At 34.5% G+C, this 262,180-nt stretch overlaps 33 protein-coding genes across 54 annotated transcripts in view; 10 read left to right on the plus strand and 23 right to left on the minus strand.

Moving 5' to 3' along the window:
* The window catches only part of LOC110806715 (Polynucleotide adenylyltransferase family protein), an 11,011-nt gene extending 5,269 nt beyond the window's left edge, over positions 1 to 5,742 (plus strand). For all 3 annotated transcript variants that reach the window (XM_088217038.1, XM_088217040.1, XM_088217039.1), the window contains exons 14-15: positions 4,069 to 4,381; positions 4,621 to 5,742. In XM_088217038.1, coding sequence (XP_088073164.1) covers positions 4,069 to 4,381; positions 4,621 to 5,433 — 1,126 coding nt within the window. In that variant the 3' untranslated portion in view covers positions 5,434 to 5,742. The remainder of the gene's footprint in view (positions 1 to 4,068; positions 4,382 to 4,620) is intronic.
* A 9,964-nt stretch (positions 5,743 to 15,706) lies between these two features.
* On the plus strand, positions 15,707 to 18,875 carry LOC110814412 (G2/mitotic-specific cyclin-2-like). Of its 3 annotated transcripts, none has more exons than XM_022041877.2 (11): positions 15,707 to 15,927; positions 16,053 to 16,188; positions 16,298 to 16,354; positions 16,591 to 16,648; positions 16,764 to 16,883; positions 16,966 to 17,094; positions 17,533 to 17,622; positions 17,746 to 17,967; positions 18,050 to 18,148; positions 18,228 to 18,406; positions 18,509 to 18,875. In XM_022041877.2, the coding sequence occupies exons 1-11, from the start codon at positions 15,873 to 15,875 to the stop codon at positions 18,651 to 18,653; spliced, it is 1,290 nt and encodes a 429-aa protein (XP_021897569.2). In that variant the 5' UTR covers positions 15,707 to 15,872; the 3' UTR covers positions 18,654 to 18,875. The 3 variants fall into 3 exon arrangements, with proteins under 3 accessions (XP_021897569.2, XP_021897570.2, XP_088073171.1); XM_022041878.2 differs by having other exon boundaries at positions 16,056 to 16,188; XM_088217045.1 differs by lacking the exon at positions 18,509 to 18,875 and having other exon boundaries at positions 18,228 to 18,410.
* A 350-nt stretch (positions 18,876 to 19,225) lies between these two features.
* Positions 19,226 to 29,360, minus strand: ATGRIP (Golgi-localized GRIP domain-containing protein). 3 transcript variants are annotated; one of them, XM_088217043.1, is made up of 22 exons: positions 29,116 to 29,360; positions 27,949 to 28,428; positions 27,531 to 27,646; positions 27,005 to 27,174; positions 26,671 to 26,764; positions 25,938 to 26,024; positions 25,713 to 25,793; positions 25,256 to 25,381; positions 24,666 to 24,774; positions 24,507 to 24,586; positions 23,063 to 23,191; positions 22,859 to 22,959; positions 22,499 to 22,632; positions 22,268 to 22,365; positions 21,895 to 22,014; positions 21,776 to 21,803; positions 21,581 to 21,639; positions 21,153 to 21,224; positions 21,032 to 21,079; positions 20,591 to 20,696; positions 20,397 to 20,455; positions 19,226 to 19,690 (listed from the first exon to the last, which is right to left on the minus strand). In XM_088217043.1, the coding sequence occupies exons 2-22, from the start codon at positions 28,409 to 28,411 to the stop codon at positions 19,583 to 19,585; spliced, it is 2,388 nt and encodes a 795-aa protein (XP_088073169.1). In that variant the 5' UTR covers positions 28,412 to 28,428; positions 29,116 to 29,360; the 3' UTR covers positions 19,226 to 19,582. The 3 variants fall into 3 exon arrangements, with proteins under 3 accessions (XP_088073169.1, XP_088073168.1, XP_088073167.1); XM_088217042.1 differs by having other exon boundaries at positions 27,949 to 28,461; XM_088217041.1 differs by having other exon boundaries at positions 27,949 to 28,473.
* Positions 29,361 to 37,303: 7,943 nt separating this feature from the next.
* Positions 37,304 to 40,683, minus strand: LOC110814467 (serine acetyltransferase 2-like). 2 transcript variants are annotated; one of them, XM_022041947.2, is made up of 10 exons: positions 40,148 to 40,683; positions 39,416 to 39,613; positions 39,228 to 39,287; positions 39,000 to 39,095; positions 38,885 to 38,909; positions 38,461 to 38,555; positions 38,167 to 38,333; positions 38,012 to 38,085; positions 37,820 to 37,876; positions 37,304 to 37,616 (listed from the first exon to the last, which is right to left on the minus strand). In XM_022041947.2, exons 1-10 carry the CDS (start codon positions 40,379 to 40,381, stop codon positions 37,579 to 37,581), a joined length of 1,044 nt encoding a protein of 347 aa, XP_021897639.1. In that variant the 5' UTR covers positions 40,382 to 40,683; the 3' UTR covers positions 37,304 to 37,578. The 2 variants fall into 2 exon arrangements, with proteins under 2 accessions (XP_021897639.1, XP_021897640.1); XM_022041948.2 differs by lacking the exon at positions 39,228 to 39,287.
* A 5,213-nt stretch (positions 40,684 to 45,896) lies between these two features.
* Positions 45,897 to 50,055, minus strand: LOC110814427 (ternary complex factor MIP1 leucine-zipper protein (Protein of unknown function, DUF547)). Of its 4 annotated transcripts, XM_022041901.2 has the most exons (12): positions 49,787 to 50,055; positions 49,569 to 49,676; positions 48,996 to 49,103; positions 48,784 to 48,900; positions 47,936 to 48,463; positions 47,475 to 47,839; positions 47,290 to 47,389; positions 47,114 to 47,173; positions 46,942 to 47,025; positions 46,708 to 46,824; positions 46,280 to 46,374; positions 45,897 to 46,194 (listed from the first exon to the last, which is right to left on the minus strand). In XM_022041901.2, the coding sequence occupies exons 2-12, from the start codon at positions 49,629 to 49,631 to the stop codon at positions 46,179 to 46,181; spliced, it is 1,653 nt and encodes a 550-aa protein (XP_021897593.1). In that variant the 5' UTR covers positions 49,632 to 49,676; positions 49,787 to 50,055; the 3' UTR covers positions 45,897 to 46,178. The 4 variants fall into 4 exon arrangements, with proteins under 4 accessions (XP_021897593.1, XP_021897591.1, XP_021897590.1 ...); XM_022041899.2 differs by having other exon boundaries at positions 45,897 to 46,374; positions 49,569 to 49,656; XM_022041898.2 differs by having other exon boundaries at positions 45,897 to 46,374.
* Positions 50,056 to 61,298: 11,243 nt separating this feature from the next.
* On the plus strand, positions 61,299 to 63,265 carry LOC110814398 (uncharacterized). The gene has a single exon (XM_022041845.2). The coding sequence runs from the start codon at positions 61,547 to 61,549 to the stop codon at positions 62,987 to 62,989; it is 1,443 nt and encodes a 480-aa protein (XP_021897537.2). The 5' UTR covers positions 61,299 to 61,546; the 3' UTR covers positions 62,990 to 63,265.
* Positions 63,266 to 69,102: 5,837 nt separating this feature from the next.
* LOC110814438 (uncharacterized) lies at positions 69,103 to 85,086 on the minus strand. Of its 2 annotated transcripts, XM_088217047.1 has the most exons (4): positions 84,756 to 85,086; positions 81,800 to 83,630; positions 73,310 to 75,360; positions 69,103 to 69,531 (listed from the first exon to the last, which is right to left on the minus strand). In XM_088217047.1, the coding sequence occupies exons 1-4, from the start codon at positions 84,821 to 84,823 to the stop codon at positions 69,513 to 69,515; spliced, it is 3,969 nt and encodes a 1,322-aa protein (XP_088073173.1). In that variant the 5' UTR covers positions 84,824 to 85,086; the 3' UTR covers positions 69,103 to 69,512. The 2 variants fall into 2 exon arrangements, with proteins under 2 accessions (XP_088073173.1, XP_021897608.2); XM_022041916.2 differs by lacking the exon at positions 69,103 to 69,531 and having other exon boundaries at positions 73,250 to 75,360.
* A 4,459-nt stretch (positions 85,087 to 89,545) lies between these two features.
* LOC148266172 (precursor of CEP8-like) lies at positions 89,546 to 90,763 on the minus strand. Its single transcript, XM_088219059.1, has one exon. The coding sequence runs from the start codon at positions 90,261 to 90,263 to the stop codon at positions 89,922 to 89,924; it is 342 nt and encodes a 113-aa protein (XP_088075185.1). The 5' UTR covers positions 90,264 to 90,763; the 3' UTR covers positions 89,546 to 89,921.
* Positions 90,764 to 100,375: 9,612 nt separating this feature from the next.
* Positions 100,376 to 100,780, minus strand: LOC110814351 (precursor of CEP9-like). The gene has a single exon (XM_022041775.1). It carries the CDS (start codon positions 100,778 to 100,780, stop codon positions 100,376 to 100,378), a length of 405 nt encoding a protein of 134 aa, XP_021897467.1.
* A 3,602-nt stretch (positions 100,781 to 104,382) lies between these two features.
* LOC110814424 (P-loop containing nucleoside triphosphate hydrolases superfamily protein) lies at positions 104,383 to 108,010 on the minus strand. 2 transcript variants are annotated; one of them, XM_022041895.2, is made up of 6 exons: positions 107,377 to 108,010; positions 106,558 to 106,721; positions 106,212 to 106,470; positions 105,337 to 105,516; positions 105,091 to 105,246; positions 104,383 to 104,936 (listed from the first exon to the last, which is right to left on the minus strand). In XM_022041895.2, exons 1-6 carry the CDS (start codon positions 107,404 to 107,406, stop codon positions 104,769 to 104,771), a joined length of 957 nt encoding a protein of 318 aa, XP_021897587.1. In that variant the 5' UTR covers positions 107,407 to 108,010; the 3' UTR covers positions 104,383 to 104,768. The 2 variants fall into 2 exon arrangements, with proteins under 2 accessions (XP_021897587.1, XP_021897586.1); XM_022041894.2 differs by having other exon boundaries at positions 106,558 to 106,835; positions 107,377 to 108,007.
* Positions 108,011 to 111,540: 3,530 nt separating this feature from the next.
* Positions 111,541 to 114,841, plus strand: LOC110814441 (patatin-like protein 1). The gene is made up of 8 exons (XM_022041920.2): positions 111,541 to 111,656; positions 111,773 to 111,960; positions 112,050 to 112,231; positions 112,339 to 112,543; positions 113,436 to 113,582; positions 113,819 to 114,121; positions 114,239 to 114,411; positions 114,491 to 114,841. Exons 2-8 carry the CDS (start codon positions 111,808 to 111,810, stop codon positions 114,561 to 114,563), a joined length of 1,236 nt encoding a protein of 411 aa, XP_021897612.2. The 5' UTR covers positions 111,541 to 111,656; positions 111,773 to 111,807; the 3' UTR covers positions 114,564 to 114,841.
* Positions 114,842 to 115,130: 289 nt separating this feature from the next.
* Positions 115,131 to 129,625, minus strand: LOC110814356 (Ran-binding protein in the microtubule-organising centre protein). 2 transcript variants are annotated; one of them, XM_088217049.1, is made up of 13 exons: positions 129,486 to 129,625; positions 128,626 to 129,023; positions 128,264 to 128,365; positions 123,621 to 123,701; positions 121,699 to 121,808; positions 121,468 to 121,603; positions 121,197 to 121,295; positions 120,622 to 120,709; positions 120,059 to 120,498; positions 119,784 to 119,960; positions 118,847 to 119,044; positions 116,164 to 116,487; positions 115,131 to 115,344 (listed from the first exon to the last, which is right to left on the minus strand). In XM_088217049.1, exons 2-13 carry the CDS (start codon positions 128,920 to 128,922, stop codon positions 115,252 to 115,254), a joined length of 2,145 nt encoding a protein of 714 aa, XP_088073175.1. In that variant the 5' UTR covers positions 128,923 to 129,023; positions 129,486 to 129,625; the 3' UTR covers positions 115,131 to 115,251. The 2 variants fall into 2 exon arrangements, with proteins under 2 accessions (XP_088073175.1, XP_088073174.1); XM_088217048.1 differs by having other exon boundaries at positions 119,784 to 119,969.
* LOC110814355 (pentatricopeptide repeat-containing protein DOT4, chloroplastic-like) lies at positions 129,406 to 131,636 on the minus strand. The gene has a single exon (XM_022041780.2). It carries the CDS (start codon positions 131,403 to 131,405, stop codon positions 129,522 to 129,524), a length of 1,884 nt encoding a protein of 627 aa, XP_021897472.1. The 5' UTR covers positions 131,406 to 131,636; the 3' UTR covers positions 129,406 to 129,521.
* A 110-nt stretch (positions 131,637 to 131,746) lies between these two features.
* Positions 131,747 to 138,272, minus strand: MAP1D (methionine aminopeptidase 1D). Of its 4 annotated transcripts, XM_088217053.1 has the most exons (12): positions 138,113 to 138,247; positions 137,725 to 138,014; positions 137,545 to 137,628; positions 137,386 to 137,455; positions 136,318 to 136,546; positions 135,792 to 135,953; positions 135,662 to 135,703; positions 134,805 to 134,876; positions 133,819 to 133,898; positions 133,321 to 133,418; positions 132,840 to 132,887; positions 131,747 to 132,236 (listed from the first exon to the last, which is right to left on the minus strand). In XM_088217053.1, exons 4-12 carry the CDS (start codon positions 137,436 to 137,438, stop codon positions 132,091 to 132,093), a joined length of 930 nt encoding a protein of 309 aa, XP_088073179.1. In that variant the 5' UTR covers positions 137,439 to 137,455; positions 137,545 to 137,628; positions 137,725 to 138,014; positions 138,113 to 138,247; the 3' UTR covers positions 131,747 to 132,090. The 4 variants fall into 4 exon arrangements, with proteins under 4 accessions (XP_088073179.1, XP_088073177.1, XP_088073176.1 ...); XM_088217051.1 differs by having other exon boundaries at positions 137,545 to 138,014; XM_088217050.1 differs by lacking the exons at positions 137,545 to 137,628; positions 137,725 to 138,014 and having other exon boundaries at positions 138,113 to 138,272.
* A 5,066-nt stretch (positions 138,273 to 143,338) lies between these two features.
* LOC110814473 (cyclin-dependent kinase inhibitor 6-like) lies at positions 143,339 to 145,462 on the plus strand. Its single transcript, XM_022041955.2, has 4 exons — positions 143,339 to 144,059; positions 144,254 to 144,303; positions 144,548 to 144,727; positions 145,035 to 145,462. Exons 1-4 carry the CDS (start codon positions 143,631 to 143,633, stop codon positions 145,102 to 145,104), a joined length of 729 nt encoding a protein of 242 aa, XP_021897647.1. The 5' UTR covers positions 143,339 to 143,630; the 3' UTR covers positions 145,105 to 145,462.
* A 3,659-nt stretch (positions 145,463 to 149,121) lies between these two features.
* Positions 149,122 to 153,168, minus strand: LOC110814462 (putative membrane protein At3g27390). Of its 2 annotated transcripts, none has more exons than XM_022041943.2 (9): positions 152,543 to 153,168; positions 152,259 to 152,367; positions 151,921 to 152,116; positions 151,644 to 151,777; positions 151,122 to 151,338; positions 150,866 to 150,972; positions 150,596 to 150,761; positions 149,597 to 150,045; positions 149,122 to 149,482 (listed from the first exon to the last, which is right to left on the minus strand). In XM_022041943.2, the coding sequence occupies exons 1-9, from the start codon at positions 152,631 to 152,633 to the stop codon at positions 149,329 to 149,331; spliced, it is 1,623 nt and encodes a 540-aa protein (XP_021897635.1). In that variant the 5' UTR covers positions 152,634 to 153,168; the 3' UTR covers positions 149,122 to 149,328. The 2 variants fall into 2 exon arrangements, with proteins under 2 accessions (XP_021897635.1, XP_021897634.1); XM_022041942.2 differs by having other exon boundaries at positions 151,050 to 151,338; positions 152,543 to 153,167.
* Positions 153,169 to 158,277: 5,109 nt separating this feature from the next.
* Positions 158,278 to 162,057, plus strand: LOC110814443 (B3 domain-containing protein Os01g0234100-like). The gene is made up of 7 exons (XM_022041922.2): positions 158,278 to 158,533; positions 158,805 to 158,888; positions 159,246 to 159,277; positions 159,372 to 159,534; positions 159,624 to 159,830; positions 160,932 to 161,019; positions 161,154 to 162,057. The coding sequence occupies exons 1-7, from the start codon at positions 158,387 to 158,389 to the stop codon at positions 161,903 to 161,905; spliced, it is 1,473 nt and encodes a 490-aa protein (XP_021897614.2). The 5' UTR covers positions 158,278 to 158,386; the 3' UTR covers positions 161,906 to 162,057.
* Positions 162,058 to 163,036: 979 nt separating this feature from the next.
* LOC110814434 (membrane-associated kinase regulator-like protein) lies at positions 163,037 to 164,266 on the minus strand. The gene is made up of 3 exons (XM_022041911.2): positions 163,670 to 164,266; positions 163,472 to 163,525; positions 163,037 to 163,228 (listed from the first exon to the last, which is right to left on the minus strand). Exons 1-2 carry the CDS (start codon positions 164,153 to 164,155, stop codon positions 163,472 to 163,474), a joined length of 540 nt encoding a protein of 179 aa, XP_021897603.2. The 5' UTR covers positions 164,156 to 164,266; the 3' UTR covers positions 163,037 to 163,228.
* Positions 164,267 to 168,140: 3,874 nt separating this feature from the next.
* LOC110814350 (protein DETOXIFICATION 49-like) lies at positions 168,141 to 172,484 on the minus strand. Its single transcript, XM_088217056.1, has 3 exons — positions 171,834 to 172,484; positions 170,199 to 171,693; positions 168,141 to 169,438 (listed from the first exon to the last, which is right to left on the minus strand). Exons 1-2 carry the CDS (start codon positions 171,948 to 171,950, stop codon positions 170,290 to 170,292), a joined length of 1,521 nt encoding a protein of 506 aa, XP_088073182.1. The 5' UTR covers positions 171,951 to 172,484; the 3' UTR covers positions 168,141 to 169,438; positions 170,199 to 170,289.
* Positions 172,485 to 177,739: 5,255 nt separating this feature from the next.
* LOC110814349 (initiation factor 4A-like protein) lies at positions 177,740 to 181,251 on the minus strand. 3 transcript variants are annotated; one of them, XM_088217057.1, is made up of 7 exons: positions 180,990 to 181,248; positions 180,791 to 180,839; positions 180,570 to 180,707; positions 179,595 to 179,834; positions 178,932 to 178,971; positions 178,750 to 178,847; positions 177,740 to 178,067 (listed from the first exon to the last, which is right to left on the minus strand). In XM_088217057.1, exons 1-7 carry the CDS (start codon positions 181,052 to 181,054, stop codon positions 178,050 to 178,052), a joined length of 648 nt encoding a protein of 215 aa, XP_088073183.1. In that variant the 5' UTR covers positions 181,055 to 181,248; the 3' UTR covers positions 177,740 to 178,049. The 3 variants fall into 3 exon arrangements, with proteins under 3 accessions (XP_088073183.1, XP_088073185.1, XP_088073184.1); XM_088217059.1 differs by having other exon boundaries at positions 180,791 to 180,903; XM_088217058.1 differs by lacking the exon at positions 177,740 to 178,067 and having other exon boundaries at positions 178,932 to 178,973; positions 179,596 to 179,834; positions 180,990 to 181,251.
* A 791-nt stretch (positions 181,252 to 182,042) lies between these two features.
* Positions 182,043 to 192,957, plus strand: LOC110814348 (uncharacterized). Of its 2 annotated transcripts, none has more exons than XM_088217061.1 (8): positions 182,043 to 182,201; positions 182,391 to 187,654; positions 187,737 to 187,993; positions 188,078 to 188,222; positions 188,788 to 188,986; positions 189,116 to 189,439; positions 189,555 to 190,249; positions 191,803 to 192,957. In XM_088217061.1, exons 2-8 carry the CDS (start codon positions 182,555 to 182,557, stop codon positions 192,460 to 192,462), a joined length of 7,380 nt encoding a protein of 2,459 aa, XP_088073187.1. In that variant the 5' UTR covers positions 182,043 to 182,201; positions 182,391 to 182,554; the 3' UTR covers positions 192,463 to 192,957. The 2 variants fall into 2 exon arrangements, with proteins under 2 accessions (XP_088073187.1, XP_088073188.1); XM_088217062.1 differs by having other exon boundaries at positions 182,391 to 187,648.
* A 533-nt stretch (positions 192,958 to 193,490) lies between these two features.
* Positions 193,491 to 194,406, minus strand: LOC110814347 (ethylene-responsive transcription factor ERF114-like). The gene has a single exon (XM_022041771.2). The coding sequence runs from the start codon at positions 194,404 to 194,406 to the stop codon at positions 193,753 to 193,755; it is 654 nt and encodes a 217-aa protein (XP_021897463.1). The 3' UTR covers positions 193,491 to 193,752.
* An 899-nt stretch (positions 194,407 to 195,305) lies between these two features.
* CEN2 (centrin 2) lies at positions 195,306 to 199,709 on the minus strand. The gene is made up of 7 exons (XM_022041932.2): positions 199,551 to 199,709; positions 198,798 to 198,918; positions 198,679 to 198,715; positions 198,573 to 198,600; positions 198,228 to 198,380; positions 198,055 to 198,157; positions 195,306 to 195,643 (listed from the first exon to the last, which is right to left on the minus strand). The coding sequence occupies exons 1-7, from the start codon at positions 199,551 to 199,553 to the stop codon at positions 195,579 to 195,581; spliced, it is 510 nt and encodes a 169-aa protein (XP_021897624.1). The 5' UTR covers positions 199,554 to 199,709; the 3' UTR covers positions 195,306 to 195,578.
* A 1,932-nt stretch (positions 199,710 to 201,641) lies between these two features.
* On the minus strand, positions 201,642 to 203,825 carry LOC110814346 (abscisic acid 8'-hydroxylase 4-like). The gene is made up of 7 exons (XM_088218011.1): positions 203,632 to 203,825; positions 203,204 to 203,531; positions 202,537 to 202,647; positions 202,179 to 202,418; positions 202,018 to 202,107; positions 201,790 to 201,868; positions 201,642 to 201,670 (listed from the first exon to the last, which is right to left on the minus strand). Exons 1-7 carry the CDS (start codon positions 203,823 to 203,825, stop codon positions 201,642 to 201,644), a joined length of 1,071 nt encoding a protein of 356 aa, XP_088074137.1.
* Positions 203,826 to 205,296: 1,471 nt separating this feature from the next.
* On the minus strand, positions 205,297 to 208,661 carry ACD2 (accelerated cell death 2 (ACD2)). Its single transcript, XM_022041720.2, has 2 exons — positions 208,239 to 208,661; positions 205,297 to 205,984 (listed from the first exon to the last, which is right to left on the minus strand). The coding sequence occupies exons 1-2, from the start codon at positions 208,584 to 208,586 to the stop codon at positions 205,376 to 205,378; spliced, it is 957 nt and encodes a 318-aa protein (XP_021897412.1). The 5' UTR covers positions 208,587 to 208,661; the 3' UTR covers positions 205,297 to 205,375.
* A 1,113-nt stretch (positions 208,662 to 209,774) lies between these two features.
* On the minus strand, positions 209,775 to 212,113 carry HSF4 (heat shock factor 4). The gene is made up of 2 exons (XM_022041883.2): positions 211,494 to 212,113; positions 209,775 to 210,682 (listed from the first exon to the last, which is right to left on the minus strand). The coding sequence occupies exons 1-2, from the start codon at positions 211,695 to 211,697 to the stop codon at positions 210,050 to 210,052; spliced, it is 837 nt and encodes a 278-aa protein (XP_021897575.1). The 5' UTR covers positions 211,698 to 212,113; the 3' UTR covers positions 209,775 to 210,049.
* A 5,028-nt stretch (positions 212,114 to 217,141) lies between these two features.
* Positions 217,142 to 218,461, minus strand: LOC110814464 (uncharacterized). The gene is made up of 2 exons (XM_022041945.2): positions 217,945 to 218,461; positions 217,142 to 217,779 (listed from the first exon to the last, which is right to left on the minus strand). The coding sequence occupies exons 1-2, from the start codon at positions 218,357 to 218,359 to the stop codon at positions 217,694 to 217,696; spliced, it is 501 nt and encodes a 166-aa protein (XP_021897637.2). The 5' UTR covers positions 218,360 to 218,461; the 3' UTR covers positions 217,142 to 217,693.
* A 3,217-nt stretch (positions 218,462 to 221,678) lies between these two features.
* On the plus strand, positions 221,679 to 226,351 carry LOC110814470 (CLK4-associating serine/arginine-rich protein). The gene is made up of 13 exons (XM_088217063.1): positions 221,679 to 222,000; positions 222,418 to 222,456; positions 222,546 to 222,694; positions 222,856 to 222,931; positions 223,620 to 223,914; positions 224,010 to 224,119; positions 224,241 to 224,288; positions 224,385 to 224,594; positions 224,861 to 224,962; positions 225,137 to 225,270; positions 225,371 to 225,509; positions 225,838 to 225,990; positions 226,072 to 226,351. Exons 1-13 carry the CDS (start codon positions 221,804 to 221,806, stop codon positions 226,094 to 226,096), a joined length of 1,677 nt encoding a protein of 558 aa, XP_088073189.1. The 5' UTR covers positions 221,679 to 221,803; the 3' UTR covers positions 226,097 to 226,351.
* A 4,252-nt stretch (positions 226,352 to 230,603) lies between these two features.
* Positions 230,604 to 232,261, plus strand: LOC110814469 (uncharacterized). Its single transcript, XM_022041951.2, has one exon. It carries the CDS (start codon positions 230,843 to 230,845, stop codon positions 232,037 to 232,039), a length of 1,197 nt encoding a protein of 398 aa, XP_021897643.2. The 5' UTR covers positions 230,604 to 230,842; the 3' UTR covers positions 232,040 to 232,261.
* A 2,122-nt stretch (positions 232,262 to 234,383) lies between these two features.
* On the minus strand, positions 234,384 to 241,355 carry ABA1 (zeaxanthin epoxidase (ZEP) (ABA1)). Its single transcript, XM_022041950.2, has 16 exons — positions 240,547 to 241,355; positions 239,433 to 239,595; positions 239,171 to 239,245; positions 238,935 to 239,035; positions 238,676 to 238,791; positions 237,952 to 238,163; positions 237,022 to 237,113; positions 236,513 to 236,627; positions 236,302 to 236,405; positions 235,949 to 235,994; positions 235,770 to 235,834; positions 235,574 to 235,660; positions 235,412 to 235,466; positions 235,208 to 235,296; positions 235,044 to 235,131; positions 234,384 to 234,781 (listed from the first exon to the last, which is right to left on the minus strand). Exons 1-16 carry the CDS (start codon positions 241,059 to 241,061, stop codon positions 234,695 to 234,697), a joined length of 2,010 nt encoding a protein of 669 aa, XP_021897642.2. The 5' UTR covers positions 241,062 to 241,355; the 3' UTR covers positions 234,384 to 234,694.
* A 2,710-nt stretch (positions 241,356 to 244,065) lies between these two features.
* On the plus strand, positions 244,066 to 247,375 carry LOC110814474 (Remorin family protein). Its single transcript, XM_022041956.2, has 4 exons — positions 244,066 to 244,798; positions 245,727 to 246,096; positions 246,517 to 246,598; positions 246,755 to 247,375. The coding sequence occupies exons 1-4, from the start codon at positions 244,207 to 244,209 to the stop codon at positions 246,962 to 246,964; spliced, it is 1,254 nt and encodes a 417-aa protein (XP_021897648.1). The 5' UTR covers positions 244,066 to 244,206; the 3' UTR covers positions 246,965 to 247,375.
* Positions 247,376 to 247,515: 140 nt separating this feature from the next.
* Positions 247,516 to 253,582, minus strand: LOC110814382 (RNA-binding (RRM/RBD/RNP motifs) family protein). Of its 2 annotated transcripts, XM_022041822.2 has the most exons (14): positions 253,444 to 253,582; positions 253,086 to 253,238; positions 252,872 to 252,961; positions 251,986 to 252,051; positions 251,776 to 251,841; positions 251,609 to 251,694; positions 251,471 to 251,516; positions 251,284 to 251,338; positions 250,769 to 250,845; positions 248,681 to 248,816; positions 248,470 to 248,594; positions 248,281 to 248,385; positions 247,952 to 248,095; positions 247,516 to 247,810 (listed from the first exon to the last, which is right to left on the minus strand). In XM_022041822.2, exons 2-14 carry the CDS (start codon positions 253,101 to 253,103, stop codon positions 247,748 to 247,750), a joined length of 1,077 nt encoding a protein of 358 aa, XP_021897514.1. In that variant the 5' UTR covers positions 253,104 to 253,238; positions 253,444 to 253,582; the 3' UTR covers positions 247,516 to 247,747. The 2 variants fall into 2 exon arrangements, with proteins under 2 accessions (XP_021897514.1, XP_021897515.1); XM_022041823.2 differs by lacking the exon at positions 253,444 to 253,582 and having other exon boundaries at positions 253,086 to 253,249.
* A 1,044-nt stretch (positions 253,583 to 254,626) lies between these two features.
* Positions 254,627 to 257,354, minus strand: LOC110814417 (alpha/beta-Hydrolases superfamily protein). Its single transcript, XM_088217065.1, has 5 exons — positions 256,944 to 257,354; positions 256,564 to 256,757; positions 256,415 to 256,448; positions 255,355 to 255,971; positions 254,627 to 255,089 (listed from the first exon to the last, which is right to left on the minus strand). The coding sequence occupies exons 1-5, from the start codon at positions 257,245 to 257,247 to the stop codon at positions 254,802 to 254,804; spliced, it is 1,437 nt and encodes a 478-aa protein (XP_088073191.1). The 5' UTR covers positions 257,248 to 257,354; the 3' UTR covers positions 254,627 to 254,801.
* Positions 257,355 to 262,180: the final 4,826 nt, after the last annotated feature.

The following is a 262,180-nucleotide window of genomic DNA, read 5'->3' on the forward strand; positions in this document are numbered from 1 at the left end:
GCAGGCACTGGGAAAACCACCAACTTCAGCTTCTGCTTCTGGATATCTTGGCTTCTTCTAATAAGCATTTAGGCTAGTCAATGTGCTAATGGAATTCATTTTAGAATTCCTCCTAGCATAAAGTTTTCCTTATCTTAAATTAGGATGTTGGTTTTGGATTATTTCCTAAATTATATTTACTTGATTATTTCCTAAATCACAGGAACAATGTGTCTTATAAATACCTATTCTACTAACGTATAAAGCATCTAACAATTGTTGCTAGTTCTAGAGAATTTTGTAAGAGATTATAGACTTCTCTATCACGAACCTAGTTATATGCCACCAAGGCCACTCATCCAACAAGTAAACCTTCATGTTTTGCTGGAGGATTTTTCCTTGAATAGACCTGTGACCTGATCCCCAGTTAGAGAACCTAAGATACTTCTCCACATAGATATTTTAAATGACCAATCAATTGTAGTTTCCCCCTTAAACAGGACTGGAATTTTTTTTTTTTATCTGAAATAAAAAAGAGAAATGCATTAAAAAGAGATGCACCAAGGGGGTACGATGCATGTACAAAAAATGACTTTACATTTCAATGAGCATATCTACAATTACTCCAATGTTTTTAAGAGTGTGTAAGTTATGTTCCAAAAAAGATGAGTCAAAAGAATGCAGCTATCTATCTTTAATATTTAAAAAATGTGTCTTCCCTTTCCTCAAACGCCCTGTTATTTCTTTCCAAAGAGCCCAAAAGATTGTTAATGAGATAAGACGTGCAGCTTGGTTGTTCTGCGCCAAGGCCCTCCCAATAGAACCAGCAATTACCCAATTAATACCCATCAAGCTGTAGACAAATGATCATAATTTGACTGAGAAGAGGCACCAAAGTAAAATGTGATTGCAGCTCTTGGCATCACTTTTACAGAGAAAACATCTATTGACCATGATTCTTCCTCTCATCACATTATCAATAGTTAATATGCACTTCAAGCAAAATAAGCGATCCAAGGTGGGGCATTAGCCTTCCATATGATTATGAAGGGGAAAGTGGTGCTGTTCAGGCCATTTCCAAAGGTGAGATACACGTAAAGAGAACTGACAGTAAATCTGCCATTTCCATCTGATTGTATCTTCCTTATCCATCAAGTGGACATTCACATCCTTTGCGAGAAATTCTCGTATTCAGCCAACCACTCATTAAGATGTTTGCTAACAACCACTGAACAATGGCCAGATTACAAAAGGCTTCACATACAGGAATTTTTTTTTTCCGAGCAATAGCAAATAAATTTATTGAATCTGGTTTTCAGGGTTGTTTCACTGCGCCAAGTATCTTGCCAGAAATTAATTCTATCCCTGCCTCTGACTTCCCAATAAGTATTAACACTCAAGGCATTGAAAATATTCATGATGCTCTTCCAAACACTGATACCATGAGGTCTGCTGGGCAGTTTGAGGCAACCCTCATTGTCTCTTCTCATCCATTTAAGATTAATGATTCTCTTCCACAAACTGTCATCCTCACTGAAGAATCTCCAGATCCATTTCTCTTGAAGAGGTTTGTTCATTTTGATGATTGATCTAATCCCAAGTCCACCCATTTGCATCGAAAGCTTTACCTCATCCCAGTTCACAAGATGAAACTTTCTTTTATTCTCGATATCACCCACAAAAATCTGTTCTAAACAGATTCTATTTACCTTGCCACCTGAGCAGGAATGGTGAGTACGGATAAGTAGTAAATTGGGAGGTTGGAGAGTGTACTCTTAACCAGTGTCAATCTGCCCCCTTAGAAAGGAAATCCCTCTTCCAGCTGGCAAGCCTTCTGTCAAAAAGATTAATAATTGGCTCCCACGCTTTGCTGTCTTTAAATTTTTGGCCCAACGAAAACCAAGATATTTGATAGGAAGACTTTTAGCATGGCAGCCCAGAACCTTAACAAGACAATTCACCGTTTCTCCCGTTTCAAATGCCAACCATTTCTGATTTTAGGAGATTAATTTTGAGACCTGATGCAGTCTGGAAACAGAGGAGAACGCATCTCAGATTGAGAAGGTACTTGGTTTTTGGCTTTTAGAAAATTAGGGAATCGTCGGCAAAAAAGAGATGTATGATTTCAATTTTCTCATTCCCACATCCAAGAGATGTACCTTCAATAAGTTTCAAATCAGTAGCTCTTGACAAAAGCTTACTAAGGACTTGCATAACAATAATAAAGAGAAGTTTGATTAGTCGCCAAAGAGGAAATCCAAGTTTTATAAAAGAATGAGACTTGAGAAATAACATAATTACCACCTGAGAAATACCCAGGCAAACTATAAATAGATGTTCATAACACTAATAGTAGTATCAACAGGTTCAAAGCTTGATTAGTCGTTAAAAACTTCACTCAATTTTGTGGGATTGATTATTGGGAGATATTTATGCCAGTAGCGAAGTTAAACATAGTCCGGATACTAATATGCCTATATACCAATTTGGATTGATCACTATTTCTTAATGGAGGACTGGAGGAAGGCATCTAACAAAAAGGTTTGTAGATTCAAAAAGTTCCTATATGGTCTCAAACAATCTCCAAGAGTATGGTTTGTCAAATTCACTAAGGTAATCAATAGGTTTAGAAATAATCAATACCAAACAAATCATACTATGTTTGTCACGTATGATCCTTCAGAAGAAAAAAAAAAGTAATCCTCATCGTACATGTAGATGATAAATATTTTTTATTTATAAGAGATACTCAGACTAGAAAATGTTTTAACTAAAGAATTTGATATTAAAGAATTAGAAAATATCAAATATTTCTCGAAAATAAAAATTGTTAGGCTAAAGAAGAATTGTCGTTTCTTAGTAGAAATATATGTTAGATATTTTAAAAGAGACTGGAATGCTTGGATGCAAGCCGGTAAACACACTCATGGATCCTAATATTAAACTGGAAAATAAAATTGATAGTGCTCCATTTAACAAGGAAAGATATAAACTCTAGTGGATAAATTGATTTACCTCTCACACGTTATTAATTTTGCCATCAGTGTAGTAAATCAATAAAAACCCAATTGAAGAAATTATGAAGACAATGTTTTAGATTCTCAAATATCTAAAAATGACAGCTAGAAGATGACTATTTTTCAAGAAAAGTATTATAATTGATAGAAGATCTATTTCTGGATACTACACATATGTTTAGAGAAATCTAATTACTTGTAGAATGAAAAGTTGATCAGTGATAAGTAGTAGTGCTGAGGCTGAGTTTAGAGCTTTAGCATATAGTATTTGTAAAGAAATATTCTTACGAAGGGTATTATGTGAATTGAGAATTCTTTTTTTAGAGCCTATGAAATTGTTACGTGACAATCGATCCATAATAAGCATAGCAAAAAACCTCGTTCATCATGATCGAACTAAGATTGTGGGGATTGATATACACTTTGTTAAAGAGGAAATAAGGTCAGGAACATTATTTTTATGGCACATTCAACCTTGCCATCAAACCGCAAATATTTCACCAAAGCATTATCTAGAAAGACTTTCGAAGAATTGAATTTCAAGTTTGGTTTGCTCAACATTTTCAAACCAGCTTGAGAGGGAGCATAGAAATCCGACTTCTTGTAGAAGTTCGTTCCCTATACATATTGGTATTTTCAATAAAATATCCCTTTAAAATAAAATCATAATCACCTTCTATAATTAGAAAATTTTTTCTTTTTATAAGACTGATTCGTATTTAGTTTCTTATGAAAATTCTCTCTAAATTTTTTTTATATATATTCAGATGTTGTGAATTAAGTATCATGAATAAAGATTTAACAAACAGAAAATTTAATTATAAATTTGCACTTATTATAACCTATTAATTTTTCTTGGTTATGTTTTGAGATAAACTGTCACAATCACCAGTGGAAGAATACAACTAGAACCTAAATGTTGCTGACTTGTTTAATTGTTGTGTCAGATAAAGATGCAATTGGATTTATTATGTTGTGTATGTGGATATTTTATTGCACAATTAGTTCTTATATATTTACCTGTAAGATCTGTTTGAGGTCCTGTCTTCATCATAATTTGTGCGTGAAACAGGATTGGGCTATTGGCTTTTCACCTGGCATTAGTGAATAATCCTCAAAATGCTCGTGTAGTCTGGGCATTTGCTTTTGTGCTGTATCTTGGGAAGTGGGTGGAAGCTGTTAAGTCTGCTAGAAAACACACAAAGTTGAAAGTTAAATTTGCTCCTGAAATATTAGGATCTCAAGAAATTATTTCAGAAGATAAGCTTGCAGAAGAAGTTACACATTTGGCTTCTTTGGTGCAACATTCTGTACGTCCTTTGGTTGAGACAGATAGCCTTCTTGAGATGATGTCCAGATACCCAGCTTTTCCATGCTCTGGTCTGGTGAGTAAAGATAAATTTGTATATACATCAAACAATTTCATCAAAGTTTGCCATGCAAATTAACCATAAAAAGCTAGATATGTTTTATATCATCACTTGGTTATTTAAACCCGTGATGTTATAATGATATAGTTGCACTTCTGAATTGTCAATGAGTAAGTCATATTATTGTTCACCAGCATATATGTGGTTAACTGCCATAGCATGCACTTTTGATTATCAAATCTCGTGGTTTTCAGGTGGTTGTACCAAAGAAAGCAGGGAAAGATGTGGCCCAAATTTTTGATATGCTGGTGAGTGATATTAAATCCTATGAACATGAAAGGGAAGATCTGATCGTGAACCCTTACTTGCTTGGGAGGGGAGATCCTTCTGAGATCAGATTTACACTTGGCTACATTATTTTGAAGACAATGGAAGGGGAATCCACTGTTGGAGGAGCTGAGGAAGTTGATTCGTTGATAAGGGTCTTTGAGGAAAACTGCCACCTAACACTTTCTGATATGGTGAAGAATCAGGTTGTGATCAAGGAAGAAAGAAAAAATTGCCTACAATTATCTGTTCGTGAATCAAAGCAACAGATGGAGAAAAGGCAGGAAGTAGTCCAAGGTAAGTTGGGTCATTTTGATGAAGTGATTACTCTAAGGAACCAAGAGATGCTTGTGAAAGGGGAGAGTGGAGAAATGGCTAGGAAGCAGCAAATGATAGCTGAAACATGCCAACCACCTAAGGGAGAAGTAAAGACATTGGTTGAGGAAATAAAGAAGGAAACATGCTATGTATTAAAACAGGAGAAGACTCTGAAAAATGTAGAGGCTGTTGAGTATGACAGTGCTAAGGAAGAGAATGTGAACCACCGTATCTTGCAGGGTAAAGTAACAAAGAAGGAGATTATGGTAGGTGGAAGGTGTAATTTAAGACCGGAGAGGTTAGAGAAAACAAATTGTTATTTGTCATCAGAGGTGGGGGTCAAGAAAAATACAGAGAAGCAAAAACAAGTATCAGCCAAGGAGAAGGGTGGTCTGCGCTCACTATCTAGTTTCTTCAAGTGATGGCACTATTTGTCGTCAACAACTGACAATGATTTATCTCTAGTACAAACCAGGTACTGCATAGGCGGATAGTAAAGTAATCCAGACTTATCTGGGTTTTGATGACTGTGACTGTATTTTCACCGTTTGAAGTTAGAGATGAATATGCGGCTTAAAGGTTAGAATAGCGATAATGAAGAGTGTACAGTATTGGAAATGAAGGTCATGTAGCTTGATTGAGTTGTTTTGCTTTACCATTTAGTTGTGCTGTGAGATTTTGATATATTAGTCACATTTTTTTTTTCTAAAATGCGTTATTAGGTAAGATTTTGATGGTTTGTCGTTAGATTGTTTTTTTAATAAAAGGATTGTCTTTGTTGAGAAGAATAATAAGAGTAAGATTAATTGTAAGAGTGTGTTAACACATTTTTCTTATGATCAGGCTAAGGTACATACAGGATGTAATTCTAACTTTAAACGTCACTCAACCCAAAAATAATCAAAATAATCTTATAAAGAACCAATTTGTGTAGCACCCGGGGAAATTGAAGAAAAAAAAACAAAACAAAACAAAATGCGCGTGCCACGTCAGCAGCCACGTCAGCAGACCCAGTCAGCAGGCCTTGCCAACCAGGACCTGTCACGTGGCAAAATCACGTCGACCGGGGACGGGCCACGTTGGTGATCCGCGTGCACATGATCGGACGGCCCAGATCAATCGCGCTCACGGACGGCCCTGATTTAATTGCACGGACGACCCAGATTTAATCAAAAACGGACGGCGCAGATTAAATCAAAATGGATGGCTGAGATCAAAAGGCAAAAGGGTATAAATAAGACCCCCACACCAGACCCCAAACCCTAGCCGCCTGCCCTCGCCGGAGAAGACGAACTAGAAGCCGGCCGCCGCCACCCGCCGCCGCACCGGAGGGATTTCCGACCGCCGATCGAGGTAAATTTCATACTCGCGACTCGTTTTTCCACGCTGATTTCTCCAGTGGCCAAATCGGAGCCAAAATCCCGACCAAACGGCCAGAAAACACGGCCGAAAGCCAGCGGCGCCGCCGGGCCCCTTCTCGGTTTTTGCCTCCGATGAGGCCCTTCCCGGCCTCCGTTTAATGCAATTTTTATATCACCGTGATCACCATTCTTTTCTCTACAGGTTGATCGGAGCCGAATCACCAAAACACGAACTTCACCGGAGAGCCGCCGCACCCGAGAGCACCGCCGCCGGTAAGCTTCGGTTTTCCGTAAATTTTCGGCCCCCCGAGGGCCGTAGGGTTGTTTTATCGCAGGAACCAATGCGAGTGTGTCCGAATTCGGCCGGAAACGGCCGAAAACGGCCAACCCGAGGCAAACCGCCGTCGTCGGAGCACGGCGGAGCCGCCGTGCCGGAGTTGCGATATTGGCCGAAAGGGGCCCTGGGCCTAATTTGGAATTTTTTGGAACACGTGCAGGTACCAGTAGTGCATTTCAGTTCCCCGAGAAAAATTCAGGGAAAATTAGGGCAGCCTGTAGGCGCACTGTGAAGCCGTGTTCGGACCCCGAAACGTGTAAGGACCCCTCACCCTATTTCCTATCACGATTTTAAAGTTCAATAAATGATAAAATGGTATTTCATGAATCAACGAATGTGTGAAATTGCTTAAGGTTGCTAATGGAGCCCGAGTCTAGTGTTTTTGTCGGTTAACTGTTATTTGGCCCGTTTTACAGTTTTAAATGCAACATGAGGTTCGATGTTTTCATTTTATAGTTTCGTGTGCATATTTTACTGTTTTATTGATTTTGGATTGAATGACCGGGATATTGATGCTGTATGTTGTCTGTTTGGCATAAATTATCGTTTTGCTTGTTTGTATGTGATTGATAATGCTGACTGAGGGAAAAGGAGAATGAAAGATTATGTAAATAGAAATTGTATAATGTGTTCAGCCTGACTAGATATTCTGGGAGATGGTGGACGAACCGGATCCGTAGGGAACCCTACCGGGATTGTGGTCTCCCATACCGGACGGGGTATGGAGATCTTATGTGTTTTGGCGCTCATACCGGACGGGGTATGGGGACGGCCCGTTTCACCCCCATACCGGACGGGGTATGGAGATCTTATGTGTTTTGGCGCCCATACCGGACGGGGTATGGGGACGACCCGTTTCACCCTCATACCGGACGGGGTAATGAGGTCTATGTTTTGGCGCCCATACCGGACGGGGTATGGGGACGGCCCGTTTCACTCTCATATCGGACGGGGTAATGAGGTCTATGGTTTGGCACCCATACCGGACGGGGTATGGGGACGGCCCTGGAATAGATTTCAAGTGTTAAGGATTAACGGGTAGCGGGACCTCTATGGATCCCCATGGATATTAGTGGACTGGTGAATTAGGAAAATATGTTGTGTAACGATTGAATTACGAAAAGTTTGATAGGTATTATGTTATACAGTTCATATATATGTTTTCATGATGATGATGATGTTATTGCTTTCGTATATTGTTTTATGAATTTCACCGAGGTAAGTGAATGGTAAACGTTTTATTATTAATAAAAGGATTTGTTGTAAATTATGCTCCATTGATCTTTTTGTGTTTTCTACCCACCTTTACCTCCGTGACGGTGAGATATCGTGATGTCCTTACTGGGCTAGTGTAGCTCATTCCTTATTTAATCATTTCAGATCAAGAGGACATCGTTCCCGAGCCGGTTCCGCAGGAGGACGACGAAGGGAACGCCTAAAGACTCCATAGTCACATTCGTAGTTTTTACTTTCAAGTTTCTTCTTTAGGTAGTTTAATCTTTTATATTTTGTGAGTACGTTTTTGGTTTTAGTATAAGGGATGTTATTCAAATTTTGACTTCGCTTCCGCATTTGATATTTTTAATATAAATTCCATTTTAAATTTCCGGGGCTACTACAATTTGCTTTAAATTTATTAGCTTAGTAATTCGATCATAGCAGGAAGTCTTTTTAAATCTAGAATTCAAAATTGTTAAATTAATATATATATTTTTAATTATATCAGAATATTTTAAAAGATTATAGAAAAATTCAAAAAAAAAAATTATTATTGATTTACAAATTAGTGTAAGATTATGATAAAATTTTATTATTGATTTTTGTGTTCTTATATTTATTAATAAAATTACTGATTAATTGTTATATTTTATCTAGTAACTAAATTCTTACAAGTACTGGTTATCATGGTATGAACTGTTAAGATATTAAAGATGCATAACATGCGTTAGTTTTAGTGAATATGTATAGTTTGTGTCGTATGTATGAGAACAATTAAATAAAAAATTTAAAAAATTTATCAGTGACTTAACATAAAGAAAAAAAATATTAAAAAATTAAAAAAATTCATTTAACTGGAATTACCAAGGGGTGGGTGTGCGTGTAGTCTTCTAAAGTGTTACTGTGGTGAATTATATCTATAGATACAGCTTTAACCAGACGTAGCGAGATCCTTACTACTTTCATTGATACTGGCAGAAATGATATCACGTAATGAAACTATTTTAATATGATATAAACCGATATGAATGAATAAGAAATTATGTGTAACGTTTATGACACTGAAATAATAAATTAATATTTATTGAACTATTTATTACTTAAATTATGCTACTGAATACTAAATCCTAATATTTATTGAACTGTTTATGTTTGAGTTATGATATTAAAATAATGAATTATGAATGTTTACTAAATAAACTGATTTAAAAAGTCTGGTAAATAAGTTAATATGTAAATAGTATGTGTTTTTAGAATTAAAAAGAAAAATATTTTTAAACCCTATCCATCGGTAATTTTATATTTTCTACCAATTTGAATATATTACTTTATTATTTATTGGTACTTACACACTTATTTAGTATATTGAGCTCATGCTATTTATTATTTATCTTTTTTCATACCATGATAATCAGAATTCAACTTATGAACAGAGATAGATTCGCTAAGAAATCGTTTTATTTTATTTTCATTTGAATAATATTTAACGTTAATTATTTTTTTGTAGTAAATGTTTATTTCAAGATTTAAACATATTTAATAAATATTAGATATTTTGAATTAAGTATGCAACATATACATTTTTATTATTTTAAAATTTGCTGTCGAAGTATTTTTATAAATTATTTTATTATCTTATGTTATGCGTATGATCAAGTTTTTGCATGAAAATTCGGGTTATTACAAAAATTTCAAAAGATAATAAAAATTTTTAAAAGATTGTGGAATTATATAAAAGAAAAGAAAAAATATAGATAAATATAGAAAAAGGAAGAATTTCTAGATTCTTTCTAAAATATTATTATATGTAACGACCCCGGAAATGTGAAAATGAAATGAGTATTTAAACACATAAAATGCGGAAGCGAGATCAAAATTTCAGTTAACATCCCTTACACGAAAACCAAAAACGTACTTAAAATATAAAAGATTAACTAACTAAAAGAGAAACTCGAAAATAAAACTATGAGTATGACTACAGAATCTCTAAGCATCCCCTTCGTCGTCCTCCTGCGGAACGGGCTCGGGAACCATGTATTCCTGATCTGAAATGGTTAAATAAGGAGTGAGCTACACTAGCCCAGTAAGAACATCACGATATCTCACCGTCACGGAGGTAAAGGTGGGTAGAAAAACACAAAAGACCAATGGAGCATGATTTACAATAAACTCATTTATCAGTAATAAAACCCTTTACCATCCACTTACTTCGGTGGAATTCATGAAACAATATAAGAAAACAATAACATTATCACAATCATGGAATAATATAAGCTGTAAAACATAGCACTTATCACGCCTTTTGTAATTCAATCATTATACAACATATCCTTTTCTCATTTACCAGCCTACTAGTATCCATGGGGGTCCATAAGGGTCCCGCTACCCGTTAACCTTTAACATTCATAATCAGTTTCCAGGGCCGTCCCCATACCCCGTCCGGTATGGGCGCCAAAACCATAGACCTCAATACCCCGTCCGGTATGAGGGTGAAACGGACTGTCCCCATACCCCGTCCGGTATGGGCGCCAAAACGATAAACCTCAATACCCCGTCCGGTATGAGGGTGAAACGGGCCGTCCCCATACCCCGTCCGGTATGGGCACCAAAACCATAAACCTCAATACCCCGTCCGGTATGAGGGTGAAACGGGCCGTCCCCATACCCCGTCTGGTATGGGCGCCAAAACCATAAGATCTCCATACCCCGTCCGGCATGTGAGACCACAATCCCGGTAGGGTTCCCTACGGACCCGGTCCGTCCACCATCTCCCAGGATATCTAGTCAGGCTGACCCCATAATACAATTATCAGTCTACACAATCTTTTATTTTCCTTTTCCTCAGTCAGCATCATCAATTTACATTTAAACAAGCAAATCGTAATTCATGCCAAACAGACAACATACAGTATCAATTTTTTAGTCATTCAACCCATAATTAATAAAAACGTAGTATATGCACACAAATCTGTAAAATGAACACATCAAACCTCATTTTGCATTTAAAGCTGTAAACAAGCCAAATAATAGTAAATCACCAATCACACTAGACTCGGGCTCCATTAGCCACCTTAAGCAATTTCACACATTCGTTAATTCAAGAAATACCGTTTTATCATTTTGAACTTTAATACCGTGATAGGAAATAGGGTGAGGGGTCCTTACTCGTTTCGGGGTCCGAACACGGCTTTGCAGTGCGCTTGCAGGCTGTCCCTAATTTTCCCTGAATTTTTCTCGGGGAACTGAAACGCACTACTGGTACCTGCACGTGTTCCAAAAAATCCCAAATTAGGCCCAGGGCCCCTTTCGGCCCAAATCGCAACTCCGGCACGGCGGCGGCGAGTCGCCTCGGGTTGGCTGTTTTCGGCCGTTTCCGGCCGAATTCGGCCACACTCGCATCGGTCTCTGTGAGAAAACAACCCTAGGGCCCTCGGGGGGCCAAAAAATCACGGAAAAACGGAGCTTATCGGCGGTGGCGCTCTCGGGTGCGGCGGCTCTCCGGCGAGGTTCGTGTTTTGGTGATTCGGCTTGGGTCAACCTGTAGAGAAAAGAATGGTGATCACGGTGATATAAAAATTGCATCAAATGGAGGCCGGGAAGGGCCTCATCGGAGGCAAAAACCGAGAGGGGGCGCGGCGGCGCCGCTGGTCTTTAGCCGCGTATTCCGGCCGTTTGGCCGGGATTTTGGCTCCGATTTGGACACAAGAGGAATCAGCGTGGAAAAACGAGTCGGGAGTATGAAATTTACCTCGATCGGCGATCGGAAATTTCCCCGGCGCGGCGGCGGGTGGCGGCGGCCGGCTTCTGGTTTGTCTTCTCCGGCGAGCGGCAGGCGGCTAGGGTTTGTGGTCTGGTGTGGGGGTTCTATTTATAACCCCTTGCCTTTTGATCTCAGCCGTTCACTTTATTTTAATCTGGGCCGTTCGTTTTTGATTGAATCTGGGCCGTCCGTGCGATTGCATCTGGGCCGTCCGATCGCGCGATTGATCTGGGCCGTCCGATCGCACCCACGCGGATCGCCAACGTGGCTCCTTTTCGGAGCGACGTGGTCTTGCCACGTGGCAGGCCCCGGTTGGCCGGGACTACTGACCGGGCCTGCTGACGTGGCTGCCGACGTGGCCCTTTTTTTTTTTTTTTTTTCCTCCTTCTCGGTCCGGGCGCTACATTATATCTACAAGTATGACATAATTTATAGTGTTAAAAAATGAAAAAAAAAAATCTATTATTATCCCTAAACTCCAACGTTAAAGACCTATTAACACAACATACAATAACCAAACTACAAAATCATCATATACTACTCAAACCTCAGACAATATATTTAAACTACTTTCCAATTATAACTTTTATACCTCTAAACTTATCATTAGTATCATGCAAATTCTAATAAAAAATATCTAAATATTTTTTTCATCTAGACCACTCCTTAATCAACCTGCTTTTCAAAACGCATCTTCCACCACTCCAACGCCTCGTTTTTTTGATATATTGAAAAAACTTATATTTTTTATTTTCTACACTTTTCTTCAAATATCAAAATACTTTTAAAGATTTTTTCATTCAATTTTTTTTTGGAATTCTACATTAGATTATGCAGCCAAGGATATCCAAATTGGTGTTTAAATTTGTGTTTATGCTTGACCCACACTCTTCTTGCTAATTGTGTTTTTTAAAGACTTATCCACATTTTTCATTCTCATAATGGTTATTGCCCTTATAATCTTTACTTAAACTCAAGAATATTTAGTATATTTCACTCGTCATGTTTTTAATTTTTCTCCTAGTTGTTTAAAAAAATTATCTGTTTATTCTTGCAATCTTGTATTTTTTAAAGACTATTACTATTGCGCATAAAATATGTTATGGTACCATTATATGAGAAATTGTATAAGAAAATAAATAGAGAGAGAGAAATATAGAGGTAATAGTATTCTACATTCTAGGTATTTTTATTCTTAAAGTTTATCTACTAATTAAATTAAACATAATAATTGTTTAACCACTTTTACTTATAAAACAGGTCTTATGTTATTACTTAATTACTAGTTTCCATTATCAATGTCTTAAATTTTTAATGTACAAAAAAATCTTGTTTGATCCTTAAATTTTTAAAATTCATTTCGAAATCTCCCTTATGTAATTTGATTCATGAAATGATTACATGCAAATTATTAAAAAAAATTCTCTATTGTTGAGCAAACCCAATAAGGAGCTTTCTCATTTCTCATGACTATTCTATGGGCATTTTAGATTCAAAATGCTTAGTGTTATCCTCCAACAAAGGTCCCTTAAATTCTAGTGTACTTGTTCAACAAAAACATCTGCAACCATCTAAGTTCACCTCCTCCAAGTATATTTGAATTCATTCCATTTAAATAAAGAAATAATTCTCCAACATTTGTTATGCCTTGAAAATATCTTATTATCATAACTTATTTTTTAATAAAAGATTTTTTCTACTATCTCTCCAATTTTCGTCATACTTTTATAATCAAAGGAGTTTCTTACTGTAAACAAAACTTTTCTTATACTTGTTCCCTTAATTTACTGAAACTTACAAATTTTTTTTTCATGTAAGAATACTCCATCCTAATTGAGGATCTTGTTAATAAACTTTTGATTCGAATACTCAAACCCTTATCTTCTTCCTCTTTTACATATTATTTCCCAATCGATGAGATTTTATTTCTTCTTACCTTTCCAATATCCCAATTAACTTTTATATTATGATCAAGCATGGAAAAAATACAATAACCATTCTATGTGCATTTTAGATTCAAATGCTTAGTGTTATCCTCTAACAAATGTCCCTCAAATTCTAATGTACTTGTTCAACAAAGACATCTGTAACTATCTAAGTTTACCTCCTCCACGTATATTTGAATTCATTCTATTTGAATAAAGAATTCATTCCACTCTTATAATCAAAGTAGTTTTTTACTGTAAACAAAACTTTTCTCATATTTGTTCCCTTAATTTACCAAAATTTATAGATTTTTTTTTCCATGTAAGAATGCTCCATCCTAATTGAGGATTTTGTTAATAAACTTCTTATTCGAACACTCAGACTCTTATCTTCTTTCTCTTTTACATATTATTTCCCAATCGACAAGATTTTATTTCTTCTTACCTTTCCAATATCCCAATTAACTTTTATATTACGATCAAGCATGAAAAAAATATAATAACAGTCTTAATATTATATACCTAATAATAATAATTCAATATCTTTTATATTGATATAATAATAATATTATACGTTTATACTTTTTTTTATCATTAAGTATCAACTAAAACTGGTCATGCAAGCTTAAATCAATCAGATTAGTCAGGATAATCTTGGTTATTAATAATTAAATTATTAAATTAGCCTGCCAATTATTTAAGGTGAATTTAATCCAAATTTTTATTTCGTATAATTTTGAAGTTATATATATATATATTCACGTATATACTAATGCAAACACATAATATCTTAATTTTTAAAAGATAAAATACATATTATATATCTTATTGTTTATTATAGTATTTGTTATACTAATCTAATATTGGTACAAATATGCTTATAATTTTTTTTATCATTAAATATCAATCAAAATTGTTCATACATGCTTAAATCGATAGAAATTGTTAGGATATACTATCTTTAGTACGAATGATAAAACTGTTAAAATATATTACCGTTTATTTGTGTACTTTTTTATTTATTTTTACATATATGATCATATATATTGAAATAAACACGTAATATTAAAAAAAATCTTTTTAGATATTCCTAAAAATATTACATATCTTATTATAGTAGTTATTATACCTATCCAGTAGCGGTATTAATATGCTTCTATTTCTTTTTATCATTAAGTATTAACTATGGTCACACAAACTTAAATTGATTAGAGTGATCAAGATAACCATTTTGGCTACTAATAATTAAATTATTAAATTAGATTATCGATTACTCAAAATAATTTTTTATCCAAATTTTTAATTCATATATTATTTTAATTTTTTTAATATATGATGCACATACTAATATAGACATATAATACACTTATGATTTTTCAATCATAGAAGTATATTGTATATCTTATTGATCATTATAGTATTTATTAAACTAATCTAATAACGGCATTAATATACTTATGACTTTTTGTTCATTAAGTATTTGTTAAAATTGGTTATAAAAACTTAAAATCGACTTAATTAGAAGATATATTATTTTGATACCAATAAATAAAATGTTAAATTAAATTATAGTTCTTAGGTCAAATTTTTACTTTATTATTTCTTAAATTTTTTATGCATATGCCCACATGCATTCGTAACATTTAACTCATTACTTCACTATTATGGATTGCTCTTTTTTCTTTCTCTAACTTTAAACAGGATAATTATAAAAAAAAAAAAGTTAAAACATAAAAAATAAAAAGATATTGAAGAATTAAAAATGAAAAGAAAAAAACTTCTAACCAGGTGAAATAATTATTTTGCAAGATAACCTGATACGTTGCCTTAGAGGGGTGATATAGCCAGAATCCCAATTGATTTATTGACTAATAGGTCTGAAGGGAAAGGTGGGCGAGAGCGGAATTCAGCCAATCATAGCTCTCCAAATAGAAAAATTAATAAATAATTAATTTTGAAATCAGATACGGAACGCCACATGCCAACTAAAGTGACCGTTGTTAGGACAAACAGGGAAACAAAGTCATCTCCTCCTTCATGATCTAACGGTCACATTTCACTAGCCGTTGGTTTCCAAATATTACATGCCCCCTCGCAACACTTTCTCGCATGACAAATACCCCTCGCCGCTTCTCTCTCTTCCTGTAATCTTCAGCGTTAGATTCTGATAAATTAACGTTTTCTGAATGCTCTTCCCTTAGAATTTTCCTCTGTTCAGGAGTAGTGGGTCATTTTCAGTTCTTTGATTTAATCAACAGCCATGGTGATTTCTGATGAGAACAATCCTAATATCATGAAACCCACTACTAATCAAGGTAAAATCAAATTGATTAAACTTAGTTTTGCTTGAGCTATGTGCGGTTTCAGGATTGAACACTTCGGATCTGACGTGGGTTTTTCTTTTCTTTCTTGGTTTCTTGTTTTGTGTTTTGAACAAAAGAAGGTTTAGAAGAGACGGGTGTCAGGAAATTCGGACAGGAGATTAGGCAACCCAGGAGAGCATTGCGGGTTATTAATCAGAACTTAGTTGGTCCACAAGCATATCCTTGTGTTGTTAACAAGAGAGGCTTGTCAGAGTAAATATTTCCATTCATGGCTGTTATTAGATCTCCCGTAGAGGCTCACTTTTTGTTGATCTTCTTGCTATTCTTGAAACTAATTTTTTTAAAAAATTTTCTTTCACAGAAGAGATGACTTCTGTGAAAAAAACTTGGCTAATCCAGCGCATCGGCCAATTACCAGGTTAGTTAGAGTTGATCATTTGCTTTACTTTATTTGGAATTTTAGGAAATGAGAGTGGCTGAAACTATATTGTTAAAAAGAAGAGGTTTTTCAGATTTGAATGTTGGATCTCACGTTTCTTAAAATAGACCCTTCACTTAATCCGGCAGGGGGAGATTAAGATCCTGGATATTCATGATATAATTTATTCATTCCATTTTGTTCATTAATTATGTTGTGTTTTTTGTTGATGTTAGGAGGTTGGCCTCCCAAATATCTAGCTCTCGCGAACAAAAACCACCATGCCCAGAGGAGGTAGGCTACCAGTTCTTTCTCTTCTCTTTGTATTTTCTTTTCCCATTAAGGTAATAATGATAGTAATATGGAAAATATTTTTCTTGATTTATATAATTACGCGTAATTTTAACAGGAGAGAAGGAAGTTGAAACAAATCATTCCAAGCAAAAATGTGGAAGAGCAAGAGATGATACCAGGGTTTGATCATCCAATACCAATGGCTTTAGAAGAAACAGATGAATACGATCCTATGGTACTTAAAATCCTTTATGAATTCTCCTGAATTGCTTCTATATAGGCAAAACCCATGTGTAATTATCTCCAAATTTGGACAGGAGGAGGTTGAAATGGAAGATGTAATTGCAGAAGATCACATTATGGATATTGATAGCTGTGATGCAAAGAATCCATTGGCGGTTGTTGAGTATGTGGATGAAATATACGACTATTATAGAAAAATGGAGGTATGTTAGATTTGGTTATTTGGTACCTTTAACGCTTATATCTTTTGATCATTAAGTATAAGCCAGAATTAGCCATACAAGCTTAAAACGATTAGATTAGTCGAGATATACCATCTTAGGCACTAATAATTAAACTGATGAATTAGACAGTGTTCAAAGTAATTGTTTAGCTTAAGTTTTTATTTTTAAATTTTTTTACATAAATAATAATATGCATACCAATACAAACAGGTAATGTTTAATAAAAATTTAACTTCAAAAAAAAATTAAGTATGGACAAAATACTATTAGTGGTCTTGATCGAATAAATATAATATTTATCTTGTTCGTCGTTGTAATATTTTATCATACTAGTCTAATATTCAAGAATTGCTATTTGCTTGCAAATGTCTATCCTCAACCTTTAACCTCATTTTGAGCAACATAACTGTTGTGCAGAGTTATAGCTGTGTTTCACCCAACTATATGGCACAGCAGATGGATATCAACGAGAGAATGAGGGCTATACTAATTGACTGGCTCATTGAGGTATGCAAAAAAGTTGAATTGCAATAATTGGTTGCGGTTCAGAAGATCCTTAAGATCAATCATGATAAGAACTTCTCGTTACAGATCTCTTAACCATAAAGTGGGTTCTGTGGAAATGAACAGGTGCATGACAAGTTTGACCTGATGAAGGAGACACTGTTTCTTACAGTAAATCTCATAGACAGATTCTTATCCGAGAAAGCAGTTGTAAGAAAGAAGCTTCAGTTGGTTGGTTTGGTTGCAATGCTCTTAGCCTGCAAGTATGAAGAGGTTTCAGTTCCCATTGTTGAGGATTTGGTTCTTATATCAGACAAAGCCTACACCAGAAATGAAGTTCTTGCTATGGTAAAATTCACCTTTTTTATGTCTCATCTGTGTGAATTCTTCTCTTTTTATGCCAAATGGTCAAAGTTCTTGATATTTGCAGGAGAAATTGATGCTTAACACATTGCAATTCAACATGTCATATCCGACACCATATGTTTTCATAAAGAGATTTCTCAAGGCTGCTCAATCCAATAAAAAGGTAAGTCTAGCCAGATTCCCAAAACGTATAAATAATGAATTGAGTTGTTTTCATCCGCTCATGTAGTAAATTTTAACAGGTAGAGATGTTGTCCTTCTTCTTGATGGAGGTGGCACTTATAGAGTATGAGATGCTCAAGTTCCCACCATCATTGTTAGCAGCAGCAGCTATCTACACAGCTCAGTGCAGTATTAATGGGTTCGGGCAGTGGAATAGGACATGCGAATGTCACAGTCTCTACTCAGAAGATCAGCTCCTGTGAGTTTCATCAAAATTAATCGATACATGGGAATAAAAGGGTAGAGACTGATTGAGTGATTACTAAACTAAATCATTGATTGATTTTGATTTTGGTTGCAGAGAATGCTCAAGGTTGATGGTGAGTTTCCATCTAAAATCAGGGACAGGAAAACTCACTGGAGTATACAGAAAATATTGCACATCCAAGTTTGGGTATACAGCAAAATGTGAACCTGCACAGTTTCTTTTAGAGACCAAACCATAAGAAGCAAAGCCAAACCATAAGAAACTGCACAATTTCTTTGATTTTACCAGATAATCATAATAAATAAATATAGCAACTACTGTTGCCAATTTCTGTATTTTTCACATAGCCGTGGTTGGCCCTTTGTATATGTTCTGATTGAACATAATTTAGACTTCAAACTCAATTATGTTGAAACAAATATTCTTTTATTTTGGTAAAAAATACTGCAAGTTAAAAACATTTTCCTGCTATTTTATTCCTTAGTGTCTTTATAATTTTTTTAATGTTTTTTATAAAATTAAACTTATGAAATTAAAAATGATATTTTTAGCTAAAGTCAATTTGTACTGCAGGTGCTTTATTTCTTTTTTTCAGTAAGAGATAAAATTTGAACAAAATTTGAATAAAATTCTTCATTAGACTTCTCCGCAGGGCAGAAAGTTTACTTCCTTCTCAAATTGTACTGTGGGTATTACATTGTTCTTTACAATGTGTAAACAAATTTATAAAACAATACTTCTAGTGATACAAAAAGAATACAAGCTTGTAATTTGCAAACTCTTCAATCACACTGCAGAAAGTTTACTTCCTTCTCAAATTGGCTGTATTTATTGTACTGTGGGTATTACATTGTTCTTTACAGTGTGTAAACAAATTTATAAAACAATACTTCTAGTGATACAAAACGAATACAAGCTTGTAATTTGCAAACTCTTCAATCACACTGCAGAAAGTTTACTTCCTTCTCAAATTGGCTGTATTTATTGTACTGTGGGTATTACATTGTTCTTTACAATGTGTAAACAAATTTATAAAACAATACTTCTAGTGATACAAAACGAATACAAGCTTGTAATTTGCAAACTCTTCAATCACACTGCAGCAGGACAGCAATGGCTGTGTACTCTCATCCAAGAAAATAAGTGATCGAGGTTTCCTTCACAACTCTAAGAAAAAGAAAATCTTGAGAAAAGAGACCGAGCTGATCCTGAAGCATCACTTGCTGAGCTTGGAACCTCTGCAGAGGAGCGGTACGCTTGTTGACACTTTTGAATCTGAATTTGTATATAAAAATGCAGCACAAATTAGCACAGTTGAGCATCCAGAGATGGCAGCTGACATTGTATTTGTATTTTAGACGTGATTTTGTAACATTGAAACCATATATGCAATATCTAAGATGTTTACCTTTATCTCTTCATTAAAAAAAAGCTTTTATTTAATGGAAATTGTAGCAAATCCAATCAAAGCATAACAAGTCCAAATCATGATACAACCCCAACTCACTGTATTCATATCTAGTTTCATAAAAAATTGAAACTGGGTTCCAGTAATCACTTGGTTGCGCCAGCTGCCTTCAAGATGTTCTTTCAAGTACAAGAATCATTTTCAGTACAAAATCCAAGAACAAATTGACATATAGGGCATCTTCAAGTTTCTTCCTCTTCCTATCCTAAAGAAGCTAATTTATCTAAAGTGATTTAAGTAATTGCCATCAATTTATGGACTCCTCTTGTTTTGCCTAAAAAACTGAAATGCAACTATGCCTCCAATGCATGGTGATTCCGAAGAGAATAATTAGGATTAATTAAAAATAGATCATTATTTATATTTTGAATGGCTAAGGTTATTTTATAGTCTAATGTTAAGGCCGAAAATTTGGAGGCACCATTCCTCCAAAGGTCATGGTAGTAGTACCCTTGCTGCTTCTTATTATTATTTTTTAAAACAGAAGATGATGGATCAAACACAAAATTTCACCTCTTGTGGGCTAAACTGAAGCAGCATTCCTATTACAGGTAGTAAAGCTTCTACTTCACCTGGCAAGAGAAGAGGTTTCAGAATTATAAACAAACAGAGTATCAAACACCAAACATATATGAATACTATATGCTAAAAGAGGAGGAAAGGGGGCTTCAACTATTATAAATTTCCAAAATGATTGACCCAGGTACCTGTTTCCAGTAGCTTTAAGATGACATTTTTTAGATAAGTCATATCAACCCCTTCCCTCTTCTGTTTCCTCTCCATCTCACGTAGCTCATTCTTCAGCATGGCTTCCTATGTATAGGATGCATTTATACAACCAAAAGAAATGAATATGGGAAGGAAATTGACACCATAAAACTTTTAAAGAAAGCTCTTGCTTTATCCCCTCACTAACTTGCTTATGAGGAAATAGACAACAAATATATGTTCTTTCAGCCATACTCGAGGAAGTCTAAATCTAAACCACTTCCAGTTTTTAAACAAGCTCTTAATTTTATAATATAGTTTTAGAATACTCTCTTTTGTGTAGAAATTGGAATGAATTTAATGGAAGTAAACATCATCCCTTCAACAAAAGAATTCCAAACTGATAATCAGGATCTTCAAAGGTCGATTCTTCTCCGTACCTGTTGACTGTGGAGACGGTTTTCACGTTCAAGCTCCTCGATTTCCTCCTGAATTAACTTGACTTTGAGAAAGTTAAATGTGTAAAAATTATTATCAGAATCTAGGCTGGGCAAGACATACTTGAAGTGCTAAGATATGGCGCTGAGATTGTGCTAACTCTTCCTCTCTCTGAGCTTGTTGCCTCGCCAAAAGCTAGAATTGGAAGTCAAACTTTAAGCCAAAAAACCTTTTTGAAAATTCTTCCAAACAATAGTATCAATTGAATGCAACTGGTGAAAAAATAATACATCCCAAAACAAACAAATTTGACAGTAGTTGTATATAAAATGGTTGAGCCTATGTAGTTCATTTCATTTTATATGGGGAAAAGAAAAGAACACAAAACTCTCATGGATAAGTAACCAAGCATAGGGTAAGAGCCTAAGACGGAGCTTCCAGAAGTAGGCCATACAATATGCTAAAAAGTGGAAATTTCAGAATCCTAGTGATTTACTTAATGAGCTGAATGGTGAGTGATAAAAGACTATTATAAGCAGTTGTAGTTATACCAGAATCTGTTGTTCTGCTGCAGAGGTACTCAAGTTTGAAGCATCCTGCTTTGTTGAGACTGACAATACCAGTTTGATAGAAGGAACCATTAGAATCCAAATAAGCATGCATTCATTTGTTTGAATATCACAGAATTTTAGCTAATACATCTAACTAAATATATACAGCAAGTGAGCAGAAAAACTTTTAAATACCTGAAGTATGAATTTCATTGTTGTCAGCCTGAGATTGTGACAGAAAACAGAAGATCATTTCAAATGCACGTTAATTATGAAGACAAAGGCTATCATATTTAAATTGGAGAAGCACATACTGGGGTTCTTGAATCCAAAGAATGCTGAAGATTCTTGTTATCATCTAAAAGTTTAGACACTTCTCTATCCTTTTCCTCAACCATTCGGTCAGCAAGATCACGGAAAGAATCATGCTCTTCCTACAAGTAAGAAACATATTAACAAAAGAGTAAAGTCAAATTTATGCATCTATCAGGATCTATTGTTAAAGGACTGGGTTGTGGCTTTCTGTTGATTTTTATGTGGCTTTTCTTTTTCCTTCCTTCTGTTGGCTCAGGAGAATTTCTTGCTACACGTGTGTACATATTTCTTCTCTATCTAATAATATTTGCTTTAGCATTAATATATATATATATATATATATAGAACCTCAAAGAAAAAATTGCAAGATACCTTAAGACGCTTGTACCGCAGTTTGAGCTCTTGTAGTTCTTTTTGCAGATCTTCCCCAGATGATGCTTCATTTTGAGCACTCAAGTTCTCACATCTGCCTGTAGATTAGAAGCCCCGAGTATAAACTTTTGCTCAAAGCAACATAAAAATGCATTGTGCATTTCCAGAAGACAAAGGAGAAAAAGTGAAACTAGCAAACAATCATTATTTGCCCAAGCATAGATATCATACGGCGCCAAGTCTCTTCCAAATTTTGGAGGTCTATTTCCCATGCTTGCTTCTCCAATTGGTGGCGAGCATTAGCAGAGTCCAGCCTCATCTCAAAACTCTTAATCTGCTGTTTTGCATCACTGAGGGCTGTATCTCTGAAATGAATGAGGAATGAAAGAAGTGTCTCAATTTGTTATAAGCTTTATAAAATCTTATACCAGAAAGGCCAGAGTAACACAATTTTGACGGACACTCCTGTATTTTCAATAGCAACCGCATAATACATTATGCAAATGACTAAAGAATCTTTTTCCACCTCCAACGGGACAAAAGTTAATTTATATTGCTACCTTCACAGAAAAAAATAAATTAACATGCTACCTTTCTGCTAGTTCTTTACTCTGATTAGCCAAAGCATCCTGGAGATCTTGGCGGGCACTTTCCCTTTCTGCAGATGCCAACATTACTTCTCTTTCAGCCTCCTATAAGACCAGAGGAAGATCATTGGCAACGTTAAAGCGTTTGTCTAAAATGTCTCAAAATATTGATTTGTCTATGAGATATTGAGCCAAATAAAGCATGTACTTTCAGAGCTTCCTCAAGCGCTTTGATCTGTTCAGAATCTTTAGCTGCAGCCAGCTCTGCATCCTTCTTCTGGAGAAGTGTATGAGCACGAACCTTATAGGAAGAGAATTCCGTTTCAAGGCGACTGATCTGCAGATTACAAATTAGGAGGAGAAAATGTGAGGGCATGTCACATAGTACATTTGGACATTAAGGTTCTGGGCATAGAAGAGCCACTAATGTTCAAACATTTTCGGAGCGAAAAGGTTTTCCATGAGACAGAGAAATAAAAACTATTAGCCACATAAAAAGTTTTGTGAATAAGTGATTGTCTGACAATAAGGAATATTCATTTTTCAACTGAACATGATGTATTGAACAAATAATTCATTAGATAAAATTTATGAATGTCAACTAAGTACCATAACAAAATTGTTTCCAGTTGTTCAGTCATTTGATAATCAGAGTCATTATTTGATAAATAATCATTATGAATTAGACTCAACAAAATTCAATCAATCGTTTTTTTCTGCCATTAAGATGGAGAACTGAATCAAGAATTTTTTTCTTTACCATCAATCTAATCTTTTTTTTTTTTGAGAAAATGAGACATTTAAGTCATACAAGTAAAGAAATCTATTCATTTATTAGAAAAAAAAAAACATGAGTGGTGATTGGGTTGATGACAAAATAGAATCCCGGAACGTTTTATGTAAATGTCCAAGCTGCCAAGTGTGTGTAAGTGCCTTGTTATTACGAGTTTCACTAACTATTAAAACTGATCAAACTATTGAACAAAAAAATACCAAGAACAAAAAGGAAATACAGGAATTTCCTAGAAGAAACTGAAAAATAGAATGTGAAAAAAAAAGTTAGTTATTTTTTTTAAAGGAGATGAGACAAGTCAGTCGTATCGTGTTGTAAGCGAACTCCTGCAAATGTACTAACCACTGATCTCAGCATAGACCATTCAGATAAGCAACAAAGACAGTATTTACTCTGGCTTGTAAAATTCCCTACCTATCAATGCTCAAAACAAATAACTGACTTGCAGAAACAAAGTCGACCTAGTCCCAGTCTCCCAGATTGTTGCGATGAAGGAATTTCTAATAGGTCTGTCCATTGAGAGTTCTTCCTCACAGATAATAGGTAGGACATGACCACCGATGTACAAAACTCATGCCAGTTTCCAAGCAAAGAAACAAATATAATTTAAAAATATAAGAAAGCTCAAATTCCTTTAAGCAGGACATGCACTGCTCACAACATTCATTTTAAATATCATTTTCCCATATCTTACATGTTTTTATCTTCCAGATATGAATTTTAACCTCAATGCATCGAAGAGAGGATCGGGAAAAAAAAAATTAAACAACTTCCACAGCCTAAAAGATAAGATTAGAAGTTCTGTCTCTCTCACATAGACCCAGAAATTATGTAACGGAAAAAAGGAAAAAAGGTTTACCTCCTCTCTGGCAGCTCTTAACTCAGCATCTTTTGCACTTAATATCTGGTTTTGTATAGATACATCTGATTCCAGCTGACCTGTATGTAAGGAAACATGAATATACATTTCCTGCAAACAAACGTTATTTAACCAAGAATCTATAAGAGCTTCATGTACTTCGCATTTTAGCTACTTCAATTTCAGCATGAATGCAGTTACTCTCAGAAATGTCCAGTTTTGCTTTCATTGCCTGTAAGGAAGCTTCCCAGCTCTTCTTTTCCTTCTCCTGAATTCATCACAAGATAGTCAGATATACAAACCAAACATATATATATATATATACAAGATATCATGTTTTTCAATGCTTCAGGAGACATGATTATTAAGGTACTTATTTTTTCTTGAAAAGAAAAAATAATGCATTTAAAGAAAATTAAGACTATTTCTAACAACATAGGGCTACCAATATATCAAAGTTCTTGCTTATTTCAATAGAGCCACAGGTTTCTTTTAATGGTCTCAGTAAAAATCATACGCTGAGATTTGAGTAAATTTAAATTGACAATAATGCAGTTTTTCAAGAAGTTAAGAAGCATCATAAACATATGAGCTAACATAAAAGCCGCATGTCACCTAAACACAGCAGTTGATCTTGTGTTCCACCCAGCAAAAATCTAGGAAACAGAATGATACCCATGACGACCCTTAATGACATTTAAGAAAAGACAAAACAAAGATTCTACTCATTCTAAATTTATTGGTCTTACATGCTCCTCTTTTCGTTGAACAAGCTCTCCTTTAACAGTTTCCACAGCAGCTCTTAGTCGTGCGGCTTCACCACTTGAAGCTGCATCCATCTCTGAAATCTTGGACTCTTTCTCTACAACTATCGTCTGGTAAATATATTTCACAAGTTACTCTAACCCATTTGGGCAAGAATGATTGAAATCAAGCTAGAAAATATATACATCACTAAAACATGCCAGTAGGAGCAATTTTCTAAAGGAATTTTTTCCTGAAATAAAAGCATTGATAATCAATTTTTAGATCTGTAATTGCTCCTGATTCTTTACCTATTGATTCCCATTGCCAACTTAAAAGTCAGATACCGTGGAAAGTAAGTTTGGTGTTAAAATTTTAATGAAGCAGATAGAACAACACATGTAATGTGTAAAATGCTGCTTCACTTTTGTTCATATAACTAATAATACTAGTATATCTCACCTGCAACATAGATATGGTTTCAGTTGCTTTATTTCTATCAGATAAAGCATCAGCAAGTTGTGCTTCCAAACTCTCTAGTTTCTAGTAAAGGAAACAGAAATCAAAGAAATAGGTAAATCATCAATCTTGCAAGATGAGATAGAAAATAAAGAAAAAAGGAGGTATGGGGTGGGAGGAAGATCAATTCTTTAAGAACCAAATCACTGCATGTTAGTGCTGGATTACCTTTTGATGTTTAGCAGATAGCTCAGCAACTGCAGCTTGCTTCCTTTCATCTGCTGCTTGCAATAAACCTCGCATGTCTTCCAAAACCTGAAATGTGAACACCACAACATGATGGCAACAAATTAGATATTCTTCACAGGCACATGATGTACATAGTAAATCTATATGATATGTTATGAAGTGAACCAAAAATTACAACATGATTCTGGTCCAACTAGTAACAATAACAATTGGAAGAATAAATTTAGACAAACATAAAATGAATCCAGTAGGTAAATATCAAGAAAAGATGCCACAGCAATTCAACTTTCATCGTTTACGGGAATATGTTTCTACTGTATGTCAGAGTTGTTTGTGATTGTAAGATGGATTTGAAAAACAATTTGAAAAAGTAGGTGCATAAATTTGGAGAAACATAAAGTGAATCCAGTAGGAAACTATCAAGAAAAGATGCCACAGCAATACAACTTTCATCATTTACAGGAATATAAACATTTTCAACTGTATGTTAGAGTTGTTTGTGGTTGTAAGATGGATTTGAGTTTTTTAAAAAAGTAAAAATGTAGGAAAAAATACGTGCATGAATAAACACATACAAGCAAGATGACATACAGGGTTAACGTAATCCAACAGCTTAACTTTGAATGAATAGCCTTATTCAAGTCCTGTAATTATAAAAAAACTAATAATGCTACAGCAAATTAGCATCTGAATGAGCATAACTATCTAATACCTGTTCCTTCTCCAAAAGTGACTGCTGTAATGCCTCGAGAGCATGTTCTTTAGGTTGCAGTGAGCGACGCAGATCTTCAATGTTGTCCCGGAGTCTGTATGAAAATGGTATGACTAAAATGCCAAAGCAAATATTTTTTTTCAAAAAAAAAATGTATATAATAGAAAAGATCACATTCTAGAAGAGAATATTGAAACAGCTTTATCAGAGCATGATTAGGACATGGAAATCATAGCAGTGAAAGCCTCAACCCAAGTTCTAGAGCAGGATTGAGACAAAATCAGTAAGATGTCCACTTAAAGAACCATTATCAATCACACGTTTGAGGTTTTACTTATTGTTTGTGCTTCTTAGTTGCTGCCTCTCTGCATCCATTGCTTTCAATGCTTCATTTGCTTGCTGCCTTGTGCGCTCCAGCTCTTGCTGCAGAGTGGACTGTTGAGATGATGCTCGTTCAGCTGCTTCGTTCACTTCATGAAATCGGGCCTCAAGATCATCTTTTTCCTAGAATGAAAGTCTCCAAAAAATAATTAAACTATATTCATATACGATTTTAAACATAATATAGATAACATGCTTTTATATGTTCATTTTTAATGTTCAGCAACAGAAACATGGTGGTTTATTACTTTCATTCAACTAATTAAGGCTCTTCCAAAAATGTCCATAGGGACCCAATCACAAATGAGAATATTCCAATCTAGCCATTAAGTTAAAAACCAGAAAACCAACATAAACGTCAACATTCTCCAGACAAGTTCATTATGGTAATTTACCTCAAAATGGAACAAGATATTCCATGGGTAATTTAAAATAGCTATGAAGTGCAAATAAGGGGAAAAACTAGAGGTAGAATTCACCTTTTGAATGTCTTGAATGCGCTGTCTTGCTCGTTTGTGAAGCCTGCTAAATTTTGAGTCAAGATCAGCATACTTATCTTCACGCTCTTTTATCTCTTGATCCAATTTCTGTTGAGCTACATGAAGAACATCATCATATTCAGATGAGAGAGAGTAAATACTTCCTGATGAACTGCATATGTTCGGAGGAAATAAACTGTGGTCAAGACAAAGTTATATTCTCAAAAAAGGTAAACTAAGTGATGGTCCTTCTTTTAGGGAAGTGACAACACTAAAAGTCCTCAAACCTCCAATGCCAGCCATGATTGCCAAATTAAGTTTTATTTGAGGAGGAAGCATCATTATTAGCATAAAGTAAATCCTCCATTGCATATCAAAAGAAAGTAACATTTCACTATTAAATAGTTGGGCATCAAACCTTCAGCAAGTTTGGTAGATAGTTCCTGGACTTTAGCATCTGCCTCCGAGTGTGCCTCTCGAAGATGCTTCAGAGCCTCCTCTGCTGCAGTTCGTGTTTGTTTTTCTTCCTGAAGCTCCCTACTCAAAGATTCTACCTTTTCAAGGAGATCTTTCACCTCCACAGAGTCACCTCTTTCCTCCCCACCTACCTCACTTTTTGGGAGAGCCCTAGTATGTTCTGCTTGAAGATTTTTCAATCCATTAAACTGAGATTTCAACACCTCATTCTGAAGTTTCAGTTCAACCACCATTTGTAATAGCTGATCATGACTCCCTTCTGAATATGGAATGCTGTCATTTAGTCCATTTTCTTTGGCCCAAGTTCCATTCTTTATGCGGTCAATGTCATATGACTGCTTCTCAAGCTTAAAAAGATCTTCGGCCTGATTCCCTGGCATTCCATTAATTTCACTTTCCTCCATGGATATTCTTTTGCTCGCTGAAATAAAGTGTAGACAAGAGGCAGTAATACCTGACAATCACACTGGCAGAAAGCTCATTTTGATGGATTTTATAATCAAAACTAAAAAACTAGGGAAGATATTTTTACCAATAAATCAAAGCAAACAATTATGTACCAGCATAAAAGCTACATTAGTACCACAGCATATATACGCCCAGATAGTCCGAGCTGGTTATAGGATTTAAATAACCAAATGACCAACCAGCATTTCTAACAACAGAGAACAAAATTGCTTATTATAAGGGGAAAAATATGTTTAAAAAAAGAAAAAGAAATTCAATTTTCCAGAACTTTTGAATTTTACATTTACAAGAATCATTGTATATTCATATATACCTAAGTTTTGCACATTATTTTACTAAATAGCTAACTAACAAAAGTAAACAACAGCTCACTAATAACCGTATTTTTATACAACAAAATTAGAGTTCACATCCCATCGAAGTTATGCGAAATCTAGCAACAACTCCATTTTCACTGGTATTAGGAAAATGTTGACTGCAAACACATGCCAACACCCTAAGATCCAAACTAAACAAAAATCTCATGTTTATAAGCAAAGAAAAAATGTTAAATATACAGGAATTCCCGATTCAATTCAGCTATGAAATCAAATAAATTTCAGCACATTTACTTGACCAGAAATTGAGATAATGGTTGTACCTTTTCTTATTGTCAACGAGAGAGAAGACGGGATGTGGCAACAGGAGATCTACTAGGAATTAAATCTACCATTACTGAAAATAATTTGTTGCGTTTTTGAATTGTAAGAAATCCGTCTAGGAGATGGAGGCCGAGAGGTGAGATCGTTCAAATGAAAATTGGATCTCACTCGACGCGGAACAGAAAAACGTTGCCGTTTCTATCAGGCCCTGTTGGAGGACATAGCTCGGTGACCTCCGTCTGAAGTCGAAACCCGGGAATAGTTCAATTTAGAAGGGTGTTCTCGTAATTAGATGTTACTCCTGGCGTTTCCCTCGAATTAACTGCCAAATTTTCACAAAATTCTTAACTCCCAAATTTTAACTATAATATATTAATTTTGATAACATATTTAATTATAAATTAGCCATTAATTGAATAAAAATGAATCAAATTTAGCATAAATATCCTAGTAATATATGTTTGTTGGAAAAAATTAATTCTTAAAATATGCACAATCACACTCAAGTAAAAGCATAAATAAAAGAATATAAGTATTTTACATGATTTGACAGTATGCTTACATTCACGGACAAGATCAGCAAGAAAGAATTCAATTATATAATATGAGAGTACATCATCAATAGATTAGCAAACCTATTTATAAAGAAACTAGCAGAGTTTTCTATAAATAAGAACTTTATAGGATATACATAAAATATTTCTCAAGATAAATATAAAGAAAATTCAAATAAATTATCTCTAAAATATAGATAAATATCAACAAAATTCAAGACATCAATAAATCTTCTCATTGACTTAAATTTTCTCTATCATCAAAGCGGTTAACTATTTTGTCGCACCATCCTGCCAACATGCCCCCACTGCGGCGCTATTGAGTATCACATACACCAGCAAAGTTTAGGTCGCACCTAAACTTACTATCTGATCCCTGAACATAATGACATTTGTCATCAAGTTCTTCATACACAACACAAATCGTCTTATTAGCATTTGAACTACTTAGTTCTTGTAAATCAATTGGAACCTTTTTTCTTTCCTCCCTCTGAGATAGCGGAGCCCTTGCGCAGATTTTCTTGCCACTGTTGGTGCTTCCCATAATTGACAAGTTATATACAACCGGATTCTTATACCTCTTTGGTCGTTTGATCTGTCTTTTCTCCTTTATCTGTTGTAATACTATATGGTTATTGTTGATCAGGTGCACTATCAACTTTTTGATTAAGATCATGCACTTTATTCTTTGGACCATCGGATTGAACTCCTAATTTTGCTTGTTCTCTAACACCATGATCTAATTCTACTATTGTCTTCTCTTTTTGACTATCTAATGAAGCAGACTCATTAAATGTCACACATCTGCTGATAATCAACCCTGAAGACTTGAGATCACTACCCCACAACCATATAACCTTTCACTCCAAATGCAGACATAAAAAATATGCACTTTTTTGCCCTCGACTCAAGCTTACCATCTCTAACATGAGCATAAGCAGGACAACTAAATACTCTCAACTGAGAGTAATCAACATGTGACCCAGATTATATCTCAAAATGAGTCTTACTTTCAATAGTTGTGGATGAAGATCTATTAACCACAAAACTATCAGTATTCACAGCTTCAGCCTAAAATTCATGTCTCATACCTGAATGAGACAACATGCTTCGTGCCATATCATAAAGTGTTCTATTCATGTGTTCTGTAATACCATTCTGTTATGATGTCCCAACACAAGTGCGGTGTCTCACTATACCTTCCGTACTGCAGAAGTTATCAACTCATTATTGCAAAATTCTAACTCATTGTCAGTCTTATGACACTTGATCTTCCTCTCTGTTTGCTTATCAATCATGATCTTCCATATAAAAAATGTTAAAAATGTCTCTTTCTTTGATTTTAGAAAATACACTCATACCTTTCTAGAGTAATCATTAATCAATGTCATAAAGTATCTGGCACCACTCTGTATGGACCTCATACATCAGAATAAACAAAATCCAACTTATTTATAGTCTTGTGCACTACCTTTTTATTGAATTTCATTTTGATCTGTTTGATAAAAACACAGTGTTCACAAAAACCCTAAACTCCTTTATACCCATTCAACAAACTGTCTGCTTAAAACATATAATCTTTTATCACTCATATGACCCAAACATAGATGTCACAACTGATTCTAATTACTGTTCTTTAATGCTACAGCAGCTTCCTCTGAAACTATATTTCCCTTTAGAACATACAGTTTAGATTCTAAACTGTTTTTCATGAGTACCTCAGAGCCTTTACACACTTTAAGAGTACAATTCCCTACATGATATTTGTAACCCTGAGTCACCAATGTAGAAAGAGATATCAAATTATTCTTCATCTAAGGAAGATGTCAACATTTAATAGTCCTAATGATACCATCAAATATTTTTAATTTGATATTACCAATCTCAGCTACAGAAAATAAATTATCATCTCACATATACACGGTACCACTCATCTACTTGTAAGTAGCAAACTAATGCTTATAACACATGTGGAATGCAACATTAGAATCAAGAATTCATGAGTTCTTTCTATGATATGAATTCACAAATAGAACTATCCCAACACTATCCCAACACTATTGTTATCACTATCATCATAATTATTCATGTCGACTATTTTAGTAGAGTTCTTCTGCTCTTTTCCTCTCTTCAACATAAGATAATATCTCCTAAAGTGATCATTCTCCCCACACTCAAAACAGTTTTCCTTTTTACCTTTAGATTTTAATTTACCCCTTCTTTGTGTCCTTCCTCTACTTACCAAACTTTCTCATTCTATTCTATACTCAGTAAAATTCTTTTGTAACTCTTTCGATTTTAGTGTGATGCTAACATCATCTAGTGAAATACTAGTTTTTCATACAGTAGAGTATAAAAAAAGTATCATAAGAAGATGATAATGAACACAAAACAATCAATGTCTAATCTTCTTTTTCAATCTTAATATCTATATTATTTAGGTCAATAATTAAAGAATTAAACTCATCAATGTGCTGTTTGATGGACAAACTTTTACTCATTCTGAAATTGTACAATTTTTTCTTCAGATAAGGACAGTTTGTCAACGATTTTACATAGTACAAGTCTTCCAGTTTCTTCCACGCAATTGAAGCTGAAATTTTTTCAGCAATCTCTCGCAGAACATTGTCATTGACACTCATAAAAATCACACATAAGGCTCTATCTGCATACTTGTTTTTTTTTTTTTTACTCTTTCATACCCTCATGATATCTTTCTCCAATTGCCCACCACAAACTTTGTAGTACTAGGGATGATCTCATTCTAATCTTTCACATACTGAAACTTGTACCACCATCAAACTTTTTTATCTTATATACATTGTAGATGTTATCTCGAATCCCTATACTATGCACTAAAAAACTAAATAGAGAGAAAAAATATTGTTAGAAAGAAAAAAATACTCACAGGGAGTCATCACTGCATAGAAAACTACCAACACAACCATCAAAACACAACGCGTGCTTTCACGCACCTCTATGCACCTCCACGCATTGCCATGCACTCCTCCACGCGTTGTCACGTGCGTGATCGCCGGAGATGTCATGTACGGCTACCGGCCGCCTCTTGTCGTCGTTGAAAAAAACCAAACAAGCACATAAATATGCGGCTCGACGAATCCGGCACGGATCTGTTGAAAATGTGTCAAAAAAATTGCGGAAAATGCTACAAAATGGGCCTCAAACGAACCGGGTGCCACCGCGCTGGTTCGTCTTCTTCGGCGTGCATTCTCCTTCTCCGGACATGGTTTCGCACACAGATAGCTTCTTCTAGCTTCTCTGTGTCCGTCTGTTACGCACAGTCGCAGCTTCGGTTAGATTCGACCTCTTTGTTTGTTTCTAGCCGAAACCGGAACCGTTTATGGCTCTTCTCCCTCCTTGTAGATCCGGCGAGCTTTTGGACACCCCTGTCAACCACTGCCGTCTGCGGACCTTTTAGTTCCAAATTGCACACGAGACCGGTTCTTATTCTTCGAAAAACTACCATTCCTCACATAGATTTGAGCTGATCCGCCGCCCATGGTGGCTACCGGCTCTGTTTCCTCTATCTAATCTTATCTGTAGATCTGTACGCTCTCTTTCTCTCTAACCTAGTTCATACTAAAGGTCTGATACCACTTGTTGGAAAAAATTAATTCCTAAAGTATGTACAATCATACTAAAGTAAAAGCATAAAAAAAAAAGAATACAAGTATTTTACGTAGTTCGGTAGTGTGCCAATATTCACGGACAAGACCGGTAAGAAAAAATTCAACTATGTAATATGATAGTACATCATCAATAGGTTAGCAAACCTATTTATAGAGAAACTAGTAGAGTTATTCACAAATGAAAACTCTATAGGATATACATCAAATATTTCTCAATACAAAGAAAATTCAAATAAATTATCTCTAAAATATATATAAATATCGTCAAAATTTAAGACACATCAATAACGTTATTATCGAAATAGCACTATTGATATTCAAAAATTTTAATGCAAGATTTTAAAATTTTCCTTAATTTTATGATATGTTAAATATAATTATGCATATACCCATATAATAAATAACAATGTTATTTCAAAAATATTTACCGATATACTTATTTGATAATTAATATTTTGGTATTATTTGTAAAATAAAGTATAGTTACGTTTTTAACTTGTAATTATATTGAATAAAATCAAATTAATAATTTAAAATGTAATAAAACTATATACTGAAATAAATGTAAATGGATCAAAATCATAAATCAAGTTATTATACATAATGTACATTTAAAAATTTAACTTGAAGTAAAAATTTAAATTTAAATTTAAATTTACATAACTATTTTATTTGACGTCAATCCTTATTAGTATTTTATGAAATAAAATCTAGATTGACTTATTATAAAATTAAAGTTTATAAATCTTTCTAATCATATACGTAAAATTTATAATTTTATAAATGTATTATGAGTTGACAATAATTTATCTATAATTCTTAAGTTAGTAAATTTATATTTAACTGATTAATATGATAATAAAGTTGCAATAATAAAATTAATATTTGTGTCAATAAAAGATGGCAAAAGAATATTTCTTAAGAGTTAAACTGAATTTATTAGTGTAATAATGTAACGGCCCCCGAATTTTAAAATGAAATATATGTATTAAAAAGGTCAAATGCGGAAGCGTAATAAAAATTTTGATTAACATCCCTTACACTAAAACAAAAAATGTGCTCAAAGTATAAAAGAACAAACTAACTAAAAGAGAAATTCGAAAATAAAAGCTATAAATATAACTACAGAGTCTTCAGGCGTCCCCTTCGCCATCTTCCTGCGGAACGGGCTGGGGAACAATGTCTTCCTGATTTGAAATGATTAAATAAGGAATGAGCTACACCAGCCCAGTAAAGACATCACACTATCTCACCGTCACGGAGGTAAAGGTGGGTAGAAAACACAAAAAGACAAATGGAGCATAATTTACAACAAATTCTTTTATCAATAATAAAATCCTTTACTATCCACTTAACTCGATGAAATTCATAAAACAATATACGAAAGCAATAACATTATCATCATCATGAAATCATATGAGCTGTATAACATAATACTTATCACACCTTTTGCAATTCAATCATTACACAACATATTTTTCCTCATTTACCAGCCTACTAGTATCCATGGGGATCCATAGGGGTCCCGCTACCCGTGAACCCTTAACATTTGTAATCAGATTCCAGGGCCGTCCCCATACCCCGTCTGGTATGGGCGCCAAAACTATAAACCTCAATACCCCGTCCGGTATGAGGGTGAAACGGGCCATCCCCATACTCCGTTCGGTATGGGCGCCAAAACACATAAGGTCTCCATACCCCGTCCGGTATGAGAGACCACAATCCCGGTAGGGTTCCCTACGGACCCGGTCCGTCCACCATCTCCCAAGATATCTAGTCAGACTGACCACATTATGCAATTATCAATTTACATAACCTTTCATTCCCCTTTTTCCCAGTCAGCATCATCAATTCACACTCAAACAAGCAAACCAGTAATTTATGCCAGACAAGACAACACGCAACATCGGGTTCTCAGTCATTCAACCCATAATCAATAAAAACAGTAAAATATGCACACAAAACTATGAAATAAAAATATCAGACCTCATACTGCATTTAAAACCGTAAAATAGGCCAAATAACAGCTAACCGACAAACACACCAGACTCGGGCTCCATTAGCGATCTTAAACAATTTCACACATCTGTTGATTCATAAAATACCGTTTTATCATTTATTGAACTTTAATACCGTGATAAGAAATAGGGTGAGGGGTCCTTACTTGTTTCGGGGTCCGAATACGGTTCTACAGTCCGCCTACAGGCTGTCCCTAATTTTCCCTGAATTTTTTTCGGGGAACTGAAACGCACTACTAGTACCTGCACGTGTCCCAAAAAAATCCCAAATTAGACACAGGGCCCCTTTCGGCCAATATCGCAATTCCGGCACGGCAACTCCGCCGTGCTCCGGCGACGGCGCCGCCGCTTGCGGCAACGATTCGTCTCGGGTTGGCCGTTTTCGGTCGTTTCCGGTCGAATTCGGCCACACTTGCATCGGTCCCTGCGATAAAACAACCCTATGGCCCTCGGGGGGCCAAAAAATTACGAAAAACAGAAGCTTACCGGCGGTGGTGCTCTCGGATGCGGCGGCTCTCCGGCGAGGTTCGTGTTTTGGTGATTTGGCTCCGATCAACCTGTAGAGAAAAGAATGGTGATCACGATGATATAAAAATTGTATCAAACGGAGGCCGGGAAGGGCCTCATCGAAGGCAAAAATCGAGGAGGGGCGCGGCGCCGCCGCTGGGTTTCGGCCGTGTTTTCCGGCCGTTTGGCCGGGATTTTGGCTCCGATTTGGCCACAGGGGAACTCAGCATTGAAAAACGAGATGTGAGTATGAAATTTACCTCGATCGGCGGTCGAAAAACTCCCCGGTGCGGCGGCGGGTGGCGGCGGCTGGCTCCTCCAGCGTCTGGTTCGTCTTCTCCGGCGAGGGCAGGCGGCTAGGGTTTTTATGGTCAGGTGTGGGGGTTTTATTCCCTTTTGGCTTTTAATCACAGCCGTCCATTTTGATTAAATCTGGGTCGTTCGTACTTGATTGAATCTGGGCCGTCCGTGCGCGTGCATCTGGGCCGTCCGTGCGCGTGCATCTGGGCCGTCCGTGCACACGTTTGATCTGGGCCGTCCGTGCGCGCGGGGACGCATCTGGGCCGTCCGATCGCGCGCACGCGGATCGCCCACGTGGCCCGTTCCCGGGTGAACGTGGTCTTGCCACGCGGCAGGTCTTGGTTGGCCAGGGCTGCTGACTGGGCCGCTGACGTGGCTGCTGACGTGGCGTTGACGGGGCACAATTTTTTTAAATTGCGTTTTGACCCCCGGTTTCTGATTTTCTTTTCAAAAATACCCCCAGAATCCTAATTTTCACCTTTTTTTTCTAAAATCAATTTCAATTAAATCCAAATAATATTTTTACCCAATTTTTTCATTATTATTATTTTTATTTTTATTAAATTATATTAAATAAATCAATTAAAATTCAAAAATTATAAAATAAACTAAATAAAATTAATAATAATAATAATAAAGATTATAAAATTAGTGGGCGTTACAAATAATGAAATTATAATAATCAAATTAAAAATTATCACAACAACAAATAACAAAAAAAAAATTATAATAATTAAATTTTTTAATTAAAATAATCATAATTAATTAACATTCAACGAGACTTTTTATTTACTAAAAAAATTACATGCGTCAAAATTTAATTATTTCAATTCAAACAAGTATTCTTCATGCATTTAGATAGGCATAAATACCAATCCCACCAATTTTTAAATTATAACACAGTTTGAATTATTCTCATCAATTTAGACTTACCATTAAAAAATAAATAAAAACTTATGGAACTAAATCAACAAAGTCATTAGTTTATGGTTGGATCAATCAATCTAGTTTTAATAACGTGGGCTAAGGTGAGAAAAAAAACCAAATAGATAAAGAGGATCCATTCTAGATTACCATTTTGAATTTTGCATATATGGTGAGAAAACTTCACATCAATTTTCTTTTTCGGTTACTGTATAATAAAGATTGCACAATCCATAACTCGAATCTATACCCTTAAAAAAAGGGGTGAACATCCAACTAAGACAATGTTTGAGAGAACCTCTGAACACTTGCTCTATAATACAAAGGGATCACAAGTGACCAATGCCCCATAAGAACTACTCCCACTTTTTGTTTTCCTATCTGGAAAATTGTTCTATCTCAAATGAAAATGCATATCTTTTTTCACCAAGTGAACAGAAAATTTTTATCCAAAAAAAGAGAACAGCCAAACTAAATCTGCAGAAGATATCTATTCTTGTATGCAACTCTCAACTTCTCCGCTCTGTATTTTTCGGATCCAAAATTCCTGCCAAAGGTCAAAATTATTCAATTTATGATCTCTTGAATGAAGTATCAAATACTATTACTTACAAGCAAAATATGTAGTAGAGACTCAGAGAAACGAACTAAAGAACCACAATGAGGATTAAGGATTGAACCCGAGTTTTTTCCTCCATTGTCAACACTAATTAAAACCGAATCAGGCATCTAGAATGGTGGAGAAACTACCTGTGGACTTTCCTCCATAACTAACAGCTACATGTTCAAAAAATTCCTTGGTAGCATCTGCACATTGATAATGACAAGAAGAATAACAACAAAGATATATACGAGAGAGAAAAGATACTTGAATGCAGCTTTTTAACTCAAACTAAACAATATGATTTCTTCATAATTCAAAAGTTCATTCACAAAACATACCATGTTTCATCGTTAGAGATGGATCTTGCTCGTTAACATATCCAATCACTTTTGCTGGTATTCCGGCAACCATGCTTCAGAAGTACCAAAAACAAGGTTCATCATTTTGACTAATATTTCAGAATGAATAAATAAACATCAGGAATATTTCCTACCTGTGTGGAGGAACATCCTTCAACACAAGGGAACCGGCTGCTATCATTGCACCCTCACCTACTCTTATGTTCCCAAGAATAGCCACACAGGCCCCTAGAAGTGCACCTTCATCTACCTTTGGATGGCGATCACCAACTTCTTTACCAGTACCTCCCAACGTGACACCCTGTCAACAGCATCATAATAAGCGTACTGAAAGCCTAAAAGACAGGGAAAAACCAAGTGAAAATCTTCCCTTCCCCTCCCTCCAAATTCATAAAGTGGTAAAAGAGGGAATAAACAAATCGACTTACATGCATCAATGAAACACGATTTCCTACAACAGCAGTCTCCCCAATAACCACACCAGTTGCATGATCCAACAGTATCCCCTCCCCAATTCTTGCAGCTGTCCAGAATCACCAAATTTTAGATGTATTAAGATTCAAGTCAGCCTCAAAGAATGGCCAGAAAACTTTCATCTATTGCACGATCCTCAAACAAAAACCCCTTAGCACAACATGATTTGTGAGAGCTTATTTGTTCTTTGTCCCATAAAAAGAGTTTCTCTAATAACCATATCATAGATATATAGATTGTACATCCATATAATTACTTTAAAGCTACCGTATACAGCATATCTCCAACATCCTTTAATACAAGAGTTCCGCTGCTGTTCTCAAGAACTACCAATAAAATGTAATCCCAAATTGGTAATCAAAGGAAAATAGAACATACCAGGGTGTATGTCAACTCCAAAAACCTGTGAATTATGCAATAAACATGTAAGAAGTTAAGATAGAGAAACAGAAAGTGCATAACACTTGTCACCAAAAATAGAAGAGAAAACCACCTCACTAATCCGGCTTTGCAATGCCAGTGCCAATACTTTGCGTCCTTTCGTCCACAAGGCATGAGCCACTCGATATGATTGCAGAGAATGGTAACCCTGCAGTAATCAACTAACTTATGTTGTAACGATATATGTGTATCTTCATGTCATCTGTCAAATTCCAATGTACTCACTCCAAATTGAGCATGAATATCTCATAAAATTTTTATAGTGTCTATGTTATACCACCTTAAAGTACAAAAGAGCTGAGCTATAAGACAAACAAGCAGGATCCCTTTCCTTGAATGCCTGTGGATATAGAACATTTAGAATACATGTGTATATTTATCAGCTTTCTCTGAGTAAATATAATCATTAATTAGCAGCAGAAATCAATAGAAATTCACTCGTATATTTTGAAGATCAAGCAAAGCTACCTGCACATCAAGGCGAATTGATCTTTGGATAGCTTTATCACTCATCATAACATCATAAAATATATCCACTAGCTGAGTTGCCAAAAGAGTAGGATTTTGAAGACGATTAGCAAGAACAAATCCCAGTGCTTGCTCCAAACAATCATGGGACAATATACTAGCATATAAGAAGCTGCTCAGAATTGGCTCTTTTTCTGCCTGCAATGAATGGTTCCAAGAAACAGCAACAAAAGTATAAACAAACAATAGAGTTTCTCAAGAGCTCCCACGAAGAACTCAAGGAAAATAAGGTTCAGTTTGCTAAATGAAAATATATGACGTGTTTACATAAAACGCATACGTTATCGTACGTATATGTCTTTACACAATCTAAACGACCAAATTCAGGCACCTATAGCTAAAGATCACTAACTCGTGGAATAATTCATCGCAAAACTTTTGATCAAACAGATAGGTGGTGATCTACAAAGATCGGAAATATGCACGAGCCAGCCATTGACAAAGAAAATTTTGCAAACTCCAAACAAACACTTGCAATACTGGTTTTGGTCATATCTCGTTCTCAACAAAACCCAAGCCACCCTCCAAGACAACAATCAACTCAAGTGTAACGCAGGAGCATTATTTTAATGGTGAAAGACCATCAAAAGCAGACGAAGAACGAAAATAATAATAAAAAGCTGATTAAAAAAAAAAAAAAGAGACAGCGATGAAGAAATAAAGGATTAGTACCTCCAACTTGGCCTCTTCTCTGACAGTGTCCCAAATCGGGTCGGCACCCGAATTGGAGAAGGAGAGGACAAAGTCGGAATCGGGCTTCGGAATCCCTATTGCATAGACTGGAAAAACCTTCTCGAACGGAAACTCACAAGCGTTGGTTTCTTCCTCCCCGTCTTCTTTGATAGACACACTTTTGGATAGCATCTTGGGAAGAGAATCCCAACTCTCATCGCTTAAACAAGCCATGAGCCGGAGAAGGATAAGACGAAAAACAAGGATTGGATTGAGGAGAAATGGGTCGCTTCATCAATATAAAAGCCTCCGGATTTGCATTCCGAGACGAGATACAGGCGTTGCCGCTGAGTGGGCCTCGAGCAGCCAAGTGCGACTGCTTCTCTTTCAGTTACAATTCAAGCTCCAGTAACCAGGCTCTCAGTTCCCGAGAGGTGAAACTGAAGACGGAGATGACGTATTGTCCACCACCAACTTTTCTAATACATGGCTCCGACCCTTCTCTCCTTTCCTTTAGCCGCTTAAAGGGTTTCGTCTTCTAGCTTATATGGATTGACTATTAATTAAACCTATAAATTATTATTTTTAAAGAATTATAGAAATAATTAATTTTTTAAAAAACTTTAAAAAGAATTCTACTAGCAGAAAATAAAAGTTTTTTTTTTTTTTAAAAAAAAAAAACCAATACAACTTGCGGAAATAGATAAAACAGCAATTCTTATTTAGTTAGTAATTAATTGTATATTTTTTAAATGTTATAGCTAGATAAATAATTTGAAAAAATTTAATAAAATTTTGATCAAGTAAATAGTAAATATCTCTGACTTTTATATAGTTACAAAAAAGAGTACAATTATGTACAATAAAAATTTTAAAGATAAAAATATAATTTTTAAAAGTACCATATAAATAGTAGAAGAACTAACTTAACTATTTATGTAAATAAAAAATGTCAAATTATGTGCGTGAACATATTTAATTTTTGGGTGATATTTATAAGATAAACAATATATAATTAAGTCTAAATAACCTTTAAATATTTGGAAAGCCTATTTTTGAAAGATGATATAGAGAATTGTATTTAATGTATATAAAAAAAATAATAATAGAGTTTTTGGATTTGATTACTTTAAATTCAAAAAAAGTTTTTATCTTTGTTATAAAAATAAATAATTATGACAACAAATTAATAAAAAAAAATAGCTTAATATGGTATATAAGTCAGAACAAATTAACAAAATTGTCAAATTGCCAATTGCAGTAGATAATAGACAGAGACATGGCATGATTTTTACTCATTTACTAATTCTTCTCGTAATTTAAGAATTTAATTATTTTATAATTTGATGCTGGACTGTGTAACTCGAATCAGGAAAGATTACCCAAAGAAAAAATAAAGATTTTTGTTCTAAAGTTTTCCGATATATATTGAAAAAAATAAAAACCAAACAATTATCGATGAATCACATAAAAGATTAGTATAGTAAAATCTACATTTGAAAGAGAGAAAAAACAAACATTTAAGAAGGAAATATAATATTTTATATACATGTAAAGCTGCCACAGAAAACAACAATAAAAGTACAATTGAAAAGCAGAATCATGAACTGTGTAGGGACGCAGAGAGGAGGATGATCAATTTGTATATGATTCATGTTAACGGCCAGGAACATTCTCAACTTTTTTTTTTCTTTCAATTACATATAAATACAAAATAGTAATTTAATCCCCACAAAACTTTTAACTTTTTAATTCCGACACCCGGTGGACTAATTGTTCCTCCAATCACTCCCCTGAAATTGATGTTTCCATAATATTATAAGAAATAATAATATCGTGTTACTCAATAAATCATCCCCCGTAAGCACGCACGCACACACACATGTTTGTTATAAGCGTTTTATTGTTTTTTGTTATTAATCTATTCCAGATTTCAGAAATTTGGAAAATATAACTTTTAATTTTTTTCAATAATTAAATTTCTTAAACTAATCATAAGAGAATCATTTGTGGAGGAATTAAAACTGATAATTTAACATTTCATTTTCCCTTAGATTTATGTCAAAGTTGGATAGTGTTATTACTATTTTAAACTTTGGATAATATTTTTATTTTATTTTTTGATCTCTAAAAGTATTATATAAATCTATATTTCAACTCATTTGAATTTTTAATTTAAAAAAATATACAATACTGCTGAGTTTGAGATTTTTTTTTTTTTTTGTTTATAGATAATAAAGTGATGCTGAAGGATTGATTTATAACAATTTAGTGCCAAAGTATTTCGTACTCTACTTACTTTCCTCACTTCTAATTAAGTAGAATTTAATTTTTTTTATTACTGATTTTTATACAATTTTCTTAACCATTTTTGTTATTGATTTGGAAAAGAAAAAAAAAAAACATTAGCCCTTAAAATATTTCCAATGTCCTCTCCCTCCTTGTGGTGGTTGCCAAGTCTCCCTTGGCCTCTTTTTAGAGAAAAAAGAAGTACTTATAGTTCTATTCGCATTAAGATTGCTTGCTTTATAGAGATAAACGATATCGTTTTCCGTCAATTACTTTATAATTTTTGACGAGCCACAAGGTGACTAGTGTGGTCGAAAAAAAGCTCTCAACTATCCAAATCAGAGCCAAACTTCCAACCTTGTCAAATACTATTTTCTTAAAATATTTTGCTATCACTCAATCTGAGATAAAATTACTCAAGTTTTTAATCTTGCAGCCTTAAAGTGACATTACTGCATTTTGCAGTTAAGGTGTGGTGGATCATTCTTTCTAAATCTTCTGAATATCAATCAAATGTTTGTTCATAAGAAATTTTATAAAAAAGAATGTTACTGAAAAAAAAATAATATAAACTGACAGACGGAATAATTTGAATAACATCATTCATCAAACTTTGAAGTGAGGTTGATGAGTTCTGAGCCTAGGGGCATAACCATTATTGAGTGCTGAAAGAAGTCTTCTAGATGTCTTCAGTCTTGATTTGATGATGTTTTGAACATAAATCAAATTTTAGAGAGATTGGCTGCCGTAGAAGTTTATTAAGCAATTCTTTGATCATAATAATTTAGAAGCTATTTTTGATAGAGAGAACAGTGAAAGTTTTGTATATTAGTAATATGTCTTTAAATCAATTGCAAAGGGATGACATTATAATTTAATAGTTTTATTTTTTTGCTAAACATTATTATTAATAAAAGCAATGTGTATTTATCACGAGTTATTCATTTTGAATTGAATAATCCTATCTTTAACATATTCATTTTAACATTGACAAAATCCTTATAATGCTTGAATAAAAATTAAAAATAAAAATTACAAAAATGGAGAGTCTATTTCTAGTCTTCAAATGCTTTCAGTTGTACATTCACAAACATGAGACATTTAGTTTTGATAGATCACATCATTATTCAAAATGATGTGATCTATCTCATTGTTTAGTTGTATAGCTTATACAATAGTAATTGTATTGGGATTCCTATTTTAGGATCTAATTACGGTTTGGCAAGAATAAAATCAGATTGAAGGCTAGCGTTCTTAGATGCTCTTATTCCTTTATGACTCGTTAAGAACAAAATGGGTTTGTTTCAAAGAACTCAACAGTCTCTTGAGCTCTAGAGTTTTAGAAAAAGAATTCTTTAACTTTTTTCAAAATACTTTTCTAATTTATTTTTCATTCTTAAAACATCTTATAAATACATATATTGAAAAGAAGAAAGTAAAACTTACCCCTATGAGTAACTAACTACCCAACATAGAACTATTTATGAATAAATAATGACCACCTAAAACTGTAAGTACTGAGAACTAAGACAGAAAATGGATTTGACTGACTTAAAAGTCCACAACATCACTTTCCTCCCCTAAAAGGGCGCTTGTCATCCAGTGCTAGAGTTGGATAAAACTTCTACTTGCAGTTTTATGCGTTGCAATGCTATGTTCTTCCATACTTTGTTGAAGCAATATATAATTCATTTTTGTTGAAGCAATATGTACTTTATTTTTGGTATTGTTGATATTCAAAGTACTTAGTATGTATATCTAATTGCTTCCGTAGATTCACTATAATTCTATTGGTAAAGTTTTTCTAAAGATTAATACTAATTATGTTTAGATTCGTATATATGTGGCTTGGTTTTCCCATTTAACTAAAATAGTTGTTTATATCGAATATAATATTTTTAGTGAATTCACTATATTTTACTAGTAGATGAAAGGGGAATCTCTATAAAGCTTGTTTCCAAATATGACATAGTTACAATTAGATGTACATGAACTCCACCAATTAATTCATATGCCGAAAGTCCACTGCAAGCTTAAAGAATGTGAAGAATGTCGAAACTCCACCAATTAATTCCAAAAATGATATATTGTATCCCCATTTGTTTTGCTTTTTTAATTTGTAATTTTATTTCTTTGAGTTGTATGAAGTTAATCATGCATCCATCAAGCGAAACACGCTTTTTTTAGGAAATTTTAGATGTAAGTTTTTTGTACTAAATGTTTGTTCAGTTATTGCCTTTTTCTGTTTTTAAAAGTATTACATATATCTCACGTTCATTTTATTGTTCTTATCAATATGATTTGTTGATGTTATAATTTTTTGATGTGTAGATCTTTTGGTCGTTAACAATTTAGTTTTTATGTATTATATTCATTTTAAGAGTAAAGATAATTGTTTAACTTTCTTTTTATTTTATCAAATAAGACAATACTTAGTCAGAATTAAAATATGTGTTTTATCACATTAAAAAATTTCTTAATGATTATTTTTGCCCTCGCCAAGCGCTGTAAATGTTTATATCTTTAGTGGTTATTCCTGAAAAATGTATTAGACAACTTAAGGTGTATGTTATTGACAGACTATGAATAATTTGCGGAGAGAACTCAGAGATAACAGATCTGTGTAGCGTGAGTTTTTCTTCAATCTAAATCTGGTTGAAGCATCATATAATTCTCTGCTTAGTTATGTATATTCTTTTGGATGTTTGGTTGTGTCTCTATGATCCCTGTAAATCATAATTATGGGCTTTTTCATATCATTTGGACCAAACTAGGAATTTTGGATGTTTCCCTCTGCTGAATTGGATTTTTTCTTGCGAAACGTCTTGTTGCCTTTCATGCTCAAATGGAAAGATTGAGCGTGCTAGGATTGTGTTTGATGAATTACATGAATGAACAATTGTTGACTACCATTGGATGTGTAAGGCTTCTTTAAAAAAAAAGATAAAACGAGGAAAATGAATGTTAAACTGGATTGGATTTCTCTTGTGAGTGTTTTTTGGGCTTATACTGATTTTGGAGGAATCTATTCATGGTTATGATTAAGAGAGGTCTTGAATTAGAATTTGTTCATTCACTTTTTCTATTATCAGAACCTTATAACTACTTGCGTACTGGATTTTTAAGCAAGTGCTTGTATGGATTTGCCTTTTTAATTATTTATTGTACTTTTAATTTCTTTTAATCACGATGAAACAATTTTATGGTAAATATAAATGAACTAAATTATGAATTGGTTAAAATTTTAATTCTATAATAATAAATTTGAATTTCCATTTGTAAACAATGATAAAATGGAATGGAAAAACTGTAATGTGTTCCAAGAAGATAGATGAGGTGCTTATGATTGATTCACTTTAAATACTTGTTTATATAGTAATAGACATCAATGGAACATTAACAGAGAAAATTAATCACCTTCAATTTTCACGAAAAGTTCTTCCCCAAAAACCAAAACCAATAATAAACCAATTATCACCATTTCCAAAATACATCTGTGGGTATTTAGCCAGTTGTTCTTTACAAATGCCAGATTTTATGTATGTATTCTTACCAAGTAAACTATTTGAGTATACAAATCCACCAAAACCCAAACCGTATAAACTAGAGTATTCAGATCACCACCTTAAAATCTCTCAACGCTGTAATAGCAGTCTGAAGCTGAAATCATATGGCATTACTTGCACTAATTGAGAATAAGGCTCTTTATCCCTTCTTTCCAGGCACTTCACTGCTTCATTCCTTAGCTCATCAGGCAGCTGCAGGCACACCCAATCAAGTAATGATTCCAAGTCCTTTGCAAAGTCAAGTAGATACCAATCTAAAACCTTTGGGAGTATTAACTTGTTTGTCTTTGAAATCCCAACTGCTGCCTGTAAATACTCTTTCTTTGCAGCTTCTAGCTCATCTTCTACGTTACAGGCTGTATACACCCTCACCTTCATTCCATGAAATTCAATTCATCAGCTAACGCTATTCTTTTACTTTTGAGAAGGGTTCGAGCTTAGACTCAGACCCAAGTCATAAACTTGTAGGTACTGGTATGTAAAAGCTATTCTTGGTTCATAAACATGTCAAAAGTAATAGTTTGCATGTATCTAAAGGTGAAAGAAGTTTTATGATGAGATACTGTAACCATAGCTCTTTTGGAACAGGTAAGTATTGACTTCTTTCCTTTGTTTCTTTTTCTTTTTTTTAGTCATGATAAGGATATAGCAATGTGCCGATGTGAATGCTTTATTGAATCATAGATATTAATTTGACAAACTTACAGCAGGTGAGGACCAACTTCCACAAGCAAGTGAAAATGTAACCAAGGCTTCAGACCATTCCAATCCAAAAGTACTGCGAGCTTTGATTTCATCATTTTTTGCAGCCTTGGGACATGTCTTGATCGATTTGGAGGAAAGAAGAAGATGAATGAGTTCAGTGATGATCTAATTAAACTACCAAAGGCACTTATCTACAATGTAACAGTAAGTGGAATTGGGATGAATTTTACTTACAAATTTCAAGTGATAAGGAAGTCTCAAGATGAAATGCTCGATCGTAAGTGCATTTAGCAAGCGTCCCCCAACAGTAATTGTTGCCTGATATTAACAACATTCTATAGTCAAATGACAGAATTCTTGTCAATAATGTAAGTAAGAAGTAAGAAGAATGAGAAATAGATCCAACCTTTTGCATTAATGCTACTACCATTTCAGGCATCTCAGGAATGCCATGCTCCAAGAAAGCCTGCATTAACAATGGTGAAATGGTCTAAGTAACTAAAACCCACAGTTGATTCTATATTTATAGCTTTCTCATTTTGAGAAGATCAAAATTATCTGTAAGACACAAAACTTTCTTACATTTATCATGCAGGAGTTGTAAGTATTTATCCAAAATGCAAGTTTCTGCTGGTGAGAAAGACCCTCTAAATTTACAGAGGCAAGCTTCCCAAGTAAGATCCTGACATAATCACAAAAAGATATGGTGAACACAAGAGGATGGTTCAATCTCAACTTACAATAACAGAATCAAACCAAGTGCCTACTTTAGTCTATGGATAAGAAATAAAGCATTTGTTCTTCGACTGACATCGATGGAACTAGCTTCAATTGCATAGAGATGCTTATATGGACCAATATCTCTTTTGTTCACATCTTTGCAGATGCCATAAGGATCCTGAAACTCATTTTCTCGACTTCTTTCATGAGAATCTGATGCTGATCTAGAAGGAAATGGCCCTGATTCCACAGCTTTGTCCTTCAATGTTGTCATCCTGGTGAAAATCCCAATCAAGCACTTCACAATATCCTCTGATACTTTGTTTGGAGAGTTGTCTATTTTTGATACTTCAGCATCTGAAGAACCAGATTTGCTATCTTGTGCCTTTTCTTGATCTAATCCACAGTCTAGCTGGACAATTGAGCAGCCTCCACTTAGCATAACTAAATGAAACAGGAAAAAAGCTGTTGTAAAAGATCTTACAGCTGTATACATCTGTATTAGTACCTGTAATTTCAAAGGATCCGTAGACTTCTCTTCATGCTTGTTAGGAAGTTTCTTCCCAGGAGCCACAATTTTAGCAATCTTTTTATCAGGAGATTGTTTATCCTTCATAGTGTTACTGCAGGATTGATTCTCCTTCCCGCTTGTATCTCCAGCTGCAAACGAAGACGGATTTGGTTTCATGGTGGCTTGTTTCCCATTCATTGGCCTACTAGAGCAATGTCCAGGTCGATCAGCTGCTGGATCAGGGGAAAATAGCTTTCTACTTGATGCACTTCTGGCAAGAGAAGGTTGAGACTTGGGCATTGAAGTTAATGAACTGAACTCATTCTGGGATAAAGATTTTGAGCGTTGGTGTTTGTTACTTCTAGCTGGAGATTGTTCAATTGAATCATTTGCAGTCTCAACACTCCTTTTTGATGAAATGTAAACAGCTTCCTGATAGAGACCTTGCCTAAAATTCACTACTTGCTCTTCCAGCCGAACAACTTCCTCTTCCAAAACGGCTACTTCAGCAAGAAGTTCTAAAGTCTAAAAGAACCCAACAGAAAAAAAAAACAAAACAAAAAAAAAAAAACTAATTATTCTTGATTCAAACAAGACAGATTAAAAGGTCAATTTTTAATTATAGTTACAAGTTGGGTTCATCTGGTTCTTCCTATTCTTTCTTCAAACAGTATAATGTAATAAGCTATATTTCTCAATAACAAAATTTAAGCTATATTTGAAATAAATTCAGTGAGAATTTTTGCAAATAAATTACATGAAATTTCTGCCTTGCCTTGGATATAATGTATTGAGAATGGGAGACTGAAATCTAAAAACAATGGGAGACACTGAACCAAGCTTACATATGGAGGGAGATATGGAGGAAGACGAGGAAGAGCTCCTAAAGGTCTAGTAAAAGCTCTCTCTAGTGCTCTATGAACATTCTCTTCATGTCTCAGCTTCCTCTTCAATTTATCGACCTACATATTTCACAAAATTGCACATGCTTCATCTTCAAATTTGTGAATTTGTGAAAAGAAAATAAGCAAATTTAATGGGTGAGAAAAAAATGTACATCTTGTATCAAAGCCATTTTCCTTTCCCTGTTTGATCGTCGCCGATTAACGGCTGCGACTTTGCCTGCAGCAATTGCTCTCTTGCCCTGTGTCTCCATTTCCTCCTCCTTTGCAGTTTTTTTAATATTGAAAGTCAATAAATAAGGATAATGAACAAAAGAAACATAAAGCAGAAACTATTCGTTTCTTGAGACAAGTGAAAGAATTCCACTTCAGATTTGGATCAAAAAGGTTAACTCTTCCTTTAGTACTCAAAACTTCTTTTGGAACTAAAAAAAAACGGGAAGCAATTTAAATATTTCTGAATCCTGAAATCTAATACAAGGATTTAAATAGACAAACCTTTAACCTTGAAGGTATATATTGAAAACATATGTAATGAATCAAACAAAAAATTCTGGGTAAGTCTCAATCTCCAAAAAAGACTCGTTTTCCCGAGAAACAAACAAACGCATGTAAGAAAAACTCTTTTGCCCACAAGAGAAAAATCAAAAGAAAATACGAAAGAAAGAAAGCAAGAAAGAAGAGAGAGAGAGAGAGAAAGGGAGAGAGAGGAAGGAAGAAGAAGTTACTTTACTGTCATGGTTTAAAGGAGCTTTCATGGACTGAAGAGCAGTGCGGGCTCTTGTGTTCATATCTTTATCACAACTTTTCTTTTCACTGGAAAATGAGACAACAATCTGAATATAACCCAAAATTAATAAATAAATACTGGTAAAATGTAGTTATCATAATAATTTAAGCAAGCTTTGAGTTAATAAAAACATGAAAGAGAAATTTCGTGGGTTACCTTTTTTTTTAACCTGTTACAGAGCGGGAAACTTGAAAGTAAAGCGACCAAGAAACGGAAATGTCTGCATGTTTAGATAAATAAGTAAATTATTGAAAGATAGATTCATGGTATTATTTTATATACATTCATATGTCTATACATGCATAGTAAGTAAACATATCTCGAAGCAAGTGAAAAACAAAAGCCCAGAGCAGATGAAGAAGAAGAAAACGACGAGAATTGGAGGATGTGAGCACCATCCAAGGATTGCGTAACAGATGGAAAACAATAAACAGAACTGGTTTAATGTATTTAAGAATTAAAAAGAACACTTACTGTTTTTTTTTTTTCGAAAAAATAAAATAAAATAATCGATTGAATATGATTTTGGCTGATAGTTCCAGTTGAATATGATCCTGGGTGGTAGTAAAATAGTGGAAAAAGGACAAGTGATTTACAGAGAAAAATAATGAATAGGTTTTAAAGAATTGAGGAGCAGGAAGAAGAAACTTGACTCATACTCTCTGCATGTGTTATTATTACTATTATTATTAATAAATGTTGAGAGTACTTTTGAGCAAACATATTAAAAAAAAATTAAATTTCCATTTTATAAATATAAGTGAGATAAAATTTTAGATGAAAATAATATATTAAATTTAAATAAAATATTCTTTTATAATTTCTTAATTAATAACTACAAAATTCATTTTTCATGATTATAAAATTAAAAAAATGTACACATATATGAGTAAAATTATATATTAAATATATAAATTATAATTGATTTTTTACATATGAAGTAATTAAAAATTAAGAATTAAGTGGAGATGAATTCATTTAGGTGGGTTTTTGGCATTCAGCTTTTGTTATGTGTGAGAACCAGCTGGTTTCAATTTCTAGGTTGTGGCACCTCTCTCTGTCTCCTTGACTCTGTAGCTGTCCATTTTATGTTATTTTTATTTAAGCCATATTTTTTATCTTTTATACAGTGGTTATATATATTCTCAAAATTCTTGTTGTATATATTGTATCATCGTTTCATCATTGCATTCTCTCAACAAGCCTTGTCTTCATCTTAAGGGCATTTCATGTAGAAAAAGTATTCACATTTTAAATTTTTGATTTATTATGTATATATTAATTTCTTTTGATTAAACTAATCAAAATATCTCCAACTTTATCCAACGAAAGAATTTTAAAATGATAAAATATTATTTCAATCTTCCAACTATGTCATGATATAATTGAGTTTTAACTTTATGCATGTTATTATCAAGAGAGTTGGATTCAAGAGTTACAAGCTTTAATTTTTTTATTATAATTTCATATTTGAATTTATAAAATTATTTCAAAAGCGAGTTATATAATGTGAAGATTAACTTCAGCGAATTCGATAAGAAGTCAATTTGTTTTATTTATATTATTAAGATTATAATTACAGATGTAACAGCTCAAACCTTACAGAAATGAAAATATTAAATTATATCAACTATAAACGGAAATAATTTAGAATTTAAGTTTTATATTTCTTACACAATAAATCACGATATCCAATAGAGATACGAGAATGTCACTTTATTAAAGTTCATAATAACGGAATAAATAATTAAAATAAAAAGAAATAAAAATCATATGGGGTTAACGTCTGCTGAACAACTCTGATGGAGTTCGGGAGAAAACCATTATTCTCAATGTAACGCCCTGATTTTTTTTTTTAATTTTTGTGGCATCACGATTATCCTGTTAGCATACGTGGTATAATATATATTATCCCATAAATAATTTCGACCATCCATATAGAAAATATTCAACACAAATCATTCAAATTTTCATAAATATCAATGTTATCAATTATTAAGTTTTAATTTACCATAACGGAAAAAATTGTGAGAAATTCTTACCCAGAATTGGTGTTCGAAACATTGTACGTTTCACTGGGCCTCCTAGTGATTCCCGGATTTCTTGAATTTTTCCTGCAGAAATTAAAAATATTCATCACGTATCCAAAAATACCTCAAAAGAATAAAATATGTATTTTTAAATATTTTCAGCAAATTTAGGGTTCCGACATATTGGTGTCGTTGTGTTTCAGCGCTGGCTCAGCCACCCACGGCAGCAGTTCTTCTTGGTCTTGCCATTTTCTGCCGGTTTAGACTTATTTTGGTCGAGTTTGCATAGAAACCTACAAAAAACCAAGTTAGAGGGCCTCTGTTGACCGAAAAAGGTGAAAACCAAAACCCTATCGTCGGAAGGGTCTCTAGGTACGGCGACTCTGTCGTTCCTCATTCGCGACCGGGGTTCTCATTCGGCTAACTTGCACCGAAAAGAGACGGAGAACACAATGGTCAGAAAATCGAGGGAAACAGAAAATGGGAAGGGGCTCATCGGAGGAGGTTTTGAATTTCGGCCAGGATGGCTCGACCGAGTTTTGCTCGTGTTTTCTGGCTCATCCGTTGGTCTTTCGGCTCCGATATGAATATGGGTTGGTTTAGAATCGAATTTTGTACGAAAAGGGAAAGAAAAAAAACTTTTTAGCGTCGGCGATGGCTCTGTTGCAACATCGATGACAATTAGTTTCTTCCTGGCCGCCCTTCTTCTTCTTTAGTGAGGACTGGTGCCGCTAAGGTTAAGATTTTTTGGAGTGCGAAGTTTAAATACCCTCATCGAGTCGATCTGGACCGTCCGTACAAGGACATGTGACATTCTCTCATCCGTTGGATCTCTCTTATTCGAGAAATGAATATAGGTCACATGATCGAATTGAATCTGACCGTTCGATCGTGCCTGAAGAGAAAACGCATCTGGGCTGTCCGTGCACACGAGATGCGATATAGGCCGTTGGATTCGCTGACACGCGGATCTCCCACTTAGCCTCTCGTGTGGAATCAATGTTAACGTTTTCGTCACGCGGCGTGTTTTACTCGCTGTTGCTGCTGACGTGACCATCCTGCATGGTCGTATTTTTAATTTTTGAGATTTTACCCGATGTTTTAAATTTTCTTTCAAAAACACTCTTTCTTATTCACAGTTTCACCTATTTTTTAAAATTATTTTCAATTTTATTTCTAAATCTATTTTTCTTAAAATTTTCATAAAAATAAAATAAAAAGACAAGATTAAATTATTTTAATATATTATATTATTAATGAAAAATTATTTCGGATCAAATTTTTGAACTCAAGTGTTACCGTAAAAATTAGAAGGAAAAAAAAAATGCATGACACCTGTACAAATAATTTCGTTAATTTTATTGTTTCAATCTCAAGTCTTCATTACATTTAATGACTTTTATGTACATTAAGTCATTTTCTAATTTCATCCAAACCAATCTAAAAGATACTTTTTTAATTACTAGAAAAAAATTAAAAACAGTATTTTAAAAATAATTTTATTAGTTTATGAACTTAGTTGTAACATGACTCATTCTCCAAGTTAAGATAATAATTTAATAGAAAAGATAAGTATGCATAAAGGTATAGAATACTCCATAAACATGATTACCAAAATGTAGAACACATTTTAATAGTGGGTAATTTCAATTTTTTACTAAAATATTAGCAATTATAAAAATTGATAATATTGACAAGGCCCAATTTATAATATGATGATAATTTTTAAAATGTTATAAGTCTGATGTGAGATCAACTTATAGATGATATAGCTGTATAAGATTAGTTGAGGATAAATTTTGAAAATTAGTTATCCTCCAATTTGTAAAAAACCTTTTATGGTTTCTATTTTTTGAGAGGTAAGAGAAAACAATATCTTATAGAAATTAGTATTTATGTTAGCTGCAATTTTTTTTTTAAAAAAAAAATTGCATGCATTCGAGACTGTTCAATAAAATAGTGAAGATTCAACTAAACCATAGAAATCATATATGTAGGTTTTTCCATACTTTGCCAAGGGATTAAGTGAATTTGAATTCAGTAATAAAGTAAGAGAACAACTTAATGTATATTTTAAGTTAAAAGAATCTTTTTCTTAATATGTATTGGTAGATCTCGAAAGAAAATATTTTTGTGCATTATGGATAAACTTAGAGATTTTATAATATTTAGATCACATTGATTTAGTGACTGTAAATGGATGCTGTAACGGCCCCGGAATTTTAAAATGAAATATGTGTATTAAAAAGGTCAAATGCGGAAGCGTAATAAAAATTTTGATTAACATCCCTTACATTAAAACAAAAAATGTGTTCAAAGTATAAAAGAACAAACTAACTAAAAGAGAAACTCGAAAATAAAAGCTATAAATATAACTACGGAGTCTTCAGGCGTCCCCTTCGCCGTCTTCCTGCGGAACGAGCTCGGGAACCACGTCTTCCTGATCTGAAATGGTTAAGTAAGGAGTGAGCTACACTAGCCCAGTAAAGACATCACTCTACCTCGCTGCCACAGGAGTAAGGATGGGTAGAAAATAAAAACGACCAATTGAGAATAATTTGTAATAAACCCATTTGTTCATAAAAATGTTTACTTTCCATTTACCTGGTGAGATCCATAAAACAATACACAAGCAACACATTATCATCATCACGTTATCACATAAACTTTATAATACAACATTTATCACGCGTTTGCATTTCAATCTTTAAACAGCATAATTCCTCTTTACCAGCCTACTAGTATCCATGGGGATCCATAGGGGTCCCGCTACCCGTGAACCCTTAACATTTATAATCTGATTCCAGGGCCGTCCCCATACCCCGTCCGGTATGGGCGCCAAAACCATGAACCTCAATACCCCGTCCGGTATGAGGGTGAAACGGGTCATCCTCATACCTCGTCCAGTATGGGCGCCAAAAACATATAAGGTCTCCATACCCCGTCCAGTATGAGAGACCACGTTCCCGGTAGGGTTCCCTACGGACCCGGTCCGTCCACCATCTCCCAGGATACCTAGTTAGGCTGTCCACATTATTCGTTTGCCAATTCACATAACTTTTTATCCCTTTTTCTTTAGTCACCATCATCAAGTCACACACAAACATGCAAACCGGTAGTTCACGCCAACAAGACAACACACAACATCAGGTTCTCAGTCATTCAGTCCATAATCAATGAAACAGTGATACATGCACACGAAACTATGAAATAAAAATATTAGACATCATACTGCATTTAAAACTGTAAAATAGAACAAATAACAACTGATCGACAAATATACTAGACTCGGGCTCCATTAGCAACCTTAAATAATTTCACATAGCTATTGATTCATGAAATATCATTTTATCATTTATTGCACTTTAATACCGTGATAGGAAATAGGGTGAAGAATCCTTACTTGTTTTCGGGGTCTGAATACGGCTCTACAGTGCGCCTACAGGCTGTCCCTAATTTTCCCTGAATTTTTCCTGGGGAACTGAAACGCACTACTGGTACCTGCACATGTTCCAAAAAATCTCAAATTAGACCTGGGGCCCCTTTCGGCCAATATTGCAATTCCGGCACGGCGGCTCCGCCGTGCTCCAGCGGCGGTGATTCACCTCGGGTTGGCCGTTTTCGGCCGAATTCGGTCACACTTACATCGGTCCCTGCGATAAAACAACCCTAGGGCCCTCGGGGGGCCAAAAAATTACGAAAAACCGAAGCTTACCGGCGGCGGTGCTCTCAGGTGCGGCGGCTCTCCGGCGAGGTTCGTGTTTTGGTGATTTGGCTCCAATTAACCTGTAGAGAAAAGAATGGTGATCACGGTGATATAAAAATTGTATCAAACGGAGGCGGAGAAGGGCCTCATCGGAGGCAAAAACTGAGGAGGGGCGCGGCGGCGCCGCTGAGTTTCGGTCGTGTTTTCCGACCGTTTGGCCGGGAGTTTGGCTCCGATTTGGCCACAGGGGAACTCAGCATTGAAAAACGAGCCGGCAGTATGAAATTTACCTCGATCAGCGGTCGAAAAACTCCCCGGTGCGGCGACCGGCTCCTCCGGCGTCTGGTTCGTCTTCTCCGGCGAGGGCTGGCGGCTAGGGTTTTTATGGTCAAGTGTGGGGGGTTTATTTATACCCATTGCCTTTTAATCACAGCCGTCCATCTTGATTTAATCTGGGTCGTTTGATCGCGATTTAATTTGGATTAAATCTGAGCCGTCCATCGCGATTAAATCTGGGCCGTCCGTACTTGATTGAATTTGGGCCGTCCGTGCGTGTGCATCTAGGCCGTCCGTGCGCACGCTTGATTTGGCCCGTCCGTGCGCGCGGGGACTCATCTGGGCCGTCCGATCACGCGCACGCGGATCGCCCACGTGGCCCGTTCCCGGGTCGGCGTGGCCTTGCCACGCGGCAGGTCCTGGTTGGCCAGAGCTGCTGACTGGGCCGCTGACGTGGCGCTGACGGGGCACAACTTTTTTAAATTACGTTTTGACCCCCGATTTCCGATTTTCTTTTCAAAAATACCCCTAGAATCCAAATTTTCACCCCTTTTTCCCAAAATCAATTTCAATTAAATCCAAATAATATTTTTACCCAATTTTATCATTATTATCATTTTTATTTGTATTAAATTAAATTAAATTAAATTAAATAAATCAATTAAAATTCAATAATTACTAAATAAAATAAATTAAAAAAAAAAATAATAATAATAATAATAATAATAATGATAAAATTAATGGGTGTTACAGATGCTCAAGCATTTTATAAAATTGATTTATTATTAAATGATGTTAGAAATTGTATTTATCTTTTGGATGTTTTTTTCTTTTGCATTCTTGAATTCTTAGAGTTTGTAATTAATCTGGTTAATTTATATTATAATAATTGGGTCTGAAATTTAGCTCAAGATTAATTTTAAAATAAAAAAATATATAAAAATATAATGTTTAAATTTTTAAATTTTATTTAATGTAAAATTAAAAAAAAAATAGGTGTAGGATGAAATTGAAAATAATTTTGAAAAAAATGAGTGAAAATTTGGGTTTTAGAAGTATTTTTGAAAGAAAATTCGAAAACTATGGATCAAAATATAATTAAAAAAAATAATGCCACGTAGGACCGCCCAGTCAGCAGCCCCGACGAACCGGAGCGTGCCGCATGACAAGGCACACTGACTTGGTGCCACGCGGGAGGCCACGTTAGCAATCTGCGTGCCCGCAATCGGACAGCCTGAATGTGTTTTCGCGCCCGTGGACATTCTGGATCTGTTTCCTCCTCAAGCGCGATCAGACGGTTGCGATTAAACGCGATGAACGTCCAAATTCATTTTCTCTTTAAACACGATTGTACATTCCAGATCAAATCGTGATGAATGGTTCAGATTTATTTTCTCCTTAAACGCAATTAGACGGTCGAGATCAAATGCGATGAACGACACAGACTTAAGGAAGATAGGTATAAATATCTCACTTCACACCAAACCCAAACCCTAGCCGGCAGCCCCTCCCCGGAGATGAAGAACCAGTCGCCGGAGAAGGGAGCCGATTCCACCCGCCGCTATGCTAGAACCACCTCCGTCTGCAAAAAAAAGGTAAAAATTATCTTATTCTCTCGAAATTTGATTTTGAACACCCCCATAGTCAAATCAGAGCAAAAAAAATGACGGATGAGCTGAAAATCGTGGGTAAAGCCCAACGGCGCTACTGCGGAAAAACTAAAAATCGCCTCCAATGAGCCCCTTCCCATTTTTTATTTCGTGCGATTTTTCTACTATTGTGTTCACTACTCTGTTTTCTACAGGCTGACCGAAGAAAAATACTCATTCGCAAAGGTGAGCCAGCGGAGCCAACACACCGAAAAATTCCACTGCCGGTAAGTTTTTATTTCTCAACTTTTTTCGGTCAACTAAGACCCTGTAACGTGTTTTCTCGTAGGGATGGGTATAAAACCGAGATAAATCGGCCAAAACTGGTCAAAAACGCCCAGTCTGAGGCAAACTACCCCCTGCGGTAGCAGTGCTGTCACCGGAGCACAGCGATGCCGCCGTGCTAGAATTTTAAAATTGGCCGAAAAAGATTTTTAACACCGATTTTGAGTTTTTTGGGGTATTTTTAGGTACGTGAAACGTGTTTTAACTTCCGCAGAAAAATTCAGGAAACCTGGTGGAGACCACTAGTAGGCACAGCTGAAAGTTCGACATTTTGGATACCGATTCGGGTATGAATCCCTCACCTTATTCTCTATTATAGAATTGAAGTTTAATTATCAATAATATGGTATTTTGCGTAATTTAGAAAACTTCGAGAATTAATTACATATTATAATAGAGCCAAAATTAGTTATTTATTTTTGTTGTCCTGTTTAACTGATTGGTTATTTTACAACTTTAAATGCATTATAATATACTGGAATTGGTAAAATGATTTAGCTGTATTTTCTTAATGCATGTATTGTTTGTCTTGCGTTGTTTTACGGTTAAATTGTAAAACTGAAAATTAAATGTAAACAGAAAATTGATTAATTAAGTGAATGAATGAATGGTAGCCTTACTAGATATCCTGAGATATGGTGGACGGATCGGATCGATGATTAGTATTTTTGGCACTCATACCGGATGGAGTATCGAGAATTGGTATGTTGGTACTCATACCGGACGAGATAGGGTGAAACACCGGATGGGGTATTAAGGGATGGTATTTTTGGCGCTCATACTGGACAGGGTATAGGGATGGCCGGTTAGTTGATAAGGTTTGATGTTAGTTCACATGTAGGGGGACATCCATATGGACCCTCATAGATACCAATAGGTAGATAAAAAATAAAAGTTGTTATTCTTACTTACTTGAATATGAGATTATGATATTGTTGAGTTATTGTCCTTATAGGTCAGTTTTGAAAATTTCGCTACAGTAAGTATGCAAAAAAATGATTTTATTTATGTTAAATGAATTTACTTAATTTAATAGCTCTATTAGTTATTTTTATAATTTTTATCAACATTCATTTCTGTATTGGTGAGTAGTGTGATATTCTTACTTGACTAGTATAACTCACTCTTTTATTAACCATTTTAGATCAAGAGGATCAAGATTCAGATTCAGATCCCGATCAATAAAAGAGTTGTGAATAGTTTACCACCCGAACTTCTTTCAAATGTTAGTGAAGGTCGTCATAGGATACCTAATTATTTACTTTTCTTTTATTTCTTGATTTTTCGCTTATTTTTTTAGAAATATCATTCTCGTAACCCTATTGTATATTCTAAATTATTGTATAAGAAATGTAAACTCTAACTCTATTATTTTGCTTTCGCATTCAATTTATGATTTTATTTCATTTCAAGTTCCGGTCCGTTACATATATGTTTATGTTAATTTTGTTTGTTTAAAAGAGATATTTAATTTTCTTAACTTTCTTTTTTATATCCGGGATGAATGTCCTTGTCCATGAGTTTTAATGTGTCTTTATTTTTTTTTTAAAGAAAATTCTTTATTAAATAAATAGCGTGATTAAATAGATATTTAATTTAATTATCAAATATATTACTATAATTTTAGTTATTTAAATAGAAAATTATCTAACAACACTAATTCTAGTCATCTCAAAAAATAATGTTAAAAAAATATGAACCGATGATTGTTTAAATGCAGCGATGTAATTTGTTTAGTTTAGTTAGGTATGATTTATAGTGAATATATATTTCTTTTATAATTTTTCTTTGAATAAATAAAAAATATCTTATACCCATTAGCATTATAATAAAATATTTAAAACACACTTACAGGTGTCAAAGAACTGATTGTATACCGTCAAACCAGCTGGGATACATACGATATCAATTTTGACTCTCCAATATTAAAAATTTATTTATTTATTTATTTTGTGAGCCATAGATGTGCATGTACTTACCGAATCTAAGAATTAAATACTAATTACTAACCAATAAATGATTTTGCCACAACGAAAAATAAATATTCTGTACATTCACACTTTGACCCAATTTTTATATTAAAATTAAATTTTGTAATTAATTAAAACAAGCAATTTATTGTGCTGAAGTTAAGAGAAACAATTTTTAAGCACTACCCAAAATATTAAAATAAACTTCAAGTAAAAGTCAATATTTCTTGCTTAACAATAGCGTGTATATCTTTAGAATTTTATTTTTAATTATTGTCATAAGCAGTTATAATTATTAAAAGTTACAGGACTATAGATGTCTGATAAAAATTTATTAAAGATTATATAAACAAATTTAAAATACCTTAATAAAATATATTTTTTGAATAAATATGTACATTTATTAATTAATCAATGTAAATATACAATTCTTGTAGCATAATTGGCTACGGATAAAATATAATTTTTTTTCTTCCAAAGAAATGAAAGTAATTACTGCTTGTTTCAAACAAGAACACGTGCTAATTAATTAATGTGTATTAAAAAGGAAATTAATCGTAACTTACTTGAGCAACTTATGTTTATATTAATTATGTCCGCAGTCTTATGTTTTAATAAAAGAGAAGTAGATGAGTTCAATTAAAACCTTTATTCCCACTTTCATTTACTTTTCGTTTATAGCCTTTAAAGAGTTTGTGGGGGTGCATTGGCTGAAAATAAAAAAATATAACACATAAGAATAAAGGTGTCAAATCGAGGTTCTTTATTTATATTTTAAATAATAATTATTCTTATAACTTGAGTCACACATTACTAACCATTTGAATGGAAATTACAAAACTTTTGTTAAATGTGCTAAATAAAAGCAATAGAAATGGAGTGAAAACACAGCAAAAATGTGGGAGGCAACAGCTGCTTATTAATTGAAAACATTAATGATCAGATTAAAAATATGTGCACGGAAGGCAATTATAATTAACAGTAAATAGTAAATAATTTAATTTAAAATTGGGTAAAGTAACTTTAAGGGATATTCCCGATGCAGTGAATATAGTAATTGCGATTATATATTACGGTTAAGTGCATGGATTTAATGATTCTCTGCATATTCAATTACCACAACCACGTGACCCACGCTTCTTTTACGTGCATGCATGTGGTTCATATCCTCTGCTTTTTTACTTTTACCAGAGTTAATTTTGTACTAATTTTTTAACTGATTAACTTTTTTTTTTTTAATAATTATTAAAATAAACTTTTTTATATTTTCATTATGTATTTATAATTTTTTTTTTAAAAAAATTATATTTAGTTGAATTCAGATTATAAGAATATAAAAAATCCACATTTTTATCAACTACATTGATCCATATAAATAATTTTTTATCAGTCCATAAATTCTTTGAGACACAAAATAAATAAATAAAAAGATATATATTTTTCGTATACTAAAGTTGTTAAATTGTTTCAATTGTGAAAAATATACAAAATCAAAATTTGTATTTTTAGAATTGAAGACGCAGAACCAAATCGAAGTTAAGGTAAAGTTTGGGGCATATATATTTAATATTGGATTTTAATAAAGTGATTTTAAATATGCGAAAGTGTAATACTTACATAAGTGTTTTAAATTTTTAAAAAATATTACGTTTAGTACTGAAGTTATTAAAAAAAAAAAATATTTTCCTATAATCTTTAATGTATACGAAAGTCAATTAAAGCAAAATCTCCCACTATATATATAGTTATAATCATCCCTATATATACAGTGGGAGAATCCAGTCATGCTGAAAGGGTGGGTTTCTCTCTTGTTTGCTTGAGTAGCGAGGTTTACTTTTGAGAGCCACAAGTATTTTTGTTCCGCGTCTATTTATCGTCTTGTTTTATACGATTTTGTTTATTTTATAATTTCTTTGTAGTTTATGTTTATGTTTTAAAGTAAGTTTGTTTTATGTTGTGAGGACTCTAATAGTTTGAATCAGTCTATTGAGTTGTTTTTCATGGCATTGCGTGTTCCATCTGCATTACGAGGAACAGAGTTGGAGGTGCTTCACCTTTCACATGAGAATGAACAATTGGAGGATGAAGGAGTAGAACATAAGTTTTTTTTGGTGGGAAGATTACATACGGAGCGTAGTTTTAATGCAGAAGCTTTGATTGAAATGATGCGGTTGATGTGGAAACCGATTGGGAAGTTTGAAGGTATTCTATGGGCTAAACAGCTGATTCTATTTCAATTTTCAAATGAAAAGGATTTGCATCGTGTACAGAGGGGAGCTCCATGGCTATTTGAGCAGGCTGTACTGTGTTTAAAGCAAATTCAGGGAAATGAATATCCCAATTCCATTACTTGTATCCAAACAGAAATATGGGGTCGGATATATGCATTGCCTCCAAAATTCATGACAGAATCAGTAGCCAGACGTTGTGGCATCAAAATGGGACATGTGATTACAGTAGATAACACTACTATAAATAGGCTCTCACCATTTTTACGAGTCCGAGTAGCAATTGACGTTACTAAACCTATTCCTAGAGGCACTTTCATTAAAGTAATAGGGTCACAATTCTGGGTACCTTTCCGCTATGAAAGATTACCACCTTTTTGTTTCTATTGTGGATGTTTGGGCCATACACGAAGATTATGTAGCCTATGGGATGAATCAAATGAAGGAGAAATGAGTAAGACTCATTATTCTGATGATTTGCGCGTTTCAACATTTGGGGTTAATAGGGTGACCATTTCCTCCAAGGTGCAATATGGAGATTTTGAGTGTACAGAAAAGCTAATGGGGGTTACAGAAGGTAATCATCAAGGCATAGTAAATGAAATAACACATGAAGGAAAGGAGGAGGGTCAATCAAAAAATCCTGACTTTTTTGCAATTGCTTCACAAAAAATTAAAGAAGTGATGCTCAATTCTGTAGAGAGTTCAAAGGAAGGAAAAGAACAATTACAAGAGAGCCGGAGTGAGAAAGGTGATGGGCTTTCACGAAATGAGCCAAATCAAGTTAATAATCAGGTTCAGGACCCATGTATAAATGAATCTTTTGTTGAGCTACTAAAGGCCCAATCAAATATGGGCTTGTCCAAAGCTCTTCCGAATGAAGGTTTACCAAGTAATGACAACCTAGTCCATGATGCACAATGCATGAAGAATAACCTAGGAATGTGTTCGAGCTCAACTATTGGTGAAGGTTTAACTTCACATTTCTTGGTCGATAGTGGAACCCAATTAGTTGAGAAGACAATAGCGGCTGTAGTATCATCTCAAAAACGGCGTGGTTGGCGAAGGAAAGAGAGGAACAATGGCACTACAGAATCTTCATCGGGATCAGAGTTGGGAAAGCTCGTGATAGAAAAATCGGGAGGACTAGAAATTGATGGTGATGAAGAAATAAATGATGAGTCCGCAAGGAAGAAAAGGCTGAAGAATAGTTAGGATAGACATGGGATGAATAAAACTGAAGCAATAAAAGTCGTTCAATAATCTAGTCAATAGCCATGAATTTGCTATGTTATAGTCGTCAGTGCTTAGGAAGGACCATAAAAATATGAGGTCGATTAGATCTCTTTTTCCCTCTTTCATATTTCTATTTGATTTTTTTTTTTTAAATATTGAAATGGAAGTTGTAAAAGATTAGTTGCATAATTTTTTCAATGTTGGATGTAGATTATACTTCTTCTTCTACCAATAGAGCTAAATAATTATGCCTTATTTAGAACAATAAAATTACTTTAGAAGTTAATTTTTTTTTTCTCATCATGTATTGATATGGTGTTAACACTTATAGATGGTAGAGTGTGACATTTCATGGGTATGTATAGATAGTGAAAACTTATTATCAATTTGAAACATGAAAATTACTTCAAACTTTGAACTATTAAATTTTATGCCTTGGATAATAGATAGCAATATTAATGATATGCTATTCTTGAAAGATAAGAAGGACGACATACAATAGGAAATTGATAAGCTTTAGGCTAATCGGGCTATTCCATAATATCGTGGGTTGTTTGATATGAGGTTCTGTAACTACATGAATACATGAAATAATGTGATGAAGGAGGTAATAAATTTTCATATTAGACTACATCACTTTTTATCCATCTATAATCTCTTTACCACGAGTCTATAACGAGACATCTTTTCCAACATGAATCACACCATTCTACAATGATACTATATTATATGAGGAATGATTGTTGGATAGACAAATAAGTTAAGTTATTTTTGTTCTAAGCAATCTTCTGCAAGAGAGTGCTTGTCGAGAAGTTATTGAGACTTTCTAAGGGAAAATTCAAGATTGTTTAGAGGATAAAATACAAAGTGTGTGGTCAGTTAAGGAAGTTAATAAAAATAAATAAGTTCAAGACTGAGACGATTGAATTATAAGAAATTTGATAAATGCATTCCCTTATATTATCTTTTCGTCAATTATTAGATTTTGAGATGTTTGATTCTCGTGTACAAAAATTAATAAGGTTTATGTTCTTTTTATGGGATGCATAGGGGATAGGAAAACTGTAACACCTAACCTTTTTTTTCTTTTTATTAATTATTATTGTATGAATATAATTATTATTTATATAATTTTATATTGAATTTAATTTAGTTTAATTTATTTTAATAATAATAATAATAATAAGGGGTAAAAATTATTTATGGATTTAATTGAAAATAATTTTGGAAAAAATTGGTAAAAATTTGGGTTCTGGGATATTTTTGAAAGAAAAATAAAAAATCAGAGGTTAAAACACAATTTAAAAAAGTTGTGCCACGTCAGTTGCCCGGTCAGCAGCCCCGACCAACCAGGACGCTCTAAGTGGCAGAGACGCTGACGCGGGAGAGAGCCACGTGAGCGATCCGCGTGCGCGCGATCAAACAACTGATATCCGTTCCTACACGCACAGACGGCCCAGATTGCATCGCGCACGGACGGTCCAGATTGAATCGCGCACTGACGGTCCAGATTGAATCGCGATGAACGGTCCAAATTCAGTCCATATTTAATCGCGATCGGACGGTCCAGATTAAAAGCAATGGATGGCTCATATCAAAAGCGGATGGGTATAAATAACCTCATCTGCACATAAACTGTAACCCTAGCCGCCAGAGTCCCTCGCCAGAGAAGACAGCCCAGCCTCCGGGGAGCCGACCGCCGTCACCCGCCGCCATACCGGAGCAATTTCTGGCTGCCATTTGCAGGTTGAGATGCTTCTGTACCGGAGCAAATTCTTTGCTCAGAATTTGATTCTAAACCCACATGGCCAAATCGGAGCGAAAGCCTCGACCAATTGGCTGGAAAACGCCGCCGAAGCCCAGCGGTGCCGCCACGGGGTGTCTCGATTTTTGCCTCCAATGAGACCATTTCTGATTCCCATTCGATGTGATTTTTCCACCGTTGTGATCACCGTTTCCTCCTCTACAGGTTGACTGGAGCAGAACACCCAACTGCGACGTGAGCCGAAGGAGCCGTCGCACTAGAGAGCCCCACTACCGGTAAGTTTCAGTTTTCTGTACTTTTTCGGTCCACCGAGGATCCTAAGTGTGTTTTCTCACAGGAACCAATGCAAGTTTGGCTGAATTCGGTCGGAAACGACCGAAAACAGCCAACCCGAGGCAGATCGCCGCTGCTTGCGGCGACGCTGTCGCCAGAACACGACGGAGCCACCGTGCATGAATTTTAAAATTGGCCGAGTAGGCTCTAGATATGATTTTTGGGTTATTTGGGACATGTGTAGGTACCGTAAGCGCGTTTCAGTTCCCGAAAAAAAATTCAAGGAACCTAGGGACCGCCCGTAGGTGCAATGAAAATCTAGTTTTCGATGTCAAATCAAGTAAGGACTCTTCACCCTATTTCCTATCATGGAATTGAAGTCTGAATAAATGATAATACCATATTTTATACAAATCAAATAGATATGCATAATTAATTACAGTTGCTAATGGAGCCCGAACCGGACATATTTTTTGTCAATTCCTGTTTGATTTATTTTACAGTTTAAATGCATTATGATATCTGGTTTATTTATTCTATGGTTTGAATGCATGTATCACTGCTTACTTCACTACTATTTGATTTTGGGAATCTAAGATATGCTTGCCTTGTTAGATGCACGTTACTTGTTTATGTATTCATGTTTGAGTTGGTAACAGAGACTAAAGACAAATAGGAATGGGATGAGATTTGATAAATGGATAAGATGACAGCCTCACTAGATATCCTAGGATATGGTAGACAGACCGAGTTCATAGAGAATCTACCGTGAACGTTGTCCCATACCAGACGGAGTATGGAGACTTGGTCATTTGGCGCCCATACCGGACGGAGTCACCCTCATATCGGACAGGGTATTGAGGTTTATTATTTTGGCGCTCATACCGAACGTGGTATGGAGACGGCCCTGGAATTAAGTTTGTTAAGGAGAATGGTTCACGTGTAGCGGGAACCCCTGTGGATCCTCATTGATACTAGTAGGCTGATAAAAAAGGGCAATTGTTGTTTGATGATTTAAATATAAAAGTATTATATGTGTTATATTACAGATTATATATGAATTTATGAAATTTATAATGTTATTATTTCCATAAGTTGTTTTTATAAATCTCACTACGGTAAGTGGACGGTAAATGTTTTGATTATTGATAAATAAATTTGTTTAAAATTTGTGCTCCATTGGTCGTTTTTGGTTTTATACCAACCTTTACTTCTGTGACGATGATATAGTGTGATGTCCTTACTGGGTTAGTGTAGATCGTTCCTTATTTAACCATTTCAGATAAGGAGGACCTGATTCCCGAGCCCGATCCACAAGAAGACGGCGAGTAGATGCTAGATATTTTATAGTTTTCTTTATTTTTCTCATTTCTCGTATTTCCTTTAGAGAACTTATTCTGTGATATTGTTTAGTACTTTTAAGTTATTGTGTAAGGGATGTTAACTTTAATATTTTATTTCGCTTCCGCACTCACATTATTATATGTATTTTCTTTTAAATTTTCGGAGCCGTTACAAAAAAAATGGGCTCACCTACCCAAATGGTCGTTTATCTAACATTGATTTAGAAGTATCATATACTTATTTATGAGCTAAATTCTATTTAAAATGAGTTCAGTATAGATTGAAACACTTTTACCTCATTATGAGACATTAGAAATTATGAGCTACTTGCAATAAGATGTGGTTAAAAAAGATTGTGATGCTTCATTTGGAGAAGAATGGACAAGGTTAGAAATTACTGTTGAGACTAAAATGGTGGTATCTGCTTCCTAGGTGTGAAATACAATCCAATACCATGTTCAAGGAAGATAATAAAAATTTTAGCCTTTTTTTGTGAAGAGAAGTTCCATTGTCATGTAGCATAATAATTGTAATAATGGAAGGGATTAGAAGTTAATCTGACAAATGGTTAAATATTAACTTATAGAGTTTTATAAAGACCTAATACTATTGTCATATTTATAATATTTATAATCTATAATTATAATTAGATATGTTTAAAAAAATTTAAGAATATAAGCTTTTCATTGATTTTAGTAAATTAAATGTTTACTCATATTTATTATTTTTTTATATATATTTATCAAATGAGAACCAAAATACGTGGGTTTTTTTTTTCCTTAAATTTAAGGAGAAATTAACAAAATAAAAAATTATAATTAATGAAAATTCATGTAAGAAAATACTTTTTTAATAAAAATATATAGATTTCATCCTTTATATAATACATACGCACTAATTATAAAACAGTTATTGAATAGAGGCATACCAAAACATACAACATAATACAATAAAAAAAATTACTAAAGGTCCATGCAATAAACAAATAATTAGTGTGCGACTAAATATCTTAAACTGGTTTAAAATTTTAAGACGGTTCATGTGCATAGGCATGTTTGATATGTATAGTTGATGTTGAATTTGGAGGGTGTGATAATGAAGGGTAAGGCATGCGTCCTGGAAGGGAAATCATTGAACCTCCTTTACCGATACTGTAAACCCTTTTTTTTTTTTCCTAATTATTCACTCTCCTATTCATATAATACAGTAATACATATCTGGGTAAATTATATATTCAAGCCAAATTTTATTTTTAATTTAAAAAAAAAAAAAAGTATACAGTCACGCCAAAATTTTTAATTAATAATTACAAATTATTTGTCAGGTACCGGTCGAGTAGTGTGTCACTAGTATATTTTAAGTAAACAAAAAGATGGAATATTAAATTTCGATTCACGTGTTTTAAAAAATAGAGATGAAAAGAAAAGATGAATATCAAACCTGGAACCAAAATATAATGTAAGTGAAAAAGATTAATTAATTATGAATTGCTACATACTGGACAATGTGTAAGACGATTGCTGTTCTCTAACAAGACACTGGCGATTGCTATTGGTTCTAATTTTGTTGGTGTTCAATATATGTATGTATATATATATATATATAATCATTGTAAATGAGCTAGGTATATATAGCTGGAAAGAGATGAAATTTTTTAATAATTTTCGAAAATGGTCCCAATTGGCAATTGCTGACACTTTTGTATAATATACATATATATATATATATATATGTTGAGTGGTCCAAAATAAAGCTACCCAGTATGGAATTTGGAGCTCATTCCATGCAATGTGAGGAGAGGAGAGATAAGAGTGAAAGCCAAATAAAAATGAAAATTAGAAAAAGAAAAGAGGAATAAATAGTAAAAGCTTTTACTTGTGTGATGCGATTTCGAAAAATGGCAAAAGCAAGCAGATCATCCATCCACCCACATGCAATTAAAGGTTTCTTTATGTTCCACTCAATATTAATGGTGATAACCAACACATACAGTCGATTTGTAATATATATATATATATATATGTATATATATGTATATGTATGTATATACTGTTTTGATGTTTGCAAGCAACAATTAATCAACAATTGATGGGTAGTTAATGGTCCTTAAATATCTAAAGATGCATGCTTAGTTTATACTTTAGATTGATTAATTAATTAATTAGATACATCACCCAAGAAGATCTAAAAGCACATAGCTTATCGTTATAGTTCTATACACACGCACACACATTTATTTATAACTTTAAGCTGGTGACGCCAGTGCTCGCCGCTTTGTGAGTAGTTGCTTTTGGCGGCACGATCAGCAGCTCACATGACATATAATAAGTAAGTGGACCGGACCGTTGGTGGAATGTATACTATTAAAAATATTTAAAAAAAAACTGTAAAGGATGCAACCAAAATCTGAAAAACCAGCACACTTGGCTGAAAGGCATCAGAAAAAAATAAATAAGTAGAAGAATACACGGGCAAGTACATCACCAAATTATGATTCTATCAAGACAAACTGCATTAATATATTGAAAATTTTCATATTCAATTACAGTAATTATATATATTAACTTCAATAACTTTCAACAAATTCCTTTTTGTAACTTGGAAAACTTTGGAGAAATAGTAACATTACAGAATATTTTTCTTCCAAGAAATATGCATACATCAATGTAAAATGAAAAAATACATTAAGACAAATCTACTAAACATCACATGTTGCAAATCCCATTTGATTTTATATTTTAATCATGAACTTAACAATTTTAATCATGAATATAAAATTTGCAAGAAGCTGTATGTTTACAAGAATTTTTACAATAGATAAAAATAAAAAATAAAAAATATGTACATTTTTATGTACCAAAGTAAAAATTGTCTAAATGTTTTACACCTATCGTACGATTTTTTTTTTTTCACACTCTCAATTCAACGTAATATATACTGGATTTTGTACAAGTTAATAGCAGAAACTGCCTCATTAGCATCAAAACAATAATAACAAAAACAATAATTGGATTAAACGGCACCAGGCTATTAAAATTGTTGGATCATCTGCCCTCTCTCCATCACCATTAAAGGACCTCGGAATTGCTAACCGGACCAGTACTGAATACTAAGTACGTTCTACAGCTTACAGTATTTTCTGCATGGTATCGTCAAATGCCATACACATTTACAAATGTGAATCTAACATTCTTATGATACGATAATAGCAAAATTCACACACATATAGTTCATACTCATAATTTCTCAATTTTTTTTTCTTCATTCGAAATAAAATATACAGTCAAGTATGTGTCAATCTTAGTAGATTACCAAAAGTAAAAAAAACCATCTACCAGATTATTAGTATGGGAGGAATTATCCTGTCTCTTTATCATCCATGACGATTTGAAACACTGGCAAGATCGTAATGAATAGCTATCTTAAGCTTTTGTCATATAACTTTGCTAAGACATGCAGAGGTCCCAAAAGCTAAGAGCCTAACGAGAAAGGATAGGTCACATTCCTTGCCTGCTGTAGGCGTGGTCCATGCTCCATATGTGTGTGTGCATATATATTCACTCTCAAAAAAATGGACCCAAGTCACACGGGTCCGGGAAACACAAAAATCATTAACTTGCATACTTATATAGACGGCTTAACATGTTAGAAAACACAAGCAAGACATTATCAGGATTTGAGAAATACATAAAACGACCTAGATAATGATTGCGAAGACTTGATTTTCTCTGGGTTGGTGAGGTTGATCAACGTATAGTTGCTATTGAGCTTTGCCAGCTCTTTCAAGAAACATATTCAAACCTATACACTAACTAAAAAATCATCCATAAACATTTTAAATACAAGGATAAAATGGAGTGAGGGAACTTAATGCTATGTAAAAAGTAAGAACAGGCACTTAAATGCTATGTAAAAAGGAAGAAAGAGGCAATATAGTTAATAATCAATACATTAAACAGCCCAGTGAGACAGAGCAGTCTGAGGTCAACATCAGTCTCATGGAAACAAAAATGCAGTCTTATCTGTATCAGTGCTCTGAGTTCTTTGGTAACTACTACCAGCAACAGCATTGTTAGCGTGCAGAGAGCAATAATAGGTGAAAGTTACAACATTCTAACAATCTCAACTACTAAATCTCTTACAGCCAACAACCTCTAGGGCATTTTGGCATTGGAAACTGACAACTCTGTTGTGGGGCAACATGTGTGCCTGTCTGGTCTGCTAGATGAGACCTATCTTTTGCTATGCCCATGGAACAGTAATGGATCAGCAATGGCTAAGATAGTTGCAACGAGAAACTCAGCTCTCATTGATTATCTGTTTGTCTATCCTTCTACTTGTCTCTCAAATAATTCTTAGTTTTATCCAATATGGTCATTTCTTACAATCTACAATAGATTACATATTTTTATAAGAATTGACCTGGATCAACAGTTTTAAAATAATCATCTAAAAAACAAGGCTAAATTTCATGGAAGTCCTCCAGATTTTGGTATAATAATAACTAGATTCATTCTATGTATAACAAATATATGAAGCAATTTCAGTTTAGTTTCTTACTAATCATCAACTGATAGTTAAATATGTATTACATGTCGATCACATGCCTGAAGTTATGGAAACAGTAAGAAAACAAATAATTCTGCTTCAAAAAAGCATGAAAAGATAGACTATAGTTTATTCAATAAAGAAATAGCATCTGTAAGAGTATAAAAACTGAAACTGTGAATATAAACATATCATGTAAGTGCCTAGTAAAAAATATTGTTTATACTTGTGGAAAAACTTGACTGTTAGTTTAAAAATGAAGCTTAATTCTACCAAATTATTAAAGACACTTATATAATAAACATCAATAACAATAATCATAATCAAGACAATGATGATGATGACAATATCGATGATAATGTCTACTGACCAACTGTAAATCACAAGTTCATCAATATTTTTTTCCCATGAAGTTGGGATGATAGATATTCATGTGGTGACCCAACAAGGAAAATGTTGATAAAATGAGTTAATAAAAAAATTATTCAATCTGGGGCAGGATTGGGTAGGAAAATGGACCAAAATTTACAATCGTCCAGATCTAGACCCGTAAATCTCTGTTATATGCTATGTAATTTTTCAGTTGGACAGCCACGATAGACCTTGGCCCAATAAGGGGGTGATCACATATCAATTAGATTAAGACTAGTTCCTTTTCTTGTTTGGGGCGGCAACTGACTAGTTCAATTTTCATACCATTATCACTTAATTCTCAACTTCAATTTTTATATTGGTCTTACTGCATAGATCTAGAACATGTTTTATATTTGATTTTATCCTAACACCGTATTCAAGAATTAAATTCCCACTTCAATTCATAAGAATAAATTCCCATCCACAAAAATTCAAAATAGAAATAAAGATAAAATTATACAAATTATGTTTTAATTCCACATGCCAATCTTAATGAGAAAACTAGAGGCAGAAATTACGTAAAAGTAGAGCGAAATTCAAACCAAACCTTACTAGTTGAATTTTTTAAGTTTACAATGCAAAATGTTTTAAATTTCACAATTGCAAACATACAAAGCTCACATCTAATCTGCACTTTTAAGAAAGTAAAATTTATTCCTGGTAACTGTAACAATGGGAGAAGGGGATAATAGTTTAATGGTAAAAACAAAAAATTCTGGGAACCAATTAATTCAGAGTTTGGGATCTCGGACACCAAGGAGAATCATCATTGCAGAGAACAAAGAATATGTCGTTAGCATTTTTGAACAATAAGTTTTAAACGATTAAGATTACAAGAAATGGTCCAATCAATAATTTACAATCCATTACTTACCTGCACATCGCTAGGTTGAAAGTATGTGAAGACTAAATCTCTTAACTCTTATAAAATGAGAAATAATAAATTAAATTACTAATTATCGCAAAATATTAAATTAATGCAAAATGCTGAAATCTATGATATGTACTCTACAACTATTTACTACCCCTAATGGAATAGAAGTGTTAAGAAACGATTAGTCAAATAAGTCGAGCATGTCGCAGTATTAACCACTATCAAGATTCAGGCCAGGCACTAACACAATAACCACAAATAAGGAGGATTGTATTTGTTTAGCGTGTAACATTCAGCCTGCTTATTTATGAGAATCTTTGATATAATAAGCAGTCCGTACATTACTTATAATAATAAAAAAAAAGGCAGCCTGCATTAGTATGATGTGGCAGGACATGTATGCTTCACCTCCAATAAACTCGTTAACTTTTTTAGTATCCGTATCAATTTATACAAGTTTTAGTAAAAAAAAACTGTACATTTACCATCAACACCCTCTAATCTGACTCACAACCCACCCTTCACACACTCATATGTTAGAAGTAATGGAAAATGAAGCACAAGTGTGAGATTCCTATGTAATGGAAAGGGAACAACATTACCTAAGTGTCCTCAGATGTATGTGCACTGATATGTTGAGCCAAAAAATTTTTAAAAAATAAAAATAAATTAAAAAAAAGGATGAACTCATAAAAAAAGAACGATAATTTACTGAAGGAAGAAGGATGAACTCAATTCAGTAACAAGGCAGAAATCAAACAATCCAAGGAAAAGAGAACACCATTTACTGAAAGAAAGGAAAAGATTAAATTTAAGGGGGAAAAAAAACAGGATAACAAATATCTCAAAAGTTTAAAATGAACCAATCACGGTTCTAGTTTCTAAATCTATGTCGGTTTCTAAATCTATGCCAACGGATTGCTTGTAGGTTAGTACCATTTTTCAAAAATCTTCACCTTTTTACCAGAGAATTTTAAAAGAGTGAAATGAATAAATTGGGTGACCCAGATGAGCGAGGAGATTCCATAATTATTTCTTCATTTATATTTATTATCCCTCCTGATGAAAGAAGCTTACATACCTCGGCTGAGTTTTTGCCATGAAGGTTTGAGGACCCTTGAGAAAGAAACTATCAGAGTTACTTTCTGGAAACTTAGAGTTCAGGGAAGTAACATCCTTTAACCCACCCGTTAAATGGAGTCCAGATAAATGATCACCCCAGATATCATATACATATTCATTCCCCACCCTTGCCTTCTCTTCTGTTTGAACTGCTTTCTGCTTGAAGAGGTTGGAACCCGGAGCACGAGCATGAGGAGCAACTGTAGATGTTGAGGCCAAAGGAGAAGTGCATTGAATCCTTGGGACAGGCCTACTTGCACAAGGAAAAGATGGAGGAGGCAACAAAACCAGCTTAGAAGCACTTCGTCCGGGGGCTGAAGACTGCTCCTGAGTATAAAAATGATTTGTGTTACTGCAGTGCTTTCCAGGGACATTGTGTTCCACCATATGTGCCCCTGAATCCGATAGAGAGACTTGCACCTCCTTCAAAGGCCGGTCAGACACTCGAGCAAATGGATTTCTAGCTTCAACAGACTGGTTGGCATCAGGAGATGGTGGCCATGTAGAGTTTGTCGTCATATACATGACTGGGGACAAAGGAGATGAAGGAGTTGAATTTCCACTTTGACTACTAGATAAGTCAAACAGAGCTGTTAATCCAGTAACTGCACCCTTTCTCTTCCTTCTCCTTCTTCCCTTCTCTTTTCCAATCCTGACCGTGAGATTTGCAGGTTGAGACGCTTCCGTTGCACCAGAATCATTAACTGTTGCACATTTAGAGAATGATGATAAAGAATTTCCAGTTTGAGTATCTGGCAAACTATTAATTCCTCTCTGATTTTCTAAAGGTCGTACTGCAAGTGGAGAAGCTAGCTGAGGCTCTGGAGCAACATTTTCATTATCAGGATATCCATTACCAGAGGCATGCTTTGAGGATTTCCCTCCCCCAATTGATCTCAAAAGGCAGCCTATTTCAGCAGACACAGAAAATTTGCTGTTTTTCTGGTTGCAAGGTAAATGAAAACTTTTACCAGAATTGCTGATTGTGCAAATGGAGATTTTCTCCTTATCAAAGCAATCCTGGGAGCCCATTGCCGTCACTTGTGGAAATATGCAACAAACTACCAGGAAAATTAAAGAAGCAACCAAAAGAATGGCTACAGAGAATTTCTTCAATCGCATCCAGAAAACTGTCTTTTTACAGATATTGAGCACATAAAAAGGAAGACTTGCCTTCATAGGTATGATAAGTATACCACTAGCCAGGGCAAGTTCAAGATCTCTATGTACCATAGCAGCCAAAGAATCAGTCTGGTATGATATTAGAAGCTTGGTTGATTCTCCAGGTTTGAGAGAAAATCCTTTACAACTATGCACCATAAACCCATCTAGTCCACACTTTGCCCCAGAGACCTTAATACTTCTCACCTCAATTGGCAAATCTCCCACGTTCTTGGCATGTATCTCTTTAGACAGACGCTGAGAGCAAGCAAAAGCAGTCTCTTCTGTGTGAAAAAACATATCAAGTGGAGAAATATTAAGAGGGATTGACATGCTGAGGTTAAAGCCTATGCTCTGGACAGGCTCAGAACCATCAAACAAGACCAAAGAATGTGACCCTCCAAAACCCCTCAAAGGTAACCACTCCACACCAGAAAGGTTATTTCTAATCAGAACTGAACTTCTCCACCCACATGGATTTGAAGGACTAAAGAATACAGGGCCTAAAGATGCTTCACCATAAGGCTGGACATAGGCTTCGGTCACTGCACTCTCTGCTACTGAGAACCCGTAACTTTTTGGTGCAGCGGGTTCCATATAAACCAAACTGCCAGAAGGAGCCTGCATATCCCTGCACTCCTCAATAATTTCTCCCGAGTTAAGAATGAGCTGCATCACAACTGGCTGTCCGCTAGGATTTCTTACAGTGATCCACTTGGAGCTATGAGTTCCAATCTGAACCATTGGAAACAACAATTCTTGGTCATCGAGCACTGACATACCATTTGTAGTGCCTAGAGATTTCCAGTTTCTCAGAACCATTTCATCTGCTTCTTCTGTCTCAAATGCCTGCAACAATAAGGCATTAGAAACATCTAATTCTCATATGATATAATCTTTAGTCTTTAGGGAACCACCCTACATATCTACAAGGCCATGCTTATGCAGTACAGCTTAATATGTAAGTGAAAGCGGAAGATGCAGCATCTGAGCTTAGCAGTTTGCTTATACTCTCCACAAGAGAGGCCTTGGAAGGACAAAGTACTTCAGACATAAGAAGAAACAGAATAATATGATGCTTCATTAGGAGATGAATGGACAAGGTTAAGAATTACTGTCTGGGACTAAAATGGTGGTATTAGCTTCATAGGTATGAAACAGAATCCAATACCATGTTCCATGAAGATAATGGAAATTTTAGCTCTTATTTTCTGAAAAGAAGTTCCATTGTCATGTACTAGTGAAAGGGTTCGACGTTAATCCGAACTTAGCAGTTTGCTTATACTCTCTGCAAGAGAGACCTTGGAAGGACAAAGTGCTTCAGACGTGAGAAGAAACAGAATAATAAAAGAAAAGGCAATACTGGAATAAAGGGAAAATTATCATATCATAATGAGACAACATTCTCATTGCAATCATCAAGGTTATTGCTACATCCAAACTAGGCTATCTTCAAAAAGCATCAAGCATTTCTTTTATGCACTATTACCAACATAAAACCCAAAGACTTAAAAGTATGAACCAACAACAGTGCTACAAGGAAGATGAACTATCTGGTTTCTTCCTTCTTCCCATTTTGATAGGAGACAATATTGACAAATATCAGTTTAATCCAGAAGTAGTTAGTAAAACAGTATAAACCCTATATTGTAAGATTCTAGGAAGACTGACAAAAGAGTCCTCTAAACTTACAATAGTTGACACTTTTGTCCTCTTCTTTCACAGAAAAAATTAAGAAAATCCATTTCTTTTATAACTTTTGATGCAAATGAAAAACCACAGACCCAAAGTAACGGTAAGTAGCACTCTCTTTTCTCCTGAAATTATTTACAGCTTATTTAACTTCAGCATTAATCACGACCTTTACTTCTCGAAAATCCAAAAGTTATATATTAAAATGAGGGTAAAGCTTTTGGGAAGGTCTTTGATGTTCTAATTGAGATATAAATATTTTGTACATGGGTGACATATACTATACACATTCTTTTTGGTTCAAAAAAATGACAGGTAAAGCTTTAGGGTTGTCTTTTTTTTTAAAAAAAAAAAAAGAGTATAGTATGTAGATTAATATAGACACCGAGGAGGTGCAAACCCATATACAAAAAAATTTACATATTAGTTAGCATATTAATTAATTCTCCTGGATTTTCCATGGAATACAATGGTTGGTTTATTACCAAAAAAAATAAAAGGTTTGCAACCATCTTTCTCTAATTCTATCAAGACCCTCCTCCACTCCCTCAAAAATTCTCATATTCATTTCTTTCGACACAACCCAAAAAACTGCCAATGGAATAAGCCCCATATGTTTTTTGACTCGTAATATCTTTCCAAGCCCAAACCTCCTCGTTAACAGTTGTAGCCATGACCCATTTGTATCCCTGAATTCCAACAGTCATAAATCAAAACTATATGTGGTGGGACACCAAAGTAGAATATGGTCACAAGTCTCCTCCACTCTCTTACATAAACAATGCCAATTAACTTTTTTTTTTTAAATAAAACAACACCAATTAACCATCATGTTCCCTATGGTCAAATACTTGTATAAAATCCCCATAATGAATTTCCCCATTGCACTAAAGGTCTATACTAGCTGGTCATAATCCTCATTTAGCTAAACCCATGTCAAAGAGCTCCAAAGAGATTCATATTCGTCCATTTCCCAGTCGTTGAGATTCCGCACGACCTCTACATGCCACTTCTTGCGTCCCCAGCTTTAGTGAAAGCCTCTCTAATGTATCGTACAATTGCAAAAATCCATAAAAATCTAACTCCCATAGCCTCTCCATTAAGCCAAATGTCCTACCATAAACTAATAATCTCTCCATCTCCAATTCTCTACTTAATACACTCCTGAAATTTTGCCTTTCACATGCAAATCCTCTTCCACAACCCTTTCCCATGTGGCCTAACCAACACTATGGAATACCGCCATCTATCTACTATACCAAACTTCGACTCAATAATTCTTCTCCATAAAATGTCAATTTCTTTCATAAAACGCCACATCCACTTCCCCTGAAGAACCTGATTCATATCAACAACATATCTCAATCCCAACCCACCCTGGTTCAATGGTCTTTTGGTCGGATCTCAAACTACCAAGTGGTATTTCATTCTCTCCATTGAATCACCCCACAAGAATTCGTATTGAATCATTTCCAATTTCGTAGCGACATTCACTTGGATTGATAATAGGGACATATACTAGACAAGAAGATTGGGCAGTGCACATTTAATGAGTGTTAGTTGACCACCTTTGGCTAGTAAATTTCTCTTCCACCCTGCAAGTCTCCTCTCAAATCTAGCAACAATAGGATCTCAAATCCTCATATCTTTGTAGTTAGCATCCAGTGGCACGCCCAAATATTTGACCGGTAGGTCCACAACTTTGCAGCCTAAAGCTTTTGCTAATCTTCTAATGTTACTCCCATTCTCCAACCTTATCATCTCATACTTCACAAGATTTATATTGAGGCCAGAAACAACTTAGAAACAGAGCAGAACACATCTAAGGTTTAGTAGTGATCTCTCTTCCAGTTGACAAAATAACAAAATGTCATTGGCAAAAAATAAATATGTTATTTCCTCTGTCATCTCTCCTTCACCCATCTTGAGTCCACTAAACAAACCCAGCTCCCTACTTCTCGTTAACAACTTATTCACTCCTTCCATTACAATCATAAACAATAGGGGAGAAATCAGATCTCTTTACCTTATGCCTCAAGATACTTCTTGAAAAAAAAAACAATAGACTACCATTCATCATAACCGGAAAAGAAGTTTTAATGATGCAAGTATGGTCCAATTTCACCACTTATCTCCAAATCTCATTGTTACAAGCATATAGCCAACAAAACCCCAATTCACATAATCATACGCCTTCTTCATGTTAAGTTTACACTACTCTTCATCTCTCTTCTTATACAATTGATCATCCACAACTTCATTAGCCACCAAAAATGTATCCATAATTCGCCGCCTTTTTACAAATGCACATTGGCTCTCCAACCACTTTACTTTACTCAACACTTTTACCATTCTCTTGTCTGATACTTTCACAATAAATTTATATACACAACCCACTAAACTTATTGGTCGGAACTCCTTAATATTTGCTGCTCCCTCCACTTTGGCAATTAATTAGTACCAAGAATATAGAATTGAGAGATTTCATTAAAAGTTTTCGCCTTATGTAGTTCCTTCAAGAGCTCCACAACGATCGTCCTTAACCAAATACCAAAATTTTTGTAAGAATCCCATGTCAAAGCCATCAGAGCCTAGGGTTTATCCTTCCTGCACTGCTTGAGAACCCCTCTTCAGAGAATTATCTTTCAAGAGACTCTGGACTCAACTCATCCAAAGTGCTAGAGTTGACACCAACTAATCAGGTTTCCATTCAAATTCTTTGCGGAACAAGTTACTGAAATATTCCCGGCTCCTTTACTCAAATTCACATTTCCCTTCACCTCCCTGTCCTCAATCTCCATTGTCTCCACATAGTTGTACTTTTATGGTTATTAACCATACAATTGAAAATTTTCATATTTCAATCCCCCTCTTTAATCCACCTCGCTTTTTTGACTTTTGTCTCCAGTCCACCTCCTACCTCTACAATCTGCTCGCTAACTCCACCATTAGTCTTTCCTTTCTAACAATATCTTATGTGGGCACTGCATCCTCTACTTCCAGATCGTTTATAAACGCAATTTCCTGAAATAATAATTGTGTATTCATGTTATTCCTCTGTTCCTCCTCTTTACAACATTTCTTTATCGCAGATTTTATTGGACTTAGTTTATGTAATAATCTGAAACTAACCTTGCCATTTACCTTATTACACTTCCACCACTCTTCAATCTTTTCATAAAAACCATTCACACTTAACTATTTATTCTCAAATCTAAATGAGCACAGACCTCAAATGATCCCATCTGAATTAAGACAAAAAGGAAAGTGGTCAAATATCATCTTCTGGAATCACTTATGGGCAGATGCTTGCAACTTGGAGATCACAACAAGTTGATACCAGGAACCTATCAATATCACAGCACATTGAACTTGTCCTCTGATTAGACCATGTCCACTTACCTCCTTTAAGGGGTAAATTTACTAGCTCCATTCTCTCAAGGATTTCATTGAATTCTTCTGCGCATATCCTTGAAAATTGGGTCCCTGTTCTTTCATATCTGTATAGCACCATATTGAAGTCCCCACCCACTACCCATAGCAAATCCCATTTCTGCTTGCATGAGTCCAAATCATTTCACAGCAAGGTTCTTTCACTCCCTTCCCCTTTTTATAAATCCCTATAAGCACCGTATGTCCCTCGCCCCTCCAATTCTCAAATAGTCAAGAAATTGAGCACCCACCCCTTATGTACTCCACACACCTAGTTCTATCCTCCTTCCACATTACCAAGATACCACCTGCCGTTCCCATAGCAAGAAATCCTTCCAACCCACCTTTTTAACTTTCCATAAGCTTTGAATGATCCTATCTTGAATGTTCTCAATTTTTCACTCCTACAACCTAATGATATCCGATTTTCATCGACTCATGCATCCTCTGATCGCTTGCCAATTCTTATGATCGTTTATGCTCCATGAAACTATTCGCCCAAACATGGATCAGGTGTTGCCTTCGGCTTCTCCACCTTTCTTACCCTCTCTCCTTACATTGTTATAATTTTATGTTGAATTGCAATTTTCTTAGCTCCTTGGACCCCTCCATTCCCTACCTTAAGGATTTTGAAATTCAAAATCCGTCAATCCTAAACTCAAACCAAGTCATCTTCCTCACCCAACTGCCCTCCTCGGTGTTGTTTCTCACCATCTCTGCATAGCTTCCCTTCTTCTCTTCCACCATTACTTTGAGCTCCGTCCGACACCTAGGGCAACATAGACGAGCCAGACCATCCTTGACCCTCAAAATCATCCTCCTCTAATTTTGTTGCTCACTTGATTTCTTTCCATGCTTGTCCACCAGCTCACATTTTCTTCCTGCAACTTGGGCAACAGTGACCATCATTCTCCACCATCCCCACCTCTCCCTTCCAGCAAGAAAATGCAGGAAACTATCTCCCCTTTCTCCTCTATAAATACCAGAAAACGCCCTCTTTTATTATGCTCTAACATCACCCACAATGAGTAATTCCTCCCCCTCTTATTTATTCCCCAGAAACGCTCTCCCATGGACCAGTAGAATTCCCTGAATACACCCAACAATCACTCAACGTCCTCTTTGTTGTAGAAGATTGAAACCCCAAATCCACGGTTATTTTTACTCAAATGTATATGCTCACCTTTCCTTCCTTCACAAACAACGTCATAGGATTTATTCTCTACAACCAAGAATTTCACGATGCGTACTCGCTGACTCCTAGTGCAGCAGCGTCAACCGCATGCGTTGCCCAACCTTTCGACATGACCACTTCTTGGTGCGGCAGTGTCAGCCGCGCACGTTCATCTCCCTTCCTTCCATCACCTAAAGTTCCTCCTCTCTACAAGTTCACTTGTAATGCAAGTGTATGGCACATAGAAACATGCATAAAATTATTAGGTACTTCATTAAATGATTATTTGCTATTAGAATATTCTATTATGAAGATAGAGTTAAATTACATAATGAATATATACAGTATTTTATCATATTATGTGAGAACATGGATCTTTTTCTCTGTAAGAAAAAGCACAAACCAAAGTGTTATTTTTATTAAATTTAGCAGAGTTTTTTGTTAATGTCTAGGGACCTTTTCGACAAAATATGGGCTCAAGTGATATTGATTCATAATTTAGAGGACATTTTTGCAAATATCCCAAGTTTTATTGACATTTGTATGTATATGTATGTGCTTGTATGTATTCTAGATAGGTCTGGCAACTAACCAAGGCATCTTATAAATTAATATTTGTTCTATTTATTTATTTGTTCTTGAAACACACAACATTCTCTATTGTCATTCTGTGTCCAAACTCGAATCACTTAATGAAAAACATGAATTATTATCTAATTGTATCAGCTTCTCGAATTGGAAAAGCACCATCAAATTATTACAGTAAGAGCATCATCCAGCATGTCTCCAAATATAGCATATAATATTAAAATTATTACTAGAACATCAAGAAAATAGTGTCTAAGTAATAAATCACTAGAATTGTAAATACATAAAAGACTGATTCTTCTCAAAATTACAAAAATAAGAGATCAACATTTGGTGACAATAATGACATGTCAACCATCATAAACATGAGGTAATCAGAAAAAAGAGCTAGATTACCCATACCTTGAACTGTGAAGACATGCCACTGCCTAATGAACCTGTAATTGGATTACCAGATTTGATATTCTGAGACTGATGTTTATCTCCAATGGATGAATCCTTTTGATTTCTTGAACAAAGCAAGAATACATCCTGGCAAGGAATTTCAATCTGAGGACTACTGGAATCATTTGTCAGTATACGCAACATACAGTTTCTCTCAATGTCGGACGATTCAAATGGAGAATCATGTAATTCATTAGGAAGCTGAGCACAAGAGATTAAAGCAACTTGGGTCAGTGTGCCAGGAAAAAGTAGCAACCCTTCTGTGTACTTGATATGGAAACGCTTCCTCTCTGCAATTTCACTGATCTTGACAATAGTCAACATGCGAGAAGCACTATTCTTCAGAGAAATGGTAATAATTGCTCCACCAAAATAAAACGTCTCGAAAAAATCAAGATAAACTGTAACAGGACCTGAAAAGCCACCAAATTTTTCTTTCTTTTCAAGATCAATTTCAAATGGAACCATAACCAACTCAGGTTGATCCTGTGAAGACCCTAGCAACTGCATACAGAATGCACCTAAAATTTTTCCTTCAGAATCCAACGGAAAATCCATCTCCATGATGGTCTCCCTGCTGCGAGGATCAATGTCCCAGTTAATATGGGGCCGCATAGCCATCAAGGGAAGACCAACTTGACCACTCTTCACAACCAACCAATCCTTCATACTAAGTGATCTAACTTCATCAGATTCCAAAAAACTGTCTGGTATACAAATAGCTTCAGTTAGGTGGAACATATTCCCCAAAGAAACAGATACCCATGCAGTAACTTCCTCCACATAGATAGTTTCATCAAGAGAATTGGACAAAGATAAATGTTTACTCAGCCAACCACTAGGAACATTCATGCTTGTTGAAGATTGAATCTCATAAGGGGACTCTACAGCAAACCCTTTGGCCTGGACAAGGAAGCCACCAAAGCTAGTCTGCAGGACCAAATGAGCTGATGACAGGCCTAACCATCTAGGTAAAAACACAAAACAAATTGAAGCTACTTCACCAGGTCCTAGCAATAGCTCAGTAAAATTGCAGGGATAAAACTGTATGTTAGTGCTATATGGTTCATAAACATGTAAAATGCTGTCATTGCAGGTATTTGACACCATTAAACATACCACCGAAGGGGAGAACAAAAACTTCTGTCCCCAGTCAAGTACAGGAGGGCTTATAGCTACATTTACTGAAGATGAAACATCAGCATCTGCTCTAACCATCTCAGACTTCTTGTTCAACCTAAAATGTGTACTCCTCTGATTTAGTAAAGGGCCTCTACATGACGAAAGTTCATTTAGATTAGCACTGCCAGCTTCAACTGATGATAATTCAGGGCTAACCTCTACGGAGTACAAAGAACAAGAAATGGCCCTGCCGTTTGACAATTCAAACACACCATAATCTGTTGACCAGTTTTGCCCAGCATAACTTGATCCTAGAGATAACAAAGTATCAGGTTGTCTCCTAGAAATTCCTACGTCAGCTGGTTCAGTTTCATGCCTTTTTGAAGCAAAATCAAATAATGTTGAGGGGAAACAGAACGACTGAGAATGAATACAAACATTCTCATCACTTAGACGGGTTACTGAACTACCTGCAACAAGGCTTCTAGAATTACCAACAGTATCATGAAAACGCACATTGAGGTTATTGCTGTAGGAGCCACATGCATCATATTCAGGTGAATTCTGCATCCCATTCATTAAGCATGGTGTGCATGTCGGCAGGCAAAGAAAGGTAAACCATAGGAATAGAATGAAATACAGTGAACAAACTGGCCATAACAACCTCCTGCAAAGATCACAAGTGAATGAAGCTACATTGAGGAGTAGACAAATAGAACAAAGCTATAAAGTGAAGGAAATTATTGCATACAGAATTTCAAAAGAAACAGAGAAGATAGAAGAAAATTAGAAATTTTTAGCTGCTGGAAGAGACGTTAACTAAACTACAAAACATGTGAAAATAGAGAAGACCAGTGTTTCATTGCAAAAGAAAAGAAGTTTTAGAATACATAATAAACTTGAATTCCAAAAATGTAACTATCTGGATATTACAGAAACAAATAGCTCGATGAAACGTGTCAATATGTTCTAAAATAACAACCAGATTGTCTTTCAAATTAGCAGCCCAACACCGAGCTGACTCTTCGCTGACGAGTATTTCCATGCCCAAAAAAAGAAAAAAAAAACTCAAGAAAAGAACTGAGAGCATGTGCAGCCTTACTGCACTCCTGTAATGCAAATGTCAAGTAAATTTTTAGTGAAAACAATGTCAAGTAAATTTTTAGTGAAAACAATGCCAAGTAAATTTGAGTTATCTAGAATTCTATAAACGTATTTATTACACATTGATATCCTCTTTGGTCTTTAAAAGGTAAATTATCTCTTAACTTTTTTCCCTAAAAGTTGTGAAAGGGTTCTCTTCCCAAGTAACCGTCATTTTACTCAACATACCAACTCAGCACAAGCCAAAACTTAACCATTAAGTAGCACCAGAGCGCCCACCACTAAACATCAGTTTAAAAAAAAAAATCATTTCCACAACAAAAACGTTAGTTCTATTGGGAACTAACTTAAAAATAGAAAACCAAAGTTCAAATAACAAAAACCACGAGCCCAGTTTTATCCAAACAAATTAAAGAATCTCTGATAATGCTCCCAAAAAAAAGCTATTTTTTTCCAATAGCAAACAATCCAAACCAAAGAAAATATAAAAAAGGTAACAAAAGATTGATCAAATTTATTAAAAGAAAATCTATTAGCCGTAAAAGAAACAAGACGACAGATAGTAACATGAGAAACAAAAAGATAAAACAAATTCTAATTTCTGAAAACACGTCTGTCGGGAATATCGAAAACGGAGGTAGATGATAAGAAATGTGAAGAAGAAAGGAGCTGAAGGTAGTAGGCTTACCGGAGATAGTAGTAGATGAACATGAAGAGCTGCTTCGGCGATATGATCGTGAGGGCCTTGAACTCCATGTCTGCTAAAAGAAGCAAAACATCTGGCTTTTTTTTTTTAGTTTAGGGTTTCAAGCTGATTTCTGGGTCCCAAAAAATGAAAAGGAAAAAAAAAAATAAAACCAGGTCACCTGATAGCAGCAAATTAATGGCTTTCAGAAACCAAACCAGGCTGATAGACACAGAAATAAAATAAATAAAAGAGGCAGACTAAGAGGGACCTTAAAATTCACAAGGAAAATCTCGAAAGTACCAAACTATCCCACTCGCTTTCACTCTCACCAACGCCGCCGTCTAAGCTAAAATATTAATAGAAGTATCCCGGTTCGGGTCGGAGCTTTTCGGGTCTAAAGGCGACGCGTTAGGTTGCGTTATACACTGAGAATGTCGGTTATAAATAAAAAATCTGTGTAAATAAAACATTTCTAATCAACTAAATTTAAAATATATTATAATTCACGTGTTAACTAACGTCGGTTATAAATTAAAAATTTTTAATAAGATTTAATAAATTTTATTTTATTTTATATTAAATATTTAAATTAGTATATAATTATTTTTTTAATTTATTTTATATATATTATGATTGAATAAATCATTTAATTTTTATAAATATGATTGAGTAAGGTAACATCTTATAAATTTAGTAATGGTCATTAAATCTTTTCTTTAATTATTGTTACCTATAATACCATCGTTAGTTAATAAAAATTATTTATCTTTTCCACTATAATTATGTTCGGATTTATAAATAAGTCTTTTAACTTCTTGAAATTAAAATGATGTATGTTGTTATTATTGAATTAATTAATGCACCGTACAATGTGGAGTATTTATTAATGAGTATTTCAATGCCATAAATATTCTTCATAATAAATAATTTTATTTTTATTAAATAAAATGATTGATCTACAACTTTAGTTATGATGTATTATAATAATTTAAATGTAACAGATTAAAATAAATGTTTTTTTTTTTTTTTTCAAAAAACAAATATCCAATCAACCGGCGTGGATAAAATGGTAATTTGAGAACAAGAAATTTCGGTTGGAATTTTGGTATGCGAATTCGTAGACTAGCAAAGATTTAATAAAAAAAAAAACGCATTTGAAAGTTCCCGCATGACGCACGACGCTATTTCCTGGGTAGGAAAAGTCTATTATACCCTCCGTTCTCGTTTGATTAGGACTTAGGCTTCGCGGTGAAACGTTTGGTAGGGGCATATTTGGGATGAAATTAATTCAACGTACGACAGGGTCCCACAATTAGTTTTGTTATATTCTTTACAAAATTTTAAATATACGTTTTAGTTTAATAAATTACAAATCTCATATATATATATATATATATATATAAGAAAAATCTATTACTGGATTTAAAAATTGAGAGGGATTTGCCAAATATTATTTTATCTTAATTAATAATCGAGATTTTGTCAATATTTTACATTAATAAAATGTATTTTTTTTTTCACCAAAATATAATTTCAACTGTCAACATCATTAATTTAGATGCATTTTCATGTTATTTATATTATTTTTTTATTTATATTATTATTTTACGTATTTTATCTTATTTTATTTATCATTTAATTAAATTTATAGTTTGTAGTTATATCATAATATACTTAAAATAAATATTTTTTATATATAATTTTATTGTTATTGGATTAAATGTAAATTTATAATAACTCATTCTATAATAACGAGTATTATAGAATCTAACCATTTTAAAGTAACTTTAGTTTAAATTAAATGGAAATTATATGCTTTTTACTCTATTTTTGTCACTCAAATAGAGTTTTTTTATAATAAAAAAAACAGTTTTATAATTTTTATATGAAAAACACATTTTAAATAGTTTATATATTTTAAATTAAATCAAACCGTAAAAAAAAATAAGATATATATATAAATTACTGTATAACTTGGGGCAATTATTTCTTAATTTTATGTTTAATGATTTTATTATACGAATACTTATTGATAAAATATCTTCCTACTTTATTATTAATGATTTAATATTTAGTATGAATCATTTAAATGATTTTAATTTTAAAATTAGATAATGATGTGCTAAACAAATATTTAGACTGAATAAACAATAGATAAAATAATCAAATTAATTTAAATATTTTTAAACTGTTCAAATTAGTTAGAAGAAATATTCAGAATATTGTATATTGCTGTTTATAATACTAGCATGTTTTTATTATCTAATATTTATTAATAATTGGATGGCATTAATTAAAAAATATATTAAATTATTTAATAACGATTGCTCGCAACAGGCATATTAAATGGAATAATGTTGAAAATTTATGGGCTCATTATTATTCTATTGGCTTTTGTTTTATATCTTTATAAATTTATTTCCTAGATTTTTTAATCACTTCTGTTAATTATGTCAACAATTTAAAAATTATTTAATTAAATTTTAAAGTACTTAATCATGATTTAACTGAATCTTTAAAATAAATAAATAAATAAATATATATATATATATATATATATATCATGCACCCCAAATTTTAGATTACAAACTTTAGGTATATATTTGAATGAATACACTTGTTAGCAAAAACATGTTAGGTCTTTAAGGCCCAACCCATTGCGACCTCGACCTTATCTTAGCAATAAATAATGGGCCCAAATCACAAAGTCCAATCAAGTAAAAATCTTCTGTAAATTTATTTTTTTAAATTATTTCTTTAATTGATGCTTGTAAGTTGTTTTTTTTTTTTTTTTTGGTTTCATACATTTTGTCTTTTAATATACAAAACTATAGTGCAAAAGGGTATGTACTTGTAAATATATATATATATACGTATATAAGATCAACTATAGAGATTTGAAAGTTAGGTGAGATTATAACAACTAATATTCTTACAGGTATGATATACATAAGAACACAATGCAATTCCACTACATCAATGATATGATTCCAGGCCACCTAAAGGTTTTTTGGTCGCATGTTAGTGCTACATTGTGTGTGTAAATATTTATGTGTGATTAATTAATTAATTAATATTTAATTACGTACTCATATGAAAATAAGAATCGTTTCCTCTACTTTATTCTTTAAAACACTGTGATAGTAATATATTAATCTCAGTAATATATTGATGTAACCCTAGTAATACGTCAATGTCTATGTAGGAAATTGATTAATTCATAAATATGCACTCTTATATAGTATGTATATACTTATTGGATCGAGCAGAATTCATTTTTTTAAATCATATTTTAATTGAATATATATATATATATATGTAACATAAATTTAGTATAAATTTATTTTAACCACAACCTTAAATGGCTGAGAATTCGTAATCACTAAAAACAAACCCAAAAAAATTAAAATAACTTAAATGATAATAATAAATAAATTAAGCATGAGATTAGGAAACAACTGCGCGCATGCTTCAACTTGCATATTTTCTTAAGGATTAAAAAACATATAAATATTTTAAGAGCAGAAAATGGGTCAAAGACATGTTGCTCGTGATTTTGGGATTGACCTGAAAACTAACTTAACGACCAGTAAATGTCTTAGTGCACGTGGGGGCCGATCTAAATTTTAATTATTTATTTAATATGCTCCATGCAATAAGCCTTTAGGATTCCATTACGGCTCCAATTGGAGCTTTTAGATTACGCGTTTTCTTTTTTTCTTTTTTTTTTTTTTTTAAGAATATTTGATTTAGATATAAAAATATATGATGATCTATATACATACATTGAGTCTGATACCATAATCTGAGAGTAAATTTTATTTTGTTTATAATATGTGTATGTATATTTATGAGTGGGTTTGTATATATATGTATATTATATTCATGGGGAGAGTTGCAGGGGTTCAAATTATGTAAAAAAAACTGGGATCATATTCTGGTATATATTTAGATATATATAGACGATGGGTGGCAATTGACGATGGGTGGGCAATTAATGTTCTCTCGTCAACGTGTTGTGGTGGCTATTTAAAGAGCAAAATTTATTTTATCTCCTATTACTGCCGCCATTACAAATGAAAGCTTGCTCTTGCCTTTTAGTATATATCATTGTTCGTGCTTACTTGTGTAAGAAAATATATACATTTAGTTACATATATATCAATTATAATTTAATTAAAAAAAATGAAAATAGGTCAGATTTGTAAAGAAAGATAAGCACTAACTATACAGTGATTGTATTGAAATTTACAAAAATTATTGTAATAATTTAATCTAAGCAACCAAGTTCAATATTATTTTTAAGTTAAATCGTTGGATTTTTTAAGGAAAAATTATTTTTTATTTAGTTTTCTCTGAGATACCATAATGAACAACATAATTAATTTATTTCAAAGTATATAAATTTTAATTAAAAGTACCTTCATAAAAATAGTTGAAGTAGTTCATCTAAGAGTAGATGGAGTTCAGAATTAAAAGTTTGTGATATCATTAGAATCACCAAAAAAATAATAATAATTTAATTAAATGGATAATGGAGAGCTTATTATTTTAGCATCATATTTAAATCTTTTTTTTTTTACAAAAAAAAAAAAAAGAATTTCTCTACAATGATTAATTAAACTGAAAAGTTGATCTTCTTTCTTTTCAAAAAATCAAAACGTCAACATGAAATCTGAGAATACAAGTTAATGGTCGTAGTAATTAATTTGATGGAAAAAAAAAAATTTAATGCGGATTAATTATTATCATATATATCGATTCAAATTTTACTCATTAATTATAAAAATGTTGGAGATTGAGCGAGTTATATTTTTTTGAAGTAGGTATCATGGGATACGTTCTATACCCATGAAAGTCCTCTCTATGAACTCTTGCTAATACTGCCCTGTTCGTTTTGTTTTCCTTTTCTGGAAATAGTTAATAGTGGTCTGTTCATCAGGCTGCTGCGGGAACGGGAAAATATTCATAATAGAATTACATATTTTACATAGTCGTAAAAAAATATACATAGCTACATAATTTTTCAGGAGAAGAAAGTCAAACCGCCGCCAAAATATAAAAGAACCATAGAGAGAGAAGAAGAAGAAGAAGAAGAAGAAGAAGAAGAAGAAGAAGAAGAAGAAGAAGAAGAAGAAGTAGAAGAAAAGGAAGAGTTAAATTGATTCAGTTTCCAATGGAGTGACCAACGCCGGGACTGTGGCCCGGCGTCGTTGGTCGAAAATCATCAACATATTCATCCTTAGTACTCCACCTTTGTTGCTCGGAACCAGCGCCATCGTTGACATGTACAGGTCCCGCGCCGTTTGCCGGTGCAACACTCAGCCGAATCTTGTCCAGATGATGATGATGATGATGATGATGATGATGGCGATGATGATGAGTAGTAGAGCATTTCTCGCACAGTATCCTATCCCTCAAATGCCTTGCATTTACGAACACTATTTCTTGGCATACAAGTAAAACAAGAAACAAAACACAAACACCCATCAACCCAGTTCTTGCCATGCATATATATATATGTATATAATAGGTTTTACTTGTGGGTGTTCGAGGGTTTAGAAGGGGTATAGTTGCAGGAAGTAAAACCCTCTTGTGTGCTTATAAAGGTGTACGTAAAGAGGGAGTTAAGGTTAGTGTTATGGAGATGATGGATGAAGAAGAGTACAGAGACAGAGGCATGTGAGAAGAGAAGTCCTGAGCAGTTGGGGGGATTCCCAAAGAGCATGGATTTTATGCAAAAGGAGAAAAAAAAGGGAGAGGGCATTGGATGGTTTATATTAAGGTTTCAAGCGCAGCCTCTCGTGAATAGAAAAAGCTCTTCCCCATGCATCTGTTTGGCTCCACCTACTTGTCTATATTCTCCCTGCCCCCCTTCTCCCTTAAGTTAACTAAACACAAATTTATTCATATATCTACTCATTCACATATATACTCAAATGCACACACATCTATACCCGCATATCATTCTACATCTATATCTATACGAACACACATTATATAAGTGATGGATCACGTCATTTCTTGTCACCTTAATGAGTCTTCTTCATTTAGTGGGCAAAATAATGACACTTTTTGAGTTTCTAAAATAACCTTTGTGAGTTCCAAGTAAAATGAGATGTGGGAGGTTCCATAAGCTCGTTGTTTCCTCTAAACGTAAGAAGTATGGGGGTATTTATTGGTGTCAAGATGAAGCCATGTAATACAAAGTTATATTTTTCTTTTCAAGAGATTAATAACTTTATTCAATGAGATAGAAGAAATATAAGTCCATTTATAATATATAGATTATATCAAAATTAAAATGATAAAGCAACATGAGATTCACAAACATCTACACAAGCATCTGAGACACAACTAAAAGTGGTAGTTTAACACCTAAAACATGGATAGACACCCAAGGTTGCTTGCTGCACACCTTGCAGAGCTTTCAAAAGGGATTTTCGCTATCATCTCCAATCTAGTTTCAACTGCAAAAGCCAATAAAAGAAATTGCTTCCCAACACTTCTTTGGTCCCTATATATAAATCACATAGTTGATGCATGCTTCAAGTTACTTTTTTATCATTTTAAACCATATTGTAAGTCATGGTGGATTATATATTCCTTCCACTCCTAATAATAATATCATCAAGCTTAATTACATAAATAACATTTGTAATACCTTTATCAGTCCCTACCAATACTCTAGCATCCTCATAAGAAAAAAAACTTAGAGAGGCCATAAAAAAGAGATAAAAACAAACATAAAGCAAGCATGAGCTTACCAAAACACGGCCATCATGTTTCATCAAATGTTCCTATTCATTAGACTAAAAAAAAAGAATTAGATCTATCAAAATTGACACCAACTAACTATCCTCTTTTTTTGACTTGTAACTTTATCTTAAGAGTTCACAATATCTTTTTAATTATATACGACACTTGGTAAAAAAAAAAAACTTAGTAGGGCAAAAAATCTTCATCAATGAAGTGGGAACATTTATAGTAATTCATATTTGAAATAAATATCGATAATAATATGTATTCACGACCAAACGGTCTTCGTAATAGAAGAGACATTTGGCGATAAGCTTGTGCTTGTTTGGAAGGATCATCATAAATGATTAAAGTGTGTTGTTTAAGATACATAAAAAATTCAGCCAAAGCTGCTCCTGTATAAGGCGCGAGGTATTGTAATGTAGCTGGGGAATCCGCTGTTTCAGCTACCACAATAGTGTAGTCCATTCCCCCCCCCCCCCCCTCCCTTTCCTGTAAAGTAGTCACTACCTTAATCCTACCTATCAATGACCAAAGCCTGGTTAAATCACAAAATAACCATGTATAAATAAGTGTAATCGTAATATAAAAGATGTCCCACTTAAAGGTGCAACCATCTTACCATATCTTATAAACATATGCCCAGGGTTTTGTACAAAAAAGTAACATAAACACCAAAATAAGATAAAACAAAACTAATGACTTCACTGTAATTTATCACTAATATCAACCCTCAAGAACTATATATTACATTTTTGTTATGACTCCTCATCTCTATTTGTCCCTAATCTAGCTAGTTAATCGGCTAGATAATTTCTTTCTCTACTGATTTTATAAAAGATTATTAATTTCAACTTTTTAATTCAACTTATTAGCTTATGTCCAGTAGATACATGGTTTTCTTATAGTCTGTCTCAACTACATGTCTTTTGCTTCTCAAGCAATTAGTGTCTTTTTCTTTTTGTTTATCCCCTTGTAAATGTTTGGATGGTGATCTTACATCATCCATTCTTTAATAAAATTTATCTTATTTCTACGAGAAAGTTACTCGACAAGAGTAAACAAAAGTTGTAATGAGATTTTATTTGATTATATTAAAACTAATGATACAATAAATAAAGTAGTTATATCTCCTATTAACATCAATTGGTTGTAGCATAAGTTGAGTGAGCAAAAACCACATATTGGGGATTAGCCCTTAATAAACATCCAAATTCAACCTTGATGCTTTAATGTGGGGCAAGGTATAGGCCCTTAGATATAAGGGTTTATCAAAAAAAAGTATGATAATAGATTAAATATTTTTTCTAAAGAGATAAGTGTCCATTAGCTAATACCATAGAGTTTATGACAATTAAGAGGTTGTATATATTGTAGTAGTCCAAGATTTTACTAATTCTGTAGAAGTTTTGAATTTTCTGAAAGAGAAAATAATTTATTAATTATGGTAGAAAATGTACAAACACCATATGATAGTATAATGGCATATTAAAGATAACACAAGAAACTAGAAAGATTGAAACAACATCAAATAAATAAGATAAATTATGAAATATATAGAAGCACGTAGGAAAATTTCGGCATGAAGGTTGTTCCAAGAACTTACATGCACAAAAAACAAACATGAAACGAGATGCTCTGCCCCTCCCCACTAGTTAAGAGTCGTATACAAAGATTTAAAAAATTAATTATTGACAATCAAAGCAGAACCAACTTAAATAAATGGTGAGCATTAGAATAATCTCCAGTTAATGATCTCGCCTTAGTATCATGGAAGAGTAAACAATATGGTAGTAAGCACTTTCTAAATAGAATTAAAAGTCTCCTTTCACACAAAGATACATTACTTCACATATAAAGAATGAATAAGCAAACAACAATTATAGACGAAGAGACTAAAGCAGCAAAACCAATGAAAATAGTGCAACAAGTACCCACTAAAAAGCAAATCCGCAAGGAATCGAAACCCCATCATCCAAAAGTTTTTGTTAGGGATATGACATCTCCATTATTGCATAACACCCAAAAGAAAATCTAAAAAAGAAATTGAAAAAAGAAACCCCTTCCATACAGACTAAAAGGATAAATCAAGAGTACCCTACTTTGAGCATTAAAAAAGGAGGAAGGAAAAATAAATGACTATGCAATTTAACTCGACAAAAACGTACACATTACACAAAGGTCTAGGTATAAGCGATGATTGATACATACATAAAAGAAACATGCAATGGATGATTATATAATATAATTACAACCAATAAAGCATGTCAACCTCTCTTAAAACTCCTATTTTATCTAATGAATATGCAATAGAATTCATCTCTTTATTAACATATATAAAATAATTGATTTTATTCCTCTTTTATCATGTTCTTTAATATTATATCGATATAATCAACAATAAAAATTTTTAGAGACTCAACTACATGTTCAATTTAATTATAAATTAGATAAAAATATTGAAGTATGTTCGATATATCTTTAATTGAGAGGGAACCTAGATGATAGAAGTTTTGCTTGTGATAGGTACTGATAAAGAAGCTAATCTCATAGTTTGTTGCTAAGAGGTGGGTATATAAAGCTATGGCCTTTACAATTCTTCTTTGGTATCCGCTTAGCATTTTTCATCTTATATTTGTTAACGATTTATTCTCCATATTGGCATATTTTCCTGATGAAGTATTTTGCAGGAGATGGACTATTGGGAGGTTTATAAAGATTTTTTTCTTATGTTATTGGTTTTTATTCTTATTCCACTTAGTTTTATATAATAATGAAACTAGTTATTTTTCTTTTTTCATAAACTTGTAGGATTTACTATACTACTTTTTGTTCTAAGTAGTAACGACTTCGTGGTGGTTTACAACTAGCATGTTTCATTGATGATATCTAATTTTTTACAATTTTCTATTTTCTGATGGTTTCATTGAGGGGTCTTATTTGGTTTATTTAGGAGTCTTAGGGCTACTTTTCTTTATGAGGAAAGAAGAGTTATGTTATTTGCTAGGTTTTGGGTTTATAAATCTCGCGATGTTATAAAAGTTGACTTTCTTTTATGTGATTTTTGTTTTTTACTCTTTGAAGTTTGTGCAACTTTTGTAACCTAACCGTCTTTTTATTATTTAATAATACATTTTTCAAAATACTACAATAACTAGTTATTTATTATTTCACACCAATTACTCATGCACTGTATTTTGAATGTAGTCATTGATAGAATTAGTTAGTATATTAATTGTCGTGCATTATGAAAAATAATCAATCAAATTAAAAAAGTAAAATACATAATTTATATAGTTCGATTAAAATAATCTAATTATTTTTATTAAAAAAATAGATATAATAAACTTTATTAAAATGATGAATCAATCATTCTGAATTCATTATAAAAGAATTCTAAAAATTTATAATGTTTAATATCAATATACTCACGTACCACATATTAACAAAAATTTTAGTGTAAGAATGTAATATGTGCACATATATATATTTGTGTGTGTTTACATATTAAAATAAGCTTTTGGATACGTATCAATACATTTAAAATTTGTAATTTTTTGAGTTTTAACTATTAATATATATACCAATGACTAAAGATCTCCACTCACACATATCTTAACTGTACATAGACCACATATATTGTACTATATCTTAACTGTCAAGAGTATAATAATAAATGAAGATCACTTTTAAAAAAAAAAAAGAGAAAAGAAATAAAATTAATAGGTATTGGATATTAGTTAATTACAAATTAATATATTAAAGGACTCAAAGGTTGCACTAGTTAGCGAGCCTAATGAAATAAAATTAAAATTAATTATAAATTGGAAGTGTAGTTGCCACTAACTATCCCACTAACCATTACAGCCAAGACCCATCATTAAGTCTTTGGAATTTAGCTAGCCTGCAAGCTGCTATATCTGTAGCCTTTATGTATATATATATACACACACACACACACTAAAAGTACATGAAAGCCTTATTAATTTTACAACTTGAACCCATAAAATTTATAAAATTAAAGTGAGTTATATTTATTTGCAAATTAATTATTTAATTATGATGATTAATTAGCCATAAAGAGTTAGATTAAGGCGTTGATTCCCTTGCAGTTAAAGGCAATAAAAGGTTGAAGCAAAAAGCGGACTTCCCCAGGCTGGGGAAGAACCTAAATTGAATAATATTTTCTATATATATATATATATATATATATATGTTATTGACAACCAAGTCACTCCAGTCCACTAATAAGGTGATAGATTTCCACATTGTATATATTCCTGCAGATATTTTGGAGTTGGTGAATGATTCTTGGTACCTTTCCGAATCATTTGCCTTCTAATTCAGCTGGTCGGTACCCTGTTTTAATTAATTTCTAAATAAAAATTTATATTTAATTTTAATTTATTATTTTATATTATTGGCAAATTTAATTTACGGTGTACAACAAAAAAAAAAAGAAAACCTTATAACAGTTGAATTTATTTTAACAAGCAATGGGCATTTTTACTTCTTTATTATTTTAAACTCTCCGACTCCTCCGTTATACTTTTAAATATATAAAGCATACTAATTTAATTAATATATATATACATGTAAATGTGTCTCTCTCTCTCTCTTTAGTTGACCGAACTTATATTCTCGATAGACCAATTGCGGAGTGCCAACATACGGGATGTGCATATGATAGTTAATTAAACTTTAAGCAAATATAAAATACACGAATTAATGATTGTCTGAGGAAATTAAAGATTTGACTTTTAGGATTGAATGTCAACTATTGATAATTGCTTTCTGATTGGATTGTCAAAGTTGTATAAGTTAGAAATGCCAACTTAATCTTTTGCATATAAAACTGTAGGATATGGAAGTAGGCTCTTTAGGTATTTAAAAATTAACGATGTTGTCTGTGTATACATACACATATATATATATATATATGTTCAAAATGATTAATTATTTTATACATATTGATGTAACATTTCTTTTATTATTACTGAAATAAAAAAATTAAAATAATTGGTAAATTTTTATAAGGTGATTTGTGTCCTTCAATAATAATAACAAAATATAATATTATATTCACATTTGTATCTATTTCGTTAAATTAATTCCTCAGTACAAGATATATAAATAAACGAGAGAGAGAGAGAAAAAAAAAAAAAAAAAAAAGAAGATTAAGTTAAGAGGAATAGTAAATGAACTAAGAAGACTCAGAGATTAAATCAATAATTGTTTTACACGATTAAGAAAAAAAAAGATTAAATCAGAACCATTAAAAAGAAAAGATTAAATAATTGCACAAATATATCTGGAATGTAATACAATATATAAAAAAAAAATTATTAGATACCCTAAGAATATATATGAATCGGTAGATCTAAAATGTGATTAATACATTTTAAATTTTGTTCTTGTAATATATTTTTTTAAAAAAACAAATATTTAAAATAATTAAATTACATTTAATGAATCTACCAATTTATTTATATTTTAAAATACCTAATAATTACTCCGATACGTGTTGACTAGTGACCAACCCCTGGACTATGACCTGGCGTGGTGGGTCGGAAAGCCTCCACGATTGCCTCAGTAGATTTAACACTACTAGGCTTTGGGAAGTTCATATTTTTGCTACTTGATGGAGTGTTCTTCAAATTCCTCCCTTGGGTACCGTGAAGACAATGAGAGCACAAGATCATTACTACAAGAAACAAACAACTACAAGCCACATTCGCCATGGTACTCACTCAAACTCAAAGCTATATATGTATGTAATAGAAAGTTTTAGCTCTCGAGCAATACGATGCCTAATATATTATCTGGTAGATGTGCTCAACACCGTTCGCCTCTAAGGGGTATTTATAGACTGGAGAAAGCTGTAGTGTCATGTGACCAAGCTCAAGCCCTTCCAATTAAATATATATATATAACTAAAAGTACATATAGATGTTTGTAAAATTAGAGCCCCAGAGATTAAGGAATATGCGAAGGTAGCTATACGTACATTGAAGGGTTACAATACATAAATTTTTTTTAAAAAAAAAAAACAAATCACATTTTTACACACACACCGTCTGGACCTACCGCAGTAGAACCTAATTTGGCCCTTGTATATAAATTGCAAGTAGCCTTTCCAAGTAAAGTCCCCAGACAAGTTTATGGGCTTCAACAGTAGTTTTCCAGAGCAATCTATATATGCATGCACGCTGCATGAAATACAATTACATATTCCAAATATTTTCATGACACTTTTCTTTTTACTACACGTCGCTGTATTTGACCTTAATATTGGCATTTACATTCAACCTTTGTACCTCAGTAATTTCTTTTTATTGAAGCAATTAAACTATACATATTTACACACATATAAGTTAGTTGGCATTCACACACGTTGTCGCATTTTTTTATTAAAACTTTTGGTGGGGGGGAAGATTCTCACGGCATCTTCTCAGTTGCATGTTTTACTGATTTTATTTCGTTTATTTGGAGAGCTACTGCATTGGCTGCTAGCTGTTTATGTAATATTGATATAATTATATATAACTAGTCATGTGTATGTGTATATATATGATCAATATAGCTTTATGTTTATACTAATTAAAGATGATTAGACAGGGCGCTGCCATGTGCAGTAAGTTTTAAACAATTATACATGTACTTAATTTTTATTAACTAATTAATGAAAACCACCTCCTTAATTTTTGTTCCGATTCAAAAAGTTGAAGTTAATTAAAAAATATATTTATTTTGGAATTAATTAATTAACAAGTTAGAAATTTAATTAAGAGAATCAATCTTAATTTACCATATCATTTAGAATCTAGCTGTACCTCTACACTTTAGGATTCCAGTGAATATTCCCCTCTAAAATTTGCGGCTGGCTACTTTAAACGACTGTCAAGCTCCAGCTTGAAATGATATGATGTCGTCATTATGTCCCAAAGGAGTTGGCGGTTTGCACTAATAAAATAATGTGAATATATATATATACATATTTTTTGAGTGTATATATATTACCATATTCAAAATATATACGATCAATTAAATTCACAAAATTGTAATATTATAATTAAATTAAATTAAAAATGACGTATATGTAATTGTGTTAGTTGGAGTAATAAATAAATTAATGTTTCTTATATTTTTATAAATAGAGTATTTATAAAATAAGTGTCAAATAAACCAAATTGGTACACAAACTGATTAATTTGAAAATTATTTGAGAAAAAAATTAATTAGTTTTAGTATATGTAAATAATTAAATTCAAATTGTATTTAAAAAAATTAATATTTTTTTTTGTCTTTATATCTCTTTATAAATACAAGATATAACTAAGGCATATTAATTAATTTATGTGACACGTGATGTGAATATCGGATATAATTTTTACAAATTAAATAATTTGTAATTTAAGGAGAAATATTTTTATACTTAAAACCTAGATTAATATGCAGGCATGCGTGCCTAGCTATAGCATATTTTGGAATACTCAAAACAGATAGTATATTTAATGCTACTTGTTGAAGCATGCACGTGTTCTGTCTCAAAAGTTTGATTAATGCAGTTTCCTTTTTCTTATCGCCATGTCAATAATATATATGCTGTGGTGTGAAATTAACCCTTCATCCTCAAACTTACAAAACAAACACTACTCAACAGTAACATTTAAGTCACTAATTACTTAAAATAAGTTTATTAATTAAATACATCATATAAAAATATAATATTAGAATACTAATCTCCTTATTATTTAATCTACTATGCCGGTATGTTTTAATATTAGAAGAGTATTATTGTCTGATTAGTATGTTTTAATTTGATTATAGTGCTCCTACATACAAATGGTTGGTTTACTACTACTTAAGCTGGACCACACTCCTCTTATAGAATTTGTTTTTTTTTTTTTTATATATTTTCATATTTCAACATTCTCTCTCTTTCTCTTTTCTTTTTGTGAATTTAAAAAAATAATATAAAATTTAAAACTCTTTACCTGCCACTTCATATTTTTTAAAATTATCACCGCAAATTAAATATAATGATAATATAGCCGAAATTGGAGTTAGTTGTTATTGCCTTTCATGTGTCTATTCCACTCTTTTTGGTGTTGATTTTTCATATATATATATATATATATATATATATATGTATGTATACACACCTATATATAACTCTGCAAAAGTACTTCATTGGCTCTTCTTGCTTTTGGACTAGACCATATACTAATTATACTCTTGAAGAACTAAGTAGCTTTTCCACTTTAGGCTTTCCTTATAATAATGTTCCTATTTGGTATTACATTTTTATATTTAAGGTTGTCCTTTTTCCCCAACTGGAAATCTTTTTGCTTTCTCTTTTAGTTTCTATTTCATCCTCACCTCATTCTAATTTTTAATCTTAATAATGTGTATAAATATGTATAACATCTTATGGTGGAACATATATGTAATTTAATATATATATATATATATATGTATATTCCAATCTCCAGTCATGCTCAAAAGGACAAAAAATATGACTAATTTTTCCTTCACTAATTCCTAGGTTTTGAGCTTTATAAACTAAGAAACATATACACCGGATTCCCAGAAAATAAAAAGTCTTAAAACACTTTAAAGTGCCAAAACTAATTACTTTATTATACTTCCCACAACACTCGAGTTAATTTATGCGTTAATTGATCTGTTTTAGTAATTTTCATTTTCTATAATCATTAGCTTTTTTGCGTGCACTGTTATTTAATCAATCAAACTTATTTACAAATAAATCACCTAAAAAAGATGGCGGCTAATTAAGTACACATGAACAAGGTAATCAACAGTTTCTTAATTGGTAAATTAAAGACGAAAAATGATGTCTAGCGCCTGGCATTTGGTTCATCGTCATTGTCGCCATGGCCAACGCCGCCGCTGTGACCCGGAGAAGTAGCCTGGACAGTTACCTGGAAATCATCTTTGTTCGACCAACCTTGGCTGTTGACATCTGCAAAAGAATCGCCAATGCCCCCTGGACTGTTACCCGGAGCTTTTGGTGCTCTGGGTGGTGATGTTTCTTTCTGATAATCAGAAGATGGAGGTTTGAAATGAGCTGCTTTTGACCCAGACATGTCCTTGTTGCCATTTTGAAAGGAATGGCCGACGCCCGGACTGATACCGGGAGTTGTTGGTCGGAAACCCGCTGTATCGTGCGCTGCAAATGAATCATCAAAGTCACCATTGTTGCCTGTGATCAGTTCTCTTATTTTTCTCGCTTCAGTGATCATTAAACTTGCAAATAGTAGGGCTAAGAGGATCCCACATCGGACGATTGTTTGATATTCCATAATATACTAAAAATATATATATCAACTCCAAGTAAAGAAGCTGTAACTGCTTGTACTGACAACCAAGGGAATTGGAGGTAGAAGCTATTGCAGAATGGAGGTTAAAGCTCGAACCTCGACTGTATTTATAGTGTTAGACATGGATCGCCTATCAGGCTTTCTCTGTGAGAGAAGTCGCTCATCACAAGATCCTAACCGCTAATGAATTTCATTAATAAAATATATGTATGGGACCTGCATGAATATCATCAACTTGGGTGGTCAGAAATCAAGTAATCATAGACTTTTAAAAGGGTTCTCATGATGATGGAAGCTGTACTCTTTATATGTGTATATATATAACTATCTCATGCATTATGCATACATATCATACACATATACATACATAAGTATAGGCTAGCCACATATATAAAATTCTCAACGTGAACAATATCTCCACCGACTTAACCGAAATATTTCTTTGTTTGAACAAAACATTCACCTACCAAGTTTCAACTCCATCCCTGACCTTTCATAGTGCTGAAATGTTGCTTTGTTGTTTCAAAAATTTTAGAGGGCGCATGATCTACTGTCAACCACTTCACTGTTTTTAAATATATTAACTACTGCTTAAGCTATATATATGTTAATTTTTTAACTAGCATATATATAGAGTATACTTATCAAATATTTATATGAATATAATATATATATATATATAACTAATACATATATGTATGTATCTTCCCCGCAGCCCAGTGCACTGAAAAGATTGTGATTCTCCCGTCCTTTGTTCTTCCCACTTGCAAATTATATATATATATATATGTGTGTGTGTGTGTGTATAGTTTTATTGATCTTATATGTATGTCGATTGCTCTGATTTTAATTTTGGAGGCCTAGACGACAAATTCAAGCGAGCACATCTGTCCTTGTTCCGTCGTTTAAAATCCTATGTATTTACTATGGTGAATACTTTCATAAGGGTTTATACACATATATATTCATTATATGCATGCACACATAAATTAATTATTGGTTTTACTGAAAGGTAGGGAATCTGGCTGTGAAGTAGAAAGTTTTGCCTTTGAGCAAGTTTTATTATTTTGTTAAGTCTTAACGTCATAATTAGATGTAAATTAGGAAATATTCTGCACTTCAAAAATACAGTTGACAAATTATTAAATATAAAATAATTGTTGAATTAATTGTTTAAATGAAACGAAAACAATTCAATTGATATATATTTTTGAGAGGTAAAATCAATATTATTAATTAAAAAGTCCAGAGTAAAAAAAAAATAAAAAAAAATCAATAGTTAAAACATAAAATCATCACCATCAAAATGCAGTCATCAACTAATATCCGAATAAAAAATAAAATCTTTTTCTATTACTTTAAAATTTTAGCGTAATCAATTACTTAAACACAATATCAAAGTATAGAGGATCTGGAAAGACATTCTTTGCAATAATGAGATATGTTACTGTATAAATAATAAGTTATATTTGTCCAACTAACTTAGATTTTTGTGATAATTTGTTTTAAAATCATGAGCTAATTTTTTGATCTCAAGCTAAAAGCCATCATGATAAAAACTCCATTCTTTAGTGTACCACCACTCACTATGAAATGATATCTAATCAAATTACACTATATATATATATATATATATGTATGTATGTATGTATATATGGGGTCAGTATTAATATAGGAGAACTAATTGGAAGTCAAAAGTCAACTTATTCCAAGAGTTTTTCAAAGACCACTAAGAAATATTGTTAATATTGACTAATAGTCAATGATGAGATTAGACCTCAAGAAAATTGAGAGATCTCCATACCAATGATTATTTTAATTAGATTTATTTTCCGGTTGTGCTTTTTTTTTTCATTCTTTATTTTGTTTTTGGGTATTTGTAGATATTTGAACTTCTTGCTTTATAAGCATGAAGTATGTTGAAGGTAGTTTACACGAATAATGTATTAACATTCAGACACGAGAAGTCAGACAATATTTTTTATCAAGAAGGGTTATCATATGTTGTGCTCTTTTTTTCTTTTACCAAAATTTGTTTTCATTGAAGTTTTTTTTAATAAGATACAATTTTTCTGTTTTAAAAATAAAGGAATGCTACATACTCTTTAAATTTCATGAGCCATAGACAGCTCGGACCTCTTCACATTCCGCATCTTCCCATTCCACAATCTTCTAATTACTTCATAATTTGATTCTATGATGTTATGTACTCTTATGTAAATAGAGGTTGCAAGATATTTTATTATGTTACTGATATATTTTCGTCAAATTTATAATAATTTAAAATTTATTGTAAATTTAAATAATCAATATATACATAGATATTAGTATAGTGCATGTTACCACTTAGGAAAGGAAAGAGGCATATTTAATTAGCTTAAGTGCCACTAACGTAAATTATATTGTTTTCTTTTTTTTTTTCCCCAGTACGGACGATTTAGCATTGCCCGAAATTTGACCAAAATAGGAACTTTAGTGGTCACGATATCATGACTTTTGATACGATGAAGAAGTTGTTTTGGATTTATATGTCGCATGTTGGAACCGCTTTAATATCAATTATTATTATTATTATTTTTTAAAAAATATATTAATAAAAAGTAAAAATATTTACAAAAAACATGAATTCAGTGGTCCGCTTAAAAGATTTACTGCAATCATAAAAATAGTTAAGTTATTTTTTTCCTTGATGAAAATATAAGTAATGCGAAGAGTTTAGTTCATGTATGTGTGTGTGCGTGTGTATATATATATATATATATATTTATAAAAATATTATTAAATTGATATAAGAAATTGGAATAATTTGTTAAGAGGGGAAAGTTGAAAAAAGTCAAGTCAAAGCACCCAGTGAAATAATAAGAAAGTGGAATGCATCGGTGGCATTTGTGAGTCAAATAATTTGATTTATTTATATAATATATATATATATATTTTAATAATCAATCTTCCAAAAGGTGTGCGCTCTGTCTGGTTGGCTCCTCGAATCAGGGAACCTCCTTGCGGGGCCCACTCAATTAATAAAATAATTAACTGTGAATTTTGGAAGTATCTTCATCTTTTTATACACTTTTAACTGTGATTATTTTAATTCTCAAATTTTGTAACTAAAACAATTATTTTATATGAGTACTAGTTGAATGCTATTCAACTCTCCCCCAACAAATGTGATTCTTTAACTCCATTATATAATTGAATAAGAAGAAAATTGTTCAAAACAAACTAATATTTTAATTCTAAAATGTATGAATTCTGTGTTTAATTTAATTATTTTTATTTTTATTTTTTATGCGAAAATAATTTAACTAATTCTTTCTTTTCTTTTCTTTTGATGTGTTTATTCGTATATACATTTACTTACTCGGCCCAAGAGTCCAGTTCAGAACATTTTTAGCCGAGTGATTGTAACCGGGCTCGAGACACAACCAACTGGAGCCATCTGGTGTGCAAAACAGCGAAGCCCAATCTCTCAAATTTCAAATTACAAAATTATCTTCACTTTTGCTTCTTTAAAGACCAAACCATAATCAAATTCATTTTAACCATTCCTTCATCTTGGTATATAAACCCACTAATGAACTCAACAGTTAAGCACAATAAAAGATAAGCATCTGCTTTGAAGAATTGCTTCCCCAATCCTTTTGATCACCTGAAATTTACTTCTACCGTTCACACCCAACACCCAAAATTTAAAATTAGATGATAAAAAAATTACAAACATCAACAGCATGTCTGACAGCATCCATTCGTCCCCATGCCAGCCAAAACTTGATTCGGGATAGCCTGTACTCTGTCAGCCAGCCTCTGTAAGCTCAAAAATGAAGTGAAGTTGTTGCTATTCACACTTTTTCTTTTTCTTTTCTTTTCTTTTCTTTTCTTTTCTTTTCAAGAGTTAGATTGTGGAGTCATCCTAGTAGTCAGCACGAAGGAATCTTTCATACTCTGTTCCGTTGAGCATCTTATTCACATCATCCCAGTTCGCAATGTGGTCAGATATGGAACCTTTGTGTATTTTAACCTGGCGGCTTGTCAGTTCCATCTGCGGAATGTTCAAGAACTCTTGAACATCTCTTAGTTTCTGCAGCAAGGATTACACGCCATTTAACAGATTAATAATTACTCGGCAATGTGCCAGTTATGTGATGGTAAATCATGACAAAAGTAGAGATATTGCTACAGATTAATAATTCTCCATCAAAAGCTAACCATCAATCATAGTTATAACTCCTTACTGTTCGGTTGGTAACTAGATCTTCGTAGTACAGTATTATGTGGCGGGTGCTATTGAAGTATTCTAAAGCCTTGGCAACTGCCATGTCCACTTCTTTCAGATCATCTATCAACGATGTTGAATTGATCTTAGGCTTATACCTTGAAAGTGTATCAGCCTACAAAAATTTGTCATTCAAGAGTTAACATGCATAAACACAAACACACAAACATATATATTTTTATATAGAGAGAGCAAGAGAAAGAACCTCCTCTACTGAATGCACATGGGACTTGTGCGTTCCATTCAGTAGCTTAGCATAGCGATCATAGGAGTTGGCAAGCACTGAAACCATCCTTCGCAGCAGATTCCTACGGAAGAGGAATATAGCTGAGACCCCTCTACGGTTGAAGTATTCTACAATATCCCTATGGTACTCGATTAACCCCTGTCAATGTTACAATAGCATAGGAAGTTCCCTTAGTATATTCACATCAACATGGTGTATAGACAAGGAAGATTGATCAGGGTTTCTCACTACCCAAAAGCTGAAGGAACTGTAACTAATGTATCTATTTGTTCTTTTACCTCTATTTCGTTCAATATTAAGCTGTTTGAGTTGAGGTTAGCATTATGAATTGGCTTCTTAGAACGCATCTAAACCTTCAAGTAATTTACCCAGAAGCTATGAAAGAATGAAACTTTTCCTTGTTACTTAAACATAATATGGCAATGGCATCCAATGTGCATGACCGTGAAACTAGAAATTTTCAGTCTGATAAACTCGGATAGACTAGACTCTTCTTTCTCTTTTAAGTGTGTCTTATCCGGCACTACCACTAGCTTGATACATTAGAGCAAAAATAGAAGTCTGATGTTCGCAGCTGACCCATGTTGATCATAAACATGATGCAATTCCTAGCAATTTTGGCATAAAACAATAGCAAAAGTAGTTCAAAGTACATAAATAAAAGTCACAAGCTCTCAAAAGATGTTGAGGCTTAACCTAAATGTTAGATTACATCTTAATTCGATTAGTATGAAGACTTAGGTTTCCATTCCAAGCTAAAATTTTTGTTTTCAGCAAGTGAAGCAGATACTAAAAGGAGTATTTGTAAACCAAAAGTTGAAGATATTATTTGCCTGATTGAGCATCCACTTGAAGCCCACAGCCGCAGAGCACTCATTCTTGGAAGCACTAGTGAACCAGTCCAAGTTGTAAACCTTGTCTAAAGTCTTTATAATTGAAGAAATATTCTTTCTTCTATCTAGAAGAGAGAATATCTCTCCATTCGAGCTTATGTTCATATGACTATTTAACAAGGTCTCAAACCATCCACTCCCGGATCTCTGCATTGACAATATGGCAAAGAGCCGTACAGGGTTTTGTGAACATTCTGCCCTGTTATATCAACAGGTTCAAAAACATAATAAGACACAGAACGATTCAAAGGTTCAAAAGAAACCAAAAGAATAATCTTTGAGTTACCGGCTAAAAGTCTGAGGTGTTGGGTAATGCAACCGAGGAATGTGAAATTGCTCGATGTTCTCCTCAAGAGAAGGCCTCTCCAGAACCTGCTTCATGCTCTTGTCAAGAGAAGGCCTACTGGCAATCTGGATTCTCTCAAACTTGATCTTGGTTACGCTGCTTATCTGCTTTAGGCAGATTGAGCAGATATAAACACCACACACCATGGCAAAGACTAAAACTATCATCCTCAAGAACAATGGTGATTTCTTAGGATGCTTAATAACTACAGTGTTATCCTGTTGCCAAGCAGAAATATACAACCATATCAAAATACAATCTTCCACAAAGAGATATTACAAGAAAGACCGACCCAGGAAGCCAAACCATGATATTACAAGAAAGAGTCAACAAAAGCCCTAAGGTCTGCTGAAGAATAAACAGAAGCCCGGAAAAAAAAAAATTTGAAAATTACAGAAGCAACAACAAGAGAAAAACATACCCAGAAGCGTTAGCAATTAATCCAGAAAATCCCAGTAAACATCAGCCAAGAAACATAAAAACGAGGAGGTAAGCAGATCAGGAACATGCAAAGAGAAATATCAAGCATTTTTCTTCGCACCACATCTTAACACATTTCGCATACCCGTGAATCGTTCAATAAACAGCAGCAATAATAGAAAGCAAGCGAAGTTCAACAAAGAAATACAGTAACAAACAGTGATTTTTTGGGACAAAAGAATCAGACCAAAAAATGAATAAATGAAGCAGAAAGCCATTGGGGAGATTAAAGCAACAAAAAACGAAAATACAGTGAATGAATTGATTTGAGTATTGTACCTTGTTGAAGAAACAGATGTACTCCGCCATCTTCCCTACCTCCAGAAACTGAGAAGAAAAAGAAGAAAAAAAGAAAAAGAACAAAACCCAGGAAAAAAAAAAAGGAATCCTAAAAGGATAAGAAAAATTTCAGTCTACCGGACAAAAAAAAGAAAAGAAAACCAAACAAAAAAAGTCAGCTGAGCTGAGCTGCGGTTCACTAGCGGCCGCTCTTGCTTCCTCGTAAACGCAGCTAGAGAAGAAAAATAAAGCAGAAACAGAGAAGAGTCCAGAGAAAAGAGAAAATCCCTGGTTAGTTTTGGAGAGGAAGAAGACAGCAAAGCCTCGGGCAAAACAATGCCATCGAGGGAGGCTGCGTGAGATTTTGAGAATAATTAATATTATGCGGGTGGGTGAGTGAGGACCGAGTTACTGAGTTGAATTGGTTTTGTCGTCCCCTCCCAGGAAAACATTGAAACAGAGATGGCGTGCGTAATCTAGGATCTGTGATTTGTCCCGGACCAGACCAAACACATACGCGGCTTTAAGCGTGTCTCTGTAACTCGCCAACACCTCCTCCTATTTAGAACTTTGACTTCTGCCACTCCCACCTCTCGATCACCATCTTTATAAACGATGACTCCTCCATCATGATTTTCAGAATAATAAAATCTTAAAAGTAATTTAGAAACTTTACCTTTCAGATTATTAGCAAAATAATTTCCAACCCAATAATTTTTCTTTAATTTCACCGCATACTTTTGATCTTCCCAAAATAATGTTTTGATAGTAAAATTTTAAACATATTAATTCAGTTTTGGGGTATAGAAAATTAATTCGGCCAAAAACAAAATTGAATGAATCAAAAGGTTTCAGGTGCTTGAGATTTGGCTTGGTCAAACAAATCCTCCCGCGGATAACGTGATTAAATTTCAGAATCAAACTTAATTTTAATCTAATTGCTTTTTTTAAACTTACAACATCTGTAGATCATTAAAGAGATACTGTTTTCCTTTTTTTGAACTAAATAAATCATTCTAATAATTAATTTAATATTTCTTATAATTCATTCTTATAAAGTAAACATCATTAATTTATCAAATCATTAATAAATAATGTTAAATAAACCCAACCCAACAATCAAGCCTATAATTTACTGCACTCTTTCTACCCTAAAAATAAAAATGATCTGAAAATAATATTTTTCAAACAAACTTAAATGCAAAAATAAGCACCTGACAAACTGACTACCGACACCGTACGCTTCTTCTTGTCATGCCCGCAAAACATTGATTGTTTTTTTTAAAAAAAAAATTAAGCTCAATTTATTGGGAAAAATATTTGGATTAATAAAAGGTTATCAATTATAGAGTTGATAATAAAAGGGTCGTCTGTACTAATAATAATTAGCATAGCTTTATCCAAAAAAATAAAAAATAAAATTGTGATGGGTTTTATAAGTAATATATATATTTCAAAACTGGGTTAATTAGTGGAGCTGTCCATTAATTAATGGATCTGCAGGCTGCACGGCATATATAAAGATTAAGAACACACCTTTAATTATGTAACTTATATATATATATATATATAAATATGATACTGTAAATATATATAGTTACGTACAGACCTGGTAGCTATTATGCATATCATGACATGGAGATAGTTGTTATTTTTCATTTCCGCCGTTGATAAATAAATAAATAAAAAAAAAGAATAATGATGGGTTGCTTATATTCCAAGTCTCAAGATTTAATCAGTCCTTTTTTTTTTTTTTATTATTATTATTAAAAAAATATATAAAATTAGTTTGAAATAAATTATTATAAGACATTGATATCTGAGTGTCTGCAAACGTGAACCCCACGCTGAATATTTTGTGGCAGTGATTTATTTATTTATTTATTAATTATTTTAAAGGGTTTAAGGTGGTGAGTGTAGATCCAAATTAATTAAGATGTAATTTTGTGGAATTGTTAATTATGTCCCACAACTTTTGTTATGTGTTATATATATATGGCATGGGATGTGGACTGCCTACCCGTCTCTCGGTTTGACACATTGAATTTTTCTGGAGTGAATAGAGAGAAGTGGCACATGACAATTCTATTAAGTAGCCTCTTGTTAAATTAAACTCTGAATTATTTATACGCCTAAACTTTGTTATGTTATGGTATGCTGTAAAATTCTTCTTTTATTCATAGTTACCTACATGTTAATTTGCTTTATATGTATGTATGTGCATGTATCGATTGTCACCACTAGAGAAAACTTTGAATTTTCCACCTGATTTCGCATTTTCAGAATCTCTCTCTCTCTCTCTCTCTCTCTCTCCCACGCATGCATGCATCATATACATATATATATATATACAATTTCACTAATATTGGTGTGCTACAATTTTTATTATAATTTACAATATCTTTGGTACTTTTAACTTTGTGGTAAATTTGAATGAGTTCCTGAGTTTAAAAAAAAAAAAAAAAAATTCAATTAATGAGTAATATTTTGACGTGTGTTGCATTGAAAAGAGAAGAAAGACCAGGTCCCCAGATCTCCGACTAAAATCAGCCCATCAACACTCAAAATAAAACAGAAAGAAGCCTCTGAAGAGAAAACAATCTAAATAGTTTTTAATCGATAAATTTAAATAATATTAGAATTATTTAACCATCATATATAGTTTTAACTTATATAATGAACTATTAATTACAGTAAAACAGTATATAAAAAAAAAACACAATTTATATATATCAACTTATGTTATAAGGTGATTTTTTGTTTCTTCTTTTTCTTGAGTTTTCTTTTTTAATTGTTGAATAATTCAGTCATCATTTTTAAGAATTCACTGGTCTAGTTTATAAAACTCGGATCATCCAACTTCAGTTTTAATAAAAAAAAAATGTAAATGTATTTAAATATAAATATAAATAATATATGTACCAAAATTTCACAAGGAAACGTGCAGACCTAAATCTTTATATGATATTGGACAAATTTTGTATCAGTCAGCAAGAAATAAACATATATATATATATAGAGGCACTTGGAGAAAAACCTAAAGCAACAACCAAAACACAAGAAACATGCACAAACAACATTTTTCAGCTAGGATCCAATATGTACAACTATTTTAGTTACTCACTGCACGTCATTTGGTACTGATGATCACACACACAGATATATATATATATATATATATATATGTATTATGCAGCAAAAGTAGAAGTTAACAAATTAATTAAACATAAAAACTGAAAGCTTTTCATGTGATCATTATAAGACGAATCTTAACTTTGCAAGAGTACCTAATACGTCTACCAAATTAATTATTACATATATAACTTGGTTTTCTGGACGATTTCAAACAAGAAACTTGTTTATACCAACAAGATACATTCAATAGTCAACTCCAATAATGAAGAGTATAATACATATATATATATATATAGTTAAAGACGTCACTAGAAGTAATTACTTCAACTCTAATTAATCAATATAAGTTGATTCTAATCAGCCACCTTGCACACTGACTCAAGATAGATATATATACATATCATCTTCTTAACTGCTTTGACAATTTAATTTTATTATTTTTGGCAGCAAAAGAATTGATTATAATGTATGTACACACAAGTTTTGGGTGAAGTTATAGTGTAGATATGGTACTCATCGTCGTGGCATGAAACAGAAGCTCTAAAGATTTCTTGTTAAACTGGGTAAGGAAGACGACGGAGGCTGGGGGGGGGTAAATATACGTTAATGGAGTAGTGCTGTATGTATAAGAGATATAATATATACGTATACATATATTAGGATAGTCAAAGATTGAAATTAGATTACTAAAAATATCAATAGGAAACACAGATTATGTGGAGGAAGCGAATTAAAATGTGTTTGATTGGTCAGGCGCCTTCCCATGTGTCCACGGAAACACCATGCTTGTAGGATTATAATATTATATATGATATTAATTTAAGTAATTAGTGGGACGCACGCACCCCCCGCGAAGTAAAAATATATATTAATATTTTTTGAAATTATATATTCACCGTGGATGGCAATTAGAATTGTTTGTCAAATTAAATTAACAAGGTTAGAAATGCTTCCAAGAATTTGCTATTAAGTCATTGACATTAACATTATCCTGCCTTTCTTAACGCTCTTTCTCTCTATCTATATATACATGCATACATATATTCGTCTACCATATTATATATATAGATCGCCAGAGTTCGATATACCAACCATATATATATATATCATCTTTTCTTCAACAAGTACTCTAGCAAAATACATACGTAAATATATTCACCTGTTCATCATATATATACATATCACTTTAGATATAACTCCATATATATACATATATATATATATATGTAATTCTAAAGTACTCCTTTGTTATTTTTTGCAGTTTTTTCTTTTCGTGATTAATAGTTTTGAAAAACAATGGAGAAAAATAGTAGACCAACGTCTTGTGAGTTCGAAAAGCTTCAACCTCCAACGTATGGGAATCTGGTAACAATTCTGAGCATCGATGGAGGAGGAGTTCGAGGAATCATTGCCGGAGTCATCCTCCATTATCTGGAATCTCAGCTTCAGGTTTTCTACAATTAATCTAGTAATATTACTGTCATCAGTGTACAACTATATATATATATATATATTAATGTTATGCATGGGATTGTTAGGAAATAGATGGTGAAGATGCAAGACTTGGAGATTACTTTGACGTGATTGCAGGGACAAGCACCGGCGGTCTGATAACCGCCATGTTAACTGCGCCAAATGAAAACGGCCGTCCCTTGTTCTCTGCTCATCAAATTGTTCCATTCTACCTTGAAAATTGTCCTAAAATATTCCCACACACAAGGTATATGTATACATATGTACGTATAAGCATCCTACATGAATATATTTATGTAGAGACAAGATAGATACATTGAATTATATTGTGATTGATGATATGTGTACGTGTAGATATGGCACTGGATGCGGGGGAGTATTAGAATGTGCAGTAAATTTACAGAGAGGTCTAAGAGGGCCAAAATATGATGGGGAATACCTGCGGGAGATTGTAAGGAAGACACTGGGAGAGACAAGGCTGCACCAGACATTGACGAACGTGGTTATTCCTACTTTCGACATTAAAGAACTCCAGCCTACCCTCTTTTCTTCTTACCAGGTTCATTTTTGTTTCTCTTAACCACTAAACCTAAACACCAATGCATCTCCCTCAAAAAATTCATTACTTTTAAAATATTGCCAAACCCACACAGATATATATAGAGAGTTTATAGATGTACAAGGAAGGACACGCAAAACACATTATATACATAATATATATATACTCCTTATCAGCTATCCATGTATGCACTACTCCCAGCATCATGGTAGATACGTATATGATGCTTTTCTATTATTTATCCACTTTTCCTTTTCATTAATGGGTCTTCCAACTGATAAAAATTAATTAAGTTTCTATTGCTTCTCTCTAAGTCTGTCTTAAAGATCGTGCTCTCTTTTTTGTTTGAATCAGTGTAACAATGGTACCAATTATCAGATGTATTGTAGTGAGAAACGTGTTAAAATATATATAATGTTGGAAATTTTTCATCATCTGAACTTATCTTTGGAATGATACGAGAATTATTAACCAAAAGTTATCAATATACAGGAAATCCGATTGCAAGAAATTTTTTACTAATGAACTCTAACAATGGAATATACAGTAAAACTCTTTTACTACATAAATTTGTCAGTGGAATTTCTGTACTGTTATTAAATTTTAGAATTTTAAATTTAAATTACTATAATAAATATGAGCTTTTATATAAAGTATATATGGGGTGCGGCTAAACACGTTTTTTCCAAATATATAATACTAATTACTACTAACTTATGGACATTATATATTGTTCCATCTTCTTATTTTTTCTTAGTAGAATTTTAACTCCTTTGTCAACCAAAAATTGTTCCTATAAGTGAAAAATTATCATGAGGAATGGAGATTATCCGAGATTCAATTGAAAAGAAAATTAAAAAAGGCTAATGGAAGGGGAACTTGGGACGTGTAGGTGGATGAGCATCCAGCCTTAGACGCTCAATTATCAGACATATGCATAGGCACCTCTGCTGCACCAACTTATCTGCCCCCGTACTATTTTCAGAATCAAGATCATGAATTCAACCTTGTTGATGGTGGCTTGGCTGCTAATAATCCGGTACTATCGTCGTCTTTCAATTAAAGTTTTCGCTTAATTCATAAAAGGTGTATACGAAATATTTATGTTAATACTTGATTGTTTATACTAAAATTAATTAAAAATTAAATGTTTGATTTTAGTAGAATGTTGAATAATTAATTGAAAATAATTATTTAAAAAATTTAAACTAAAAAAATATCTTACTATATCATTTATATGCTAATATATATTTATTAAATTGTAAAATGAATCAGACACTGGTTGCAATAAGTGAAGTGACGAAACAGATAATAAAGCAGAATCCAGACTTCTTACAATTGAAGCCAATGGACTATGGTCGGTATCTGGTGATATCACTGGGGACAGGCTGCAACAAGATTGAGCAAAAGTACGATGCTAAAATATGTGGTAAATGGGGAGCCTTGAGTTGGATTTACAACAATGGATCATGTCCAATTCTAGATTGCTATAGAGAGGCAAGTGATGATATGGTTGATTACCTCAACTCTGTCGTTTTTCAAGCTCTTAATTCAGAGGATAATTACCTTCGCATTCAGGTATTTACTACCTCACCTCATATCACTACTCTATTCAGATTCAATACATAGATATTTAACAGAGACAAGTACAGTAACTTCAGGTTTAAAAATATTAATTATGAAATGCACAAACAGGATAAAATAGAAGGTGAATTATCTTCGGTTGACCTATCAACGAAAGAAAACTTGGAAAATCTGGTGAAGGTTGGGAAAAGCTGGCTGAAGAAAAAAGTATCCCGCATTAACTTGGTTACGGGTCTGTATGAACCACTCGCAAATGCTGGTACCAACGAGGAAGCCTTAAAAAGGTATTTTACAAAGTTGTCTCAAGAAATTAGATACAGGTGATTGTTTTATATGCAAATAATTGACAACCAATTCCCTCAGGTGCGCAAAGCTACTATCAGATGAGCGGAAGGTTAGGCTATCCAGATGCCCAATCACAGAGACTCCACAGTGAAAAGCTCCAGCTTATTGCTTCCTACGTTTCTCTCTGTCTATTATAATTTGGTCCAATTACGATTAAGACATATATAAGCAAAGGATATTGGGTAATGAAGTACAGTCATGTGAATTCAGAGTTGTAAAGAACCTTCTACAAATGAAATTTACTTGTTCTGAATTTGAAACTAGATTATTCAGGATGACCAGATTATTTCTTTTTAGGAGTCTGAGAAGATGGGATCTTATCAATTCAAACCAATTCAGGTTCATAATGAAAGATTACTATTGATATCATCTACAAACAAGTAATATCTAATAATTACTTTATTCTAATTTTAAGTTCGTCCGGTCAATCTCCAACATTCGTCCACGAGAATTTAAACTGTAAAGCCAATATATACGTACATGCATTTTATCCGCATGAATTTTATTCAAAAAAAGTGTATTTATCCGCATGAAAGTTCAAACAAAAACCAGTATTTTGTCTTCTTTTTTTGTTCTCCAGGTAACTACAGAATCAAAATATGCAAGTGTTTTCTTAAACATCGAAATGCAGGCGTGTTACAGGAGATGATGCAAGCTCTTAGACTTCAAACTTCTTATATATCAAGAAGGAAAACTCTTTATGGTACAAATTGAATAAATCAATTACTTTAAAAATTAAATGAAAAAATAAAATCAAATTTCGTAGAGTTGTGTAAAACCTATGCAAATATTTGCTGGATGACGGTCTCAGCATTTCCGTTGTACTGTGCAAGAAGTTGGATGGCATCAGCCCTTGGCAAAGCAAGAAATTCCTGCACCCCTCAGAGAAAAAGACTCACCAAATGTTACTGCATCTTGAACAAACATAACAATAAAAATTTTCTGACTTCAAGAAATCAAAAATCATCAAAATGCAAATTGCTTTTGTGCTTGAAATAATATAAAAACACGCAGAGGAGGAAAAACAAAAGGGTTGGTGTTGGAAACAATTAACACAAGCTTGAAACTGCAAGTGCCTACCCCTAGGGAGAATGGCTTATCCGATATAGATGATAACAATTGGACTCACACACTTGGATGACCCGAGTTTTAGCAATCTAGTAGTACGGCAGAATCGACCAGAGTGGTATTATCATCAACAGCAAAATTCCACAACTTATGTCTAAAATAAATTCCGGATTTTTGTGCTAAAAAAATAAATAAATAAATTTCGAGTTTTTGTGAGATCCATTTGTAAATCTACATTTAATTCAATTAGGAGATTATGTAGATTGTATTAAGATGACAATCGAATTGATTTCATATGAAATTTAATAAAATTTAGAATTTATCATTCTAATTCTACATGAAATTATATATAAGACTAATATATTTTTATTTTAGAGAGGATTTTCACATCATAGTCAAAATAAGTATGAATTTGCAAATAAATTCTTTAAAATTTAGATTTCTTCAAAATATAACCTTATGAAAATGGAAGAAACCAAGTAATCTAGGAGTTCGGGGGAGGGGAGGTGGGGAAGACCAAAACTCTTTCATCATCATGATAATTTCAATAAATACCAAGAAAAATTACTATAAGAACTTTCTTTTTTTTTTATACGTGAATATAAATGCATGGCTGAACTTACCATTACTTTAAGTATTGCATTTTCATCGCAGATAATATCGCTAGATGATATTTGAGGACTGCTACCATCATCTGACATCCTGGTTCCTGAAGAAATAGTGACTTGGGAAGATCCACGGGTACAACTATCAACATTTAACTTTGAAATGGCACCAGCACTAAGCAAATGCGTATTTGTTTCCTTCAAGGAATCTATACCCAGAAGATTCTCAAACCGATCCTTACACATCTGAAGTTTAAACCACTCGGTATGAGTGTAAAGAGTTGCTCTAATTATCCTCATAAGCTGGGGTTCTTCAATACTAAGCCTCCCACCAAAAGCGACCTACCAAAATCAAATGGAAGTTCGCATTCTGTTCAGAAATTGATATGATATTGATATTTAGGCAGATTACAAAACCATTACTAACAAAAACCCAACAGCATTTAAAAACATATAAAAACTTGATTTTTGCTATTTTAACTGTTAAAAAATCTAAATGTCTTGGTTAATTCTAAATACCCATTATACTCTTACTTATTTCTCCCGTTTAAGAGAAAAGACATATATTTCCTTTTGCTGCCTTGTGCAACAGCTTCTCCATCTCTATCAGCTACCAACTTCATCATCTCCCATTGAAGATCTTGTGCAAGAACTTAAATATGAAAAAGGAACGAGATTGAAGAACTTATCTAAATATTGCTCCCTTTAATCACTGCCAAACTTTTTAAAACAGCAAACTATCACAAGAAAAACATATTTTTCCCCACCCATTCAACAATCTCAGTAAAACTAAAAATTTATAGTTCAAATTATGTAAATACTCATAATCTACCATCTCTTTCTCAATCACATCTTATCCAAACACCCTCCTATAGAATTTCTCTTTCCGCTTCATGCTCCAAAAACAGTAAAACATCATCAACCCTTAACAATATCTACCAGTCTTCTTGCCATCAACAAGGTTAAACCATGCACCACCAGTACCAAGAAGGCTCTTACCTCTGTCTCGATCACACATTACTATATTCCAAGCACCATTCATAGCGAAAATTACCCATATGCAGCAGATCAGTTGTCTTTCTTCCTTCTCTCTCTTCATCCAAACATCAGCGGGCAACAAAAGATATGGACTCTCATTCAGTTAAGAAATTCCAAATTGGTGCCGCCAAACTCAATGAAACACAAACACTAAGCAACATGAATCTCTAGTGAGGATTTGAAACAAAAGATATTTAGAGAAGCAATAGTGAAATCTACTGACAATGCGCCACAGGTGAGCATCTGGTATCATGTGGGTCTGATGAGAAGGGAGGACTATGGAAAAGAGATGGGAAACGGAGAAGTGCAAGAGTGGGAGATGACAGGCAAGTAAGAAGAGTTGCTAAATGGAGGTGGAAGAGAGGGGCTTTACAACAGAGTTCCCTTCATGCCAACTACTTAGAAAAAATAGTTTTACAGATTACTTAAAATCTTGAATATGTCCCCTAAATCTTACTCTATCAAGAGGATGACCTTTGAAGTTAAAAAAAAAAATTATCTCAAACCAATAGTCTATAATCTTGGGAAAAGGGGGAGCACCCACCATCAAAATCCTCTCCCAAATGACCAAAAGATGAAGGGCGATGAGATAGAGAGAGAGCTCATTATGTCCATTCTTCTCCATAGAAAAGGCATAATGCACCAAAATCTCTTATCTCATCAAGTTCCTAATGACCATCTAAATTAAGAAAAACCAAGGTTGCAAAAACCAAGGTTGCATACAGCTCGGGTTTATCCCAAGTAAAAATTGATATCACAAGGCCAATGTAACTGCATTCAACAGTCTGGAGTAATATCTCACAAATGCGAGCTGTTTTTAAAAAATTGCCCTGCTGTCTTCAATATACATGTGCTCGTATTCAGCAACCCTCTCTACTAATATGGTTGAGTTTAATTTGGTAGAAATGAGTAAAAGAGACTCTCCTTGTCCCTCTATGAAACTCCAACATTTATGTTAGCATTTTTAAAATTTTTTCCTCTATGGGAAGATTCATAAACTAGTTCACAAGGAAAATAAAATAAAGAGATTAAACATATCTTCCAAATGGATGGACTATTTTTGTGGAATTTATTAGAAATTCAAATTTTAATCAATCATAATAAGATGAAATTACCTCAAGGACCATGAAAAGTCAACTCCAAGATGGAATTGTCAAAAGATATCTCTACTAAAGCAACTATATTCTTGATGTGATCCAGCAGAACAAAGGTTAAGACAATAGAAAAAAGAGGAAAAAAAATCCACTCCACAGTTAGAAGGATTGACAACAATCACAATCACAACCAAAGAATTATTAAAGTACTCAATCAATGAGAATATAAATATGAATTATTCATAAGCATTCTAAAAAATAATGATAAAGCACCCATGCATGTATAGGATTTCCATATAAAGCAATATGACTTGAATCCTTAAATAAATTTAAGAAACTAACAAAAAAGTAAGACTTCCAATTAACTAACAACTAAATTTTAACAAATTAAAAAAATTACACTAAATATAATAATCCTAGGGATGGAGCCAAAAATAAAATGCCCAAAGTGAATGCATGATATATCTGTTATCTTTAACATGCGAAACTAACACTAATAAAGTCAAAAGTAAGAACAAAAATAGAAAAAACTTTCATGGACTTGGTTACAGCAGCAAGGGCTATCATACCTGGAGTGAAGTTGCTAGAGCATTTAAAGGCAACCCACTTGCAATTGCATCTTCATTTGGTCGGAGTAAAGCCAACAAAGTCTCCTTCAAGGGCTTGAGTAAAGACGTATCACTAGCTGCTAAAGGACCTAAATAGGAGCACGCGACCTTTAACGCACCAGACTGATCACCAGAGCTAACCAACTTGAGAAATTCAACCTAAATCAGCAAAAGAAGTCAGCATACGCTTCCATATGGAATTAAGAAACCAATTGATAAGAAATGTAGCTACAGTTGAAACCATGTTTCCGTTTAAGTAAATATAGAAGGTGAATGCTCCTCTCAGAATTGTTTTTTTTGTATGGGAGACAGGACGAGAGTGTATATTGACTATTGACAAACTGATGAGAAGGAAAAAAATTATGATGAACGAATGCTATCTATGTAAGAGAGAAGTGAAATCCTGCAATCATATTCTTTTGTCGTATGCCGCTATGCAAAAGTTATGAACTATGATCTATATGTTACAGGGGATCAGATGGATTATTACTGGTTCGACTAGAGAGATGAGATTTAAGCATGGGAGGGAATTACTAAGGGGACGAAAATTGTGGCTCCCATTCATCTTACTATGTTTTGGGTGGTTTGGAAAGAGAGAAATAATAGAATTTCTGAGGGGGTAGAAAAGAAATTTTTTAGAATTAGGGACAAATGGCTACAATATTGGTGATCATTGGTTATAAGGTACCCTATTCATACCATAGAGGATTTTGAGAATTTTATGGACATGCTCACTGATCTATAAATAATTTTGTACATAGGCGGCACTCCCTTGGTGCTTGTGAATTAATGATCATATTATTCTTATTATTTAAATAAAAAACCACATAAATGCACATATAAAAATATCCTCATACAATAAAATTGCAGATAGTAAGTGGTCCACCAATCCAATTACCTGCTTAAGTTTGAAGAGCAGAACAGGATTCTGCACAAAAAAGTTTGGATCCATTGCATTAATCTCTTCAACAACCTCAGCAGCCATTCCTCTGCTAGCAAGTTCTTTCATCCTCAGCACAATCTCATGTTTATCCTCCCTATTTCTGAAATCAAATATGAAATCTTTTTCCAGACCCTGCAGTAGCTTCATATCAATTTTTTTTTTAATAGTGAAAGCCTCATCAGTTATCAATTCATTGTAAACAAAAGAGTGATAAGTTTGTCAAAAAGTACCTGTTGTTCCTTTGATATATTTGTGCAGGTAAATGGGGTAGCAGACTCTTGCTCAGTACATCCACTAAAAGAAACATCAGGAACACAACCAACTTCATCCTGTCTTCCTCTCCATCGTTTGCGTTTACCCCTTTCTCCAGTACCACGGGCTCTGTTTTTAAGCAAAGCTCTTGAATGTTCATGCTGATGTGATCCACTGGTGCTGCAATCTTCACAATTGCTGGCTGGCTCACTTGTATACCTCAATTCTACATCACTTCCTTGCATGTTAGTCACATCAATATTATTTTCTGGAGAGCCATCCATTTCAGCATTGTTAATCGAAGATTCTCCAGCTGGTTTACTGGTGCCACAATCCACCTCAAGAGAACAATTTCCTGATGAAAAACACCCTGATTCCGACTGATTAACTTTCAAGGGTTCAGAAAGTGTTTCTATGCCTAAAAGATGATAGAAAAAATCAAAATTTCAGGAAAGTTAAAAAAGAGGGGGAAAAGAGTATCCGAAAGAAAATATTAAATTAAATATTAAGGTTTTAGTTTCAGCAGATGAGGCTGCAATACCAGATTCCACGATACCCCTATAAACACAATACTCTTGAACGAGCTCATCAAGCATGGAAACATCTAGTCTCATTCGACATAACTCATTCTGCAGTAGATGGTCAGATGAATTAATGTCCATATTAGATCCAACCAATTAAATAAAAAAAATGGGGCAGGCTTCAAATGAAAAATCAGTTCTAAAGAAAAATGATTGAGATATCAATCTATGATAATAGCAGAGGTGCCACTTAGAAGATGATAAATAAAATAATGGAATTCTTTGAAGAGTTCAAAAGCCGAAAAGAATTAGATAGTAATTACAGTTAAAAATAAATAGAGAACTCCTGAAGAAGATTGAAAGCTTATGTCCATCAGGAATAAACTTTGACTCATGAGAAAAATAAAGTTACCAGTTACTAATGTGTAAGGGAATAAAATTCAACAGAATTCAGTCTAATAAGCCATGCAATTAGAGAATAAACCAATCAGCTCAAAATTCTAGAGAGCACAACTACAATGATGAAACTGAGAGAAATAAATAAAGCATTTGTGAATATCATAAAGTGAGCCAATTAATAAATGTTTGACATAACCTGAAATGCACGTAACAAATCACCCTTTGCAAATCTCAGGCCATCAATTGCCCCTTGCCTTGTCAGCTCTACAGCATGTGCAAGCGCTTGTATATCTACCTGATTTCAGAATCAGAATGCATATCAGAACACACAAGATTATCAGATGGCCTATCAAATTCATAATAAACATAAACCCGCACATAAGTATGTTAACCTACTAAATCAATATATGATTGAGATTTTAACTTCAATAGATGTCTAAATTTATTACAAAATTTAGAAATCTCACCTCATCAAAAGGAGGTGCCTCATACAGACTCTCCTGAGGTGTTGCTGGCGGATCACGTTCCTCAAGAAGCAACCTCTCTGTCAGGTCTGAAATAGGTGATGAAATTCCTTGGCGGAGGCAAAATCCTTTGTGTATGCTGGAAATATATGGTAAATTAACTAAGGTGAAATAACATACACAGAATCGTGGAGTATCTATAGAAAGTAAAATAAACTTTAGTTGCAGGATCACCTTATCAAATATCTCAATGTCATTGAAAAGAGTGGATCATATGCATGTAAATGAGCTCTTAAGATGGAAGACATCAAGCCAGCAATCTCAAATCTTCTTTTTTCAGCCCACTGTATACAAACAATATGCGAGATTATACAATCTAAAGCTGAGATCAATGGCAGAATGTGTATAATTAGAAGAACAGACTGTTATTCTTTTAAATGCATGGAATATCTTCCTAACACAAATCCCACCACTTGAGGTGGCAGCGAAGATACTTATACAAGCTAATTGCACCATGGTAATGAATTTTTATACGAAAAATTACAGTTTTATTTTCAACAGAAAAATTAATGTAACATTCACAAGGTTCCCACTGGATATGGGACAAGATTTTGACAGGTCTGCTCTTTCCAATCTATTGGGAATATGAAAGTCAGGCCATTGGCTCCTTGTAATTTTTCTTTAAATCCTTACCATACTATCTTCTCCTTCAAAATTTACAATCAGAGTTATCTTATGAATCCCAAACCCAAAAGGCTAAAAGATATTTGTAGTATACTCAGTCCGTAATAATGGAAGAGGTACTCAAAATTCCCTTCTTTTTTCTTGTTTCCTCATAAAAACTCATCACAAACATCCCATGCACTCCTACATCCAAAGTTCTCATAAAAATGAGAGACATTCAAATGAAAACAAACATGCAATGAGAAAGGAGGAGAAGATACCTTAGTGAGAACTAAAAAGGACCATCAAACTACTAAGTGAGATTTTGTTTGAAAATTTTCTTTTAGTTTAAGTAACCAAGTAAAATGAGTCAAATAAATGAATAAATAAAAAGCAGAATATTCTTATTCATTTTTTTCTTTCTTGCATTTCCCAGTGGGCTGAGGATCAAATAATATACTCACAAATAAGAAATGAAGAGATATATGGGTATAAAGATCTTCTACATGTCGACCAGTCTCTTCAAGTTCTTTCCATAAACAACTTAGACTAGTAAACTACACAAAATATAGAAGCAGAATATCCTCAAACCTTTGCTTTTTTATATGCAAAATTAACTAGCAATAGATTTTATAAATAAATTGAAATTGCAATTTTATATTAAATGCAAAATAACTACACTATTTAGGAGTCTATTATTATATTATTTTGGAGGATTATCATAGTTTTAGTAACTTAGAGTTTTTATTTTTATTTGTATTTTCCTATTTGTATTAGAATTAGTATTTCTAATCCGATACATACTTTATATTTTTTAATTTTTTAAAAAATATATTATTAGTATTAATTTCTTATTCTTATCAGGATTAGTATTCCTAATTCTACTATTTTACTATTTCTTATTTAATTTCTATTTAATAAAGGTTGCTTAGAGATTATTATAAATAGTTTGTAATTTTACTTATTCGTGAGCATGCAATTATTTATTAATATTTTAAGAGTTTCTCAATTTTCTAGTTGTGTGATGCAATCAATCCCTTAAATATAATACTTAAAACTTCTTATATACGATTCTAAGAAACTCTACGTGTGATGTTTAGGTTTTTATCTCCAAATCTCAATTGGACAAATTAACCTTATTTGTCCTACATCATTTTTTCTCCTCTTTTTTGCAATTCCCAGGGGACTGGCAACAAATACTATACTCTCAAATAAGAAAAGAGAGATATAAGATGCATGTATCTTCCACATGTGACCCCAGATTCACCACTTCTAATTTTGAAGTTCAGGACTGTAATATGCAGATGAATCCATGCCCATTATAAATGCTAATTTATATTCAGAATACATATAGAATCAATATAGATCGAGTTTTTCACCAGAAATGAACCAATGCTAAGGTATTAAAAATTTTCATTTTACGAGGGCTAAGAGATAAAAAGATAATATTTCATAAGTTAAAAATCTCCTTCAAGTAAAAATTTACAACCCACCTCATTTGCCACTGGAGAAGTTTGATCATCTTTGTCATAAAGGAATGCAAGGAGAACATGCTTGAATTCCCCGTATGCTTCCTTAAACACAGAAAATATGAATATGTCAAAACCAACACCAGTGATAAAAATATTCAAATTTTAAAATTTGAAAATTTATTATTAAAATGATAAACTCTTCCTCCAAATGATATGGGGCTCCCAAAAATTATTAACTGCACGAAGCAGATGCACAGCTGTTGTAAGGAGCAGCTGTACAAACATGGCAATCAAAAGCCAAACTCATAAGTCTTCTAAAAACCTAAAAAACAGTTCAAACTTCTTATACACAATATTATTAACAATTCACTAATTGAAAACATATGAACCTGTTATAATGTAATGGCCAAATTGAAATTCCAAAGGCCTACTAGGAAAGAAACTCCCGAAAATCACTCTAATACAGTTTTAGGAATTTATCAATTGGAGGTGGATTAACTGTGCAATCTCAGCCTTCTTTTCGGGAGAACACAGTAAGATGATGAAGCTACAAAACTGCTTTGATTCAGAGTCAGAAATGGCAAGATGTCAGATCTTGTGAGAACATTTGGTGTGAAGATAGCCTCTACATGCTCAGTTCCCAGGTAGACGGACTTGTCTGTGGGATCAATCCAAATGATTGAAGATTGAAGAGCTAGCGGTCCCTGTTACAATTGCAGGCAGCCAATAAGATTTACCCTGATGATTTTGATAAATCCGTATGGAGGCTTAACAAGGATGGGGCCATCTCTGTCGAGTACTCCTATCTCAATACTTTGGCACAGAATCAGGTGGATTCCTGTGGAAGAAAATTTGGAAAAAAGAAAAAGTTCCTTATGTAGCATCTTCGCTTGGAAAGCTATGTGGGGAAGAATCCTTGCTTTTGATAACTTGGTAAAAGAAAAAAAAATGACTGTAAAGAGTGTTTTCAGTGTACAACAGAGAACAGATCCCCTGGCCATCTTCTTTTGTCTCCAGATGCTAGAGAACTTGGGGAATAAGTGGGATTTGGCACTTACTCTTCATAAGGTCAGCTCAGTAGTTGATGGATTAGTAGCTAATGAGCTTTGGCATTGAGAGAAAGTTTGAGGTAAGCACATAAAAACAAGTTGGTCTCTATCATCATGCTGTTGTGTCTTACAGAGAGACAGAAACAGATGAGCCTCTACGACATTTGCTCTCCTTTAGGTAGAAGTATAGAGTTTTGGTTATGCACCTTGTGTGTTTTGATTTAAAGGACACTCTCAGCTTGATGAACATGATCTACGAGGCCTCATAAATATTTCATGTAACATTTTGTTTTTTTAAACATAAAAAGTGTAAAGTATTATTCATAAGGTACCAAAAACGGGAGTACCACCCATGTACAAAATCTCTACAAAAAAGTAAGAGCATTAATGAGTTAGCCCAGAGAATGAGAATGGACACTTGGAGACAAAAAGTGATGGAAAAATGGATGAGGGAGGGGGATAGGAATACATGCTTTTTCCATTGTACGGCCAGTTACAATAGACACAGGAACTATACCGAGGAGCTGGAGGTTGATGAGAACTGCTTCAAAGGTAATCCGAATATGAGGGAAGCTGACAGGATGTATTTTAGTGAGTTGTACTGAGAGGAGTTTGAGGACGGATCGAGATTAGATAATTTATTGTTTCCTGTGTTGGATAATGCTGACCGAGAGCTACTGGAAAGGGAGTTCACAGTTGAGGAAATCAAGAATTGCTTGTTTGAGTGGAATAGGGACAAAGCCCCCGGTCCCAATGGATTCAACATGAAATTTTTGCACAAATTTCGGCTGGAGTTTAAAGATGAGCTGCTGGAATTATTCAAGGAATTTTACGGAATTGGTAAGTTTGTGAAATCTCTAAACGCCACCTTTATAGTTCTTATTGCTAAAAAAGAAGGGGCTTAGAATATTAGAGACCTTAGACATATTAGCTTGATTCGATGTATTTATAAGCTACTGTCTACGGTATTGGCAAAAAGAATGGCCTCTGTTTTGGATTCGGTTATAGGAGGCAGCCAGCATGCGTTTGTTCGAGGTACACAGATTCTTGATGCTATTTTGACCGCTAAAGAAGTTGTGGATGATTTAGTGGACAATAAGAGAGAGAGGATTATATGTAAACTGGATATAGAAAAAGCTTATGACCACGTCAGTTGGGACTTTGTGAATTACATGCTAGAAAGGCTCGGATTTAGCTTGAAATGGAGAGAATGGATCTGGTCATGTATCACGACTTCCTCTTTTGCAGTTGTTATTAATGGTGGTCCATCTTCTTTTTTTAAGGCCTTTAGATGTTTAAGGCAGGGAGACCCCCTTTCACGACTCTTATTTATTGTGGTCATGGAAGTTTTTAATAAAATGATTGAACGTGCTAAGGAGAGGGACTTATTTAAGGGGGTTATGGTGGGAAGGAGTGACTAGAAGGTGAAGGTATCACACCTGTTTTTTGTTGATGGCATGTTGTTTTTCTGCAAATCGGATAAGAAGATGACCTTGAATTTGAGAGGTGTTCTGCTATGTTTTCAGGCTGTATCGGGGTTGAATATTAATCTTAATAAATCTAAATTGGTGAATTTAGGTGGATGCAGTAATATTGACTTGCTAGCTAGTTTGTTAGGGCGTAAAACAGCATCGCTCCCTATTAAGTATCTTGGAGTACCCCTTGGTTCTAAATTTAAAGATACTGCTTCTATGGAGTTGGTAGAAAAAAGACTCACTAGTTGGAAAAGAAAGTTCATTTCCCAATGGAGTAGACTCACACTCATAAAGAGAACTCTTCCCAACATTCCTATTTATTATCTTTTGGTACTCACTATTCCGGTAAAAATTGTCAAAGATTTGGGAAGATGATGAGAATAGAAGGTGGTTTCATTTGGTCAATGGGAAAGAAGTTAAGCGGCCTCAGATCAGGAGGGGGCTTGGGAATCCATTCACTAATTAAAATGAATAGAGCTCTTTTGGGCAAATGGATTTGGCGATTCTTGACTGAGGTGAAGAGGCCTTGAAAGAAAGCTATTGAAGCTCGTTGGGGCAAATGGGATGGCAGAATCTGCTGGGTACAAAGTCGTCAGTGCCATGGTCATGGATTATGGAAAAGTATTTGCAAGGAGAGCCGGTCGGTTCTGGAAGGACTGAAGTGAAGCATAGGGAGAGGGAATCGTGTCCAATTGTGGCATGATGATTGGACAGAGGGTGGTATTTTGAAGGAGCGGTCCCCGCAGATTTATTCTATTGCTGTGTTGAAAGAAATCACTGTTGAAATGGCCCATGGCACAGCAGATGGAGGTTCGGGATGGTCTGTCTATTGAGCTGAAAAGAAACCTGAATGACTGGGAAATTTCTGAATTTGCGGATCTCCTGCATGTTCTGTCTGGTATGCATCTGAGTGGTGAGAGTGATCAACTGGTGTGGAAATTCAGCAAGTTTGGGATATTTTCTGTTAGAAATCTGTATGAAAAGCTGATGGGTGAAACGGAGAGCATTGGTATTTTTGTCCCTGTTTAACAGATTTGGAAGACTTCTGCTCCTTCAAAAATTGCATTTTTTGACTGGAAAGCTTACAGAGGGAGGATGCTAACCATTGATAAGCTTGCAATCATTTGTTACTTTGGTATCCTGCCACTTATGATTTATGGTCAATGGTGTATAAACTGTTAGGAGTTAGTTGGGTGATGCCAGGGACGGTGAGAATGAGATATGGGCCCAGAATGGCCTTCGTAAAAATAACAGATTGATGAAATTAATTCCATTAACCATTTTTTGGGTTATTTGGAAGGAAAGAAATAGTAGGGCGTTTAATGAGGTGGTGTGTGATTGGGTTAAGACTCACGATAGATAGTTTCACCCTTTTTGGATCTATCTATCTTAGGCATGATATATACAGAGAAGAGGATTTGGGTATATTATTGACTGCCTAACTAACATGTAAATAATTTTGTATACGGGTTGCACCTCTCTTTTAGTGCGGTTTTAATATACTTTTTTATCTTTGATATTTCAAAAATTTCTTTTCTCCTAAAAAAATGAAGCTAGAAAACCAACAAATGATTTAAAGAACTTCTTTGTGATTTCTAAAGTCATTATCGACTTATCAACCAAAGAAAGCATTAGGATTGAAATAAAAAAAACATCTGTCTAATTGGTAATTAAACAACTAGACACCTTGCTGTATCAGAAGCCTTATAGATGGCTTTTTTCTTCAAGTGGCCTTACAGATGATTGAAGATAAGGCATTAATTGATTTTTTCTCCCTCCTCTATTGATTGGAATTTCATATCTCAACAGACAAAAACAAAATCGCTGATAGCTTCTTTGACTGAAGAATTCTCTCACATATTATCTCTCACCCTTACCTAAATGAACGCTAGCTCAGCAATACAGAGCTTCTGAAGAGCAACACTCAGCAATCCCTAATAATTTAAACCATTCCCAAATAGTGGATAGTACGTAAATCTCCTGGTTTCATATACTCTGAAATATTAGTAACTTCTCCACAGTATTTCTAAAAGCCAAGCAGCAGTAATAACATTTCACACTTCTTGGACATCAATAAAATTTCACCGATAAAGGGGGGAAAAAGAAAAGGACGAGTAAATATATTGCATAAAACACGCACAGGATAGGCATCAAGAGCAGAAGGAGCAAGACAAGTCCTCAAGCAATCAATTGCAGAGTCACGACCCTCCGCAGTTCCTCCCCTCAACAGCTCAATGAATTTCTTCACGCGAATAGACAAAAACAAAATTTCGATCAGTAATTTAATCAACCCACGAAGCAAAAACAGACTCCAATATTATGTCTCTTCTTTTCCCTCTAGTTTTTAATTTCCACAATAAACAAAACCGCACAAAATTAAAGTGAGTGGAACAAGAAACATGTAATTTGCAGCTAAAAACTTATAAATAAAATGACAAAAGTAGTAATGAATCAAACTCAAAGAGAGATTTTCGGCAGCCAAAGGGAGGACAAGACATTAACCTGTTTCTGCAAACGAAAGAGGAGCCTATGATCATCGAGGATAAATGGCGCGTGAGAACGGAGGAGATCAATCGCGGCGTCAATGTCACCAGCCTCTAACGCCCGCCTGATCTGACGAATGATCAACCTTGAATGATAAGACGAAGAAGAAAGCGAAGCAGAGGAATGAGAAGAAGACGAAGAAGGAGAAGATAATGGAGAGGGAGAGGCACAGGAGTCTTCGACTAAGCTCTCTGCTTTGACGAAATCGACAATTAAGGTGTCGAGTGACTCCCAGTTTACAGGATTGGAGTCCATGTTTGTTTCTCGGAAAAGTTTTTGCTTCTTGGAGGAGAGAGAGCGAGAGGAAATCAATTGTTTCGTCAGAAGAGCGCGTGTCTTTGGTTTCAGAGATTTTTCTGATAATGGAAAATTCTTTTTATTAAAACAAAAGAAGGCGGCGTGAAATGGTACAAGTCCAAAACTCAAATTTTAGAACTATATAATTATATTAAAAATGATATAAATACTATTTTAATAAACAAAAAAAATATTTAACCAAAAAATTATATAATTTATAATTAAGTAAAAAATTAAATAGATAATTTATAATCAATTAAAAATTAAATTTTATTTTTAGATATAATTCTATTTTATATATATACACACATTATCACTTCAAGTAAAAATTTATAAACAATTAGTATATTTTTCATCAAAATATTTTTCTTGGAAATTGAGATGTTAACATGGAAACCAATAAGTTATATGGACATAATATCTCACAAAATTGTCACGTAATTGACCCATAATATGAAATTATTAATTAATTAAAGTAATGATATAGTAAATTTATTAGGCTTTAGCTTAAAATAACCAACCCTCATTAATTAATTCATAATTTATGTGGTTGAGCTTCAACTTTCAATCCAACTTTGCCCTGCTTGCTTCCCCATTCCTCTGCCTCCAAGTTCCTTTCTGACCTCTGCAACATCCTCCCATTTTCCAGCTCTTGCATATATATTCGATAGAGTGACATAATGACCAGCCTGCTCAGGTTCCAACCGGATTAGCTGTTCAGCGGCCAGTTTCCCTATCCCAACATTTTGGTGTGCTTTACAAGCAGCCAGTACAGCGCCCCAAATAGATTTATCAGGTTCTAGAGGCATTGCCTGGATAAAACTAACAGCATCTTCTATACGACCAGCCCGTGCCAGCATATCGACAACACAAGCACAATGTTCAATGGAAGGGATTAGGCCTACCTCTTTGGTCATTCTGTGGAAAAGTTCAATCCCTTCATCCACAAGACCCCCGTGAGTACAAGCAGAAAGTGCTGAAGTTAATGTCACAGAATTGGGTGAAAAGCCTGATTGATTCATCTGTTCCAGAAGATGAAGAGCAGCTTGACCAAGTCCATGCATTGCAAACCCTCCAATCATTGCATTCCATGAGACAAGGTCTCTGATGAACATGTTGCAGAATACAGAATATGCATAGCCAACGCATCCACACTTTGAGTACATATGAATCAATGCATTCAAAACCACAACAACAGAGCAGAAACTGTTTCTGATCATGCGGGCATGAATTTGTTTCCCAGATTTTATATCACATACAGGCAAGATAGTGGATATGGTGGTCTGATCATTCTTAACTCCTGTTTTCTGCAATTGACTAAAACATTCTAATGCCATATGCCCCAGTTGCACATCAGAGAATCCAAGAATCATGGAATTCCAAGTAACAACATCAGATTTGTCCATCAGTCCAAATACAGTTTTTGCATCTTGAATCCTGTGGCACTTGGTATACATGGTTAACAGAGCGGGACCAGCTGAAGAATAAAATTTAGTTCCTCTTTCCATCTTAGTTCCATAACCATGGATTTCTCTTCCACTCATAAGAGCACCCAAATGTCTGCAAGAGACAAGGACACTGGAAAGAGAACCTAAATCTGGGAAAACCCTTCCCATATTAACCATAGTCCTAAATTTCCTCAATGCAATTTCATGCTTCCCGGTTCTTGAATAACCAGATATCAAAGTAGTCCATGAGATGATATTAGGGTCCTTGATCTGTCCAAAGATTTTCCAAGCCTCTTCACAGAGGCCCATACGGCAATAAGCATCCAATACAGTATTGAATGTGACAATATCAGGCTCACAACCATTTGCTCTCACAGAACTGAAAAGCTGCACAGCCAATCTCAGCAACCCATTATGCACATATCCCGAAATCATGGAGTTCCATGACAACAAATCTTTTTCCACCATCTCATCAAAAACCCGCCTTGCACTCTCAACATCCCCGCACTTTGCATACATATCAATCAGGGAATTACAAACCTGTAAATTCAGTTCAGAGCCATAAACAATCACATGTTTGTGAATTTGAATCCCTTCTTCCAAGCTTGACGACTGCGCGCACGCCCTCAAAACTTGAGGAAACACATAATTATCTGGCGAAACACCCTTCACCTTCATATCTCTGTAACTATGTAGGCATTCCTCATAAGACCCATGTCTAGAATAGAATGCGAGAATCGAAGACCAAGCAAATACATTTGGTTGCGGCAATTTATCGAACAGGTTCTGTGCAGAGTCCAAATCGTCGCAATCCACATACAGTTGAAGCAGCTTGGTAAGCGTGAAAGGGTCGCGACTGGACCCGCACACGGTGACTCGCTGGTGAACTTGCTTGGCTGGCTGCAGGGATCTTGAATTGCTGCATTGTTGAAGAAGATAGTTGATGTTGTCGCATTGAGAAATTATTGTTCTCGGCGATCGCCATATGCTCATGGCTATATCTCATTTCGACTTTCAAGTGCTTACAACATTTAATGCAGAGATGAACAACTAGCAGTGGCGCGAGATAGCACCAGGAGCTGGCTTTAGCCAAAATGAACTCGCAGATGTCTCTGGAGTTGGTGTTCATAATAATAAGTTTGCCAAAATGTTAAATAAGTCCCTCTATAATTTTTAATTATTCAAACAAGCATAATTTTTTAAAGTTTATTTAATTAAGTGAACTAAATTTTTAATTTAGTTCAAATACACCCATTTTGTTAATATGTGAAATGAGTTTTTTTTTTTTTTTTATAAAAAAAAAAAAAAAAAAAGGTTCAGATGGAACTTGAATATGAGTTTAAACCTAACACTATTTGAAAAGATCAAATTCAAATACAATTGCATCTATATAAACAGTCTCTGTCTACACTATGACTTCCTTCTGATACAACAACATGCATTTTCCTTGTAATTGAGTCAGCATTTAGACTTCTACAAGGTTTCTTGAATATATATAATTTTTTGTTTCGCCAACCTTCAGAACCTTAAAAGAAGCATACAATGGAATCTGGATTCTGGATGTTGCCAAAAGAATTAAATCATATCCCCATCACAAAAAGAATACACTAAGTTTTGATCTGGGCGAGTTAATGGGAAGGAGACCTGAAAGCATTTGGTTTATGGTGCAGAACTCCTTTCAACACTGCGTTAGTATCTCAGCTCCATCCTTGGTTATAAGAATTGTGTGCTCAAACTGTGCAGATAGGCTACCGTCTTCTGTGACAACTGTCCAGTTGTCATTCCACATTACAGGATTAATGCTGCCTATTGTCAACATTGGCTCTGCAATTTAATCTACCATAGTTGTAAATGGCATAAATTAAAATATCTGACATGATAAGATGGAGATCACAGAGTGCAAAGTATGACAAGGGCAAGGGTCGCGTTGAAAGAATTATAGCCCCAATGTGGAAGTAGTATCTAAACCAGATAATTATCTCCTTGATTCTTTATTCTTGTCGAATTAAAGCGGGTGTGCAGGTAGTTTCTAGGTTGCACTCATCAGAAAGCACAGCAAGAGTGGTGAGTGCTTCCCGTTTGTTCAACTCCTATCATTTCTTAACGTCAAGAGTGAACTTTTCGTGTTAGTTCCATTAATAAAAGAAAATTTTCTTATTACAAAATTATTCTCTTTCCCTGCTCTCTATGCTGTGGAAGAAGGCATCAGATTTTTTAACTGAAGGGCATTGGAATTTAAATGGTAGCACCTTTCTTATTTTTTGAAAAAGAACTTTCCTTTTTCTTTTCATGAAAGGAACAGGAGAACCACAAGTCCATATTCTACTAGTCCTTTCATTACTAGGTTTCAGGTTCATGTATGTTGGCATGGGCCAGTTAGTTATTAGTTATCAAAATAAGAGGTCAATTCAAGGACAGGAAAATTACCAATCGTGAAGGTTTGATTCAATAACATGCGTCCTCCTTCATTGTTTCCTGTAGAAAGGAGAATCCTGTTTTAGACAGTTCACCAAAAATATAAGCATGCTAATTCCCAGAATTGTGAACGAGAGATTAAAATGGTGTTTCATAAAATCCCCCAACTATTCTAATCACTTGTTTCTTTACATTCATGAACGTTGACATCCTGACTAACTTTTGGTAGCCATATATCATACCTAGAGGGGTTAAAGAAATTTCATCCAGGAATAACTGCAAATAATTATTAAGATAATAATATCCTAATACAGGCCAACAATGCATAGAATGAATAGCAATAAATGGTAATTCAATATTAAGGATAATAAAACCACCAAGAATATGCAAATCTAGTCCCAGGCCATAACAAAATAAACGACACCGGAACCATATGACATCAAAATGTGGCAGAGGAAAAAGATAGGAGAAGCTTGAGAGCAGGGATAGTTACTGTAGTGTAAAACGACAGGATCAGCATGGAAAACACGTCCAACTCCATGGCCAACAAATTGTCTGACAACACCGTAACGGTATTTATCTGCATGATCACTTAAGAAAATATTCCTTATGAGTTAGAATCAATTGAGATGAAACACTCACGGGGTTATGCAGAAACTAAAAGAACTCTGCAAGATTTTTCATATTTGAAGTTATGAGTGGGCACATGCATACACATCTTTTTCTGAAAAACGGAAGTTCCTGGCTAGAAAATTAAATGGTTGCAGCAATAAAAATGTAGTAAACTGAATTTAAGGAGAAAGGTTAAATTGTTAAAACCCAATTGTAGCTGGGCCAAAAGCATTCCAGGTGTGCATTGAAAAAGTCTTAAACGTGAATACAGTAGTTCTATTTCTCAAAGTTATTTTATATAGTTGTCAGATGACCTTGCAGCCAAATAATCTAGACAGAGATACAAAACCACGAACAAGTACCATATACAATTCCTTACTGGATAGTTTTGCCAATCTTCTTCAACTCTACTCCTGGTCCACATATTGATATTGCTTTCATTAAGCATTCTTTTGTTACCTAGAACAAATATCCAAAGATAAATATGATGGACATATTGGAGACCAGAATGTTGCAGAGATAGCACAATATGCTGAACATTCTTTTCCCCTTTTTTGCTAACCATGAGATAAACAACTATGCCATGAAGGTGTTACAATTTCTGAAAGGTAAAAGTTGTGAAGGAAACATGCATTTACGGAACTCATTGTTAGAGAGCATCACAAAAACAACTAGTACATTAATGTGAAATCCCAAACTAATTAAGTTTGCCAAACATACAGATTCCAGAGACAATGTTGAGTTCCAAAAATTAGAGGCAACATTAGGTTTGGGGTGCATTTCACGTTAGGGGATTCATCCCTTCTTTCCAAGAGAAAATCATAATCATTCCACATTAGGGGCCACTCCTACAATAAAGTATGGTACTTATGCAATTCTCTATCATAGTACATTAAGCTATTCAACAATGAAAATTTTGCATCTGTATCATGGAGGCAGTCTTAAAATTTTGAATTTTCTCCTAATCTACAATATTTACAAGAAATATAGTATATTAAACTCTTCCAAAGTGAAAATTTTGCAGCTGATCATAAACAGAAGCACATTACCAAACTACATTAAATTAAGTCCTTTCTCCATTGTTTCCCACTATAACTTTAATATATGTCTGCGTTGCATAGGTATATTAACTACATGACTTTGCAGATCTTGATGATAAGAAGATCACGATTCTCATGCTCACAGCACCTATATTGCTAAATATGTTTAGCCTCTAGCAAGTGAGATATCAAATGTAAGCTGTAATAATATCTGGAATCTAGAACTTGCAAATTTTTTGGATCTACCTGAACATAATTGAATTTGGTGAAGATAGAATCATCAATTACATAGAACCCTGAAGAAATCATGATTATAGAAAACTACCTTCACCAGGTTCCGAGCCTCATCATCAACCTCTCCACAAAAGAACATTGCTGATGTATCACCATGATAGCCCTACACATTGATTGGGATGCAGTAACACACATAAGTTGGAAAATGCAATAACTAGAGTTAGAAATTCTTACAACAATAAATCAATAGAGCGACTATGTAATATGTAAAGGGAGAAAATTTTGCCAATAGTACAGGAAAATCTTTCTATATGACCTAACAACAAACATTAAGTAGTGACAGCATGTGAGACATAATTCATAGGAAATCCAAGGGTAAGCAGGTGAATTGACTGGAATGGCGACTGTTTTATCAACTCGTGGGAAAAGTTTTGTTTGCAAGCAGTTAGACTATGCATATTAGCGAAGCATGGGAAAAAGAGACCCAGCAAGACAATCCAATGGTAAAAGTAAAACCATGTGGATTCCCTCAGGCTAACTGGCTGCCTGCCTTCTAAGAGAGCATTTCTCCAAAAATAACGCTCAAAAGAACAAGAAAACTGTTGCCATAACAAAACTATCATGTTTTAAGCATTGGTAGATGTATTGCAGGGAAAAAGAAGTAGATGTAATAAAGCAACTCAAAGCCCCCCCCCCCCCCCCCCCCCGTCCGCCAAAGAAAAAAAGAAAGAAAACCCAAAAAGAAGCTTTCCTTAAAAAGTGAATTTTGATAAACAAGCTGGAAAATTCCCAGAAGAATGACCCAGTAATACAATTCAAAACAATATCATCAAAGGTAAAAGCAGAACAGGTAAGAGCAAGGAGTACTAATTATTCAAAGCCCATAATGAGATATATGTCTTATTTTATTTCAAATCTGTGGTTCAAAAGCATAAAAAAACTGCTTACATTTAGATAAACAGTAACATCTATGTTAATTATGTCACCATCCTGCAAGAGGAAACAAGCTTTGGTGATTCAACAATGTCAAATAGCTAAGCAACTCAAGATAACGCGTTTTCAGAACTTAAGCAAGAACCTCAAGCGGACGGGAATCTGGTATTCCATGGCAAATACACTCATTCACTGATGTGCACACACTTTTCGGAAACCCTCCATAGCCAAGAGGGGAAGGATATGCGCCATTTTCAATAATCATTTGGTGAACTGCCTCATCAATTTCATCTGTCTTAATGCCTGGCTGCCAACATAAGCAGAAATAACTTTTGAGTAAGAGAAAAACCTTGAGTAGTTTAAGCAAAATTACATTATACTCTAAACTTCTTTGTAGTTAGATATCAGTTAAAAATAAATTTCATATTGGAAGTTTAAATTGCATCCTGATATAGCCTCAACTGGAAAGATTCTTGCAATTGAAAAGAGAGAAAACCTGAGAAAAATAATAACAATAATAAGTCCTGGAAAACTTTCACTATGTTATTCACCATATCAGAGTCCCACACACATGAAAGTAGAGGCCACTTCTCTGAAGTGCAAGAAAACAAAGCACCTGAAATTAAGCCCATTTTTAAGGCGAAAAAGAGTAGAAAGAGCAATCATCATACTTTCACTAATGTCCCAGCATATTCAAGAACCTTTGCTGCCAGCCTTCCAGAAGCTCTCATGCATTCTATCCCCTTCTTATCATGCACTTCAGGTCCGCTTGCAATTCCTGGCAGTTGCAAAGAATCAACATAATGAGGTCTTGGTATGTGATGTGGAACAGGTCTAGGAGGAGATACTTTTCCAGGTCTTAGACGTTTGCGCTTGCTCTTTGTCACTTCATCTGCATTTCTGATTATTTCAACAGTAAATCATTAATTTTCTAAGATTGGATGTGCTTATGGGTACTTTAGGATTACGTGTCATGCAAAGTCCTATTGAAATGTGCAGCTGGAAGTCCCAAACCTAGAGCAAAAAGGTCTATAAATTTGAAATGGACAAGTGAATATCTAGACTAATGAGGACCAATGCTATTCCTTCAATTTGCCTATTTACAATCACATCATGGCAGCAATAAAAAGGGAGATCGAAAAGAGGACATGGTATAACCAAGAAGTAGTGATGCAACCGGCAAATAAAATGTATTCTCTACCTAAATTTCACTTTTTAAAAAATAGGTCGAGTTTGTTTTAAATTTCAATTTTATGGAATTGGAAATAGAAATAAAATACAAAAGAGACAAAATTTTGATTGAAAATGGTTTTTAGTTACAAGTTAATTCCCTGTTAACTCAAGTTACATGTTTTTGTGTTTGATCCTCTGATAAGTGGTAATACAAATAAGTGAACTATAACTGAATTCTACATATCAAATTATTAAGATTTAAAATATAATCAAAATAAAATAAACTTTAACCAAATGCAGTGAAAAAGTTAAATGGCAAAAAAAAAAAAACAAAGGCACACACACAACCATTGTGCTATAGACTCATAAGAAACGACATAAATAGCTCATGAAAAGAGAGACAAGAGTTCAATATCATTTGCATCAAGGGATTTTCAAAGATGACATGAAATAGCCAGACATTATTAATCTGTTAAATAAAATGTTTATTACAACTAGAATGGAAGGGAAAAGGATCTGTTTCTTGCACATTGCTAAAACTAACGGAAAAAATTTCATCAAAATACCTTCTATTAAACAAGAGACTTGCTAAGCCAGAAAAGGTTCTGGATAACTGCATCGAAACATGCTTGCTCCCTGTGAGTGAAAATAAAAAACCGGCCACATATAAAAACAAAAGAAAATTTTTATAGATAATTAAGAAAAGAACACTCATAATCCCATACCTTTTAGACAACATTTCCAGGTAACTAATAACAGAGCCAAATACTAGACCCATTACATTCTTGCCCATATAAATTTGCACTTCACTGTTTGTCACGCACACCTCATCATATTGAGTATTTGAACTAATGAAAACTTTACAAGCTTGTGATCAAAAGTCCCCAGGTTTAAGAATAAGTTACATGGACACAATTTCGGTCTTGCGCAACCAAGAGGAAACATGAGAAGGTGACAAGTGTCACCTTAATTACAGCAGAAGCATGGCCGACATGCCGAACCCAATTCCCCTTGCAGTTAACAGGTAAAAATAACTTAAGTTGTTTTAAGTTCATGAATATTTTGACATACTACAATAATTTAAATTCATCCAAGCACACAAAACTTATTACCCAGTTCTAACTCAGTATGAACCTACAGCATATCAGATTCTCCTGAATAACGAATAGCTGCTATCGCCGAACCAGTTTAAAATCTGACAAAGCTCCACTTTTTTTAATCTAAGGACTACGACTTGCAATCTGGGTATTATTGCATCGCAACATAAATTAATAAGAAAATAAAGTCAGGTACCTGGGTTGTAATAAAAGATTCGGCACAGAGGCTGCTGTGTCGATTGAATAAAGCGGTCGCCCAAGAAAGAAGAGAAAATTCTTGGTTGCAGAGACTTGGCGCCTGCCATTTTTATCTTATGCTACCAGTTTATCTTCTAGAGTTAGAAAGCGGGTCCTCTTCCTCCTCTGATATACGGTAGGGTCCTTAGCATTTCCGATTCCATATTCATATGGGCTTTTTCTTTTCTGCTTGAGATCTGTTCATCGGCCTGGCCCATGAAATTTTTGAAGGGCTTCATCGCATATTTTAGCGCCATGTAACAAATAACTAAAACTCGGACATATGAATCTGCAGGGTATACTTCATTTAAATATCGAGTTAAATATGTACAAAGAAAAATAGTAAGTGAATAATATCCTAACGCGAAGACTCTTGAGATTTATATAATCAATAATATAGAGTTTTTTAATATACTTTCGAGACTACAAGATGGTAAAATTATATTTAGGGTTATCGCAACTGTTAAAAGTATGATTTGCTATAACATAAATTATAAAATTGACTACACTGTTGTTCTATGAAATTGAAATTTTTACCACAAAAATTAAAGATAGCAGCCTATTGAATTTGGGTCAAGTTTTGGGTGATTCATACTAAATTTACTCCACTAAATCGAATAAATAAAATTATACTTGATTTGCCATATTTGGATCTAATCTACAAAATTAATATGAACATCATAAAAATTTTAAAATATGTAGTAAAGTTGAGTTGAATTCAAATATTAAACAATTTGATACTATTTTTCAATAAATCAAGATGAAACATAAACATAATTATATTAAGTGTTTAAACTAAGTAAATTAATTAGTAGATTATGTCTCACATCTACTAAATCTCACCTATATATATATATATATATATATATATAAAGACAAGTAATATGTTGGTCTTATTGGATTTTTGTTTGGAAGGGCATGCAACCCAAATGAGCTACTTGCTGTTGTGGGTAAATGAAGCTAAGCACAAATTGCTCTGTGTGTGTGTGTGTGTGTGTGTGTGTGTATAGAATATAATATAATATATTATTTATATATCCCCCACGAAATTAGTAATTAATTTGCTGGCACAACCTTTTTGGACACTCAATTTTCTCCATACTCTTCCATATATGTTGTCACAATCTGTGCGTATACAATACACATGGCACAATTTTTTTGTGTGTGATGTATTAGATGGACCACTTGAGGAAGCCAAATAGTGTGCATGTGCTTTCCATTTTAGCAAACAAAAGAGCTCGGAGAATTGCTGACACACACACACACTTCTCTCTTTTTTCTTTTTATTATTTTTTTTTAAGACTAATGTGGATAAAGCTTAAAGCCTGAGTATGAGAAGAAAGTGAATTTTTTTTTTTTCCTTTTCCTTTTCCTTTTGCACAATCTTCAAAGCGTTGAGGATTATATATATATATTATATCCAGCTTACTCTGGAAGCAGCCTTGCAAATTCAAAGCTCACTTCTAGTAGCTGTTCCCATCGATCATTGATTCCTTTTTCTTTCTAACGATTAAACAATATGTGCAGACGTTTTCACTGTTACGAGCATTACATGCACTTGTCTTCTTATATATATATATATATATATATATATATATATATATATATATAAAAATTAGAGAAGAAAAAAGATATTTGTGGTGGAGACAGCAGCATTTACACTACAAAAGTCTGTTTTGTTCATTCTCTCTTTTGTTATATACGCGTATATATACAAAGAAAAAAAAAAAAAAACAACTTCAAAATTTTCGTATCTCGAAAAAAAAATAGATGCAACGTAAGAAAAAAATAAATTGATACTAAATTTCATTACAAATATTGATATACTTATTTGTAGTGTATCCGACAAGAAAGATAATTAATATACGTGTTTGACTTTTTTAAAAAATATAAAATATTTAATTATAATTGATCTAATTTTTTATTAAAAAATCTAAATAAATAATTGAAACCCATGTAGTTCAAATCCTATCATGCATTTTGTTGGAATATATAAAAAAAAAAAAAAAAAGCTTTGATGTTGAATGCGTATTTTTAATTAATCAGACTAAATTGATTATTAAAAAAATCATAATATTTTAAAAATGGAGATTTCTGGATATTAAAAAAAATTAAATTACAATTTCAAAAAAAAAAAAAAAGAAAAAAATTTGTAGCGGCACGATCCTCCTCGAAATTGTGTCCCTCAGCATTAATTAATGAAATAGATTGGTTGGTACGACAATCACCCCCCATATTTTGTCCGCATCGATCCCGCCAACCATTCCCGTATGGGGCAAACTCCACTAAACGCACCGTTTTTAGAAAACAAATACACATTTTAATATTTTATTTTTTCTTTTTTGCCAGTTGGGAATTCTGACTTTGAAAATAAATTTTTTTTAAAAAAAAAAAAAAAAAAAAAGAAAAGGAAAACTAGATGAAGCCCCAAAAAGTAACCCTTTCGAAAAAAAAAAATTAAGAGGTTGAAAAAGAAAAAGAAGGATAAAAAGGAATTGATCAAAAAGAAAGACTTGTCTACCAAAGGCACTGAAATTTATTACTTTTTTATTTATTTTTTAAATTTTTATAATGTTATTTATTTTCCTTACGTCTTACTCCTCCTTCATTTATGAGATTCCCCTTTTGCTTTTTGCGAGTTTTGGCTCTGTGGTTACATCCTTTTCTACTCATAAAAGAAACAACACAACTTTAAAACTACTTTTTTTTTTTTTTTTTTTTTTAATTTTAATTTTATGTTCTACGAGATAAAAATACGAATATAATACAAATAAAATAAAAAATTTAAAGAAAAACAACATCGTAATTAAAACAGATTTACATCAAATATAAAAATTATGATTAATTTTAACGAGTAATTAATATCTACAGTTAAAAATTTATTACGTTTGATGTCGATCAACATTCGACGTACGGTAGAAAATGGTGATCATAATTTGATTCTTTTTTATGGGGCATAATGAATGATTATATGAACATGGTTTTGTGAGAAATATTAGCACTAGCATTTCTTTATTGCGCTATAGCTTCTTTTTTTTGCTTGCTTCGGTTATAAAACATTTGTCCGGGTTGGAGAAAGCGGTGCAATGCCCATTAACATGTATAAAATAAGAAAGTCAACAAGGTATGGGACGCTATAATCAATACTTGGTCCATCGAGCCCTTTTATGCTGTGAAGTTATATAGCTTGGGTTTTGTATTCGGTCTGAAATCATTGATGAGAAATGAAGGTTGTCTGGTTTCGCCGAATGTGAATATGATAATTGATTAATTTTACAAGCATGAAATTAAATGACGGGAAGGAAGGAAGGAAGCAATCAAATCAATTGAATATTGAGAATAAAAGTAGAGGAATATATGTATATATGTGTGTGTGTGATGGGGTCAGGCCCTAATCATTCAGTCAATCACCTTTTGTAATTACACCTTGTAGGTTCAACTAAAGCGAGGCAAAAGCAGCTTGAGATTAAAAAGTAGCAGTGAGAGACACTCTTTACATATAGACTATACATATGAGAAGAGAATAGAAAATTATCTACTCTAGTTTTCTGTGCCGGTCACCCTTACCCAAATACCCAAATACTTGATTTCATTGAGTGTTTTTTTTTTTTTTTTTAAAAAAAAAATTAAAATTTGATATTTTAGTTATGATTTTTATATAGCTTTAAAATAATATATTTGAATACAAAAACGTAATATATTATTTTATATTTTAAAAAAAATAACAATTTCACCTGATAAATTATCTTACATGTTAACTTGCTATTATATTTTAATTGATAATTTAATAAGAATAATACTTTACCAAATTTATTAATTAATTTAATATTTTATTAAGTTAGTAGCTACAACAAGATTAGGACATGTACCCGGCTCCATGAAACAACTTAATTATTTCCCAGTGAATCTGCTTTTTCCCTGCCCTTTTTCTTTTTATGATCAACAAATTAACAACGAAATTAATTGAATATGTAAAATATATGATACGAGTAAATTGAACATGATTAAACTCGTCATTAGACAAAATTAATTCCGTCCGACAATAATAGATTTCTTGGTAACAAGGCATTTGATGGTTGAGGAAGCATGCATGGTACGATATCTCACACACACACACAAACACATATACAATTATACAATACACACAATTTGGTATCGAACAATAATCGACCTTCATTTTCACAAGCACCTTAATATAAATAATTACAAGACAACTAATGATTCTCTTTTAGTTTTTTTTCTCCCTTAATTTTGTTCTCTTTCTCGTTATTTATTTATTTATTTTTTTTTTGTGTGGCTAATGCACTTATAAGTAATATAACGTCTCTCCTCCTCCAAATGGAAACACACCCACCAATCTGATCTAAATTTTGTTGCATTTTATGTGTTAAATCATTTTGGATAATCACCATATTCTATATGCAATTCATGTAATGCTGAATATTTTATCAGCTACCCACATACATGTTGTGGTCCATATATAAACATATATGTTTAATTTGATGGTACATGTTCTCTATTGAGCATGCTAAGATGCCCATATTTCAGCATTCAATATCTATCATCACCTAACAGTAGTTTTTGCCGTTATGTCCCTAAATATATATTTACCGCATCTCTCTGTGTTACTCTTAGACACTCCCATATAATTTTCTTATTGCTACGTTCGTTGTGAAAACGGCAACGTTTTGGACTCCCATAAAATTTAACTTGGTACTTGTTTCACCTTCAACCCCAAAAAGAATATTCCTTACACTGTTCATGCCTTGTCAGCATTGATTCCATATTTTAATTACTTTGATTATAAATATAATTTGAACTTTTTAGATTGTTAATCATTCCCATTTTTTTTAGTGAAAGTATCGCCAACCATCAACCTCATTATTATTTACAAAAAAAAAAAAAAAAAACTGTGTGATTACACAACATGCTTTTTCGGAAAACGACGTCGCCCCATTGTCTGCACAATAGAAATAAAACGCCGGTAATGATGGTGCTTTCTCTGGCATTTTGGTTATTTATCCATGTTTGGAGGGACAAAAAAGTAGTTGCAGACGGTGCACAATAATTATGCCAAAGACCAGTTCACTACTAACCAAACGGAATGCTAACAAATTACGATCCGATTCTAACCGTACCATTCTTCTCTCCTGTTATATAGTGATATGATATCCGCACCAAACAGTCATTGCCTTCCGGTTCCATACAGTTAATACTCCTAACCACGCGGTACATTCTCATTCCATGGAGCTTTCGCCTTCCCCATCTGCATAACGGCGCCGTCAAATTTCCCGTTACAGATTCCCCGTCACTATTAACGGACCCTGGACCACTTCCCGTCATTCTCCTCCTCCTCCTTCTCTCACTCACTTTAAAAGGCTAGAAACCAATCCTCACCGTTAAACGGACCCTCATTATCGTCGTCATCCTCACAAACTAACAAATCATTCGGAAAAAAGAAGAGTAAACAAACAAAAATGAAACGCAGCAAAATCGAGTGGAAGTGCGAGAGAGTAGCTAGAGAGGAGAGAATTATGGTGAGGAACTGTGGAAGAATTGCAGAGATCACAGTAATGGAGGTGGCGCCAGTAGGCGCGAAACCTAGAACTAGAGCTCGAGGTCTGGCAGTCGAAGCGACAACTACAAGCACGCCTACAGTGAAGAAAAGGAAGTTCGAAGACGGAGAATTGCGGATTTCATCATCCTACATCCAGCCCAGAAGTCGAACAATTGCCGTAGAAAATTCAGTTTCCTCGCCGGACATTAAGCTTGGTAACCCGCCGGCAGCTGAGGATCAGTGTCTCAGCCCCAGCGCAGATCATGATGGAAGCGTCTCCGTATATTGCAGCTCAAGTAACGGATCAAGCGACAAAGTAGACAACACGATCAAATTCGTAGATCTGGAGGTGAGAATTTTGATGCTACTAGCAAATTCAATTCGCTTCTAATAGCTCTCTTTATGAGTTCTTGAAATTTCGGTTTGTCGAGCTTTAATTGTCTTGTATTTAATTCGAAGTTTAAATACCACTTTCTTTTTTTTTTTTTAAATTCTCTTTTTGAAATTTGAATTCATTGTTATTATTATCCTTTTTTAATGCAGGATGATAGTGTTGAAGTTGAAACATCGACGTATTATAGCTGCAGAGAAAGGTTTGCAAATATACTCTTTTATTCTTTTTCAAATTCAATTGAATTTTTACCTTTTTTTTTTTTTAATTTCCTAATCATTTCTTTTTTTCTTGTCACGTCGCTCCAATTTGAATTCAAAAGGAGTTAGTCTCTGAATTTTTTCGGTTATAGATTCTTTTGGGCTCTCACTATATAATTATAACTACCTTACTAATTAACTCCCTAAAATTTGTCCTCTGCATTGTGAACGCTACGCTTATCGCAGGAGGGAGACCACGCCGTCTAGCGAGCTACGAGAAGAATCAGACGCCATGGATTCGGCAACAAAACCATCTGATACGGAATCTCAAAGCAGATCAACGGAGACGAAGATGCCAACGGAAGAAGAACTGGAAGAATTCTTTAAGTTCGAGCAGGAAAAGCAGCTCCAGAAATTCACTCAGAAGTGAGTAACATTCTTCATCGACATTATCCTTTGCCTTCTTTAAGCTAATTAACCACAATTCAGCTTAAGAGACTGTTTGCTTGCTAGAATTAACTGTTAGAAAAAAATAAAAAATGGGGCTATCAGAGAAAAAATAAGCGGCTTAAGTATATAATACGGACACATTATCTTCAATTTTAATTTCTTAGCTCCTACATTTTCTCGGCAACCAAACGGAATGTATATAAAAACAACACACACGCACGCACACACACACACACACACACATATATATTTAACTAGCATGAAATTCAAAAATGATTATTAGGTATAACTTCGACTTTGCCAAGGATGAGCCTTTGGAGGGACGTTACGAGTGGGTTCGACTAAAGCCATGACGAAAAGGCCAACCGCCGAGAGAAAGGCAAAGCTAGCAAAGGGGAAAGCAATTGGCGTTCTCTTTAATATTTATTTATAGCTTAGGTATCACTGCAACTGTGCTACTAATTTCAAACTTAGCTATTTTCTAGGCTTTCGTTTTTCCTAATTGCTAGCTATTTGTTTCTTTATTCCAATTATTGTATAGGTCTTTTTTTTTTTAATCAGAAAGTAGGAGAAGAAGCAATGTGTTTGTTTCAAAGTACGAATTTACAGACGTTAGAAGAAGCTTCTCTTCTCTGCAAAAACAAAAGAATGAATGCAGAATTCACTTGATAAGAAAAAACCGTTTAATAACGAAGTTGTTGATATTCTCTCCGGTTTGGTTTTTTTACGCCCCCTAAATTTCGTGTCTTTATCTCTGATAAGTCTGCTGCTCATTCTTCTTCTCTCCACCTGGTCCAGCCGTAGACTGAAAGTCAGTAATTTTAACTCTCTCTCTCTTTTTTACATAAATGCTGATAACAAAAGTGGAAAAGCGTTTTCGTTTTGTTTTAATCTCGTTAATTCTTTAGAGTGCAAAATAACAGCGGTGATATTTGAAATATCGGGTGGTATTCATGATCATATCATGTACGTACAATATATATATATATATATGTGTGTGTGCGTATGAGTGGGGCGTGATGATGACGGGAGGGAGGAAATTGATGGCATTGGTGTTGGGGAGGTTGGGGTTGGGGGGCCAAATACACGCACCATGCCGTGTAAGTTACGGGCACGTGTTGACGGTTGGAAAGCTGATCTTATCCCCACGCCTGACGTTGCACAGTCCCAGGCCCAAGTCCTGATCATTTTTATTTTTTTAAAAGTTGAAACGACAGAATGTAAATATATAATTGACTATTTAAATATTATTGAATATATATTTTCCATTCCATTTTTTTTTTTTTATTTTTATATTCAAGTAATTTTATTGTTTTTGTTAAATTTACTACAGGCTTGTAAAGAGCATTTTGATCCATATACTGTTTAATTTCCTGATAAAGAGAATGTCCAAATATTATAATTAATAAAAGATTTAATGTAATTGCTTGTCATGTCCGTATCAAATATTGTAAATTTAACCGATTGGAGATCTCTAGTGGTTAGAAAAGTCTGATCCCGTATGAGTTGTGTTTGCATACGTTATTTAAAATATGACGTTTGGTATGTAAAAAATATAATTGCAATTATGTAAATATCAAAATAGTTTGGAAAGGACGATAGAGAGTGTCAAGGACTGATATCCTTTGTGATGTATTGGAAAAGAAGCCACGTGGTGTCGCCATTCAAATTTGTTAAAGACCCAGCGCCTCAGCTCATTCTTCTCTTCTTGGATCTGGTGCCCCCCCCCCCCAAAACAATTCTCACCTTCTTAAAAACAAATTATTTACTAGATTAACTGCCTTAATTATTCTTTATTAATATTTAAAATAATACATTTTTTTTTTTAAAAAAAAAAAAGAAAATTACGATATTGTTGATTAAAATACTATTATTATAATTAATTTTAATTTTTTTTTTGAAAAAAAAAAAAGAACGCGCCTTTTATTAAGATGCCAAACCCAAACACGGTAGCAACAGTGTTCCATCATATGAGGCAGGTGGACTCGCCTTCAGCAACTGGGGAAGAGCCAGGAATGTTTAACCTTGCGCTATGATTTCCTATCTAGACCGAACAGTCAATTTTATACTCTACATTAAAATTTTACCTATTTAGATGGTCAGGTAAAAAGTGACTTGAAAATTTTGTTGCTATTCTCTTAAAATTTCATGAAAAATACGCTGTAAGAAACAAAAGCAATAAAATTCTTAATTTTTTTAAATTTCTCAATCTCAATTATTATTATTATTATTTTCTATTTTTACCTTTTTATTTTATTTCTTTTTCCTTTTAAATTTTTTCTTAATTGAAAAATTTTCTTTTTAATTTCATATTTCATCAATTCAAATAACTCACAGTCCATTTGAGTTTTTTCTGGTTTCCTTTTCTCGTAGGGTTCTAATTGCTTGAATTTATTGATTATAATTTGAGTTCTGTTTCTCCATTAAAATTGGGCCAATGTTGGTTCAATTTCAAAATTCATAATTTTTATAAAATTAATGCATATTTCGAAATTTAATCCGGTTGAGATTTAGAAATATTTACACTCCTACACGTCTTTTCGGATTCGTCTGAATGTCCAAATTTTCTTGTATATATGATATAATTAATTAAAATACTTCCAAATATTAAAAACTAATTTAATCAAATTATGGGTTCCAACAACCACCCAACGAAATTATCAGAATCCATATCTGGAAAATCTTTCGGCTCTCCGTTTAGCGAATTAGATTCACGTTTTTTGAGAAATTTTTTTCAATTTTTTGGATAGCAAACCGAATTTTCGTTTCTCGAAAAAAATTTTTTACCTTCTCAAACAGTGAATTGGAACCCTAAAATAGTGGATCGGGTTTCCATGTTCGAAAAAGACCCTTTGACTTTTCGAATAGGTTGGCTTTCCCCATTCCCAAGGAAACCTCCTCGGTTATTGTGTGTGTAGGTGGCCCGGTCGAGCTCGCGCGGCTAGCCCAACACCAACCTTGCCCCATCGCCGCTCAACCACCCCCAAAACTTGAAAAAAAAAAAATCATTTTACCTTTCGACGTGTGTGATTTGGTCTCGGCTTGGCTCTCGGTCGCCTTTTCTCAATCACCCTGCAGTCCTTTAGCCCCTAAACTTGCACACATACACATATGAACACTTGTTTAGTCAAAAGCATAAATTGAAAGAAGAAAAGGAATACACCTAAATCGTTACGATGCTCGAAAACTTGAATAACCTCGGGTTTGGATTCCTCTGTCACACGATGCTCTTTGGCCATGATTCCCTTTTTTCTTCTTCCACCTCCGCAGTCTCTCGTTCTCCTCTCCCTTTGTGTGGTTGTTCTCGGCTTCCCTTTCTCCCGCTCGGCCACTCCTTTTCTCTTCCCTTTTTCTCTCCTTTCTTTTCCCTTCCCCTCTTCCCTTCCGGCCTCTCTCTTCTTTCCTCTCTCTTTTCTCTCTCTCGACTTCCTCGCGCGACCGTCTTCTTCCTCCTCTCCCCGATCGCCTCTCTCTCTCTCTTTCTCCCTTCCTCTTTTCGGCTTCTCATCTCAAAATTAAAAAAATCACTATAATATCTTCTCCTTTTATACCCGTTCCCTAAACCGTTGGATCTTCATGACTCGATTTGTGCCGTCCGTTTTCCTTTAAATCTCCTCTATCTGATCTCCTTAAGCAGTCCGACCATTTTCCTGATTTCTTTTGCCTCCTTTCACTTTTCTTTATTTATGTTTTTGGCTATTTTTTCTTACCAACTTTCATTTAGGTTCCTAACATTAATTAAAAGTTTCAAATTTTAAAAATCCATTTCATTTACATCTAGACTCTAATTTTATTATTAATTTTTTTTTTCTCTTAAGTGGATATTACATATAATAATTAGTAGTAATAACAATGTCGCTAAGAACAAAATAATTCTAGAACGAGCTAATTACTGTAATATTAATAATGATAATTACGATAATATTAACATGACTGTAATAATGATTATGATAATTGGTGATCGACAACTAAAAGAAATTATAAGTTGAAGAAATCTTTATTGAAGGAGGTTACTAAATTCACCTCTTCTCATCAAGTTGAGTAGGTAAAAATAGATTAATTTAGTGAGTGCTAAGATAGAAGCAAATACAAAAATATTAATTATAAGTTAAAATTTACAGTTGGTTAAATTAGGAGAGCATGTAAATTTGATTAAAAAATAATGAAATAATTCAAATTCATTTGAAAATTGCCTGAAAATAGAAGAAGCTTATTTACAAATTGATGTCTCCTAATTTTCACTTTGTTTCCAAAAAATATACTTCAAATAGTAAAATTTTAATATTGTTTGGGAGATTAATTATTAATAAAGTGAATAGAATTAAGATGGGTGTAAATTTTAATTTTTAATTATTCACTACACGATAGAATAATGATAAGATGAAAATTCCATCATCAACCCAGACAACCAAACATTATCCAAGGAAAGATAATTCCTACAGAAGCAAAAATCAAAGAAGACTATGGTTCCATTTTCTTGCTGTGTTCGATGGACATGGATGAACATATTCCTCAGTCATTCTTGCTATAAACGTAGAACAACTTTACACTAATCTGTGGTTTTATCAGTTTCATCCTTACACCTCTTCACTGGAGGCAACAGAACTTGGGGAACTGCGTCCATGACAACCATCATTTTCTTGAGAATACAAGATCAAATCCTTCACGACTCGGCGAAATCTCCTCCTGTAAGTAGGTAGCTTCGACACACCTCTTACCATTCCAATCATCCTGTCAGAGTCCGTCACCAATCCATAAAGAAAAACAAATCTAAGATGCTATAACAACTTCCAAATTGTAACAAGAGCTTATAAGATCATCTTAGGGAGGGAACTATATATCTACCTTCTGCTGATGCCCTGAATCTGGGCCCCTATTAGAGCATCTTCGGGCAGTAGACTTCCGTTGTCCCAAGCATTCATGCGTCTTGTATTGCTTCCAAAAAGTACTACTTTCTCCAAGTACTTTATTTCACTCTCTTCTAGCTTCAGGACCCTAATCTGCTCCTTCAGAACCATTATGGGATTAAAGAACCAGTCCAGCAATTTGTCCTTTGGCCTATTCCAGTAGTTTACTTCAACACCATCAATCAACAACAGGCCATTCGAACCTGCTTTAATGGAGTTGAGGAGGGTATGCAAGAGTGAATAACAGGGCAACCCAACACTAATAGTGGCTCCTTCACTGCTGTTCTTTGCCTTCAAATATTCATGGAGTTCAGAAGGTGTTATTGCACCAGAATTCAGTAGTTCCTTTCCCCTCATTTCGCAGGACCTAATCATATGTTCCCAGATCTGTTGCATTTTGAATTAACACCTTAAACTACTCATTTGTCTAATTATAAACTGGACAAACAATGAGGATATACTGACCTGTCAAGTAATTTCAAAAACTCAAACAAAAGATGGCTTCATATGCTTCAGTACTTAAAAGGGGTAAGACACAGAATTATTTCTGATTACCTATATTGGTTATGCATTTATGAAGATCAGGCTCTGTCAAGAGAAAGGTTATGAATTAATAATGGCAGGATGATGATTCATTCAGTCATAAATTTCAATTTCTTTTTACTGTCTCCAAAGATTTCCTTAAGCTGTCAGGATAGTTTCCTGTATAGCTTACGCCCCTCACCCTCCCTCCCCCCCCCCCCCCGCCCCCCCAAAAAAAAAACAAAAAGCAAGTACTACTAGATCTAAATTATGGTTGCATCAGTGAGGAGACAAAAATAAAAAACAAACGACAAGGTATTTCAGCTGAAGTAAACCTGTGGTACAAATGGCTTGTTATAATATAAATAAAGAAAAAGTTCTCATATTTAGACATACAGTAATCTATATACTTTACCTGCACCATTTTCACTTCATGTATTGCTTCCCTTACTGATACTGAATGAGCTAAATTTGGTATAAACATTCCAGGTGCTTCTGGAGAAGCATAACTGAATTTACCACCAGCTCCATTATTACCTCCACTGGATAAGCTTTCTTCCTTCACCTTTCGATATCTGGGCCTGGCTGTGGCAATTTGATTTCAACTTTCACAACATAAATATGAAACAACAAAAGCTCATGTCAATTACAAGGGAAAAGTCTGCATGAAGCAAAGAACAAGTACCTTGGAAATATAGTTCCCTCCCTAAGATAGAGCCAATCATTTGTATACTCATCAAATTCTGCAACCATTGCAATCACATAAGCTAAACCTCTCCGGAATGATCTTTCCTGCATCATAACAATGGCGAAACATTAGTCCAGCACTGACAATGATGGAATAACATACAAGTCCTTTATAAACTAACCTGATACACAACGACAGATCCATACAGTCCAATAAAGAAGCTGGAAAAAATTGATATTAGGATGCTACCTACAACTATGATTGGCCACATGAGGATTGTTAAACCAGCAATTGGAATGCACGCTGTTTCAAGAAATGGTCCCTCTCTGCTAACCAGATCATGTAACAGTCGAAACCAGCCCTTCAACAGCATATATGGACTCTTAACTATTGCAATTGCTGTGAAGAGAGGAATATCGACCACTAGCCCCATCACCCCAGCAATGATGCAACCAGGCACAAGAATTAACCTACAAGAAAATACATTAACAAAAAGGTTCACTCTGCTTTTTTCATTAGGCTCTGATATGAAATGCCTGGGTATTTTATCACTATTCCTTATTCACATGCTAGAGTAATCAAAAGCTTATATAATTTATGTAAATTTCCTCTTATTCCAAGAGCAAAATACCATTACAAATGTTAGATCCTAACCAAAACAATACAATGATAGTTAAAGTTGTCCAGCAACATGCATACATAAACTATTACAAAGATTATTACAATTATTAGATTCTGACCAAGACCATATATGATCACTACTCTAAACCATTACCTAAGAGTTTGAACCTCATTTGATTGTGGGGATTCACGGAACTCCTTCAAGAAGGCTGGGTAGGAATGATAACATATATCTGCAAAATCAGTAACTACGGTACAACTTCCCTTGATAGTTCCCCATGTGCCATCCTAATCGTTCAGAGAAGGAGCTAAATATTAACCACGTGCAATGAGGAAACAGAGAAAGAAGACAACAACAGAGATGAACAACAAAAGAAAAGGTGATGCCAAGGAAGATGAAAAGACAAAGCACGTGACAATTCAAGAATTACCACAACACAGTGGAAAATTTTCTTGGATTCATTATCATGTCTGAAGGCCTCAAAAGTTGAAATCCAGGGAGTGAAAAACCCATATCCAATTCCCACAAGGACATTGCCAGCTATACTTAGACCTAACCATATACCAAATAAAGCAGGCAGAGCAAACAGGATAGCAACTTTTAGCGGTATATCATATCTGTTTGTCCTGCAATTGCCAAATAAATACAAATAAAATGATAAAGGAATTCAAGTTAGCGTATTATCCATTTGAAATAACTCAGCGGCCACCAAAACAGCTTTCACCCAGAAAAGAAAATTGAAGAAAAAGGTGAAAAAGAGGAAATTACTTTACTACTGCATAGATTGTCCAGCCAATATGTGCAGGAAGCAACCCAAGAATGATCCCAACATTTCCTGCTATTAATATGAGGCAAGCAATAGGACCCACAAGAAAACCTGCAGCATTCCATGAAAATATAAGAACACCATAATCAAATTTACGGGTAGGATTCAGCTTAAACAAGCAGAAAGCTCTAAAAACAATCTTTCTGCTGAAAATACCTACTCAGAAACACTGCAGCACTGAAATAAAGCCAATAAAAAAGAAATGGAAGAAGGAGACGAAAACGACCTTTAAGAGCACCCAAGAAGAAGGCAGAGCAAAATGCAAACAATACATAGACGCTCTTCCACCAATCCTCAAGATTGATCAACGCATCCATGGAGAGATAGCAGAGAAGAAGTTAAACTAAAAACACAAGTTTTCAAAGAGATATAATACCGATAGTAGGCCTTTCGTAGGTTTGACAAGGATTAGGCGCAATAAATAAAACAGAGAGAGAGTGTTGCGTGTCCTGCAAGATGATGACAAAAAAACGAGAACGAAAGACCCGAAACCCAACCAGAAATTACTTGCCAGAATGACACGAAGCAGAAAGGAAAATATCGTCAAACAAAGAAAAATCTCAGAGAGAGAGAAATATTATAGAATAAAAGAAAAAGGAAAGAAAAGAGAGAGAGAATCTCGTTATGGTTTTGTTAGTTTCCGGGCAGAAGGTCATCATCAATGGCGTCTGACACTTGGGAACTTAATTTCTTTTGGTGGTTAAGAATCTGAATCCGACGGCTAATGTTGGAGAAATGTGGTGTTGGTGTACACGGGCACATAGCTGATTACCCCTATACTGGGAGATGATTTGATGAAGTACAAAGCGTGGTACTCAAGCTGCTGGCCATGTGGGGTTTTCCCAACTCCATGGTCAAAATCAAATTGAAGATTTATCATCTTGATTTCATCATATAAGTTAATTTAATAATGTAGGAAGTGCACTGTAAGTTTGTAGAGTCGATCAGAGTTGTCATAACTTTTAAGAACTCTGAATACTTTTGTGGCCAAACCTTTTTGCTAACAGGCATCTTATTTCTTCAGCCTTTTTCAAGATACAATTTGCCTTGGACCAACTCCAACACTCTTGGGCCAAAACTAAATGAACTCCGTTAGTGTAATTATAGTTTGTGTTATGAATTTTATTAAATAATTATTAACTAAAAATATTTTTAGTATTTGATATAAATAATTATAAAAAATAATATTTTTTTAAAAAAAATTAAAACTGTATGTCAAATAAAAATGACTATTAATATTGAAATTATCATAAATATATATATAAAAAGAGAATAAAACAAAAAAAAAAACATAAATTCTGTGTTTAGTTGAAGTAATTATAAAAACTGAAATAATTTTAAAAAATAAAAAATAATTTAATTTAAATTATCAATTCTACATATTATTATTATTATTATTATTTGCATACTATATTTTATATTCTATATAATATATAATAAAACAATTATATATGTATATATATATATATAACAATCAATAAATGATATATTTCGTACGCTACTTTACGAAAAAATAATTACAATTTTTAATTTGAATGATTATTTTTACATATAGAATATAAAAGTGTGTATTACAGACAACATATTATATATATATAAATAAATCTTCTGTATATAATATATAGTATTTTTTTTAAAAAAATTAAAAATATTGAGTCAAAATGTAAAAAGAAAAAATTTAACCATATAAGACGACCCAGTCAGCAGCCCCGACGAACTGGAGAATGCCGCATGTCAAAACACGTTGACATTAGCGCCACGCGGGTGATTCGCGTGTCCAGCGATCTGATGGCTTAAATTCGATCCCGCGCGCGTGAACAATTTAGATTCGTTTCATCTTTAGGTGCGATTGGACGAATAAGATCAATCACGATGAACGGTCCAGATTCACCCACACAATCGGCTTAAACAGGTAAAGATTGGATAGTTCTCCTCGTTCCATGTCGACGTGAATGGACAGTCCAGATCAACGTGAGATGGGTATAAATACCCACGTCGCATGGAAATCCAAACTCTAGCCGCCAGCCCCGTCGGAGAAAATGAACCCCAGCTACAAAAGGGGACTGGTGGAGCTGCTGCAACCAAAGACCCCCCTGTCGGTAGGTTTATTTTTTTGTAATTTTTCGGCTAACTGAAACCCTCTCACGTATTTTTTCACAGAGATATATGTAAAACTGGTTAAAACCGATCAGACCGGAGCAAACTATTGCTGTGGACGGCGGAGCTGATGCCAGAGCACGGCAATGGGGCCGTGCCGAAACTCCAAAATTCGCCGAAAAGCATTTTAGACATTGATTTTGGATTTTTAGGATATTTTTAGCTATATGATGAGTATTTTAAATTTCGTAAAAAAAATTTAGAAAATTCGGTATCCGTTAAAAAACGTAGTAGACAACGCAACGTCTCAAAACACCGATTCGAGTGACAATCTCTCATCTTATTCTATGTTATAGTAAATTGAGATTTAATAATGTATAATTTCGTGTTTTTATAAAAATTTAGAAAACTCTAAAAATAATTACAGATCATTAATGGAACCGAAACTTATTAGTTCACAATTGTCCTGATTTCTTATTTATTTTCATGTACTGTCATATTTGCTTGTTATCATATTGTGCATGTTCTTAATTTATAGTTTATATGATCTTATCAATTTATCTAGTTATTCAGTTATCTGGTTACTTGATCCCTCAGTATGATAAGTTACTTGATCCCTCAGGTCATTAATGGAACCGAAACTTATTAGTTCACAATTGTCCTGATTTCTTATTTATTTTCATGTACTGTCATATTTGCTTGTTATCATATTGTGCATGTTCTTAATTTATAGTTTATATGATCTTATCAATTTATCTAGTTATTCAGTTATCTGGTTACTTGATCCCTCAGAATGATAAGTTATATCGTCTGCATTAATGTCTTCTAATTGATTTGTAAATATAATATGATATATTAGTATGTATTTGTTGATTGTTTTGTTGATGAAAATTTTTATGTGAAAGACTTACTAGGTACTTAGAGAAAGGGCGGACGTATCCGGTATATAGAAAACTTTATCATGAACGTTACCTCAGTCAAACGGAGCTGAAAAGTCCCTTACCAGAAAAGTTCGGGAAATATGACTCACTCTCATACCGGACGGGGTATCGAGATGATGAAATATTTAGCGCTCATTAGCGGATGGGGTATGAAGAAGGTCGATTAATTGTTAAAATTGAATATTGTGTTTACGAGTAGGGGGACATCCCTATGAACCTTTAAGGGTACCAGTAAGCAAGTTAGAAAGGAAAATTGTCATATCTTGTTCTCTTGTGCGTAATGAAAAATGGTATGGATATGAGACTTATAGGTTGTTTTTTAGAAAACTCGTAACGGTAAGTATCAAACAAACGTTTTTAAGTTAAATGTATTCAATTAAAACAAAGGTTTCATTAGTTGTTTTTCTGATTTTTTTTAATTTTCAGTTTTTTGTATCCATGATTAATGTGATATTCTTATCAGGTTAATATAGCTCACATTTTCATTAACCAGTTCAGATTAAGAAAACTAATATCCAGATCCCGATTAGAAAGAGGGTTGTGAGTAGTTAATCACCCGAACTCCCTTCAAGTACTAGTGAAGTTTGTCCTATAATACTTATTTATTTGTTTTTTCTTTAATTATCGTTTGTTTTTTAAAATGTACATTTCTGTAATTTTATTGGACATTCTAAATTATTACGTAAGAAATATAAACCATAATTTTATTATCCGCTTACACGTTTAAATTATAAATTCATTTTTTTTTAAAATTCTGAATTTTTACATGTTGACTGCAGATATGCAGAGTTGGAGTCTTGAGTTAGTACGAAGTATCTTTGTGGATGAGGAAGCACAACATATCCTGAGAATTCCACTTAGTATTAACAAGAGGGAGGATAGATTGATTTGGACTTTCTCAAAGGATGGTCAGTACTCGGTAAAATCAATCTATGATCATATTCGAGGTATATTGATTGGTCATTGGAGAATTGCAGATTGGTGTGGCAACATGTGTGGTCGACAGATATTCCTCCTAAAGTGAAAATTTTTATCTGGAGAATGTTGAATAATACCCTTCCTACTCGGACTCGACTACAAGAAAAGGGTGTGAGTGCCGCTTCCCGATGCCCAAGATGTGAAAAACCCGAGACCCTCAAACGTGTCTTCTTTGAATGTTGGAAAGCACACTGATGGTGGGAACTGCTGGGTATGAATGTCCAGATATCAGCAGACATTAATTTATTGTCCTGGCTAGCAAATTTAATGTCTAGATGGTCAACTACAACAGGTGCTCTGTTGTTTGTGGAGATTATGGTGGGAGAGGAACGCTTTGGTGCGGTCGGGTAAGTACTTTGCAGATTCGACCACAATTTATCTTATGCGGAAGTTTTTATCGGATTGGCAGCAAGGGAAATTATTTGAAGCCAGGGAAATCTATCATCAGAGCTCCAAGCCATCTCACCCAGCTGTGTGGTTACCTCCAGAAGCGGGTGAGTGAATGTAATTTCGACAGTGCAATTTGGAGTTCGAAAATGGAGGAAACATATGGAGCAGTTTTTCGGGATGCCTAAGGGAGTGTGATCAAGGCTTTTACTGGTGGGAATTTGGGTTGTCAGGAACGTTATCTAGCTGAACTTTTGGGTTGCAGAGCAGCATTACAATTCATTGTAGCAAATGTTTCAAGGTAAAGTGAACTCCAAGTCTGAAGATGTTTCAGAGTATGGATTCATTGTTGCTGATTGTATTAGGGTGTTAATTAAGCAGACCAGATATTACAGTGAATTGGGTGGGTAGGGAATGTAACAGGTTGGCACATACTCTGGCCAAGTTTGCGTTTGATTTTCCAAGCTTTCATGTCTGGGACCATATTCCCCAGACCATACTTGTTTCATATCTCTGAGTTAATTAATTAAAGAGAATGAAACGCAAATAAACAGATGATGTCCCGACGAGGCGAAGAACAGAAGTTGTTGCTACTACTCTGAACAAATATACATTTTGATGGAGAATAATTTTGATATTTCAAATATAAATTTAAATAATGTTTAAAAATTACGTATTTGATTATTATTGTTGTATATTTAATCATACTATAAAAGTAAAATTAACTTCTTATCCAAAATCAATATTTCTTTCTCAAATCTGAAGTATTATGTGTACTCGAATACTTGTGTGTACCAAAATCTTCGTAAACATATTCTTTCAGAAAAATATATAAAAAAATGATTTCCAAAAATTTTATGAAAAATTATATTATAAAGAATTAAGTATAATATAACTGTATGTAGTATTATTATCTATTTATTAATAAGATAAACAAATAATAAGAAATAAATGGTATTACAAAATTATGTATGTTAATTACCCTAATATAAGTATTTATAATATGAGAATCTACACATTATCAGAAAAATATTAATTAATTTTATGATTCATCATTTAAGATATCATAATTAAGTAATCTACTTTAATATAAATTTAATATTATTATATGTGTATTTATATATACATTGTATATTTAAGACTAAATGCACGTATTTGTATATAATTTATGTATATTGCATGATATACTAATTGTATCAATCATACATTGTATATGTAATGTATAAATTAAGAAGTAAGACTGTTTTTTTTTTTTTCTTTAAATAAAAAAAAAAAACAAAGAGTAAATCAAGGGAAGCGTAACTAACGCAGAGGCAGTCCAAGTCAGCCCAAATTCGTTGACCATCTTCTCAAGTCCAAAAAAGCCTGTAACATTTTATGACCCGACCGGGTCGGGTCCTCTACAAATCCACTTCATTGTTACGGAGAAGGCGATGCCTACTTGCCAGCCAGACATTATTTAAACTTTTTCTAATTAAAAAAAAAAAAGGTAAAAATTTGCACAGAAAAATAAAATAATAAAAAATTATTAAAAAATAAAATTTAAAAATTAAACCGTCACACAATTGTAATTTTCCTTCTCTTCTTCCTCCTTTGGCTGGATATCAGCTTTCGGGTTTCGTCACCTTCCGACGAACGAGAGCACTGGAGAAGGTGCGACGGCAGCTATGGATCTAGTTCTCAAGAAGGAAGTCGAAGATAACAATCCCGAAGCGCTCTCGCCTGCTACGGATTACTCCGCACCTGCTGTCGAAGCAGGCTTGCAGCATCATCTCCACTTGTCTCTCACTCCCAAGCCTCTTACTTTCTCCTTGGTCGCTCTTTTCATCCTTCTCTCATTCTCTCGATCTATTCACTTTCCTTGCTGTGAATCTGTGGCAAAGAAACGACAGTATAATACATGCTAGATCTCGTGCTTTTCTGCTGATTTGATCTTTTAATATATCCCCGCTAATTATGAAAAATGGTGTTGCGATTTTAAGCTTTTGCTTTGTTTGCTTACTAATGAATTGTTACAAGGTGATAAAACCATCTGTAATGCTGTTGATTCCCTAATCGGTTGTGGATTTTGGGACATTGGTGCAGAGGAGGAAGAAGAAGCTGTCAATTGACAGAAAATGCGAGACGTTGAAGATAAAGAAGTGCCTTTCAGAAACAATAGTCAAACATGTAAGATTTCTTGTTTATTTGCTTGATCAGAGTTCAATTTGAATCCGGAGCCATTATGTGAACAGTTGGGCACCTTGTGCGGTTTACCTGGAATTTTCCTAGCTCATTTTCCTTTATTCCGGAAGCAAAAATGTGCACTCAATTATGTCCTAATTTCTTTCAAATGCTTAAACCATAAGATTACCGCAGAAGGGAATCAAGGGATCAACGGAGTCAGGCTTCAGATACCCTGTCTATCTTGTTCTGTTTGTTGACTTAAATTAAGCATTTTTAGGTTATGTTTAACAAAATGCTATGAATTTGTTGGAATTTTTCTTAATAAGTGATGAATGTGAATTTTGTTAATTTTTTCATCAGGCTGTAGCAGGCCGCGGAAAGAAGTATAAAAGGTATGTAGGGATTCAGAAATGCCTTTGATCAGTTCCCATTTCCACTCCTGTAGATTCATTTTGTGACAATACCACTTCTCTGCTATACTTGAAGCTGTAAGAAAAATGGTGCTTCAGTTAATGGAAAATGTACTTATGGGGAAGCAAAGTCACCTGCGATGATTCGAGCAGAGGAGGTTCAGTCAAACCTAGAAACTGATTACCCCAATTTTGCAAAATCTATGGTCAGATCGCATGTTGCCAGCTGTTTTTGGATGGTTAGACCCTTGAAATGATTAAGTTTGAGTTGTGTCAAAGACCTAATTGTAGACAAAGGGCTTATGTATGCAGAAATTTCTCATGGCAGGGCCTTCCAGGGCTGTTCTGTAAGTTACACTTGCCAAACAAGGATACTACCATTACTTTAGAGGATGAAAGTGGAAATGAGTATAAGACAAAATACATTGCTGACAAGACAGGATTGAGTGCTGGGTGGAGACAGTTTGTTAGCGGGCACAATTTGCTTGAGGGAGATGTCTTGGTCTTCCAATTAGTCAAACCTACCAAATTCAAGGTGATGGTTTAAACTATGTCAGTTATCTTCATAGAGCTTTCATTCTCAGTTGTTCTGACTCTAGTATTGCATGGGTCAGTTGTCTATAGAAAGTAAAAAATTTGGATGAAACATGTGGAATCGTTGGTTGATCCAGTTTTATTGTTTCTACTTTTAATATGCTCTCTCATGCATAAGGTGCCACTAAGCTAAAACTAAACAACGTGCATGCCCTGGTGCTTTTATGCTGAATTAATTTTTAACAGAAACAGGTGGAAATTTAATTTCTAATATAAATAGAACTACTCGAATAAGAGTTAGGTTTGATTGATTATTCTAAAAGCTTAAGATTATAAAAAATGGCCCAGCTGTATTATTTATATTCTAATAGAGTGGACACATTCTTACTTCACTTCAAGTCATCTGTCTTATGAAAATGATAAGCATGCGAGCTAGCGTACAGGATACAAAAGAGAACCAAGTGGCTTCAGGATAATGCTAACAGAAAGCATGATGCAATTAGCAGATTGCAGATGTCTCTATATATCTTGTGAACCAGATAGTCCTTGTGGCTGTTGACTTGCTAATGTGGAAATCCTGCATCTTTGAGGGAAAGAAAACTATGACTTGCTAAGGTAGAAAGAGGAGAAAAGAAGAACAAGGACTATTATTTCTGTAGCTGTATTAAATTCATTGATCTTCAGGAGCTGATGCATAAGGCGACCAGTGATATATTTACTTCATTTGTGCTAAAAAAGTGAAAGCAATTATTATGTTCTTACAAATTGTATTATCCTATGAGGAATTAGGAGGCTAGATGTTGAATAATAAATTTGACAGGTGAGAACATGATGTTGAGACCAAGGATTTTTTCATGTTAGTTCAATTAGGAGCTAGAAATAGCTCCTCTTTGATGATCTATTTGGCTAGAAATAGTGGCAGATAACTGGGACTGAGGGCAATCGGGACATTGGTTGTCAACTCCACATCTCAATTACCGAGCAAGAAAAACCTTTCTTTGGGAAGATGGACTTGTCTGAAATGTTATATATATTGCTCTGAGAAATATTTATTCGTTCAAAATATTCATTTCTGTGACATACATTTAGCTTTCATTTGCAGGTGTACATAATAAGAGCAAATGACTTTACCGAGGTAGATGGTGCACTTGGCCTCCTAAATCTGGATGCTCCTACAAAGAGTGAAGCAGGCAAGTATTTAGTAATGCTAATTCAATGGATGCTCTGTCAAAAGGCTTACAGCTTGTGTTAATCCCCCTTTTCTCCTAATTGCTAGTCATTGTCCTTGGGTTTTTCTGATGAACTGTGCAAAAATATAATGCAGAATTGGGCGATGTACCTTGTAAAAGTGTTAAGAGGAAATGCCTAAAGTCACTTCCATTAGCTATTGTCCAAAAGAGGAACAAAAAGTCCGGCCAGCCACAACTGGCTCCTAATATTGAGCACCCAGCTGAGCAATCTGAAAGTGACAGTGAAGAGGTGCGCTCAGAAGTTTTAGAAGGTTTCAAGCTATCAGTGCCTGGTGTTCAGTTCAATGAAGTAAAAAGTTTTGAGGACTTTAACATAGTGATTGATGGCATGGTTATTGATTCCGAGCTCTCAGAGAATATCCAGGATAAATATTACAAGCTTTGCTGTTGTCAAAATGCGTTTCTTCATGAAAATCTTATTCAAGGCATCAATTATAAGTTGGTTGTTGGAATCATCTGTGAAACTGTAAATATTGCTGATAGCTTGAGAGCCTGCAAGTTTACCACCTCTCGTGATGAGTATGCTATGTGGGACAGAACTTTACAAGCCTTTGAGCTGCTGGGCATGAACGTTGGATTTTTACGAGTTCGCTTACATCGGCTAGTCAGCCTTGCCTATGAATCAGAAGGCTCCACTGACACAAGGAGATATATAGAAGCTAAAACTGAACGAGCTTGTGCAGAAGATGAGATTAGGAGGCTGGAGGCGAAGCTTGTTGAATTGAAAGGCGACTATGAAAGCTTCGGTGCTAAAATAGAATGTTTGAAATCGTCAGCTGAGAGTCATGAGCTCAAATTCCAAGAGGAGGTTAGTTCTCCGTGGTGACATTTTTCTTATGCAAAAATATTTTTTCATGTTTTATATGGCTCTTTTCATTCATAATCTCTCCATTCTTAACCTGAAGACTGGGTCAGCCTGGTTTGTATGTAAACTTATTAATGCTAGCTTTTGCAGGGAAAAAATTTTCTTTTATGTTAGAGATTCAGTACATGCTAAGTAGTAACACCATAATCTTCTAAAAAACTGCCCAGCTGTTACAAAGTCGATTAGACTATTTTGTGAACTGTTATAGGAGAACCTGAAGTTGGAACATGATTTCCGTAGTTGATTAAAATCGTCTTTTCTGCTCCTCTATTCTTCATCTAATTTGTAACGGCAATCCTTACGACAAATATTTCTCTCTCGTCTCGCTTGAAGAGGGATATTACAATGTAAGGGCTCGAGCGGATGATAATATATAGTCTCTACTTGTTATATGTTGGTGTTGTAAGTTAGTAGTATGCTTAACCCCAACCGTATTGACGATGAGTACTAAACGTCTAGGCTCAGCCTAATGGTCCTAAAATGTAAGAAGCTAGTACATGCAGGCTGGACTATGGTGCAAAAATATAACAAGTTAGTACATACAGGTAAATATGGAGTTGAATTGTTAATAAAAGAATATTGGAATTCAGGGTTCTAAATTTCCATCTAATTGTACCTTTTATTAACTGGATACGGCCCATTAGGCCCAATCCATCAATGTGCGGTCTTAGTGTGAATGTTCTAAGAACAACTGCTTTGGAAATTCTGGAATGAACACAAACTTATAATTCAAATATTAAGACTAAATTAAAATCCATAAATTTTATCAAACATGCTGGCCAATTCCAAATATTAGTTTGCTTTTGATTAATTTGCATTTAATCTTCTGGTTAATCATTAGTTTTAGTTTTTTTAAACTTAGTAATAATTAAATTATTACAAACAGCATAAAGGTACCTCAAGTTGCATAACACTTTTATTGAACGTTGTTTTTTCTTCTTTGAAAAAAAGCACAAATTTGTTTGTGCTGCTGTACACTCTTTCCATTTTAATTTTAATTTTTTTTTTTTTTTTTTTTTTTTTACAATTTTTCTAAAAATTTCTATCGTTAATTTAACCCTCAGTTACAGAACTTTAATGGGTAGCATCAGATAATCGTAAGTCGTTATAAATATATTCAAATAATGCATGAAAATATAGATCCAAGTGAAAGAAATGTTACAGGGGCAGATCCAAAAGCACGAGCTGAAGATGTAGCAATCATTATCACATGCACAGATGAGGTTCTTCAACTGCAAACATTTTGTACCAAAAGAACAGCCAAACGCCAACTTCTAAACAGATCTTTGAAAATAAAATAAGAAGAAAGAAATTAAGACAACAAAAATCCAAAAAAAAAAGAAAGATTAATGAAGGTTAAACCACTAGCTAGTTAATTGACATAATTAACAGCACTTTTAAAATTTTTCTCCAAAATCCTTGCTAATAAGAAGAAGAAAATCAAACCCTCCTCCCCATATTTCATCTTCCGAGCTAGACAATTTTTTTAAAAAATCTACACAAATCCATCTTCCCAAAAGACCTTACCTATATCCCAATGTCTACATTTCTGCAGCTTGGCCCTCCTTCACCCAAGAGCTCCTGGAACGAACAAAGAAAACCCAGAAAGTTTATCAAAGGAAAGAACAAATCAAGCATAAATCAACTCAAAGTATATGTAAGGGGAAAAAAAAAAAAAATCAAAAGAAAAGAAAACAAGTGTTAAATTTTGTATCTTTGACTCACCTGCGGAGTCTTGTTAACGTGTGCTTCTTCATGAACAATCCCAGACCTCTTGCATTCTCCAATTCTAATCTCCATCGACACATCGCTCCTCTCAGCTCTCTTTGACCCAATCTGGTTTTTCTTCAGACCCAAAAACCCTTTCCACCTTCCCTTGGCTGGCCTAACCGACGTCGAATCGTCCTCTTCGTCATCTTCAACAAGAAGCTCCTCTCTCAAAGTAGTAGTCCTCGGCATTTGGTTGCTGCTGCAGGTTTCTTTGAAGGGCAAGAGCTTTCCCTTGAAGAAAAGCTCGTCCGCACTCATCATGGAGTAGTTTGTGACAGAGAACTCGAAATCGGAGGAGGCAGGCGGCTCTGATCTCGGACTCCTTTCTTGCTTGATAGCCTGTTGGGAGTCGACGAAATCATTGGAGAAGGAAATTCTAGGGCTCGCTGGAGTGTAGCGATGAGCTTTATGGTCAGAGTTATACATGTCTAAACATGCCATGAGATTTGAAAAGAAGATAAAAAAGGATGGAGGAAGAAGAAAGAGAGAAACAAAACCCTAATAAATTCTTCAAGGGACCCTCTTTCTACTGTTGCAACTTACCCAGTTATAACATGTTCGTATTTATATCGTATAAGACATCTGAGCTGGTTTGCTATCTACAGGATTCGTGATTTTCTTTTCTTTTTTTTTTTTCTTTTTTGTTTTTGTATTCGTGCATGTTCATGGCCCTCGATGTGATCTAATTTGTCATCACATGTTTGAAACTTGAAGGTGGAAAATTTTTTTACTCTCATTTTTCCCATGGTCAAAAGGGAATCCTTATCTTCGTACTTCACCCAGAAAATCTTGATTCGACCATATAGATTAAATAGATGTTTGATTCAAGTTTATAAATTTATTTACTAAACAATAATTTGAATGAAAAAAAGCACATTAAAAATCTTTTTTTTTCCTTTATAAAAAATATTGGTGTTTAATTATTACTGGCTAGTACGCTGGGAGACTTCTATGAAGATTCCAATAAACTGTCAAAATCACCAAGTTTATTGATGTTCGCAACTTCCACACGAGTGATTTTTTGTTTTTTGTTTTTTTTTTTTAAAAAAGAAGAAAGATATATATATATATATAAATTATAAAAAGTATTTTAAAATATAGAAAGAATACACATTTTTTTACAAGATTCCATGCAGATAAGAAGCATGGAAAATCCAACGGCTAAGAATGATCATGTGAGTTCTGTCAAAACTGGAGCGCTTTCCTTCATTACTTTGGCGCAAAGCTGGCTCACTCAGTTTCACAGAAATAGTAAGTGTGACAGTGATGAAGAATGCAGGGTTATATACAAATACGACTATATCTATATATCTCTAATTTCTTACTTAAAAAGTATCTGGGTAATCTTTTTTAGTACTTCTTTCTTCGTCGATGCACTTTTACCAATAACATATCATATTAAAAGATATGTTTGATCTTCAAGAACCTCCTGGTACCTTTCTTGAAGTTCTCTGTACCAACAGTAATTAATAATATTAGCATTGAAAAATGGAGAGCATATACATACGCATATGTGTGTATGTCAAGGTGGGGTAAGTAAAATAAATGATGAAAATTGGTGGATCTGGAAGTAGTTTCCATTTGCTGGCATAGAAAGCAACACCAAAAATTTATATGCATACACATATATTATCTACACGATGGTTTGGGTTTTTTTTAATTACTTTTTACAAAGGGTATAATAATTTTTTGGCAAGATTCAAAATTGGACATAAATAATAAAAATAAATACTTATTATTATAGTTTTTGACCCAATTTTGACTTGTAAATTGTAAGTAAAATTATCAGTGAATGAGCTGGCGATGCTGACTGATCAAAAGGGACCACGTGCTTTTATTTAAATTAATTAATTAAAAGATAAAAAAATAATAATAGTAATAATTATATATTATTGACATTTTATTCTTTTTTAATAATTAAAATTTGAAAATAATAATAATTTTTGTCGTTTAATGAAATGATTTAAGATGTCACGTGGCGCACGTGAATTCCTCTTCAGCACTTTGCCAATCTTTTAAATTGATTGAACTCGAAAATTGCTTTGGCTGTTTAACAAATTATTGATTTTGATAATTAAATCGACAGAGAAGATACTTATAAACCCAAGGACATTGGCTGGCTGTCACTCACATGCTTTTTTTTGTTTTTAGCTTTTTCTCTTCCAAGTAAAATGGGGTTTTGCCACGTGTCGTCTCCCGCCAATCCATTGCCGACGAACCAGGGCCAGTCAACGCCTCCACTTCTCATCATCATATTATTAAAAGATTTTCTGGGTCCAAGTTTGGTCTCACTCGAATTGTCACCCCCCCTCCTCGCTAACAACAACTTTATGATTTCTATTAAATACGAAATTGCATTTATAATTTAACTCTTTAGAGAGAGATTGGAATAATTCTTTGCTCGTTTCTGCCTAAATAAGAAATTTATTATCGTCCCCAAAAAACAAAAATAATAATAATTTTGCTACTTTAATTTAATATATATATATATATAGATATATGTACACGCACATGCACGCAGATTAACTATGTGGGTTATCTCTTTAATGAAGAGAAATTTAACATTAATATACAAAAATTACACATGAAGTGCTTCTTTATAGGCCCATTTATCTATTTACAAAAGCCCATTTCTATATATACTAGGCCCAATCTATTCTCTACATCATACATACATATCTCTAGTCTCGTGTATCAAAAGGTCGAAGTGCTTATATAAAATACAGTGTGTGTTCTCGGACCATAGATAAATTGAAAGGTTAAAAGATATATAATTGTTCGTTTTAAATTATTGTAAAAAAAAAAAAATTAAAATGTATTTATCATGGACTAATAAAACCAGAGCCAAGAACACAAAAAACCTCATCTTGAGAAATTTTGCAGCCTAATAATTTAATTAACCACAGTAAACTTTTCCCATTCGTACTTGAAATTTATAATAATTTGTTTGCTTTTTCTTTATTTTACGACAGAGAAAAAGTAAACAAACACAATTTATATCAGTTGTTGAAAAAAAAAGGGAATACGAAACAAGAGGTGAAAATTAGATTAGATTACATAATACAAATCAACATGCACCTGCACAGATTATTTAACTTGCTTCTCTATTTTTTTTTTTGGGAACTCATCACTGGACGCATGTGCATGTGTATGTATGTATATCTTGGAGCTCCACATGAGAATATATATATATATATATATATGTGACAGACAGATGAATTTGATGAGGGCATACTTGACCAAGATTATCTCAAATCACAAAGAACACACAGGCAGAAATTATTACGTATAAGGACATCACGCACATATGTATGTATATTTATGTTTTAATGTTGGTATAGAATTCACCAGAGGCTGTCATAAATTTTCATGTGCAAGCGTTGTTGAGCAAAGTTGACGAGCCTCTCGGTTTCCTTGGCGGAGTCTATCTGGCCATTGCGGTTTGTATCGGCTTCCTTCATCCCTTGACGGGCTTTCCACCAAGTGAACCAGACGTGGAGGCTGCGGAGCGCCTCCTTCAGCTCCTCACGGCTTATGCGCCCGTCGTGGTCGGTGTCGTATCGACGCAGCCACGTCTTGAATTCCTCCACCGTCATCTCCTGCCCTGGTTGCACCTGAATACACCGCATAATCGCCATGGATCTCTGGCTGATGATAGTTTTCCCAAAGCTATAATCTATTATAAGTCCCTGTTTGAACTGCTTAATTGATTTCTTGTCAACAAGTGATCATACTCATTCGTGGATAAGTGGAGAACAAAACGAATCTTCATATCAGCCATTCATGCATCTACATGTATAAATTAATGGCCGCCTTTACAACTTGTCAAGAGCATCTTTCAACTATATACCCACGTCTTGCTTTATATCAACTCCATATATTCCTCCAATATATACATAGATGTATGTAAATAAATATATATATATATCTACAACTTTATTCTTGTATTCGTGGTTGGCTGCTACTCGATCATTAGTGTTCTCCAATAACATGGTTGGATTATACTATAATAGCTTAAGAATACAGCTAAGTTTTTTGAAAATTAAAAGGTCATGTATTTCAATAATTAATTAGTAGTTAGACATCGATATTAATACAACACTTAGGATGTAATTTATTAACTATTACTTTATTTAATAAAAAATAAATAAATTAAATAATAAGTAATACATACATTTTATTCTTAGGTCGTTTGTGTTAATCATCAAGAATACGTTTTAAAAATTACCCCCAAAAAAAATTAATTATTCATTTTTTTTTTAACCATTATTTCAATTTATTCATATTTTTAAAACACTTAAAAACTATTATCAAACATAAAACTTCATACTTTGAAATAATATTAATAATTATAAAATTCATATATAACTTCATCTCCAGAGTAGTTGTCTTGTATTATTGGATTTTCATCAATTTTATTGGTAAGGCGTTATTAATTAAATCGTCTTGAAGGTCTCTTTTTTTTATTTATTTATTTATAATAACAAGGCTCGTCTCCTGCTTTACTAATTTTTGTTGAACTACAAGAAAACCATAAGTAATTCAGCTCCACCATATCCAGCTCTCTTGCGCATGGCTTCAGCTCCACCACAACCTTACCTGCGTCCTCTGCATGGCCAATGCAACCGTATTTCAATGCTCTACGAAGCTTTGCCTTTGTTTTGATGATTCTGCAAGTTGTTTCATCTCTCGCATCTGCTGATATTTTTCTAATGATATCTTACCCATGTATATTCTTCAAATAATATCTCTTGTGATATAAAATAATATAGTTCACGTAAGATTTACACATAACTCTTGTAAGGAATTCTGCTTTTACTTCAAATCCTAAATGAAAAATTACTCTTTTCATTTCATGTAATTACTTCTCAAAACTACACTTTGGATGAGTTTGAATTTATTTATATATTTACCTTTATTATATTCTTCACCAGATACTATCAATTTGTGTTTTGTAAAGAAGAAGACGTGTAGATCGTGATCTCAAGTTAACAATTCATACTCACGTTTAACTGACTCATCCATCAAGAATTCTTCTACGTCCTAGTTGTAGGAGAAAGAGCTTTAGCTCTCACTAATACTTTGAATTCAGACTCTATTTTAATTGCTCATTTCTTAAATTATAACTAGTTCACTCAACCAAGTTAAATAGTTACATCTCTACGATCCAGAACACTAAGCAAAGTTAATGGGGGTGTTATAAACTCATCCATGTCGATTAAACCATCTCCGTTGAAGTCTACCCCGCGAATCATTCAAGCAGCATCTCTCCCTTATCTTCTTCAGCACCTCCATCAATTCCTCTGCACATATTCTCCCATCACCAACGCGCTTTGCAGATCCTTCTTCTTCACCCCATCTCCACTAATGTTGTTCATCCATCCCCATCAATTCCTTCAAGTCAATGAAACCATCATCGTCAGTGTCAATGGCCCGAAACGATTTGGCCCTGTCTGTCATGCTTCCAACCCCGCCTTTGCCCAGAAGCTTTAGAGCTGCTTTATACTCGGCCTGTCAGCTCTTGCCATCCTTGTTAGTGTCCAATTTGTCGAACACCCATTTCATTTCTTCTGCATTAATGGACTGGTCAGGTCTTGACACGTTAGAAACTTGTCTTTGCGGCTTGGCGAAGCTGGGTTGCTGCCAGTGTTTCACCGACGACTTTCTTGAAATTTCATACTGGAAACTCAGGAAACTAATTTTGGACATATTTTCCTGCAGATTCTAAGTGGTTTTATATGGAAGAAGAGACGCTATAAGTGAGTATATTGAGTAGGAATACCCTGCAGGACTTTAGTTTATAGGCCTTAATTAATTGATTTCCATCTTTTGTAAATGAAAAAAGAAGTCAGAGAAGCAAGTCATTAGATGAGTTAGGTAATGTTCTTATTCAATAGTCACTTTCCTGGAACTATTTGACAGATATTGTAATGTCAGAAAGAAGAGACGAAAAAGCAAATATATAAAGACTATGCTTTTATCTAACAAGTTGAATAAGAAGTCTCTCTTTTTTTTTTTCTCACAGCTGATTCCCCTTCTTTCCCCTTTTTGATCTCCCTTTCGGCAAAGCGAATTAAGATGTACCCACCAAAATGATTCACCATTCTCCTCTATTTTTCTTTCTAATGGTTTTAAATTTTTATCAGTGGTGTCAGACGTGATTAAAGTCGTAAATGTTTTCAACTTAAACCAATAGTTCTTCAGACTCAAAATCTTAATAACATATGATTATGTCTTTAGGCAAATTTAATAACCATGTATTTTTTCAACTTATAATTAGAGAATCACAGCTTAACATTATTGAAACATCGCGAAGATACAGAGATACTAGAGACAAAACTCTTTCAACAATTTGAAAAGACAAAATTAGTTTTTATCTTCTTTTATATATTTATGCATTTTCACAGTTTCATCACTCAGACAAGAAAGCAAAGAAACTATATCTCTGATAAATGCAAATTGACAAATACAAAACTGTACTCACCAAGTAAAAACTCCCAAGAGAGTATACACTACTGCCATAGTTTAAGTGATGAAGCTATTGAGACCCAGTAGAAGCAAATGAAACTGAGGTATTAGACCTGATTGCTATGAAGGATTAAGGTTTGATGTTTACTCTCTTCATGAACGGCTTTAACCCCAGTAAGCTCTCTGGCTTTGATTGCGAGGTTTGGCCAGTCGGTTCTGGCCAAGATGGTGACCATCAATGCAGCGCAAACCAGCTGGGCCGCAAGCAAGCCCAACCAAAGGCCCAGCAAGCCCAAACCGACGAAAAAGCCCAGCGATAGAGCAACGGAGAAGCCGACGCCATAGAATGATCCCAAGTTAATGTTAACCCCCAAAGTTGGTCTGGCGCTGCCCCTCAACACCCCACACCCCGTCGTCTGCGGGCAGTTTCCCAGCTCGCAAAGTCCCACCACAGGCAGACACATCGCCGTCAGAGACAGAATTGCTTTATCCGTCGTGAAAATCCTTCCCCAAGTGTTTCTCATCGTCGTCATGAACAACATCGCCATAACGCCGGTGATTGTGGCGCACGATAACGCAACGAGGGAGGAAGTTTTGGCTTTGCTTGCCCTGTTGGCGCCCAACTCGTTGCCGACCCGAGTTGACACAGCTTGACTCAGAGCAGTTGGGAAGATATAAATAAGTGAAGTTGCTTGTATGAGGAGGCCCATGGTAGCCACGGCTTCTGATGCATTTGAGAGGAGGCCGGAGAGGAAGATCATGAGCTCGTACCACCACCACTCTAAGCACACAGAAAGGCAACTAGGAAGGGCGAGGACGATGACCGATCTCCATTCACTGTAGCATCCAAGACAAAATAATCCCTGCCATGACTTACCACAAACACCTGAAAAGCAAAGGTAAATCAAAATGGCAATGAGAAGATTGAAATCTGTCAGGGCGGTTGCCAAGGCAATGCCTTGAACGCCAAGGTCAAGACGATAAACTATAACGTAGTTGATTGGGGCATGAAGGGCAAGTGCAAAAGCCGCAGCGACCATGAGGGGAAGGGTTATGTTTTGAGTGGTGAGGTAGATTCTGAGGGGGTTGATGAAGGATTGAAAGAGAAGATCTGGGAGAGAGAAAGCCAGGTAAGTAGAGGCAATTGATGAGATAGCAGGATCTTGATGTAAAAGGAGAAGAAAAGGTTCGGATTTAAGCCATAAGACTGAAATGGGTATGCAGACAATGGTGAGAATGACAATAGTGCGTTGCAGAGTTTGAAGCATGAGCGGCCATTGACGGGCTCCGCAGGCTTGAGAGGAGATTGGTTCACTGCCCATGGCGAGACCAGAGATGACAGAGTAGCCTGTAATGTTGGCGAGACTGATTGCAAGAGAACCTCCTGCTAGTGCTTCCTTCCCCAATTTCCCCATGAACAGCATCGATATTGCAGATTTTCCATACACCAGTAGGCCAGTGATGATCATGGGGAGAGCTATCATGTAAAGCGCTTTCATCTCTTCAACGACCTGCAATATTAATAATATATGTATATACAGAGAAAAGAAAGAAAATAATTAACGTCCTAACATATTAACATCACACATCATACATATACAAGACTTGAAAAAAAAACACGCAAGAACAAACGATATTTGGATGGACTAACCAGTGAAAATGACTGTCGCCATGCCTGACTTCTGCAGCAGAGAGAATCTTCCTCGTTGGCGTTAATATGATCTCCTTGTGGACACAAAAGAGGAGCTTCGAGTGTCTGATCAGTCATTTTAATCAACTTAAGTTTTTCTTTGATCTCTTTTTTCTTTTCCTCTTGAACAAACAGTAGTTTTTCCTCTGGGTATGAGCAAGGGGAATATAAGATGAAACTCTTGCCCACACATAAAAATCACGATTTACGAGACCAAGAACGTTCTCTTACTTCTTCAACTGGTAGTCTGAGTACTCCAGTTATGCCTACACAGACACACACACACACACATATATATATATAACTTGAACCTTAATTTCTGCCTGTATCTACGTTAGGGTATGGTATGATGGTGATGAACAAGTGTAGAGAGATGGCATGCGGGTGCTTCGTCCTTTTCTTTGGAAGCCTAAAAGGAACGTTGATGCCTCTCTTTTTCTCTCTGTTTTCTCTTTCAAAAATTACAAAATAAAATGGTGGCAGCGGGCAGCCCCTCCATATGCCAAACATGGTAAGCTGGCAATGCATCATATGTAATACCCAAACCAGCCATGAGCAGGCCACTGTTTTCTTTCTTCCCTTTGATTATTTTTGTTGTTTATCAATTTTACCCCTCCCAGGAAAACCAGCGGTAGTAGTCATTTTTAAAATAACAAAGAAGTTAGTTATAGTGCTTTAAAGTTCTTTTTTTTTTTTTTTGCATATGAGAAAAATGAATAAGGGGATTAAATTTTCTTTGAAAACATTAAAAGGAAAACGCAAGCACATAAGTAGTGTTTGACTGTTTGAAACTATAACATTCCAATTAATGCATTAATTATATCATCTTTATTACTTTGAAGAGAGATTTTTTTTTTTCTTTTTTCTTAAAATTTAATTAAAAGTAGCTAATTATGAATCAATTTGCGGCGTCTAGTTTCAAATACTAAAATACAAACAAGACAAATTTGGAAAAGAAATGCAAAGGAGAAAGAAGAAAATGGTTGGCTAAACTCTACCTCAAGCTTAGGTTGCTCGTGCTCTACATGTAAGCTAATGTACATGGCTCCATTGGCCTTACTCGCGTGTCTTTCGCAATATTTGTATCGCTATAACTGATCAAAACATGAGGCAATTCACCATCAATTAATTTACATCATAATAAACTTAGTATTTACTTAATCTATTTCCTATAATTTTTTCAAATAATATCTCTTGCGACATAAAATCATATAATTTACATAAGATTTATACATAACTTTACGAGAAATTCTACTTTTATTTTAAGTCTTAAATGAAAAATTACTATTTTTATATCTTGTAATTATTCCTCAAAACTAGAATAGTTAGGTCATGAATTAATTTGCAGCATTCGGTTTCAAATGTTGAAATATGAACAAGACAAATTAAAGAAAAAAGAAAGGCAAAAGGAGAAAGAAGAAAAGGGTTGGCTAGACTTTAGCTCAATCTCAGGCTACTCGTGCTCTTCATGTAAGCTAATGCACACGGCTCCATTAGTCTTACTCGTGTGTCTTTTACAACACTTGCTTCGCTGTAACTAATCCAAACATGGGGCACTTCATCATCAATTAATTTACACCATAATAAACTTCATATTTACTTAATTTCTTTCCTATATTAGTCATTTATATTTTTCGAATAATATCTCTTGTGATATAAATCATATAATTCACAGAAGATTTACACACAACTCAACAAGGAATTCAATTTTTATTTTAAATTCTGAGTAAAAACTTATATTTTCTGTATCATGTAATTATTCGTCAAAACTAGAGTTGTTAAGTAATGAATCAATTTGCTGTATTTGGTTTCAAATGTAGAAATAATAAGACAAATTAGAGAAAAGAAAGGCAAAAGGAGAAAGAAGAAAAGGGTTGGCTAGACTTTACCTTAATCTCGGGCTATTCGTGCTCTACATGTAAGCTAATGCACATGGCTCCATTGGCCTTACTCGCGTGTCTTTTACAACACTTATTTCATTGTAACCGATCAAAACATGAGACAATTTACCATCATTTAATTTACACCGTAGTAAACTTCACATTTACTTAATTTCTTTCCTATATTAGCCATGCATATTTTTTGAATAATATTTTTTGTGATATAAAATCATATAATTCACATAAGGTTTACACATAACTCTACAATAAATTCTACTTTTATTTCAAATCGTGAGTGAAAAATTACTCTTTCTATATCATGTAATTATTCTTTAAAATTGGAGTTGTTAAGTCATAAATCGACTTGCGGCATCTGGTTTTAAATGTTGAAATGCAAACAAGACAAATTAGAGAAAAAAAAAAGGAAAAAGGAGAAAGAAGAAAAGGGTTGGCTAGACTCTAGCTCAATCTCGGGCTGCTCGTGCTCTGCATGTAAGCTAATGCACATGGCTCCATTGGCCTTACTCACATATCTTTACAACACTTATTTCGATGTAATTGATCAAAACATGGGGCAATTCACCATCAATTAATTTACACCATAATAAACTTCACATTTACTTAATTTCTTTCCTATATTACGTATACATATTTTTTCGAATAATGTCTCTTGTGATATAAAATCATATAATTCATAAAAGGTTTGCATGTAAATCTATAAGGAATTCTACTTTTATTTTAAATCCTAGGTAAAAGTCTACTATTTCTATATCATACAATTATTAATCAAAAGTAGAGTTATTAAATTATGAATCAATGTGCGACATCTGATTTTAAATATTGGAAAACAAATAAGACAAATTAGAGAAAAAAAAGACAAAAAGAGAAAGAAGAAAAGGGTTGGTTAAACTCTACCTCAAGCGCAGGTTGCTCATGCTTTGCATGTAAGCTAATGCACATGGTTTTTTGACCTTACTCTCGTGTCTTTTACAACTTGGTTCGTTTGAACTAATCAAAAAATGGGGCAATTCACCATCAATTAATTTACATCATAATAAATTTTGCATGTACTTAATTTATTTCTTAGATTACCTATCTATGTTTCTAAATAATATCTCTTATAATATAAAATCACATAATTCATTTTAGGTCTACGCATAACATTATGAGAAATTCTACTTTTACTTTAAATCCTAAATGAAAAATTACTCTTTTTATATAATGTAATTATCCTCAAAGTTACACTTCGAATGAGTTTAGACTCATCTATATTTATCTTTATTATCTTTTTCATTAGATACCATCAATTTTTGTATTGTAAAAAGGAAGACGTTAAATTGTGATATCGAATTAATGACTCATAGTCATGTTTAAGTGACTTAACCATCAGAATTCTTCTTTTCAGGATGCTTGTTATCAAGATATTTGTACTTTGCGTAGATTTAAAAAGTATTCCACATACATATCTATACATTAGGTATTTATACATAGCTTTTAACAAACCCAATGATAATTTATAAATTTATAGATAGCTAAAACATGACAACAAAACAATTTTGAATAGAAAAGATACTTTGATAAAATACATTGTATTTTATATATTTTACTTATACTTTAATATATGCAATATATACTCGTTTGCTAACTCGTAAAGACACAAACCATGTATATATAATATACGAACTAAGTCAATCTTCAAAGAGAAGAAAAGATCAAGTAAGTCAAATTAGTTTTATAAAACATTACTATTGTTTTGGCAATTAACACCTACTGTTTCACTTAAAAACTTTGAACCAAGGACTTAGAATTACCGAGGACTCATTCTTACCGTCAACAACAACGAGATTTAGTTAAAAGGAATCTCTTTACCTGCTCATTACTCTTTTTAAGCTACTTGATGACTTCAAACTTAGCAACTACACTTAGACTACAATGCCCCCCCTTAGAAAGTACCATAAGCGGATCTCTATATTATATATATATATATTAGACTTTACACCTTGTAAGAAGATTTACAGCAATTTGTATGTTCATTGTACAATCCTAACATTATACGATCTAATTTCAGTTTAACATATAATATGAAAGTAATTTATGTACTCCTTTATCTCATAGTTTAGTATTTGTGTTTATCCTAGTTTATGATTTTGCATTGAGATTCAACATATCGTGTATTTCATCATCCTCAAAATTCAAGTAATACTAGTCCAAAATTTTTTTGGATTAGAACTAATATTAGACATCAAATTAAAGTTTACAGTGTTCGTAGAATAATTTAATTAATACTTCATACGAAAAACAACAGTTATGTATATTAGTATCACAATTCCACTACTTCAAGTTTTAATGTTCTCATAAAAAAATATATATCATAATCGAAAGCTCACAGTGTCCAAAACTGCACAATCACGTAATATGTTTGTGTATATATGTGTCTGTGTGTGGCATATTTCTACATTTAGATGACTAAGGGACCACCAAAAAATGGAAATATGACCTTTATGTCTATTCCAGTTAGCATATATGCAAGGGGTGGTGTGTGTACCCTCGTAAGGGGTACATGGGTTCTTAATGAAGCCTCTACATATCCCTTTAACATCCCACAAAATTAAATATAAATATTGGTATGACAGTGTAAGAGAATGAGATATATATATATATATATATATGTATGGCCTCTCCTTTGGTCTCCCTTCTTCCCTTCTATTAGACATGGCATCGCTATCACGAAGTAGATAAGAAATTGATATTTGTGCTGACGCTTGTTGAAAAGCAGGCATGACTTTATTCTATGTAGAAAACAGATTCATTGCCAAAATGGGCAAAAGCATCTTCCAATAGAAATCTCTAGTTGGGATTTCAGACCCATCATTTTATATATTTCCATATCCATTACTTAAATTTTTTTTTTTTTTAATTTGCATGGCCTTTGCTCTATAAACTATCATTAATGATGGGGACCATTCAAATATGCCGGGCAGATCTTCAGAATTTTAAAATTCTAATTTAACATATTAATTAAAAATAGCTGTGGCAAGAATATTACAAGATAATGAATGGTTCCATTTTGCCAAATCCAAGAAATGAAATGAAGTCCGTCTTAATTTTATTAATTATTTTTAGCTATATATATATATATATATATATATATGCCACAACCTATGACAGAATTAAATCCGGCCAATTTGCCAATTGATCTCAATTACCATTCTTCTTTCCTCTTAAACAATGCTAATACTTTGTCCAAGGGATGGAAGCCAGTTAAAATTAATCCAGCAGTTTCAAAAACTTGATTCGACACAAAATGCTTTACAGGAATATCATGTATCTCCCACTGCCAGAACCCCGGCAGCAAGTAACAAGAAAGCTTCATCACCATGCAGAGTACATCTTCTTTTAACATTCCAAATCCTGCCAAAAGTTTGATGAATTACACATCATACTGTTGTGACTTGAGCACCATACAATCCTTTACCTTTTGGTGTACCGCAAAATGAAATAACATGTGTGTTAAAATCTGTAGAGTTCACTAATATTTTCTATTAATTGAATATATAGAAGAAATGTGTGTGATCATGCAAACATCATTAGAGCCTACATATATATTGACTTATAAGTTGAAGCAACGCTTTAGCCCAAGCCTACCTGGTCTCTGGTGCAACTAAATTCAGTTTCTCTGAGTTTTGCTGGAGAATCACTCGACATCGGGCCCACCTAAAATATAGAGCCTCGAAAAGACACCCTTTCAAAGAAAATAAATTTTCAAGTCCAATTGTAACTTATAAGCAGTCAAGTGAAGAGAGTATGAGTCATCATCAAGACTTAATCATAGTATATTTAGCAAAGGAATAACAATATCCCAACAAGACACCGTAACTCCTGACTCAATAAAATGGTTAAAAGTGGTAAAATTAATTGGTAACTCATTTTTTCCGCACAAAAACTGGGATTAATTCTGCTTATAGCAAGAAATGAGAGCTAAAAGAATATAAGAACCGAGCCAAACTTACCAACTTGAAACTACAGAAGTCCTCACAACCATATATTCTTTTTAGTCATCAGCAGGCTACAAAATACATATTCATCTACTCCTGGCCCCTTCCCAAATTTTCAATATGGTGTAATTTATATTGTAAAGCCAGAGGTATAGAAAAATGAAAATCAAGTAACTAGAAGACTTGGAAGATCAATTCAGTATAGCAGCAGGCACTTGCAGAATCATAGTTATGTGCAAGAACTGTAGAAACTCTATGGCGACTTTAGTCCATCATTTTAGCATTCAGACCACCACATTGCATCACAAGATCTCAGCTATCTGCAACATTAACACATGCAAAGATAATCTCATGAGAAAGATAGGTAGCTTTACCTCCATCAGTGTTTACCCTGACACCAACAGTAACCTCTTCAAGATTTCCGTCAATGATAATGATCATTTCACATATTCATCTCGTACTAAAACTCTTCAAGGGGTACCCTCTAGAAGCTTAAAATATATACGCGTACATGTGTGTGTGTTGTCTAGGTGGATGGATAAATAGAAAAATTTATACTGAAAATGAAGACTATAACATCCCAGCACAAAAATTCTTGAAAAAGTGGGGCAAAAAGCATACAATCAGATTAGCTGCTGTCATCTGTGCTACTCACAATCCACTTTTTTTTCCCTCCTATAACAAGAATAAAATTAGTTACCTTAAAGGTTGAATATGTCGAAGATTTCTAAGAATTGCTGTTTCACCTCTTTTCGCTCTCAAAGTGGTCATGATACCACTTTGTTTTTGGTCATTGAAACTCATGTACATTAATAGCTACCTCCTCTCTTCTCATTGATCTTGATTACTTCCAGCTCGTGATAAGTTAAATACTTAAATCCATTCTATTCTAGCGCAATACATTGAGCCTTAAGAAATGTACTTCTTAAGTGTTATGAAACCTTAGTACTTTTCAGATATATAAAAAGGGGAAGACCGAACATAAAGCAAGAAAAAGCTTACATTTATAGGCATCTCAGCTATGATGATGCTGCTAGTTTCTTCAATACTCTTGAGAGTCACCACTTCGCCCCCAACAACCATATTTATGACAATTCCATCTACAAATATCAAATGATGTCAATTCACAAGAATGAAAAACTGTACCATACTGCCCTAGTATATTAAGAAATTAAAGGAAGAACCTGACGCCAAACATGCTGCCATGCGTCTCAAGTATGTTTCCTGTAATCAAGCATTAATACAAATGTGAACAGCAAAACTGGAGATCATTAATACATTACAATAAATAATGAGCAAAAAATGTATAGGGATGCACATTAAACGAAACTCATACTATTATGCTGTATCGGGCCCAAGGCAACTTATAGCTGAGATCTAAAAACACAAGATGAGCCAGACGAAAATACCAAAAGTTCTCTAGGAGTTATAGCTTTGATGAGTGGAAATGGAAAACAAGAATATTGAACTGAAATTAAGGTTTCCCTTCCTATTGATACATTAAATCACATATTTAATCATAAATTTACGCACATAAGCACTATTGATCTCCATATCAAATGGGTAAACTGAAATAGACTGCTCTATGGTTTATCTAACACAAATTAAGCCATCTAGTCCTTAATGAGAAGTCAATCCCAATAAAAGTACTTATCAAATTAGTTAATTTAATTCAGAGACTAAATACCGCTGCAGAAGTGGTGAATTGCAATCACAAGCTTCAAATGTTGCAAGACAGTCAGGTACCAGCAATGAAAGGAAACACAGAAACAATCTCCTTTCGCAAATAAATTATGACAGGGTCACAGGGTCAGAATGATCATGCAAAGAAACGAAGGGGACTGCACCTTTTTTGTCGGTAACTCATAGTTTATGAGAATACGAGCAGAAATTGGAGATTCTCCTGAAGAAAGCAGTGGAAGACAAGCATCTGTTACAACAATCATATGAGATTTCTGCTCATCTTTGTCAATTTCCTTTTTATCCCCTGCCTGAACAGTGTCCTTCTGATTTTGGCTCCAGCTTATAGTTGCTTGTCGAAACTTTTCTAAAACTAGTGTTCTTTCTGCTTCAGCCAGATCACTATACTGTCATGGAGATTCATCGTAAATCAGCAAATATTTGCGAAGGTAGAGAAAAAAAAAACATGAAAGTCAACATTGGTAAAAGAAGCATGTTAGTTCCCAGCATCTTTCACAATTACAAGGCATCTGAAACAACAAGTACAATGTGATGAGGCAAAACAGAATGCCGAAACAGAGAATAAAATGGTGAGGAAATGGGTAATCATTATGGTTGCATAAACCAAATGGTGAAACCAGCAAACCAAATTACACATACACACAAACTCATCAAACGAAAACTTTGCAAAAGCAGGAATGAATTCAGCCTTGACAAACCAAAGATTTGGGAAAACAAGAAGTCAAAGTGCTGGCTTCTTTTCATATGTGAATAGAGCATAAAATCAAATTTCCTGACAGGAGACCTTTAGTAGTAATGTAAACCAAGAAAGTAATTTCTATGTCGGTCCTCTCTGCATTGTCAAAAAAGGACTAAAACAATGCCTCTAAAGATTCTCATTCCATGGCATATCAACGAACAATTGTAAGCTTTAGTCAGAAATCAAAAACTGAAAAGAGTCCGTCAATCACTTGCATTGTTTTCCTTAATCCTAACAACACAAAAGCTTTAATAGTGTTACCGCACAAAGACGTTGTAACGCTAAAAATAGTGTCTCCACACTCATTTGAATTTCGAGTAGTTAATATATCTAGCATAGCAATGTGCTTTGTCAGGGCAGATTAAAAAAATAAATAAAATACCAGGGCGGCTAACGAAATGTAAGTCAGGTTAGAGAGAGCAGAACAGACGGCGTCGAGCTCGTCGCGAGAACTGCAGCATACAACCATTGGCAGCCATTGGTGCCTCCCCGCCACTCCCAATAGGTCCACCAGTGTCTCCTGAACCAAAATTTGATGGTCGATTTTTCTTAATTTTTGCATCAATATCTCAAAATAACTGATACGAGAGAGAGATAGAGTACCATTTTAAACTGGAGTCTGTCGACTGCAACATAGAAGTGGAGCGGTTGACTACAATGGAGCACGGATTTGTGTTATTATCGAAGCTCAATTGTTAAACAAATCGAAAAGAGTGCTGCCATTAGAGAGGGGGAACAAGTAACGGAAACGATAATTATGACATAAAAAAAAAAAAAGAGAACTAAAAATGAAAAGAAGCACCTGAAGTGTGGAGATGATTGGGAGGGAGAGCAAGGAGGTTCAATTGAGTTTGGATCCGTCGCCATGGCCGCACGGGCCGGGGCACACTAAATGGAAAGACGCCCAGCAGGACGGCTACCACTCTCTCTCTCTCTCTCTCAGACTGCCGTGCAATTGTGGAAGATGTAGAAGATGCCCCTGATGAGACACGGTCGAGCCCTGGATCCTAGAGGGAAATCCACTCCAGATACGCCATATTAGGCCCAGTGTCAGGTTGGAATGACTGCGTTCAACATAGAGGCATAATTATTACCAAAAAAAAAAAAAAAGAAAAAAAAAAAGAGGCGTAACTTTTTAAAACTATAATCTCGAATATATAAATATTTTTAAAAATAAAATATATTTTTGTTTTAGAATATATAAATATATTAAACTTATATTAACTTTAAAAATAAAATAAAATTCTATGTCTAGTAAACTTGTAATAAAATTTTAAAATAAATAAAATAATATTATCTAAAAGTATTATTGATTTTTTTAAATTATAAACACTTTACTCACAATATCAGTTATTACTGTTATATTTTATTATTTGTATATAATTATTTAAAGTATTATTTCTCTGTATTTTTATATCATACAGAAATTAATAAATTAGATAATGACATCATTATGGATCATAATTATCATTAAAAAGATAAAATTAAAGAAAATGCTTTAGAAGGCTGAAATAATAGTTTTTCAAGTTATATTATGATAAAAGTAACTTGCAAGTAGTAAATAAAACAGTTTTATTACAAAATTAATTATTGAGATATAAAAAATTAATTACCATAATACGTGTAAGGTTATGCATAAACTAAAAAAATATATATACAATTTAGAAAAAAGAAATATATATAACTAAACTCATTCTTTAAGATAATTGTCGTTCATTCAATATGTTAATAAGATCAAATTACATTTTAAAAACGAAAATTAAGTAATAATGAAACAAAAAAATTTAAAGGGTAAAAAACGAACAACAAGAATGTATTTTTTTTTTTTTAATTTAAATAAAATAAAATAAAACACGAGGAAGACGAAAAATTCGTCCTTATTTTCCTCCCGTGCCTGTCTCTCGTTTCTCTCCGGTTGGAGTCAGGGTAGTAGGGCTTCCTTTCTAACGCTTATCTTATACTGGTTCTCCCGCGGCGCACGTTAGCTACCGCCGTCCCTGTCCTTATCCCGGAGGTAAGTTTCTTTTTTTTATTACGCACTCTCAAATCCTTTTCCAGTTTGATCTTTTTTCCTCCTGTGGCTAATTGCACCATTACGAAACCCTAATACGGCCAACAATAATAATATTTCTTTCTAATTTTAGTTTGTCAGTTACGGTAACTGGACTCTGGAATTGATTATTAAGCTTTCTGTCTTGATCAGGGAGATTCTTGGTTTCGATTCCATTTCGTCATCACTCCTGTGTGAGAGATCTGTAAGAAGAGGAAAGGTAACCGGTTAATAAACATAAGTTAGGGTTAAGGTTTTGATGCGTTGGCGGCGATCCGAATCCGCTAACGGGTTGATAGTCTGGGTCAGAGCTTGAGATGGCCAATCCCGGAGTCGGGACCAAGTTTCTCTCTGTGAATCTCAACAAATCATATGGCCAATCATCCCATCACCATCACAATCACACATCTTATTCGAGTTCATACGGCTCTACTCGGGCCCGATCCTCCAGCCATGGAGGTGGCGGTGGAGGAGGTATGGTGGTCCTTTCGCGGCCGCGAAGCTCGCAGAAGGCTGGGCCCAAGCTTTCCGTTCCGCCCCCCTTGAACCTCCCCTCCCTCCGGAAGGAGCACGAGCGGTTTGATTCATTGGGATCGGGGGGCATTCATGCAGGCGGAGGTGTTTCGGGCAATGGGTCGAGGCCCGCATCCTCTAGCTTGGGCTGGACTAAGCCTGCTGCGGTTTCTTTGCAAGAAAAAGAAGGTTTTGGTGGTGATCATGTGAATGACGGTGTTGATCAGACTTTGCAAGGTGTTGATGGGGCGAGTAAGGGGAGTAGTGGTGTGTATATGCCGCCTTCAGCTCGGTTGGGTGTGGGGGGGCCTTCTGCTACTGCTTCTGATCGACCATTTCCTACTGTGGAAAAGGTTGCTGTCTTGAGGGGTGAGGATTTTCCTTCCCTGCAGGCTTCTCTGCCTGTATCGACTGGGCCTGCACAAAAACAGAAGGAAGGTTTGAATCAGAAACAGAAGCAAGTGGCAAGTGAAGAGTCATTTAATGAGCAGAGGGATGGTCATCGTCTGAACTCACTTGTTGACATGCGACCACAATTGCAATCTGGACGATATAGTATTAGAAGTGGCTTTGGTGAGAATGCTGGTGAAAGTCATGGTTCTGATGGTTCTCGTGGATCGGCCCAAGCTAGGAAGCAGGAGGAGTATTTTCCTGGGCCATTCCCCCTGGTTCGTTTGAATCCCAGGTCTGATTGGGCTGATGATGAGCGTGACACTGGTCACGGCTTGACGGACAAGGGAAGAGACCATGGATATTCAAAGAATGAAGCTTTTTGGGATGGAGATTTTGATATGCCTAGAGCTAGTATTTTGCCACACAAACCAGCTCATAATCTTCCTGAAAAGCGGTCCCAGCGTGACAATGAAACTGGAAAAATTTCTTCCAGTGAAGTCAGTAAAGCAGACCTTCACACTAGAGATATAAGAACACCAAGTGAAGGACGGGAGGGGAACTCATGGAGAGCTTCTTCTCCCATTCCAAGAGATAGATTCAGTGCTCAAGAGGTTGGCAATGACAGAAATGGCATAGGTGCAAGGTCTCCTAGCACACACAGGGAACCAATCAGGCAAACTAGATACACTCCATCACCTTTTCGGGACAATATTCATGATGATTTCGGAAAAAGGGACATGGTTTATGGGCATGAAGGGAGACAGCCTTGGACTAACACGGCCGATTCATTTAGCAGCCGAGGAGCCGACCGAAATGCAAGAGATCGATATAGTGGCGAACAAAACAACAGGTACAGAGTTGATGCTTCCCAGAACAGCTCTATGCCCAAATCATCATTTTCATTTGGTGGTAAGGGGCTTTCAGTTAATGATCCCATACTCAGTCTTGGTAGGGAGAAACGCTCTTTATCTAAGAGTGAGAAGCCTTATTTTGTGGATCACTTTATGAAGGACTTGGGGTTTAGTGGTTTTGATGGACGAGATCCATTTTCTGGGAGTCTTGTTGGAGTGGTTAAGAAGAAGAAAGATGTGCTTAAGCAGTCTGATTTCCACGATCCTGTTAGAGAATCATTTGAGGCTGAGCTTGAAAGAGTACAGAAGATGCAGGAAGAGGAGCGACAGCGGATAATTGAAGAGCAGGAAAAAGCTCTGGAGCTAGCTCGCAGAGAAGAAGAGGAGAAACTGCGGTTGGCACGGGAACAAGAAGAGCGACAAAGGAGGCTAGAAGAAGAAGCCAGAGAAGCTGCATGGAGAGCTGAGCAAGAACGATTGGAAGCCATAAGGAAGGCAGAACAACAGAGAATAGCTAGAGAAGAAGAGAAATGCAGAATTCTTATAGAGGAAGAGAGGAGGAAGCAGGCTGCTAAGCAAAAGCTTTTAGAACTGGAAGAAAGGATTGCTAAGAGGCAGGCTGAAGCGGCAAAGGGTGGCAGTAACTCTTCTGCTTCTGTGGATGAGAAAATTTCAGGGTTGGTGAATGAAAGAGACACTTCAAAAGTGGCAGATGTGGGTGAATGGGAAGATGGTGAAAGGATGGTGGAGAGAATTACCACTTCAGCATCGTCTGATTCCTCTACCCTGAATAGATCCTTTGATATAAGTTCTAGGCACCAGTTTCCAAGAGATGGTTCTTCCGCTTTCCTGGATAGAGGAAAGTCTGTTAGTTCATGGAGACGGGATGCATTTGAGAATGCAAACAACTCAAACTTCATTGGGCAAGATCCAGAGAATGGTCACCATAATCTTCAGCGAGATGCATCTGTTGGGAGCAGAATATTTAGTAGGAAAGAGTTCTACGGAACAACTGGATTTGCATCTTCTAGGTCTTACTATAAAGCAGGGTTTCCTGAGCATATAGATGAATTTTCTCATCTTAGAGGTCAGAGATGGAACATTTCTGGTGACGGCGATCAATATATCAGGAATTTTGAGATTGAATCTGAATATCATGAGAATCTGGCTGAACAGTATGGTGATATGGGATGGGGACAGGGCCAAGGTCGTCCTCGAGTTAATCCATATTCTCCATATGCTGAAAGACTGTACCAGAACTCTGAGGGAGATGGGTATTATTCTTTTGGGAGACCAAGGTATTCAGTAAGGCAGCCTCGTGTACCTCCCCCACCGTCCCTGGCTTCCATGCAGAAAGCCTCCTACAGGGGTGAGACTGAGCGTCCTGGTCCGTCAGCCTTCCTAGACGCTGAGATGCAGTATGACCATTCAGCAGGGAGTGAATCTATCGTACAGACAGGTCATGATAGTGGTCGTCAGGATAATGTTGGTCAGCCTGGAATAGTAGATGTGCAGGAGAATAATAAGATTCAGGAGCAGAAACTTGATAGGAATCCTGCTGCAAGGTGTGACTCACAATCTTCACTATCTGTTTCAAGCCCACCTAATTCTCCAATTCATCTTTCTCATGATGATTTGGATGAGTCTGGAGATTCTCCTGTGTTATCTGCTGCTGGGGAACGAAAAGATGATACATTAGCAGGGCAGGGTAGTGAGCCTGATGTTTTACCCACAGAAGTTGGCAATGAGAATATTATAGGTGCTTCAGGTTCTATTTCTTCCGGTGATGACGAGGAATGGTCTCTCGATGACAATGAACAGTTGCAGGAGCAAGAAGAATATGATGAGGATGAAGAAGCGTATCAGGAAGAAGATGAAGTGCATGATGGTGATGATGAGAATATTGATCTAACCCAGGAGTTTGAAGAAATGCATCTCAATGAGAAAGGATCACCCCACTTGATTGATAACCTGGTCTTGGGCTTCAATGAAGGTGTTCAGGTTGGGATGCCAAAAGATGAGTTTGAGAGAAGTTCAAGAAATGAAGAAACTGGGTTTGTGGTTCCCCATCTTTCTGCTGGCAGCGGAGAAGGACAGGGATCTTTTGAGGGTATAAGCAGTGATGGTCAAAACCTTCAATCCATCGACATCCCTTCCCAAGTGAGCGCTGAGAGTTCTTCAAGGATCTTCCAGGAAACTGAGAATTCTATCGAGGATTTGGTTATTCAACCTAATAATGCTCCGCAATTGTCAACAACCTCTGAGCTGGCAAATAATGTGGATGCTTCTAATAGCTCTGCTCTATCTACTCAACATATGATTCCATCTTCTGCTGTTCAAAGTCAAACTGAGGTGCCCGTTAAGCTTCAGTTCGGGTTATTCTCTGGCCCTTCTTTGATACCATCTCCTATTCCAGCCATACAAATTGGTTCTATACAGATGCCTCTTCATCTACATCCTCAGGTTGGCCAGTCACTGACCCACATGCACAGATCACAGCCTCCCATCTTCCAGTTAGGTCAGTTGACGTATACATCTTCTATTTCCCAAGGAGTATTGCCATTGCCTCCGCAATCTATGTCTTTTGTCCCGCCAAATATTCCATCCAGTTTTTCTTTGAACCAGAACCATGGAGTATCTCTGCCTATTCAGCCTGCTCAAGAAACTTTGACTAATAATCTGGTAAGAAATGATGCTCTTCCAATTTCGGATAATCAAGCCAGCATCATACCAAGGTCTTTGGATCATTCCCATGAGAATATATCAAAAGAGATAAATCCATTGCCTGCCAGAGAAAAGGCAGAGACAGTTACAATGCAACAGAGTCAAGCTGAAATTTCTAATAGTAATGACAAAAATATACAATTTGACTCCAGTTTCCAGGGAGAGAGTCAGGTGCACCAGAATTTGGCTGGGAGGAACTTCAAATCGTTGTCTACTAGAGAATCAGAAAGCTCCCTTCAAAGTATTGCAGTGTCATCTCAGTCGGTTTCAAAAGGAAAAGATACCAACAGGCCAAAGTCTCAGGGCCAAGTATATGGTGGTAGAGGCAAGAGATATGTTTTTACGGCAAAGAGTTCTAGCTCAAGATCGTCAAATGTTCAATCTGATAATTCTCATTCTGAATCTAATGGTTACCAGAGGAGACATCGGCGACAGCGAACAGAATTTAGAGTTCGGGACACCCAAGAGAAGAGGCAACAGCTTTCGTCCAACCAACTTGTTGTGGATGATAAATTAAATTCAAGTGGAAGGGGAACAGAATCATCCATGAGAAACATGGCTAGGAAGGTTGTCTTACCAAATAAGTCATTGAAATCAATAGCTGAATCAGACGGATCAGGTTCTGGTCCAGTTAGCTTACAGGAAATGGATTCTGGAAGCAAGCTTGAAAAGGGAACTGGCAGAGAATCATTGGTAAAGAGTCAGAACATTTCTAACTCGGGTGAGGTTAACCTTAAGAGGAATCTTCATTCTGAAGAGGATGTCGATGCTCCGTTACAAAGTGGGGTAGTGCGTATTTTTGAGCAACCTGGTATAGAGGCTCCCAGTGATGAGGATGACTTCATTGAGGTAAGGTCAAAAAGGCAAATGTTAAATGATCGCCGTGAACAGAGGGAAAAAGAAATCAAGGCTAAGTCTCGGGTCACTAAGGTTCTGGTGCCTTTCAAACTTTAATCTCTTGCTGTGCTTTCTATTGCATTTTAGAATACGTCATTAACACTTTTTATATTTTTACCAGATTCCACGAAAGCCCCGCTCAAGGTCACAAAGTGCTGCTGTCTCAGCGAGTTCAAATAAAATTTCCACATCTTTGGGTGGAGAAGCAGCAAACAGCAACATACAGACTGATTTTGTTACTGCTGAAAGGCAGAATGTAGCAAACAAAGAAGCATCCACAGGATTTACTACCCCTATAGTATCACAACCATTGGCACCAATTGGCACTCCTGCTGTGAAGGCTGATGTCAAGGCAGATATGAGATCCCAGTCAGTCAAGTATGTTCTGTTGCTTGATGAAGTTTCACATTTCCAAAATATCTGCATATCAATATGTAAATGCTATCATTTTTTTTTCTACAGGTCCATTCAATTGAGCTCCCTCCCAGCTGTGTCAGGTGGTGGGAAGAATCTTGCTTCAAGTTTCATATTTGAGACTAAGAACAAAGTACTTGATAATGTTCAGACTTCTTTGGGGTCTTGGAGTAATCAACGGATTAATCAACAGGTGAGTCAAATTGTTTACCATACACCAACTTTTAATGTTGGAGTATCTGCTACTTCTATGCAACTACTTTTCCTCTCCTTGTATGGCATGAATCTGATCTGTCTTACCAAGGCATTTCTCATGTGAGTCTGGTTTCTACTCATGTTGCTGCCTTACGTGCACTTACATGTGGGGCTTCTGTCAAGCTTAGTAGGTTATTGATATGATTTAAAGGTTTTAGTGTGGATTGTTGGCCTTTGTTCTCCTTTCTATTTTTCTTAATAGTTTTGGTTTAGGCATAGTATTCCCAGCATCTATATGTTAGCAAATGCATACATATACTTTGCTGGGTAGACTGATATCGCCTCAGCTTGCATTCAATTATTTATATGAGGTCAGGTGGGCTTTGCAAATCCTTGTTGCTTAGATGTGCTTATGTTGCGCATTGATGAGTTTGTGGAGTATGCAGAGCTGCTAAATCTTGTGCCTATGGCTATTAGTTCATTTATGTTAGTTTCTTCATGTCTTCTTATGTTCTGTCAGTAAATTTGTATGAATCCGAAAGACTGTTGGTTATATTTGGTAGGTTATGGCACTTACACAAACCCAACTTGATGAGGCTATGAAACCTGTACAATTTGATTCTCGTGCTACTGTTGGAGATCACCCTACCTCAGTTAATGAAGCTAGCATGCCATCATCATCTATCTTGCCAAAGGACAAGTCATTTTCATCTGCTACAAGCCCAGTAAACTCGTTGCTTGCTGGAGAGAAAATTCAATTTGGTGGGCATATATATTCTTTCCATTTAATTTAAGAGATTCTTAGAGTCTCAGAAGGTCTAGGTATTAGAGGGATTTGCTTGTCTTTATTAATGTGCAACTAAATCTATTGCCATTTTTTGTGTATTTCAGGCGCTGTGACATCTCCAACCATTCTTCCTCATTGCAGTCGTGCTGTTTCACATGGTATAGGTCCTCCAGGTCCTTGTCGGCCAGACCTTCAAATTTCCCGTACTCACTCTGCTGCTGAAAATGACTGCTCTCTTTTCTTTGAGAAAGAGAAATGCTCCAGTGAGCCTTATGTTCCAATGGAAGATTGTGAAGCAGAAGCAGAAGCAGCTGCTTCAGCTGTAGCTGTTGCAGCTATAACAAGTGATGATATTGCTGGGAATGGAATGGGTGTTTTATCCACCTCAGTTGCAGATACCAAAAGTTTCGGAGGTGCAGATTTAGATGGTATGGCACCTGGTGAAACAAACTTTTTGTTGCCATACTAGTGAGTTTTACATCTTTTTATATTGATATTTATGTGGTGCATACCATGTTCAGATGATTTTATCCACTTTTGCAGGTGTAGCTGGTGACCAAGCTAATCAGTCAAGGGCTGAAGAGCCTCTTAGTGTAGCCCTTCCAGCAGACCTTTCTGTTGAGACACCCCCAATTTCCTTATGGCAACCTTTGCCAAGTCCCCAGAATTCTCCTAGCCAGATGATTTCTCATTTTCCTGGAGGCCCACCTTCCCATTTCCCCTTTTACGAGATGAATCCCATGTTGGGGGGCCCAATCTTTGCATTCGGGCCTCATGATGAGTCGTCGTCTACCCAATCACAACCCCAGAAGAGTAGTGCAGCAGTTTCAGGTCCACTTGGTGCCTGGCAACAGTGTCATTCTGGTGTAGATTCATTTTATGGCCCTCCAGCAGGATTCACTGGTCCTTTCATCAGTCCGCCTGGAAGTATTCCCGGGGTTCAAGGACCTCCACACATGGTTGTCTATAACCATTTTGCACCAGTTGGACAGTTTGGACAAGTTGGCTTGAGCTTCATGGGTACAGCTTATATTCCATCTGGAAAGCAGCCTGATTGGAAGCACAACCCTGTGTCTTCTGCCATGGGTGGTGGTGAAGGAGACAATCACAGTTTGAATATCACTTCGAACCAGCGAAACCCTACCAACATGCCTACTCCAGTACAACATCTTGCTCCTGGGTCTCCTCTCCTGCCAATAGCATCACCTCTGGCCGTGTTTGATATGTCCCCATTCCAGGTAAATATTTGAGTGTTGAACTCGAAATGTCAAGCTTACTTGATTACCAAATTGTGGTCATTGTGTTCTCTTTTTGTTTACCAGTGGGGGCTTATTAACTAATATCTTCATTGTGGGTTTTGGGACTTCTTTAAACACCTTACCAGGAAATTTTGCACGCCACAAGCATACCGGTATATTTGCATGAACCATGCTAGAAACTAGTATTACAAATGTGAAACTAAATGTTGTATGCCAGTGACATGTTTATAGGAGACCACCCTTTGTTTTTATCTTTTGTTGTGGGGGCAGTGGAGAAAAGTTTGAAAGAAAGCACCCTATGGCTCAGATCTCATGTTTATCTATAGCTAATTGAAAAGTTTACAAAGCAAAGAATTCATTGGAAGGAGAACATGTAATATGTTTACTGTCTTTTCCTCTCCCTTTCTTCTTCCTTCCTCTGATAAAATGGTGTCAGGTGAAGCACTTTCTTGTGCCTTGTGAGGTTGGCTAGTTGGGATGTAAGTAGAGAATGAGGATTTTATGAGTTCAGATTTAAATAATCCTTTCTGAGACATTGATGCCTTGTCAGGTAGAACATCAAAGTTAAGAATCTTGTCAAAATTTAATAGTTAGTGAGGCTGTCCATTCTTTTTTTGCTTTAAAGTTCATATAGCTCTCAGTCAAAGGATTTCGAGCTCGTACTTTTTTTAAATTCAAAAAATATGTAGATTATCTATTTTTTTTTTGGGGGGGGGCTATTAAACTTTTAAAAAATTATTAAGTGTTTGATAAGTCATGAGTTTTAAGTTAAATTCTTAGTTAAATGACTAAAAAGGACAGTTACTTGCTTTTTTAATTCAAATTATCTTTGTAATTTTTTACACCAAAGAAAGCTTAAAATAATTATAATCTTTATTAGCTTAAGAATTCCAACTTTTTCACATATTTGTTGAGATACTTAATCAAATTTACTTAAGGTATTTAATTAAATTTTATATTTATTAGATATTTAATTGAATTTGCCATAAAAAACTATATTATATTTTGTTAATTGTCATTTTTAATTTGGCTGCAGCCCCCAATTTTTTTTTTTTTTTTTAATAATTTTCTGGGAAGAGGAAGCTAGGAGAAGTTTTTGTTGGATTATGCTCGGAACTTAGTATTTTCAGAAGCGCTGTATTAGTTAGAAGAATTTGGTCAAAGGTTCTTAAAGTTACTTGCTAAAAAGCTCCCCCAAAAGAAAAAGAGCTCCTAGGACCACCTTCTTTTCCTGGGGCTAAAAGCTCGAGCTTTTAGCACCTTGACACACATCTTATGGCTTCTTTTGTAGCCAGAAACGGCTTTAAGCACCTTTAACCACACAAAAAAAAAGCCAATTTAAAAACCCTTTATGTAGCATTTAATTTCGAGAAGGTTCTCTCCTCCCATTCATAAACTCCTTTATTCTATATTAAGTTAGAGAAAAAGTGTAAGAAAGCTTACTCTAATAAATGATGAACTTTTATACACCTGAGTCACTTAAATTTAGTTCTACAACATCACTGATACTTGAAGTTGAAATTCTGGTGTAGTCCTCTCCTGATATGTCAGTCCAAGCACGTTGGTCGCATATTCCTGCCTCATCCCTTCAGTCTGTTCCTCTATCAATGCCATTGCAGCAGCCCACGGAAGGTGTACTTTCATCTCAGTTCAACCATGTGCCACCTGTTGATCAATCATTAACTGCCAGCAGATTTCCTGAGACCAGAACATCCACACCTTCTGAAAGCAGCAGGAATTTTCCACTGGTGACTGATGCCACTGTCACCCAGTTGCCTGATGAACTAGGGTTGGTAGACCCTTCAAGCTCCACAAATTCTGGGCTGCCAGGACAAGGTGTTGTTCCTAAGAACTCTTCCTTAAGCGCACTCGTCAATGCTAGCAAGACTGATGTCGCTGCTCACAACGGCAGTGGTAACAGTACTGGCCAACACACAGGTTCCACTTTTAAATCTCAGGCTCAGCAGAAGAATATATCTATACACCAATATAGCAATTCAACAGGGTATAATCATCAGAGAGCTGGTGGGGCATCACAGAAGAGTAGTTCCGGGGGAGAATGGCCTTATCGGAGAACAGGATTCCAAGGCAGGAATCCGTCCATGGGTGGGGAGAAGAGTTTTCCAGCTATGAAGATGAAGCAGATTTATGTGGCTAAACAGACTTCAACTGCTACATCGACTCCGTCGTGATTGTAAGAAAATTTCTTTCTTGGACTACATGTGAAGAAAGGATCAAAGAGTAGTTCATCAGAATGAATCTGCTTCCTATTTTTGAGAGAGCATCCGTCGAAATAACAGTGAGTGGTGAGTCTCATAGTTTTGGATATTTACCATTATTATTCGTTAAAAGTAGGTTAAGGTGATTTTCGTAGTGGAACTTGCGAAGCTGGTTGATTGTAGTGGTTTTGGGTCTTTCAGTTGGAGTTTTTCACAAGGAATGGGGCTTACTGTGATTAGCTGGGCTGGTAGATACTGCTTTTTTGTTCTTTTTCAGAGTGTTCGGTAATGATCGGTTGTCCTCCGTTTAATCATTTTGTTTTGGTATGTTCTCAGCTGCAAACCAAATAGCTGATCCCTGGGATTATTGTAGTAAGGTTCATTACTCATCCCATCAAATATTTTTTCCTCCATTTGGTAATTATATATGGGCTTTGGGGAGTGTTATTGATTCCCATTGTCATTTCATTTCCCTTTTCCAAATATTTTCTTTATAGTCTGTAAGAAGCAATTCCACTGTTTTCTCGTCTCACCTATTTGGCGAGTAAAAAGTTTGAATGACCTACGAATTAAATCTTTATTTTTGAACTGTAGATTAGGTTAACTGTGGAAGAAAATGGTAACAAGGGTCTAACCTGAGGCCATGAATGTTGATGGAATCTGCATATAATTGCAGCTTGCAAGCCTTGCAGGGTCTGGTTGGTTGTATTTGAAGCTTACACGAGTCACCGAGGTTATTAGTTGTTAAATATTGTATAGGCGGATATAATTTATTTGTATTTTTTATTAAACATATCTGTTATAAATTGTCAGACAAAATATTTTTTAAAGACATAATATAATTTTTAAGGATCTATAAACTCGGGAAAAAAAATACATGCTGAAACATGGAAGTACTCCTATCTCGTGCTCTACATAAATTTTTACTTACAAAAAAAAAAAAAAAAAAAAAAAAAGATAAATATTTGAATTAATACAAAATTATACCAAGGCCAACACAATTATTCTTATATGAAAATGCTTATGAGTATTATTGCTATTGATTAAAATTAATTTTAAAAAATAAAAAAAAAAATTCTTAATTTTTAGGAAATAAGTTATCACCAATAAAGAATGAACTGAATAAATCGCTAACACTTATTATCTTAATAACAAAATAATTTTTCTAAAAGGAATTCACCCAAACTACCAGACTCTGCTAGATTAATTTTACTGTATTTAATTTTAATAATGTACTTTTGAGACTTTGAGTTGTTGTTGAATTCACTGGCCCGTCTCCTCCATCAACTTTCTGATTACTTCCTCGGAGAATATGGCACCTAGCCCAAAATCATCATCTTCATCCTTAACACCCTGACGGCTACTGCTCTCCCCCTCTCTCGTTCCCGCAGCCTCAACGCTCACTGCCCTCTGAAGCTCAGGCTCAGCCCGAGCAGGGAGTTGTTGCTCCTGCGAGTAATCGGCGAATGGGAAATTGATCTTGGCTTTAAATCCGCGGAACTCAATGGCGGCCCTGTCATAAGCTCTGGCGGCCTCCTCCGGCGTATCAAAAGTACCGAGCCAGACGCGTTGTCCCCGTCGTGGGTCTCTTGTCTCGGCTGCCCATTTACCCCAAGGTCTGTGCCTTACTCCTCTGTACTTCTTCTTCTGATCTTCCTCCTCCTGCTGGCAGGAGTCAGTACCCGCAGTATGGAGCACGGGATCAAAGCTGGTCGAAGCGTCTAAGGGAAGAGCAACGATATCGTCAGGGGGATCGCGTTGCATGGAGGAGTCATGAGTAGCATTGCCACTGATGACGTGGAGGAGAGCGGAGACAATAATCTGGTTCTCTGTGTCTCTGGTAAGTTGACGAGTTGCAGAGGGGGTGGGTAGCCGGTTACGCTTTCGTTCGGGGCCAGGTTTAGGGCAATGAGCCATTTTCAGCGATGAAGGTGGAAGGATGGGGATGAGGTTTATATACCTAACGGAGGGAGGAGATCCACGTGTCTGCCAGCTGTACACAGCACGCTATTTTCATCGTTCATATTTCACTCGGACGAATATGAGATGGAAGGTTATGTCAGCAGCACGGACGCGGCCGCGACCTTTCTCTACAGCCGATTGTTTGTTTTTTGGCTTCTACTGCCACAAATAATATTTGTTCAAATTTCTCTCACTCCCTATATTAATTATTAAACATTTTCTTCAGTAAATTTATAAAATTATTTATTTTGTATTATATTTTTAATAAAATTGGTCAATTAAATTTTTTTTTTTTTTTTTTTTTTTTAACTCTAAATTTTATAGTTTGTATCAGTAAAATTATATAAAATTTATTTAACAAAATTATTTACAGTGACTTCAAATTGGACGGCAGGTAGAAGACAAATTTCTAACACGTCCACGTGGGCAAGGACAAATAATCATTTTCAACGGCTCAAGAACGAGTCCAGCTTATTCAGGGCCCACTCACAGTTTCTCATATATAAAATCAAGATTTATTACTTTTAATAAATTATATATTATATTATATTATTTTATAAGAAAAAGTATATATGCATATCTTGTATCGTTTAGAAGAATTAGTTTACACTAAAATATTCAGTTTTCATGAGAATACAATAAATATATCATTTTAGTATTTGTTATTAACATTGCAAGAAAATTAAAGAGTAAAGTTGAGATTTTCTTTAAAATAAAAATTGCATTTTGATGTCTTCCAAATAATATAATAGTTAACTAATTTTTATTTAAAAATACGGCAACGTGTTTAATTTTTAAAAGTGAGGAGAATTCTTTATATCTAATAAAACACAACACAGAAAGCCTTCAACAAGTTTAATAGTGAAATCCCATGGTTAACGTAAATCAATTGGGAAATAAACCACAAAAGAAAAAAACTACACTTGCTTTTCCCCCTTTATGAGTACACCACCAACAGCATAGTAGACAAAAATATGAGATCAACTCAGTATTACTTCTCATATAAATACATATATGCGTCTGAAAATCGTAAAGAGTCAAGACTTTTTTTATTTATTGTACAAAGTTCACCATACCCAAGCATCAGCTGAACAGATCTTTCACCACAAGTAAAATTGTATTAACTTCTAGTAGCCAAATGTTGTTCTTTTCATCATCCTCATGAACTCGTCAATATTAACTTCTCCATCATCTGAACAATTCAAATGGCATGCACACCCAAATCAGAAAATAAACTTACTAATTCGCAACTCAAAGATACAAGTACTGCGAACATTAACAAATTGTTCAACATTCCCGTATATTTTCTCCTGTGAGAAAACTGTCTGAAACCATTTTAACAATTTTGTTCTTGTTCTAAGTTTTGCAGGTAACTTCTATCAACACCCAAAAAACAATAAAAGAGAAAATTAATACTATTTTATTCTACATGGTAAAGAAGAATGTAATAAAACAGAAAAAGCACACCGAGTATATTGAGTAAAAAAATACATATCCTAATTTATAGCAGAATTAACAAACAACCCATGGTTTAACCACTGTCTCAACTTCCTATATATAACTTTGTCTCAATCTTCCACTACATAATTTCTATTTAGTCAATTTAAACCTCATACTCTTGTAACATCTGAAAGACCTTCTCCTGTTAACAGCATACACATTTAAGCTCTAACTCCTATTAGAATGATTAAAAGAAAGGCGAATTTGGTAATTTTACCGATTCCTTCTTCTCTTCCGTATTTAGAGACAATGGAATATATACTTCAGCTCATCATTTCTCAACATTCAAAAGTTCATTTGTTTCCCTTCATCAGATGTTCTCCCTCCTTTCACTCAAATTTCTCCTTCCTGCTCTTCTAGCCCCTTCCACGGAACTCCTAGAAGACCCCTTCTCCCTCCGCAACTGCCTTTCTGTGCTAGCATCTCCAGCCACAGAACCCCTAAGATCTCTCCTTTCATTTGTCTCTGCCTCCCCAAGATGGCAAGGGATCCGTCTCCAGCTTCTGTCAAGATTCAAACGCCCTTCCTCATTGGTCACTTTCTCCTCTCAACAAAACTCTTCTTCTCTACCTTGCTGCTTCTCCTCTGCTTCATCGCTACAAATACCTGTCTCTTCTTTCAACCTCATCGCTCGAGGACAACAACCAAGTCCCCAGAGTGCACCCCCATCTAGTGTTGTCCTAACCTCTTTCTTACACGCTTAAATTCTTGATTTTATGTTTTAGATTATGTATTCCCCTAGAAGAAGTTTATGGAAAGCAATCATATGACAGGCAATATGGTGATGATCTTGGAACTACCTATTCCAGGACCTCATCTGAAGTTACTGATGGGGACTCACAAAATTTCCTAGACATCTCAATGCTAAGTGCTTCTGCTTCTGATCAGGAAGTATATTGGCGGTTATAGAGTCCATTCACCTGCAGTGGCTCGTTACAGGGGGAAAGTATGGTCCACATATGCTTACCTACTTCAAGTGGTGCTGAGCAAATTTCGGACATAAATGCTAAACTGTAAAAGCTCATGGTAATGGGCTGCTAAACTTAGAAATTGAGGGAAAAAAGGCAAAAAGGCCAAAACCAAAGTATGGTTCATATTGGGGTATGCATACCTGGGTTAGAATATAGTACTTGACTGCTAAACAAGATATTGCTCCCAACCCCCCCTTTCTGTTCTCTGCTAGCCCTCTTCTGTCGCTCTCAATTTTTCATAAATGTACTTGTGTTCTCACATCTATTTTTAGTTTCCTAGTCTTTTCCTAGTTCAAGTCTAAGATTTATTATTTAATTTCCTAGTTTCATCAGGATTCCCTATTTCTAGTTAGTTTCCTACTTTCCAAGGATTTCTTATTCCTAGTTGGTTTCTTGTTGCAAACCCTATATAATGACTTATTTGTAACAGCTTTTAGACATACCTTAATACAATTCAGCATTATTCTTTAAAGTTTTAGCTTTTATTATGAGACTTAAGTGATCTATGTTTCATCTTCTCAAATAAGACTTCTACTGCACCAGTTTATGAAGCTCAGAAACAGAGGATGGCATGATGACAGAATGCACGATGCTTGGAGGAATCTACTAGGATAGTTTGTTATTGGTAGTGGAGCAATAGAGACAGATCATGAGCTTTTAGAACGTACAAAAATATAAACAGAGACAATGAAGGGGGGGAAGAAAGAGAGAGAGAGGGAGAGAGAGATTTCTTCCAGGTTTTTGTGGTGGATATTGTTTGGGTATGGACAAAAAATTGGGGGCTCTTTGAAAAGGAGAAGTTCAAAAAAAGAAACCCAATCTAGTGTGATCGTAACAAATTCATGATTCTTCACAGAGGAGAGGAGGGGAAGCATTAGCTGACCGAGATTTAAGGATGGCAGAGACTTGAAGAGGAGGTGGTTGTGGTAGAGACAACAATGTGGGAGGCTTTCGTGGAAGGGATATAGGTAGGAAGAGGGGAAGCTAGCAGAGATTGAGTTATACGTGTGAGGCTTGACCTATATAGGAAATATATAATTGCAGAAAACTAAATGGAATAACAAATGGAAGATTATTTTAAAAGGCAAAACATCATTAAGAGCACTACAAACAGAAAAGTAGGTTAACTCACTGTCACGATCTGCTTCGTCAATCATGTCGTTAATCTCACGATCAGTGAAGTTTTCTCCCAACTCCTTTGCTACGCACTTTATGTCATCAGCAGATATCTTCCCCTGATTGCAAACAAAAGTCAATCGCGTGCATGAAGTAACAAGATCAGGGTCTCAATAAATGAAGCTTTACATTTTTATCTTGGTCAATGATTTGGAATGCCTTTGTAAGTTCATCATTAGTGTTTCTCTCGCCAATCTTGGCAGTCATCATATGCACAAATTCATCAAAATCGATTGCACCACTGCCATCTTTGTCCACATCTGCAATCATTTGATTAATTTGCTGAAAGGCACACCGAAGAGTTATATATTAGCCATGCCAGAAGATTGGTCATTGAGAGAAAAGATATACAATTCTTAACCACTTGAAGATACCCAGAAATTATCCATACTTAGACCATTCTGGAAAATCCAGCTTTCTAAAATGTGGTTGCAAAAATGTTCACCAAAAAAATCTACTAAATAAAGAAGTTACCTCCTCGGTCATCTCAAATCCAAGGGCCCTGTAAAAAGAATATTTTAGTTCAATAAGTGAACGATCCCCAAAAGAAACCATTAGCACATGTTACATACATTCATACCTCATGGCAACATTCAGCTCTTTGGCATCGATAGTGCCTGCACAGCATATTTAGACCAACAAATTAAGAAACAATTAAACCCAGAAGGTGAAAAATATGCGATGTTTATGATTAAGTACCTGACTGATCAGTGTCAAATAGGTCAAATGCTTCTTTAATCTCCTGCCTCTTCTGTTGAGTTAATCCATGATGACGTCCCCGAGGTTTTTCCTTCCTGGATTGTCCTCTATAAAGACTTGCCTATTGGCATGGTTGCAAATGCATTACAAAGCAGTAACATGTGGAGAATAGCTCAAACAAACATTTAAAAAGAAATTATTCATATATTTATTGGCATTGTAAAAGAAGATATCTAAAATTGATGATAAACAAACGAAGATGATAAAAATGTTCTTCAAAAAATAAATATTCAAAATTACAATCACCACATATAAATATGAATTATATTCATCCGATCATCCGCAAGTAATTTAGCTAAACATGATATACTTCACAGAGCACAACAGTATAGCCCTTAATAGTGTCGCCGAGAAATTTGTTCAAGCCATATTTCATCTTCAACTTAGATGAAACCTGAAAAACCTAAACCGGATTTACATTTTCGCCTCAGAAATTCCTAATTTATACTCAATTCAAACGTTAAACATCAAATTGTCACGCCAGAAAAAGATAATAGAGTTTTTATATTTTTTATTAAAAAAAAAAAAAAAAAAACAGGAATAACACCCAATTATTCAAATATCAATACCAGATCACAAACTGTAATGAAGCAATCTAATGCGTTGAATTGAAGATACATACAGAAACACATAACTAAGTTTAACGGAAAAAAAAAAACTAAAAAAATGAAGTAATTGAGAACCTAAACGCACCATTTCTCCACTCGAAAACTCGTTAGGAGCTTGATAAAGTCCTTGATGAAGATGGCAGATTCAAGAAGTCCTCACAACGCAGAAGAGAAAAGGCTGGGAAATGCCTTTCCGGAAAATTTATTTTTGTTCTCACAATTGTCGACCGGTTCGGCATTTAGAGGCCCTTTATAGTGGCCCAGTTTTGCTTGGGCCTCTCTAGACTTTTCCAAAAGCTTCTTAACAAATTTAAGAAAAGAAAATAATGTGATTTTTCAGAAAAACAAAACTAAATATTTAGATTGCAGACTACAATAAGGTTTTAGTTAAATTGAAATTTTTGGTAACATTTTATTCTCTATGTTTTCATACTCAGTATCTTGATTCATTCTCATCCACCCGTTTAGTAACGAGCCAGCGACATATTGAGTCTCGTCTTCAACTTTGCAGCTTTGCAGCTTCACCATATACAATTCTACTCAGCTTTGCCAAGCAAATTCTTGATCATATAAGACCTTTGAAGTTTGATTTTATTTTTATATTTTGACAAATTTTTATTCTTTAAAAATCCTTATACATGTGATATAGAACCAAATCTTAAAACTAGAACCACGAGATTTTGTTGTTTTAACAGTAATTCATGTAACAGTATAAATAAGTTTTAGTGAACAAAATCTTGTCTCATTCATTGTGTTTCGGACCATTTTAGCCATAAACAAAGACAATGAAGCAAGCCGTGATGGAGTTATCCAATTGTAGTCTGACATGCTACTTTAATGACTAGATACGACAGATAATTAATTTTACAACTTTTAATAAGTGGGTTTATCAATTAAAAAGTAAAGAGATTATTTCATAAGTTCATAATCTTTTAATACGTCAATCTGATTTTGTTATGATTATAAATAAACCTAATTATAGTAGAAAAGTACCAAGTTTTACCAAAAACTACACTTTATTAAACTTGCATTTGGTTCAGAGTAGTTTAAGGAAACATATTATGTAGTTAAGGCGATTTTAATTGTGGTTGTCTTTATGAGTAGATATATATATAGTTAGCAAACTAAATAATTTATGAATTATAATTTTGTAGAAATATATACTCTAAAATATTATATTGAAACAAATTAGACATAGCTTATACAATTTACTACAATCTAAAATTTTCTTTATGAAAAGGATGTATAAAAATTGTTAGTCAAGTTTCTTTCTTTTTTTAAGAGGTTGCGAATTCGAATTAAATTGTGTTTTTGTTGTTTTTATTAAAATTTAGTGAGTTAAAATTTAATCCATATATATATATATGTAGATTTATATGTATATATATATATATATAGGGAGAGAGAGAGAGAGAGAGAGAGCAGTGAACATTCTTGGAAAGCAAAACTCTCAGAAATCAAGGATCACCTTTTATTAATGTTTCTGGACATTGAGGGGAAACGAAAGTTACTGCAACAACGAAGCGAAACAGAAATTAGCACATCTTCCATCCCGACTCGGATTAAGGAGGAGTTGATTGAGACTGAGATGAGAAAGCCATGTACCCATGTCTTGTCAGCCCTGACTGCAGGATTCGTCTTTCCAAAACCTTGCAGGGAGTCCGCCTTTGGGCATTGGAAACGGGGCGTACTCAACCCGATTCCCGGATCCCACCACTTCCCATCTGCATGTGTAAACCCCATAATTCACTCTATATGTGAGTGAGAGTGTAAACTATATATACATATATATATATATATGTATGTGTGATACAAGCATAGAAAACTGTCAGATGAGTAAACCTGAACTTGTTGACCAGATGGTGAATTAGAATTAGCATCTCAAGCTTTGCGACTTCATTTCCAGGACATGCATGAACACCAGTGCCGAATGGCATATACGTACTGGCTTTTAGTCCAACCTTCATTCATGAAATCACTCCGATCTTAATAATTAATTAATTTTTTAAAATAATTAGCTAAAATGTCCCTTAATTACCTCAAATCTTGAAGGATCAAATATATTTGGATGGGTGAAGAAATCCGGATCATGGTGCAGGTTTCGAAATAAAGGAAGTACCTTCCATCCTTTTGGAATTAAGAAACCTGCCATTAGTTATATGTATACATTTTATCCTTAATTAGATGATTCACCGCTCCAGTAGGCTGTGTTTGTAAGTAATTAAAACTTTTGATAAATTCTAATTCTTTAATAATCCATATATATATATAATTAATTTAATAAATAAATAAATAAAAATTAATGTAGTACGTAACTATTTTACCTTTGTATTCAACATCCTGAACCGCTTCACGGAAAGTGAAAGATATTATGCTTGCCATCCTCAAACTCTCCATTATCACCTGAACCATTAGTGTAAGTATAGCAAGGTTAGATACATCAATCTTTCCTCCCTTTTTCCTCTAAAATGCCCACATCTACATATATATATATATATGTTACTGTGTCTACTATTATGATTCTTGAGTGAGATCATTTGTATTATTAATACCCGACTAGTTAGAGGCATATTTCTTGCTTGAGTCCAGGTTAATGGCCGTTTTCCTCCATCATTTGATTCATAAAACGCCTTCTGCTCTGCCTGAAATGGCCGAGAAATTAGCTTAAACGTAATATCAGCTGATATATATATATATAGTAGTTCTAATTAACCTTGATAGACTCCAAAAGGTTTGAATCATCATGAATGTACTTGAGAATCCATGTCAAGACACTGGCAGTGGTGTCCTGAGCTGCAAAGAGCACCCCAATGACGTTATCTCCTATTTCATCATCACTCAGTCGCTCACCATTTTCACATTCGAACTTCATGAGGCTGCCCAGAAGCCCTCTCTCCTCTAATTTCCTGCTCCTTATGATCTCTCTCAGAATTTGCCCTATCCTTTTCCTTGCCTTAGTCGTATATATATTTTTTCAAAGAGCGATAGAGAAACAAAGAGTTAATTACTAATTTGTTTGCTAACTAAAATAATAAATTATCATTAATGGAAGTATTAGGTTGATTAATTACCAAGAGTGATTTCTTGTATGGAGTTCCAGGGAGATTTATAGGGAAAGAATTGTAACCCTTGTCCAGTGTGCGGTAGTTCTTCTCCAGCATAGCTTTGTAGGAAGTCTCCAGCTGACCAAATATGATCAAAGTAGCTACATCAAATGTAAACTGCAGATATGTAGGATCCCAACTTAATTAGCTCCTTTCGTTAAATTTGGTTCAACCTAATCTTCCAAGTTCAATATGGAAAATGTTAATTTACTATTTACCTACTTAATTAATTAGTTGAAAGTATTGTAATTAAAATCTTTAATAAACAAATAAATAAATAAATCACTCGAATATCATAGTATTTAAAAAATAAATTTGAAATTTACGCGCCAAAATTATATACGTGCGAAATAAAAATTCTATAAAGATGAGTATTTACTAGCATCGTTTTATAATTTTTTTTACTTAAATTGAACGGTGTATATTTGAGTCATTAATCAATTTAATAAAACAAGCGGAAAAAAACATATATGAATCAAAGAGATTAGAGAAAGTAGTAAATAATGAACTTGATGAAACTAAAATGTAAATATCCTATGAGGACATTTTGTCTTTGTTCATGCTTAAATATTATAGAGTGAGATGAAAAGTATACATATATATATATATATATATTAATTAAAGGCATACGTACCTTCTTCATCTGACGGAAGGTGTTAATGACTCGGCCACCAGCACAGCATGAGTTCAAAGCAAGTAGAGCAATAGCTTCAATGTCAGGAAGCAAGGTGCGGATAATGTCAAGATTGAGGGAATCTTGAACTAATTTTCTGATTCGAGTATGATAAGCACCAGCTTGCTGGAAGAAAATGGCGGACGACCCGATCAGCTTCTCCTTCGATGGAGGGTAAGTTGGCTTGAACAATCTTGACTGTGTCACCAACACAAATTTTACAGCCTCAGGACTTGCCACCATCACACAAGGACAACCTAGTAAATGAGTCTTGAATATCTCACCATACCTAAAAATTAATTAACCACCATTAATAAATTAATAATACCCAAATACAAAAAAAAAAATGAATGAATTAAATGCAACTTAGTATTAATTAATTAATAAACCTTTGTAGCCTAGACTGAAAAAAGACATCTGGGTTTTGAGAGTAAAGTTTTAGAGATTCTCCAATGTATGGCCAACCCATTGAACCTGGTGGCAAGTTTTTCATCCTCTTCTTCTCTGATTTTCCTACTACAATGCTCGTCAGTAGTATTAATGGAAAAAGAAGCATGAGAAGGGTGATAACTACAATCTCCATTTTCACTCTTATTTCCAGGGCAAGCACAGAACTAACTAGAGAGACTCTATTGTTTATACAGACGACGCATATATATGGTGGTATATATATATATATATATATACGTACTTGAAGTTGAAATTAACCAATCTATTAATTTACAGTTACCATGAGGTTAATTTAGTGAAGGCGAAAAAGAAGAGAAGACGTACAAAAATCTGCCACCTTTAGTAGCCCAGGTGTTGTAGAGGCGGGGGTTACATGTCCCAAAACCATTACATTTGTGAAGTTTTGAGTCAGAAAATTTGGCATTTCATCAAGTGTACCTCCTCAAACTTCGACACATCATTTGCCTTTCACAATTGAACAGCTATATCTCTCTGTCTCTTAGCCTGCACCCAAAACGGACCACTGAACCCTACGTTACTGCATTTTCGAAATTCATTCATCAATTTTGAATACCCATCAATTAACTAAACAATCCTTAAATTATATATACACACATAATTACCTAAATATAAAAATACAAGATCCAAAACTACATTAAAAAAATTATTTACATTTTTAATTTTTGAAAGGAAATGCGAGTGGAAGGAATGATTTCGCCGTCAAAACACTTTTTCTGGAAAATGATGAACAGTTCACCGACTTTCCGACGGGCGTTGGACCGGAGGGGATCTTTGACGGTTACAATCCGACGGCTACAATCCCATCTCGCGGTCAAGACGAGACTCAAATTTGGCGGTTACGGAAGTGCAACGCTCGAAAGTGGGGCCCATGTCCACGTAGATCGTCCTTCAATTCTTATCGTCCAAGTACGGTTCATCTTAGAATGTCTGAGGGTGCCAGGTGGATATGATTACGTAGTACAGCTGGTAGCCGGACACGTCACAAGGTCAAGATTGTAAAATAAACGCGAGTCGTGAGGTCGAAAGAGACAGGAGGAGCTGACAAGTCAATACTTTGGTTTCCTTTTAATTTTTTATGACGTCACTGGTCAAAATTTTTTGAGGTAATTCTAATGTATAATAGTTTTGGTGAATATTATTAAATTTTCAAAAATAAATTTCTTAAAATGCAGTACGTAAGAGATAAAACAAATTATATTGTAATAATCATTGACTTTCAAGAGCGGCTTCGAAGTCATTCGGCATCAACTGACGTCCTTCACTAACAATGGCATAAGCTTCTCCTTGGAGGATTCGGCTGGTTGACCAGGGATTTTGGATGAACAGGAAGACATGGGAGCCAGCTCCTAAAATTGAACACTCGTGCCTTTGTAAGGGATGGAGGCAGTGGCTACAGACTTTGCGTGGCAACTAAATTCCAAAACCTGATTCGCAATTTCGGGCCCAAATAATTAAATTACCAGAAAAAATTTGTATTCTTAAATTAAATTACCAGTCATAAACTAGAGGAGAAATTATTTGCAATGTTAGATTTACATAACATATGTTAAAATGTTATGTTTGGCATAAATTTAAAGAAGAGATATTTAAAAAAATTTATATAAAATGATAAAAATTGAATTAATATAAAATTACAGTAAAATATTTTTAATTTTTACCACATTACACTCTAAAAGCATTCCTCATCGCTTCCAAAACTCTGTTTGCAATATCAGGTCCAAACAACCGTGGAAAGCTCGAGCCTAGATCGACCTCGATGGTCTTGTTTCTAAACATCCTATCTCTGGTTTCCAATTCACCTCCTTCTGATTCTCCTATATCTCTTTCTACACAAGCACATTGATTCAGCCAGATTCCTAGCACTTCTTCTGCAGCGACAGCAATATTATCCTCTATGATTTCCTCCATTCGGTTTGACCCATGTTCACCGGCGTCAACTTTAATCATTATGGCTGTGGGGGAGCATGCACAGCGGATGAAAAGAGAAGATGAGATGTATTGTTGCACCTCTGGGAGTTTTTCCAGTGTTTGTCTTTGTGCATCCAGGCGGGTGTCTTCATAGAAAGTCTGAAGGTAGTCTGGATGAAGAACAAGGTCCTTTCGAGGAGACAAATCAAGAATGAGAACTAGTGATGTCGGGCTACTCACAATGAGCTCGAATAAGAAATTTGGTGCATCTGTTAAAGCCGTTAGATAGGCTGAAAAGCTTGTTATGTTCAATGCTCCACTTGGTAGCTCACAGTGTATCCAACTTCCCATAATGAGGTCAATCTGAGAAGAAAAGTATATCTTTAGATATGCAAAGTGCAAGGAGAAATATAACAAGTTATGTTCAATGTCCAATGACATCCAAACTAGAAATCAGAATCCAACAACATGCAAGCCTGTTCATGAACTGAAATATACAATTTCATCTCATTATCAACTCGCCTTCCACACTAGACTACGACATATCTCATCATCAACTTGTACTGCAGATAACAACTTTGCTATTAGTTTTTACTGGAAACAGCCCCCCAGATCCAGTTATTTTTCCTAGTGAATCTCCACATCGATTTGTTAATAAAGTTTCATCTCTTCTTTAATAAGAGAATTTCATGTATCTTCTTCTTCAGCAACTGTTTGTGTCTCTCTTTTATTAGTTTGCTTAAATTTGGTATTACATACATATTTACTTCCGTGCCACTGTAAAAAGAAATTATACAGATTTCTGACCACGAAGATGCAAGGAAATCAATATCGAGATATACAATCATTAAAGACAAAATAAAACTCCGAATTTTTCTGAATGTTTATGCATTAATCTAGAGATCATGACTTTACAACCAATGAATTAACTTCCCTTTAAAAGGAAAAGCTCAATGGTTAAGTTAGGTCTTGAAGGACTAGTCTTGGTTCTTATTTATTTGTCCTTGTAGAGTAAACATTCCCCCCTTTGGATAAGTAAGTTTGGTCATAGGGGGATCTGAAGCTATACAAGGGTATTACGTCCAAGCAATCTCTAATTTAAAAATAAAAATAAAAACAAAAACTAAGAATCCTCCTCGTAAACAATCTCTAGTTAGATCCACAGGCGCTCAATTTGATAAGATTAAATTCTCCCATAAGTCTTAATATACTCTACAGCCTTGTCCAGTATCATGTCAGCATCAGAGTTGATTCTAATATGGCATGCCAACAATACTTTCCCAACTGTTACGGGCCAAATGTGTATGTATGGCAACAGCCTCATCCATACCTAACAGACAGACCCTTCTCAGGCACTGTAGTAACTACCTTGGAAGAGTGCTCTACATTAGATCTTCTAAAATGTGTCCGGACCCCAAGTTCATGATTCCATTCATGAGCTTGAATGTAGAAATTGATAGATTGGGAAGAAGAAGAAAAGTGAAGGATAGTGAAGTGTGGAGAGATTTAGGGAAATTCAATATATTGTATTCATTGATTGATTCAAGCTACCGCAGAAACTTCCAATCCTCTTCTCACTTCACTAACATATGCTAAAATATAGAAATGCTTATAAATCAACACTAGACTATTAAAGCTAATTAACCATCATTATGACAAAATAATGGTTCCTAGTTGTTGACAGTACCATCCCCTGGAAATTATTCTGTCCTCAAGGATATTTAACTGATCAACAAAATGCAAAATGTCATCCATTCTCCATTCGCTCCTCCGAACTAACAATAAAAGCCCATTTCAAGTGCCAGTCAAAAAATGCGGATATTTATTGCATTCATATATATACATCCAAGAGAAGCCCAAAATATTTACAGAACCAGCTAAATATAAAAATGCTAACTCGTTCTTCTATGCCAATCAGGTATTCTAAGAACTAAAATTGCAACTGATGGAAAAGAGATGGAAAGTCACATCCTTCCTTAAAGCAAGTTTTTGTAAGGGTGGTATTTTCTTTTCACACAAACATCGGGTTGAAAAGTACTTGCAAGTTTTCATTATTTGGAGCTTCCTACATCCTTGGAGAAAATAATTTATGTTCATTAATACCACGAGACGATGCCTCAGACCTTCAGTTGTCGTATGATTTTAGACCTTGAATCGGTGACGACCTCTTAAATCTTTTGTTTGATCCGATTAACTTTCTAATAGAACGGGCGACGAACTCCTAAAAAAAAATTTATTTTTAAATTTTAAGAAAAATATTTCACCTCTCATCATCGTTTTCGACAGTAACAAAGTCAACATTTTTAGCAAATAAAATACCAAGATGACTGAATAAACAACGTCCAAAAATACCCAAATCATCAGCAATAGGTCCAATCCAACAACACGATAGTAGCATAAAAAAATAATGGGTCTTATCTACAATCAGGAAAAATCAAAAACTATTTTTGCATACCAAATAATGACTGCAATCGTCAAATGGATTAAGGAGAATCTTTTAGGTTGAAACCAACTAACATTGACCGATTCCTAAGTTAATTGTTTAATTGTAATGAGCAGTCCAATCTAATGGATCTTTTCCTTTCCAAAAAAAAATAACGTTTAAATAGGAAATTACCAGTGAAGATTTACGGCCGGGTCGGATCTGGAGAGAGGCTTGAGCAGTCCGAGTCTGGTTCTCGAAGTACTGTACATCTGGAGGGAGAGAACAAGGAAGGAGGTGGGAACCAAGGCGATTCTCCACCGTTGATATGAGATTAATCATTAGATTCCTGTGCGCGGCCGACACGTACGGAAAGTCCGTCAGATTTCTCCGCTTCTTGTCATGGTGATCCATGGGAAATGATGAAGGCGGGGAGGTCGCTGTAATTTGAATTCTTGAGGGCTTGGTTGAAGAGAGAATTGCAGAGGAATAAGGAATCGAAGAGAGTAGAGAGTGTGGAGAGCAGCACGAAACCAGAGCCATGTGTCGGAGAATCAAGGCCACAAATATTTCTTACACATAGGCCTTGTTTGGGAAAATTTTTTACTAACTTTTTTTTTTTTTGCAAAGTATTTTTATCATTAAATTGATAAAATAAGAATGTTTTTTTAAAAATAAAATAAAAATATACATATAATAAAAATAATAGTTTAAATTTTAATAAAATTTTAAACTTATCAAAAATTATTTTGATCTAAAACATAATTTTTAATTTCTTTTTGAAAAAAAAAATTAGATGCATAATTTCAATTTTAGGTAAAATTTATGTATCGATATTTATGTACATTTTTTATATAATTATAAATATAAAAACTTTTATTAAAAATAGAAAATGTAATTTAAGAAAGAACAGTTCTACCATTTTCTAATTATTTTAAAACTTTTATGCTATGATATACTTTATTTATATATCATAAATGGGCACTAAAAAGATTAATACGACATGCTAAAACTAGAATAATAGTAAAAACACCATTTACCATGTTTTAAAAATAATGTAATTTCTATTTTTTTACTCAAAAAAAATTATATTATTATTATTATTATTTTAAATAACAATAACTTCAAAAATTAAGTCAAATATTGTAAAAAGTTCTTGAAAGTTTAATGTCTTTTTTTTTTTTTTTTTTTGTTAGGTAAAATACCAAATTGACTTAGAAATTTAATTAGACACGGGACAACAAAAAAATACAAGCACAAAATAACGTTAAATAACAATTTAATTCTTCCAAAACAATATATAAAATTAATTTAATATTTATTGCAGCTTTCGTATTAATCATAAAACTATACGTAAAAAATAACGATGACGTCGTGCGGTCAATAACCAGGAGCTTCACGTACATGGGATTAGAGTTGACAACTAACTTTGAAAATATAATATTTTAAAAAAATTTGTAATAAATTTCACATGAATATAATTGTTGAAAAAATTAGTATTTCTATAATTCGTCGTTTAGTTGTTATTTGTTTATAAATTTTAATTATTTTATTACTGAGGAGGTTCGTAAATTAAGATTGCTAATGGAAACATGTTTGGACGATCGTGTTCATTGGCTGGTGGGGCGGTAGACGCGAGATGAGCCGACAACCGTCGTCTTCAGTCACCAACCAAAGCTTGTTGATGTTTCAAAACATTTTAATTCAACGCCGAAAACAAAGACTTGAATGTAAATTTTTAAAAGAAAAAAAAATTAAGCAGATGATAGAAAAATTTAGAAGCAAAGTTTACACGGTATAGAGTTGATGGATCATCATCTATGAAGTAACAGCAGAAGAACAACAACCTCGTAATAAATGAAAGGGTGATAGAGGGAGGAGCCGTTTGCCTTTTGATCTCTCCATCATCTTCCAAAAACATCCTTGCTTTTATTATTCCAATCACCTACCAATCAAGAACCTTCTTTCTTTTCTTCCCCACCATCGTACACCACTTTTTTTGCTTGTTACTCGCACACCCTGCTGCTCTTCAGCACCGGGGTATGGAATTGAACCTTCTTCGTTCCTTTCAACTGGGTCCCACTGAAACCCATGTTCTCATCGTCGTCCCTCTTTCGTTTCTCTCCCTTGACCCACACCCCGAACAGTTTCAAGCCTTCGCCTTCGCCGTCGCCGTCATCCCCGCCGGGGGCCACACCCCCTGGACCATCAAAAATGGACCCGCAGTTCCCTTGCCGCATAATGCGATTGATCTGGTCGGGCCCAACCTTCACGTACTCCGTCAGGAAAGCGATCAGCTCGTCGCATTGCTTCTTGGCGTGTGCCAGCTCCGAGCTCAGCATCTGATTGTCTCGCTTCAGTTTCTCGTTCTCGTCCGATAAGTCGGCGAATTGAGGCGTGCCGGCCGTCTCCACCGAGCCTGGGTTCTTGGAGTCCGGAGATGACGTGGAGCTGGAGCCCAGGTCCTCGCCAGAGTTGGAGGGAGAAATAAGGCCGGCGCCCGCGTTATTTCCACCAGCCGGAGTGGGCGACGGGCTGAAGGTCTTACGGCGTCGTATCTCGGAGAGCAGCTCTTTCTGTCCCCGGCGGAAGTACTCGTTAGCAAACTCCCATTTGTCGGGCACAATCTTTCGGAATCCCTGTTGAACGACACAATAGTAGCTATTAGGAGACGAGAGTACTTTCACCCCCCCAAAAATTCTAGGGCATTAAATTAATATCCATACAAAATTCTGAAGAACAATAATGAAAACGTCTACTTTGATTTGGTCAATGAAATTAAAAAAAGAAAATGTTGTATTCAAAAACTTTCAAACGCGGAACTATGCCATCACATTTAAAAAAAAATCGTACACGTCGTTGAAAATCCAAATACAAGAAGGTGCCCAAACATATTCTTTAAAAACCCACCATTTTGGGCCGTACACGTAATTTTGCAAATTATGATACTTGCAAGTCTAAATTAATATTTTGAAAGTAATTAATTAAAAACTATTTGGAAATGGGTCGTGAGAGATGATTGGGGTTAGGTTCGAGATGCTAAGTTTTTTAAAATGGGTCGGGTCCAGCCGTACAGCGTTGCTTAGCTGTATAAACAAAGGATCAACCTACTTGACTTGACGTAGTTGATCTCCCAAATGGAGTCGGCAGAAATTTCTTTGAGACCTAAAATTGTTTGGTGGGAAGGACAGTAAAAAGCAATTAACCCAGGAGAGTAAATTTATCTTAAATCTCAAGTCACCCCACCCATCACTCCACAAGCTAAATCACCATCATCTCCTAAAAGTAGACATAGTAATAATCGACAGAAGAGAAGAAAGGGGATAGATTCTTGTAAGAATAAAAAACAACAAATCAACATTCGATCTTCCAAAACACACGCCTTCTTCTTCCTCTTTCTTATTAATATATTATTATTGTTACAGGAGAGAGAGAGAGAGAGAGACTTACATAGGTGTTGAGTTGACGAACGAAGCTGGAGAAGTTATTGTGCTTGAAATAATTAGGAAGCAAATCTTTGGCGAAGTCAGCAGTTTTCCAGACGATGAAGGTATTGCCGGTATCACTCCAGGAGATAACATCGTCGGTGATCGGATCATCCACCAACTGGTACGTCTTCGTCAAAAACGGCGCCGGAACAGACCTCTGCGCCATTTCTTCCCGATTTCCTCCTCACCTACCACCACCTTCTTACTACTACTACTACTACTTTTCTTAAAACCCAGAAAAAGAAGAGAGAAATTAAAGGAGAAAAATACAAGTTCTAGTAAGGATAACTAAAAAGCAAGAGAGCCGTTAAGAATTCCCAGCCCCAGCAATAAAACCCAGAGAGGAAGCAACGGGTGGTAGTCGTGGTGGCGGCGTGAGGTAGATCGGTAGAAGAAGTCGGGCGTTGCAGTTGGAAGCTATCAGATTCCATTGGCCTGGGGGGAGAAGACTAAGGCTCTGGCATAGAGAATCAAGATCATAACTTTGAACGAATATGGTTTGAAGAAAAAGATGAAATTTTTTTCCTCCGCAGGTTCATGTATTGGGATTATATAAAAAGGTAGGAAATGGGGAGGGGGAAGAGAAAAGGACGTGGGTTCTAGAAATTTTGAGAAAGTTTTTTTTGTAAATAAAGAAAAAGTAATATAATAAATTCATCCCACCATCTTTGGTCTCCTTCGGAAAGCACACACAACACGCTTCTTTTTCTTTTTCTTTTTTTTTTTTTTTTTTCTATTTTTTCTTCCTTGGGGGAATTTCTTGGTCGTTTCTTGGGGGAAGCTTCTATTTCATTTCTAGAGGGATGATTTGTTTCTCCTTCTCGTTTTTTTTTAATAATATTTTATTTCCGACACTGCTCTTTTTACATTTCTCAAAATTTACGATCATCTTCAAGTTTTGGCACCTGGCGAGGGACGGTTCTTTCGCCACAATTTACTATTCAAACTTTTTTAATTTGACGGGGAGGAATGTGGAAAAAAAAAAAAAAGAATGGTCTAGAATTTTGATAATATAGTAAAAATTGCTGGTGTGAAAGCTATAAATCGAAGAACAAAGAAAGTTTCTCACTTTCCACAAATATGTGCTCCCATCAAAATCAACATCCATTTACCTTTTTTTTTTTTCTAAAATTCTAATGTACATTTCTTCTAAAGACTCTTTTCTAACTCTGCCCGCTAGTCAAGTTAAAGATATATACGAAAATAATTGTCTTCCCTTTAACACAATATACATGTAGTATATACAGACAACAGTCAAACATATATATACACATACATACAATATAATATAACATATATGGACAAAATCAATTAATTTGATTGGCACAAACAGCTGGCCTTGTTAGTTACATATTGGATATATATATATATATATATATATAATGTTATGCCAATTTGATATTTCTAGAATCAAATATTCTGTTCTAAAAAATTAGTATGAATTTAATATTTTCTTTAATTTATTAGCTTTTGTACAGAGATTATAATGAACCCAACTCTATAATTTGATGTAAATAAAAATTAATATAATATAAGTTTTATGCTGGGAAATTAATTTTTTATTTTTTTTAAAAAAAATAATAATTATTATATTACGTTTAAATTAACTAAATATAAACTTATTAGCAAATTGTATGAAGTTATTCCATCGGAAGCGGTAGCCCAAGTAAATTGACCCAATAAATAAATGGAACTTTACAGAAGAAGATTCATGCGATGTGAACAGCCACCGGATTTATGCAGACTATGGCTGCTAATCATGTGGGCATGCACGTGAAACACAAGAAGATATTACCTACGTAAATACATGCGTATGTGTATGTATATGCATACATTCAATCCAATTTATATATATATATATATATTATATATATTTCCAGCCGATTAACTTAGTTTTGTCTATTTTCTATATTGAAAAAAAAAAAGCTGTTCTTATCAGTTTAAAACTTTTAGCTTTTGTCTTGCATCCGCCATGGATATTATCTTAATATAGCACACAATTTACAACTTGCCTTTGGAAAGTCTTGTTTGTTCAGCTATTTTTGTCTCATTCCACCGCGAAATTATTAGAGTCTGAATGTTCCTCCCAATGATTTATTAAATTTCGCATGAGTCTTAATTTGATGAGAAAATAATACTTCTGTTCTTCAATAATTGAAGCCGAAAATTAAACAAACAAGAGATGCAAACCGGAAGAGAAATCTTGCTTCTGGCCACGATCGAGATGGTGGGAAAGTTTTTATTTCCGTCGCTAATAATAACGTTAGTTTTGCGTTTAACAGTCAAAAAGTAGATTAAAAAATCTTAAAGAAAAGACGAGAATCATCTTGTAAAAAGAATATAAACACTAGTTTAAAACAATATTTTGATAAGACTGATTACGTCGAAAGCTGTTTTGAAGAGAAACCGGGGGCTGCACCAGAAGTTTTGGCTCCTGTCTTTGGACTTTTGGTTTTCTGCTCTGTCATTCTTTCAAACAAACATTGCTCATCTTCCACCACGTTCTCTTGAATATTCAAACCCCCATGCACACGTCTTTTTCACCACTAAAACATACATACATACATACATATATATATATATATAAATATATTCACCAGTACCCTTGGAAAATCAAGCCCATCCCGGATGTAGAAGATATTTATTTCCAATATTATTATTTCTTATCTTTCTGAAAAAGAAAGAAATTACTCTCATGTAAACACATAGAAAAATCAATGTAGTCTCAATTAATTTTTCTAGAGTTTACAGACCAAATGGATGAGGTTATAAGGTTAGAGACAGACTCATGATTCAATGGGTCATGAGTTAGTATCATATATATATATACATACGATATGCATGAGAATCAACCATCATCACTTATTCTTCCTCTTTATCTCTCAAGAAAGTAAAATTGATATGAATTGCAGTCAAGTTCATGATTAGCAAGTTAATCATAACAACTAGTGTAAAATATAAGTAAGTACATATTAATTAGAAATAAGAAGAGAACTTATAAAAATCAAGTCAAACAAATCATCAACCTTTTCTTGTAATTTTCAGAAGTTAAGATTGAATGATTAGTAGTTGAGAGAGATTCTGAAGAAGTTAGTGATCAACCACCAATTCATTTAAGTTAATTCCTTTTTTTTTAAAAAAAAAAGAAAATTTATAGAACATGATATCATATATATATATATATATAGTTTTTCAACATCATTGTTCGGATTTCCGGAATCGGAATGAGAAGATGCCTATGTATGTATATACACATATTCCTTTACTTACAGTTGATTTTTGCCTGATCTGATAATCACACTTACTGTTGACTGATTCATAGACTACATATGTATATATATATTACGAGCATCTTCAAGACCAGGCCGGTCGCCAACTCTTGACAAAAGCGGCCTACTAGCCACTTCACTTCCTCAGTTGAGGTTGCTAATGCTATAAATTAATAAGTTAAACAATTTACTTAAGGTATTTTGAAAAAATTTTCTCGCATATAGTCAACATATATATATGTGGTATGATTACTAGATATTATATATATATTATTGGCTTTACATATATATATATATTGATTAAAGTCAAGCACGATCCGAGGAGAAAAGATAATTAGGCAGGTAATCATAAGACTAATTGGCCCTGTTCCTCGTTTACATATATAATCTTTTGTTCTGGTTTGTCTTGTGAAATCTGAGAGATACTCTTGTTTGCTCCATAATTATTAACCATACCCACGTTGCTATCTAAAAAACAACTACCCATTACCTTTCTCTACATTTTTCTTCCTAGTTCCTACAGAGGTTAGGAATCTAATTTTTATGGATGTAATGATTGAACTGTTTTTTTTTTTACTGTAGATTAAAGTATTGATCTTTAAGTCAGATCCCATCAAAATAACATAAGACTACTTGAAATCTAAGCAAAATTTTCATAATTATGCCCTAAGAAAACTCTTTACATGTTCTTTATTTCTCAGTTGCTTATACTTTAATCTGTACTAAAATCAACTTGAAGTGTCTCCCACCATTGATTCAGCTCTCTCCTGCCAATTAAGAGAGAAAATGAGAGAAGCTGGCTGTTAAGAGTGTTGAGTTTATGAAAGTTAATTTGCGGTTGGGGCAGAACTGAATTTGGGCCATTAGTGAAGAAATTGAGTTACTGGGTCACAATTATTAGCCCAAAAGGGAACGGCAATTTGAGTCTCATCCATGCTCATTAACAGGGGGCGACCAGTCGACTAGAGTGTCCAGCCATGCGCATTAAAGGACTACACACGTGGTGCTTTTGTTGATAAATTGTTTTGGCACTAACCCAGACCAGGCTTGGTGGGTGGTGCTCAGCCAGCTGCATTCAAATATCAATTGCATTTTTTTACCACTTAATTTCCAACATTTCAATTATCCCCTTCTACTTGTAAGGTTTCCTTTGCCCATATCAGACAAGCTCATCTTCTTTTGAATCAACACTTCAGACAAACTCATCCCCACAGCCATTATTAGCCTCGCAACATATCATAATTGTACAAACACAAGCCAATAAGCTCATCAACAATTTGACAAGACAAATTAACCTACACCAATCTGCAACAACAAAATATCTTAAAGTAAAGAAGAAAAATCCGTAACTCGCTAATATTTCAAGAACAAATGAAGTACGTAATTAGTAGATAGATCAAGTTGTACAACTCCAAAGTAAATGTTGTCGTAAATTTTCCCAGACAGTATCTAATTTCATAGATTTTTTTAGAATTAAATATGTCAATACTTCATAATTTTTTATTATATTTTAGTGACATTTTGTTACTGCTTGGATTATTATTTGTTGTCATTTTTACTATTAGCTATCATAAACTCATAACAGTAATGTATATAATAGACTAAAATAACATGAAATGCTAACCAATTACAATCAAATTTTACCAATATCTTACACTACTAATAAATTTAACAGTCAATAAGTTTCTTCCTCTACAAAAGGTTGTAAGTTGGAGTTGGCCTATATCTCTTTTCTATAGTTTTTCATTTTGCTAGTACTTCATATGATTTGTGTATCAAAAGAATATGAGTTGCAAAGTTGGTACATAAAAGCCTGCAAGGTTTAAACATCCATGCATCAAGAAGCAATGGTAAATATGAAAATAGAATTTGAGAAATTCATATATTCTTTAATATCCACCAAAAAATTATCAAAACACGTATAAGTTCAAAATATTTTGGTACACAAAAGTGAATTAACAACAGTTAAAGCTGGAATTCTTCTTTTTCTTACATTGTATCTTCAACTAGAAAATCTGCTAATGATTGTCACCTAATCAATTGATGCCATCATACTATGTAGCAATATCTACCAAGACAAATATATGAATCACACCCAAAAAAAAATTAAGAATTCCCAAATTTCTTATTTTGGACAAATCGACAAACTTTTTGCAGTAAACAATGCAGCCGTTTGGTTGAAAATATAAAACTCCACCACAACAAGAGTCATCATATGTATACAAAAGCAAGGAACAATATGTTAAAAGGGGACGTCGTTCATAACCCCCCACCAAAAAAAAAAGTCTAATTCCCTACCTGCTATCATTAGAATATTGACTTTCCACTCACATGACTTAGCTTTCACGAAAGAAAATAAAGTCATATTACAAAAGAAAACAAGCTGTATACACCAAGGCAACGGATTCTTACAGAAGAAATTAATTTACACCCACATACCCTATTTATGTAATCTGTCAAGTAAAACAATCAATCTATTCAATCAAGCAAAAACAGCTTTTGACAATTTTCAGTCTCACAACTAATTTTCATATATCAACACAGAATAATCTAAAACACTAAATTGAAGGAGAAACAAAACCCATGACAGCAAATCTAAAGATCTTTCAAATTGAAGTAAAAAAAATGGAGAAAGGAGAAAAAAGGTCAATCGTCTGGGTGCCCAATTGGTTTTCCATCTAACAAAAACGTTTAATTTTGCTTTTTTTCCCTTTTTGTTTTTTGGTTGCTTCTAGGGGGTGGTTCCTTTCTCTAATTGGCAATCATCATCCAGCCAAACAAGTAGGTGGGTGGCAGAAAATCATTATCAAACAAAGTTGAAAGTCGATGTTTGGTTACATTGATTGATAATTCTAGTCCCTTTTCAAACTTAACCTTGGTATCAAAACATCACCTATCCGCTGGAGGATTGCCGTACCGAGCACGCAACCACCTGCGCCCATTGTCTCAACCTTGTCTTCACCGTCTGTGGATTATCACCTTCATCATCCGAGCATAAACACGTAATTAAAACCCGCAATTTAAATAAAATTTAAAAAAAAAATCAATTTTGAATTTTCAAAAATTCAAAATCAATATTTATAACGAGTTTAGATCGATCAAAAGAAAGTATAAGAAGCAAGTAGATAAATCGAGGGGGTATACTTGGGTGGAATATAGTGTGAGGGCTGCCCGTGGGAGAGGGAGATTCGCAGTCGGATATTGACGAAGTTGTGGACTTCGAAACGGTGTCGTTGTACTGCTTATTCACTGCGTAGTAAAGACCGAGAGCCGGTAAGGTATCGGATAATCGCTGATCGGCAACGGGGGAGTCAAAGCCAAAGCCTAGTTCGATGCAGGCCTTAAGCTCGTCGAGATCCTCGTCGGTGACGCTCTTGCTCCTTCGGTTCTTACTTTTTCCTTTACGCTTCAACCACGCCTCGTCTCGATAGATATCCGGCGACCATGATCGCTGCTTGTAGAGCGGCGACGGATTCACAGGCGGTTCTGGCACGAGCGGATGCGGCTGCGGCGGAGGAGGTGGCGGCGGGGGCAAGTGGTGGTAGAAGGGGAGGGACATGGCCGGCACAGCCCCGGAAGAGGGGGTGTGCGGAGGTCGGGGGGACCTCGCGCGGTATGGGTGGGATTTTTTCGTTAGGGATTTTTTACTAATGGGTGGGTTAGTGCGGGGAGAGGTGGGTTATAAGGTGATGCGGTAGAGGTGGCAAGTGGGACCCGTGGTAGAGGTGCCATGTAATTAGTTGGTTGTGAGTCATGATGACTTGGATTTTATTTTTCTTTTATCATTTTTTATAATTATTTCATTTCAAAGTTAGTGGTAATTTTTTAAAAAATTTCTTATTTTTAATATAAAATAATGTATATGTTTGTATAAAACAAGAACGTGGTTTTTAAATGAATCAAATTCACCACTTTAAACTTTTCGGTAATTATTTTTAATTTGTATGTGGTACGTGAGAAATTATTTTCCTATAAAATGTAATTTGATTTTTTTTTTACATTTAATATATGTGATTTTTTCTGAAATTTATTTTTTAATAATTATTATTTTATATAACATTGGTAAATCTTCTATAAACCATTTACACAATTATATACTTGTAAATATATATATATATATATATATATGCTCTCTCGAAAAAATATATATACATATAAAACAAATCAAAATCATGAAAACAATTTTAATGTTCTATAAGATAATAGCATGCAAAACTAAATTTTATGTAAAATAAAATAAAAAATTATGGATAATAAAATGTTACAAAAAAAAAGTCCATAGTTATTTGTACGTAAATAAATTTATATATTTTTTGTAACTGAAACAATTTAATTAAATAAAAAGATATGAAAATAAAAAAAAACATATAATATTAAACTAAGTGATAAAAATGACATTAAGAATAATAAAAACATATATATATAACTCTACAAGTGATTAATAATATGATACAAACCGGTCAGCTCTAATAAAATATATTAAACTCAATATGCAATATAATTTGAATAAACGTTATTCTTATCGTTAATATGGATGATATAAAATTATATTTTTGATGTGACTAATGATATTTTCATAATATACAAATTGAAAAATATAAAAAATAATAATTTATATAATTAATAATTTAGAGCAATTTGAGGACACTGTGGAGGTCTTTTTTTAAAAAAAAAAATTATTATCGCTAATTAGATTAACTTACTATTTTGCAATAATTTAAGTTGGTATCTTTTAATTTTAATGAATATTTAAGTTTACAACGTTTAAATGAAAAAAAAATATTTCGAGTAACAATTTTCAAATTCAAATAAGTTATCGATTGCTTTATTTGTTAAATAGAAATTTTAAATAAATGAAATAAATAATTAGGTAAAAATAAATTAATATTATATGTTAATTAAATGCAAATATATAGATTATGAATGATAAGGGTCCCACACGGTGTCCACGTCATAAACGGTTATGGTCAACTAACCCATCAAATTATTGACAATTACCTCACCCTGTTTTCTAATTAAACCACATTTAAATTAATTTTCCCCTCTCTTTCTCGCTAACCGCGTAGTATCTAAATTATTATAATATATATATATATACATAATAATTGACTCTCATATTTTTCTTGAAACAGAGACTTTGCACAATTAACATTCCAGCAACTGCATAAGATTGACTAGTCAACTTATATATATATACATATACATATATATATGTATATTCTTAGTCAAAAATACCTTAATTAGATTATGCTATAATTAAAATTAATTTGTCTTTTATAATTAATTGCTTGGTAAATGCTAACGTGCGTATCAAAGACCACCTACAGCAACAAGTCCAATTATCAAAAAAAGCAGGAACGCTTCCAACAAATAATTCATTAACAAAAAAAAAAAAAAAAGGTTATAAAAATAAATGCATATTTTTTTGTATTAAATAATTAATTTTGGTGCTTTGAAATCTTAAATTATTAATTTCAAAATAATTTATCCAATTAATTTGGATTGTTATATATATATATATATATGTATGTGCGTATAACTAGGTAGGTGAATGCATGAAATAAAACAAAATAAAATAGTCGTGATACTTTAAGCATATACCAAGTAATGCTGACAAAGTAATGTAAATTGATCGATTGATTAATTAATTAATTAATTTAGGTCCAACATACTTATAAATTAATTATTTTATAGCCGCCACCTTCTGCTTATTGCTTTATTTCATAAAACATTGAAGATGACGTGATATAAGAGGTGGCGGCAGCCTCTTCTCTCATCTCAATAATGTGATTAAGAATGTCACAAACACGCACAAATTACATATATATATATATATATTATATATTAATATGTATATTTGTATGGATACACACACACGCATACAACAATAGCATATAATATGTATGGTTTGATTATTAATGTGTAATTTCAATTTTGTCGTAGCATATAAGAAATACACATGGCCGTGATGATACAAAAATAATTCTATATACACAAATTAATGCATGCATTGCTGATTATACTTATAATAATACGCTCATAATTAGTTGTGATTTTTTTCTACATGGGTTATTATATATGTTTCGATATGGTATTAGAGATTCTAAGACAGTAATAAATAATAATAATAATAATATAAGATTTAAACCATTAAAAATATTTAATTTTTATTATTCATATAGAGACAAAGCGAGCACTTGTTAAATACATATTAAAATGAAGAGGCCGACGGAGCCAAACTCAAACTTGAGCAAAAATTCAGCCTTTAATCGTTGGTAATTGACGGACACATTATATATATATATATATATGCGCCAACTGTATAAGCACCTTTATGATCATATAAGCAAGACAGATAATCAAGTAGCTAGGCAAATCCAAGGACTAATTTTAATTGAATTTTTATGTATACATATATATATATATATAAATATATAAAAGTAGTAATAACGGATTAGAGTTTTTTTGGGTTAAAATAGAATAAAATTAGTTTATTAAATCAAAATTAAATTATATAATTGGTAAAACTATTTTATAGTCAATTAAAATAAAATTATATTATATTATCATATAATTTTTTTTTTCTCGACCGACCTACAATGACAAATGGGGAAAGAAAAAAAAACAATTTTCGATATTTAATTTTGACTTCGAGTCAATAAAATAAAATTAAAAAAAAAATTTGTAAATGTAAAAATATTACATAATTCTTATTATTTTATTATGCAATATAAAATATATCCGCCTAAAAGAAGACCCTTTCATTTCAAGAGCGGCCCATTATCTACCAAATTCAAAATCAGATCCAAACCCAAATCCAAATCCAAATCCAAATCCAAATCCAAATCCAAATCCGAAAATTTTCTCCTGCTTCTGTCATATAGTTAGGGTTTGGTTTCTCGATTCTCTGCAACGACGAACGCTAAAGAAGAAGGAAGCAACAAAAGCACCCAAGAAGAAGGGAGTATTTCGATTCCGGTGTCGGTATTCGGGAGCGAGAGAGATGTGGCACGAAGCGAGAAGATCGGAGAGGAAAGTGCACGACATGATGGACGCGGCTCGTAAGAGAGCGCAGAGGAGAGCCGTTTATTTGGCGAAGAGGCGTGGAGATCCTCAGCAATCAATTCAGGTCATTGGCTCTCGCTGCCGTGTCTACCGAGACGATGGCCTCTACCAAGCTACACAGGACCAGCAAGGCCTGTACGATTCCTCATTCCCTCTTTGCGTATTCGCCTTTTGTTCATCATCTTCAAATTTGTCTGTATTTTTAGTTTTTATGTAGAATCTATCTGTTTATAGTCTTTTATTTCTTTTCCTCTCGTAAAACATGAGTGTATCGTTGCGGACTTGGATGATCAATCAAGGTTTTGTGCGTCATCAGTGGCTAGCGAACTGGGATAATTTGTTCATTACCAGATTATTTTGAAAGACCACATACGTATATGCAAATTTAGATGCTATGCAGCAATTAATTGGGGTCCCCGTGGGGCTCGTCCATTTGGTTCAAATTTCGATTCTTCTGTCCACTAGTTCAGTTGTGCAATTTCTGCGCTACGTCGTAATTCCTGAATATCTTTTCTGTCGTTAAATTTGGATTAATGTTTAACTTTTTTGCAGAATACCTTGGAATGGGAAGCAGGATGTCTTGATAGATAGGTAGGTTACAGCTCCAGATTATTGTTTGATTTAGGTAATCTATTTCTGTGTGAGATTGAGCAAGTAATGGTATCTTTGTCTGTACTTAGATTTGATGGTCGTGCCCTGCTTGATTTTATACGGGAGCCTGGGTCCCGTAGTTTTCGTACCCAGCAGAAGTCTGAAGAAGAGGAAGAACTAGAAGAGTTTGTTAATTTTGAGCGTTATCGGGATTTAATTAAGCTTCGACGTAGAGGATGTCGGTACTTTTTTTATTTTCTGATAGTGTCCTTATTTCTTGTGCAATTGAATTGATTTCTTCTTTGTGTTCTGTTTATAACAAAGTATATAAGAGAAAGGCTATCCACTTTGACGTCTAACTGTGGTAGGAGTTACAAGTTATGCTTTGTACATTAACAGATAATGATGAGGAGGGTTTGCAACATGTAAATCAAGAGCTGGAGGCAAAGGTTGTAGCACCATTTTTCTCAGAGAGGTTTGGTGTCTCTCTCCTTGTAATTTCATTGACAGGATTATTTTCCATTCCCCATTGTGGATTAACAAGTAAATGGTCAATTATTTGGGCTCCTTGTCACCTCTAATCAATTTTAGCACTTTACAGCAAAGTAGGAGACTAATATGAAAATTATATTTGTAATGCATCATGTATCTTTCCCTTAATGGCATTTGGTCGATTTGGCATTTGCAGTTGAATTCATTGCTCTAAATGTAAAATGTACTTGTGGTCCATTTTTGAACTTCGCAATAAACTGTGAGACTGATAAGAAAATATATTCATAATGCAATATGTAACTGGCCATGTAGATGTATGACTAGTTAGTTCTTGCTATTTGTCGTTCCCATAATAATTTGGTTGATTTGGCATTTTTGGTCGAATTCATTCTTCTAATGGAACATGTACTTATATGACTTGTATCAATTTTAGAACTATACGACAGACTGTGAGATCGATATGAAAAATACATTCGTAGTGCATTATGTTTCGAGCCATGTAGATACTGGATATTTAGTTCTTATTGTTCGGTGTTCTGTAATGGCATTTGGTTGCTTTATCAATTGTACTTGAACTCATTGCTCTGGTGGAAGGTGTTCTAATGGCTATTATGAGTGGATTTTTAACCTTTATGTGTTGCCGCCTTATTATTTTTATGAATATTCTGTAGACCTCAGCCAGCACAAACTCCTGCAAGCAAAGGCTCGTATTCACAGGTTGGGTTCTCTTATGATGGAAATGCAAAAGAGGAAGCACACTTGTCAGATGCAGAGGATGACGAGGATGATGACGATGATGATGAAGAAGATGATGATTTTAATAGTGATGATAGCAATGATGAGGGGATGGATATAATTGCGAAAGAATTTGGAGTGAAAAGATATGGTTGGCTTGTTTATATGGATAAGAAGGCTAAGGAGGAAGAAAAAAGGCAAAAGGAAGTGATCAAAGGCGATCCTGCAATTGTAAGTTCATAACAACTGTAGATTGAAAATCAACCTTTTTTTAGAACCAAAAACCTGGATGATATGTGATAGGGTTGAAATTTCTGGATTTTTAGAGGAAGCTAAGTCGCAAGGAAAGAAGAAAAGCTTCTCAAATAGAAAGGGAAAGAGAAAGAGAAGCTGCACGGGTAACTGGGACCCGTGTACTTTATCATGACCCTTACCGGTACTATTACACGATCTCTGTCTAGAAGTTTCGATTAGTCAAATGCTTCCGTTATAAGCTATAGATTTGAATCTATTGTCATGATTATGATCTTGGTGTTTTTCTGTTTCCACATGCACAGGGAACCTAGAAGAAGTCCGACTTATGAAGCGTATCCCCGTTCAAGGAGGTCCACTACTCTAAATGGGCTTCTTTCTACGTTGTTGCATCTGTAGGTTGAAAAGGTTATCAACTGGATACTTATACGATGCTGTTGTATTTTCAGATCAAGATCAAGATCTCGTTCATATTCCCCATCACACTCGAGGCGCTATGGTCGTGGAGGGCATTCTGATGATGTTCATCGAAGCAAACCAAGGACCCCTAAAATAGAGTACATCACTGAGTTTGGGAGCTCTGGCAGCGGAGATGGTGCAAAGCATGAAAGATACTCTCCACCACCTTCTCCTCCATCCCAGGCTGATATGTTGAACCGGTCGGAGCACTCGACCTTTAATTCTTGCAAAGATAGATTGGCAGTCTTTACTCTGCTGCAGCTTATCCTCATTTTGTTGCCTGAGACAAACTTTACTGGTTTAGAATAGATCAGGCCTAGGGTTATCAGCATTACTGGCAAGAGGGAGAGGGATGGAGGCTTCCTTTCTGAAGCTCATGTTTTCTCTGAATGGACTTTACATAAATGCTTCCCAATTGCATTGAACTACTGAGACTAGTGATTCTGATGCTTTTTCTCTTATGCAGGCCATCATCTGGTCGCATACTTGAGGCATTACATGTTGATCCTGCATCTGGTGTATCTCTTGAAAAGGAAAAGGGCACTAAAGTGTTGAAACCAGCAGTAAGGTATCGCTTTGCATCTCGATTCTAGTGTGTGCCTTTTCTTCTTTCTCTTGTTTAATGCATTTGCTTGATCAGAAAGCTATTTTTCTTATTTTCCTTCTCTGTTGTATTTTCATTGCCTAATTGCCTGGGAGCTTTTACAAGCTGATTGTGTATTTTGTGGTTCGCTGGTCACAGCACATCTTCAGCTTTAGCAAAGTTAACAAAAGGAGCTATCTCTGGAGGACCACTGAAACAAACACAAGGAGAGAAGAAAGAAACTCCTCAGGAGCGTTTAAAAAGGATTATGAACAAACAGTTGAACAAGCAAAGTAAGGTTTTATTTATGTTCAGTAAGTGGAGATATGGTTACACTGTATCATCTATCTGTTGGTTAGACGGTGAAAAATGGTTAATTGATATCTGCTGCAGTTAAGAAAGATACTGCTGCTGAGATGGCAAAAAAGCGAGAACAGGAGCGTCAGAGACTGGAAAAACTGGCTGAAACAAGCCGTTTAAGTCGATATAGGCGTCGAAGCCGCAGCAGGAGTTGCAGTCGATCTCCTCCAAGGTAGTTCACCACGCTTTTTCTTATAGTATAAGCAAGTTGTAAAGTACTTCTTTGCCAATATTTTTCCTTTTTGATGTGCTTTTCTACCTTTCCGACTGATGTCTCATCAACTGGTCATCCTTGAAAAAAGTCAACTTATTCCTCATTGGTGATTTTGATGTCAAGTGATTGGTGGTTTGTACCTGGTGGAGTTTTAAAAGGGAAATATACTAGGAAATGTGGGGTTATTAAAGTAAACCATAGGCATAGTAGGGAATGCATAGGTTTTTAGTGAATTGGTTCGAGGTACCTGATGTTCATTTCTTCTGCAATGATGTATTTTTTGCAGAAGATACCAACGCAGTAGAAGTCCCAGCAGGAGCAGGAACTCCCGGAGATACTACTCCCGTTCCCGTTCTCATTCGCGGTCTCGGTCTCGATCTGGCTCTCGCTCTCACTCCCGTTCCCGGACACGCTCCAGATCATTCTCCCGCTCACCCAGGTCATCAGACTGTTCTGATTTATTTTTTATTTTGTAGTTTTGATGTCATAAACTGATCTATATTACCGTTTCATATAGCAGGGTTAGAAGCCATTCAAGATACTGAAATATTGGGGCAAGGATTATCATTTGGTGCTTTTTCTAATGTAAATATATCGGATGTCTGGTTTTATTAATAATGTATTTGGGGAAGTTTGGGGCTATTTACTGGACGTGTTAGTTTTTGGCTGATGGTGTAGGGAATGGATCTGGAGTTTTATGGTATTTTGAAGGTTTCTCTTGACCGTGTTTTTAGTATATTGTACTGTTGTGCATCGTTATATTCAAAGAGAATCTAGTAAATAGCCTCCATCTTTACCTATTGCCATGCTTAATCTTTCCACGAATGTTGAGACTAGCTTGTTACTCAAGTTTAGTGGATGGTCTATGGGTGCATTATTGGAAAATACGTGTTGATTACTTAGTTTAATGGATGGTCTCGGGGTGGGGTGCATCGTCGGAAAATTTAGGTTGATAGACGATTTGCTTCATAGTCTTTCATTTTGGTACTCCAGAGGCATGTCATATCCTGTCGCTGAGCTCTGGCCAGTTTAACTCGTATTTCAATAATATAGTGAATAGATGTTAGGTTACAGAAGACAGAACACCAGCAAATTAGTGGGTTTGTTGAATTACAATTAGAGGTGATAATGACGAGCTGAGGGGAGACCCATAGACCTGTTTTGTGCATGTAGAGATTTAAATCTACTCAAAATTGGAAAGTCAGGTGTACTTAAAATGGATGGTGATAAATTTTGCGGGTTTCTCGAAAAGAGAAGTGAAGAATTATGTACAGGTTTTCGAGACTATAATGTCAAAATCATGTTATGTAAAAATTGTTTAAAGGTTTAAGAACATGTATATTCTTAAAGAATTTTTTTTTTTTTTAAAAAAATGACATAAGGTTCTTAATAAAACCTGATTATTAGTGTTATATATATATATATATATATATATATTTAAAAAAAAAGAAAATTAAAATAATTTTCCTCTATTTTTGAATGATATTAGTTAAATCACTTTTATACATTAAATAATTATATAATTTATTAGGAACTTAAAATATTATTCTTAAAAAAACATTTGTGGGACATAAAGAAAAAAGAAATTAATGTATAAGATACTTCCAACTTGAGAGCACTCCAACGTGTATTAAAGACTGAGACAGTTTGCCTGAAATTCTCTTTCTCATTGCCAGTACTTCTTAGAACCCATTTAGAAAAATTCAGAGTATAAAAAGTATCCACGAAGTAAATGACAAGATGGTATAAAAGTAGAAAAAATACGAGAAACAATTTTTTTACTTGGGTGTTTCATCTTCATGAGCAACTGTTAATCCACACTGTGATTAATTCAAATAACATCTTTGTAAAAATAAATAAATAAATAAAACTGTAGAAAAGTAAAGAGAGGATCACATCAAAGTCGAGGTTTCTTTATTTTTAGTGCAAGTGGGTGGGGTTTTTGTATCCCCCTCCCGTGCGCGACACGGGATTTGTGCTTCTCTTGTAAAGCAAACCCCTCCTCAACACACGCACGCCTTCCTTTTACTCTCTCTTTCATATACTCACACACCCACCCACCCACCCACACACACACTTTCACTTCCTTTGCATCTCATCCCAATTGATACGACCGACCTTTCGATACAACTGTGTTATCACAGAGATCCCACTTCAAAATCGTCTGACCAATTCCTTTTACTCGATCTTATTTTAAGCAGTGTAAGGTTCAATTTGATGTTGTCAATACTTTCTTAACAACGTGGACTTTGAAAAATTAACTCAATTCTCGCCATAGGAAAGAACAATCTAACCAATCGATTGCCTCTTTCGAACTACCTTTTAAGTGCTTAATGAGTTTATTATTAATTCGAAGTCATTAGTTTGATGAAAGCAATTGGACCCCCCCTCCCCCCCCAACATTTGTTTAATTCCTTGCTTAAACGTTTGATGTACAATTGATCCCTATAAAGCCTGACAAAACCCACTTGTTAATAAAATGAAGTTATTAATTTAGTATTACGTAGATTATATCCTTACCCTACAAAATGATTTTATTCTTCTTAGCATCCACGCCCCTCTTATAAATCACTCATTAGTATTATAATCCCATCATAATTACCCACTTACCCATGTTAATTATATTCTTTTATTGCCTGCTGATTTTAAGCTTAGACCAAGATCTTCAGTCAAAATATTTTTCCTTTTTTTTTTTTTACTCCCTTCCACCCATCAATCAAATTAGCTTGTTAGAGAAACAAACATAATTAATTTGCTAAAATTTGGAAAAATCAATTACACCTAGAAATAATTCCACACTTAATTTTACATGAAATTTTTATAATCTCAATACAACTTATATAGATTAGTTAGTTGAATTAATTACAAAATTCATAATCAAATCAAACTTTAAGTAATGGGTGATGGAATAATATTAACATTTGTGAAGGAAGAAATAATCCATGGGATGAGAGAAAAAGATTGGATTGGATTGTTCTCTTTTTTTTTTTTTGGGAGTAATTCAATTAATTAGGGATGAAATTTGTTCGAGTGGGTGGGTTATGAGGAAGACAAGGCAGCAATGGCGCCCACTAGATTGGGGAATAGAGAGAGATTGTGTTGTTGGGTAAGGATGGACCCCTTTGCCCTAATTTCTTCCTACAAAGACAAGGCTAAGTCTTCTTCATTTTACTATTTCCCCCTCCAATGCCTACAATAACTTCATTGTCTCTCTTTTTTCTAAGTTAGGGACCCTTTCCCCTCTTCCCTTCCTTTTCAATATCTAACTCCATCTCCCTCTATAATAAATATTATTGTCTCTTAGATCGAAAACAACAACTTTACAAACTAAATTAGACAAAAATAAAAAAAATCAAATTCAAATTAAAACTAAGCTTAAACAAATTTGTGGAGCATCATCTTCGACCACAATATATAGAGTCCATTGTGGTTGTAACCTCCAACCTCATAGACTAATGCTATTCTTTATTATTAATCCATTGAATATGACACGAGAATTATTCTCCCACACACAAATCCTCCATCTCTTCGTAGAGAATTCTTATAATTTATACATAAAGTTGTTAATCTTAAATTATATATATATGAGTGTGTGTGTGTTTTGAAATTATAAAAATTTCAAATAGATTTTGTATTATTAATTAACATGAAACATATTTTTAAGGAGTTCAAAGAAAATAAAAAGAAGAATCGGAGTTGAAAAAGTTAATTAGTAACATTTTATTAAGAAGCATGATTGATGTTCTTGGCAAGTGACCCACATACACACACTTTAGAAGATCCACCAAGTAATGAGGATGATATGAGTGGTTTTCAAGTTACTTGCAAATTAAGATGTTACAACTAGTAATCCCATATTTGCTTCATAAAGTAAATCTCTATATATATATAAATATATTTTTTTTAACATTAATGCATGGTACATTATATATTATATACTGAAATATAGTGTAGTAATGAAAAAAATGACCGTTAAATTCAAAGACATGGGCAGAGTAAATTCAAAAATGCCGGCAGTTACAAAACACGGCTCTGCTGATTTAATTCCGTAGTAGTAATATTATTGTACGTACGTAAGTAATTATGTTATTTTTGTTTTAATAATTTTTAATTAATTTTGCGAATATTTGTGGCATCTCTAAAAATCATAATATTTTCAAAATTTATATTTATTTTTATCTTTATCGATGACTATAATACTAATTACAAAATTAATTACGACGGTAGTTTTTCTTTTAGTAGAAATTAAGAACAATGAAATTAATTAACCAAGTAAGTAAGAAAAAAACATGATTAAATTTTAATAAGAACATAGTAAAAACGGATTAAAATTTACATTTTCTTATAAATAAAATAGTAAATAATATTTTAGAATTGAAATTTTAAATATAATATTCTTCTTAATTCGAGAGCGGTGGAGTTTCTAGTTTTTTTTTTTTTTTTTTTTTTCCAACTAACATATTCACATTCCCCTGTTTCTCGTGAACCTCACAATTTATTTTATTTTAATTTTATAAAATAAAAAATTAAATTAAATTTATTAATTAGTAATTTAAAATAATAAATTAAAATATTATGTTTCTTCAATTACTTCAATTATTATTATTTTTTATGTTTCTAATTTATAATTAGATGAATAACGTTAGGATACAAGAGTGTGGAATTATGATGGTGGTGTGCTTCTCTTTATTTAAGCTGTCAAGCTGATTCATCATTACTGATGGGACCTTTTGAAAACCACTATTACCACTCCCCCCTCCCCTCAAAACAAAAGCTTCTCTTGATTAGACTAACGAATTTGTATAATCAATTATTTTGTTCATATTTCACTGACTGACCGACCACTAAAAATCTTACAACAACAAAAGAGCCGTTGCCGTTTCTTCCCGATCTCCATGCAAGTAAGTACACGGACCAATTAATCCCAGCTATTAACTTATTAATTGCTTTTTTTACTTGTCGTAATCACAAAACGACAACGTTTATTAAGGGGGAAAAATATATATATATTTATTAGACCCCCCCGACGATATTACAAATTTCGACACAATCTCAATGCTGGGCTCCACCTTTCTAACAGCTATAAATATTCAACCCTACTGAACTCTATACTACCGTTTACTCCCTTTCGCCTTCCTACCATCTCGCTTCACTCTCTCACATTCGACACCAAAAAGCCCAAGAGGAGAGAGGAACCAGAGACTCTCGTATTTTTCTGGCTTGCGACCGCAACAATTCTTTTGAAACAAGGGCACAAGAGAGAGACAAAAACTTTCTTTTTGTCGCCCACAATGGTCGACGTCGACCGGAGGATGACCGGTCTCAACCCGGCACACATAGCCGGATTGCGCAGGTTATCTGCGCGAGCTGCTGCTCCGTCAACGCCTTCTGCGCTGCCAGTCCGTAACGGTCTCTTGTCTTTCTCCTCGTTGGCGGAGAAGGTCATAACCCATTTGAAGAATTCGGGGGTTCAGGTACAGGCGGGTCTATCCGACGCAGAGTTCGCCCGCGCAGAGGCCGAGTTCGGTTTCGCATTCCCGCCGGATCTCAGAGCGATACTCTCCGCCGGCTTGCCTGTCGGTCCTGGCTTCCCCGACTGGCGTTCTCCCGGTGCTCGGCTTCACCTCCGTGCCTCCCTCGACCTCCCCATCGCCGCCATCTCCTTCCAAATCGCCCGGAACGCGCTCTGGTCCAAGTCGTGGGGGCCACGGCCATCGGACCCGGAAAAGGGTTTGCGGGTCGCGAGGAACGCTCTGAAGAGGGCTCCCCTCCTAGTGCCCATCTTCAACCATTGCTACATTCCCTGTAACCCGTCCTTGGCGGGCAATCCGATTTTCTTCATCGACGAGAATAGAATCTTCTGTTGCGGTTTGGATCTGTCCGATTTCTTCGAACGCGAGTCGCTATTCCGGAGCTCCGAAACGGATCCACTGCTACTCAAGAAGCAACGCTCGGTGAGTGAAAAAAGTGCGGGGTCATCTTCAAATTTCTCTCGTACAAGTTTGGATGCGGGCGCGGTATCCGGAACCAGAACCCCGAGATGGGTGGAGTTCTGGAGTGACGCAGCCGTAGATCGCCGTCGTAGGAACTCGTCATCGTCGTCTTCTTCGTCGCCGGAGAGATACTTGGAGATGCCCAGATCCGAAATCCCGAAATGGGTGGACGAGTACGTAGTGCAAATCGGGTCGGTTTTGAGGACAGGCGGATGGAGCGAATCCGACATAGAAGAGATCGTTCACGTGTCGGCCTCGGGGTTTTTCGAGGGAGAGATGATTATGTTGGATAATCAAGTCGTCCTGGACGCCCTGCTGTTGAAAGCGGATAGGTTTTCGGAGTCGCTGAGAAAAGCGGGGTGGAGCTCGGAGGAGGTGACGGAGGCGTTCGGATTTAATTTCCGACAGGAGAAGGAAAGGAAACCGGCTAAGAAGTTATCCCCCGAGCTAGTAGAGAAAATGGGCAAACTTGCCGAGTCGGTGTCCCGGTCATGATACGGCATAGAAAATAGAGATTCTTTTGCGCTTTTTTTCTTTTTTTTTAAATAATTTATTTTTAAAACAATTTGAAGGCATCATTGATCGGTGTTTGCATATTTCCCTCTTTGGGGGTTAGTTAAAACTTGAAAACACAATTTATAAATTATAAAAAATAAAATAAAATAAAATGTACAGCTGTAGCTATTTTTCTTTTTCAATATATATAATTTTTTATTATTCTTTTAATATAAAAATAATACTATTTTGGTGCGAACTGTGAAACTGGCTCACCTTTCCAAACGAGCAAACCGAGTGCACGTGTGTGTGTGTATAACCACATCTTTCTTTTTTGAAGGCTGGACCGCGGAGCTCTCTCAATCAAGCAAAGAGAAGAAACTACGTCGTTTTTTGCTTTAAGAAATTTATAAAAATTTGGTGGATTTTCTGGGGAAAACAAAAAAATCCTTGTGATTTTGATAACACGAGAGTGGTGGCAAGTGAAGTGAAAGAGAAATATCTCGTCTTTTGAGAGATATTTTTTCAATTTTTTTTTGGAATTTGTGTAAAAGATAGTGAAAATGAAGTCCGGCGACACAGTAAAAACCTACGAGGTGTGAAGAGTTTTTTGGTTCTGCAATATTCTGAGATTTACCGTGAAAAAGCTACGGAACCCAAAAATTAAAAAACACAAAAAAGCAAAACTGTTTTACTTTAGTAGCAAATCTGTAAGAAGAAAATTTGAACGTGTATCACAACTAAACTGTACAGTTTTTTTTTTTTTTTTTTTTTACTGTAGAATGATAATCACAGTGTAAAAAAAAAAGTAAAAGAAAATTCAAACCGAGCATACAAATTTGAAAGGAGGGTTGTAAGTATGATAATGGGGGAGCATCTCGGCGCAGATGGCACATGTGGAGGAGCGCGAGAAGAGTACGGATGATGAAAATTTGTGAGTCAAGTCAACCAATCAATGTTTTTGGGTTCTGTGTTCATATTTTTTCTTCCTTGAGGGGGGCGGAAATTAATCAACCAGTTGAATTAGATTATGGTGTTATTTCATTGGATGAGAGTACAAGTAGATGGCATCCTGGCCTATACGTATAAAATGTCCGCACGATAAGGGTGATTTTTTTGCAGGACGACCAAAAGACGAGAGAGCTTTTGGGGCTTTTTGTATGGATTCCACTTAAACTTTGATGATGCCGCCCTCAAAGTTTCTTCCCTGTTTTTGTCAAATGACTAAACTACCAAAAACACATCAACCCTAACTTCCTATTTACTACAATGGTATAAGCCATGTCAAAAACCTCAGAGTTATTAGTGTAATAATTATAATGTATATAACCTTAATAAATGTTAAGCGGACACAGCCCGCATTATAAACACAAAATAAATATATAAAATTTCCCAAGAAAAAAGAAAGCCCAAATCATTATTGTATTTTATCTTGGACGATGAGTCAGAAGGGAAAGCAATAACTGAAAATGGAGAAGCGGCAGATTGCAGAATCTCCGAACCAGAGAGAGAAAAGGCATTTAATGGCCAACGGTCATTCCGACTACCTCCAATCTTCCACCGCCATAACTCAACCGACCGTTGCTCCTCTCACGTGTCATCTCATCCATTTTCACGTGCCGCCACTCCTTTCTTTTCTTCGATTAAAATATAAATAAATAAATAAAACGTAATACCTGACCCCCACCACCAAAAAAGAGAATGGGCTGAGCTCGGTTTTGTCTCCGATTCTCTCGACAAACCTGAAAATGAAGTCTCATGGAACCGATAACCTCACCCGCCTTCACCGTCCGCAATCAACAACGTCGGATCAAATCCTACCCCTCTGATTAATTTAATGATGTAGAAAGTTAGTGGGTCAGTCACTGATACGTGTGATGTCATAATTGCAAACCATACGACTTGTGAGCATAAAAAACATACATACATATATATATATACACATACGCGCGTAAATGGTGGGTTATGAGAGAGTTGAATCCCAGCTACCAAGTATACACATACATGTACTTACGTTATTTGACTCTTGTAATTGGTGAAGTTATAAAAGTGACCATCTTTATTTTTTGCAATTATTGAGGCTCTGGTCCTGGTGTAACATTGTCAAACGGTACCATGTGGAATCTGCAATTTGGTCCCTCTTACTTTCCGAGTTAGGGAATCATGATCGTGGGTGGAAATTGTGTACAGCAGAAAATATACATATAACATAAACTAGGAAAATAATTGTTCAAAAGCTCTTCTTTGACAAAAAACTACAACTGGGTCCCGAATTGTCACTGAATTCTTAATTGCTTCCCTCTTCTCTACTCCGCAACAAAGTTTGCAGTACCAAAATCACCAATAATCTCAATGACAAACTTCCACCATTTCAAAAGCTTTATAACCCATCAACAAGTTTCATTATATACACATATGTATGTGTGTGTGTACGTACGTAGCACTGAAAGGCATTATATATACCCATTATCTTCTCTTGTCCTCTTCAAATCCAGGTTTTCTGACTCGTACAAAATGCATTTCTTGTGTTATCATCTCACTGTTATTGTCATACATATTGTACAAGTTGCAGCCTAAATTACTTTGCTGCTCCAAATAATTGCTGTACAAATTTCCGTGTTCCTCCAAAAACGATAAAATCAGGCCTTTTTTTTTTTACACTTCCTGAAGTATTCCACCGTGTCTCTTCTCCTCCTCTGCACCTTTTGGAGTGGTTCTCATCACCTTAACGCGAAAGACGGCCTGCAAATTACTTGTTAGTTAAGCAATTATTATGGAAGAGTCTCGGGTCTAGTACGTGCATGTGTCAATTGTTGTTTTCCTGAAATTCATAGTACATACTCCAGAACCCACTTGTTTGAAAAGATATATTATGAGCATGGTGTAGTAGGGTTGTGAATGCTCCTGTCTATATGGCTGTTTCAACTTGTGTTTTCCAAAGAATAAAAAAGGTTTTGCTCAACCTGTTCAAAGAAAGTGTTGGCGTTTAAAAAATGTTTATCACCTTCTTATCAGAGCCAAACTCGATAGTATCAGATGGCCGGAATCGAGTAGGAAAATTAGGAGACACCTGGAACCTCCTTCCCTCGTTACTGTAAAGTAGAAAAAGTTAGAAAATTCAATGAAATTGTTTCTAGGACCAGAAAGATACATGTTCTATTAACTTACTTGGTGATATAGGTTCCGTGTTCACTTTGTAAATCAATGAGGAAGAAGGCACCGTCTTTATAGCTGATACAAGCATGGCTTTTGGAAACCTGACACAAAAGTTCAACAGGACACCTTTTTCTTACTTGACTTAAATCTTTCTCTAAGAAACTATTTTCATAGTAGATTAATAAAGATAACAGAAAACAGAACATCTGGGAAAACCTGAGGTGATGGAATCACAATACAAGTTCCAGGAAAATCCTCCTTTGATTCACTCCTACAATCAAAATAGCATGTTAAGGATGATCTCATTTGTAACTATGCTGAGTAACTTTGCCATTATGTTTCTATCACAAAAATACGAATCTTCAATTAAATGCATACCCAGCTATACAAGATCTATTCTCATCCCTAATCAAACAAATTGCTGTAGAAACAACATTGTCATTTCCTAATGGTAGTAAGAACCACCTGCAAAAGAAAGTATTAAATATACTATTAAATTAACAGACAGAAAAGAAGTGTATATATATATAGAGAAAATAAGTCGGGGAGGACATGAGTTTTCAATTATACATACTCTCCACTTATGGCTCGCTCAAGTGCATCATCATCTTCAAACCACCTAGGTAATTGGTCACTAGCCTTCAAAAATTGTCAAATAGTATTAGTAGCCAAGAACTTCAACAACTTCATAAATGTTACCCTGTACAAGGGCTATATTTTGATGCAATAGCAAATTCTTGGGCAATGACATACCTTATCTGTGAGTCTGCAACACACAGACCTCCCTTCGAGATTCGAGCTGCAAAAGAAACATAAAATTCTTCATTTCAACTTAAATGAGTTTAGGAAGTCCTCAATTTATTTTAAGCATAATACTTTCTAGGGCTGTGTCCCACTTCCAATGCTTTTCATTTTTTAGAATCTAGAACTAGCCACTGGCTCAGAACTCAATGAAGATCTTTTATAATGTGAAATTTCTAATATGGCAAACTTTTCACATTTTGTAAAATAGCTTGAATTTCTCCAAAGATCTAAATTTAAGTTCCACACCAACTTTCAGCAACAGAAAGGAGAGAAAGGACGGGAAGAGGACTTCAAGATCTAACCTGTTACCTCCTAAAACCCAACTGAGCATCAACGGCATAGCTATGTCAATAAAGAATCTCCCACCAACTCTTCCTGGATGTGGTATCCGAAACTTTGTCAAGAACTGCAAAACATATGATAGGAGAGAACGATTATACACAGAGAATCAAGCGGAGCATCAACCACATATCATAAATTATTTTTTATCTTATTATCAAAAGAGATTCCCACCGATAACGGACCAAGCCCTACACCCAAGTAAGCCTTGTAAGTTGAAGCCATAATAGCAGCCATTCTTGCCATTCCATGGATAATGGCAACTCGCAGTCTCCTGGATCTTTCATAGCTGCAGAGCATAATTGAGGTATGTGAATCACCTATCAGAGTCAGTAGTGGCAGATGGTGACAGCATTGTCTTGTAACAAGATGCCATGTACAATTTTGGGGAGTCAATATTTTGGCGACAATCAGATAAGCATCGAATCCTATAACTGAAAACTTTTAAGATCACTTTAGTTTTGCAGAAATACATGACAGTCCAATTACCCATTTATGATTCTTGTAAATTCTAGGACACATTATGCATAGGCATTTTTTTCGAAGTTTATCCATACAAATCACCTCAACATATTCTTCCTTTCTGCATTTTATATCTGTACTGCTATAGTTCTTAGCAGAAAAACTGAGACGCCAACCTAGATTTGTTTTCTGGATTAGTTGAGCAGAAATTAAAATCTTACCTTTTTAGACAAGAAACAACATCAACAGGATTTCCTGACTCGACATTTTGTTTCCATGCTTTCTCAAGTTCCCATGCAAGCTGATAACTATCCTGGAGGAATTTGATCAGCACAAAGTTCAAAAAGTTTTCGCTCATGTATGAATTGACATTTTTTTTTCCTAGTCAACTGCTTCTGTACTGATGTGGAATTTAATCTAGATTACGAGAGAATAAGATATGCAGATATTCTTTATTACTCTTACAATTTGCAATATCAAAACAAATTAAAATTTTATAAGTCAATATTTATATGTGAGAGTGATCATCCCCACAGAATGATATTTGCGGTTTTTCCCCCAAAAAAGGAGTATCACTTGGGCATAGTGACTAAAAAGTATGGGTGATCCTTGGAGATAGCTACAGCTATCCAAAAGGGAGCAATCTTCATTGAAGTCAGGATAAAATGTAAAGGTAATATATTCTCAGAAGTAAAGTAATTACCAAGGTGAGAGTACAAGAATTGGTGACTAGTATATTGCTGACCATGGATGTTTATTTATAAAGGAGAATCAACCATGACCTCACCTGTGAAAGGGAGAGACTTGTTGATGTATGGAAAATCAAAAGATGAGAAAATTTAGGTTCGCTTTGGAACAAATCTAGAGTTTATTTGAAATTTCAATTAAAAGTCCAATCTTATTTTAACTAAGATTACAAATTCTCTTAGAAGATGATAAAAATTATGTTCGTAATTCTTTGTGGAATGGGAACTATGCACGTGAAAATTTTATTGAAGCTCATTTCTGTTCCTTTCGGTAGGATTTTTGCATGTTCTACTTAATATAAGTGTGAATCTGTAAACAAATTCTACATAAATTTTGGATTTCTAACACAAGCTTAAGGAGTTATATAAGAATATTGATACCATAGTAAATTTTGCAATCTTTACCTCGATAGCCATGCATCCACCTTGACCCATATTTGGCTGCATGGCATGGATAGAATCACCAAGCAATGTCACACGGCCTTTTCCCCAAGTTAAGGTTGGTGTTAGATCATAAATGTCACGTCGGAGGATTGCATCTTCATCTGTGGCACGTAACAAATCTATCACATTGTCACACCAACCCTCAAAAATTTTTAGCAACCTTTCCTTTTTACCTGCAAAATATCAAACATAAACAGAAAAGAAAATGAAAATGAAGTTATGCTGCTGTCACCGAGATTCAAATTGTTCCAAAATATGGGGAGTTTGGCACATCATTTTTTTCTAGCAGATGACTTCAAATATGATGCTTTCAGAGTCCAAAGAGTTGAATTTTAGAATGCGTTGCTAAGGTAGAAAACTAATATAGGGAAAAATACATTAAAAATCTTCAAATTTATACAAATTAAGACTTAAAACCCAGTTTGAACAACAAAACTCTGGATTTTACAAATTAAATGATAATTCTAATGGTGGAGATTACTGGCTAAATCATGAGATGGAAATGGTGAGCTAAATTGGATAGAAGGTTTAGTTTGTTTGACTGGTAAACCTCATTGTTTAATTGTTCAAACTAAAAAATAAGAATTTAAGTTGTCAACATATTTAAATCTCAATATTTTTACAATTTTCCCAAAAACATATATTCCAAGTGAATACAGATCAATATAGAAGGAAGGATATTTACCACGGGGACCATCCACTCCACCAGCCGGTTCATTGTGAAATGCATACCATTGCATCTTTCCTGCACCCACATCTGAAGAAACAAAGTATTGTTTGTGGCCCAAGAATACTCGGTACCTTCAAAGAAAAGAGCCAATATAAGCGTTAAATCATAATAAGCTCCAATCAATAAAGATAGGCGGTGACTGCTCCAAATTTTAGAAGGCATGAGATCAAAAAGTTTGTAAGGCATGCTATTCCCAGAGTAAAGCAGACCATACCCAACAGAATCAATATCGGCAGGTACAAAATCTGCAATGCCAGTGTAACAGGTGTAACCTGAATATGTGGCTTCCTTCGGTCCAAATAAGTTCTTTCTCACCTAATTAAGCCAGCAAACTTATCATCCTTAGATTTCACGGTTACAACAAAAACTAACTTGTCTAATAGAACCGATGCACAATCACACATTCAACAGTTCATATATCGTATGACATGATGCAAACTAGAAAAATACCTTCGACCATATTCCATCAGCTCCAACTAGAAGGTCACCTTCATAGCGCTTTCCATTCTCAAGAATCACCGTAACCTAAATTTTAATATGATCAAAGTGCAAACAATTTCTCAAATTGATAATCAAGTGACAATCATACAACAAATCAGTTTCCAAATGCATCTACTTTAATATGAAAAAAAAAAAAAACAAATGAGTAAAATGTGCTCAGGCTCAAAATCTGAGTCAAGAATATTTTTAAACATTCGATATACTATATTACCTTATTTCCATCATCCTCAAAATCAACAACATTACTCTCGTTCATGATAAAATCTTCCCCAAGTCCACGAGCTAGAATTTGCTGCAAAGTCATTCGACTAATAACTCGTGTGACTGGAAGCCCTCGATCCACTGCAGGAGTGAATGTATCAAACTTGACGTACCTGACAACCATATCCATTGCTTAATGTGATGATAAGAATAACAAAAAATTGCCTCAAATAAGATGGTCAAACACAGAAATATTACCCTTGAAATCCTACCCAATTTCGGCAGGAAGGAAAAACTTCTTATTTTTATGTCAATAAGGAAATTTTTCTTACTTTGATGTTCTAAAAATGAAACACAGCATTTCTGATGTGAAAATTTATCAGGTAATCCGATATCGTATGAGAGTTGGAAGACCCATAAATGTAATAGGTTCATTTCAAATCCTGTTTTCTATGATTTTCAGATAAAGGTTTGAAATGAACCGATTGTGTTTACTTTTGTTGGTTGTTTCATATTTCTACTCATAGGTTATTCCAAATCATTGAGCTCGGAACACCTAACTGTCCTGCTGTTTTGTTGAAAATAAAAACAGAAATCTAAAAAGATATCCTTTTTAAATGCAGTTATCACTTCTAACATTTTCACTCTTTACTTTCTGATAAATACCTAAATTCACTTCCATTTTACTGTAGTTTCTGGTTTATTATTTGTTTTAGTTAGTAGTAACCAAGATTATACTGCTCTAATTAAGATTGAGACATATGATTTTGGAAAAACCAAGCAACATAATTCTAATTTGATCTTTCCATCAACTACATTCATTCTTCTCCTTTTATACGTTTGAATAAATTAAGAATTATCTTCTTTACACTTAACTAGGTTGTTAAATAAGGCCGAAGTAGTTAATTCTACTTGAATAGCTTCTTATAAGCTTTTCATACTTATACAAATAATTTATTTTCTTAATCAGAAAGTACAAAGATTTGGAAAATTTTGAATTTGTCTTGAGCAAACAAACACAAACTGCGAGCTTCAGCAAGTAAAAGGAATTTCATCTCGCACACATCAATCAATTAACCACCGAAACAGATTTATGAAGCAAATAATCCAAAAAAAGAACTCACCAAGAACCAGAAACCCCATCAACAAGGCCATTAATCCGATCACCAGTAATACACCCAGCAGTCATAACTTCCTCTGCAACATCCAAATCAATGGCTTCCAATGCAGCCAGCGCATTGCTCTGTATCTGAATAGGACCCCTATATTGCCCTTCTCCTCTGACAGCACTCAGGTCCTTCTCAAACACCAGCACCTCAAATCCCTTCCTCTTAGCCGCCAAAGCAAAAACCAGGCCACCAATCCCTCCGCCGGCAACCAATATCCTCAGCTTCTTCTTCTCCTCGCACTGGTTCTCTTCAATCCTACCGCTACTCTCCTTCGTCTCCGTCACTGCGGCTTTCGCCTGCACCAGCCGCTTCTTCTGATGGCACGTTTTGCTTGTTAAATGGAAGCCATGCTGCGAACACGGCGGTGATTCAAGAAAGAAGCACTTGGAGATGGGAAGTGGGAAGTGGGTTCTTGAAAACATTGGTGTTGCTGTTGATGGGTTGATTGAGTTGCAGAGCAAAGACGCCATTTTATTAGTTTATGAAAAAAAAACTAGGTCTGTTTACTTTATCTTTTTGGTGAGTGAGAGGTGTTTGGCTAACTGAGAAATGAAAGCGAGTCTCTTCAACTTCCCCTTGTATGAAAAGGAAGAAGAAAAGTACTTGCTCTGCGTATGGAATTGTAATATCAATTGGAAGAAGAAGAAGAAGAAAAGAACCTAAAATGGACTTACGATTGAAGGTGATGGCAAAACTGCCTGCTTACGTCTATATATAACTAGAATAATCATGTGCTGGTATAAATTATACATATACATATATATATATATATGTGGTTTGTTTTTGGGAGAAGGGTATAAAATCAAGACTATATTTAGGAGATAGCTGGGGAGAAATGTGGTGCACCAGTCATGGAGATTCCAGTGCCACGTGGCAGAAAATTCTCTTTCACCATACGAACCACACATGAACTTTATATTAAAAAAAATATCTGAAATTTACGTCTGTGGCCGTCGCTTTATTCTACAATTATATATATTTTTTTCTCAAAAAAAAAAAAAAAGAAAATCATAAAATTGAAGAAAAAACAAATTAAAAAAAATTGTTCGTATTATTTAACGAAAAAAGATTTGACCAAAATAATGCAATTAAGAGTGCGACAGTTGGTGTGATAAATATAAATTAGTATAATTCAAATAATTCAACATTATCTTAAAATTAGAGAACAAAATTTACTCACCCCAATAATTCAATATTAAATGTTTAGATATTTACATTATTTTAATGAACTATGCCGCTATGATATTATATTAAATATTACATTAAATTAAATAACGTTTTTTTACATTAAACTTAATTGGGTTTCACAATTAATGGGCCGGGCCTGAAGCCCACATTTAAATTGTAAACCACGAGTCGTGTTATGTTGCTTTCCGCTAACCACGAAAGCAATTTAACCTTGATCACAGAAATTTATCTTCGTATTTCCAAAATTGGGATTTCTTGAATTTCTTAATTGAGAATGATTTTTTTGTACAAGCTGAAAACCATCATTTTCAATATTAAATAATTTTAACGTATCGGTTCGATACACACATACATATATATATATATATATATACACATTAATTAAATATCACTTTTCAATTATTACATAGATATAATTGAAACGTCAATATCCCATATACATATATATATATATATATTCCATTTGTAACTATATTTTATGAATGATATTGTGAGGTGGTATATAGAATTAAGGTTAGTATATAATATAATATAATATATATATATGTAGGTAGACCCAAACAAATAAACCCAATAATTTTTATCATCTTCATCATTTCGTTTCCGCTACCTTACAAATTTTCACATCCCCCCCCCCCCACTACTTTCATTTCTTCGTTTTTTATAAACCCTACTTCTGTCTTTATTTAATCCATTTTTTACTTTACAACTTATGTTATATCATACAGAGACTCAAAATTAGGGTAAGTTAAACTAATATCATTGGCCGGTGATTATCATTTTGCCCAGTCAAGTTAAAATTATTAGTAACACCAGAAGTCGGGATTTAATGAAGATTAGCGATAATCAATCGAAGCAAAGTAATAATTAACTGACGTTGGTACTTATTATAATAATTACAAAGTTCCAAAAATGGGAGGTCTTGAGCTGCAGCCAACAGTCATCATGTTAGTCTTTGCCTGCTGCAGGCCCTGCCAGTCCATCTCCAACCACTCTACGCTTTCTTTTTTCTGAACTTCCATCCTCTTATTACTCCATAAAGAACTAAGTTCTTACTAATACTATACATATATAGCAATATATATATATATATACTATTTGGGTTCGTCTCATAATACACATACATAAATATATATATATATATATATAATCTTTAAAGATACTAATAATGGAAGGGAGGGTAGTTGAAACTGGAAAGTAGTCTAAAGTTTGGATAAAAAGTAGATTGAGTTCTTGAGCTTTAAAATTTTAATCAAGTGGGAATGAGACAAAAATCTTAACTTGCTGATTTCATATAAACTACTGTCCTTCTTCTGTCAGTTTCACACGTGAGCATTTTTCTATACCTTTATAAATATATACATATATATATTTATATATTCAAATAAAACATAATATTATTTTTTAAAAAAAAAAATTAACCACATATAAAAAAAAAATGAAAACTAAAAATAAGAATTACAAATGTTATGTTGTGTCTTAAATTGGTGATTTATTCCATGCATATAAATTTTGTATTCTGATATTATATTGTAGGTATTGTGCACTAATTGGTTTAATATTAATTAAAATTTTATTATATTATATTTTTATTTTATTAAATTTTTTACAATTCTGAATACAATTATATAATATGTTTGCGTCTAGAAAAAGGAATTGTGGGTTTAAATTATAAATCTTTAAAACAATTAAAAAATTATAGAAGTTTGAAACAACAGTTCTCAAATAGAATAAAATCAATAATTAATCATTAATGAAAAAATTAACAATTAATAATCCTACTATATTAATTAATATAATAAAGTAGGTTGCCTTTGTATAATCATAATATATTACACAGGCGAAACGACAGGCAAGTCAGATTCTAATCTCGCAATCAAACAGCCTGTAGAAGGAGGGGGGAAAAAAAATTACTCCTGCCAGAAAGAAAAAAGTTGGAAACTTGGAAACAACGATATCAGCTGTTCATTAAGGAGGAGGAGGAGAAAATTAAAAACAAAAAAAAAAAGGAAGAAGAACGAGATCAGTTGCTTAAAAAATGAAATGAAAGGGAAAATGGAATGATGTTGAAAAGAAAATTTAAAAAAGAAAAAACCAGTTCCTAAAGATGTAATTTCCATGCTTCAATGTCGTGTTCTGGAACCATTCATGCTGCCATTCACGACCCTTGTCTCAATGCAAACAAACTCCGCATCCCAAAATCGGCGAAAAGAAAAATCGAAGCCAAAACCTCTTTGTTTTTCATCTGTCACACCCAGTAAAAACCACCTCTCAGAAAAACTTTGTCCTTTTTCTTTTTTCATAATTCGTCTTCTACCGTGTTCTTCAAGCGACAAAAATGTTAATTGTAGCTCATTGTGGCGAATAAACGGAGTGGAAAAAAAATAATAATAACAATCTAAGTCCACTTCGCAGATTTTGACAACGATGAGGAGAGGCTCTGTTTCTTCGCACAGTTTAGGGACATTCCCGAGCCCAGGAGCGCCAGATTATCGAGAGAATGGTGCTTTGAGTCAAAAGGGCTGGTGCTCAGAGCGAGTCCCGCACCCATCGAGCAGTAGTAGCAGGAGACATATCGGGTCGGCATCTGCCTTGACTACGCCGTTTTATGGTGGAAGAACGTTGCCCTCGAAGTGGGAAGATGCAGAGAGGTGGATTTGTAGTCCGGTTTCCGGCTACCCCGGCGGCGGTGGTGCTTACAAGAATCCTTCTTCGCATTCTCAGCTTGTCGTGCAGAGACGACTCAAGTCGAAAAGCGGCCCTATTATGCCACCGGGACTTGCTTATTATTCAAGCTGCTCGCCAGCTCTTCAGGTTCTCGAAGCCGGGAGCATGAGGAGTCTGATGGTGGGTTCGCCGTTTTCCACTGGGGTTTTGGTGGATGATAGGCTTTCCCTTTGTTATGGTGGCGCTGGTGGTGGCGGCAATATCGGCGGTGGGGAGGGTTGTGTGGCGAGGTTAGCTAGTTTGCCCTTCTGGTCAGATTTAGCCAGTGAAGCTTCCCTGCCAAGCCCTCAAGGTATAAGTTTTGAATGTTTTCCCTTCTGGGTATAACATTTTACCTTGCTTTTGGAAGTGGGATGACATAGTTTCTTGATCTATTTACGAAAGTTGCTTGCTTTCTTGTGTGATCTAATGATTATTTTCTGGGTTTATTACGCTTTTCCTCTTGCTTTGAAGCTTGGATAATATATAGTTTCATATATGGATTATCTGATTATGGAATTTAGTTCCTTGGGTGGATTTCTATTAGTCAAAAGTGGCATTTTAGCCATAGCTCATTAACCCATTGCCTCAGCAATCCACTTGATCACCCATTAATGGTGGATTCATAAGATAGTGATTGAAGGTGTTCCAGGAATGTTAGCAAAATCAAAGTAATGCTAGGAGGCAATTGTCTTTCTAAATTTGAGTCAGGATCATCTGGCCCTGAACTCAAAAGGTAAACAGAGAGTTTCAGTCTTATTGTGCAGCCATTGCTTGTGGGGACCGGGGAAAAATGGGTTTGCAACCAGTGGAGTGGCTCAATCAAAACAGCTGTCTTAGATGAAATGAATGTCATACGGATAGGAAAAGTAGCTTTTGAGGATGTAGATTTCACCTGAGAAAACAAGAGAACTTGACTCTTCCCTCTTTGTTCATTCACATTGCTCTCACTTTAAAAATAACTGGGGCATGAACTGAAACTTGTAAAATTATGTTGTGTATATTTCCTATCATCTTCGAAACTTTGAATCTGGTATTTACATATGGGAAGAAAAATTAAGTCGTAGGAGTCTTTAGTATCATGATAAAAGTTGGTGGCTACTACATTACAGAGACTATGTTAATAGGAAGACAGAGGATTAATGTAATCTAAAACATAAGATATTGTATGTCATAACTTTTGGAGATATTTCTGTTTGTTCTTGTGTTTTCTGATGTTGAATTCTCAATAACTTCTACAGATGAGAAGACCGATGACATTAAAGAAGCAGAAATTGTGGTTTCTCCTGTGGTTTCCCGGAAGGATATGGCAACACAAATGAGTCCTGAGGATAGTGCTCCACCATCTCCAAGGGAGAGGTCTTCTTCTGCCTGTCCTTCACCTCCCCCTTCGGTCCTTTCCATTGTTGAGTTACAACAGGAACACCCTTCTAAGGTTGAGATCAAAGAAGTCCAAATCGACAAACGAGCCACCATGATTAGGTGGTCAAAAAGACATGCATCTAGAATTATCAAGAAAGGTTTGCCCGATATTGAGGATTTCCATAAGAGTAGTAGAAGAGCTTCTGCTTCTTCTTGGGATATTGCTGATGTAGCAACAAGTATCTCAAAGTACGTCTATTCACAAATTGGCTTTCTTTTATGTGTGGTTCATTAGGAGAGAATTTTCTGACACAAACACCACTCATAATGCGCTTTTCGTCTTGTTTCCACCTGAAATTTATGGAGGAGAGAACATGGATATCGAATTTTGATAAATCTCTTTTCTGATCAAATTAAAGCAGCTTCTTCTCTTGTCGTTTCTTCATTCACTTTAATAATATGAATCAAGTTTCTTTTTAGTAGTAAATATTTAGAAAATCTGGAGCTGGCTGCCGGCCGGGAAGGCTATCATTTTGGCGTAGTTACACTTACACGGAGACATTGGCCGGAGGCTGGTCATCATTTCTCTTGAACATTTTAATTGAAGGTGAATAGGCTTGTTGAAATGCCAAAGGACCTATTGAAAGGGTTGTTTAATCTGGTGTGCAGGTTACAAAGAGAGGAAGCCAAGATCAGTGCATGGGAAAATTTACAGAAGGCAAAAGCTGAGGCAGCCATTCGGAAACTTGAGGTCCATCCATTTATACTTTTTGAGCAAACATGGTTTTGCTCTTGTAGTTTAAGAGTAATTGCAGTAAAATCTTTGTAGTTGTTTTTTCTTTTTTTTGTGTGTATGAAAGTTCTGTTAATTAAGTGACTGCTTTACTCATCTTCTGTATTCGTCCAGATGGAATTGGAGAAGAAGAAATCAGCGTCGATGGATAAGATCTTGAAAAAGCTCAGAACAGCACAGATGAAAGCCCAAGAAATGAGAAGCTCAGTGTCAAATAGGCAGGAAGAACATCACACGGCAAAGAATTCCGAAAAACTTACATTTTTCCATAAGCATATTCAAATGAATCCTCTGAGGAGTTGCTTCACCTGTCATGCCATGTAGATTCTTGCATTCTCTTGAGGAAGAGCATCACACTGCAAAGAATTCCGAAAAGCTTACATTTTTCCATAAGCACATTCAAATGAATCCTCTGAGGAGTTGCTTCACCTGTCAGGCTGTGTAGATTCTTGCATTCTCTCTGAGTTTTATTTATCCGTTATCCATTTGCCAGAGTTTCTGATTCAAATTTTTTGCATCAGATCTCTGCCTGTTACCTCGTAATGTCATTTATTTATTTTTCCCCATTGATGTGGAGTATTAGAGCATTGTAGTGAGTGTTTTACCAAACAGACAATAGAGTGGAGCAGCCATGTTTAACGTCTGTCTTTTTTCATGGTCGGATAAATATTTTCATTGTCAGAATAGACAAGGCGATATCCTCTCTAAATGTGATCTTTTTATTAGGTTCTCTAATATTTTGTCTCCCAGTATCCTGTAGATAATCTAATTGATTTAATTTGATAATATTTACCATTTAATTCATTAATACTGTAATCAAATTATTCAACATTATATGATCTTGAACTATATTCAATTTAAAGTAGACATAAAAGTAAAAAATATTTATCTAATTTTCTTCAATAAAGTGAAGCAGAGGCAAAGGATGGAAGATAGGAAGTCTTCGTTGAATTAATGGGTTACTGGAAAACTAAAACCCACCCACATTATCCAGAAAGTTAATAACTATTAATACACTAGTTTCCATTGACCAGATCGCAGCATATTTTTTAACCTAAAAAGATGACCCTGTCTGAGGCCAATCCTTCCTTTCCAATGCAGCAATTCTTAGTAGGGTCTGTACCTCCACTCTGCCCTTGATGGTCTCCCACTTCCCATTCCATAACCCCACTGCAGACAAAGAAAGGCGTATCAACTAACCCTTTTAAAATATCAAAATTACATGCACTCATATGGCTGCAAGAACATCTCGTTATTTGGTCCCAATAAATACGGCTATCTATGATGAAGGAGGTCAATGTGAATACTTACGTCATCAAAATCCATGCTGCCATACATTCTGCCGTAAGTGCGCACAGGACCACCATAACCTCCAAAAGATTCAGCAGCAGTATTCATCATGAAGTTTCCGCTAGGGCCGGCATCATCAAGAGGTGTGGCTGAATCTATTGCAACCTGCAAAATAAAAGGATATAAATGTCACAATTTGTTGAAATCAATCCCACTCAGGTGCTTTAAGCACAATTTTTCGACAAAAAGAAAACTTATCCTCTTACAAATAAAAAAAACCATGCTTCAATATAAAAGAATGAAACCAAGGAACTATTTGATACTTCAAGGATTTGTTGATGGAGTAATACCTGGTGTCCACAAATCTCATGAGTTCTTCGAGATACACGATCTGCCACACCATCTTCAGCAAAAGTCACAAAACCAAAACCTCTATGGCCAGCTCTCTTAGGATCCTACATCACATTAACATTTACATATCTATAAAGTTGCCTTGTCTATGTATTTTCATTTAATTCACCACATTTACATCAATTTACCTTGGGAACATAAACATCTAATATACGACCAAATCTACCAAAATATTGGCGAAGATCATCAACAGTAGCTTCCTGAGGAAGCCTACCAACAAAAATCTTTTTACCCATCCCACGCATGGGTTCTCCTATTGAGACAGAATTAAAACAAAAATGAGAAATGGCCATATAAGTAATCTTTTACAGTGCATGCTACCCATGCAGACGTACTTACTTCCATATACAGAACTTGGATGATCATATAATGTCGGAGCACCTAGCGCGGCATATCTAGTAGCTGCTGAAATATAAGCACTGTACGCACCATATCCACCTTGTGACATTCTGCCTACTGGCCTGAAGTCATCCTCCTGGCAATAAGATATATAGACAAATCAACTTTTAAGTGAGACAAGATACAATACCTAAAAAGAGCTACTTTCATCCAGCAGACAAAAATGAATCAGAATAAAATTATAGGGTACATGTTGAACATGCGTTATAAGTCCGCTAGCTAGTCAGGAGTTCAGTAAGAGTAGTTGATCGGTGGTTAGTTGTATTTAGTTTCATTTAGGCCTCTGAATTAGGCAGCATAATGCCTTGTATTTAGTTCTTTATGCAATTTAGTGGGCTGTATAGAGTTATGCAGTTAAGTCAGGCAGTTAATCTCAAGACCATATGTCTGAGGCTCAGCCTTTTCAAACTTTGGAAAACACCAAAAGAAGTTTGTTAAACTCTTGAGATCATGGTTCTCTTTAACAAGTCACCTTATGGGATAAATGCTAAGAATTTAGGCCTTATCCCTTTTTCAACCTCATGGATTATTTGGAAGAAAAGAAACAAAATAATTTTTTAGGGCATAGAACTTCTGATTTGATTAAGGATATTTGGTTCCAGATCTTAGGTCTTTTTATTCAGGGTCATCATCTCACCACTAATGAGGACTTCGGGGACCTGATTATTATTTTGACAGAACTGTAATATTTTGTATCAGGCTGCATCCTTTGGGAGCCTATTTATACTACTTTTCTTTTTTTAAAAAAGGCCCATAACTAGATTCCAAAGTAGGAAAGGACCATCAAAAGCAGGAGGTTATGGGAGATTTTGGAACCTGTCCGCAGCAATTGGGGGCATTAGTGAAGCTGTACCAAGAAGATCATGCACACGAGAGAGCTGGGAGACAGCAAGACTGAGCAGGAAATGAAGTCAAACATGAAGAGTTGCCCACTCAACCAGAGGTACTCTCTCAACACCTTTTTTTGGAAAAAAGCATGAGTTTTATGTGAGGAGGGTGTCAAATAAAGGAAGTCATGACCTACATGCAGTGGAAGCAGAAAATGAAGATGGTGCTATTTATGTTCCTATATAATCAAATGACTGATATTTCGATGGCAATATTGATCCATTAGGGTGGCTGAATCTTCCAGAGCTTCTTCCACCACCCAAAAACACATGAAGAAGAAATAGTTGTGTCAACCTCTTCCCATTTAGAAGGGGAGGATTACAACCAAAGTTTCCACTTTGAATACTCTGCAGCCCGTGCAAGCAGTCTGACTCAAGAGCGAGAGGTCCAAATTTTGTGAATGCCTTGCATCATTGCTCTTAAGGAGAATTGCAGCAACCAAGTGACCTATCTACTGCCATTAGTTCGCCTACGTTGCACAAGGAGAGCATAGCAGCAGGTTAATAATAATTTCTTTTTTTAGAGAAAGTTAGTTCTTCTACTTCAAGGCCACAATTAGTTAAATGCTTGAGCAAGGTAGAGATGGAGGATACATGGGAGAGGGAACTCATTATAATCAGTGATGAAAAATTTCTCCTTGGCCATCAATGTTAAAAACTTTCTACTACCTCTTCCTGTTACTCTTTTTTTGCACTACAGGATAAGCACCTCCTTGAAGGGGACAGCAAGTTGTTTGCGGCCAAATCAGTAATTTACACATGAAAATGAAACGTGTGTTAAGTTTCTTTAATTCCTAGATACTGTCAATTAGAACTGTTCATAATTTCCTTTATTGTTAGAAGTAGGCAGAAGTTGTTCCAGGCAGTTTGGAAGTTATCTATTCGTTAGGAGATAGTTTTAAGATCCAATCTTGGTCTAAAATTGTGTATAAATCCGCAACATTTATGAAAAACAAAGTAAGAAGAATTCATATAAAAAAGTCCTGTTTCAATTTTTAAACTCGGAGCTTGAAGAGCTCACTTTAAGAGATCTAAGGAGTCACTTCTTAATAGATTGAAGGAGCCTTTCTCCTCTTTCAAAACCACCCCATACCTAGATCCCATTTTAGGGACCCTAACGGCAAGAAAATGATTAACTTACCTTGGGTGTTGCACGGTCAACAACTACAGAGGAACCTCCCAATTCATGAGTATCCATCATCAAAGTTTCCACAGAATCTGCAAAGTAGAATCATTACGTTACCTTCCTGTGTACAGCTAAAGATAACATATAACATGGACATATATATATATCATAGAAATATGCTAGGTAACCATATCTCTCACAACTATTAACTGGTTGCCAGCCAAATTACAAAGTTCAGAATTTGATAGCTTTAATATTTTCACAACACCGAAATAATCATCCGTCATAGTTTTCATCTCATATCAAGGTAACTATAAGGATTTTTAAATAAAACTCAACATATTTCATCAATAATTATTGGTTTTACTGCTGCCTATCTCTATGTACAAGTCAAATCTCTTTCTAGACTTGACAGTCTATCTAATAGGGAAAGATCTATGTTTTCAAAAACTTAATAGTGGAAACCAAATATCACCATAATCATGTAACGACCTAGAAGTAGAGGTACTCAGGAAAATAAATGCACTGACCAGCACTTGCAAAAGTAATAAACCCAATTCCCCGGTGTGCTTTTGAGCCTTGATCCTAAAAGAAGACCAGAAATTGTCAAATATTATAACTTCTCATTTAAGATATCAAAATTAGTCAAATATGCATTCACTTATACAACTGCATGGGTACACAAGACCACAAGAGAGCAAGGGAGATGGCAAGCACCTTGGGCATGTACAAGTCTGTAATTTCGCCATACTTCTCAAAATGACTGAAAGAGGTATTTCAAAGATAAAGTTCATTTCTCATAATAGCTCATAGATCATGTTCATAAAATATATACATCAAATCAAGTCTAATTACCTACGGAAGGTTGCTTCTGTCACAGATGGAGCAATCCTAGCGACAAATATTCTGGTCACTTTCTTGGCAGGTGCCCTCATTTCCTCCTGCAAAAGAAGTAGTTATTAAGTGAAGAAGAATGAAAAGAGAAAAGATGTTAAAAGTGTTTCAAGATTTTCTAATCCAACCTTTGGTGTAGCAACTTTTACTTCCAGCATTCTGTTTCCAAGGAAATGTTCATTTGATAGTGCATTCTGCACATTAGGAATTATCAGGCAAGTAAGCTCATCTCTTAATTACAGATCCAATAAGGAATTTGAGCAAGTAGCACATTAACCATAAACTTAAAATGCAAGGCATAGAAGTTGAACTACGAGAAATTGTTAACTTGCAAATACCTTAGCATCTTCAACCGATGCAAATGTTACGTATCCAAAACCACGAGATCTGCCAGTTGACCTCTCCTAATATGACACAAATAATAAAACAAACACCTTCCGTATTTAACCAAAAATTAAAAATAAAATTACAAGTAATTAAACTATCCATATCTGCACAGAAGTGTATAATTTCCATGATCGAGTCCCTAGCATAGAGCCCAAAAAACAATAATGATGTAATAAGATTGCACTATCTAGCAGAAAAAGTCAGTAGTTTTTTTAAAATACTTATCTGCATCTCTATGTCTATATCCATCTATTTACCTATATCCACTCATCCAAACAATTCCCAATCAAATCAATAACAAACAAGCATATAAATCGAAGTTGCAAAAGATGTATCTGAATACCCAGATACACATACAAATCCACTGGTACATCAAAAAATTTGATGGCAAATCTAGCACTTAAATATCTGCAAACAAAAGTAGCCTAAATTGGAGGAAATGGAAAAGGTCGGGAAAGGAAAGGGCTTTACACAACATTAAAAATAAGTTCTTAGATCCTAAACATTCTAATTTGTTATTTCATTTATAGTATGATACATCTTTCTTTTCCTCTATAACCTAGAATAAACAGAAGTTACAATAATCATTTCCTTTACTTTCAAAAACCAAAATTTCTTTTGTTTCCCTTTCTTTCATTAACTTCAACCCAAAAAAGGTCCAAGTGTTTGATGCAACAATATATTCCATGTACATATACCAACAAGAGTATTTTAATATAAAAAGGTTTTTTTCTTTATGAGGCTAAAGTGATGGTAAATAATACAACCCGATCAGTGTGATACTACATTACCATGAACTTAAAGGAATAAAACAGAGAGCAAGGTTAAAGGGCCAACCTTCATGACAATACAATCCTCCAAGTCCCCAAATTTGCTCATATACTCCCTCAATCCGACAGTATCAACATCCCATGGAATCCCCAAAACCTAGTCATACACAAAACTGCGTCAGTGAAATAAAGAAGAACCAAACTCAATCCACCAAACACGCCAAGGAAAAGAAAAAAGATCGAAATCATAGCCGTAAATTGACAAGCAATAAATCACTAACCACGAGCTTTCGCTCCATAAAATAGAGATGGAGAAGAAACGCCGGGCGAGAGAACGGAAAGCGAGGGACGTGGGGGGAAACAGACCCTAATACACAAAAAAATCCTCTCTGAGACCACTCTTCTCTCTCTAAATCTCTCACACTCGCCTCCTCCTGCACATGATAAGCACACCTCTTTCTCACACACAAACATCATCAAATACCAAATCAAACTCACCATTTTCTCTTCCGTGGAAAATTGAATCTTTTTTTTTTTGTTCTTATTAACTTGAGAAAGAGAATATTAAGAAGGAAATTAGCTCTAATTACAAAAAGAAGAAGCGAAAGAAAAATCGGGGTTGTTATGCGCTCAACTGACCTTTGAATCTCTTAACAGGATTTTTCAAAACCCTAAAAAAATTGCCAGATCTCTCTCACCCTCCCTTCTCCCTACCCCTATCGCTCTCTCTCCTGCTCGCTCCTGCCGCAAAATAGGTTACTTTCGTGACAGCTGGGGGATAATATCCATCATCTATCTTAAGATCCGGTGCGGACGCTCCATTCAAACAACAGTGGTTGAGCTCTGTGATTGAGACACGTGTTCAACCCGTGATAGGGTTGTAGCTGGGCCAAAATCTTCTATAATGTTTGGGCCTCTGATTTAGGCTATATTTCAGTTAAACATGATAATAAATAATTAAAGAAGTAAAATGCCCCGAGTCATACTAATCCATGTTGCTATTCGCAAACCGTGGACAATTATGAAGATAATCGTGTTAATTAAAAGTGTAAATTGATAACTTTACTAGTGAACAGTAGAAATTAATTAAAAGAAAAAGGATTAAAGTTCTCAAACTTCTCTAAATCACAATGTGAACATCATGCTTCAAACATTAATATATATCACTCTTCTTGATCCATTAAGTTCTAATTATAAAACCCTAAATAACCATATAATTAATTACACGTTATCAGAAAATATATGATGCAAGAGGCATATATGAGTTATCAGACAATATTATTTTAATTCGTATCAAGATGGAGAGATACATAATCTTCTGGAAAGCTGATCATGTATTTTTGGTATTAACAACGCAATAACTCGCGTAAATTCCAACCAAACATGCCCTTCTCGCTTTTCTATATTACTTTTCTTTTTATTATTTTAGAGTAAATATCAAAATTACTAGTTTAATTGTATCACTTATTGTATATTTTTATTTATTATTTCATTGAAAACAAAAGAGTATTCTAATTGCAATATACACAAGAATTTTTAATTAAATAATAATAATCTTCAATACGTATATAACTTAGTAATAATTATATAATTAAATTAACTATATTCTTGTTTCTAATTTTGTAATAATTGACTTATATTTTTAACTGTGAATCAATGAATTATAAAAATATTTAACCAAATTGGAAAGAAAATAAACTTTTATATTTTTACTCCTATTTGAATAGCATTAGTTTTATACCTCAATTCTTATCTTATAAAATTGAAAATTTAAATAAAATTTACCCTTAATAAAAAGTAAAAGAAGTAAACTAAATGAAAATTAATTAAAATTCAATAGTAGAATATATTTGAACAGGTAAAAATACATGAAAGCTTCATAATTATTCCAAATCACAATAACTAAAGTAAGAAAAATAGTGCATGCTTCAAGTCATTTGAACATAAACATGAACAAATAAGTTACATATTATATTACAATCACTCTTCATAATCCCTTAAAACTTTAATTTGTCCCACCATTTTGATTTGTCTTGGTGTGGAGAGAAAACACCAGGCGGTGATAACAGAGTAGAATTAACATAATCTTGAGGAAAATGATTTGGTACTCCCGGAGCTAGCAATCCAAATAACCTAAAAAGTCTTAACAGTTTTCCTTCTTTAAAGCGTGGCCCCTTCGTTTTTGCTATTGTGAAGCTTCTTATAAGCTCGTAAATGGCACTAATCCTCATGGGTATTATTTTAAATAGTGAAAAATAATTCTTGTTTGGTTCTTCATCAACAACCTACATAAACCAATTAATTAAATAAAAAAAAAACTTTTGTAAGCTCATAACTAATTAAATATACAGTTATAAATCCAATTAAAGTTGTGTTTTTATTATATTGAAGTAAATGACTTTTGAGTTCATTCAACTCTACCTATATGACCCACTAAGTCAATTCATACTTAGCACAATGAGAGAATGGAATGTGGGACTAAATTTCTTTACTAGAAGCTTAAATTTATAAATAGGTTAATTATATCAAGTAAGAAAACAATATCCTTACCTTTACTTCATAATGATTATCATAGAAGAGGCAAACTCCAAAGTGCTTGAACATGAAAGCAGTGTCATCATATGGCAACCTAGGCACAATATCATTGTTGTAAACAAATCTGAAATATTCAATGTTGTATTCTTTCAATTTGTTCAGCATGTACTCTCCAAAATCCTCTCCACCAACTCTAGGTTGCCCAAATGTATAAATCCCAACTAATCTCTTTAATATCTCCGTCTCTTCATGTAAAAATAAAATTGCTGGGAATAGAATTGCTAGTGCACCACCTAAACTATGACCTGTTAGTATAAACTTTACTTGATCATTATGAGTTAAGTGTTCTTTGAGGATGTCTCTAATTGTGTAATATGCTAAGGGCGCCGTGCGCTTGTCATTAGGAACCACATTCTCAGGCCAACCAACATTCTTTTGTAAACCTAGAGCTTTCATAAATCCACCATGGATTTTGCCAACATCTGGTAGCTCGTACCAAGAAAGATCAGCATCAGTACTCCAATCATCCGCACTGAAAGGCTCGGTGCCTCTAAATGTTACTACAATTGTATCATGCTCGTCTCTTTTGTCATAGAGCAAGGAAGCTTGGGTGCTGCTTTTGTTTTGATAATCTACGAAAGAAAAAATATAAATCAATAATTAATTAAGAGTGTCCAACCAACCACTACATAATATCAATATATATATATATATATATAACTTGAATTTAAGAGAACTAAGAAAAGATATATATATATATATGTGTGTGTGTGTAGATTATGTTTAAAAATACTAAAAGAAATGTCCTATAATGTTAATTTGTTAAATTATATATATCATTTTATATTTAGTGAAAATAAATATATAAAAATAAAATAAGATTAAGACACAATATTTAAGTTAAAAATAGAGAATGTACAAATTATTTTTTTTGAACCAATATATTTTATGAGCCCAAATAGGAAGTTATCAAGATTATTTTATTAGTTATAAGTCATGAAATTAAATTAATTTTATTATTATTTTTTTTAACAAAAAAGTAAGATAAATCTTATAAATAATTAATTATGATTACCATTCCAGAAGTTGAAACTTCCCAATGACTCCATCTGCACATGATAAAAAAAAAAAAAAAAAAAAAAAAAAAAAAAAAAAACTCAATGAAAATAGTTTAATAAATATTAAAATATTTTATTGATTGATATAATTAAAATAAGTAATTACCTTCCAGAGATCTTCAACAACAGTTCTAATGAAGGATGGGTTCTCGTAAACAATTTTAGCAGCCATCATAGCTAATGTTGGATAATACAGGTCATCTCCGGGGCGGATGCCACTGTCTAACTCTACCCGCTCGTCCGAATACCCGACTACAGATTTATAGTTTGCTGATGATCTGTGTGGTATTATTACTTTTCCTGTATTGCAAATATATATATATATATATGTTTTCAGGTTTTTTTCTTTATTATATATGTTAGCAAGAAAAGTATTAACATATATTTATTAGTTTGTTTGTCACTATGTATAGGACTTCTGGGAATTTGCATGGTAAACTAAATGATTCATATAAATTATATATATATATATATATGAAGTATTACCCTTTAAGATGTTAGAGATCAGCCTACAGGGGGTGCGATTATTGGAAAGAAAGTTCAAGGTCCATTCGAGGACGAAGCCGGTGAAGGCCAGCGGTTTTGACACCAGCTTCAAAACCTTCATTGCCACGACAGAGATGACAATGATCCAACGGTGCATAATGTTTTCAACTCTAGGCTCGGAGCTTTCGACAAAGCTCTTATTCGTCATGTCCCCGTCGATCAAGAGGTTAAACAAATGAGATACTTTCATATCATCAGGCTTCAAGAGCATGTGACGAGACGCAAAGCTCTTGTCGCAATCCATGGCTTCTCTGGCAACAGTGATTGGAAGTATGGTGGAAGAATACTAGTGATTTGAGTAGCAGCAGTAGTGTACTACTCTGGTGTTTGGGTAATGCATGGTGCCGAGAAGATCAGTTTATATAGAAGGCAAAAGAATGCAGACATTACCTATAATCATGGAAGTTAAAATAGTATTTGGTTAATTAGTTATTTATTATTATTTTTTTAAAATATATATATATATATATTAAAAGACTACTTTTGGTTTGATTGATGTATGTATCTCTTGAGTATAAATTTATTTTTTTAATAAAAATTTATGTATTTTATTAATAAAATAATAAATACACATCAATAAAAATAACTTATTAATAATAACATATAAAATACACAGTTTATGAATTGAATATATCTTTTTATATAAAAAAAAATACAAATATTTACTATCAAGTTAATATATTTTATTATAAGTATATATTTTAACAAAAAGGAGTATAATTTCAGCTCCTTGTCATTATGGGTAGTCTTGTTGATATAATTTTACAGCAAATGACAGAAGAAAACTATATTTTATAAAACTATTACTAAATGTATGTACTAAGTTTATTGATAATTTAAATTTATTTTACAAACTAAAACGTAAAAGAACCTTTTTTGTAACACCCCAACCCTTTTTTTTTTTTGTAATTATTATATGAATATAATAATTTATTATATAATAATATATTAAATTTAATTTAATTTAAATTATTTAAATAGAAATAATAATAATAATAATAATAAGGGGTAAAAATTATTTAAAGATTTAATTGAAAATAATTTTGAAAAAAAGAAGTGAAAATTTGGGTTTTAGGGTATTTTTGAAAAGAAAATTAAAAACTGGGGGTCAAAACGTAATTTAAAAAAATTGTGTCATGTCAACAGCCCGGTCAGCAGCCCCGACCAATCAGGATACGCCGCGTGGCAGAGACACTGACGCAGGAGGCCACGCAGAAGGAGCTACCTGGGCGATCCGCGTGCGCCCGATCGAATGGTTGAAATCCGTTCCCATGCGCACGGACGGCCAAGATTGAATCGCGCACGAACGACCCAGATTGCATCGCGATGAATAGTTCAGATTCATTTCCTATTTAATCGCGATCGGACGATGCATATTGAATCGCGATGGATGACTCAAATTAAAAGCGGATGGTTATAAATAATCTCATCCGCACCCAAACCCTAACCTTAACCACCAGAGCTCCTCGCCGGAGAAGACAGCCCAGCCGCCGGGGAACCAATCGCCGTCACTGGCCGCCGCACCGGAGTAATTTTCGGCCGCCAAATGAGGTAAAAATTCTCTTTTTGGATCAGAATTCGATGCTGAACCCACCTATGGCCAAATTGGAGCAAAAACATCAGCCAATTAGCCAAAAAATACCGTCGAAGCCCAGCAGCGTCGCCGCAGGTTTTTTTGATTTTTGCCTCCGATGAGGCCCTTCCCGATTCCCGTTCGATGTAATTTTTCTACCATTGTGACCACCGCTCCCTCTTCTACAGTTTGACCGGAGCAAAACACCAAATTGCGACGCGAGTCGGAGGAGCCGCCGCACCGGAGAGCCCCGACGCTGATAAATTTCGATTTTCGGTATTTTTTCAGCCTATCGAGGGCCCTAAGGGTATTTTCTCACATGAACCAATGCAAGTTTGGCTTAATTCGGCCGAAAACGGTCGAAAACAGCCAACCCAAGGCAAATCGCCGCCACTTGCGGCGGTGCCGTCGCTGGAGCACGACGGAGCCGCCGTGCCGGAATTCTGAAATTGGCCGAATAGGCCCTAGATCTGATTTTTGAGTTATTTGGAACATGTGTAGATATCGTAAGCGCGTTTCAATTTCCGGAAAAAAATTCAAAAAATCTAGGGACTGCCCGTAGGCACAGTGAAAATTCGATTTTCGACGTCAAATCAGGTAAGGACCCTTCATCCTATTTCCTATCACGGTCTAATAAATGATAAAATTGTATTTGTATAAATTAAATATATATGCATAATTTATTACGGTTGCTAATAGAGCCCGAACCGGACATATTTTTCTGTTAGTTCCTGTTTGATTTATTTTATAGTCTAAATGTACTATGCTATTTGATTTATTTATTTTATAATTTTGAATGCATGAATCTCTGTTTATTTCATTACGGTTTGATTTTGTGAATATAATGATATGCTTGCCTTATTGGATGCTCGTTGCTTGCTTAAGTATTCATGTTTATGTGAGAAACGGAACTAAGGAGAAAAAAAATAAGAAAAAAGGGGTGAATTGATAAATAGATAAGTTGACAGCTTCACTAGATATCCTGTGAGATGGTGGATGGACCGGGTTCATATGAAACCCTACTGGGAATATTGTTTCATACCGAACGGAGTATGGAGACTTTAAATGTTTTGGCGCTTATACCGGACGGGGTATGAGGACGACCTGCTTCACCTTCATACCGGACAGAGTATTGAGATTTATTATTTTGCGCCCATACTAGACGGGGTATGGAGACGACCCTGAAAATTAAGTTTGTAAAGAGAATGGTTCACGTGTAGTGGGGACCTCTATGGATCCTCACGGATGCTAGTAAACTGATAAAAAGAAGGTAACTGTTGTTTTATGATTGAAATATAAAAGTATGACATGTGCTACGTTACAGATTAGGTATGAATTCATGATATCTATGATGTTATTATTTCCATGAGTCGTTTTTATAAATCCCATTGAGGTAAGTAGACGGTAAATAGTTGATTATTGATAAATGAATTTATTTAAAATTTATGTTTCATTGGTTATTTTTTATTTTCTACCAACCTTTACTTCTGTGGCAGTGATATAGTGTGATGTCTTTACTGAACTAGTGTAACTCATTCCTTACTTAACAATTTCATATCAGGAGAACTTGGTTCCCAAACTCGATCCACAAGAAGACGGTGAGTAGATGGCTAAATGTTTATTAGTTTCCTTTATACTCTTTCATTTCTAGTATTTTCCTTTAGATGGTTTTTTTTTTTTAGTATTGTTAATACGTTTAAGTTATTGTGTAAGAGATATTAACCATAACTTTTTTATTTCACTTCCGCACGTATAATTCTTTATATACGTTTTTTTTTTTTAATTTCTGAACCGTTACCTTTTTACTATACAAAATTTTAAAATATTCTAAATTAGTCCTAAAAATTTAACTCTGTTAGTGTTGCACTGAGGTGTCATACGGTGTGCCAACGTGGCATGACGTGTAAACAATTTTGTGAGCGTGGAAGCTGGACTTTCAAAACCCATTCACACTGCGGCTCTCCTCCCTTTGTCCCTTCTTCAGCTCCGTTGCAAAGAACGTCCCTTCCAGCCATCCTCGCGTCCCCGTTCGTCATCGTGCCCCAGCTCGTCCCTTATGCTTCCTCCCTTTCGGTCCCTTCTGTGTGCCGTATACATATATATAGAAAAGAGTAGAGAAACAAATCTGTCCATATATATATATATTTACATTTCGTACAAGAGTTATATGCATATCAACACATCCATATACGTATATAATTCAGTGAGCGATGTATATAAATAGAGAGAGGACAGAAGAGTGAGGGATACACATACACACACACACGCACATATACACATTCCGCTCCGTCCAACATAAGAAATTTAAAATTAACTTTTATATATATATATATATGTGCTGACTTTGATAGTTTCTATAAAGTTAGTGAGTACGTTTGCTGACAAATGAAAGTGCATCTCCTTCAACACATATGTTATCAGATTGTTCCCAACTTCAACTCCAACTATAGCCATCATTCACATGCTTCCAGACCTTCAAACGTAGATATATGTAAATGCATATGTTTACATATAAAACACGTATAATTAATCAGACCCACCAAAAACTCATTAATATATAATCCTTGCAAAAACGAAGTAAATATAGTTTCTTTAATTACTGTCAACAATAAACATATATTGAACTGCGTTGCAACTAGGGAAGATAATAAGAAGGCTTACTTTTCATATCTAATCACATACACGTATATATAGCTCGTAATAAACTTTATACTAAAAGATAAGAGAGAGAGAGAGAGAGAGAGAGAGAGAGAGAGAGCACACACTCCACTCTAATTATTTGGGATCTCTGCTTTTCTTTTTCTCTATATATATCAGAAGTATATATATACATATACATGTGTGTGCTTGTGTTGATTTAAAATAAGAACAGAGTAGTTGAGAGGAAAAGAAGTAATTCAAAAGATTAAGCTAGAATTATATAGGTAGTTGAGAGAGAAAAGTTAATCTTAAATTTCTTATGTTGGATGGAGCTGGATATATATATATATATATATATATCACTTACTTTTCTCTCCTCTATATGTATGTCATTCTACATACATACACACACATATATATATATCACTTTCCTCAATTTCCACCAACAAATCTGTCTTATTTCTCTCTCTCTCTCTCTCTCTCTCTCTCTCTCTCTCTCTCTTTATACACACTCATACACACACAAAAACACATATATAACGCTTTGGCAAAATATATATATACAAACTTTTATTTTTCTTTATGGCTCTCTATATATTTATATGAATTACATGTATATATATATATATATATATTCACTTTCCTCAATTTCCACCAACAAATCTCTCATTTCTCTCTCTCTCTCTCTCTCTCTCTCTCTCTTTATACACACTCATACACACAAAAACACATATATAACTCTTTGGCAAAATATATTTACAAATTCTATATATTTATATGAATTACATGTTTTGTAACTAAGTAATAGTGGAATCGATAAATATTTATCTAAAAAAATTTAATTTATCAAAAGTTGTTAATTAATTTAAATTTTTTATATGATAATTTATATATTTTATTAATTAAATAGTAGTTTCCAACAAGATACACGAAATATATAATATACGACTCAAATTTAAATTTT

Source organism: Carica papaya, chromosome 4 (assembly GCF_054855325.1).
Source record: "Carica papaya isolate Zhongbai chromosome 4, ASM5485532v1, whole genome shotgun sequence".
Lineage (NCBI taxonomy): Eukaryota > Viridiplantae > Streptophyta > Magnoliopsida > Brassicales > Caricaceae > Carica > Carica papaya.

Coding starts and splice junctions, on each gene's coding strand:
- CEN2 (XM_022041932.2), bottom strand. Junction 198,716..198,797: donor ATTTGACACTGATCAGTCAG/GTACTTAATCAT, acceptor TATGCTGTGCAG/GCACTATCGATGCCAAAGAG. Junction 195,644..198,054: donor TGACGAAGCAGATCGTGACA/GTGAGTTAACCT, acceptor TGAATTGTTCAG/ATGATGGAGAAGTTAATATT.
- LOC110814412 (XM_022041877.2), top strand. CDS start 15,873: ATGGTGATTTCTGATGAGAACAATCCTAATATCATGAAACCCACTACT. Junction 17,095..17,532: donor ACTATTATAGAAAAATGGAG/GTATGTTAGATT, acceptor ACTGTTGTGCAG/AGTTATAGCTGTGTTTCACC. Junction 18,407..18,508: donor TACTCAGAAGATCAGCTCCT/GTGAGTTTCATC, acceptor TTTTGGTTGCAG/AGAATGCTCAAGGTTGATGG.
- HSF4 (XM_022041883.2), bottom strand. CDS start 211,697: ATGGCGCAGAGGTCTGTTCCGGCGCCGTTTTTGACGAAGACGTACCAG. Junction 210,683..211,493: donor TTCGTCAACTCAACACCTAT/GTAAGTCTCTCT, acceptor GTCGTTCAACAG/GGATTCCGAAAGATTGTGCC.
- LOC110814427 (XM_022041899.2), bottom strand. CDS start 49,631: ATGAACACAAGAGCCCGCACTGCTCTTCAGTCCATGAAAGCTCCTTTA. Junction 47,174..47,289: donor ACAACTCCTGCATGATAAAT/GTAAGAAAGTTT, acceptor TTGTTAATGCAG/GCTTTCTTGGAGCATGGCAT. Junction 47,026..47,113: donor TAGTAGCATTAATGCAAAAG/GTTGGATCTATT, acceptor TGTTAATATCAG/GCAACAATTACTGTTGGGGG.
- LOC110814469 (XM_022041951.2), top strand. CDS start 230,843: ATGGTCGACGTCGACCGGAGGATGACCGGTCTCAACCCGGCACACATA.
- ACD2 (XM_022041720.2), bottom strand. CDS start 208,586: ATGGCTCTGGTTTCGTGCTGCTCTCCACACTCTCTACTCTCTTCGATT. Junction 205,985..208,238: donor CCGGCCGTAAATCTTCACTG/GTAATTTCCTAT, acceptor TTTTCTTCTCAG/ATTGACCTCATTATGGGAAG.
- LOC110814462 (XM_022041942.2), bottom strand. CDS start 152,633: ATGGATGCGTTGATCAATCTTGAGGATTGGTGGAAGAGCGTCTATGTA. Junction 151,339..151,643: donor AATGAGGTTCAAACTCTTAG/GTAATGGTTTAG, acceptor ATTTTCTTGTAG/GTTAATTCTTGTGCCTGGTT. Junction 150,762..150,865: donor GAGGGAACTATATTTCCAAG/GTACTTGTTCTT, acceptor TGCCACAGCCAG/GCCCAGATATCGAAAGGTGA.
- LOC110814382 (XM_022041822.2), bottom strand. Junction 251,339..251,470: donor CAGACTTGTACATGCCCAAG/GTGCTTGCCATC, acceptor GTCTTCTTTTAG/GATCAAGGCTCAAAAGCACA. Junction 248,595..248,680: donor TCCAAGTTCTGTATATGGAA/GTAAGTACGTCT, acceptor CTGTCTCAATAG/GAGAACCCATGCGTGGGATG.
- LOC110814470 (XM_088217063.1), top strand. CDS start 221,804: ATGTGGCACGAAGCGAGAAGATCGGAGAGGAAAGTGCACGACATGATG. Junction 224,289..224,384: donor GCGTATCCCCGTTCAAGGAG/GTCCACTACTCT, acceptor TTGTATTTTCAG/ATCAAGATCAAGATCTCGTT. Junction 225,510..225,837: donor TGCAGTCGATCTCCTCCAAG/GTAGTTCACCAC, acceptor TATTTTTTGCAG/AAGATACCAACGCAGTAGAA.
- LOC110814417 (XM_088217065.1), bottom strand. CDS start 257,247: ATGGATTGCGACAAGAGCTTTGCGTCTCGTCACATGCTCTTGAAGCCT. Junction 256,758..256,943: donor GATCTCTAACATCTTAAAGG/GTAATACTTCAT, acceptor TTTGCAATACAG/GAAAAGTAATAATACCACAC. Junction 255,972..256,414: donor AAGTTTCAACTTCTGGAATG/GTAATCATAATT, acceptor TTTCTTTCGTAG/ATTATCAAAACAAAAGCAGC.
- LOC110814347 (XM_022041771.2), bottom strand. CDS start 194,406: ATGGCTCATTGCCCTAAACCTGGCCCCGAACGAAAGCGTAACCGGCTA.
- LOC110814424 (XM_022041894.2), bottom strand. CDS start 107,406: ATGGCGGAGTACATCTGTTTCTTCAACAAG. Junction 105,517..106,211: donor TCAAGTGGATGCTCAATCAG/GCAAATAATATC, acceptor TAACATTGACAG/GGGTTAATCGAGTACCATAG. Junction 104,937..105,090: donor ATCTAGTTACCAACCGAACA/GTAAGGAGTTAT, acceptor TCCTTGCTGCAG/AAACTAAGAGATGTTCAAGA.
- LOC110814441 (XM_022041920.2), top strand. CDS start 111,808: ATGGAGAAAAATAGTAGACCAACGTCTTGTGAGTTCGAAAAGCTTCAA. Junction 114,122..114,238: donor ATAATTACCTTCGCATTCAG/GTATTTACTACC, acceptor ATGCACAAACAG/GATAAAATAGAAGGTGAATT. Junction 114,412..114,490: donor AACGAGGAAGCCTTAAAAAG/GTATTTTACAAA, acceptor CAATTCCCTCAG/GTGCGCAAAGCTACTATCAG.
- LOC110814473 (XM_022041955.2), top strand. CDS start 143,631: ATGAAACGCAGCAAAATCGAGTGGAAGTGCGAGAGAGTAGCTAGAGAG. Junction 144,304..144,547: donor TATTATAGCTGCAGAGAAAG/GTTTGCAAATAT, acceptor CGCTTATCGCAG/GAGGGAGACCACGCCGTCTA. Junction 144,728..145,034: donor CTCCAGAAATTCACTCAGAA/GTGAGTAACATT, acceptor AATGATTATTAG/GTATAACTTCGACTTTGCCA.
- LOC110814434 (XM_022041911.2), bottom strand. CDS start 164,155: ATGGCATGTTTAGACATGTATAACTCTGACCATAAAGCTCATCGCTAC. Junction 163,526..163,669: donor ACGTTAACAAGACTCCGCAG/GTGAGTCAAAGA, acceptor TGTTCGTTCCAG/GAGCTCTTGGGTGAAGGAGG.
- LOC110814356 (XM_088217048.1), bottom strand. CDS start 128,922: ATGGACTCCAATCCTGTAAACTGGGAGTCACTCGACACCTTAATTGTC. Junction 123,702..128,263: donor CTGCTCTTGATGCCTATCCT/GTGCGTGTTTTA, acceptor TCTGTGTTTAAG/GAAGCATACGGGGAATTCAA. Junction 120,710..121,196: donor ATTTGTTACGTGCATTTCAG/GTTATGTCAAAC, acceptor CATCTACTGCAG/AATGAGTTATGTCGAATGAG.
- LOC110814355 (XM_022041780.2), bottom strand. CDS start 131,405: ATGAGCATATGGCGATCGCCGAGAACAATAATTTCTCAATGCGACAAC.
- LOC110814350 (XM_088217056.1), bottom strand. CDS start 171,950: ATGACTGATCAGACACTCGAAGCTCCTCTTTTGTGTCCACAAGGAGAT. Junction 171,694..171,833: donor GGCGACAGTCATTTTCACTG/GTTAGTCCATCC, acceptor TTAATATTGCAG/GTCGTTGAAGAGATGAAAGC.
- LOC110814474 (XM_022041956.2), top strand. CDS start 244,207: ATGAGGAGAGGCTCTGTTTCTTCGCACAGTTTAGGGACATTCCCGAGC. Junction 246,097..246,516: donor GTAGCAACAAGTATCTCAAA/GTACGTCTATTC, acceptor TCTGGTGTGCAG/GTTACAAAGAGAGGAAGCCA. Junction 246,599..246,754: donor CAGCCATTCGGAAACTTGAG/GTCCATCCATTT, acceptor GTATTCGTCCAG/ATGGAATTGGAGAAGAAGAA.
- ATGRIP (XM_088217043.1), bottom strand. CDS start 28,411: ATGGAGGAAAGTGAAATTAATGGAATGCCAGGGAATCAGGCCGAAGAT. Junction 27,647..27,948: donor ATCTACCAAACTTGCTGAAG/GTTTGATGCCCA, acceptor TTCTTCATGTAG/CTCAACAGAAATTGGATCAA. Junction 21,080..21,152: donor GCCATATCTTAGCACTTCAA/GTATGTCTTGCC, acceptor AAGTTAATTCAG/GAGGAAATCGAGGAGCTTGA.
- LOC110814467 (XM_022041947.2), bottom strand. CDS start 40,381: ATGGCTTGTTTAAGCGATGAGAGTTGGGATTCTCTTCCCAAGATGCTA. Junction 39,614..40,147: donor GAGAAGAGGCCAAGTTGGAG/GTACTAATCCTT, acceptor CATTCATTGCAG/GCAGAAAAAGAGCCAATTCT. Junction 37,617..37,819: donor TTATGGAGGAAAGTCCACAG/GTAGTTTCTCCA, acceptor GACCTTTGGCAG/GAATTTTGGATCCGAAAAAT.
- LOC110814349 (XM_088217057.1), bottom strand. CDS start 181,054: ATGGCGACGGATCCAAACTCAATTGAACCTCCTTGCTCTCCCTCCCAA. Junction 178,972..179,594: donor ATGAGTTACCGACAAAAAAG/GTGCAGTCCCCT, acceptor GCTTGATTACAG/GAAACATACTTGAGACGCAT. Junction 178,848..178,931: donor GGCAGCATGTTTGGCGTCAG/GTTCTTCCTTTA, acceptor TGATATTTGTAG/ATGGAATTGTCATAAATATG.
- LOC110814438 (XM_022041916.2), bottom strand. CDS start 84,823: ATGGAGTTCAAGGCCCTCACGATCATATCGCCGAAGCAGCTCTTCATG. Junction 83,631..84,755: donor TTCATCTACTACTATCTCCG/GTAAGCCTACTA, acceptor TGATCTTTGCAG/GAGGTTGTTATGGCCAGTTT. Junction 75,361..81,799: donor GCATGTCTTCACAGTTCAAG/GTATGGGTAATC, acceptor TTATTGTTGCAG/GCATTTGAGACAGAAGAAGC.
- LOC110814443 (XM_022041922.2), top strand. CDS start 158,387: ATGGATCTAGTTCTCAAGAAGGAAGTCGAAGATAACAATCCCGAAGCG. Junction 159,278..159,371: donor CGCGGAAAGAAGTATAAAAG/GTATGTAGGGAT, acceptor CTATACTTGAAG/CTGTAAGAAAAATGGTGCTT. Junction 161,020..161,153: donor TCCTACAAAGAGTGAAGCAG/GCAAGTATTTAG, acceptor AATATAATGCAG/AATTGGGCGATGTACCTTGT.
- ABA1 (XM_022041950.2), bottom strand. CDS start 241,061: ATGGCGTCTTTGCTCTGCAACTCAATCAACCCATCAACAGCAACACCA. Junction 237,114..237,951: donor GTGGATGCATGGCTATCGAG/GTAAAGATTGCA, acceptor AAATTCCTCCAG/GATAGTTATCAGCTTGCATG. Junction 236,628..237,021: donor GTTGTTTCTTGTCTAAAAAG/GTAAGATTTTAA, acceptor TATGCTCTGCAG/CTATGAAAGATCCAGGAGAC.
- MAP1D (XM_088217050.1), bottom strand. CDS start 138,221: ATGGCAGGCGCCAAGTCTCTGCAACCAAGAATTTTCTCTTCTTTCTTG. Junction 137,456..138,112: donor AATCTTTTATTACAACCCAG/GTACCTGACTTT, acceptor TTTCACTCACAG/GGAGCAAGCATGTTTCGATG. Junction 135,704..135,791: donor CAGATTCCCGTCCGCTTGAG/GTTCTTGCTTAA, acceptor TTCCTCTTGCAG/GATGGTGACATAATTAACAT.
- LOC110814351 (XM_022041775.1), bottom strand. CDS start 100,780: ATGATCACTGAAGCGAGAAAAATAAGAGAACTGATCACAGGCAACAAT.
- LOC110814398 (XM_022041845.2), top strand. CDS start 61,547: ATGGCATTGCGTGTTCCATCTGCATTACGAGGAACAGAGTTGGAGGTG.
- LOC110814464 (XM_022041945.2), bottom strand. CDS start 218,359: ATGTCCCTCCCCTTCTACCACCACTTGCCCCCGCCGCCACCTCCTCCG. Junction 217,780..217,944: donor TCACACTATATTCCACCCAA/GTATACCCCCTC, acceptor CGGATGATGAAG/GTGATAATCCACAGACGGTG.
- LOC110814348 (XM_088217061.1), top strand. CDS start 182,555: ATGGCCAATCCCGGAGTCGGGACCAAGTTTCTCTCTGTGAATCTCAAC. Junction 187,655..187,736: donor CTCGGGTCACTAAGGTTCTG/GTGCCTTTCAAA, acceptor TATTTTTACCAG/ATTCCACGAAAGCCCCGCTC. Junction 190,250..191,802: donor TTGATATGTCCCCATTCCAG/GTAAATATTTGA, acceptor ATTCTGGTGTAG/TCCTCTCCTGATATGTCAGT.
- LOC110814346 (XM_088218011.1), bottom strand. CDS start 203,825: ATGGAGATTGTAGTTATCACCCTTCTCATGCTTCTTTTTCCATTAATA. Junction 203,532..203,631: donor TTTCAGTCTAGGCTACAAAG/GTTTATTAATTA, acceptor ATTAATTTTTAG/GTATGGTGAGATATTCAAGA. Junction 202,648..203,203: donor CCTTCCGTCAGATGAAGAAG/GTACGTATGCCT, acceptor ATATTTGGTCAG/CTGGAGACTTCCTACAAAGC.
- LOC148266172 (XM_088219059.1), bottom strand. CDS start 90,263: ATGGCAAGAACTGGGTTGATGGGTGTTTGTGTTTTGTTTCTTGTTTTA.